The 220,462-nt window shown below is 46.8% G+C and overlaps 2 protein-coding genes across 5 annotated transcripts; one reads left to right on the top strand and one right to left on the bottom strand.

Moving 5' to 3' along the window:
* Window positions 1-82,131: 82,131 nt before the first annotated feature.
* Window positions 82,132-215,064, bottom strand: LOC119459139 (peroxidasin homolog). 4 transcript variants are annotated; one of them, XM_049671174.1, is made up of 17 exons: window positions 214,923-215,047; window positions 212,509-212,577; window positions 162,864-162,915; window positions 161,402-161,553; window positions 160,710-160,848; window positions 159,743-159,948; window positions 158,656-158,850; window positions 146,518-146,664; window positions 143,108-143,209; window positions 142,887-142,997; window positions 127,407-127,542; window positions 121,821-122,030; window positions 115,399-115,533; window positions 112,047-112,269; window positions 104,168-104,337; window positions 89,879-89,984; window positions 82,132-82,418 (listed from the first exon to the last, which is right to left on the bottom strand). In XM_049671174.1, the coding sequence occupies exons 1-14, from the start codon at window positions 214,945-214,947 to the stop codon at window positions 112,077-112,079; spliced, it is 1,872 nt and encodes a 623-aa protein (XP_049527131.1). In that variant the 5' UTR covers window positions 214,948-215,047; the 3' UTR covers window positions 82,132-82,418; window positions 89,879-89,984; window positions 104,168-104,337; window positions 112,047-112,076. The 4 variants fall into 4 exon arrangements, with proteins under 4 accessions (XP_049527131.1, XP_049527132.1, XP_049527134.1 ...); XM_049671175.1 differs by lacking the exon at window positions 212,509-212,577 and having other exon boundaries at window positions 214,923-215,064; XM_049671177.1 differs by lacking the exon at window positions 146,518-146,664 and having other exon boundaries at window positions 214,923-215,046.
* Window positions 215,065-219,459: 4,395 nt separating this feature from the next.
* LOC119458410 (uncharacterized) lies at window positions 219,460-220,194 on the top strand. Its single transcript, XM_037720248.2, has 2 exons — window positions 219,460-219,807; window positions 219,869-220,194. The coding sequence occupies exons 1-2, from the start codon at window positions 219,460-219,462 to the stop codon at window positions 220,019-220,021; spliced, it is 501 nt and encodes a 166-aa protein (XP_037576176.1). The 3' UTR covers window positions 220,022-220,194.
* The last annotated feature ends 268 nt before the right edge of the window (window positions 220,195-220,462 follow it).

Raw genomic sequence — 220,462 nt, forward strand, 5'->3', positions numbered from 1 at the left:
AAGGCTGCGCTGCCTGAACACGGACATCGCGGTATGGAATCACGGCCGCGGCGGCCGCGTTTCAATGGAGGCAAAAATGCAAAAAACGCCTGTGTGCTTGCGTTGTAGTGCACGTTAAAAAACCCCAGGTGGTCAAAATTAATTCGGAGCCCTCCGCTACGACGTGCCTCATAATCAGAACTGGTTTTGGCACGTAAAACTCCAGAAAAGGAACTTCTACGCACTTCAACCAATAGGATTTAATACTTCGAAGGGATCTTTGAAACAAATGATGAGACAGCTATTCGCATTAAGATTAGTAGTTTTATTAGCTAAATAATAGGCTGCAAGCATTTACTTACTAACTAAATTAACAAGCGCATTCACGCTCGCACAAGTAAACATATACACATCTCACTCGATGGCCACAAAAACTCGCTGTCAGAACGCTGGCGTGATGAAAAGCGGCAGCAGCGGCGAGCGAATTCGCCTTCGCGGCTGCATCTTGCTTCAACGCAAACGAGGTGTGCGAGCACACAGCCCACACGATGCTGTCATCTAGCCCTCGAACCCACCAAAGATTACCTCAGGCTCAGAGCTAGGATGCGTAAGGCGGCGCCATGCGCAGGCGTGGCTGAGGAGAAGAGCAGGCAGGCACCGCGAACGAGCACAGCGAAGAATGAAAGAGCGAACGCGGAGTGGAGCGGGGGATGAAAGATGGCAAAACGAAGAGAGAGCGAAGAGGAAAGAGTAGGAGGAAAGTATGGCGAAAGGGTGAGGAGGAAGACGGAGTGCCGCACGGGAGATGTTCAGCGGCGGCGACCAGGCATGCAGCGAGAGCGTCCATGGATACCATATTGTCGCGGTACAACGCGAAAATAAGACAGGGAGACGTTCTTCAGGAACAGCAGGACAACCTGTTCAAACAAACCAGAAGAGAGACACGTCTTATTCGTGCTCGAAAAATCCCACTGACCCTCTAGACGGAGTCCGCTAATGGCCCCATCGTCGTTGTCGTCTGCCTAGAGCACACGCGTCATTTGTCCCTCCCTAAAAGAGCATCGCCCCAATGCTAGACCAGAAATGTAACTTGCGGAAGTGACGGTCTCTCGCCTAGTCATTCGCTCACATACGGCTTCATGCGTATGACATGTATAAGTTCAGGACGGTGCGGCCGGCGCCGCGTACAGTTGGGACTATCGGGGACGACCTCGTAGGTGACATCACTGAGTCGCCGCAATACTCGACATGGGCCGAAGTATCGCCTTAACAGCTTTTCGGAGAGGCCTCGTTTCCTTATGGGTGTTCAAACCCCTAGAGCACTGCACGGGCCGAATGTTGCGGCCCGCGCCCGGCCCGGGCCCGTTTTTACATTGGGCGGCCCGCCCGAGCCCGATCAAAACTTTTATGGCGTGACCCGGGCCCGGCCCGGGCCCGGAAATAATCTACGTTACCCGCCCGGCCCGGCCCGCCACCCCTTTACCTTAAGCCCGAGCCCGGCCCGAGCCCGACTAGAAACCGGCCCGAACCCATCCCGAGACCGAAAAATACATGTTTTTCAGAGTTGAGAAGCCCGAGAAGAACTCGCAGAAAGCCCGAGCCCGGCCCGGGCCCGCGTCAAAAAACTCCTCTACCCGGCCTGGCCCAGCCCACGGGCCGGGCCGGGCCGGGCCCGGGCTTTCGGGTAAGCCCGAGCCCGTGCAGTGCTCTAAAACCCACACTCTGTCGCCGACTTCATAGGTTACGGTTCTACCGTGAGCATCATAGCGGCCTGTGCCGTAGTCTTGCTGCTGGCAGATCCGTAAGCGCGCGAGCTACTGCGCCTCTTCGGCGCGTTGCGTAAACACGTCGGCGTCCGTGTCAGTGTCGTCAAAATCGTGTGGAAACATTGCATCCAACATTGTTCGTATACATCCCGACCGTGAACAAGGCAGAACGGAGTCATGCGCGTGATCTATTGTTTCCCCGTGTTGTACGCAAGCGTGATATAAGGGAGGATGTTATCCCAATATTTATGTTCGACATCCACGTACATTGAAAGCATGTCTTCTGTGGTTTTGTTTAGGCGCTCTCTAAACCCGTTGGTTTGTTGATGGTAGGCGGTTGACTTCCGATGATCCGTTCCACTTAGCAGCAAAACCTGAGGTAAATGTTCAGCCGTGAATGCGGTTCCTCGGCCGGTTATTACGACGCTTGGTGCACCGCGTCGCCACACAAGATTTTCAATGAAAAAGCGCGCCACCTCGGCTGCTGTGCCTCGCTGGATGGCATTTGTTTTAGCGTAACGTGTCAGATCGTCGGTTGCGACGAGAACAAAGCGATTCCCTGCAGTAGAAGTAGGAAGTGGGTCCAAAATATTCATTCCGATTTGATCAAATGGTGTTCGAGGAACCTGGACAGGTTGTAGGAGGCCGGCTTGTTTCGTCGGAGGCGACTTGCGCCTCTGGCAATCGACACAAGCGCGAACGTGATGTTTGACGGCGGTGGTAGGTCTCGGCCTGTAGTAGTTTTGCCGCACTCTGCCCAATGTTCGCGTGTAGCCTAAGTCACCAAAAGTCACATTGTTGTGACAGGCTTGAAGTACTTCCGCACGAAGAGCTGCAGGAATGATGAACAGATAGGGGGACACCGTCGAAGAAAGGTTTCTTTTGTAAAGGACTTTGGCCGTAAACAAAACGATGACAATCCTCTTACCAAGAGAGTGGAACAAGCTTACCTCAGAAATATTTGACGGTGCGAATTCGCTTGCCAGTTCTGAAAAAAATCTAGAATCATTATATGTTGAAATTCAATGTTTTTTATATGGGGTTGTACTACGCTGTTTCTGCTGCTGTTTTGTTTAAGCTGCTGTATGCTGTTTATACATTTTTGCTTTCAATTTGCATTGTGCTGCTTGTATTACGCTGTTTGTGTATTCGCTCTTAGTGTTGTGAATTTTCCCAATACTGTGAGCCCGAAAGGGCTCATAGTATTGAAAATAAAGAAAAATAAAAACAACTCTAGGTACTTTCGCAGATCTTTCGTCTAAGTAATTTATTAGTACAAGCAAGGTCAGGGTCGTCCCGTTGTTGTTGGGCGATGGCGGATGAATGCACAAAGAAATGCTGTTTCTTCTTCTTCGAGTGGAGAAGCCGACTATATCAGCGACCGAGTCAGGCAGTCAGCATCCGTATGTGGTTTCCCCGACTTGTACATGACTGTCATGTCAAACTCTTGTAGCGTAACACTTGCAGCGTTAGGCTCCAACGTGCCAATCCTCCAGATTGATCTTTAAGGTTCGTCAACCAACACAGTAATTGGTGGTCGCTGAGAACTTTGAAAGGGCGGCCATACAAATATGAGCGAAATTTCATAACCATACCATGGCGAGGCATTCTTTCTCAGTTGTGGAATAATTTGCTTCTGTGCTTGAAAGCGTTGTGCTTGCGTACGCAATCACTCTTTAGGTGTCCTCCTGCCGCTGCACAAGAACAGCTCCTAAGACAACATTGCTGGCATCAGTGTGTAGCAATGTAGGAGCGGTCTCATCGAAGTGGGCAAGACCTGGAGGTGTCTGGAGACGCTGCCGGAAGACGTTAAATGCACCTAGCTCTTCGTCGCCCCATACAAAAGCAGCGTGATCTCTCGTGAGGCGAGTTAACGGCGACGCAATGCGAGCAAAGTCTGCAATAAACCGCCGGTAGTAGGTGCAGAGACCGAGGAAGCGCTTGACAGCCTTTTTCTTGCTCTTGGGTTTAGCCAAGGACACGCAGCTTCTAGGACGGCTCTAATTTCTCCTCCCCTCTCCCCTTCCTTCTCCACATAATAGGCCTTCGAGGCATCCTACAATAAATACATTTTTATCATCATCATCGGTTGCTACGGAAAACTGTGCGACGGCGGCAATTTTTTTCAGGATCCGGGCGGACACCGTTGTGACTGACGAGGTGACCAAGAAACTGTAGTTCCGCAAAGCCAAAGTGGCCCTTTTCCGGCTTCAGGGATAGGCCGGCGGATTGTATGGACTGCAAAACCGCTTCAAGCCGTTCGAGGTGTTCTTCAAACGTTGCGGAGAACACAATGACGTCGTGGAGGTACACTAAGCAGGTTTTCCAGTTCAGACCCAAAAACACAATATCCACGAGGCGTTGGAACGTATCAGTGGCAGAGCACAAGCCAAAAGGCAAAACCTTAAATTCGTATAGGCTGTCTGGTGCCAAAAAATCATTTTTCTCACGGTCTCTCGGGTCTACGTCGATTTGCCAATACCCACTTTTTAAGTCAATTAAAGAGAAGTAACGTGCGTGTTGAAGCCTGTCGAGGGAATCGTCGATAAGGAAAAGCGGGTACACGTCTTTCTTCGTCACCTGATTTAGTTTTCGGTAGTCCACATAGAAAGGCAAGCGGCCGTATTTTTTCATGACCAGAACTACAGGGGATGCCCAGGGACTCGTTGGCGGTTCGTCAGGTCGTCTTCAAGCATTTTTGTCACCTGTTGTTGTATGGCTTCATGTTCTCTGGGATCCACACGATAAAGATTTTAGTGAATTTGTCTTGCCGTATCCTCTGTAATTATTCGGTGCTTTGTTAGAGGCATTCAACCGACTCTTGACCTCGACGCAAAGCAGTCGTTGAACTTGGACAATAGCGTAAGAAGCCGTTCTCGTTCGTGCTGCGGCAAAACAGTGTTGACGTCAAGTACAGGAGCTGGGTCTTGTGTTGGCGCTGGAACGACAGGAGTTGTGCTGCGGCGATCAGGAATGGACTAAACCAGGGCTCTTATAAAACGTCACCATGCGGTATGGCATGTTAATTCCGGCGCTATATTCCCTTAGGAAATCTATTCCAATAATGAAATATTTACAGCAAGCAGGCAGAACGATGATAGCGGCACGAAAGAAAAATCTCCAATGTTAATTCTAGCAGTACATCTTCCAGTAAGCATCAGTAATTGGCCTCCTGCCGTCCTTATGTGAGGTCCCGTCCATGGCGTTTTTACTTTCTACAGGCGGAGGGCGAGTTCCTGACTTATTATAGAGAAGTCGGTACTAGTGTCGACGTACGCTGTCACCGGCTGCCGATCCACGAAAACATCAAGGTTGGCGCTCACAATTTCTTCGGGGTCGGTGGTTATCGGCTTCTCGGCGTTCTGCAGCGGGAGAGTTGCGAGCTTTTTATTGTCTTGAGGCGGGCCAGCAACCTTACCGAGAGTGGTCGCCGCCGTCAGTTTCCCCGGCGGGGGCTGAGTGACCTTCGTCCTTGAAGGTCAGCAAAAGTACGTCCAGCAGGCATCTGGCGTCGAGGGGTTGGAGAGCGTGATCGACGGCCGAAATCAGTCCAATCATTGGGCACTGATTCGTCATTCGGGTGCGCTATGCGAGGTCCCTGAAAAGCAGCGTCGTCGCGGCGTAGCATGGAGTCATCATTTGCACGTCGACCATCAGACCACGGACGAAGTGGACGAAATGATGTGTCGCAATTCCAGCAATGGTGCGAAATATTGCCGACACCTCCGCAGTTAAAACAGAGAGGGTGGTTATCGATGGTGCTCCACGCGTCGGATCTCCGAAATTGAGGCCGTCTCGTAGGGTCGTTTTGCGGCTTGGAGCAAGTCGCGGGGAATGACGGCTGGCGGTATGACTGCGTCAGCATCACGGGTGCGCGCCTCAAAGCCTCCTCTTGCGGCGGCGACCAAGGAGCGGCTGTCCGAAGCTCGTGGTACGGCGGTGTGGTTGTAACGGGTGGGGGACATCGGATAGCGGCGGCGTAACTTATGGGACGCTGGTGATCTTGAAGATCGGCAGCCGGGAACGCCTGCCTAATTTCGTCGCGTACCACTTCGGCGATTGACGCGACGGGTGGAGCTCCTGGAAAGAGGTGGTTGAAGAGGGGAGAACTCCGGGGTAAGGCTTAGCAGTCGACGACTGACGCGATGCACGGTTGTCGTAACTGGTAACAATGCATCCGAGCTAGATGAACGACTCATAGAAGGAGTCTGGAGCATCAGGTGCGGTCAATACCCAGCACCTCCACCAGTGTCGCGGTACAACGCGAACAGAAGACAGGAAGACGTTCTTCAAGAACAGCACGACAACCTGTTCAAACAAAACAGAACAGAGACATGTCTTCTTCGTCCTCCGAAAATCCCACTGATCCACTAGACGGAGTTCGCTAATGCCCTCATCGTCGTTGTCATCTGCCTAGAGCACACGATTCAATATATAGAAACAAAGCGCTGGAATGGGCTTCAAACCCACTGCGTATGAGCTACTTCGCCTGCGCCGCGACCGCTAGAGAAGGCTTTCCGAGCGAGCCACGCGTTTCCGTGTTCACACTTTGTTTCTCAGCAATGAGCGGAAAAACCGGTGGAAATTCTTCTTCTGCCGGTGCTGCTAAACTAGCTGCCCATGCAGAAGCTGAGCGCCGCCGCCGACAGGATCCTGTCTTTCAAAATCAAATTCTTTGCCACAAAATCTTGCGAATATATATCGTAGAATATTTATCCGTAGTACTAGTCAATACTAGTCACGACTAGTAGCCATATTAACTAATTATTTGTCCTCGTGTACATCACTTAAGGCACCTAATGAATCTCAGGTTCGGCGAGTGTTTAAATCACTAGTACCTCCACACTTACCTAATATCCATTTATTCTGGGTACCTGGACATAGAGGCCTAGTGCTGAATGAAACGACAGATTCATTTGCCTAGGTGTCGATAGTGCAATTAAATTCAATTTCATTTCCTTGGCAGGAGGAGACAAGACACAGAGCCGTGAACATAGCAATACAATAGGAGTAGTACAGTTATTGTATACAGTACATAAAGACACAATAGAAATGACCTTAGAAATGAATGCATAAATATCAGAAAACAATGTGCACTTATGATGCTCATTTTTAAAACATTTTAGGTTCAGATTTAGCAGTTTACCTTTACAATATATCAACGCACACAAATTTTGGAAAAAAATAACAAACGTTATTTACAGGTATACAAGAACACCTATATATGGCGCAGAATACACGCAAAGTGCCTCGAGCGGCCAATCGCGCCGCAATATTGTGTGGATTCGCAGGCTTATTTCACGCTAGAAAAAACAAGTTTATGTAGCACGTATTGAGCAGCAGAAAGCTGCATAGGGAGTTTCACAAGTTGCTCTACAATTTTCCCATATACACTTTTAATCTAATAATTATATTTGAGAAGTTGTTTAATTTATTAAGACTAATTAACTACCTAGGCGGGTTGGGAAAAATAGCCTGAGTATCTCCAAGCGAAGCCAAACAACATTACATTCGTTCTGTCCAGTTACATGGCATCTGCAGATTTTTAATGTTTGGCCCAACGTAAGTGAGAAACCCTGTACGTTACACTAACTTACATTTCACGAACGTAAGGGGCACGTTATGAGCATTGTGTAGGCTGAATTGAAACTGTCTTGGTTGATCAAGCATTTTGCAATAAATCGCTAAATCAAGCGCTCCAGATCAAATATGATTAGCATTTATCAACGGCGCAAATCATTTTACACGGCCGTCGCATAACTACAAATGCGACCGAAATCAAAATTATCAGCGATGGACAGATCACTCTAACAAATCTGTACGAAAGTTAATGCGTGTGCATCAAAATTGTAATTTAGAAAGAAGTTGCAGTTTGGCCCGAATTCGAAGCTTCGATTGCGATAGCAATTTAGTAGACAGCTACACGAAGTAAAGCTATGGAGTCGACTTCACGAAGCTTTTTGTTCGTAAGTGCTGTTTGCAAATGGCCAGCTGCCTTCGCTAGTGATACGTCTAGCAGCACGATTGGCTGACACCTGCTTCTACGAACAGTGTTATCGTAAGAACGTTTTTGCGAATCCGGCCCATGAGTTTTATCGGTTGTATAAACTTGCAAACATTAGCGTATCAACTAAATTAAGCACGGTGTCCCGCGCGCACAGGTTAACATGAACACATCTCGCTCGATGACCGCAGGAATCCGCTGTCAGAACGCGGCAGTCAGGAAGCGCGGCCGCAGCGGCAAGCGAATTGACCTTCGTCTTGCCTCTCGCTTCAACGCGAACTACACGTCGAAATTACAGCGCATACGAAGCTACCGGCACTGCGCGTGCTTTGTTCGCATCGCGGATCACACGAAGTTGAGGCCTGCGCGAGTGCACACGTTACCACGTCGCAGGTCGCTGTCAAGATACAGCGGCCGCGCGGCCGCGCCGCAAGCAGCTGCCACCGGCGTATAACGCCCCCCTTCCCTCGCCTGTCCCCCCCCCCCCCCCCCGTGCCTCGCGCGCCACAGAAGACGGCGCGATTCTGCCCCGCCTTGCTCCTTCGCGCGCGTGAGGTAGAGCCGCGATCGTCGACAGTGAAGACGACGGCAACGGCGATGGCAGAACGGCGCTTGGAGTGTTCATATAGTTGCTATCGCAATCAAAATTCAGAATCAAGTGCTTGGAAGTGTCACGCTGCATTTGCCAGCTACATTTTCCAATGTCAAGATAGAACTCCACGTTAACCAACGTCTACAATAAACAGAAATGGGGCACGTCATAAGTTAGACGTGACCCGAAATTTTAACGTTGCTGGTTTAATTAGGAGCGTTGCGAAAAATTCTTGAACCCTCATTTTTAGGGTATTTCCGTGTGGTATTCCAAGTTCAGCCGGTGTCGACGGTGAACTAAACGAGGCACATCTTTTCTGTTTGGTGAAAGTAATGGCCACGTAATGGGTGGGGTATTGCGGCTTTTATAATAAATTGCATATGCATGCGCTCTGGAGCATTGAGTGTTTTACGTGCGCGTATAATCTACCTGTTTTCCTCGCCCAACTAAAAATTTCACAGAAATTAAAGATGGCGATAAATTGGGGAAGGCTACGCCAAATTTCTGTGCGAAGGTAAACGGATGTGGTATAAACAAGGTTTTCTTGCAAAAAAAGTAAGCAACAGTTTCAAAGTGTCATACCGCCCCTACCACCTTCGCTTACTTATCAGTCGAGATATCTGCATTTTACACCACGTTTACTTTATCCGGAAACGGTGGTAATGTTAAGCGCAATATGTGACAAAACTCTTACGTTCTTGACTTGATTAGAAGCATGCTGTATAATTACTGTACCCTCTTTTTATTTCATTGGCGTTATACGATATTCATAGTAGGTTTCCCCGGTGATCGGTATAAGCTTGACAAGGCAAGGGACCTTGTTTATTTTTCATGGAAGTTAGAGGCACGTTATAGGTAACGTGTAAACGTATTTCAAGGTGTTTGGACAAATACGGCCTTAGCAGTTAATTAAACATGCATGCAAGCTGTCCTGATCGTTATAAGCATGTTTTAGGATATAAGCTGGTTTATTTCTATAGTTCTAATTGAGTCACTTAATTTTTACACTGGTTAGCATACTTCCAAATGGAATTAGGTTACTTGCTTTCATCCTTCCCATGTATTGCATTGCTTGTGTCATTTATTTCTACATTCACCATGTGCATTTTTCAGAGTGTGCGTTGCATGTCTTTGCATACTGTTGCGGTTGTGCGCACATGTTATTTGTTATGTAGATCCTTCATTTTGTGGCAAAGTTCATGCATGTTATATTGCTCAAAAAGTTAGTATTCAATGCTCACTCCTGCCTAATGTCTAAAATACAGGCCGGCAATACTTAGTAAATAAATTTAGTGAGACAAAGGGGGAATACTAGAGCTAATGGCGACAAGATGGCTCATCTACCTTGCCTTTACCTTTCGCAGGTTTACGCTATGCTTGCCCTGTTCGGCGTTGTGCTCCTGCCGGACGTGTCAGCAAGTTCGCAACGTTTGCTTGAGCTTCGGATGCCACAAGACTTTCGACAGAACGATGACGGCATTTTCTTGGATTTACCGCCGCTTGCGCGCCATGGCTTCGATCGTCAGACCACATCGCCAACGTCATCAATTATTCAAAGAGATATAAACTGGCTCCGGCAGCAAGCCACTTTCAGTGGGCACGTGGGAAACGGCGACAAGATGGCTCATCTACCTGGCCTTTACCTTTCGCAGGTCTGTTCGCCTTATTCTTTATATACTAGGAAAAGCGATGACCCTTTTCTTCTTTTGCTCCCGTGCCCACGGGTGTGTTGTGATGTTGCCTGCGAGTGTTTTTCAATGTTTTTCTTGCTGTTAACCTGTGGTGACGTTGAAACAAACCCGGGGCCAGGTACTAGACATTCTGCGCTGTCAGAACTTGATAAACTGCCTGATGATCCTACCGAGCAGATGACTGTCCTATTTAACTTGCTGAAAGATTTACAAACGCGTGCAGTGCAGTCGGCAAAGGGTCAAAGTGAGCTTGTTACGGACGTTAAAGCCATTAAAGCTAGTCAAAAAAATATTGAAACAAAGATAGTTTCCATTGAAAAAAGGTTGGACACTCTCGAAGGCAAAACTAAATCGCTTAATAATGTTCAAAGCATGACGACCGACTTGATGAGCAGTTTTACCACTAAGAACAACTCGCTAAATGTTCGGATCGATGAACTAGAGGACAGATCACGGCGCCAAAACCTACTTTTTCGAGGCTTCCCCGATTCACGCGAAACATGGGCCGAGTCCGAGGCACGTGTAATTGACGCACTTGCTGGCTTGCTCGAAAGCCCAATAGATAACGTAGTCGAACGTGCTCATCGCCTAGGGCGCTTTGAACCTAACAAAACTCGACCAATCATGGTTAAATTTTCAAATGACAAAATAAAAGAAGCAGTGCTTTTTAGGCGTAGTGGGCTCAAAGAAAAGGGCATCACCGTCAGCGAGGATTTCTCACCCGCCACGCGTATCATTAGAAGTAAATTAATTGAATTCGCTAAAAAACAACCTGGAGCGCCACTTTTTCAGCTTCGTTACAAGAAGCTTCTGATTAACAAAATAGAGTACGTGTACAACGCCACTGATGACACTGTGGTAGAGCATGCGCAGAATGCGGTATCACAAAACCGTCATGCGAGTAACACGCCACGTGCAAATGAATAGGAAATCGAGAGGGGCAGCGGGCGCGATTATTCTCCGCTTCATGTCTTCTTTTGTAACATACAGAGTATTAATAATAAACATGAGCTTCTAAATTCAGCTATCGATACCTGTAATGCTGACGTAATAGTACTCACCGAGGCATGGCTGCACCCACAAATAAATGACAGTGAACTACTCTTGGGAAACTTCTCTCTTTTTCGTTGTGACCGCGCCACGCGGAAAGGCGGCGGTGTACTCTTAGGAATATCCGACATATTTCCCTCTCAGCCGATTCCAGTCTGTAGCGAACTTGAGACTGTTTGGGTGCTTGTTGAAGTTAAAGAACAAAAACTAATTATCGGAGCTTGTTATCGCCCACCTACATTTTCCGCCAGCTTTGTAAGCGAACTACATGATGTCACTAACTTGGTTTTGTCACGATATCCCACACTACCTTTGTTTCTCCTGGGCGATTTTAATATCCCTAATCTCGCATGGGATTGCGATACGCCCAGCATGAATCCTTCGTCCACGCTTGCAAAAGAGTTTCTTGAAATGTGTAGTGTTTTTTCCTTTTCGCCACTCGTCAAAGAGCCCACCAGGACAACACTTTCTACTTCCAATACCCTCGATCTAATACTCACCACCCGTCCCGATCTTGCTTCCGATATTGCTGTACTGCCGGGTTTGAGCGATCATTCCATCTTAACTTTTGAAATCAAGTTATCGCGGCCTAAAGACAAAAACAAAAGCAAAACTATTCGTGATTTCAAACATGCAAACTTTGACGCAATCAACAGGGACTTGTGCGGGTTTGTCGACGCGTTTCTGATCGACTTCGACAATCTTAGCGTTCAAGACAACTGGGATTTATTTACGAACCAAGTTAAAGCCTTACTTGATAAATATGTACCCACTCGCTCTATAATTTCAAACAAATCGGCGCCGTGGTACAACAACCACATAAAATGTTTGTCAAACAAAAAGAAACGTGTCTACAGATCCGCCAAACGTTGTCCTTGTGACTGTCATTGGAATGCGCATAGACTCGCTTCTGATGAATACGTATCTGCACTCCGTTGCGCAAAACCGCATTTTTTGGAAATCACTCTCCCATCCATGCTCGCAACCGACACTAAAAAGTTCTGGCGCGTCATAAATCCGAGGGACGATAACGTTATTAGCCTGGTGGATAACGCGGGAGACATTATACCCTCTGATCAGTGCGCATCTGTGCTTAACGATGTTTTTGTTTCTAATTTTTCATCAGTGACAAGTGTTTCGCCACCACTTACACACTGCCATTATTCAATTTCAATGTGTCCGATTATAGTAGACCCGTGTGGCGTAGAACATCTGATTAATAAATTGAAACTTTCTTCTTCTCCTGGTTGTGACGCGGTTAGCCCGAAGTTTTTGAAGAGCACGAGCGAGTATAGTGCTAATATACTAACAAAAATCTTTCAACAGTCACTTGACACGGGTTCTATCCCTGCGGAATGGAAGATCGGAAAGGTGATTCCACTTCATAAAACAGGCAGTAGGCACTTAACTATCGTCCCATTTCGCTCACTAGTATTCCATGCAAACTTCTTGAACATATCTTATTTTCCAATCTTGCTAACTTTCTCGAATCTAATTCCTTCTTCACGCACTCTCAACATGGCTTTCGCAAAACCTATTCATGCGAAACACGGCTAATATCGTTTACACATCAGCTTCATGCCATTCTTGATCGTTCTTCTCTTGCGGACTGTGTTTTTCTAGATTTTTCTAAAGCATTTGATAAGGTATGTTATAATTTACTAATGTATAAATTGCATAAACTTAACCTTGATCCCCAGTTACTTACTTGGCTTGAGTGTTTCCTTTCGAGTCGTTCTTAGTTCGTTTCTGCCAACAGCGTTGACTCTCCCTCTAATGTGGTTTCCTCGGGCGTGCCACAAGGCTCTGTCCTTGGACCGCTACTATTTCTTATCTATATTAACGACTTACCTTCTTGCATTACATCTCATATTCATCTCTTTGCTGACGACTGCGTAATATTTCGAGAAGTAACTAGTAACCATGATACAGCCATTCTTCAATCTGATCTTAATGCTATCAGTTCATGGTGCAATACATGGCGCATGGAATTGAACATAAGCAAATGCAAGTCAATGCGAGTATCCCGACGTAACAACACCCTACCAGCCTATTACATCAATAACACCCCACTGGATTGTGTATCATCTTATAAATACCTTGGTGTTCACGTCTGATCTGACCTTACCTGGAAGACGCATATTGCGCACGTAATAAGCAACACTAACAGATCGTTAGATTATCTCCGACGCAATTTTTCACGTGCGCCGCAGTGTCTCAAACTTATGCTCTACAAAACACTTATCCGGCCCAAACTTGAATACGCCGCCTCAGTTTGGGATCCTAGTCAGAGTAACTTAATATATTCAGTAGAAATGGTGCAGAACAATTCCACAAGATTCATATTCTCCAATTATAACAGAACCGCCAGCATCACCACAATGAAATCTAACCTACAGTTAGCATCCTTAGCATCACGGCGTAAACATTTGCGGCTCTCTCTTTTTCATAAGATATATCATCACCCTGTGTTACGAAACGAGCTTCTTTCGGCACCACATTACATATCTTCCCGGCTCGATCACCAACACAAAGTTGGTATCCCATCTTGTAGATCCGACTCCTTCTTACACTCATTCATCCCACGGACATCTGATGAGTGGAATCACCTTCCCGCCACTGTTGCCTCCATAAATGATACTAACCGTTTTAAACAAGCTTTACGCGACATTTCGGTTTGAGTATTCTTGTTTTCCCGTTGTTTATAACTATTGTTTGAATGTTTTTCTTGCCAGGATTTGTGCATTCGTGATTATTTATGTTCCTTATGTATCTTAGTTTACACTGTCTGTGTGCGTTGACATAACTAGTTTGAATAATTAGAAATAATATTTGATGTACTCTGGTTTGTGATCCGCTAAAATTATGTAAGTATACTAACATATTTTTGGTTGTTTGCTGTTGCTGTTATGCATAACTTATGTTCAACTAATTACCCACTCCCCTCTGTAATGCCATTGGCCCTGAGGGTATAATAAATAAATAAATAAATAAATAAATAAATAAATAAATAAATAAATAAATAAATAAATAAATAATGTTCTCAAAAACTAAGACGGGGTGGATGAATACCTGCACATGTAAAATTTATTCACTCAGTGCTCAAAAAGGTTATATGCTGCCAAGGTTTCAAATGAACCAATGAAATAGAGGCAACCTTTTAAAATGTGTCATATAATTACAAGACTCCGAAAGATTCATTGCAACTGCTGGAAAGAAACTTCTTTGCCGGATATTCACTTGCGATTCTGCCAGGTCACACAAGACCGCAGTGTTTAAAATTTAGGTAATTGTTAAAGAACTATCGGTGGTCAAAATTGATCAAAAGACATCCAGTACGGCGTCTTTCATAGCCATAGCGTTACCTGGGAATGTTAAACTGATATAATCAAAATATTTGTTGGGATTAAAAAGAAACAGTCATAAAATAAAAATACGAATTATTTCCGGTGTTCGAAAAAAAAAGGTGCACAAATGTTTGGTATATTTACATGAGTGTATGATTGGTTTCTTGACGCTTATATACATCGCTGACACTATATACCTTAGCATTTGTGCACCATGAATAATGCTACATCTAATAAATTTTCAGGTTTCAGCGTTTAAGCTTGACGTAAATATTCTGTAATCATACTCTGCGTTTAACGTGAGATGCACCGCAACTGATAACGTCCAAATAAAAAAGTCACCTTGCCTTGTTCACTGTTTAATAATCTGTGTGTTGACAGTTTCAGCGGAAACTTGTCTACGCCCAGGTTAGCAGCAGAAAAAGTAGATTTGCAAGAAACGTAACAGCTTGAGTTTTCAGACTGCTTATGGCTAAAACATCTCTACCGTATAAATATTGAACATCACCTATGTTTATACCACCTGAAATGTAAGCATTCTGAGCGTGTACATATCAAAAGTGTATTTGGCCACAACATTTGAATAATCTAAACGCCAGGTATATTTGCTATAGAAGGAAAGTTTTCGCAATGACTTGCCAATCGATATAAGTTATACCTTAACTCTGGGTAGAGTTCAATGAAGTAAAGGTACGTAGGGCACCAGAGAAGACGTGCCTACCTTTTGCATCACCCGACGCCAGATATGGTCGTGACGAGCGAATGACTGCAACGAAAGCACTCCTCACAAAAGTCATTGATTCAGCTTTCTTTGTGAGAAATTAGAACTTTTTTCCCCGTAAATGTAATATGAAAAGTCAACACGTCCGTCTCCGGTCAACGCTCGCTGTCGCAGCGGTGTTTGCTATGAAGGCGTTTTCCAGTAGGGTGGTGTAAACGAACTCTGAGTTGTGCTGCGGTTAGAAGATACCATGGTAACCCTCGAAAAATTGCTTTTCCATCATCGATCGACCACTGTTTCTGAAATTACAACCTTAATATGAGGTCAAAAAGGAATTAACACTGCTTTTACATCGCGAAGGACAAGAAAGAGTAATCTTTATATGGATTGTTCTATATTTACCCATATATTGCCGGCCCAATGAGCAACGGCCATCTGAATACATCAATCACTTCATTTTCACTGTGAAAAAGGAAGGCCGGACAACAATTTGAGTGAAGTTAGCCAGAGTAGGGTCTTTATCAAAAATAATCAGCACAACATTACAGGCAGCCGTAATGGTTCAGAACCGAGCAAGATCAATCTAAATGTTCGGAATCTTGTTGTACGAACAACAAGATTGGGAATCCGAACCACCTTGTTGTTCGGAATCTGCGTGGCGCTCCTCAAATACTGAAAATGGCGGCGCACCGATCGCTAGTAAGACCACACTTAGAATACGCGTCCAGCTTGTGGAACCCCCATAAAAAATGCCTCATTGATAGAATTGAAGCTATACAGAATCGTGCGGTGAGGTTTATATTAAAACAATATTCCCGGGGAGCTAGTGTCACACAAATGAAGGCCAGCATTGGAATCAAATCTCTTGACAGAAGGCGGAAGGAAAACCGTCTGGAACTAATGCATGCAATTTATAATAACTCAACTCGTGTGGGCAAATTTAAACATATAAAACCTCCCCACTACATCTCAAGCAGGAGGGATCACAGCTGTAAAATTAGAGAAATTAAATTCCCACAAAAAACATGAAACACTCTTTCTTTGGAAAGACAATATCTGAATGGAACACTTTGCCAGAGGAGGTGGTCACAGCTGACGGTGTCCACTTCGCTCATCTGATCAATAACTTGTAATTAATATAGTTATTCTCACACTGTGCTGTTTTATGGTTTGTATAACAGTTTCTGAAATTACGAATGGCTCGTTTTATAATCATCACATCTTGAACTGTTTGTCTGTTTTGCTTATTTGTTTTTTATTATCTGTACCCACTCTCCTGCTCTAATGCTTCGGCGCTGGAGGATATGTTGTAAATAAATAAATAAATGCACTTAAAGCAACATTCGGTTATACCCCGTCCCCCCAGTCCATTGCAGCGCTATGTAAGACATCAAACATAGCATAACATAATATATATATATATATATATATATATATATATATATATATGTATTTTATATGAAATCTAGAAATACTACACGGAACAATATTCATGTTCTAGCACATTCTGACTAAGCAATTTACTGCGGAAAGAACTACTCGAAGAATCAAACCACTCTGGTCCAGTGCACCCTAAGTAGATCGGGCATTGTGCAGGGTATAAAAAATGCTTGTTACTAAAAGTAGCGGCAGAATACATCTCACGACGACTACCGACGGTGATGCGTTAGCGTTGAATCAATATCCCGACGAGCCGTATTGCCACCGTCGAAGCCAGTTATACTCGAGGCGTGTACTGTGCACCGGAATTCCTCTTTCGCGCTTCGCCAAGAACACTCGCCGCCATCTAGTGCCGCCACGTGGCCTTCGAAATGCATGGCACGCCAATGCGTTCGAACGCTGAGGAAGTCGCGATGGGGCATCGAGCTCCTCGCTCGCGCTTTTTCCTGGACACGCAGCGCCATCGTGTGGAGCTGCCGAGAAGTCCGCGCGTGGCCTCCGAAGCAAATGGCGTGGCTCGCCGGGGCCGGCGAACGCTAAGAATTGTTCCCTCGCTTGCCGCACATTCATTGACAAATACTCATTGACCCGAGTTTGCGAGAGGTTCATGAAAGGGCAGCAGATACCCAGTGCATTTGTGGTGCAGCCTACCAATGCACTGCGTTGCTGTCCTCGAGGAACCCTTGCGACGTGGATCCAATTTACGCTCAGCATCAAATAAATTTAGGGTATGCTTTTATTCATTGGAGAGCGGCACATTCCAAGTCGTTTTTCATGTCAATTTGGGTCACGGGGCATGTACCTGTAGGTGGGTGCCGCACTTCAATGAACGGCTCTGCACGCCAACTTGGGTAACTAGACATGTAGTGCCATTGGGAATGTGCCGCGGTACAACTAAGAAAAATATCACAAGTTTTTTTCCGATGATGAGCGGTACGAATCCACGTCACAGGGGTTCTTAAAGACAGCAACCCGACGCATTGACATGCTGCGCCACAAATGCACTGGGTATGTACCGCCTTTCAACTAACGCCTTTAAGAGCAACGCTTTAGCGAGCTGCGCCAGGAATGCACTGGGTATGTGGCCGTCTTCACTGAACCTCTCGCCAAGTTTGGTCGCCGAGTATGCGCCAATGAGTGCGCGGCAAGCGAGGGAAGAAATGTCAGCGTCACTATACAAATCACTATAAGTAAAGAACGTATGGCGATTGTCGAAAGGAGTTAGGTATGAGGCGTGTACTGTCGCGGGACTCCTGTTTCGCGCTTCCATAAAACACTCGACGTCATCTAGCAGGGCCAGCGGAAAGCCTGCGCATAGATTCTAAAATGCATGGCACACCGGTGCGCGATAACGCTGAGAAACGCGTTATGCGGTAACCATGCTCATCTCTCGCGCTTCCTTACTTATAGTGATTAGACTGGACGAAGGCCATCACAGATCCCAGACAATACGTCCAACTCCTGGCTGTCCAGAGGGCCCGTGAGCGAGCGGAGAGCCACGGCCTCTCTGTTACGACATGGGACTAGCCAACGGCTAGCAGGCCCCCCTGCCTAGCTTCTGAGGACCTAAATAAAGTGTTTACTATTACTTCTACTACTACTACTACTACTTATAGTGATTCAATGATAAACATGTCAGCGCCGACGGTCAGCGGGAGATGCGTCTTGCGGGATTTGTTCATGAATTTATGTACTACTTCTTGAAATCAAGCATTTGGTCAGCGCCCTGTCTCATGCCAGTGTTACAGCGAAGCTGTATATGACTAGGATCGCGGGAGTTATTCGTCTCATCAAATCACAGCGGAAGGCGCGAGCCGCATGCGCCATGCAGCCCCACCAGATGGCGGTCACCTCCTTGGATCCGGAGACTCTCTTGAGTGACGCCGCAGGAAAGAGACGTACCAATTGGAGGTGCCTTTTGCAGCGCAGCAGGAGCAGCGCGCCGAAGCGATAAGTTTTCTTTCTAATAAGATTTTTTTGTTCATTTAGTTGTTAGAAGAGATAGGTTAAGGGGACATGTGGGCCTTTGACCGAAGATTTTTTAAAAATCTTTATTATTTGAGGTATAGCACTGGACACTCGTATGTATATGTAATTCTTTGTGCTTATTTCAAATATGAGGTGCATTTTTGTTTATCTCCTTTGGTTCCAATTTTATGCTAGTGTACTTTAAATATTTTATGCACAGATTTGCAAAATATCTAATGGTTATATTTTTCAAAATAGGGTATCAATGGCTTTTGTATGATTCAAGGAATGCCGTAAGACCAACCTTATTGGTCTACCTTACCTAGAACATGAGTTGTGTGGCTTTGAAGCTGAAACTCGAAGGAGTGTTTTTCTGGTGCTTAACTGTGAAGTCTCGCAACTCGTGTTCTAGTTAAGGCAGAGCAATAAGTCTGGTCTTACGGCACTCCTCGAATCATACAGAAGCCATAGATACCCTATTTTGAGAAATCTAAGCATAAGATATTTTGTAAACCTACGCAAAAAATAATTTCAAGGAAGCTCATATAAAATTAGAACCAGGGGAGATAACCAAAAATGGACTACATATTCAACATAAGCACGCATCATTGCATATAGGTACAACTTTTCAGCACCATATCTTGAAGAGTAAAATTTTTTTTCTAAAACCCACTTCCCCCCTTAACCGAGCAATCTATAAACATAAATTTTCATGCTTCTCAGTTTCTTGGTCTATAAAAGTAGCTATTAAGGTAGGTAACGAATACATTTTTTTTTCATTTTAAAGTGAAGCTTAATAAGGCTAGGTGAAACGAAAAAGCGCCTGTCCATCGCCTGTGTACAGAAAAATATCATCATTTGCATTGACTCAAGGGTCGTCGTCTTCTTACGCCCCTCGGGTTCGGTTCGTGCTCATTACGCACTTGTGCCACTGCTTCCGCGTTCGTCGTCGTCGTCTTCTTCAACAGCTGGCTCCGTTGCCGCTCACCATTCAAGCGAAGAATTTCAACTCTCTTAGCAAGACCTCAAGGAGCATAACGCACGAGACTGACGTAGTGGCCGCGTCGCGATGAAAGCTCGTCCTACGTGCGTGGAGGGAGCCTAATCGACTCTGCAGGCATTCTCAATAAAGTTATTCTCTCTCTCTCTCTTCTGTCGTCGCAATGAGGAGGCCGCGTTACAGTGGCTAGAGCCGCGTTTACGGGAGTATGAGCCATTGCTTAAGTGGCCATGAGCCATTCATTGTTTTACGTAACGGACAGATTTGCATTTGAAGCAGTTTAATTTCGAACAATTGCAAGCGGCAATGGCGGGCGGATGCTGCTAACCACGCCGTCGAGCAAACTCGAGACATGGAACGCAAGATATAACAGCTGACTGCGGGCGTACCGTCAGTGACGTCGTTCGCTTCGTTGCAGCCGAACCTATGTGTAACCTGATTAAGAAACAAAAACACGTAACCAATAATTGAGAAATACTTTAAGGAACTGTCAGAATTAACCCAGTCATAAACACCAGGGCCGTACATTTCAGCTTCGCTGTTTAGCCATCGGTACGGAGTGCTTGGGCGGTGATTTTTGAGCGAAGCCTAAGATCCTGCGCGAGCGTGCAGGTGCCAGTTAGGCCGGTTAGGCTCACAAGTTATGCGGGGTTCTGGTGGTGGCGTGTCTCGCTGAAAAGTGGGTCGATCCTGGTGATAGTGCAGAAAGGGTCCAATCTCATTGGCACATACCAGGGACGAAAAATAAAGAGAGGAAGAGAGGAAGAAAGAGAGAGAGAAAAAAGAAACGAAGAGAGAAATACCGAGAGTAAGAGAGAGAAAATGAAAGATAGAAAATCACCACGAAGGTCAGACAAACAAAGAAGAATGAGAGAGAAAGGAAGAAACAGATATAGAAAGAGAGAAAGAATTAAGCGAGTGAGAAAGGAAGACAGAGAAAGAGGGCGAGAAAGAAAAATAGATAGCGAGAGAAAGTTACAAAGAGAGAGAAATAAGGTATATCACCACGAAGGGCAGAAAAATAAAGAAAGAGATAAAGGAAGAAAGAGAGAAAGAAACATAGATAGAGAGAAAGAGAGAGAGGGCGAAAGAAAGAAAGTCACCACAAAGGTCAGATACACACACGACAAGCTTCGCTTACCCCCATTTTCTAGACAGGCCTGGGAAGGGGTGGCGTTTTTTTACAAGTAGGGCTACGTTTGTACCACGCCTTGTTAGTACAAGACGATGGTGTGTACTAGGAGGAACCCTCGTCCGCGTTGTTGGGGTTACCAGAGTTACGACACGTTGGAAGAAACGCAGTTTGTGTCAGCACGCGAAGCAAGCGGGGCAGTTTTTATCTGTAGGATGTGTGTGGTAGTGTCGCGACTAGGCCGTCTAGAGCAGAAGAATAAGCTAGCTAAAAGCGGTTTGGGAAGCTATTGTGGGCGAGGTCCACCACTGGAAAAGCTGGCGCCACCGTCGGCGTGACGTGGCATGAGGGATCACGTGGACACAACGGTGGCGTCGTCGGCTTCGGAAGCGCCGAAGTGAGCTGAAAACGAAAGTTTAGTCCCACCTGCGCTATGGTTCTCATTCGGTGGGGATGTTTTCCCGCTTCGGGTGTCTGCTTGACAACACTTCAAAGCACTATAATAGTGCTTTTGAACGCGTGCGACATGGTAGGCTATTGCTCGATACCGCAGTGCCCGACACGTACGAAACCGAGCCCCGTGTCAGCTTTCACACGTACCCGCAGACCAAGAAATTGCGTGTAGCTTGCATTTTGAAACTTAGGACCGGCAAGCAGCCATCGGTTACAACTAGGGTGCATTGCACCCTCATAGCACGATCACCCTCACCCTCATCACCCGCACCCTCATAGCATCATCATAGCACTTCCTCGAGGAAGATTTCTGCTGCGGCGTTGGGTCTGCGACGTTCGTTGAGTAGCAGAAAGCGCGCACTGAGAAGCTCGCCTGCGCGCGCTGCCCGGTTAATGTCATGAAGATTTGGTCTACGACCTTGTTGATGCTAGCTACTGGCAAGTTCACCTCAATGGAATGTTAACGGTAAAAAGCACATTAAAAATAATCCGTGGCATATCCAAACAATGAGTGTACTGGATTAATAAAAAGCAGCAGCGAGAAATTGCTCGCTGAGAAGACCGATAAACATACAGTTCGACGCAACTTGAGAATTAACGACATTGAAACGTCCAAAAATTTATAAGAAAAGCAAGAAAAAACGTCGAAGCTTGCACTAAGCCGCGCAAAGCTCGAGACACAGGGAAGCTGGCCGATCGATTGCGTCATAACCTAAGAGATACCTGTCATAAGGAAGGTCAACTCAGGCATAGGGAAGGTCGAACTTAGCTGCTACAAAGTTCAACCTAGAAAGCAAGTTCAACCTAGACAAAACCAAGTTCAACCTCGACAGCCAAGTTCAAACTAGCTACTACCAGGAGACGCACCCGATCGGCCAGCTTCGCTGTTTCTCGAGCTCTGCGCGGCTTCGTGCAAGCTGATCGCCAGCTACGGCACGGCATAACTCTGCTACTGCAAAAAGGAAAGCGTGACGTCACACAAGCTGCGGTGCGGCCGTAGCGCGGCGGAACTCGGTTGCGCGAGGTGTCTCCGTCGCTGGGCGTGGCTTAGCGGTAGCAGCTGCGTGGTTGTCGCTAATCCGCATGCGCGGGTTGGCTTGACGTCACGAGGTTATGCCAGGTGTTTTAGCAGCTGCGGAGTCGCTGGTTGCCATGGCTACGGCGCGGATGGATTTTCGTAAAACGCGCACTTTTTAGGGCTGGCTTAAACAGCGTCGCTGTTAAAAAATGTTTTAATCGTTGCGATGGCACATCACGAGTCGCCTTATAGCGTCGAAGTCCCCTAGTTATAACGAAATTATTTTTGAACAGCTCTGATGGCGTGCACGCAACAATGGTTGCTTGTGTAGTGCCAAATGTTTATATGCTGCGGCCTGAACCTCACGGCACGGTGCGAAAACGCGCTCGCAGCGAAAGCGACACATTGTGCGCGGACATGCATGCAGACGCGCTGTCGTTCGCTGCGATGCCGTGCGATCGCTGCATTGAGGCTTCATTATGTTATGTCCCATTGGGTTATACAGAAAGCACACTATAAGAAAATATTTCACATAGTCTGCTTGCAACGAGTGCTTTTCACGGAAGAAGCTGGTTCGGGGGACTCCATGACGGCGACCACGCGCAATGGCGTTCACTGTACGTGTTCAGTAAAGAGATAGCGCCTGTAAACTATTCTGCGCTTTCTGTTTGCCCAAGAAAACTATTTTGACAGCAAGAAACTTCCCTCGTTTGGAGAGTACTTCAGAAATGGCCAGGAGGGCTCCTGCGTGGTGTTTTTATTGAGAGCCGACAGGCCAAACCCAAGAGGAGCGCGCCGCGTTATTGCTCATACTACGCAAGCGAGGCGCTTCCGATAGATGGCAAAACCGTCAGTCCTCTCCCCCACTGCTACATCTACCGTTCAGCACTACCAAATATACTGGGTGTAAGCAGGACGCATGCTTGCGCAGCAAAACATATGTAACGGCCTTGTAGTTGGCATGGTTGAGACATCCACACTTTTTCGGTACGTGTGACGTCACAAAAGTAGATTATACGTTTATTCCACTTTCCATGAGCGTCGTATGCCTTTAATCGTTGTATCGGTAAACGCAAGCAACTCTGGTTACAAATTAACATGACAGCACCCACGCCCGCTTCAACCCGAACTTGCGCTTTCTACTCGTGCACTGCGCCAACAGCAATAAATAATTGGTGAAATCACCCAGCGGTTTTGTTCGATCTCTTGCTGAGGACAAAGCATCGGGTACGTGTTGTCGTTATTTGCGAAATGAGGTATTTCTTTTGCCACGCCTGCTAAGCCTAATGTACCTAGAATTCGGTAATGGTTGTTGGAATAGCGCAATATAGCTACGAAACCATTACTGTTGAAGCGTCAGGACAAAAATCTGAAGCAAATACAAGCGTCAGTTTGGAAAAAATGGGCCACACAGCGCACGACGACGACTTCACAGGTACGAGGGGGAAGGCACTCGCTTCGACCGGTACGCCATGCATTCGACACCGGCGTTGTCATCTGTTCGAATGTGCCATGGAGGAAAGAAACAAACAGCAGAGGCCCCGACGTCAGGTTTTTGAAGCAGGAAGTACATCCATGTTGTTGTGCCATCTCCGTTTGCGCCTCCAATCAAGGGGTTCTGCAGCTCGCCAGAGCAGATGGGCGCGAACTTTGAACTTGCATTGTTGCGAGCCGACGGAAGTGTCTGCTGCCGACTTGCGTCAAAAAGAAGCCTACGAAACTTCTGCAGCAGTTTTAGTGAAGCAGACGCGCTCCTGTGTTTTTTCGTGGTACGTTGAAGAAGATGACGAAGACCTGCGCCGTGATTGTTTGAGTGTATGTGTTGCTGGCTTACACTCACACTCACAGACCCAAAACACAACTTTCAAGCTTACAAACCGCACTCGAAAGTCAGCTTTTCTCGCGAACGAAAGGTGTTGCGAGAAAGACACCGGCGGAAAAATCTTATCTTACTTTTCAGAGACGAAGAGCAGCGAGATCTTCAGGCGCGTGGTTGCTATGGCAACGGTGACATTTGGGGTATTCGTTCAAGTGCTCCTTTGCGAAAAACAGCACGTGACTTCCGGCACACTTTCTCCAATACGTCCATACTGGCCGGGGCTTCTTCTGGGTTTCCTTCCTCCATGGAATGTGCGCTCTTTGTTCGTAGTCTGGACGCTCTTCGCACCCAGACGGACGGCGGAATCCATGTCCACCGTGCCGTCCGTCGAGTGTGTACACCACAAATAGCGTACAGTGAGTCACCGGGGCGTTAAATCTCAATGTTGTTCCATTTTTCGAAGGAGGCGAAGTTGGTGGCCCTAAATCTGGTTGGTGCGGTCCGCAGAGAACTCGGTATACGTGCGGCAGTGTTAACGCGGTTATAATAATAATAATAATAATAATAATAATAATAATAATAATAATAATAATAGTAATAATAATAATAATAATAATAATAATAATAATAAAAAGTTGTCGCAGTTTCACCTGAAAGGTGAAGCATCAATTGCGATAGCAAATTTGTAGAGAGATATACGGAGTAATGATATTAGCTTTATCAGCTGTATAAACTTGGACATGCAGCAGCACCGGCAACGCGCCGAACTGTTGTCGACGCCGTCGGCATTTTGCCCGCGTTCGCTCAAAATGCGTGCGGCGTTGGTGACTGTTGCCGGAGCCTCTGATATAAATAGGCACTTGGTGCCGCAGCTAAACGTCGCCTCCCTTCCCTCCCCCTTCCCCCCCTCCCCCACGGCCTCTCGCACATCGGAAGAAGGCGCGTTTGCTCTACATATATGGTGATTGTAAAGGAGGAAAGAGACGCCTACTTCTGCAGCCCTTAAGGAAGCACGGCGCAGAACGCGCGTTTGTTCTCCGCCGTGCGTTCACTCCCCGTGAAAGAGCGCGTCCCTCGCGCCCTTTCACTCGCACATACAGCGTTCGGCGGCGCGCGGCCACGATTTCATCTCCATTGACGTCATACGGAACCTCACGGCGACGGCGACGGCGACGGCGACGCCGACGGCGACGGCGACGCCGACGGCAGAAATCTGCTTTTGAGTGTCCATATAATTGCTATCGCAATAATAATAACTTTATTGAGACCAATATACAAGACTGATATGCGACAACGTCTGGATTCTTAGCCAGACTGTGAACCACACTCCTGACATACGTCAGCGAACGCTCCCTTCACAAGTGGGTTACTGAACTTCGCAGAAATGGCAAAGTGCCATCCCCGAAGAAGTTATCCCGTAATTCTCGTATTTTTTAGGTTAATAAGCCAGCCACAATAACTGCAATGAGCATGTATCGACAACACGGCAAACAGACGCCGTGGAGGCGCTGAGCTGACGGCGTAGCGCGGAGGAATAGCTTGGCAGTAACTAGTCACAACAGGGGCGTAGCCAGGGGGGGGGGGGGGGTTAAACCCCCCCCCCCCCTGCCGAATTTTTTTTGCAACCTCCCCCCCCCCCCCCCCACTTACCTACCCTTTGTTCGCGTCGCTTCGCGCTGACATAATTCAAGAAACTGGTGCTGCTATCACAATTTCATTCCTGGGCGCTTCCGTTTGGATTGGTAATTTACAGCGAATCATGTCTGCATATGGAAAAAACTGTCACGGTGTTTGTCAAGGCTTTGACACTCTGTGAGGTTCTGGGCGAGAATGTGGCGGCCGCATTCTGAAGCATCAAATCCGCAACAAATAAATGAAGCAACAAATGCTGCAGCCGCACTTTAGATGAAGGCCAAAAGGCTCGAGGATCGTTTACTTAGATTTAGGTGCACCTCAAAGAGCCCAGGTGGTCGAAATTTCCGGTATACATTTCCGCCGCTTCCCTTGAGGTGCCGGTTAGGCCGCGCTCGCGCAGGATCTTAGGCTACGTTCACACTTGGTCTCGAAGCTGTCGGAAGCGGCAAAATCTTACAAAAATCCGCCCGCCTAGGCGGAAAAACAGGCAGAAAAACAGGCGGCGAGCCAAATTGGTGTCGGACTGATTTTTTCGCCATGGCGAAGCGGAAACGCGGCGCAAAATCGTTCTGATCGACTGGAAGCTACACTAGCATGTAAACAACCGGTCGTAAAATTGAACATGGCACCAAAAGTGTAGGCTGCAATCCTGATCGACGCGATCAAGAACCACCCCTTGCTCTACGACAAGCGTGGTACGAAAACGTACTGTCAGCAGTACTCGCGATAGTATTCAACGTCGCGCGACCGGAGGTGCGGCAACGAAGCCTTGGCGTGACCCAACTTCTCACGCTTTTGCAAAGCCAGGCGAACCCATCACCGCCGTTTCCGAGGTGTCCGCGTCTTCCGTTTATTCATTGTCTATTTCTAGAAAACAAGTAGGTAGAAGTATACAAGAAATTTCTTCTTCCACTTGCATGGCAGACAATAGTTAGGCAGATTCCTCGTTGGCGCTCCATAATTCTCCTCGCACGTGTACTGTATGTTGCAGTAGTCGCGGGGTGCTTTTCTCGTCACGACGATAGATTGGGAGCGTAGGTCTCAAGTAGGACGCGCAGGCTTTGGCGAGCCCCAACACAAGGGTGAGCCCAGGTTTTAGCTGTGGTGTTCCCGTTGCCCCTTTGGTGTCCTGGAGGCGCCGACAATAATACAAAATGATGAAATGTTATTACAATTTGTAAATAATCAATTTGACATACAATTTACATAATTTGACATACAATCACGCAAATAAATTTGACATACAATCACGCCGAGGTACCAACCTGTGACTCAGCGCTACCGCGCCCGTGTGAGGAGAATTACGGAATGCCAACGAGGAATTTACCGAAGGTCGCAGATGAGACGCGAAGTTGCGCAAAATGATCACTTTTGATGACGGTACGTGGGTGAATGAATGAACATACCGCTGGAAATAATGCGATAATGAGCGCCACCACGCCGACAAACGTACGCTGACTAGGTGGATGTGGACGAAAGCGGCAGCGGCGGCCGAGGGGGTAGCAAAACAAATGTGAACAACTTCGACATGCGCGGAAAAGATTTTCCGGCCGCTTTGGCCTTTCCGCCCGCTTGCCGCTTCCCAAGTGTGAACGTAGCCTTACTGCGCACGAAACGTCTCTTGTTTGCGATTGCGCCCCTACGGAAGGCTGGTAGTTACTGTTGTGTTGTTGAATCCCAAACCAGCAATTACGGAAGGCTGGTAGTTGCTGTTGTGTTGTGGAATCCCAAACTAGCAATGTAATCACGAAGGGTTGATGACAGCAGTGAAATTCTACCGATTCGCAACAGAATGCACGAAACAGACAGCCGAAAAGCATGGATTACTGCTGTGCGCAGTACAGCGTAAGTAAACTCTTGTTGCAGGCGCTGACAGTTCTCGTCGGAGTTCACGCGTCCTGAGAAATTGATTATGTGCACTACGCACTGAACAGTACCGGAGTTCATTCCTGCATCACTAGTACACCAATCAGTCGAGATTCTGTGAGGTAGAAGGCCGCTTCCTGTTTGCACCGGCGTAAGTGAAGCAGAAATGAGTTGCACGCACTACTTAAGCCATATCTATGCTGTTCAGTGAAATATTCTGTACAATTCTGAATCTGTTGACATAAAGGCAAATGACGGCTGCACGCTCGCACACAGCGGAAGACACAGCGGCCCATGCACTTGCCGCAGGGAAATGCAACCCTCTCGTATGAGGGAGCAGGGCGAGGAAAGCTTTAAAAAAAAGGCCTTACGCGTTTTTGCGCGTATTTAAGTTGTCTAGCGCAAAGACGCAGCGAACAAGCTTATTCCTATGGGAGTAGGTATAGCCTGCTCACACGTGCATTTTCACGCGTATAGCCGTCCTTGACTTGTGAAACGCACTTCGCCCCGACGAGGACGACGCCATCTACGCTTAACGGAGATTTACAATTAATGATGTCTTCTCCGATCGGGCGGGTCGTCTCAATGATGCGTTTTGGAAGACTGGTCTATTCAGTGGCGCGATGAGAGACCATTGCTCCAAACGCCCACTGTACCTGTCGTACTTCATGTATTTACTGAGCTTACGTCTTAATTTCTGCACAAGCACACGCACACGCGAGGGGGGGGGGGGGGGGGGGGGGAGGTCCCATGTCCTTGATATACATGTAGAGAGTCTGCTTAAACTACCGATAGTTATTATCAATCACGTCGCGTAGAGGGAAGCAGACGCTTCCCCCCCCCCCCCCCCCGAAAAAAAATTTCTGGCTACGCCCCTGAGTCACAATGCCTATTGGCTGAGGACCCGGTAGTCTCCACAGTGCTGAAGGGGACGTCTGAGATGGAGTATAGAAAAGGAACTTAAGAGCGAATAGACGCAGATGAATTAAGTATAACGAAAGTTAGTCAATGTAGAAATGAAGCCGAGGGCCACCATTCCGCAAAGCAATGGTGAATGCATCGATGCGAGCACCGCGAATGGAGCTGGCTCCGATGCGAGGACAGCTAAGGAAGCCGAAACCAGCCCGCCGGAAAGCAGTGGCAGACACGTCAGTGATGACCATGAAAGGGCTACCACTAACGTGCCGGCCACAGAAGAAGACAACAAAGTGAAGGACATGGATATGACATGAGGGGAGGGCAGCACAGCTTCAGGTGCAGCTTTCGGCAGCGAGGAGGAGGAAAAGCGTCGAGTTGTCTGTGTAAGGGATTCTAACATGCGTCAAGTAGAACCGGTGTTTGTAAGGGGGTAGGTGCAGGCGAACGAGTCCAGCTTAGCACGCATTCGGGCAAACCGATTCGGGAAGGGATAAGGAAAGCCAAGCAACAGGTGTGGGACACAATGGTGGAGAGGCACCTAGTGGCGATAATGGGTGGAGTGATTGACGTACTGCAAGGACGAGGGACATGGCCACATTGTTTAACGACCTGTGGTATGTTTCAAACGAAGTTCAAATCGCAGTGTGCACAGTGCCAGGGGTTGAAAGGCAGGGTCATGCGATTGTAGGGCAGTGGTTGCAGTAAACAGGGAAATTTGGATTTTAGACAAAGCAATGAATTTTACGGTCATTGACATCAACCGTGAAGTGCACCGAGCAGGCCGCGATGGTGTTTTGTGCATGACGGGATGCATTTTAGAGATAGTGTAGCAACACCGGTTGGGCGCCGAATCGCGCCACGGGCACTTGCTTCTTTAGGCGGGCCTTAGGGAATCAGCAAGGAAGGTTAAGTATTTCATGTGGCGACACACCGGCAAAGAGCAGAATTATGCCACAAATAGTGAAGAAAAGGCGCACAATGAAATAGTATAGAGCTGATAAAGGTTGTTACATAAACATGCAGGGCGCTCAAAAGCAGAGAAAGTGGCTTGAAATTCAAACGCAGCTGAATTACGAACTTAATAGCGTGTACGCCTTAACCAAAACGCATCTACGAGATTTGGAGCATCCGCCTGTTACTGACAATTTTGTATGGGAAGAGTGCAACAGAATGACTGGGCCAAGAAAAGGCGGAAGCCTAGGCATGTCAATTAGGCGAGGTACAAAAATGGCAAAGGAATAACGTAACATGCAAGGAGCACTTATGGATTTGCGGAACATCGGAAGGCGAAAATACGTGGCTTGGAGTAGTTTACCTGTGGACGTGTAGTGACAGCAGGCATAACAATAAAGAATTTATTGATTGCATTAGAAGCGATAATAATTCGTTCAAAAAATCGGGCGAGGTGGCATTAGTAGGAGATATGAATGCGCTCATGGAGGATTTAGATGAATATACTGTGTGCCACGGTTCTCTAGAGCTGGATCAGTGTGATGAATAGAACCTTATAGTAGTTAACAGGGAGAATAAGTGTCATGGACAGGTAACGTGGCAATCCGGAAAGAAAGAGGCAGTCATGTATCGACTACACCTTAATCTCAGAAATATTCGACGAACAACTTGACGAAATGATAACAGACAAACATATAAAAACTGTTGGGTAGCGATCATACAGGTTGAACATTCAAGTTTGAGAGAGATACTAACGCAAAGCACGAAGCAATCGCGTTAGAATTTCTTAAAATGAATGAAAACCAAATACAACAGATCGCAAAAAATAGAGAAGAAAATAGAGGCGTTTCGGACAGCAGTTTGGGAACACAAGGAACTCGTTGTTTATGCAACATGAAATAAAACAGACAACGCAAAAGAATAGTTGGATTAGAAAGAGGAAGCCACGTAAGTGGTGAAACAAGGAAATAAATAGCTGTAGAATAGCGTAAGCAGGCATCTACAGATCATCGAGAAGCCAAAAAGTTTGGATTACTCGAAGAGGCGTTGCATAGATGGAACAAATGCCGAGAACAGAAAAGGCTGACGAGTGAGCTTGTGCAAGAGAAAATAAATCCGCATGAGAAGGTTCGCTGCATAACATTTGCAAGAGAGACAAAGGCGCCCTATAAAATTTCTGGAAACATATGAGAGCTCTCGGAGCTCCAATTAAAAATTCGCAAACGGCTATAAGGGATGAACATGGTGACATATACGAAGGAGACGATGCACTGCGTTACAACATAGACGTTATTAGGGATAATTTCGGCAGAAAATAAAGCTTAGTTCAGACAGAAACAGATACAGCAACAATAGAGAACCTGAGAGGTCAAAATTTAGCATACGGAGCACTTCCTAACAATTCTGTCGGCGAGATGATGCGGCAACTGCGGCGGCCGGTCGGTGTCGCTTGAAAAAACCAGAGTGAAAAAACACGTCAAGACCTGCAAAAGCAGCCATAGCGGCTTAGGCATGCTGTCCACAGGCCGAGTGCCCTAGCCTCAACAATCCATCGTTAGCGTTGGTTGTATTTACAAGCGTTAGTTGTATTTAGCGTTGGTTGTATTTACAACCAACGCTAACGCGAACTCCTCTCCCACCCCACTCCTCCGTTGACCTACCTTTTTCCTACACCGCCATTGGTTGGTGCGCCCCACACGCTCCCCTTCCAAAGCAAGTATTAGACGGCGCGACTCACGTCATCCCCACTAGAGAATTATCACAGGAGGAATAGGGTCACCCCAACCCCTTTCCCCTTGTTGTGCTCTTTTTTTCCTCTCCTCTCCCACTATTTCACGTGTCCCCGTTTTAGCGAAGTCCGACAACGAAGGCACAGGGTCCGCATAAACAGCTTCTCTGTAAAAATGAAGTAGAAAGCTCGACTTCGCGCATAGCGTTCGCCGAAAGCGCTTCCCGGTAAAGATTACGGTTGTATATGCTGGAGTTGCCCGGAAGCGGCAATTGTAGCATACATAGCAGGGAGTGGCATAACTTCACTTTCATATCTAAAATAAGAACCCGCCTAGCAACTGCTTTCATTTTTTGGGGGGATAGCGCTATGGAAAGGCCATGCATAGTTAGGACTCCCGAAGAGCAGCGTGAGCACGATGAACGGCGGCGGGAACAACAATGTGAGCATGCACAACAATGTTGAGCACAGGCTAGGCAGTACGAAGCGGTTCCTGCCCAACGCAAGCCACGCACAGTTAGGACGCCTGATGAGCAGCGCGAATACTATGAGCGACGAAGGCAACAGCAACGTGAATATGCACAACAGTGTCGTGCGCCGGCTTTGCAGGACCCAGTTCAAGGCTACGTGATATTGGTCTACCGAATCAGGTGATACCACGACTTCACTAGCCAACCCGCTTCACATCGTGGATTGGAGCCCACATTTTTGTCTTGTGTGCGGCTGTTCAAAGTATATCTTTTATCTCCAAAAAGGTACGCCCGGCCGTCTCTAGACGTTGAGTTGCGTCCATGGAAATAACCAGAATGAGGTGATCTTGAAGGAGAACTTCAATTACACACGCACGCAGAAGTTTCACGTGGTTTGAATTTATAGAATCAAAAATCAACTCACACTTTTGTGAAATTGAACTTTGAGAAATTAAGGACTCCATATTTACTTGGTATTCTGAAATCAGCAATTATCCAAAATAAGATGCCCATAAACGGCACCGATATGCTGTGACAAAAGCCTGTGGAAATAAGAAAAAACGGTTTTCAAACGGCAAAGCAGTGAATCGTAGAGCTTCTGAAAAGGCAGTACAGCAAGCTGGAATGTAAAGTTTGGAATCCATTGTAATAAGTGGACCCTCCTCCCTTTATATACAGTGTTTAGTCGTCGCAATTAGCTCCCTTTACGCATGTGTGCAAAAAAAAAAAATCCCTACGAGCGCGTTCGTGCCGAGCTTTCACGCAGTTTCGTCCCTTCATCGAATTGAGAACACTGAACAAGCGCGCAATAAATGACAATGACTACACACGCGTGTCCACTTTGACTATGATAACTTCCTGAAATGCAAAGATGACAGTGACAGTGACAAGAACTTTTATTGGTCCTGAGAAAGTGGCCAGGGGAAGCCGAAGGCTCCCTCAGGTTAAGTTGGTGGCTCCGCCCACGATGGCACCGGGAGGCGAAATCCCGTTGCGATGTCGCTCGTTTGTTTTCGAATATTTCAATGTACTGATAAAAAGTTGCAGTGACATTTCACTTGGCAAATGCGGGTTACACGCAAACTATGGACACTATTCCCTGTTTGTGCATTGTAAAAATAATGTTTAAAAATGCTTTCATTGCGTGTAAGGGTGGTGGTTCTTTAAGGCCTATTTCTTATTTTGTATGGTTAATGTCATTTCTTTATTTTTATAAAGTGTGAAGCGCCATGAGGAAAGATGGTAAAGCACTGTAAGGAAACGTATAGCATTTAATATTTCAAGAAACTTAGTATTGCAGTATTCACACTATTCATTTACCTCTTCTTCTCCTTCTTCCTCTTCTGTAGTCTCCTCGTCGCGCCAAGCCCGCGTCTTTTGCCGGACTTGTTCAGCTCGTGGCCTGCGCTTGGCGATGACTTCATGCTCGGTCGCTCGCAATTGGCCTGCCGCCGCTTGCATCGATGTTCCGTCCTTCTCGCTTGGCGCTGGGCCTCTCTATCACGAGAGGAACCCAGTACGTCCATTGAGCACACAGAACCCGTAGCAACTGCCAGAGGAGGTCAACCCAGCGCCCCTCCGCCTACCCCCCTCCTCCGCGACGTTTCACCTCCTTTCGCCTTCCCGATTTCGCTCAACTCCACCGTGACTTTCCTGTAGGTGGCGTCGCTTTGCCGCGCGCTGAGCGCTCTCCTCCGCACTTTCCCCAGCGCGCGATTTTCCTTTCCTTCTCCAGGCGCGTTCCTCCTCCGGCTCTCGCTTCTCCTGGGCGACACACATAATATCGCCGATTTCACAGATGGGGCATGTACAACTATGACAGCAGACCTTCGCGAAAATGCAGAATCACAACGCAATTTCAAGCTAGGCTGTTTCGTTCTAGTAGCTGTAGGAAGAACTCGAGTTGGGCATACTTATATGGCAGACTTGAAAATGTTGTCCGTATGTGTCTGGTTCGTTTCAAACTACGTGCGATATTTTTTACCCACTCGCGAATTTCAATCATATTGTCACAGACAAAACCACAAAAGACTTCGGTCGACGCTACAGATTTTTTATGAAGCTGTCCTGGCACCTTCGTCATTGTCTTCTTCGGAGAGCAACCCAACATGCCTAGCATGGAATTGCACAGAGTGGCTTTCAGTTGTGTCGAAGTCATGGCATTACCCCCCTCCCTAGAAGCATCGTCTCGATGTGGAACATTTATGCACTGGAGAGTTCCACAGTGATACTGTCAAGGAAGAAGTAGATAGGGAGAGAGGTGTACAGCTTTGCGGTCAGCGGGAGTAGTATAGCTTCAACCGAGCGATGTGAACGACATCGGACAGGTGTGGGCGCCGGGGCGGTCATTGGTGCCTTCTCCTTCAGGAATCCCTTCGTATGTGACGTCGCCGAGTCGTTAACGATCCTGTAAGGTCCAGAGTAGCGGCGCACAAGTTTCTCCGACCGAACACGCTGGCGGATCGGTCTCCACACCCATACTTCGTCACCAGGATGATAAGGGACGTCTCGGTGACGAGGATTGTATCGGTCGGCGTCGTTAAGTTGTTGGTAGCAGATACGCATTTGTGCGAGCTGGCGCGCCTCTTCAATACAACGAGCGAATTCGGCAGCATCAGTGACAACATTAGAACAGTGTGTGGTTAAAAGCATTGCGTCCAACGTTGTTACAGCTTCCCGGCCATGCACCAAGCGAAAAGGGGTGAAGCCGGTAGTTGCTTGAACGGCAGTATTATACGCAAACATGACATATGGAAGAACGTCGTCCCAGTTTTTGTGGTCGACGTTAACATACATGGAAATCATATCAGCGATCGGTTTGTTTAGCCTTTCCGTGAGCCCATTCGTCTGAGGATGGTAAGCAGTGCATTTGCGGTGAACTGTACCACTAAGATGCATGATATGATATTTTCTTGAGCTATGCTGTAAATGCTGTGCCCCGGTCGGTTATAATCACTGTTGGAGCACCGTGGCGGAGTGCAATGTCATGTACAAAGAGGTCACAATATCATAAGCATTGCTTCGTGGGAGAGCTCAAGTTTCAATGTAACGTGTAGGGTATTCCGTGGCAACAGCAATCCAATGGTTAGCTGCCCTCGACGTGGAGAATGGTACAAGAAAATCTATGCGAACTTGCTGAAAAGGGATTCGTGGAGGATCAACGGGATGCAGAAGTCCAGCGGAACGCACGGGTGGTGTCTTGCGTTGCTGGCAGTCGCGGCATGTGTTCACGTACTACTTTACGTCGCGGCGGAGGTTAGGCCAGAAGTACTTTTGGCGTATGCGTGAAAACGTCAATGTGAATCGCAAGTGGCCCGAAGATGGCTCGTCGTGAGAGGCCCGCAGGATGTCGTCAAGTAGTGCGGACGGCACTACGAGGAGGCAGCCAGTTGCGGTCGAGTAAAAACCCAATTTGTAGCGGACGCCACCGCGGAGAAAAACGATGATAATATTCGGACAAACATGCGAGGCGGCTCTGGTAGACGGTTCTCAAGGTAGTCGATGAGAGGCTGGAGTTCTGAATCATCGTGCTGTTGCTTGCTGATGTCTGACACTGTACAATGGAAAGAAATGCGTCCTCTTCATCAGCGTCGAATGGCGACGGTTGAAGTGCCAGCACGCGACAGGCAGTCGGCGTCCGTTTGTTTACGCCCGGACTTGAACACTATCGCCATATCGTATTCTTGCAAGCGAAGAATGCAGCGTCCAAGACTGCCAGACGGATGCTTCAGATTGGCGAGCCAGCACAATGAATGGCGATCCGTCGCAACTTGAAACGATCGGCCGTACAAATATGGTCGGAACTTAGCAATTGCCCACGCAACAGCCAATCATTCCTTTTCCGTAGTGGAATAGTTCCTTTTCAGCTGGTGACAAAGTGCAGCTTGCGTACGCAATGACGCGCTCGGCTCCATCTTGCCACTGTACAAGGACGGCACCAAGGCCAACGTTGCTGGCATCCGTGTGCAACTCGGTGTCACTGTCTTCGTCAAAGTGTCCTAAAACTGGAGGTGTTTGCAGATGTTTTTGGCGTTCGCAGAAGGCCTCTTGTTGGTCCTGCTCCCAGACAAACGGAACATTATCCTTTGTTAACCGTTACAAAGGTTGGGCTATCCTTTAAATTTAGCCACGAAGCGTCTATAATATGCGCGAAGCCCTAGAAAACGGCGGAGTTCGTGTTTGTTCGAAGGTGTTGGAAACGAAGCAACGACAATGGTTTTGTCGGGGTCTGCTCGAATGCCCTCGTAGCTGGCGACATGGCCTAAAATTTTGAGTTGGTCATACCCGAAATGGCATTTTCAGGCTTTAGAGATAGGCCAGCCGTACGAATTACGTCAAGAACTGCGTGTAAGCGCTGGAGGTGCTGCTCAAAAGTTTCTGAAAACACAAAGATCTGATCTAAATAGCCAAGGCATGACTACCACTTGAGACCTGGTAGAACCGTGTCTATCATGCGCTGAAAAGTAGCAGGCGCAGAGCACAATCCGAAAGGAAGGACCTTGAATTCGTAGAGTCCGTCAGGCGTAAGAAATGCGGCTTTCTCACGGTCACGGTCATCAACCTCTATTTGGCAGTAGCCGCTGCAAAGTTCAATCGATTAGAAGTATCAGGCATGTCGAAGGCGGTCTAAAGAATCGTCGATTCGGGGAAGGGGATAAACGTCCTTCTTCGTAGCGTTATTAAGCTTGCGATAGTCAACGCAAAAACGCATTGTACCGTCTATTTTTTCCACCAGAACCACAGGTGACACCCATGGACTGGTGGAGGACTGTATGATGTCGTCGGTAAGCATTTGTTGGACTTGATTTTGGATGGCGTCTTGCTTTTTGCAAGAAACGCGGTAGGCACGTTGGCGCACGGGGCATTGGGTTTTGTAATAATTCTGTGTTTCGCAATGTGCGTTTGGTATGCCTTGGATGTTGAAGCGACACAGTCCGGCAAAGGAGGAGGAGGAGGAAAAAAAGAAAGGAAAGGCAGGGAGGTCAACCAGACGCACGTCCGGTTTGCTACCCTACACGGGGGAACGGGATTAAAGGGATGAAAAGAAAGGAGAGAGAGGAAAGAAAGTACTCGCAGTATGAACATGTGCAGTTGTCCAACACTTCACAGTCGGTCACTGAGGCCAGTCGACTTCATGAATTTTAACAATGCCCGCGTCGCTTTGTGAGCCTGCGACGCGTGGGGCCACGGTCCAAGACTCTTTGTCTCTGAAAACGGTCTCCTGTCTAGTTTGTTTAACACACTCCTGAGAATGTCGCGTTCGGTCTCATAAAGATGACAAAAACACAACACGTGTTCCACCGTCTCCTCACAGTTGCACGAGCAGTCCGGCAAAAGACTAAAATGCTTCGAATGCTAGCTTGTTGTTCACCTGATAATTTCGAATTCAAATCAATTTTGCTGTTTGCCGGTACGTCACAGTTTAAATCTCCACCATTCTGTCCTACAGTTAAACGAGCTGGAGAGTCACGTACTGGCTCCAAATAGGCGATGGCAGTTCGTGGGGCGAAGTGCTGGTATTCACAACCGAAATTGGTCACTAAAATCTGAGCAGTCCGTCACGACCGCTGCAAGATGCCGCGGGCTACGCAAACGTGTCGACCTAACAAGACTGAGAGATTGACTTCAGCGATTCCGAGATGGGGAGAATCATCGTCTGCTTCCACAGTGATCAACGTAATACTCCGTGATGGCAAAGTAGTGCAGTCACTCGAAGCACGTAACACCGTCGACTGTGGGTGATAGCCGTCCGAATGAGTTGCATGTTCGCTGGAAAAAGTGACAAGCTACTCCCGAAGGTTTATAATTACCCTGTACTCCCGAAGAAAATCCATGCCGAGCATGACCTGCCTAGAGCACTCTGCCAGTATAATAAATGAACCGACAAATGTGGCCTCACGAATTCGTACCCTCGCAGTGCATTTGCCGATCGGCGTGAGAACATGACCGGCGGCTGTACAGAGCTTAGGTCCTGGCCACGGTGTCATCACCTTGCGATGTGCAGTAGCCATTTGTCCGCTGATAACAGAACAATGGGCACCAGTATCGACAAGAGCGGTTACCGGGTGGTTATCTACAGAAACGAGTATGTCGGATGAAACAGGTTCACGGTTCAGGTTCCCGGTTCAGGTTCACAAGGAAGCTGCTGAAGGTACGCAGTCGTCGTTATCGTCATCCTTATCGTCGTCGACGTCGTCGTCGGGGTGTCGCAGCGGAGGATCTTTCGAAGTGTGTTGTACAGGTGCCCCACCCCGGGAGGTCGCTGTTCTTAGTTTCGCCGACTTGGGCTAGTGGGCCGGTTGCCCACGGAAGCAGAAAACGTAGTGTAGCGGCTATGTGACGCCGATCGTCGTGGAGGTGGTGATCGTGACTGGCGCCTCTGCGGAGACGGAGATCGGGTCGTTGGCGGGGACTGTTCAAACGGCGGGAACTGTGCGTACGGCGACGAATTTTCACTGGCCAGATATTGGTGGATTTCTCTCGGGCACTCTCCGTCACGTGGGCCTAGCGTGGAATTGCACCGAGTGGCTTTCAGTTGTGTCAAGGTCGTGGTAATATACTCTATATATCCACACTTTATTATGCAGTTTATAGCACAGGTTGTTTTTAGCACAAAAATGTTTAATTTTACCTATACATAAACCTCGCCATGGCCATTATTTTCGCTAAATATAACTTCGTCCAAGTCTCAATTCACTCTGGGCACTGGGAACCATATTGTGAAATGATCGTAGCAGCAAGTTTTCTGGAACAAGTTTTTAGAACTTGCGTGCTGCAGATAGCACAATCCTATCCCGTAAGCTAAATTACTGGACAAATTCGCCATTCTGCGAGGCGTCAACATCATTGATTGAATAATTACCATAATTACACTATATTCAACAATTTGAATAATTACTTTATTGGAAATTACTCGAAACGGGTGCCGCGCTCAGGCGACAGAAGGAAGCTATTCCGTGATAGCAAAAATTATGCAGAAACTCGACTGGAATTGTCTAATATCAAACCCCCAAACTTCATTGGGCCCGCCCCGAAATTTTAGTAGGGCCACACCTAGATTATAAGTTGGCCCACCCTCAAATTCTATGTTGACCCACCCGCAAGTTATCTTGGCCCACACCGAAATTACAAGTGGGCTCATCCCCAAACTTCAAGTTGGCCCACCCCTAAATTTCAAGTTGGACCACCCCTAAACTTAACTGGCCAAGCCCAAATTTAAGGTTAGGCCGCCCCAAAATGTTCGTTGGCCAACCCCCAAATTCCAAGTTGGCCCACCTTCTAATTTCAAATGACTGCGAAGTTCCCATGGTAGTAAACACGACGCAAGGAATGTTTGAGTTAGGAAAAGCCTTTATGGGACGTGAGCATAAAAAAGATCCATATATCAAGAAAGCACACGTTACAAGCCCAATAGCGAAAACCTAACACACGACAAACTATACACAAACCAAGTTAATTGAAAATGTTCTATAAAGTCCTTACACACGAAGTGTTATGAAGTTCAAAATATTTACATCAAGTCCATCGACGTAGCCGCGTTGCCTAGTTGTCGCTGCTTTCAAGGAATCGTCGTTGGGCCCACCGATGCATCGTAGACTCGACGTCGCTCTGTCCGACGTTCGGCTTACGGTTGACCTGGTAAGGCAGTCAGGGCAGAAGGGTGACCGAAGAGCCTGGATCGCCCGGCCGACTCTGCTCAGCCTGCGGATCGTAGTCACAGGGAGTCCAGGAAACGGCTCCGTCAGCCTGTTGCTATGAGGTCTCGGTTGGACAGCCTGCTGAGCTCGCGAGTTGCGGCCGCTGAAGAGCAGCTTCCACTGGGTTGCCCCCGTCTCTACGCTCTACCCGTCTTGTTCGGTCTCCAGATTCTGTCCCTCGTCGTCCCAGAGCGTAGCTGGGCCGCCCTCTTTGGCTACGTGTGTCTTTTCCCCGTAGGCCACATTTCTCCCGTGCACTTTTGCAGTTCATCTTTCCTATAGTGTATTCCTTTACTCGGATGATGTCATTTTATACGTTCTTTTTTCTCTATTTCTTCCACAGACTCCTCATTCCTTCTTGTCCTCTTCTGCTTTTTGTTTCTTTCTTTATTGGCTCATAAACATCGCCCACCCCAAAATTTTAGTTAGCCCTTTCTATCCATATCAGTATGCACAAATGTGATCATGTGGGTATTCTCTCTGATTATATTTTTGGTTTCAATGGTTCCTTATTGCATATAAAGCAACCAATGATCTACATATACACTATTATAACTATCAAATGTCTTAACTTCGCAAACTATGCATTTTTGTGCAGATCTACGCCGTTACTCTTACCGCGGGACAGACATATTTGGTGGACTTCTCGCCAAAGATTGCTTATGCAATAATAATCTCATGGTCATCATTTGGGCTCTCACTCAGTATTGTCAGCTTTTTATGGTAATCCTTTTGACGCTATGACAGACCACCATGCCCACGGTGACCATCGGCTTTGTTGGCTGTCAGCACTGAAAGATCCGTCATGTCGCCTCAGCCATTGACTGCTTCGCTTACTAGCATACGACATCCGCATCATCTATTAGGCGGGTCTATGGTTTTCGGCGTCAATGAAGCACGTTGACGCCGATGCTCTTTCTCGATTGCCGACACCTACCTGCTAACGCCCTTCACTTCCATGTAACCCATCAGCATCCCCGACATGCCAGCGAGGCAGAGCAAGGTTCCATGACTTGCAAAATTGCTGAATATCCTCGAGAATCCACTCGTCAGTGCCTCCTCTTTAACATTACGTCGTCACACTCTCCACTTCGCCATACACAGCTTCCTTTACCAGCCCAAGCTTATGCTTCATTGTTGCAACTGGCTGTGTGTGCTACCGCATTTTCACGTGCTACCACAGACAATGCTTCTGTGGCATGAAACTGCTGCAGGCATGTGGGGAGCCGGTTTGGGTCGAAATAAGTGAAGTAGCGTGCTTTCGCATTCAAACTATTCGAGTTTTCCTTCAATGACCCTGTATAGTTTGCTTCCGGGACATACTAGTACTTAAGAATTAATCAATGTCCACTGTACCGCCTTCCACGTGGTTAACCTCGGGCCTCAGTTCTGGGGAAGGGGGGCGGGAGGGTGCTTTTTGGTTGACTTAAGGAGGGAAATGTACAAAGGATCATGTGTTGACTTCAGGTTCAGAAATGGCCGGAGCTTCGTTATTGCACTTCGTGTGTCGTTTTCGCGAATATATATGTCCTCGAGAGTTTGACAAGGTACCGTTTGGCAAGGGAGATACATGCAGAAGCAAGAAAAAACAAACGCTCGCGAAAATAAGGAAAGAAAAAGAAAAATTTACGTTTCGAGAGCCCAAGGGCCCCTTGCAGTTTTCCTACTCCACTAATTTTTTAACTATTTGGCGATTCAAGGAACAAGGATTTGGAATTTAGGATTTTTGGCGTATTCTATACAGAAAAACGTGAGCTCCATTCCACCCTTTGATGGTGGATGGTTAGCGTAGCTGTGTATAGGGGTGGCCTCGTCGGTATCATTTCGTATGTAACACAGAGTTTAACATACTATGTTTGTTGTGCATGTTATATTTAGCCGTAGTAGGTTTCACTCATACCCACATGCAAACTTGTTACTAAGCTGTGTGCCCCGCCCCGCAGCCTTCGCTACAAGACCACCTCAGGCACGACGCGTGGAAGCCGGCGACGGTTACACTCGGCAGCACTGACGCGCTCTTCGAACGCCACCGCATCGGCGGCCCGACGGCGAAAGTTGCAGTCCAACCGCTGCTCGCGGCGTCGTTGCTCGTACGCTCGCTGCTCCTTGGAAGCACGCTCGACGCGCGGCCGTGCCATGGCAACGTCCGAGCGAAAATGACTCCTCCGCCACTAACACGCGGTTTCGGGGCGGCACACACGATTCTCTGTGACAGTATACCTACGTCGCGCACACGTGGTTGATTGCGCCCTTCTAGGTGAAAGAACCTGGCTTTCTCTCTCCATGCTCGTCCTACTTCATAGAGAGCACCAGGGGTTCCACTTTAATGATACAAAAGGCTTCCATACACATTACTCATTCCCCGACTCCTTAGAGGGCCCTAGGGGTTTCTGCACACAAACAGTCAAATCGCCTGGGCTTATACAGCTTCGCTGTAAAAATCAAGAGCGATTCCACTTTGTGAAGGTGGATGACCAGTGAAGCTGTTTAGCACACGTCTTGCGTCGTCTCGCACGCCTCTCGGGAATGACTTCCATCGATGTTTGCCACCCGTCGCTGTCGATTGCATTCTCGCATCTGTTCTCGCGGTCGCTCTTCGTAGGCGCGCTGCTCATAGGAAGTGCGCACTACACGCGGCCTCCCCATTACGATGAGACAACAAAAGTGAAATTCAAATTGAAGAACGGCACCTTGTTTTGCCGACAACGCACGATGGTGCCACCGCCCCGGTAACACGAAAGGAAACTAGGAAGGCACGAGCTTGGAACGATGACAAAGGTGTGCCTGTAGACATGAATGACGCCACCGCAGAGTTTTAAATCTTTGAGAAACATTTTAATGCGAAAGCATGATGTGCCCTTTTACGCTGAAATCTGGCGTTGTCGTCGGCGGCGTGACCGAAAGATGGTACCAAAAATGACAGACAGCGCGAACAGTAAAAACATGTGAGAAGTGCTCGAATAGAATTGAAAAGAAAATTTGGTGCATTTCGGTCTGGGTGGGAATCCAGCTCGGGCCTCCGGGGTGCGAGACGAGCACGCTTCCCCGACGCCACGGTGGCTCGACGATTATGGTTATCTATAGTCGTGCCTATAGTGCGTGCGTCATTGCACACGTCATGTCACTGATTCTGTCACTGCTCTCGTCACTCCCTCCCACGTGTAACTTCCTCTTCGAATTTCATCGGTGCTGTGTCTACTGCGATCCACTCTCGACCCCAAATCATGAGTGTATAAAAGGAGGTGTGTATAGTGCGTTCGTCATTGCACACGTCACGTCACTGCCTCCCGAGCGTCACTTGCTCTTCCGATTTCATCGCTGCTTTGTCTACTGGGATGCGCTCTGAAGCGTCTACCTGAACCGCAGCTGTGGAACGTAGTCGCCCAAGGAAGCACGCCTGAGGAAACGAAGCAAGGGAAAAAAAAAGAAAAATACCGTCGTTCTGCAGCAAAAATGGTCCGAATGTTTCGGGTCTGTGGACACCGTATACGAAAACACACACAGCGATTCAGCAGAAGGAACTTTAATGCATGTCGAAAACATTTCGCCTAAGCGATTATGATGCTTTCGTATTCCCACACGTAAGTAGTCTTAAGTGTCTAGGCTGAATTTTATTATCTACCAGAGAGCCTACTGATTTTGAAAATGGTGCCTATTGATGAATAATTTACTCACAATGCCTATTGAAGTTTATGTGAAGTTTATTTCAATATCAATAATCAATCAATCAGTTACAGAGTACAGTGTACTGTACATTGATCATACATGTCAGATAAGAAGCAGGGTTAGCAAAAAGGCAATTTAATGCTTGACAAAGTGCTGTAACCTGTCCCAGTCAATAAAGTGCACAAGGATCAGTGATGTATACATGTTAAAAAATTAGAAACGAACAAGCAGCCACAGTTACACAATTTTTGATGACAGTACATAAAACATCGTTTCGAGGCCTGTTTGCAAGACTCAGTTGATAACAATAGCGTATTATAACATTTTTTTATAGAGACAAAGCAAGGAATATGTGTAAATATCCAGACTTGTTGAATACAGGACCATGCTATTACTATTCACTAAATGAAAATGTGACAGAATCACGTCAATTTTAACAACTTGAGAGATGCCACCTAGAAAAAAAGTCACTTTTGAAGCATTAGTAGATACGTGTGTATTTTCTTTTTAAACGCAATTACTGAGCGGCTTTCTTGCACGATGGTGATAATTGTGGGATGTACATTCAGTAGTTTAGGGATCATATGCGTCAACTTTTGTGTTCCGTAGTTTGTCCGCATTCTTTCACTGCAGTATGTGATACGTATAAAGCTGTATGTATGATGCCCTTGAGAATATGCATCGTGAAATGCTACCGCGTTAGACTTCAATTTATCATATATAACTGCCGCTATTTTTTTGTATATGATGTTCTCAAACGTTAATATGTTGTGCTTGTGAAAGAGCGGAGTAGAATGCGTTCTAGGGCGAACACCTTCGATTATCCGTACTATTCTCTTCTGTAATTTATGGATGCTTTCTTTGTTTGTTTTAGTAGTCGTTCCCCATATTAATAAACAGTAATGAATACGCGAGTATACTAGGGAATAATACAGTTGCTTTGTTACCCAAATTGGCAAAAAACATCTGATTTTCCCGATTACTCCAATTGAGCGTGTAAGATCGGTGCGAACTTTGTTTATGTGATATGTCCAGTCGAGTGTTTCATCAAAAGATAATACCAAGAAACTTTTGGCATGTGACCCGTTCAATCAAATCTCCCCGAAATTTTACTTGAATGTCACGGGGTACCCTTTTATTTTTTGGTCGAAAAGTAACATATTTTGTTTTTTGGTGTTTAGTTCAAGCTTATTTGCTATTAACCATATTGATAAGTGCTGAAGCCATCTGTTTGCTTGCTTTTCTAAGCTATCAATATCTTTGCCGGAGAAAAAAACGTTTGTATCATCGGCGTATAAAACCATGTCTGGAGTTAGCCGTATATTTATAATATCGTTTATATATAGGAGGAATAGCAGCGGACCTAATATAGAAGTGACGAGACTTATAAGCTTGGGCATAGAATGAAGTGATTTTACATCAGTTTTTGCTGAGCTTTTGCTTACGGAGTTGAAAAATGCATGGAAGCCAAGCCATATGCAGACTCACTGTAAACTACCGGGAAATATACGTCACAATCTGCTTTGTTATGCTACTTTCAACTACTACCTCCTCAAAAGACAACTGCTAAAGCGTGATTAATGTATACTGCGCACAGGCCACGTGCGATGAGTGTTTTTATCAGTTGGAGAATTCAGCATAGTTCAAAACACACTGAACACTTCAGGTACCAGGCGTTGCCTGAGGATCTTGCAAATATTTGTTGAAGGATGGAACAAGGTCCCTTTTTACTAGTTAGATCCAGTGATCCGGATTCCCTGAGCAGCATGCTGTTTCTAAAAGCACGCACCACGCGAGGAATTCTGGAGTCACTGTATTGTGATACTGACTGATTCACCGATCACGGTGTGTTAAAATAGTTTTTGAAACCGACTCTATCCCATCCCACGTCAAGGTGGGCTATGTGCGGCATCCTGCCAGTCTGTATGTTCACAGGCCTGTTCAATGCCACAAATGCAACAAGATTGGCCATGTGACTGCTGTTTGCAGAAACGAAATATCCTGCCGTCGATGCGGCGGCTCACACCAGCATGATACTTGCACGACAGAGACTGTCAAGTGTACCAACTGCTTCGGTGCTCATGAGGCGACGGTTAAAGACTGTCCTATGATGAAGAACGAGAGGCTCATCCTGAAGAAGATGGTGAAAGACAACTCAAGTCACCAAGAAGCGGCTGCGTCTATTCGTCGCCGCAAACGTCGTTCCCGAAGCCGACGCTCAAAGTCACACGCCACTAGTTTGGCTGAGCCACCATCACAGAAACTCTCAGCTCAGGTGCCTCAACGTCTTGAGCTACAGAATAAGACACCGCCTGCTGCAGCGCCCCATGTTACCACGGTGGTTCAGAAACATGCAGGTATATTATCCACCTCCTCTGATGTTGAATGGCCTGCTCTGTCATCCAAGGTCGTCGAACCAATGCGTCCAAGTTTCCATGCCGTTCCAGCGGACAATGTGGACAAGCCGGAAGGCCAGCAGGTGAACGTTCTTCTGAAACAACTTGTACACTCCATGCGCACGCTGCTTTCAGGCCTCAATACGCCAACAGCAAGGGTTGTTGTTCAGTTTTTGGACGCAATTGAGCCGCTCTTGGCGGCACTGCACTAATTCGTTATGGCGCTACCACACAGCCCCTCCTCTGTGTCGATGCGCATACGTCGCAGTGTAGTTATGCAGTGGAATGCCCGAGGTCTGCGTGGTTGCCTGAGTGACTTCCGACAGCGCGTCCAGAAATACCGCTTCCCTGTGATTGTGATATGTGAGCCCAACATGCCTTCTGCTTTCCGCCTTTCTGGATATGTATTGCTGTGGTCTCGAGAAGCTGATGAAACCAGCAAGGTGTTAGTGTGCATACGCCGAGATATCTAACACTACCGCCATGTCCTACAGCCCCATAACACGAACCACTACATTTGCTTGACGTTAACGCTTAAAGGACGGGTCTTCTCTATACTCGGCGGCTACATTCCACCCAGCGATCACATTGATTTCTCGTACCTGTCTTCAGCAATCCAGAGTTGTACAGCTCCTCATATTATTGTGGGCGACTTCAATGCTCATCACCCCCAATGGGGAAGTGCAGTAATGAATAACCGAGGCAAAGCCCTGTCCGACTTTATGCACTCCCAGGATTTCGTCAATATCAACGATGGCTCTCCTACGTTTCTGCGTGGCACATCCTATAGTAGCTGCTTGGACCTGACGTTTGCTTCCTCAGGACTACAGTCCTCTATTAGCTGGTTCAGTGATGTGGAAACACATGGCAGCGATCACATACCAACGTATATCTGCGTGAAGTGGTTCGCACCTACTTCGTCTCATGTGCGGTGCACAGACTGGCCCACCTTTAAGACATTCGTGGAGAATTCCTGTGCGGATCTCGAGTCACCAACCCAAATAGAAGGCTTGATCACGTCCGCCCTCGATGAGGCCACGCGGAACATATGTGCACCTACGCCGGGATCTCCTATCGACGCTGGAATTCGAGAGGTTACGCGCAGTCCGACGGCGCGCTGAAAGGAAATACAGAAGGACGAAATCTACGTACGATCTCGCCCTTTGTCGCCGAGCTCAACGAAAAATAAAGCGCCATCTCGAGAAATTAGGAAGGAAGCGCTGGAGGAACTTCTGTTCATCACTGGATCCTCGCAAGCCGCTGTCACGTATTTGGCATGTAGTCAGGAGCCTGCATTCTCCCCCACAAGAAAGGTACCCTTTCAGTGCTCAGGCCCTTTACCAGCGTCGCACTTATGTAGAGGTAGCGGACGATTTCTGCAAGATTATTGTGGGCACAACTCAGCCAGCCTCAATTCAATTCGAGGTTTTTGCGCCACCTTCCCCCAGTGACCACTACGACTTGCTCTTTACGATGCCTGAATTAGAGGCTGCTCTTGCGTCGTGTCGCCATTCATCTGCCCCTGGTCCTGACGGGATTTCATATTCGTCTCTCTCACCTTGGCAGGGCTGGTCGCACTGCGCTGCTCAATTATCACAATGACACATCGGTCACCGGTATTGTTCCGGAGCAGTGGAAGATCAGCCGCCTGGTTGCTCTCTTGAAGCCAGGAAAGACTCCTTATGAGCTTGCCTCATACCGGCCAGTTGCATTAGCCAGCTGTGTTGGAAAAGTTATGGAACAAATGGTCCTGGCGAGACTCGAATGGTTTCTGGAGAGAAATGATCTTTATCCGAACATGATGACCGGCTTTCGGCGAGGTCGTTCTTCGATTGACAGCGTCATTGACCTCGTTACGACAGTGGAACATGAAAAACATCGACGCCGACTTGTCGCCGCTGTTTTCTTAGACATCAAAGGGGCCTACGACAACATCCTTCATGAAGCCATTCTCGATGCCCTAGATGACTTGGGAATTGGCGGCCGGCTCTATCTGTGGATTGTGAGCTATCTCAGCGGCCGTTTCGTTTACATGTCCACGCCTGACGGAGATACTAATCGTCATCAGGTATGCCGTGGAGTTCCTCAGGGAGGAGTCCTCAGCCCAACGTTATTTAATGTGGCCCTGATTGGCCTGGTGAGCGAACTTCCAGCTCACATCCACATCAGTGCATATGCAGATGACATCTGCATCTGGGCTTCTGGTACAACACGCCCACAACTACGTGCGAGATTACAACGTGCTGTGTCATCTACTTCACGATACATACGGCGTCAGGGTTTGCTCTTAGCTGCTGAGAAATGTGCTGTGGTTGCATTCACGCGAAAATCCGTCTGCCGCTATCCGATCTCCATTAACGGTGTTATAATACCTTATGTCTCCCACCACAGATTCTTGGGCATTATCATTGACCGTGGTTTGTCGTGGTCGAGGCATGTGAATATGTTGAAGCAAAAACTTAATCTGTTTTGCGATGTTCTTCGCTTCGTAGCAGGCATGAAATGGTGCCCCACGGAAGGCTCCCTACTACGACTTTATCAGTCTCTATTTATAGGCTACATTCGATACAGCCTCCCGATACTCTCAAACTTGAGTATTTCCTGGTTACGGACATTAGAGAGCGTTCAAGCGCAGGCACTCAAAATATGCCTCGGCTTGCCACGGCGTGCCTCCAACAAAGGCACAATTGAGGAAGCCCGCGTATACCCATTATCGGTATACCTGTCCCACGAACCACTTCGAGTATATCTACGCTTACTTACACGACACCATTGCCATCCATTGACGTCGGTTCTACATGAGCGGTCGGACAGCAGTTTCACAAGTGCACTCCGCAGCCATCTACCCCACATAACATCAGGCTATGCCCTTCCATATGACCCCGTCAAACCACCGTGGGTGATGGTTCAACCTTCGGTATGCGTGAACGTCCCCGGCATACTAAAGAAATCAATGGTCCCCGTTAACGGACTACAACAACTTACTTTGGCATACATCTGGTCAGAATACCAGACCTATGTTCATGTTTACACAGACGGGTCCGCGTCATCAACGGCATCGACAGCAGCTGTGGTGATACCAGCCCAGCAGATGACTCGAGGTTTCATTCTAGATCATAATTCAACTTCAACCGCTGCAGAGCTTGTGGCTATACGGGAAGCGATTCGCCACATCTTTGGGGAAAGACCTCAAGAGTGGTGCATTTTCACGGACTCAAAACCCGCGCTGCAAATTTTGAGATGCTTCCTGCGCCACACCGCATATCAGGTTCTGGCACTGCAGATCGCCGAGCTACTTTCATGCGCTCAAGAAAAACACCACCGCATAGTGTTACAATGGATCCCAGGACACTGTGGGCTCAATGGTAATGAGATGGCCGATGCTGAAGCAAAGCGCGCCCTCAGCAATGGCTTGCGAACTGTAGTGCCGTTCTCTAGACCAGACATCACATGCCTCCTGTCGAAATTAATGAGGAGTGCGACGAAAACATACTGGGCCCAGCCAGACGCTCGTCACGTTCGCCTTAAAAGGCTGGATCCCGATATGCAATTTCCTGTTCTGCGTGGAATTCCACGCCCTTACACATGCTTGATACACAGACTGCGACTAGGCGTCGCTTCCACGCGCAAATATTTGCACATAATTGGACGGACAGACTCCCCGGAATGTTCAGTGTGTGGTGTTATAGAGACTATAGACCATGAGTTCGTGGTGTGCCCTGAGTATGCACGCGAAAGACTCACACTGGCAGCCACCTTGAGGCATTTATATAATAGACCACTGTCGGAGGACCTCTTGCTAGGCGCAGGGCCACAGAGTTGTCAGACACAGAGACAATGCGTGCTTTTTCACGCTTCTTAGGCGACACGGGCCTGGACTCACGCTTGTGATAATCATCTGTGCAATGTGTCCTTTCACCTAGTTCCTCCCATTATCATCCTCCATTGTGACCCTCTTTCTTCCCCTCCTCCCCTTCCCTTACGTAGAGTAGCAGGCCAGATGCTCCACATTCCGGCCGACCTCTCCACTTTTTCACATCAATAAACTATTTCTTCTTCTCTTCTCACTGATTCGCAGATGACACATCGGAGAACTAACAATAGGAATCGGATCAGTGCCCGCAAAAATTTGAAGATACCAATTTCGTCAGCATAAAGGATGTAGTGATTTCTACTGACGTTTCAAAGAAAATCTGCTACTAATATTTTTCTGACCTTTGGCAACTTGGCCCCTTGTTTAATGTAACAAAGATGCGGACTCTATGATTGTATAATGGAAAGATGATGCAATGAGCTTGGGAAGTTGTCTTGTTGATTGCCCCGTGCCGTGTTAATAACGTGACGTGTTCGCTGTGTGCTTGATTCCAGTATAGTAAGCGCGTAGATAAATATTTTTTTACGAATGTCTGATAACAAAGCTCGTTTTGCGTAACGAGAACTCATCAGGACTCAACAGGAGCGTCGGGCTTCAGCGTCGATCCGCCAAGAGGCTCCTCAGAAGAAAAACCGCGTCGCAATCCAACGAGCGCGTGGGCCAAGGGATGCGCTGGCCAGAATTTTAGTAACTAAAAGCTGATATGTTTTAAAGAAACATTCACGGCCAGCTAGTGCGTGTAAAGGACCCCATCGAGGGCGAAGTTTATCCAGGTGTAGTAAGAGATCCCTTGAAAAGATTGTAACCCAACCTACATCGGCGAATCGAGTAACTTCAAAAACGAAAGAAGCAGCACCTATACGACGTAGCAAAGAAAACGGCGACTACTAGGCGGTTACTGGGCGACTAGATATCTAGACGACTACTGCAAGAGTAATTCTGTCTATAGCCAACACTAAGCTTGAATCACAGGACACGGAAGACTCTACAAGATATCTGCCGCCGCTCATTGCGCCATATTTTGTTATGTAAGCATGGACTGTGCATTACTTTGTATAATGATAATCGTCAAGCTAGAATCAGCTGATATATTGAATAATTCCAGGGTTAGTTTTTATGATGCTTACCTCCTCGATAATAGTGCTCAACGAAGCGCTTGTTTTCTTGCGCAGGTGACCAGGAGCTTAGGGAATGTATAATTTCTTACGGTCAGTGTGGAGTTCTGTAATTGCAATATTCGCCTTTTTGCACGACAGCTTTTCAATACATGGCTGTTCAAAGTAGCTCTTTGTATTTGTTCCAGACGGTGGATTGCAGTATCCACCGCGCGTGATTGTGTTTCGTCGTTTACATTTGATAACTGAAGCTAAATATTACGTGAAAATGGACACTCTTTGAGGGTTATATATAAAGAGCGCACTCGAAATGTGGTTATAGTATTGCAAGCGAGATAGTTACGTGACGAGAATATGTATTTGTTGGGCACTAGAAAACGTCGGTTGTTCTTTGCGCAATAAGAATGGTACGAGAAGAAAAAAAAGCGACTAAATAATCTCTGGTATTGCATCCCCAGTCACGCTGAGGAGATGTGGGCGATTTATGTGTTTTGATCGATATGTGCGTAGTAATAGCTGTTTGCGAGCAATAGGCGTGGCCACGATACCACACAATGCGGCAGAGTGTGTGATTCATCCTGAGTATACCGTGTCGTGAGAGGTAAGTTTGGGTGCAATTGAAGGACATTTACTCCATAAAGCGCACCTTTTGATCAAATTCAAGATGGAGCTTCCCATGTATTACATATGTTATGAAAAAGATACCTGCTGATCCATCGCCGCATCTACGACACTGTGACGATATAAACTGGAGGAAAGAACTTACTGTGTGTACTAGTATTAATATTTAATTGGGGGCCTCCATTTTCAGATCCCTCATGCTTTCGCGTTTATCGTCTTCTGAGTGTTCGAGTGTTCTGAGCCGGTCATTCCGGGTTAATGGGGTGTTTCCCATAGCTTCTTGAGAGGCTCTGAAAGCCCGCTTTTGCAGGCTCTCTGCTCGTGCTTGAGATATCGCCTGTTGAGTATAGGCATTCTTACAGTTGTCGGGATATGGAGGGATTGCCGACGGCCCTCTGCCTCGACACACCGATCCCCGCGGTTGGCGCATGCCTACGCATCAACCGCGGTCCGGTACAAGCTCGAGGAAACAATAGACAACCACGTGTACACTCGGAAAGCATTTATTACGACTGCAACTAACACTTCGAGCAGGCCAGCTAGCTATAGCTGACATCGCTGAGGGTTCCCTCGAAGATAATAATACACTATAGTCGGGTACAACTTTAGAAGACAGGAGAGGCCCCGCCCAGATGACCGAAGCGCAGCAGCCGATTTACTCCGCAACTAAAGAAACAGTCCCGCTGACGCGACTCGCCCCGGCTTGAAGCGCGGGCTGCCATGTTCTCCGTCGGCGGGGACACCGGCCGTCCGGCTCATGACGCAAGTCTGTAGTGCGCACCCATTGGTGGAGACTCGTATGCATCCGCCTTTGAGGGGGCAAATGCCGCTGCCTTCTAAAGTTGTACCCGACTATAGGTAAAGAAGGGCTTCCGACTTACCAACTGGGGAATACGGGGGGGGGGGGGGGGGGGGGCGGCGTTTGCCGCGGCTAGAACGCGGTTGACACCACGTGCGGGAATACGGGAGCGACGGCGCAGACTTCCGCCGTCGCCGCTTGCTGGAAACCAAAGAGCCGGGCGATATCAGTGGGATCTCATGTGACCCACCCGGTGGCGCTGATAGCGCTTGCGATTCCCGCGCGCCGTCCACGGAAGGAAAGTTTGCCCTCTCCCAACTCTCCCTGGCACGCATGCGTTTGACGCGACGTTCGCTGCCCATGCGGCGGTCATGGGACCCGAGGGTCCCCACGCAGTATTACCCACTTACATTAGAGGGACAGGTGGCTCGCCAACCAGGTTACTTTGCATAAGCCTGGCAGGTGGCAGTGGCAGAAGCAGCGTTTACGCTCTAACGCGCTATACCAGCATATGTTCTGCTGTGAAAACTGAAAGAAGTTTTCATGCTTCTTTGTATGAGATATTTCCTTTGAATTTTTAAGGTTATTTGGGCGGGTGTGCCAATATTGAAAACTTTAAATGCGAACTTTATAGTCTTTGCCATTCGATGCGTATTTAATTCGAGGATTTAGTTCGAACACAACTATATGAAGGATAACAGTGCTAGTTGGAGCCTCGACGGAGGGCGACCGACGCTAGTAAGGACTGTTTCGAATAATTCCGCTGCAGGAGAGCCGTGGATGATGTGCAGAGGCACCCGTTCTTGAGTAAACGTATAGTGAAGGCAACAGCTGGTTAATATTTTCCAGTCATTAAAAGAAGGCCTCACTTTAAGGGGATTTGGTTTCTCAATTTAGGCAAAGCAATCTATCATTTCGCCAGTCTCACCATGCTCCCATTCCTTTAACACAAGTCGCCGTACTATACGTACTATCACACTAAGCACTTCATTTTTCGTCCCTCTATGAGCATCTGGTGACGTGTTGTGCCTGCATTTTGTTAAAGAACTGTCACTCTACAGCAGTTAACTGAAAGCAGTAGTTATTTAAAAGCTCCCCAGTTAAAAAGACGTGGAGTTGGGAACATCCAAATATACACATAAGAAATAATATCGCATCATCAGCCTATATTTATGTCCACTGCAGTACGAAGGCCTCTCCCTGCGATCTCCTAATTACCCCTGTCTTGCGCTAGCTGATTCTAACTTGTACCTGCGAATTTCCTAACTTCTTCATCATCCTCGACTGCGCTTCCCTTCTCTTGGTATCCATTCTGTAACTCTAATGGTCCACCGGTTATCCATCCTACGCATTACATGGCTTGCCCAGCTCCATTTCTTCCGCTTAATGTCAACTAGAATATCGGCTATTCCCGTTTGTGCTCTGATCCACACCGCTCTCTTCCTGTCTCTTAAACTTAGGTCCAACAATTTTCGTTCCATCACTCTTTGTGCGGTCCTTAACTTGTTCTCGAGCTTCTTTGTTAACCTCCAAGTTTCTGCCCCATATGTTAGCACCGGTGGAATGAAATGATTGTACACTTTTCTTTTCAACGACAGTGGTAAGCTCCCAGTCAGGATTTGGCAATACCCGCCGTATGCTGCTTAACCCAATTTTATGCTTCTGTGAATTTCTTTCTCATGATCAGGGTCCCCTGTGAGTAATTGACCTAGATAAACGTACTCCTTTACAGACTCTAGAGGCTAACTGGGTGGGGATCCTGAATTCTTGTTCCCTTGCCAGGCTATTGAACATTAGCTTTGTCTTTTGCATATTAATCTTCTACCCCACTCTTATAATTTCTCGTTTAAGGTCCTCAATCATTTGCTGTAATTGGTCCCCATTTCTGCTCAATAGGACAATGTCATGTGCAAACCGAAGGTTACTGAGATATTCGCCGTTGATTCTCACTCCTAAGTATTCCCAGTCAAAAAGCTTGGATACTTCTTCTGTCTCCTTGCCTGACCCCTTGCTTGATAGGTAACCTTCTACTTTTCTTGTTAAAATCCAAGGTTGCTGCGCAATCCTTGTAGATATTTGCCAATACGTTCACGTATGCATGCTGTACTCCTTGGCTACGCATTGCCTCTATGACTATTGGTATCTCTACTGAATCAAATGCTTTTTCATAATCTATGAAAGCCATATAGAGAGGTTGATTGTACTCTGCAGATTTCTCTATTACCTGGTTGATGACATGGATATGATCCATCGTAGAATATCCGTTCCTGAAACCAGCCTGTTCTTTTGGTTGGCTGAAGTAAAGTGTTGCCCTGATTCTATTTGAAATTACCTAGGTGAATATTTTATGCAATACTGAGAGCAAACTAATGGGTCTATAATTGTTCAATTGTAAAACGTCTCCCTTCTTATGGATGAGTATAACGTTGGCTCTACTAGCGCCAACGCTATACTCATCCTTCAAGTGTACCACTTCAAGTACGACTTCAAGTGTACCAGAAAGCTGTACCAGCTTTCTGGTACACTTGAAGTCGTGAGGCATTTCGTATTAAGGCTGTCCTTGATTAAATCGACTGTTATTTCATCTTCTCCAGCAGCTTTTCTTCTGGTAATGTCTTCCCTCTGACTCTTAAAAAATGACGCTTATATATATTATTTCTCATGAAAGACATGCGAAATAATATATATAAGCGTAATTTTTTTTCTACTAAAGGAACCCCGCGCAAACTTTAATAAAGATGTGTCTAAAAAATGAGCCAGTATTTAATCTACAATTCGATAATTCAAGGTACTTTTCCTCGAATATTTTTATAAGATTTTATTCTGAAAAATGTCATCATGCCGACACTCCTAGGTAATCTCAGTTAGCTTCTTCTAGAGTGAAAAATCTGAATTAGCTGGATGAGGTTGCCTTGGCAGTCCGCGAAACAGCGTTCACATTGAGTCTGTACCAGTTCAGTAGACAAGAACAAGTCTCAATCTCTCCAATTTCCCGTGATACGCAGATACCTGCTGGGCGTCCCACTACGCTTATAGATAATATCGGTGCTTGCATCAGAAAATCGCTGAATGCTAAGAGAAACGCCGAAAGTAGCTTCAAATGACCTGCGTAATAAAGTACATGCGACAGTGCTTTATTTGGTGAATATTTATTGGTACATGTGACACATAATTTCAACATTACATGTGCTGCATTTCCAGTGCTATTTGACAAACATGCAAGAAACTCTCGTTGTTTCTTCCGACAACCGAAGACTCGCTTACACTCTTCGCCAGACAGGTCTACAGGGCTCAGAAGATATTAGGCGTTGACTGAGGTGCTCTACTCTAGGTGCTTTGAGTGGAGTGATTTGAAAGCAATGAGCCGACATTTTTGCTGCACACAGTAGTTGGGATTCCTACCAGATATTATTTAGCTGAATGTTGTAATGAAGCAGTTGTAATGAAGCACAATTGCAATACAGCAAGTACCTCTGTGGGTTCGTGATTCTTGAATGTACCAGTACTCTCTTGAGAATTCCGCCCGGTAAGCCTTTCGGATTTCTCGCGCTCGCTATTCTACCTGCAAAATGCCGTCTGGCAGTTGCTGTTCTGCGTTGTGTACGATGTCAGTGCTCTGTACACACTTGGATATTTTTTTCGAGCGTCCGCAGTGAATTGCGCAAACGCATTTCAGTGAAGCAGCACTGCAACCAATATAGCCCTCGCGTGTGCTAGCACAGCAGCCGACAGCCCACTCGATAAGAAACGTGGCTATTGACAAAGAGCATCCTGCAATCCACAAGATCATCGTGAACTCATGAGGGAAGAACGCCCGCTTGTCTTCTATCGAATCACGCTGCTCACTTCCAAGGGCTCTTCCATCTCGCAACGCCCAGCCTGTCTCGAACACGCGCCTTAGCAGCGCATCGTAGGCGAACCGGTAAGGGTAGTTTTTCCGCATGCATGTCGACACGACTGCGTTGCTAATTGCTTCGTCGGCTTTGATGACTGCACGCCCGAATAGTTGGAGGCGTCGGCGCTCGGAAAGTGTTGGCGCGATGTAAGTCGCGTTTCCATTGACAACGTCTGGCAGGCAGGCGGGAGTCAAGTTTTCTGTGTAGACGTAGTATTTGGAGGAACCTCGTTTCGCGACGAAGAGAAAATCGTAGAGGAAGTGCTCGAGCTTGTGGAGGAAAAAAGCCGTCTCGTAGTCCATGCACGGAGACATAGTTTCATCGGCGAAGGCATTTCTTAGGTCGGTGACGGTGAATGTGCCTAACGAAGGTCTCTCGATCGCCAACGACGAAGTGAAAACACACTGTGCGTATACTACGAGACAGACGGAGCCGAGGAGCCACGCCGAGAGCAGCACTCGCCTGGCGTGAGACCGAACTGATGTTGGATCTAACTCAGCACCTTTTGACGCGAGGCTGGACAGCACGAGTGTTAGGGGACCTTCCATCGGCTCTTCCAGTTTCCTTCGCGTATATAACAGGAACACAGTCACCAGCAAAACTTCCATCACGAGTACCAACGCCGCCAAGGAGGCACCCATAATTGTGGAGTTCGTGTCGAATGCGAATACTCGCGTAAGACTTTGAGAAGAATGGGGGATTAGGCCCTCTTGAACGTAAAAGGAAACCTCTGTGTGCGTGACCGGCGCGGGTATGAAGCATCGCTTCGTCGTCCGGTCGCTCAGGTACGGTGTGGTAAGTATGATATCTGAGCGTTCGACTTCGTTCGCCTCCAGGTTCTTCACAGACAACTCTTCTATCCATGCCACGGACGCGCCTACAGCAGTGAGGATTTGTTCGACTGACGATAGGTCCGGCTTTTTGTGCCTTTCAAGCGTCGATGTAAAACGTCCCGCAATGAGAGTCTTGCCACGAAGCTGACTCCAGGACAACCTAGTCGACGATATGGGAAATTCATCAAATCCTCTTATCTCCACCTCGGACACGCAGGTAACGTACTCGACATGTCGCCTATACTTTGGGCATGTCGTCTCCATTTCCTTGTGCGGCATTAGAGCAATAACCAAGAAGTACGTGTAGAAAAGTTTGACAATCTTGAAAACGATGTAATTTTCTTCAAGCCAATCGAGATCCAGCACCAGCGGATATGTGATGCGACGTTCACCGGCATCAGCAAGGACCTTCGAATTGCTCCAGTGGCCACAGAGGGTAATCGTAGTCACATTTGGCAGTGTCTTCACGATCTCTGCCTCAAGCCTGGGATCTTTTTGAAAACAGTACAGCACAGCGCTTAGAGGCTCGCGAACGTTGTTCTGTATTTCGCGGAAAGCGTAGCCAACGTTTCGAATCAGACGAGGGTCAATTCCCGTCGTCGTAAGAAGCATGGTTGAGACGATGGTTAGCAGGAAGGGAAGCTGGACAGCGCAATCCAATTTTACGAGCGCCCTCATTTCTCACGACGGTTGAAGGCAATGAATTGCTTGGCGATGTCTACACTACGCTGTATTTGGGGCCACGGTTCACCTGCGAAGGAAATAAGGATAACTCACACAATTGATTTTGAAAAGTGGTATCCCGTATAATTGCATCTTTTAAGTCACTGGTGATAATGGAATTTTAAGGAAGGGGGAGTTGGACGGGGAAATGGGGGGTTTGAAATATTAAAGAGAAGCAGAACAGCAAAGGAGTGAAGCAGGAGGCTTTGTTTCGTGAAATGGACGGGCCTTTGTCAAGGCGAAAGCCATGTTCTTTCGCTTAGTTTATGCGCAGTGTTCGCTCTTAAGGCGAGAAGCATAAGCGGTTAAAAGAAGACATGGGAAGGTTGTTCCCCCTAACCCGACTGAACAGGAGAGCTAAGCAATTTTAGGATAAACGGACATGTTTCAACCACGAACCAAAAACTGCCAAAGTCGCCTAATGACCGATTCAAGCTGCGAATTCAAAGAATTTGTTGCTCCGTTAACAGTTTGTTGAATTTTGTATTCTACAGTGACCCTTCCCCTTTTATCGGCCCAGAAATTATGTTGTCATATGTAATACTGAACGTCTATGTACTCCAATCACGAGGCAAGAATATCCTAAGGGAGCTCTAGAATATATTTGTTATACTGATAAAAACTACATTCAATAACACGTAACCTTTTGTAGTCTTGCATGTAGTCAGAACATCTACCCAGGCATAGGCCCTATTTTCTTTTGTTTTTCAGTTTTTACAGGAGATGTGTTCTCCTAAATTATCTTCTTTATTACCATTAGTCATTGTACTTAAACGTGGTTTACTACGTTTAATACTGTATTTATACGTGTAAGGCCCGCACCGCCACATTGGAGTGCGAAAATAAAAAAAAAAAAAAACTCCCAGAGTTTCACTATGTGTGACATGCGTACCCGCGTGCTGGCTAAATTCTGCGAGCTGCTACTGGATCGCACTAGTCCGGCTAACTATGGCATTATCATCCCTGTATGTCGCACTCGGCATCAAACCGCCAGTTTTGTGGCTGACTCCGACAAAACGGGGCTGATTATAGGCCTAGCTGGTTGGTGCGGCTGGCAGCAAGCCGTTTCGGAATATTTGTACTAGTAGACCTCATCGGCGGTCGTGCATGAGATCACGTGCAGAGCGTTGACTGAAGGCGGGTAGTGGATTGGTTGGCGATGAGCTGTCCACAAGTGTGAGGGATTACCTAGTACGCACGTGTGTACATTAAGCTAATAGAGATTCAAGCTGATTTTTCACAGCACAGCCTAAGCGGAAAGTTGGAAGAATCAAGGTTGCGTGTGCAGTATTGGCACCTCGCTAAAAACGATAGAAGGAATACTAGTGCCAGTGTTCTCGTAAAACAAAATGGGGGTGTAGGGATACTTGCATATGTAAAACTTATTTGCCTATGGCCCGAAAAATTTTATATGCTGCCAAGGTTTAAAAAGAACCAATCAAATATGGGCAATATTTTGAAGTGTGTCATTTAATAAGAAGTCTCGGAATTTTTTATTGCAAGTGCTCGAAAGGAACTGCTTTGCCAGATATTGACTTGTGATTTCGCCACGTCACACAAGTCCGCAGTCTTTCAAACTTCGGTAAGCGTTAAGGAACCGCCGGTGGTGAAAATCGATGCGCAAGACATCCAGTATAGCGTCTTTCATAGCAATAGTGTTGCTTTGGAACGTTAAAGAGATATAATCAAAAATAAATACTTGTCGGAATTAGGAAGAAACAGTCATCAAATAAAATGAATAAATAATTTCCGCTATTCGTAACGATACTTGCACAAACGTTTAGTATATTTACGTGAATAAATGTTTTGTTGATTTGATTAAGCTTATTTATCCGGCGAGCTCTCTATAACTTAGTGTTCTTGCACCATAATTAGGACCAAATGAATATGTTTTTACAGATTTTTAGCGTTTTAGTTTGACGTATGGCTTGGGTAATCATATTCTGTGTTTTAAGTGACATCCACCGCTACTAATAACGGCCAAATAAAAACGTCACCCTGCCCTGTTTGCTGTTGATAGCCTGGGTCTAGACATCTTCAGATAAAACGTGTCTGCACCCAGATTATCAACAGCAAAAGTGGATCTGCAAGAAAAGCAATACCTTGCGTTTTTAAACTGCGTATTACGAAAACGTATTTACCATTTAAATATAGAACATTACGACTGTTTATATCACCTGAAAAGTAAGTATTTTCAGCGTGGACACATACAAACTGTATTTGACTACTGCATTTCATGAATCCAAACGTCAGCTATATTTGCTGAGGAAGGAACGTTTTCATAATGGATTGACAGTCAGTATAAGTTATACCTTAACTCTGGATGGTCTTGAATGAAGTGAAGCTACGTAGCAGCAGAGTGAACGTGCCTACCTTTTGCATCACCCGACGCCAGATGTAGGCGAGACGATCGAATGACTGCAGACAAAAGCACTCCTCGCAAAAGTCATTGACTCAGCTTTATTCTTGCGAAATGTCAACATTTTTTCCGCGCAAATTTAATCTGAAAAGTCTACACGTCTCTCTCCGGCCAACGCTCACTTTCGCAGCGAAGTTTGCTATGAAGGCGTTTTCCTGTAGCGCGATGTTGTGCTGCGGTTAGAAGATACCACGGTAACCCTCGAAAAATTGCTTTTCCATGATCAATCGACCTGTGTTCCAGAAGTTTGAATCTTCATACGAGATAAAAAAACAAGAACCCACGTTGTTTTTACATCGCAAATGGCAAGAAACAGGTCTTTTCACATGGATCGTTTTACATACATATACTGTCGGCCCAACAAGAAACGGTGACCTAAATGCATCGATCGCTTGTACTTTAACAGTGGAAAAGCAAGGCCGGACAGCAATCTGAATCAATTTAGCTGTAGTAGTGTCAATATTAAAATAAGCAGCGCCACATTACAGGCAGCCGAAATGGTTGAGAACAGAGCAACATTGATGCAAATGTGCTTAAAACAATATTTGGTTATGTAGCCCCTCAGTCACACATAACGCTATATACCTTATACGCACTATCGACAAAAAAAAAGTGTTCGGACCAAGGGATCTGACAAAAAGCTGAATATTTCTGCAGCCTGGTATTCCCATTTCCAGGCTCTACTAGTATATGCGAACAACATTGTGAACTACGGTTTTACTGGCTACTTTTAAAGGTTGCTCGGATATTTCGCGTTTTCTGAGATCCCGTGGTCCGTAAACTTTTTTTGTCGATAGTAGATATGCAAGAAGAATATATATCTGTATTTTTATATGACATATAAAAGTAGACTACCGAATAACATTTACCTTCCAGCACATTCTGACTAAGCAATTTACTGCGCGAAGAATTACTAGGAGGATCAAGCCGCTCTTTCCAGTGCACTCTAAGAAGAGTGCGCATTATGCAAGTTATAATAAATGCTTGTTAAAAAAATTTGCCGTAGAATACATCTCACAATTCTTCTTCTTCTTTCTGGGGTTTTACGTGCCAAAACCAGTTTTGATTAGGAGGCACGCTGTAGTGGAGGGCTCCGGAATAATTTTGACCACGTGGGTTTCTTTAACGTGCACTACAACGCAAGCACACGGGCGTTTTTGCATTTCGTTAAATTTATCCTCCATCGATATGCGGCCGCCGCGGCCGGAATTCGATCGCGCGACCTCGTGCTCAGCAGCGCAACGACGTAGCTGACTGAGCCACCCCGGCGGGTCCATCTCACAATGACTGTCGATGGTCATGCGTTAGCATCGAATCAATATAGCGACACGGCTAATTCCCACCGTCCAAACGAATTACGCACGAGGTGTGCACTGCAGCCGGATTCCCCTTTCGCGCTTCCCTTAAGTACACTCGACGCCGTTTAGGGCCGCCGACACAAAGCCTGCATGGGGCTAGAGTGTACTAGATTGCGGGAGTGGGTCCAACGAGGGCTCTGCGCTGAGGCATTTTTCATTGAAAATCCAGGTGGCGCCACCGTCAATTTCTTCCGAATGAGCGGCCCGCTCGCCGGCCGGACGCTTGTCGCGTCGGAGACCCTACCGCAGGCTGCCTTGAGCTTTGACAGGCGGATACTCGGTGGCGGTAACACTAAGATTATTCCCCACCGATCTATTGCGAATAAAATGGAAAACAAGCGACGAAAAGAACGCAAAAGACGCTACAACGATGGTGCGTCGAGCAGACGACAGCTACTCAGCCCGCGAGGTCGCCTCCGCCAATGAGCGCTGCCGAAACAGCCGGCGCCAACGTTTATTGGCCGGAGATTCAGAATAAGGCGACGGCAGCGCCGCCACATTTTCCGCGTCTTTTGCTTCACCCTCGGCGCTGGCTAAGGCGTCCGCTGGACCCACTCCCCCATTCTATACACTGTAATGTGGCCTTCGAAATGCATGACGCGGCGATACGCTCAAACGCTGATAAACGCGTCATGTGGCAACCGGACTCCTCTCTCGCCATTATTGTAGGAAACGCTGCGCCATCTTGTGGCGCTGCCGCGAAGTACGCGTGTGGACTCCGAGATAAAAGGTGTGGTTCGCCGGTGCCGGCGAACGCTGAGAATGGTTGTTCCCTCTAATGCCGCACACTCCGTGGCGCATACTCATTGACCCAAGTTGTCGGGGGGTTCATGAAAGAGCGGCACATACGCAGTGCATTTGTGGCGCAGCCTGCCAACGTGTCGCGTTGTGGTGCTTGAGGAAAAATTGGGACGTGTGTTCGACTCCGCTCAGCATAAGGTAAACTTAACATGTTTAAATTATCTAATAAGTGCATAACATAATTTAAGTCATTGCAGAGCGGCACATTCCCACTGGCACATACCGAGTGTGCCAAGTTCGCAATAAAGAGGTTCATTGAAGACCAGCGCTGACGGAGTGGCACGTACCCAGTACAGAAAGTCAGTGCCGCAGTTTTTTAAAACAAAGGTACCTACCCAATCCGACATCTACACATACCCATGTCGGCGAGAAAGAGGTTCGTTGAATTGCTGTACGTATGTGGACGTTGCCTCAGGCTCGGTGTTGTCCCGTTGATTTGGTTCGAACGCTGTTCTTGCACCACAGCAATACAATGCGCTGCCCATTCGACTACGGACTACACAGTGACCAAGGAAGGTGGAAAAACGGTTAGACAAAAACGGACATAGATACATGGCTTCTAGAAAGTTATTGAAATACCATGGTATAGCTAACGCAATAATGCGCTCGGGGCACAGGGACGCAATCTTTAATGCGTTAGCAGTGTTAGGTTACATTACGCCTTTTCTTATCTATTTATGTTGGTATTTATGAATATATTGTCACGTTGTAGTGACGGCAGTGAAATCAGTCGCTAAACTGTAAATCACGAAACTAACTCTTTGTCGGGCGAACTTGTGCCAAGACAAGTAAGTGACCCTCAAATTAACACGATAGCAGCGAGCACAGTCGGCGATCGTTGAAAATCTTATCTGCTGGTCAAGCGGGTTGTCGTTTTTACATGACTCGTCGAAGGGTCAAGCGTATTCGCTGGATGCATACAATGGGATTATGCAAGGTTCGGCGACAACACACAACGGAAAGAAATATCGATAGCATTTGAGAAACAACTGATACATGCAGACATATCCTGCGCCGAGCAATAACGTTTAGCATGTGCCAAGCGGTGAAAAGCCGTCACCGGATAAATATAAACCAGGGGTGCTATGCAGGATGCGCCGAGTTTGGCGAAACTCGGGACCTTCACGAGCTCTGGCGACGCCCCAAGATGAAAGAACTAATGGTAACAAGACAAAGTTTGTCCGTCGGCACGCCTCCAGTTTCATTGGTTTATCTAGATTCACTCTCGCTGGCTATCATCTCTTGGGCATTGCCATATGGGCGGTCGACAAACTGGGGCTCACGTGATCATACGGTCGGTGCATGGTCGTACCTTCTTTCACTTGTCTGTCGTTCAACCGAGTGCATTATTGGTACAAGCATGTTATAAAATAAATGTGCTTAGTACGATAATATTAGTCACATTATTGTGGGTTATAAGCATTTTGAAGTTTACAAGATGTGCACTGAATGTGTATTAGACTAATTTGTAGTTCAATACGTTTCACGTTATACCACGAGGGGACGCTCGCCCTCCTCTTTCTTCCTCTGGATTGGATTGGCGCGGCTCGCTACGTGCTTGCGCTAGGATTTCTGAGCACAGAGCGGTGTGCGCTGGTGTTCGAACTAGGCTTTCAAGAGATCGCTCTCTGCTCCTTCTCTTTCCTCTGGATTAAAATGGCGCGGCTCGCTACCTGCTTGCGCTCCGATTTCCGAGAACAGATTGGAGTGCGCCTGGTTTTTCAAGATTCAAGATTCATTTTATTTCTCCAAGAGAAAAAGTAACTTTTCTTCAAGAGTAACTTTTCGCATTGGGCTTTCAACAGATCTCTCGTTTCTCGCGCTAAAGTAAGACTGCGAGACGGATGAGCGTCTGCTAGCGCAGTAGTGGTTTGCCACGCTCTTACCGTGTAAGCACTCACGAATGCCGGAAAGCACGCATACAAGGGTAAGAAAACTACGCTTTATTTTCTTTTACTTTGTGATGCACCTTCAGACGGGCTAGCGCCGAGCGACGGCTTCTAACAACTGCAGGAAAGAGTCTTTGTACTGGGTAGCCCGAGCGATCCGTGGCTTCTAACAAACGCAAGAAATGGTCTTGGCAGCGTACGTGGCGGTTTATTGATTACCACCACATCTATGCCAGGAATGACTCCAGCAGTGGTGCAGTTACCCTGTCACCACCGCTGACGAGGTGGTGATTCACTTTTTGGCAATAAATTTCTATTTTTTGCGTTTGAACGCTCGTGATGGGGCTGAAAAACTTCAAGCTGTGGTTGACTGCCTCTCAGTGCAGATTGAGGGTCGCCTCGTGAACATCTACTAAATTTGGAATACAGTTCTATGCGACCCATGCGTTACTGCGAATAAAGGCCCCGGTTGGACATTGGGTGCAATAATGACTTCGTCTCGTTGGTCGACCTTGAAAAGTCGCAGCACTCCTTTAGTAGCGCAGACCATGCCGAAGACCCATGGTGCACGATCTTTTAACATCGCCGTAATTTTGGCGGCTCGGTGGAACGTTGTCGCCCTTCATTAGGCGGCCTCGATTGTACTTTCGCTTGCCGCGAAGAAGGCACTCGTCAAATTGCACTATCTTCCCGGGGCCCCCGAGTGGAGGTCGCGCCAGCAGCTCGTCCCTCATGACCTCACGGGCGTAGTTCTTCCAGTCGGCGATGGCATGCATCGATAAAGGAAACAAGTCGCTAGTCATTTCCTTCAACAGTCACACATCTACGCTATTGCTCCCGCAGTACGTAAGCCAAATCACATGCCGCCTAAAAAGGTGGACGTTCGGATGGCCGAGGCGGTTCGTGTTGGCGAAGTAACTTCCTTCGCCTCTCTGCCCGTACAGTGCAGCGGTACCGTGTAACTGGAAAGACTGCTTTCGGCACCTGTTGCACCGGAAGGCAGCCTGGCGTCAATTCTCAGTCTTCCTGTATAATGTAACTACTACAATGGAACCAACGAACCACAGGTTGGCTGGTACGGTTGGAACCCTAGGTGCCTGCAGGTGCCCCAGTACTCCAATGACGCCGCCGGACCTGGCCTGCCGCTGGGACACGGTGGACGCACGGCGCTTGAAGCCGGAGAGAGCCAAGTGATCGCACGAACTCTTCCTCTGCAGCCTACTCACACCAATCTGCGCTCCGAAAGCATAATAATTTGGCAGCGGTGACAACCAGCAGGCGCCGGACTAATCAAAGGTGTTGTCGTACTGTAGGTTGGTGCTGTTTTTTCTGTCTGTTATAGACGCGTTTTATTTTCTTTGTCACCGCTGCCAACTTACTGTGTCATTTGGCTTATCGAATTTATTTTGCACATTTTGCGCTTTCTACTCTTTGTGATGTCACAGAAGGATCGTGATGCACGCTCTGACTTGCGCGAACTACGTGCTGAGATGAAACAAATGAAGGAGGGACTGGAATTCATGGAAAAACAATTTGAAACAATGAAACAACAGTTAATGGAAGGGCGCACCGAGAGAGAAAGCTTAAGGAAGGAAAATGAGAGGCTGAAGGCTAAATGCAGTGAAAATGAGTCAGTCATTGGGTCGAACTGTAGAAGCGAGTTGTTCAAGGTGAGCAATACTCGCGCAGATCGAATGTTGAAATAAAAGGGCTCGTTGAGATGGAAAATGAAAACATCACTAGTCTTGTAGGCAAGATTGGTGATGTCATTGGCGAACCCATTTCTGCTAGCGATATAGAAGTGTGCCACCGAGTACCGACTCGTGAGTAGGGCAAAACGAACGTTATTGTACAGTTCGGAAGCAAGCAGAAACGGGACCTTGTCGTCGAGAAAGCCTGAAAAAATCGCATTAGGTATCGTAGCGTAGGAATCACCAGCGAACCACAAATCTTCGTGAATAAGCAGCTCTGTCCGACATTGAAGCGGCTGCTTGCACAGGCAGTTGCAAAAAAAAAAAACGAGAGAATCAGTGGCAGTTTGTGTGGACGAAGAATGGAAGGATTTTCGCGCGCAAGACACAGTCCAGTCAAGTGGTACGCATTGAAACAGATTCTGACCTCAGCAAGCTTGCCTAGGGTGCTTATGGTTGTAATCTGTGTTACTTTTTCTTGTACACGCGATGTGGTATCAAGGATTTTGTCTGCCATGTGAACTTAAACTTCCGGCGCAGTCGCAGGGCATGTTCACTGCTATTCACCTTAATGTGCGTTCCGCCGCCCCTAAGCTAGATGAGTTAGGCACATTCTTTAACGAGTTCAACTTCCTGTTCGACGTGATCATGTTAACTGAAACGTGGTATCACGAAGCAAGCGATATGCTAAATATGATTGACTACAATCACTATTTTATCAATCGAAGTGGCTTCCGTGGTGGCGGAGTGGCAATGCACGTAAAGAAACACATGCTCTGCGACATAATCCCGGAATTCACCTGCATTACAGCTGACTACGAAGTGCTTTGCATAAAGAGCAATATCAACATGTATGTGGCGTTTTACTGTCCACCGTCTGGTGATATGAGTGTATTCTTGGAATTTATTGAAGAAATATTAGAATACTCAACATTTCATCGCCATAACACTGTAATAGGTGGCGACTTTAACATAAACCTTCTGAAGGATAATTTGACCTCCCGGGAATTCCTTAACAAACTTTACGCTTGTGGCTACAATAGTTGTCATTAATACGCCGACACGCGTAACGACAACTTGCCAGTCCATACTAGACTTGTTTATCGTCAGCATAGGCACTGATGTAGCCGCAGCTGGCACGGTATGCGCCTGCGTAAGTGACCACTGTCCTGTCTTTATTGCTTTTCCTAAAACTACTGAAAAAGAAATAACTTGTCATGGATATCGCTAAATATAGATGTATGTCTAACAAAAATATGACCTCATTCCGTATGCGTATGCTCAGGGAAGATTGGTCTTCTGTTTATGATCAGCTAGACCCAAATGAGAGCTATCGTGAATTCTTATCTATATTCACTAGTCATAACAATAAATCTTTTCCTTACATAAGCGCCAAAGCTAACAGAAAAAGAAAACCTTGGGTAGGGCGGAAGCATATCAAAATGATCAAGAAAAAAAGTCGCCTTTTTAATAAGTTTTTGCGCACAAGAGATATTAAGGAATTTGAGCCCTTTAAAACTTACAGAAACAAACTAACTGCGGCATTGAAAAAGGCAAAGACCTCCTACTATAACCACATGTTTTCTGACATCTATCGACGGCGCCCAAACCAAGTATGGAAAGCCATCAATCAGGCTCTGAATCGCAAAGCGGGTCAGAATACTCTAACGGAAATAACCATTGGAAATAACAATAACCGGTGTGCCTTTAGCTGAGCACTTCAGTGAGCACTTTTCTAATGCAGTGCAACCACTGGGAAGCATTGCTCATACTCGTATTGCTTACCATAATGCTGATACAATTTTTCTCGCACCTACATGTATATGAAGCAGAAATAGTACGTACATTTCTTTCCCTAAAAAACAGTAAAGCTGTCGATGTCGATGGATTTCAGGTAGAACCGATTAAGCACGTAATTGACCTGCTTGCTCCTTCTCTAGCTTACGTGCTTAATCTAGTCTTTCAGTCTGGCTGTTTCCCAAATCTCATGAAAATCGCAAAAGTTTCTGTAATATTTAAAAGTGGAGATATTAATGATGGTAATAATTACCGACCAATTTCAATAATACCTGTATTCTGTAAGGGATTAGAGAAAATAATATTCTGCCGCGTAAATAGCTTGTTTAACAAACACAATATACTTTCAGAGTATCAGCATGGTTTTCAACGTCGTGAATCTACACAGACTGCGCTGTTAGCTCAAAAAGAATTGATAATTAAGAACATCGAAGAAAAAAAGTTTACGCTTGGTGTTTTCATTGACTATAGCAAGGCCTTCGATACCCTAAACCATTACATTTTACTCTGGAAGTTAAACGCTTATGGGGTACGTGGTGCAACTAATGCATTGTTTAGTTCATATCTGTCTGAGAGGAAGCAATGCGTTTCAATAGCTAACTGTTTTCTTCTTCTAAAACCATTTCTTGTGGCGTGCCTCAAGGAAGCATTTTAGGACCAATGCTCTTCATTATCTACATAAATGATATTGTTAAGATAAACAATGATGCCTCATTCCTACTCTACGCCGATGACACTAGTATTTTTGTTTCTGGACAAAATCCAACTGAAATTGTTGCCGGAACCCAAAGTGTACTTTCAGATGTGCTGCAATGGTCCACTGCTAATCGGGTACGAATAAATGCGAAAAAAACAAAAGCTGTTTTTTTCAGATCCCGAGGCATGGAGGTCAACGTGAACCAATCATTAACGCTTGAGGGAATACCTGTTGAAATAGTAGAGAAACATAAAGTTCTGGGTGTGACTTTTTCTGCTCATATGACATGGACTTGTCATATTGAATCACTGACCAAATCATTATCGCGTGCTGCTGGTGTTCTGTCACGATGTAGGCACTTTCTTCCAGAAAAAGCTAAACTTCAGATTTATCATGCTCTGTTTTCTTCCCATATAAATTACTACCTGTTAGTCTGGGGGCACCACAACCCTAAGTAACATAAAAACAATTCACCTATTGCAGAAGAGAGCACTTCGGTACATTGCAAACGTCCCGCGCAATAGTTCTACAGGTAAATTGTTTGCTCGCTGTAAAATAATCAGTGTGAAACACATATTCGATTTTCGTTTAACGTATGCTTATTTCTTCGCAAAGGAACAATTAAGAGCGTTTATTAAAGGATCATCTAACATAAGCATGAATTACACGGATTCACGCACCCGCAGCGCCGACAGGTGGCTTGTTCCTTGTTCGCGTACGACCTATTTTTTGCAGTCTCTTAGATTCACAATGCCATCCCTACTTAACAAATATGAAGAGAAAGACGCCAAATTTTCTACGTTTACAAAAAAAAAACAACAAATACGTGAATTTTTTCTAACTCTTGTGTAAACTTTTTTATAATATACTGTTCGAACACGATCAAGAATGCTTCGTTACTCTTTATATCGCGTTTATTGTTTTCGTCATTTTATGTGTTCACATGAATTCCGAATATTTCAGCTCCAAAACACAACCGTCCTAGAGTGTACTTATATATCCTCATTTGTTCTACTGTTCGATTGTTGTATTTGCACAACCTCTTTTTAATTTTTTTACCTGCATCTTTTTTTTTTCTCTTATTGTAAATTTGTTTTTGAAAGTATGTATTTTAACACCGCTGTCATGTACGTGGGCCCTTAGGCATTTTCAAGTGGTGTTATTACCACTTTTCGCCTAAGGGACCCCCAACTGTCGTTGGAAATAAAGATTTGATTGATTGATAATTTGCCTTCCACGCTGTCTCCGCAGACGAGAGCTTTCGCCTAACTCGCTACACAGCCAGCGCACTGACGTATTGGAAAGGCGAAAATGACGTTGAAACTCTACGTCGGTCATGTAGGTGAAGGGGTCCAGACGGTCTATTTACGCTTGCTGTAGCTGGATGCGATGACTCAGGCTGCTGCTGTCGCTGGCATGTTCCCGAGTTCAACTCGGGGAGGGTTTCGCGATGTACGAGTTTGGCAGGAGTTCGCCTGTCAATTAAAACCATAGGTAACGCCCCACGGGAGGCATGTAACTCTTGTGCGCGCACCCACCTCAGTTGAGGCACGCCCCCCTTATTGTTCGGCAACAGCGACGCGGTGCTGAGCAGAGAGGCATCAACCATCTTGACCGCCGAGATAAAACACGCACAACGCACTGTCATCGGTGATGTACTAAGCACCGACTATCGCTGGCTTATACATACGCGTATATCTTCTCGGGCTGTGATGACCCCACAACATGGTTTAATTGCCTGCACTGTGGCGACGTAGCACACAACAAATAATTATCGGCAGGTCACTGTAGCTACTTGCAAGGTGTCGATGCGCCGTGGTGGACGACGATGCTGAGTGCATAGTGTTTTCCAACGGCAACGTATCGCAGCTGTCATTGGAGATGACTGATCTGTCATCGGCTATGTATCGGAGCAGTAGTGTCGCTAACACGGTCAGCGTCGGGCATCGCTCGCTTTTCTAGGCCCATTACGATGACATTTCTCCATCACAAGCACTGCACACTAAACAGTTGCAACACCTTCCTGCGTTCGGAGACTAATTTTATAACTGCACACTAGAGCCCTCACCTGCCAAAATGCGATTGTTGTGATGTCGTTACGATATCCATCTTAGATCGCTGTTAGCTCTAGCACAAACAATCGGCAAGCACTTTGGAGGGCACAGCATACTCAAAATAGTGTGTATATGCGCACAGAGGCACCTTCGCTGGGCAAGCAATGAAAGCAATTAATTGTGACGCTGGGCAGCTCGCTCTTTTCACAATGCATCACGGATGCTTCGCGCACAGAAATAAACATGGTACCGTACAGCCATTTTTCAGCGACAGCCGTTGCTCCCATCTCTATGGCTAGAGTCTCGTTTTTCGTTGGTAAAGCGGCGGCCTTCATAGCCTCAGTGAAGCGCCTGCGGTGAACAGCCATGCCGCGGCGATGCGTTGCACTTCCCCTAATAGACAGGGAATGATTAGATCATTGTCATGACTGACTTAATCGAGAATAGCATTGCAGCCCCCTGGCGACTTGTCACCGTATCAACTCCCTCGTGCGTGCGACCCTCTAGTATGTATCCGCTTGTAAGCTGTCGCCTCACTGTCGCCACTCACGGCAAAAAAGTGCAAAGTCGCTCGATCTCCATTTGTCATCAGAAATTTATAGCATTCAAAACGTAAAACCGATACTTTAAGAAATAAATTGTACCTTACTTTATTTGTTGTATTTTAATGTATTCGATTAAAGGAAAGTGTAGATGCAAGAATGCACAGCATGTGCCCTGTTCGCATTCCACGGAGGATAGAAAGATAATGCCCGAAAGAGGAAGCACGCTCTTGACGCTCCCGAGAAAGGCGTGGCAAGCCTCTCACGGCAAGTGTGCAGATAGACAGCGGGACAGTCACGGTATTGCTGAATTGCGATAATACGTTGATAACCTGAAGTGAAGGCGCGAAAACGACGATGGTCGAAGAGAGAGCACACACACTCAGGGCGCCACTTCCAAACAATGTTTAATCAGAAAAGAACGCCACTAATTTATGCAGGGAGCACAGTCACAGTTTCTCAGTACGCATTCGCGTTCAGGTAAAGTAGTTATTTGCGTGATAGAGATAATGAGGCAACACTTACGCACTTATCACCTGCCTCAATGATCCTTTTGGCCTCAATTATTAAACGAACCCATTTGTCACGGCTTCTGGCAACCACAGCGCAGGCGTAGAAGTTTGGCTTACATTTGCAGTCTCTAGCAATGAATTGCCAGGTGGCCCTCTCTCCCTATGTTGACATTGTTATTGTGCTGCCTCAGCCTGTCATTCAGGCACTGCTCGGTTTGGCCCACGTACTTTCTACCGCAATCTAAAGGAATTTCGTAAACTACTCCTGCCTGACAATCTACGTACTTGTTGTCGTGTTTTGTGACACAGGCCGGTGCCTGGCGGAAAAAAGGGTTAGACATTCTACAGAGCTTGGAAAGCTTGCACGGGGCAGAAAACACGACATTTACGTTAGCTCGCTTGGCAATCTTTTTCAAATTGTGCGACATGCGGTGTATGTAAGGTATGACGGCTACCTTTTCTTTTTCGCGAGGTGGCTCCTGGTCCAGTTGGCGTGTTCGAGACTTCTTCAGGATTGTTTCCGCTACGGAAACTAGAACAGGCTGCGGGTAGCCTGCCTCTTCCAGTTGGTCGATCTGCTTAAGAAAACTTGCCGCAGCTCGATGTGAACAGGACTTCTTAAAAACATTCAGCAGGCACATGTTAACAATGCTTCGTTTAACTAGCTTTGAGTGAGAGGAACTAAAAGGTAACAGAGGTTTACTAGCCCGAGGTTCATACTGCCAACAGACTAGGAAAATTAGGAAGTCATCAACGAATCTAAAAACTTTGACTACTAAAAAACTTTGAATCTAAAAAAACTAAAAACTTTGACTACCGAAACTAAAAACTTTGACTACTAAAAACTTTGAATCCTCTCGTTTTCGCGCCTTCAATTCAGATCATGCTTAACCAACACGCCCAACTATCCATCCTAACTACGTTTATAACAATACCCGGAGCTGGCGCGTTTCGTTGCGCAGTCTTCTCTGCTTGAAACGCCGCGCAGGGTGCGCTCATGTTGTCATACGCGGCTTTATCTCGACATTTCTTTTGGCCCGTTGTTCTTGCTCTTTCCTTGCTATCTCCGTTCACTAAGTGCCAGTCGAGCAAACTCGGGTAAAACTCGTGCGAACGAGAAATCTCGGCACATCCTGCATAGCACCCCAGTAGACGTGTCAATCCCCTCCCTCATAAACATCATCGACCCGATGCAGCAAACAAAACAGCGAAAAAATTACTACCCGCACTAGGGAAAGATCACAACGAAGTAACAACGAAACAAAGCACCGAAGTTTGTCAGCGCACATAGAAAGGCTTAAGACGCACCACTTGGACGACTTCACATCGTGGGCAGCCGCCGCTAGTGATTGTCAAATGCTGTCTCGCACGACCTCATAATACAGTCTTCCAATACACCAGATGATCATATGACTAAAAATCAGGTGGCGGGTTCGTGTACGTGTTTTTTTCTGCCCCACACAGCCTTTGTTCAATATGCAAGGAGAAGTATGCCTATCAAGAAAAAAAAAAGCGTGAAGGTTAAGCACCATAAGCAAGGGGTCGTGTCACAGATTCCCCGTGGGATGTGGCGCATGCTACGTGGGACAGACTGGCAGGTGTTTGAACGATCGTCTGCTTGAAAATGCCAATAATGTTAGGTATCGAAAAGAAGGTTTTCTAGCCCTCCATTGCAGCACATGCAGGTGTAAACCGTTGTTCGAGAAAACAAAAGTACTCTTTAAGCAAATGAATGAGCGCACGCGCATCATTGTTGAATCGGCCAGCATGGCACGTGAAGATTACGCTTGCATAAGTACGCCATTCCTGGCCTTACCAAGAAGGTAGTTGGCATTCTTGGGCGACGTCAGCGCGAACAGTGGGTGGGGATGGTATCTTGTTTTTAAAGCAAAGCCACATATGTCTAGGCGAAATAGTATATGGCTAGGCGGAATCGCCTGGGTACAGAAAATTATCCTCATCAGCACTGGTTCCAGCCTCGTCGTCGTCTTCTGCAGCTGGCTCGTTGGCACCCCTCGGGTTGCGGTCGTGCTCGTGCTCGGCACGCGCTCGTGCCACTGCTCCCGCGTACGTAGTCGTCTTCTTCCACAGCTGGATGCGTTGCCGCTCACCATTCCAGCGTAGAATTTCACTTCTCTTATGTCGTCGTAATGGGTTGACCGTGTCTACGAGGGTATGAGCCATTGCTAAAGGGGGTATGAGCAATTCATTGTCTTACGTAGACAGGTTTCATTTTGAAGCAATTTGATTTCGAAGAATCGCAAGCGGCAATGGCGGGCGAGTGCTGCTAACCACGCCGCCTAGCAAGCTCGAGACATCAAACGCAAGCGAGCACGGTGAGCTGCGGGCATACCGTCAGTGACGTCGTTCTCTCCGTCGCAGCCGAACGTGTGTGTAACCTCGTAATTGAGAAATACTTTAATGAACCCTCGGGATTAACCTGGGGATAAACACCGGGGCCGCACGTTTCACCTTCGCTGGTGGAAGGGCCGGCGAATTCTTATGTCGTTTTTTCCTTCCCTTCTTTCCCATATAAAACCTTGTATCAGGCAATAAAATTTCAATTGGTAGTAATACCTTGTCCTCCTTTCTTTGTGTCCCTCATCCTGCTTAGCGATACACCACACAGCCTCATGTAAAATCAACGAACCCAAACCACCTCCCTTTTAAGAGCTCATAGGGTCAGAAATAGCGTCGGCAAAGTTTCTCAGTAAGTCCTGGCCGGCGTATCGGGGTCCGGGCTGGTATTAAGCGTAGGCGTGGTTGAAGATTCTAGTGTCGGCGGTCCATCCTTTGCTGGCGCTTGATGCGCAGGCGGGTGACTTGTGCGGTTTCGGTGCGCTGCAAATAGGCGGTCACGTGAAAATTCCCTAACATGCAGCAGATGGCGTCGAGAGTGGTAGCTTCGTAGATCAGCTGGAACGGCGCGATCTACTTCGTTTCTTGCACCGCCATGTTGTTAGCCAAATTTACTTAGGCAAGGACCGCATACCAGGTTTTGTGTTTGACGTCGACGTAAATGGATAACATGTCGGCGATGGTCTCCTTCAGGCGCTGGTTCTGATTATTATTATTCAGCCGCTGCTGATGATCCGCAAAATGTCGGTGTCTCCCTGGATTGCCGCAGGATGATGGACACACCGGTTCTGTCATTTGTGCTTGTTACTGTGCTGACAGAAATAAGTTTGCAGCCACATTATATGACAAAACACAGCGTTTCGTGATGCGGCGCGGCGAAATGACAAAGGGTCATTTCGCCTGTCCAGAGACGAAAACGCAGATGTATCAGACAAGCTTGGCTTCCAGACCGATATGGCGAAGGCAATGAAGAATCTCACACTAAGGCTTCTCGTTCTTTCATTACTAACGCCATTGAGTGCGCAATAAGCGTAGGAAGCGATCAAATTTGATGATTTCTATTCAGGATGTAAAGCGCTGCAGAAAAATGGGAAGAAAAATTCAGTGCTCTTCGAATGTGATTGTATTCAAGAGACAGCAAAAACAAGAGATGGAAGGCAAAGAGGTTAACCAGATTATTTTGGCCGAATATCTGTTCTGCACAGGAGGATGGATAACGGCAGTAAAAATAAGGAGAAAACTAGAGAAGATAAAATAATCTGTCAACACACTGCAGTTTTTTAATTAGTTTCGATGGTTTAGAAAATGCTGGCTCTCCGGTAATCGAGCATTGATGTAAGCATGAAATGGCTACCAGGAAAGTACACTGGTGTCGCGACGCAGGCCTGAAAGCTTACTGAGCCGAAATGAACCGTATAGCTGTTCTGCACAAGAGCATGGATAGCGGCAGTAAAGATACGGAGAAAAGAGAAGTTAAACAACTTGTCCACACATACAGTTTTTTTTTAAATTAGTTCCAATGGTTTAAAGGAATGCTGGCTCTCCCGTAATCGAGAGTATATGTAAGCATGAAATGGTTACCGGCAAAGCAGATTGGTGCCGCAACGCATGCCTGAAAGCTTACTGAGCCGAAATGAACCTTTTTTGAACGGAACCTCTTTGCAAGTCTCGTCTCGGCCAAACAACCACCCGCGGCGCACTGGACGCTGCCAGCCTGATCACGCAGCGTCGTGCCATCTCTCGAAGCAGGCGACGCAAAACCCGCGCCGCGGAACTCACGGACAGCTGTTGTTGACAAGAGCCCAGGCAACCCTGTCTCAGCGCCAAAAGATGACAGCCATGTGTAGATGACAACCAAGTGTAAAAAGATGACAACCAAGTGTTTATTGTACCGGAATTTTCAATGCGCCTATCAGAAATGACAAATTAACCTTCATCGTACTAGAAGTTACACCTTGAGTGATATTGTGAACAAACATTATGAAGAAATCAGAATCAATATTTTATTGCTTCCGATTTCATTGCTTCCAATATTTTATTGCTGGCCCCAAACCCCTATACAAAGGGTTGGGGGCGAGAGACCACATTTTCTTCAATTTTGACTGGTTGCCGGCATGATCCCGTTTTGCTCTCGCAACGATGCCCGAATGTTGTCGTTTCATTCTCGCCTTGAGTGCCAGAATAACGGCTCTAGACTTGGCTCAAGGTCTCTCGAAGGACGCCGACAACGGGAGCTAATAGCATTTCATGCTTAAATACACACTAGTGCTTTTGAAGCCTTTCGCGTCGACGTAGGTTGGTGCTAGGGTGTAAGAATTTGGGTTTCCGTAATGGGACATTTGTCAATCTTGTCAAATGCGTTTTGAGGACTTCTTTAAGTTTATAGTATAAGCATTAAACTGGAAAAAAGTAGACCTCCACTTTATTATAAAATTTGGAGGACAAATAAGCTTCGCCTTTAGGAGTGGAAAGCGAGAGCTTTCAAAGATCCGTGACTGCTTTTCACGCTTCACGGCAACTACAGCGTATGTAACCGTAATAATAAGCAAAAACGGGAAGTTTTAAAGGGAGTGGAACTGTTTTTGCAATATTAGAGAAAATTGAAGCACTACTTGAGCAAATAGATCTTGCCTAAAACGTTATCGAAACAACAAAATTGCCTTTGGCGCCTCGCAGCAAGCAAACGAGTCGCTTCAAGGGCACAGCACCCATATACCAAATGTAATGAACAATGTGTTGAGCAAACAAGAAAATTGAGAAAATCTTTCCCATTGGAATAATCCTGAATTTTTTTCTTGATTTCGGTAAGGAAATCTGGAAGGAATCGAAGGGTCAAATTGCTTCACTATGCAATGAAAAGTTATGCATTACTGTCAACCCATCTGCAATCGAAAGAACGAACGAGCAGACAGATTCTTGAAAAACAAGGCGCATTTTACCCTTGTGAAATTTCCACTTTTCGAGGATAAACAACGAATATTATCTGCTATTTCAAAGCTAAAACCACTGGCTTATCGATCAGTAAAGATAATTCTAAAACCATTCCCACAACAAGATGTTTATTGCTTATACGAAGTAGGCAAAATGCAAAATTTGTCTTGGAGTACAACGAAAATCTTTATTAACTCTGTAACGTATTTGTAAAATTCAAATAATGAATACGTTAAGAAACGCGCTCAATAGCAACAAACACATGAGGTTGTGGAGTGCAAGAATCATACCACGACAGAACTATTTGTGAATATTGTCAATTGAAGAATTCTGAAGAATAACATTTCTGAGTGCGATGCGTGTCTCATACAATTACACAAGCTGACTGAGTGATTGGAACTGAGTCATGGCTTGATACCAAAATTTCAGACAACGGAGTCTTTCCGACTAGTTGCAAGGCTTACAGGACAGCTAGGAACACACAATGCGGCGGAGTATTCAATCTCGTGCGTGATGAGTTATTCAGCATACCGACACTCTGCGCTTATAATTGCTCCGAATATGTCCGGTATAGAAGAGTATTAACGAACGGGAACAGTGTCATTGTCGGTTTCTTTTATCGCCAGGTCTGTTAGACAAGCCTATTTTTAAGCTTGTCAGGAGCACTATCTGTTCTATCATGGGAGGTAATTCTGCTGGGAGGAGAGTTTGACATGCATGGCGTAGCATGGGATAACATACATATAAAGAGGCTGACAACTTGCCAGAACGTGTTGCGAGACGTTGATGGTAATGAAATGACCATGATTTGTAGTGATACAATCCAGCACGCTGTTCGCGATTTAAGTAGGAATTATAATTTTATATTGGCAAAGAAAGTCTCGTGATGATGATGACTTATTGGCATCCCCTCTGATACCGGGTGGTGTAAATAGTAACCTGACCTGCTTCATTTAATGAGGTATACTGCACACTTTTTTTATTCTAACGTTTTTGTATACATCTCCAAATTTTTTTTCCTCAAGACTTCTCTATTTACCTCGTATCCCCACCTATGCCTGTAACGGATCCGGTCGTATAATTTTCTTCCCTACTCTTTTTTCATCAATACTCTTACGTATCTTGTTTTTCTAGACTTCTGACCGGTTCATGCTTCCGTCCACTTTAAATCCAAGTGCTTCTGGATCAGTAAATCCAAGTACTTCCGGGTCTCAACGGGTGAATCCCTTCGCATTCCATTACGACGTGCTGAGCATTCTCCGGAGTTTGCTGCACCATACACATGCCTCATCTGGTTGCGAATATTTGCTCTGGTATGTTGTTTTCCTTAGGCAACCAGCTCGAGCCTCTAATAGCAAGGCACTGCACTTTGTGTCATCTTACAGACTTTCCCTTCTAATTTCTTTCTTTCCAACCTTGTAAATTTCCTTAGTCAATTTTGTTTCCTATCTTTGCATCCAATTCGCTATCTCTGTTTTCTGACTTTCTTTCTGATGACTCCTGGTTGTCTGTTTACACTTTCAATTGACTTGTACTTGGTTGCCAACTTTCTTGACCTCTTCCTCTATTCTCCATGCACGCTTTTCAGGTACAGACACTGATGCACTTTAGCCGCCCATTAATTTTGGTCCATGTTCCTGAGTCTTTCTTCAAACTAACTCATAAACCAGTAGCGAGGGCGGAATGACGGTGAAGTCTTGGCATTTCAGATGCAGTACATGAGATTACTGCGCGTAACTCCGCTGTTATTAGGTACAGCATACATACTGCGTAAAATTGCAGTTCGTATAGTATTAGGCATTTGCGCTATATTGTATGTGTATTACGAAGTAAGAAAAATTGCACGTTAACGAACGACGCTGACTTCGTGGTAAGGAATGGAAACGGCAGAGCGAGCAGAGCTTTTCAATGTATCGCGGCATACATGAGGGCCGCTGTTGTACGCGTGCGAGTCTGCGAATTATTACATCGAGTTCTGTGGTCTCTGTGAGATACAAAATGATATCGTTGATTTTTGCCGTGAATGAGTGCCAGCGCTGCATAAATAGCACTACAGACATATCCTACCACTAAGCTTGGCTTGGCAAAAAAAAAAAAGCCTGGCACAGGCCTCCAGCAAAAGCATGGCCTTCGAAATCGGCTTGTGTTACTTGGAGGGAGCCGTGGCTGGGGCGTAGATTCGGACACCACCTATTATGCCAAGAATAATTCAATGTATCATAAAACATAAACCGCAGGAACACCACTTGTGTTACTCAATGTTACACAGCATTTACCACGTCAGCACTGTGTGATTGTACACTAAAAAACGGGTACCTTAAAACTGGTTATTCGTCCCTTTAAGTGAGAGCACCTGTTCAGACACAGAACTTTAGTTTTCGCACCTTGTTAATTTTCACTATGAGATTCACTTCAGCAGGCGGATGTGTTATAGAATTATTACCTTGTAATCATGAGGACTTAATGCAGTTAATTATAGCTACACTCCATATCAATGGACACGAGGTGGTAGCTACACCAACTTTGTGCGAAAGCATGAAATAAAGATGGGTATGAGGGAAAAAAAATATTTCATTGCGACCTAGGTTAGTTCAGTGCAATAAAATATGAACTAATTGCGGTTTTGTCGCTCTTTGTAAGCAACAGCAGCAACTTCAATATTGATTATATATGGCACATAATAAAGAAATTGCCTTCTTGGTAGAAAAAATTGTATCCTCGAAGGTTAAATCAGGATAGTGTCGTATTGAAAAGCTTTGCGTAAAGAAGGAATTGCGTGCATCACTAAAAAAGGTGCATTATACAGAATGTGCTGTAAAACAATAACAGCAGTTTTATATCGCGAATTGGAAACTTTAGGCAATGAACTTCAGTGCAAACTTAAAGTATCGAGGCATTACTTATTGTCTCTTGATAACAAAATGAAATAAATTTAAAGGAAGCAGGGCAGTATACTAAAAATTACAAAAATGGAGTCGTTAGCATTGAAGCCACAACGCATGGCGAGCATTTACTCAAAGATGATTTAAGCTAAGCTGAATGTTTCAACTCATAATTTCACTCGGTTTTATCAACCTGCTCTTCCGACACCATTACAGTGACAGCTGAGCAGCTTCCTGCTATGCCTAGTAATGGCCCGAGCACGTACCGCAATGCTCCGTGCTCGGGCCATTATTGTTTCATGTTTTTATGTGTGATTTGCCCTATGGTACCCAGTCCACCAGTCACGCTGTGTACCGATGACTGTGTATTGCATTCTTCAGTCACATGCAATAATTATGCAGGCAATTTAAAGTCCTATCTTGACAAAATTGTCTCTTGGTGCGTTAAATGGTCGACGAACCTAAATACCTCCAGTGCTATCATGGTGACAGTCATCGCGAGACGAGTTCTAACGTAATTGTTTTATTCGTACCTTGGTGTTGTGGAAGCTGGGGATGACGAGGCGGCCTGACGACAAAAATTAACGTCGATGACGACAACGCCCGCGTCAGCGTCGCGGAATTAATGGATAGGCCGAACGTCAAGCCCATTTTCTTGTTATGAACTGCAGTCCCACTAAAAGAGATAATGTAAATCGAGAAACTGGTACATTTATTTATACGGTGCAGCGTTGCACGTTGCTGTACAACCCTGCAATGAGGGGTCAAGGACAGGTGTTGCCGCGGTCAGCCAGAGTGAGTTATCGTTGATGCAAGGTAAAAATGAAACGTGGTCGTCGATGGCGAGCGCCCGCAGAAATTTGTTGTGCGCACGTACTGTGAAATTTGGTTTATAATACAAACCGAAGTACAGCACTTAAAATAAAGCAAGGATGGAAGGACGATGGACGGAAGGACTGAAGGACGAATGATCAATTGAGTTGATGTCAAGGGGAAAGAAATATGAATTGATGAAATATACGAGCACCATTTTAGAATGGTGCGGTAACAAATGCCACAAAGCAAGTTTTTCTTACCTTTGTGCTGGATCTTGCTTTGAAAATTAAGATCCTTGGTCGTTCGAGGGCAACAGTCCACGGAGCCTTCAAATATTTTTTCCACTATTTTCGATACGTTGGCAGAAAAAATAAGGATGATTCAACACACCTGCTTGAACCTACGTGAAGCAAAGCTTTCATGAATGGTTTCAGTTAAATGATATGCAAAGAGCCACACGATGTATGCATTGTATTTCATTCTCTACTCTTGTATTTTATTAGGATAGCAATTGTATGGACTCTGCAGACGCATTTATTCCGTCGTCGTTGCCATCGCAGTCGCCGTCATGTTCCGCATAAAGTCCAAGGGCCATAACATCGTCGCCGCGCGCCGTGTGCTGTATGTGCAAGTGAAAGGGTTCTAATATGGGGACACAGTGCGCCGGCGTTGATAGCTTCATATGCGCCGTGTGTGCTATGTTTTCTCCGCTTTGTTGTCGTTGAAGTGGGAGGCCGCACGACGGTCTGCCGCCGCGCTTCCTTACTCCAGCGTTTTGACAGCGAGTTTCCGCGGTCATCGAGTGAGATGTGTTCATGTTTGCCTGTGCGCGCGTGACACCACGCTTGTTAATTTAGTTAGTAAGCTAATGTTAACATGTTTATACGGCCTATGAAACTACTATCCTTACTTCGTATAGCTGTCTACGAATTTGCTTTCGCAGTCGATGCGGCGAATACGTTCTAAAGATTTTGCTTAAATTTAAACACAAGTTCACGGGCCCTCATGGTGTGCGAGGTACATGTAGCGATGCTTTGTAGGTGAGGGCGCGGTTTTGCGAGCTGTGTAGAAGGCATTGATTGCATGCACAGAAGTATGTAACTTAGCGATTGTGTTCACACCTCTTTATAACATGTAAGAAATCAGTCACCCCGACCACGTGAACGCCGAGCCCTCCCGTTTTGTTTATTGGGATAGAAGTCTTTTAGGGGCGAAGCTCCTTAGGGCGTGGGTCTGTCCTTCCTCCGATGTAGTACGTAGCCACCTGTTGTTTTATTAAGTGTTCACTAGATGGCGTTCCGGTTCCACTTCCGGTTCCACTTCCGGTTCCACTTCCGGTCCCGGTTCCACTTTGCGCGGGTTCGGTGCGAACGCGGGCAAAACGCCGACTGCGTCGACAACAGGTCTGCGCGTTGCTGGTGCTGCTGCATGTCCAAGTTTATACAGCTGATACAACTACCTTGAGTCGACCCCATGGCTGCTTCGCATACTACTCAGGGTTCCCCTACGGGAAGATGGTGTAATTTTCTCTCTCGTTCCCGACGCGCGCTCTCTTAATCTCTCGTCCGTAGCTGTGGTTTACCCGAATGATCCCCCGGTGCTTCGCCCACTCATCATCATTCACTTCGTGGATATGCTGTGATTTTTTATTTGTAAATGTCCTTTATCTTGTATAACAATTCATCCTGCTTTCCCTTGACGTCCCGCTGCATAGGAAGGCCCCACTACGCCTACGAACACGAAACTAGGAGGGCCAGGCGAAGAAGTTAGGTCCACATGCTACACCTGAGCTGTTTTGGGATATCATCATCAGGATTCTCCTTCTTGTAGGGTCTTTCGCGTTGCATACTCCATTACCACCCATGGGGACACACATATCGTGCACTGGTTTCAGGAAAGGCACATGAAATTACTATGTGTGATTACACAGTCTCCGCAATCTAACCAGTGCACTATTGCATTGGCGTACAAAGAGCTTCGAGGAATAAAAGCTGTTTAAGCAGCTTGACGACTCACTCAGCTTCTTGTGTACAGGCAGTATTACATGCGAGATAGCACAGTGTTTCTGGCATTTTATTGGAGACGCTCCTGAGCCTGCCGATTTATATATATATATCAGTGTGTGAGTTATTTTTCAGTCGGCCCACTGATGCATGTTTGCACATTTTAGCAGGCTCCACAATGTTCAAGTGATGTTTTCAATCAGGAATTCATGCAGTCTTCATAATAATTTTATTGCATCCTATAAAGGTGTATGAACCTAGGGGATATCATTTCATCGCAATGAAACTGCTTCAAACCCTTGAAATATATTTGCATTTGCTAACTCGCTTGGTCATTGATAAGTATGTTGATTATACACAAGTTTTGAAGTATGTCATTTATGAGGCAGATTTCGTGTTTGCTGTTGTTGCTTCGTTTTCTGCATCAACCTCAGTAGAATTATTCCACAAGGACAAGTCCACATCTGGTATTCCTGAGCACTCGACCACTTGAGTGTTGCTGTAATTAAGTAAGAACAAACTCAGGTTAGCAAGATGTACCTTGGTATTTAAAGGATTACGGATTGATGATTTTATTACTGCAGCAGTTCAAGCTTTCCCAGCTGAAAGCGCATCTATTAGATATTTTACATGCGACTGTCAAAACAGTGTTCTTTCATGCCGGCTTCCGAATAAAGAAAATATAAGTTTTTTGGAAATGAAAAGGCCATGATGAGTTTGCTACTAAGCCGGTTGTTTGACTAAGAACAAAGGAAGGCGGGCCCGAAGGTTGAGGAACACTGTTTTGCTAGCCGTGAGAATACGAAAAATATAACGTGTTTCAGCTACCTTGGGCCACGTATTAAAAAAAAAACGTAGGCGCTGTGCATGCCGAATTCTCGCAGTATTGTTCTTAGCCGTATGGAGCACGTCATAATATTTTTTCGAATCTGCCAAGCTGGTTAATTAACAAAGATTACCTAATTAAGTTTTAAAACACTAATCTTAGCGAAAAATATTCAATGCAAAAGTTGTAGTGCTTTTACAGAAACATTGAATTATTTATCTGCGCTGAGATACCTGCCTTGTTAAATCTTTTTCCGGCCTTTCTTTGAAGTGCGCGAAATTTTCAAAAATACCATGTGGCTGCCGGTAACGCGCTGCACTTTCCGTGCCCTCAAATGTAAGTTCAACGAATTAGCAAGGTTTGCTCTGCGCACTGGGGTCGATTGAACAGACTGTCAGTTACTACGATTATAGTTATTAACTCCATCCTTCTTCACACTATCACCGTCTCCCCCTCCATCGTATTTCTTCATTATTAGTCCGAAAATAAAAAAGGAAAAATGCCTGCGCTGCGTCAAATGCTGCCTTCGGTCCCGTATCGCATTCGGACGTGGCGGCAGCTTTTTCGTTGAAGAACTTTTGTTGTTCTTCTTTGTCAATTAACGTCCATCAGAGTCACCGACAGCGTGTTCGCGTGTTGAATGGATCTCTGGGCGTGGAGCAGCCCTTGCTAATTCGTTGAACTAACATTTCAGGGCACTGAAAGCGCGGCGCATTAGCCGGCAGTTACGAGATATTTTTAAAATTTCGCGCACTTTAAAAAAAAAGGCTGGGAGACCATCAAACAGGGCAGTTATCTTAGCACATATTAAAGAATTCGATATTTCTGAACAAGCGATAAAGCTTTTGTAAGAAAGATGTTTCGCTAGAGTTATTACTTAAAAAGTGAATTAAGCAAACTTTGTTAATTACGGAGCTTGGCGGATCGCAAAAAAATATCAGGACGCGCTTCATACGGCTGAGAATAATAATGCGAAAATTCGACAAGCGAAGCGCCTATGTTTTTATTGCGATAGCAATTATATGGACACTTCAACCGGATTTCTGCCGTCGGCGTCGCCGTCGCCGTCGTCGTCGCCGTGAGGTTCCCTATAGATAAAATCTGCGCTGCGCGCCGTATGCCCGAGCGGAAGCGTGCGGGGACGCGCGCTATCACGGAGAGCGAACGCACTCAATCTCCCACGCGCAAGCAAGTAAGCAGGAAGCCAGCGCCGGAGGGAGCGGGGGGGGGGGGGCGCACTTTTACTCTGCCAACAACCGCGCTCGTCGCTCGCTTGCACCGTCTCTTATCTCCACACGGCTCTGACCTTTATGCGCCGTGCATTCGCCGCTCAGTTTCCGTTGAAGCGATAGACCGCACGTACCTTCGCCCGCTGCGGCGTATGCTTGCTGCCAGCGTTTTGACAGTCATTGTCTGCAGTCATTCAGTGTGATCTATTCGTGTTTGTTCGTGCGCGCTCACACCACGCTTGATCATTCAGTTAGTAATAGTCGGGCCACATTTTCCAACGCACGCTACACATGCAATGCTGCCCGGATCGGCAGTGCAGCGCTACAGGTGTGTCCCTTCGCACGCGCTGCCCACGGGAAGCGCTTCTCATCAACACCACCGTTTCACACGCGCCTTCTCGTGGTCATCGAGTCTCTCTTTATGTCGGTCTACTTACGCCGCAGCACACCTGCTTACTTAATCAGCTCATGTTTACTACAATTCATATTGCTACCAAAGCCGCTCACCTTACTTCGTATGACATTGCTGTGTTGCTATCGCATTCATTGCTTCGCCCTAGGGCGAAACTGTGACATTTTTTAAATAGTTGGCCCAAGTAAACTGAAACAGCATTGTATTGCTACAATATTAGCATACCACTGAGCTTGGCGCGAGCCTTAATGACTTTCGATTATTTCTTTGTTCATGTGGCTTGATTAATAAGTAGCCAGTTTTCCTCACTGTGCAAACGAGCGAAAGATTTATAAGCAGCTGTTAGTATTTGTAAAAAAAATTACAGCAGAACTCATCCTGCGATGCCTGCCGACGGTTATGCGAATAGCAGTCGAGCTAAGTATCGAAAGACCGTACTCCTGAATTCCCGTTTGTTTCCCACCTGTAGTGGTAACCTCATAGCATGTGGCATATAGCTGAACCAGTTAAAGTTGTTTTTTTAATTCTGAGACTTTCGTTGATTCGGTTTTATGCCACATACTACGATATTGATCCACTATGATATGGCAGTCGTTTGCCAAGGTGGCTCACGAGCATGGAGGCATGATGACCACTGTATGACGCTTAAGCAAGTGACGATGGAATGAGGAAGATGGAATGTTATCGGTGGAACGAAAAAGACGCATATTGACGACGGACTGACGGCAATTAAATGTGCATTACCTACCTTTTTATGATATTGTTACGAGGCATTGCGTATGAGCCTGCCGTTAAAGGATCGCTGTGCTACGCGAAGAGAAAGAAGACGGGACATGCTGCGTGAGATGCTGTCAGCCATTCTCTGGTAGCATCAGCCTGTAAATATTGTGACGGGGCATCATATAGACAAAAGAGGGACAGTATTTATATACAGGGACTGTTGGCAGAGATGGCCAAGATGGCTGAACGCGCGCAGCGTTTCCCGGCGATCGTCGTCTTCTTCCTGAATGCAAGGAGGCGGCCCGTAACATCTAACCGCCCCGGCGGGCTGAGCGCCGTCTCGGCGCAGACTAATTACACGAGGAGGCGACGGAAAATTACAGCTTCAGTCGGGATACGTGCACGACGTCACGAGATGACAGGGTAGATGGTGAATAACTGTTCAGTGGGGTTATTTCATAGTTCACGTCACTAAGTTGCCATAAAACCTTGTAAGGTCCGGTGTAACGCGATTGTAACGCGATTGTCATATACATTTCCGTCTCTCCCGTGTACTTGTGAATCTCCGTGACAATAGTATAACGACGACAGCATGACGGCAACATGAGGACAATAAGATTACGACGATGATGTGACGACGACAAAATGACGACAACCGGGTGAAGAAGCGGGAATAAGGATCGCACGACCAATACGGCACGACGACGGCCGTATGACAACGGATGCATGATAACGTCTGTGTGACGACTACGCAATGACGATGATAGCCTGACAACAACGGCATAATCACGATTGAATAACGACAGCATGATTACGACGGAATGACGATTAAGGAATGATGACGATGGATGGATGAAGGTGGTATGACAACGATGGCATGACGGTACTGAAGTGATGAGGATGGTGAAACGACAGCCTGACAACGATGGCATGGCGGCACCGGTATGACGACAAATGCATCACGATGACTGTATGACGACGATGAAGGGACGACAGTGGCAAGACAATTGCATGAGGACAATAGGATGACATCTGTATAATGAGAATGACTGTATCACGAAGCAGGGTTTGGGAACGGGCTAGTTGGTATTCCATTGCAAACTGTAACAAAGGGACAGCAAGAGTCGGGCATCGCTAACTCTGTGTTCATCCGTCCATCCTTGTCACTTTGACAACTATCGCTCTTTGCCATGGCACGCATCCTGACTTGATGCATTCGAAGCCGAAATGGACAGCTACCCGCTGAGGTTCTAGTGGCCTTTGGTGGATTCACTCCGTCCGCTGGGCATGGAAAAAGAGTGTGTAAACTCGTGCTCTCCGAATGGTTGAGGCAGGCAAGGATCTATCGTCAAACCCTCAGTGTTGAAGTCAGCGCTTGTCTTTCGTCACTCTTGCTGTGACTTTGTTTATGTTTGCACTGTAAGTCAAGTTTCAAATGTATCACGAAACCTGTACAACTACGATGGCTTGACGACGATGGTATGACGAACCGGATGACGTAATTAGGGTGACGGTGATGGCACGACACGACATCATCACGATGATGGTCTGGCAATGGAGGCATCAGAGCAACTGACGATGGCGGCATAAATAAGGGTGCCATAATCACGAATCACTGACGGCAGTATGATTGCAATACAATGAAGAAGGAAGATTGACATCGATGAAACGACGAAGGCGGTATGACGAGTGCGGCATGACCACAATGGGATGACGTCACCGAAGTGATGACGATGATAGAACGACAGCGTGACGACGACTGTATGAAGACCATGGGCTGACGACGGTATAACGAGAGTCGCATAACAAAGCTGGAATGACGATGACACAATGACCACGACGGCATCATGAGCGAGTGCACCAAGCCATGCGAACCACTGGGTCGAAGTAGAAGGCGGGATGATGACAGCATGACCAGAGTCAGATCCCGAAGCTGGAATGACGATAATTGAACAATCACGACTACATCACTATAGCGGATGGGACATCGAATGCACGACGAGTGTCAGAATGCAAAGCTGAAACGATGGCGATGCAACGGCCACGATGGCATCACGACCACTAGCGCATACTTACTGGCTCTAGCTGTTGGATAACGTTGGTGACTGGGTCGGAGTAGAAGACGTGACTACGAAGGCATGAGGACAGTAAAATTACGACGCTGCAATGACCACATTGGCATCACCATGATTGCATCGTGACCAAGAGCACATACCTTGTCGCCCAAGGAGGTAAACAACTTGGGCCACTGGGTAGACGTAAGATGCTAGACAGATAGATAGGCTCAAAACGGCTGAAGTAGGCAAAGAATGCCAGTCACAATATTACATAAACGCAGCTGTGGATCCTAATCCAATGGTTGTGAAAGAACAAGTTATGGAATTTAGTGGTTAAAAAGCAGAAATATTGAGTCAAGCAGTTGCAAATGACATTACACGCATCGCATGCAAGTGTTAAATTACATGCATTCCATAGAGCCGATAAGGGTTCGAATGTTAAAGTACCACTGGTGGTGCCAAATAAATGCAACTCGGTGGTGAAATGGATTCTACGGTCGGTGGAGGACGCAAAAAGTGCAGGAATTGGACAGATTAGAACGACGTAGGATAGGCACAACTGAAAATCTTCGTGAGAGGCATTGCTGCTGCCCTCATGTGTTTAGTTAAGGCAGCGATTGTCTATACACCTCAAATAGACGTATCCGCCTCCCGAACTAATGACTCGTCGATTTGTTTAGATAAAGTACAAAGAAGGTGGTTGACAAAAGTCCGTTGAAGTCTACTTCATTTATTTTTGGCGTCGAGGTTGAGCGTCAGCAACAAAAATAGCCAAATAGCGGATACCCCAGCGGTAAAATTGTATGCAACAAATAAAGCAAAGTGCACCTCTCGAAAACATTAGCGTAAATGGTCTTTAGCATAGTCCGGAGAGCCATTCAACAGATGCCTTCTTGAGCGATGCAACATAGTATTAAATATGTGATGCTCACATAATAATGGATGACTTAGAGATGCTTGTCCTCCAGAAGCGTTCGCGAGCTCACCGCGTCTTTTCCCCTGCTCTCTCTCTCTCTCTCTTATCTTTCTGTTCCCTCTTTCTCTTTCCCTAGTGTAGGGTAGACGCATTTCTGGTTAACATCTTTGCATTATCTCTCTTTCTCCGTCATCATCATCATAAAAACTTTACTCTAGAGACCGAGGAGTTTGGAGCACGCAGGCTCCCGGGCCCCCGCACGACCTCACTGGACTTAAGTGTCTACGTTCACCCGGTCCATAACGCTGGCAGCCCGGCCTCCTCCTCCTTATTAGCACAAGCTGATAAGTCTCTCTCTATATCAACTATATAGGATTCTGGTAGACGCTTAGGTTTTATATAACTGTATTTATGAATTCATAGTACTGATGAGTACAAATCCCAACTATCAGTGTATACGCCATACATTTTGACGCGCTTATGTCACTCACATTGAAGTTCACCAAAATGGCAGTTGTGGGGCGTTTTGCTTGTTTGAAGCCAAAAATACGGAGGGAACGTGCATAAGTCAAACACCACATTATTATGTTTCAAGATCGCCAAACATGTTTAGACACCTGAAAGTGGTATCATTGATTATGCACTTATCCTAGGTTTTCAGCACTGTATGGAGGCAAACAGTATGAAAGGATATCTCCTTGCTTCGCAACCTTGAACAGACAACCTGCTTGACCTCATTGTCTCCGCTGAAACTCCATTGGCCTCTGCGGAGTTTTTTAGCATCCAAAACAAATAACAGTCGCTTGGAGCACGGTTGAGATTTGATGGCGAATGCGGCCCAACCTCCGAACCTAGATCCCGCAAAAAATATACATTGTGCGTTGCGCTGCATTTTGGTGCGCATTGTCATGGTTTAAGAGAAGGCCCGTAGTTATAAAGTTAGACCGTTTCTTCCGCAGTTCGAGGTGCACACATAAGAGAACTTGACAGTGGTACTTGCGGTTGATAGTCTCAACAGTGGGGAGGCAATCAACATAAAAGATGCTGCACTCATCGACAAAAATTGTCGCATTGAGTTTCACATCGTCGGTTATTGCTTTCCATTGTCTAGTCGTTTCGAGACGGTTTGCACCCCTCAATTACTGTGCTGCGGATTGCCGTCTGGTCTTTGTCACCATGCTCCGCTTGAAGTCCGGCGGGAATTTCAGTCGCTTTTACGCCTTTGTTCGTAAGGAAGTTCATTACAATCCGTTGTTCAATAACGGCGTTCACAGGCTCCGCCGTCATCTTACTTAACACGTCACTGCCCTTGCGAAGCAACGGCAATGCATCACGGCATGACAGCCGGTAAGTGTATCCTCAAAGCTTGCGAAACAGTTAAATCCACGTACAGAGCGAAGGACGAGGACTAAGAGAGACGACGCACACTGCGCTGATGTGTCGTCTCTCTTAGGCCTCGTCCGTCGCGTTGTACGTGGTTTTAATTATGAATAACCAACGTGCCTATGCCTTCACCCTTGTATGCCAAACAGAGGGTGCTAGTGCAAATTTTAACAGCAGCAAACGGAACTGCAAGCTTGCCTTGAGCGACCTTGAATATGACCAACTTTTCAATACTTGTTGGTTGGCTAGTTGGTTCATATTATTCTGTGAGGCTCTCTTCTTTTTAAGAATACCTGCGCTCTTCTTTTTAAGAAGAGGGCATGTTTTCAGTCCATGGTGTCATATTCTTGCTTCAACTACAAGATCAACCTTATTCAAGGAAACGAGCAGAGTATCGCAACTCTTTATTTACTCACCTGTTGCCCGGGAGAAGGAAGACATTTTTTTGAATACACGCCAGCCCTTTTATGTTCTTGCAGAATACTGAGGCCAATGTGATATTTCGAATGGACTGTAGCTGGGCTATTCATGTCACACACATAAAAAGCAAAGAAAAAATGCAGAACCAAGACATTAAGCGTTTTGCGTGCTGTGCAAACGTACGCAAATGTACCACACACATGGCGTTCCAACTAATTTTAGCGAAGGTTTTCAAAATATGTCGCTGCATTGTAAAATGTTCCTTCTAAGGGCACGTTTCTACCCAGCATGACTCAAATCCAACGATTTTTTATTCTTTCTATTCGCATGGTTAGTGAAGATTACATGGTTACCTTTGGAAGTATTAGGCAGAGAAGAATAAAAAACTCACGATCTCGCTTGAAGAGTGCAACTCCGTACACAAAGGATTCCCAGTAAAAAAATTTTACATCTTAGCCATTCCACCTATTTCTTCCTGACTTGTCCAATTAACACAGAAACTTCAAATATATAGACTAATTAAGTCACACTCTGCTTCAAACATGCTAAGTATTTCTTCAAATATATCAACACGACAAACCTAGGTGCCAAATGATGTGGTTTAGACTTAATTCTAAGCGCCTCTCTAAGGTTCATGCAACATTGATAATGATTTTATCTCACACAGATCGAAGATTTTCTGTATTGCGAGGCTGTCTTCGGCTTTTCTAGAAACCCTAACGACTGTAATCACTATGAAATCATGTGTAATATCTCCTGTGTTTTATTGGTAGGAACCTTGTTCCATATTATCAACTGGAGTATATCGTAAGAGAAAGCATGTTTCCTAACGTATATTTTTCTTGGTTAGGAGGTACTCAGCTGCCCTGGCAACGTATATAGATCTAGGCGCGAAGCACCTTTTGCGCTCGGACTGCCGGCGCCTCCTGTCGTCGTCGTCACGGTAAAGCAAGCGGCTCGTGCTCGCGCTCGGAACGCGTTCGAAACGCGCTCGTGCCACTGCTCCCGCGTTCGTCGTCGTCGTGGTCTTCAATAGCTGGCTGCGTTGCCGCTCATCATTCCAGCGATGAATTTCACTTCTCCTCCGTCGTCGTAATGGGGAGGCCGCGTTTACGAGGTATAAGTCATTGTTTAAGGGGGTATGAGCCATTAATTGTCTTACATAACGAGTATATTTAATTTTGAAGAAATTTCATGGAAATCCATTGAGAATGAACGCGCTCGAGAAAGGGCTCGTCGTCGACACGCCGATTCTAGCGTGAGAGCTTCCGAAGCCCAGGCGAAACGCCCCTAGTTGACGGACCCCTAGTTGAGGGAGCGCGATGTTGAGGCAAAACGTAAGCGTCGTCTAGCCCTCCAGGAACACGGCAACGGTGGTGCACGCCTCGGCACCTCTAGCGCCAACTTCCCCGGTGCGAAGGCCAGGTTTCAACGCGAGTTTCTCAACCGTAACTTCAGAGCGCCAGCTGCAGTGCGTGTGACCGGTTGTGGTTCGAGCACAACGTGGTACTTACTCATCAGTGCAATACGTTCGGACGAGCACAGAAGAAACACGCCACAAGGTTCGCTTATCCCCATTTCCTCAACAGGCAAAGAGCTACAAAATTATTTTGAAGCCATAGTTTCAAGGGTAAACTATCGCTATGAAATTTAAAGAAAGTGATTTAAGCAGTGGGCGTTTCTGGAGTTTTCTTAACCATTTTCAAAATGATTTTCCTGACCATCAACGGCTTGGTGAACGGCACGTATACATAAAAAATAATTGAAGGACGCTTAATTAAGCTTAGGCTTTAAGAGTGGAACGTGATAGCGTTATCGGACTCCGTTCGCATCACATAGCGTTATCGGACTCCGTTCGCATCACATTTTTCTTTACGAGTAGGCTTCACTGCAGCACACCACGTGGGAAAGCCAGCTTACAAAGACCAAGCTTACAATAATCCCCTTCAAGTCGGCTTCACTTTTAAACACAAATGCATTGCTGAGAAGACATTTTGACAGGAGCAATCTAAGCCGTCTTATATTAAAAAGTGAAGGCCCTAGGACCTTTTAAATTGTTTTATTAATTGCTTTATTAATTGCCCCGAGGCACGCGCGTGTCCAATATTTAGAATTGCTTGGTTTTCAACATTCCCCTCTTGCCTAGAACCAAAGTACAGCGAAGCACCATCAGTACTGGAGGACGCCGGATTTTCTGCGACACGGGGCCCTTAACGCTATTGCGTTTAAACTCCTTAACGATACGTTTGCGAGGACTCCTTCCAGCATCATCACAAGAAAGAACTCCGCAGAAAACATAACCTGCAACATTTGGTATGAAATTAACATTTTCGTGGAAGTTAACAGTTATCGTGCAGTCACCTTCGACGATGGCCGATCGAGGCATTGCCAACAACAAAAACATTACTAATAAGCTTCTATGTATAGCTACCTATAAGATCGCTGCCAATTTTTGTTTTGACGGCTGTGTTTTTTGCAGAACCACGCAATGAAATAACATACGCTACCTAAATATCCTCACTGCTAGACATATGCGCGTTCAAACGCATACTTCTTTTAATAAAGCGAATAGCTTTCTAGAAGCGTTGGGCTGTTCACTTGAACTGACAATTATGGCTGATGATTCCTGCATATTTTTTTAAATGCGGGCCCGGAGTTGCACATTATGTACTAACGATTCCGCCCTCTCGCATATCCTACGTCGACAAATGTTTTATACCTATAATTTCTTTCAAATTTTGTTTGGCACTTGTAATAAACTTTTCGCACCTATAAACGCGCAGTTGTTCAGCGCTGGATCGACAGAGGAAGGAGAAGATTTTCTACTGCTACAATGGAACAAGCGTGGCTTAACTGGCTAGAAGTTCTCCGATATAAATAGCTACAGATAGTGAAAAACCGCGAATTGAATTAGAGCTTTGGAAGCAACCTAAAGAACTTCGTTTCGTTAAATATACTATTCTTGTGGGTATATTAGCTGTCAAAGCCGTTGGCGAGATTTAACTGCATAGAGCCTTTTTTAATGTTTTCGAATTGCGAAGAGGACCATGGCACCTATAATAAACGTTGTTGCTTGTTTTTTTATATTTGCTATTCTCATCATTTCGGTATCATGTTAACTGACGAGCTCTAAAATATCGTCAACGCGTTACATCCACAGCAACGCAAACGACCACGTGAGGTGGGCTACTGACTTGATCGTCAGCATTTTCACCCGCATATTCGTTATCTTAAATGTACACATTCTGCTGATATTACCGCGGGGATGAGAGTAGTCAAAAGGGATAGGAAATTACATTTACAAAACATATACAGAGAGACGGCTGCAGGTAAGATGGCAGAACAACACGAGCGTTACTCCGATCGTCATCTGCACCATCTTTCTGGCTCATTCTTTCATGCTCGGCAGGATGTGTGCTTCAATGCGCGGGTATAGCGCGTAACATAGAACTTCCGCCGTCGAGAGCACCATCTCGGCGCTTAAGGAGCAGTAGGATCGGGTCCGGCAACATAAGGCTTAAGTCGGGAGACGTGCACGATATCAGTGACGGACGCGGCAGATGATGGACTGTACAATCGAGCGATCTCGTACGTGACGTCAGTGATCTGGCGTAGGACCTTGTGGGAAAGAAGCTTTCACGACAAGCCAACGTGGCGGCAAGGCGTCCAGAGGAGGACCAAAGAGCTCGCAGAGTAATTAACGACACTGTTATGGCTATAGTAGCGGGCCTTCTGGGACAGCTGGGAGGCATAAAGACGATCCCTCGCAACCTGGCGAGCCATTGCAATCTGGCGAGCCATTGCAGCCCGAGAAGCTGCATCGCGGGCGTAGTCTGTAACAGGGTGCACAGGTGATGGTAAAAGAGTCTCGAAGGGCAATGTGGGATGGCGGCGAAACAAAAGATAAAAGGGGGAAAAGCCAGCGGTGTCATGGCGTGACGAGTTGTACGCAAATGTCACATAAGGCAAGGTGCTGTCCCAATCACGGTGGTCTGAGGAAACGTACATGGAGAGCATTGTGGTCAGTGTGCGGTTGAGGCGCTCGGTAAGCCCATTGTATTGCGGATAGTAGGCAGTGGTTAGCTTGTTACGTATGGAGCATGAACGAAGAATGTTGTCGACGAATTTAGGACAGAAATGAGAGACCGCGGTCGGTCAGCAGCAGTCGAGGAGCGCCGTGGTGAAGAATAACGTCGTAAAGTAGGAATTCCTCAACGTCAGTGGCACAGCTTGTCGGTAGTGCTCGCGTGATAGTGTCACGACGTCGAAAACTCGAGGGACAAAGAAAACGCACTTGTCGGCAGAGGCAAGAAGGGACGGTTTTTAAAATACCGCGCGCTACTCACTGCTTCTTCTTCTTGCTATGTTTTTCATAAGTGCCGATGTGTCTTATGTCGTCGTCATCGCCGCGCTAGACACGTGGCATTTGCCTCCCTCCAAAGGGAAGCATCGTCCCGATGCGCAACTTCACTGTATGCATGTACGAGACACTAAAACGCGAGTCACTTGGAAAAGTACGGCTTCATGCGCACCACATGCACCACTTCGGGGGGTTGGTGGCGGCTCCGCGAACAAGCTTCACCATCGGGCATGACGTCGTAATTCACGTCGTTCAGTCGTCGGATAAGTATGTTTGGGCCAAAATGTCGCCTTAGTAGTTTTTCAGGAAGTCCCCTACGCCGAATGGGTATCCAAACTCACACTCTCTCGCCGGGTGTGTAGGCGACAAATTTGTGCTGACGATTGTACCGCATTGCGTCCTGGTCTTGCTGGTGGTGGATGCGTACACGTGCAAGCTGTCTGGCTTCTTCGGCACGTTGACGAAATTCTTCAGCATCTGCACGGATATCGTCGCACTCATGGGGCAGCATTGCATCCAAAGTTGTCGTGGCTTCGCGACCGTGTACCAAGCTGAATGGTGTCATGCGAGTCGTTTCCTGTTGAGCGGTGTTATATGCGAAGGTTACATAAGGCAAAATCTCGTTCCAGTTCTTATGGTCCACGTCGACATACATGCAAACCATGTCTGCGAGTGTCTTGTTCAAACGCTCCGTTAGTCCATTCGTCTGGGGATGATAGGCTGCCGTTTTCCGGTGGGCTGTGCCGCTGAGTTTGAGAACTGCTTCTAAAAGTTTGGCCGTGAACGCGGGGCCTCTGTCAGTAATTACAACCGCTTGGGCACCCTGCCTAAAAACGACGTTTTCGACGAAAAATCGAGCTGCTTCAGCTGCTGTTCCGCGCTGGGTAGCTTTTGTCTCCGCATAACGAGTGAGGTAGTCAGTGGCGACAATAATCCACCTGTTCCCTGTAGTTGAAGTTGGGAATAGTCCTAGAAAATCCATGCCAATTTTGGCAAAGGGTGTTCCCGGTACCTCTACAGGATGTAGGAGACCAGCTGGCTTGTCGGATGGTGCTTTGCGTCTTTGGCAGTCAGGACAAGTGCGCACATGATGTTTAACATCGGCTGGAAGCTTCGGCCAATAATACTTCCGCCGCAGTCGGGACAATCTTCGTGTGGAGCCCAGATGACCTGAGGTGGCCTCATCACGACACGCTGTGAGAACTTCATTGCGAAGCGAAGCAGGCATGACCAGTAAGTAGGTGCTGCCCGTCGGAGAGAAGTTCTTCTTATAGAGAACATTGTCCATCAAACAAAATGACGCCAGACTGCGTCCAAACAGGCGAGGCACGTCTTTGCCCCGGCCTTCCAAGAAATCAATAAGCGGAAGCAGTTCTGGGTCGTCGCGCTGCTGCAGGGAAATGGTAAATGTATCGACGACTCCCAAGATGCACCGTCTGTGTCCGGATCCTCGGTGACAGAAGGCTTTATAGGTGACCGAACGAGGCAGTCGGCGTCGGTATGCTTTTTCCCTGACCTGTATACGACGGACATGTTGAACTCCTGAAGCCTGAAGCTCCAGTGCGCCAATCGACCGCAGGGGTCTTTTAAATTAGTCAGCCAACACAGAGAATGGTGGTCACTGAAAACAGTGAATGAGCGTCCGTATAAATAAGGTCGAAATCTTATAACCGCGCACACAACGGCGAGGCATTCTTTCTCCGTAGTTGAATAGTTTTCTTCTGAGCGCGAAAACGTTCTGCTGGCGTAGGCTATCGCTTTCTCGGAGCCGTCTTGCCATTGCACCAGCACGGCACCCAGACCTACATTTCTCGCGTCAGTATGAAGTGTGCCAGAAAGTGTGCCAGAACTGGGGGCATTTGAGACACTGACGTAATTCGTTAAATGCCATTTGCTCGCGTTCGCCCCAAACAAAGGGAACATCTTCTCGTGTTAGTCGCGTCAACGGTGAGGCAATACGTGAAAAGTGAGGCCTGTTGAGGCCTTTAACGTGAGGCCTGCAGAGCGTACGGCTTGTAGAACAGCCTGTAGCCAGGTTAGATGCTTTTTTAATGTAGCCGAAAAAACGATCACATCATCGAGGTATACCAAGCACGTTTGCCACTTTAGACCTGAAAGTACGGTGTCCATTAGGCGCTGAAAAGTGGCTGGCGCTGTACACAAACCGAAAGGTAGCACCTTAAATTCGTAGAGACCGTCGCGCATCACGAAGGCAGTTTTCTCCCGATCTCGCTCATCGACTTCTATTTGCCAATATCCGCTGCGTAGGTCCATGAAGGAAAAATAGCGTGCGTGGCGCAACCTGTCGAGTGAATCGTCGATGCGTGGAAACGGATAGACGTGTTTCTTTGTTACCTGATTTAACTTGCGGTAGTCAATAGAGAAACGTAAGCTGCCGTCTTTTTTCTTGACCAACACCACAGGGGACGCCCACGGACTCTTGGAAGGCTGTATCACATCATCCTCGAGCATTTTCTTCACGTGCTTTTGTATTTCTTCGCGTTACTTCGGGGCCACACGGTAGGGCTTCTGTCGAATCGGTCTAGTGGCATCGTCCGTAATCATCCGATGTTTGGTGAGTGGTGTTTGCTTGACCTTGGTCGTACACGAAAAGCAATCCTCAAACTGCTGTATTAGTTCTAGTAGGCGCTGCCTCTTAGCGGGCAACAGGGCCGAGCAAACGTCGACGGACAATGTTGTCGGGGCCGGAATGGTCTTATCACTCGTTCCTTGGTTGGTCGTGCGCAGCGAAGCAGTCCTTTACTTGTACTATGTCATCACAGAACGCAACTGCAGTGGCTTTCTGGACGTGGCGGCGTTCGTTGCTAAAGTTCGTAAGTAGCACTGCTGCATGCCCACAATGTAAAGCCTGAATGCCCCGTGCAATCGAAACGCCTTGTGTGAGCAATAATACGTTGATTTGTTCCGCTATCACATCACCGTGGTAAGGCCTCTCGGTAGAAACAGAGACAAGCCAGCAGGTTCGCGGCGGCATCGTCACGTCCTCGGCTAGTCGCAAACGCCCGTGCTGTCTATCACAGTGGCAGTCTACATCTGGGTTAATTGAAAATGTGACCAAACGCTCCGGGATGTTTATAATAGCTCCATAAATCCCGCAGAAAATCCATCCCCAAGATGAGTTCTTTGCAGCACTCGGGGAGAATAACGAACGTGGCAACAGAGCTGGAATCACCGATGCGGTGTCTGGCGGTATATTTACCCGTTTGCGTCATACCGCGCGCTAGTCACTGCTTTTTCTTCTTCTTGCTATGTTTTTCATAAGTGCCGATGTGTCTTATGTCGTCGTCATCGCCGTGCTAGACACGTGGCAATAGTGTATCGTGTCGCGTAGCCCGTAGCTACGGCAATCCACTTGTTCTCAGTCAGAGATGTTGGGAAAGGCTTGATGGGATCAAGGCCGACAAGGTCGAACGGGACACCGGGAATGTCGATGGGCTGAAGAGGACCGGCTGGCGACAAGGATGGATGCTTGTGGCGCTGGCAAGGCCCGCAAGAAGCCATGTATCGGCGCACAGAGTGGTGGAGGCCTGGCCAGAAGAACCGACGCCGAACGCGATCGTAGGTGCGAGTTGCTCCGAGATGTCCAGCGGTTGGGGCATGATGAAGCTGTTCGAGGACAGGGGAACACAGTGATTCGGGAACAACCAGTAGAAGCTCTGGGCCATCGGAGGTGGTGTTGCGTCTGTATAAGATGCCGTCACGAAACACGAATAATTGTAGGGACGGGGCACAGTGATGAGAGCGTAGACAGTGGATAATTGACCGCAAATTGGCATCACTGAGCTGTTCCCTGCGTATGTCGGATAAATCGGATATCGCGAAGACACAGGCGTCCGAATCGTGCGCTGACAAAAGTCGGGAGGATCCATTGGATGACGGGATGGGCAGCCCGCATCCTGGTGCAGTCTGCCAGAATTCTAAGTGACGTCAAAGCTGTATTCTTTCAGTTTCAGTGCCCAGCGCGACCAAGTCGTCCAGTCTGATCCTTGAGGAAAGAAAACCAGCAAAGCGCATGGTGGTCTGTGATGACCGAAAAGGTGCTGGCCGAACAAGTATGGTCGAAACTTTCCGACGACCCAATTAGCGCGAAGCACTCACGCTCAGTGATCAAAAATTTGCATCCTGAAGAGGAAAGAAGGCGACTGGCATAGGCGATGACGCGATCGCGTCCTTGTTGCTGCTGGGCAAGAACAGCGCCGATGCCATGTCCACTGGCGTCGGTGCGAAGTTCAGTAGGGGCTGACGGGTCAAAATGGGCCAAGATGGGTAGTGACGTACGTAAAGTCGTGAGTGTGTGAAACGCAGTGGCCTGTTCAGGACCCCAAGAAAATTACGTTTCCTTCTTCAAGAGTTGCATGAGTGGATGGGCAACGTCGGCGAAGTTCGTGACAAAACGTCGAAAATAGGAGCACAAGCAGCCAAAGCGCCGTACGTCTTTAGTAGAACGTGGCATAGGAAAGACTTCGACCACGCAAATTATTTCTGCGGCAGGTTGCACGCCTTCAGCACTCACAAGGTGGCCAAGCACAGTGATTTCGCGGCGGCCAAAACGGCATTAGGCAGAGTTGAGCTGAAGGCTTGCTCGGCTAAAAGTTCAAGAAGTGCCGACAAGCGGCTAAGGTGGCTTTCAAATGTCGGTGAGAACACGATGACATCGTCAAGTTAATAGAGGCATGTTGACCATTTGTATCTGCGGAGGAGGGAGTCCATCATCCCTTCAAATGTGGCGGGGGCATTACATTCCCAAGGGCATTACCCTGAACTGTTAAGAACCATCGGGCGTAACAAATGCGGTCTTTTCACGGTCATGATCATCGACGGATCTCTGCCAGTATCATTGACCTCAGGTCGATAGAAGAGAAGTAGGCAGAGCCGTTTAGACAGTCGAGAGCGTCATCGATCCGCGGCAGAGGGTAGACGTCCTTGCGCGTTAGTTTGTTTAGGTGGCGGTAGTCTACCCAGAAGCGCCAGCTGCAATCTTTCTTCTTGACTAGCACAACGATGGACTGCATGATGGTTCAATGCGTTCCTTGGTGAGCATCTTGTCGATTTCACGCTGTATCACTTCTCGCTCGGCGTAGGACACGCGATAAGGACGTCGTCTGATTAGGCTGGCGTCCACAGTATTGATCTTATCAGTGACCACAGATGTCTATCCGAAAGGACTGTGCTTAAAGTCAAATATGTCGTGGTAGGAGTTCTATATGTGCCGAATATCGGCTGTCTGTGCAGGAAGGAGGTCAGACGGCAACGTCTGACCATAATATCACCGTCAACGAGATTGTGCGAGGAAGAGGAAAGGGCGGAGGCCAAAGAAGCGTCGATGACGAATGCATAAACGGCACACTCATCCATAGAAGAGATGTGGGCTAGAGTCATGCCGCCTGGCATAAGTTGCGCGCACCAGTTAAAGTTCAATATGGGTAGAGATGTTCGACTATCCGTAACTCTAAGAAGGGTGTGAAGAAGAGCGAAGTTTTTGGCGAATAAGAGGGCAGCGATTGGGGTCAAGATGTAAACGCCATCGGGAATGGGAGAAAAAAAAATGTCGTTGATCCCTCTTATATAGGAATCGGTATAGAACACGAAAGTGAAACGTGTCTTCACAGAAGTAGTGTAATGTTTATTGCACATTGATATATAATGTCTATTGGTGTTTTGTGGCTAAAGCGCCCTTAGGCGTTGATGCACCCACGCTGACGCCTGGTGGCACGTCTCCTCCATCACGACTACCAACGTCGATGACCATGAGCAACCGTCGTGCATATGGAAGCTGCACTACGCTGCACACGCTAGCACAACGCGAAAGACGAAGCACGTAACTGACACACTAATACAACGCGCAAGACAAAGCACGTAACTGAATCGTCACCGAGTCAAATCAGCGCGTACAGCGCGTCGTAATTGCAGCCTCCGCGATCAACTTCAGAAACATTTTCAGAGCTAATTGCGGAGGCCACGCTCCGCTGTGCTGAGTACGGTGAACGCCACCTAGGTGGCGTTGGTAGTGCTTCTTGATGCCAGCGTCCCTTCGAATGCTGGCATCGAGGCGTCGTAGTGCTGAGACCACCGAAGCGTTCACTGTCGGTGCGCGTTAGTGTCATAATGCAGTACTTCTCTTTTATGCTCGTAGGCGGCGGCACCGCCCCGAGCAAGAGCGCGGGTACACGGAGGAGTGTTAGATATATAAGGCGCGTCTGTGTAGCTCTCTGCAAATGCGTTTGTGGCGCAATGGGTTAAACGCTCGGCGATCTATCGTCGCGGACCGAGAGGTCGTGGGTTCGATTTCCAAATTTTGCATGTTGGTGGAACTTTTTCTTCTGGTTTCTTTCTTTGTATTATGTTCGTGTACATTGTAAGAACGTCATATCCGTGACGGAAATACGTCAGTGAAGTCTTGGTGGACCCCGGCATAAAACACTTTCGTGTTAAAAAACCGCAAGTTCGGATATACAGGGTGTCTCAGCTATCATGCAGCACGACTTAAAAAAAGAGGGACGTTGTTACGCGAAGCAAACCTAGTGCGTATTGTTTCCAGTGCAGTGGAGTAGCCACCAGTATTTTTTTCGTTACTGAGACTTAATTAGCTTATTGCAAATAATTATCTAACTCGAGAAGTAGTGTCCTAATTGTCAAGTAGTCAATGAGAAAATTGTACACCAACATGAAAACCCCCCGATATAGCTTTCTGTTGCTCAATACGTGCTACATAAACATGTTTTTCCGAGTGCGAACTGATCCCGCGAATACACGCAGAATTGCCGCGCGACAGGTCCCTCGAGGCACTTTGCGTGTATTAGCGGGCTTCTTTCTCGCTAGAAAAAACACTTTTATGCAGCACGTACTGAGCAACAGAAAGCTGTATCGGGAGTTTTTCATGTTGCTCCACAATTTTCTCATTGACACTTTGACAATTAAGACAGTACTTCTCGAGTTAGATAATTAATTGCAATAAGCTAATTAAATCTCAGTAACGAAAGAAATATTGGCGGCTACTACACTGTACAGAAAAAAATACGCCCTAGGTTTGCTTCGCTTAACGCCATTCCTCTTTTTAAAATCATGCTGCGTGATAGCTGGGACACCCTGTATAACGATTTGAGGAGGTAGACGAACGTAATCCACTGAGCACGAGCGCGGCTGGCATGTAGTAGGAGCGCCATGGTAGCACGGTAGGTCTAGCTGAAGCAAGCCGTTCCCACAGTCAATAAGGGCAGAATGGGCAGACAGAAAATTCATACCGTGTATGGGTTCATGGGAGCATTTCTCGAGCACGGCATGTAGTACGCTTGTGAATCGGTCAGCAACACTTATTCGAGCGGAGCACACCCATAGCACGGGAAACGTTCCGTCATCGGCGACACGAAGGAGTGATACTTTGGGTGGTGTGTACACACTGTGTACACAAGACGCTGTGTACACAATTACGTACGCAAAGAAAGTGCGTCAACTGCAATATCATTGATGTAAGTAATGGTACCTAAAATATTTCGCATACATCTTCAAACTGTTCTGATTGAAATCGTGTTGCGAGTTTGAATAACGGGTGCACAATTTTTTAGTGAAACGAGTGGGAACGTAGACGGCTGTGCGTACTTGTTCGGTGCGATCATGTCGTTATGTGTAGTAGGTGTACCACTTTCATTGTTTTTGGAGTGTGTTGCATCAGGCATAATTTCAAAGTGCTTAGATGGGTGCTTTTCAAGTCTGCTAGACATGAAATAGTTGATGTTCTCAAATGTAATGTTCCCGTAGTGAGTTTTCGCATGGAGTCCACGTTCTGTAAACTCGACAAAGCTCCCTAAAGAATTCAAAAATCTTAATCTAATCTGCAGCTTTGTGCTTTTTATGGTCCTGAATATGCAAGAATTGCGGTGAAAGTAAGTTTTCAGTAAACAGAATTTATTGGCGTCTGAAAGCGTTAAGTCGGCGACGAATCTCCGAATTCATCACTTATATCTGAGCCCCAGAATCCACTAGAGCAACATGTGCATCATTCAGTTCAACGTCTATCAGGTTCCGTCTGGCCTGCAGTGCGATCAGAGGATTTGGCAGGCGAGTCGTCGATGAAGCAACACTTCTGGGAGCTATATCATTCAGTTTTACTGAGGGAGTCGTTCAATCGGCAACGTAGGGCGGCGGAATTGGGAGAGCGACATTATGTCTGCCCTACCTTAATTCTTTTTTTTATCCTGCCCATTCTTTCTCTATGGGGTTTTCCTGATCGCAAATGGTTTCCGTGCGCTGAGTATATAGCACAAATAGGTTACATACACAACAAGATTCTAGATTTTTTAATAAAAATTTTCGGTTTCTTTAGTGCACGTTAAGTAATCCCAGGTGGTCAAAATTAATACGGAGCCCTCCGCTACGGCGTGCCGCATATTCAGTACTGGTTTTGGCACGGAAAACCCCAGAAAGAAGAAAGTTGACAATTACATAAAAGGTCCCTAAAACAACCCTTTTATGGACCTAAAAGGTCCATAAAAGGTTCAAAATTTCTTGCCATTTCTTCTTTGCCCTAAATTCATTCACTTGTTCTGTATTGACCCTTTTCGCGGCGATCCCGTGGGCGCTGCCATGTTTGATCACATGGTGACGCGTCCATTGCTTGCCTCAACTGCCTCCGTTGCCTCCTTGTTTACAATGGAAGTGTATGACGCCGGCGCGGCTTAGAAAACCTCTGTTTTCGGAGATATCGTAGTCTGTGACTAGGTGGACGACACGAAGCTTTGATCACAGCTTCAGAGAACATGCAAAAGCGCTTTCGGAGCTGATTAAGCTATGCCCAAACGGCGCAAGCAGCGTATATGGTGCTTGTTCTAAAAGCGGGGCTAAATATGTATTCCAAGCTATCCAAGCTTTCCGATTATGAATTCAGTCAGGATTAGTGTGCTTTGCTCTTTGTTCTTTATTCGGCAAATATTTTGAAGCAGTGGCTTGCCAATTTCTCTCTCAGTAGAGTTCCTCGGTGCGGCCACTATCTGATCATTTTCTGCCTAATCGATCGCGGGTGTGCTCAGTTCCGATAGATTTGTTCTTTCTGCGCACAAGGCTTGAAACGTAGCTGTTTTGTACATTGTAATATCTTGTAGCAAATATATATTACAGCTAGTAACTCGCTTACTCTTGTGTACCGTCACGAAACATTCAGCTTCGACCATTCGTGCGCCATAGGTGTAGTCCGTCATTTATTGTGCGTATACAGTGCGCATATATTCAAGTGTGCGGTGCGGCCATTCTCTTATTCTTGATACGTCGGCGATAGAGTCGGAGTAAGTTTCCCTGGCATTTGGGACAGATGTGCATAGATAACGTGCGCGAAACTTACTATGACAGGAGGCGGCGCTACTCCCTTTGTCATTGTTTAACGAGTGGTACTCACTCTTGCCGACGTTCTGGGGATGAAGCCCTTTCTTTGAAGGTTAGGGATACAAGGCTGGCGGATGAGCAAATTTCTGTATCCTTGAGGAAAGCCGTACATCACGAAGCGCCGGTGACACGTTCAGACAGTTGCAGCAGCGGTCCGCGAACTTGGCCACAAAGATTAATTCTATTCGTTAACATGCCAGTCACTATTATTGCAGCCAACTACTGTACACGTCTTCAATCCACATGATTCAATCTAGCATGATTGGAGCACAGTGTGTTAGGGAAAACTCAGTTGCATTTCCGACAGCTGATCGCACAGAAGCAAGGTAGAAGCGCTAATGGTTTCGTATTCGTGCGCGGTCGCTGAGGAGAGGTATGGCGCGCCGCCGTGAGCGCCATCTCGTTTCTCTAAAACAAACTGCTCCGCGAAAAGGGTCAATACTTCTTTTTTTAACATAATGCCGCTTGCATGCATGGCCGAAAATTGCAGTGACCTGCACTTCATTAGCAAGCCCTCTGGCCCTAAACTTACCATGTGTGAAAGAGCCTGACTGGTTGCCATGCTCGTAGTAAAATCTGTCGCCGTACTTCAGCGCTTGAAAAACACTAGCGATGATGCAGGCGAATGTTTCGCCAACCTGTGCTCCTTCAATTGGCTTTTCAGAAAGGCCACCAGAAAATAAGTCAACGTCAGTCACGTTTCTGCAATAGAAGTGAAAAAAGGAAAACGCCATAAGGGGGGATGTCAGAGATAATTCTTTTGAGTTGGCCAGCAAGATATTATTCGGCTCCTTGTTTTCCCGTCATCGTTCACTGTGTGCACTAAAGAATATTGTGCGGCTTTTTCCACAATTTCGTGATTTGTTTCTGATGCACTTGCAAGCATTTATTTGAAATTTGGACGTTTTGTGTTTGGCAGCAGATTTTTATTTCCGATATTTTTTCCCGTAAAATTTGACACATTGCTATACTGTTGTGTGCTTTTTTGAAGAGATCCAGTTCACTCTTACGTAGTGTTTCAATTTTTATGCTGCACACAATAGAAAAAACAAGTGCTTCTTGCGAGCACATCTTACATGCTAATACTTTGTAATTACAAAACTGGTCCTGGGGGGTGTATTGCTGTATCAAGTATGTAGCGTAAAGCAGAACAGATTAGACACACCGTTAACGTAACACGTTTTGCTCACATTTACTCACTGACGCAGAGCCGGCCGCACAACAACCCAAGGAAGCGTGCAGGCCTCGTAATTATATGCTCTCACACCGAGTGCACCATGCATCAACGAGGCCGGTGCCATAAAGAAACACAGAACTAATGAAAATACACCCAGGATAGACGTAAGGATTCCCTCTGTCTCCATTGTAGTCCACGCTTTAGTTACGGGCATAGGAAAAGGACTGGAAACAGCGAACTAGTTTTTGCTTTATCATACATCCGTAATTAGAAAAACGTGCGACAGAAGGCCCTAGGGCTGATTTATGTGGGCTACATAGTGATACAATCACACAATGTAGAGGATTTAGAGAAATTTGCGAATACGTGTGGCCATTAGGAGACATATCTATAGGCCCTATTTCAGCGGGAAAATAAATATCTTGGTGTATACATAAACAAATAAAAGACCTACTCAGGCATCCAATCAAATAATGTGATAATGAAGGTGAAGCGGAGTGCAGATATTATAAATGATAGCGCAATTTGGAGCTGAAATAAATGTGAGGTGGTGCTACGAAATTGGAATGGAGTGTTGGTGCCAGCGTGAACATTTGCAAATGTCACTCTGTGTTTCAAGTTAAAGATCTTCTCGGGGTTGGAAGTTAATCAAAGGCGGTGGGCCGGTTGGCTTTGGGGTTGAGGAAGACATGGGTTGGGCTTCTTTTCACGTCAGAGAGGGCCATAGCAATATTAGTTTTAAAGAAAGACACCTGAAAATTTATCACAAGAAGTGGCCGACCAAAGTACACATATTTATGTACCTGAAAAGGGGGAAAGAATGGAGTAATAAGTTGTGAAAGTTGACAACCAAGTGAAAGAAACAGAGAGGGTTAATTGGATGCCAAGGATGGAAAGAAAATAGTTCATGGATATTTCCGGATACGGCAAGAACAAAATCAGTATACAAAATTTGTACTCTAAATTTAAACACAGTGCATTGTTATTTGAGGCTCGATCTCGTTGGCTCAGAACAAAAAAATCCTGCGCTGGTGTAGATCAAATCCAGCGCTAATGCAGCTCCGATAACGTGAAACGTGGGAAATTTTGGAGGAGTGATGCGCCGGTGCTGGAGTAGCAGTGGAGGCACGAGGAATCGAGCGCTTATGCTGTTGTGGCGCCCTCTCTTGAGCTGCGCTGGTACCAGTCTGGCGTTTCGGAACCAACTTTAACGAGTTTCTCCTAGTCAATGCGGTTAACGCTTGATTATAAGTCTGTTTTAGATATTTCTGAATCACGTTAGTTCATTTTGAACTGGTTTCGATCAATTCTGCACACGTTTTGAGCACTCGTTTTTGAGCGTCATCACGACAGATCACACGCGATGGACGCCGACAGCCCGGACCCCTAAATTGCTTCGCACTTAGAAGTTACTGTGACATTTCACTCCGTGAAGGCGGGTGACGTGCAAGCGTATGGGTGCTATAGCGCCCACTAAGCTATCTTCTCTCGGTGCGTCCAGACGCCCAGACAGTCCACTTTCAAGGTAGGGCTTGCGCAGCCGCGCCAGCCAGAATATCGCGAAATTAAAGCACACATAAAGCTGCACTCAAATTTCGCATTAGGGAGTATCTTAATCAACGGTGAACTTTTTCTCCTTTCCCGCTTCGCTCAACGCCGCCTAGACATTTCTCTAGGTGCATGGCGGAGCTTTGCCGCGCTCTCAGCGCGCTTCTTCATACTTTCCCCGGCGCGCGATTCTGTTATTCACCTCCAGGCGCCTTCCTCCTCCAGCGCTTGCTTCCTTCACGGCTTCAAACTTCCCCTCGCCGACTGCACTGCCAAGCCACTTACGTTTGTGCGTAAAACAAGGCTGTGGCTAAACGTATGTCTGATCTTCACAGGTATCTTCACAGGTACTGTCACGCTGATCTGGCAGTGCTTTACACCGGGCCATAAATTTTTTCAACATCCGTGCCTCAAAACTCCCGCGCCCTCTATGAGGAGGCAAAACAAACCAGTAAGGCATGTACTGACACATGGCGAAGCAAGAGGAAAGCTAGAAAACGGCCAGCGAGTACCAGCGAAGATCGTGCCCGAGACGCTGCCCGTAAGCGGCGGGCTCGACATAAAGCCGGGTGCGGTGAAGCGTAGAATGCGGCTTAGCGACGCAGGTGCCACGCCACTAAATTGGACGAGCACAAGGGTGCGTATGAGAAATTTCACAGGTACTCTCTGGACATACATTTCGGATTCAGTTGTGCGTTGTGCAACAGACTGTGGTTCAAGAATGATTTGATGGCGATTGGTAACGATCGAGATGTCACGAAGCGTGAACGCGATGCGCCTTTGACAGCTACCCCTGCTCCTTACTTAGCCGGCTGCTGGGTTTGACTGCGCCGAGGGAGCGCTAATGGTCGTAGCACGCATCGATCATTTGGATGACAGTTGGTTGCTAACAAGCTACCTGTTGCATTTTCGCGAATGCGCACAGAACCGAATAGGCAGTTAGTATGTTGCATGCGCTGGTATGGGGACGCCAAGTGTAGTGCGTACTGCCGAAGAACAGCTCAATTGGTGGCCCACATTCACAGACTCAATGGCGGCGATATTGTTTATAGAAGTACATGCGACGTTTCTAATTGATTATGCCGTGTTTGGCGTTAGGATACGTCAGGCATAAGCACGCTGAACAGCTAAATAAAGTTTTCCGTCGCGTCAGGGCCTATTTTGTTCGTGCTGTGGTGCAGGGTGACTGTTTCAGCGCCTCCAGTGAAAATTGGCGTGGTCATCATTGCTGTAACAACTGCTGCATTTGCTCCTATAGCGTTCATTTATTCCATTCGGTGCCCCTGCACGCGATACTATGACAACGTGTGCAAAAGAACAATGCTGCAATTACGCTTCGCTACTTATCCACTCTGTGATTGATTGAAATCCCGTCGAGTTGCAGTATTTGAGAATTACGAAGACATTGAAGTCCAAACTGCAATCCAAAAATTACGCGATGGTTAACTATCGACGATGACAAGCTCAACTCTTCTGCGTAAAGATAGCTTCACTGACCACTCTTGAAGTCGCCCTCAGTTTTCGTTCGCTAAGAGGCGCGAGTGAGCCTTGTACTGTTTGGCACTCAAAGCAGTTCTTTGTTGACGCTTTTTCTGGAGACTGCTTCAATCCACCCCTAGGCAAACAAGCAATAACAAAATCAGAGGCCTTCCAATGTCGAGGAAAGGGGGATAAGCGAAGCCTGTCGCAAGACGACACTGTTGCAAGCGTCCCGCTTCGTTTGCCCTAAACTCAGGGTAGATGGCTCTTCGCTGACTCGGGGTTTCGCCTGAGCTCCGGAAGCTCTCACGCTAGAATCGGTACGTCGACGGCGAGCCCTTTCCCGAGTGAGTTCGCGGCGCCGTTGCTGAAACGCAGCCTGCTCCTCGGCGGAACGCATCAAGCGAGGCCTTCCCATCCGGGCGCCGAAACTGATATAAGGCGAGGGAAGCCCAGCAAAGCGAGCTCCAACCCCCTTTCCTTCCGTTTTCCTCCCTGCGACACACCAAACCACCTGATTGGTCGCGCGCGTCACGTGATCCGGTGCAGCGTTCCCCGCCCTGCTCATTTCTTCTTTCTTTCTTCCTTTCTTTTTTCTTTCTTTCCTTCCTTCTGTCTTTCTTTCTTCATTTCTTGTCCCTGGATCATACCGGCATATCTCTGGCTCATGCCCGCATTTCCAATGCGGCTATGAGCCATAGTAGCTTTAGCATTACATCGTCGGCACAGGCTAGCGTATACAACCTTCGCTTGAAACATTCACCGACGCTTACGATACTCCGTAACGTGAAATTTGAGCGAAGCTGTATACGTGCTTTTATTTGGGCGCGGATAATCTGTCTCGCGCGGCACGCTCTAAACGGAGCGAAATCTGGTGCCACTGCCTCGCTAGTCGGGACATCGCGAGAGGAAGCGCAGGGGTGACGCGTGGGCGCGATTCACAGCAGCCGCCGCAAACAGACCTCCACTCATGCAGCGCGTTGTTTCCATATATGGTATCGGTGGACGCGCTTGCCGCATGCCTTATCGTTGGTGTCATAGGTGAACAGACGACGCACGCTACTCTGCGCACCATCTCGTAGCCATCGTAACCGCAGAGCCCGTCTCGCGCGGCACTACGCTTTTCTTCTCACGATTTTAGTCATACCCTCCTCCTCCACTTTCCTCCTCGCGTTCTCTTCGCTATCGCCGTCTTTCATCCCCTGCTGCACTCCGCGTTCGCTCTTTCATGCTTCGCTGTGCTCGGTCGCTCGGTTACGCGGGACGCCGACGCTCACCGCAGGAACGGGTACCTTATAACTTCGCGCTAAAATGTTAGGCGTAACGTTAAGATACAGTAAGAGAGCGGTCTGGATCAGAGAACAAACGGGGGATAGCCGATATTCAATTTGACATTAAGAGAAAGAATATGTATCTGGGCAGGCCATGTAATTCGTAGGGTAGATAACCGGAGGACCATTAGAGTTGCAGAATAGATACCAAGAGAAGGGAAGCGCAGTCGAGGACGGCAGAAAATTAGGTGGAGTGATGAAATTAGGAAATTTGCAGGCGCAAGTTGGAATCAGCTAGCGCAAGACTAGGGTAAATGGAGATCGCTAGGAGGGGCCTCGCCCCTCCTCGAGTGAACGTAAAAATTGCTGCTAATGATGATCGTGACAATGATGATGATGATTACTCTGAAGGTTGTGCAAAGCTTCGCGGAATGTGCTTCCAAAAGAGGGTTCTTCTTATGGATCCGCCATTCCGCCGAATATTTTACGGGACAAGCCCGATTGTTTGCGCACACGTCTGACGTAGCTTTCGACACTTGTCAAAAACATACCGGAGCAAATATTCGCAAAAAATTGAGGCATGTATGTGCTGCAGGAAATGCGCGAAGACGACTGAGAACATCGTAATGGAATTCGAAAGCATTAACCCAGCAAGACCCGTAGGAAACGTCCACCTTCTTCAGGAAACCCTGCTATTCGTAGCAAATGGAAAGCATTAACGGGACATCAGTCGAGAAAAGTAAGAGACGTTTAGAGTAGTGATAAAAAAAGGGGAAAAGACCTTGCTCAGCCGGGGTCGGTAAAGACATAGGTATCTGCACTATATAGCTGGAGATTGAGGTTTTAGTCATGAAGAAAAAGATCCAGGAGAGATAGTCAAAATGCTAAGACTGCAATAGATGTTGCGAAACCTGATTAGCTCTGTCGAGCTAGCTATTTGTTGCCGCCTCTTTCAGAAGAGAGTTCCAATAGACATAATTATCAGAGCGATAACAAAATTTGTTTATTATAAATGGCGTGCTCTGGAAACCCCCTCGGTGCGAATATTTTGTTTTCACGTTTAGCATATATTTAAGCCTTCATGAACCACAGGTAATTACGCTCTCTTGATGTGAACTGGGCTCTAAAGAGAAAATTTGTTTCAACTGCAGTCTTAAATTACCCTTCCAAAATACCCCCAAAACCACTCTAGGTGTGCGAAGGGCTTGGTGAGGAAGAAAAGATAGAGAACCGAAACACAGTTGAATGAGCCGCACTGAATTTGTTGCAAAGCTCATCATAACGTTCTGAATTTTGATGGCATCTGCTCGTGCATTTAAAAATTTATTGATGCGTGCACTCAGTTCATGAAATCGTAAGGGGCACCCAACACGACTTAGCGTATTCTCTGACAGCTCTTCGAAGATGGCCCATAACAGGTCACCAAACATCTCTCTTCTTTTGTGTTTTTTCCCCGGTTGGTTCGACAGATACGAGATAATGTTCGGGAACACATTTGGCACCGCACCCTCGGCAAGTGTCCACTTGTCTCGTGGTACCTCAAACGTCTGTCAATTGATAATATGCAGAAACACTTTAAGATGTCCTCCTCATGAAGGTGTAAATCACACACTATGGATTTCGCAGAGAGTTCCCGGTGGGCACGAGGAATCGCTCTGTTCAACGCCGAGCGAAGTGTCACATTGCTGGGAGCACACAAGAAGTGGCGTGCCCAACTGCCGACATCGTTCGATAGCCGCTTGTTGCAGTCCGGAACGCAGCACGTCGGCATCGTCTGCTAATATCTTGAACAAACAGGCGAAGGCTGCAGTTTCGCAGATAACATGCTTCCTGAAATCCCCCGTCAACAACCGACTACAGAATACACCAACGCTGCACCGCGTGTTTCGTCCGGCCAGTTCGCGTAGCCGGCTAGTGGGGAAGTGAAGCTGGGCGCGACAGCAGCGCCATGAAGGCGCGGGCGGGTGGCAGTTCCGCGCAACACCGCCCAGTTTTACAACTGAAGCTGGTCTAGAATCGTTGGGTGCAGGTACAAATACACGAAGTTGGTACAAGTGCAGTGTCAGCCCAATGCAACAATATTAGTACAGTTCATAAAAGAAATAAAGTCAGGATAAAAAATAGAACAGAAATAATGTGAGCTGTAGAAGCGTCTGGAGTCTGAATTTAGGGCTGCGTCATTGGTTTTATAAGTCCGATAATTCTGAAGCTAGCCGCACGACGTTTTATTCAGATGGCGACTTCTCGTATCAAAGCTTGGGGGGCGATAACCAAATCAAGCTCTATTAGGTTGCGCTTCTATCAAAATAGAGGTGAATACGAAATCTTGAAAAAATTTAATTATGGGGTTTTACGTGCCGAAACCACGATCTGATTATGAGGCACGGTGTAGTGGGGGACTCCGGAAATTGGGACCACCTGGGGTTCTTTAACGTGCACCTAAATCTAAGTACACGGGTGTTTTCGCATTTCGCACCCATCGAAATGCGGCCGCCGTGGCCGGGATTCCATCCCGCGACCGCGTTCTCAGCAGCCCAACACCATAGCCACTGCGCAACCACGGCAGGATACGAAATGCTGCTCACGCGGGAAAATTCTTAGTGCCAGGTTTGCCAAATTCTGCATGTCTCCCTTCGAGATATTTCCCACTCCCTTTTCTTGACGTAACGCGGACTTGAATGGTGAAGTGGGTGACTGTCGCTATTGCGTTTTGTAACACATGTGGTTATACGAGAAAAATCGCCCCTGCATGACTTTCCAGAGCAATGACACGACGTAGAAAATCTCCTACTAGTAAGGTTACATAATTCTGGGAAACGACAACCATGTCCCGCACGAAATATGCTCCACGTTGTTGACACTTTAGGGGCTTCGCATGGCGACAACAGCCGCTGTGAGAAGGCCTTACATAACGTTATCGTCTGCTGTGCACGTACCTATAGAGAGCTTTTAATATCTCTGTGGTGTTATCGTCTGCCATCAATGCCTTTTAGGCTGTCGAAATCCGTCAGCGTAATGTTCCGGCAGTGTTGCACGTAGTCGGCGTAGGGACGGAGACCGTGGTCCCGGCCCCTTTGAATGTCGGTGGCGAAAAGGTCGGAACCGTACTCGAGGTGCTGTTGGCGGAACAAGTTTTGCGTGACACTGTGGTCACCGTACCTGCGAAAATAAAAGTGTACTTAGTAAGTTGCACACAAACATCTCTAACTGTTTATTTCATCATTCTGAACGAGGGGAATGCGTACACCGGGAAGTAGTTGCGAATTCAATTAAATGTTAACAAAAAACTATGGCCTTTATGGTGTGCAAATTATCGGGAAAGTATATGGCTAATGCAGCAGTTTACGAAATCTGCTACTTTACAGGGGGGTGGAACAAAGGGCGTGGGAGGAGGGTTCGCGCCATTCTGAGTATGGTGCACCAATTATTTTTAACGTTTGTTTGAATGCCCACGGGGCACAGGTTAGCTTCTCGTACAGGTGTGTTGATTTGCAGCGCCTCTACCGAAGTATTTAAGATGCAATGAACTATGACAAACAAATCATTAACCCGTCGATTTGCCGTTAACATTCCTTAACGGTGAATCACTTTTCCAGCAGTGACCAGAAAAAGAGAAAATAATGGATATTCCGCAAAAGAACGAGACTTATAGCAGTACTCAGCGGCTACTTCAGAGAGCCAATGTGCACTTGAAGCACCACATTAAAGCCATTCGGACATAGTACCACAACGCCACAAATTATGATAGCCTGCGTGACGGCGAAAAATTAGCGCAACAAGAACCTTCCTCTTTTTGGTCTGATAGGACTCACTCCCACCAGCGACATGAGGAGGTCGCGCGACCGAATGAGATGGACAAGCAATTACACCATCTTCCCGTAGGGGAACCCTGAGTAGTATGCGAAGCAGCCATGGGGTCGACTCAAGGTAGTCTTATCAGCTGTATAAACTTGGACATGCAGCAGCACCAGCAACGCGCAGAACTGTTGTCGACGCCGTCGGCGTTTTGCTCGCGTTCGCACCGAACGCGCGCGGCGTTGGTGACTGTTGCCGGTGCCTCTGGGGCGCCTACCGTCGCGCCTCTAACCTAAGCTGCTTCTCATTATTGCGCGCGGAGCCGCAGGTGTTGCCATTCGTTGCGCAATCGGGAGAGAAGAGGAGCGTCGGAGAAGAGGAATGCCCAGAGGAGAGGAGATGAGACAAGGAGAGGAGGGGGAGCAGGATGCGCATGCACAGTGCGGGTGAGGACGGCGCATGCGGAGGGAGGGAGTGAGGGAGTGACATAGCCCCGACCATAAGATGCTTCGCATCTAAAAGTACGCAAGGCGACAGATGTTGACATCGGCAGGCGTGACCGGCCAATCGCCGCACCTAAAATGTCTCGAAAGTGAAGCAGTTCTCGTATGCTTGCAATATCATCCGCACGTAATCTAAGCGTCATCGTCGTGATTCGCTCAGAGCTGTGCGACTGCCGTCGCGCGTCTGAAAAATTCAGCAGTGAAGGACGGACCCCAAGCAGTTCCTTTACGGCAATAGCGACCATTTGCGACTATTGGGGAGTGGACCCTTAGCTACCAACTTGGTCGCACAACTTCAGCGAGTCGCTGGTGTAAATAAGCCCTTACCGTTTGTCTTTTCGCACTGATTGTTCCAAAGTATTTAAGCATATTTACATGAACATTTTTACGCCGCTGACTAGAATGCGCCACCGGATGGCTGCACCGTGCGGGTCACTGACGTTTCTGTCCCGATACAACCGCTATTCCGCCCGATCTGCGCGCGTTTTGGCGAAACACCGCACACACTAAATCTCTCTAAAAATTGGCAGTTTCCCCCGAATGGCGAATCACAGAAAGCAATAGCAAGGTATGCCTTTGTGCGGAAGCTCTTCAGGAGGGTGTTGAAAAGTACGCGCGGACGTTACGTCGGCAATGACGTAGCACGCGAGAGAAACTGCTGCTGCACAGCAGAAACAACCTTCGATGCTACAAGGCGCCCTGCAACTGCTGGCTCGGTGATGAGTGCCGCTTGTGGCGTTGCAGCCGTCACAAAATCGGCGCAGAAAATGAGACCGAAGAAAAACCTTCGGCATACGTAGGTGAAACATTCCTGCCTGATTCTCTGCGACCAATGATGCGGTGTGCGCATAGTTGCTCAGGAGGAGCGGTACTGTTTGTCACTTATAATGCTCATGCCAGTAGCAGAAGACAGAAAGCTGTCCTGCCTTTGATGCAAAGCCGTTAGAGCGAAGCATGTCTCCACTTGATATTGTAGTTTTTGCAGCCAAACCGATTGCGCATCTCTCGCGTCTGTATAGGCCTTCTAAACCTTCATAGGCGATGCGTGCAAGAGCAGGATGCTGCGACAGCACGTCAATGGCGGCGTGTGCGGCTAGTGTGTTCTCATAATTAATATCGCAGTGAAAAATTCAAAGGCCTGCGCTGCATACGCAGCACAGTCACAGCGTAAGCTGGGGGAGCGGCTCAAGAGTAGTTCCAATTTCGGCACCACGCGCATCAGGTTCTTCGCGACGAAGTCTCTTCGCCTCGTTTTGACGAGAACGATCTGAACAGTCCGCCAGGCGTCGACGGCAATGCTGCGGCTAGTAAAGCTCTCTGCACAGCAGTGTGCTGAGCCGGATGATGCCTGGTTGTAGCCACGCACGTAGGTCTATGATTCGCTTCTTCAGCAGCGGTTAGTACCTTGTGAGGGGACGCAGTAACGTGTACCGAAGAGGTTTCCAGAATACGTGGCGCACATCTCACATCTCAACCGCGTTGATTGCGCACCTCGTCTGCATCGCATCTCGTCGTCTGCGCCTGCGCACGCTGTGTTTGCAGGTTCACTACCTAGATGGCGCAACCATACCGGCGGAGGCTCGGGTCGTCTGCGTCTGCGCGCCTGCCTAGGGAGTGTTTATAGGGCATTTTCCCGCTGCCTGATAGCAAGCGCTTGCGTGGCTCAGTGGTAAAGTATCTGGCTGCCACGCAGCGGGTGCGATCCCAGCGGGAACCGGGTACTTTTTTCGCATTCCAGGCCCCCAATGGCGGCGGCGGAGGCGGCGGCGGACTCCATGGCGAACCGAAACGGCTATTGGAATAAGCCTATAAGAACTTCCGCTGTAAAAGTTTTAAAGCCCTCCCACAAGTGTGGCAGCATATATTAAAACAGACCCCGCGTATTGGTAACTTCGCTCTCGCAGCCTAAAGCAGGCTGGCTGACAACTGTAGATCTAATAAGTACAAAGTTTATTATTTTGTTTTTTTGCACACTGGAAGACCTATTTACCTGTCAAACTGCTGCATAGGCTGCAGCAGGGACCCTCGAAGTACGTCGTCGTGAAGGCCTTCACTGTTGTTGTGTGCCACGAAATATCCAGTTGAGAGATTAGAAGGTTCCAGCCAGTCATTATTTTTACCCACCCTGCAAAAAGACACAGTATAGCAGTGTTTGTGGCTTGCGTTTCAGAAAAAGAAACGAAGTAAGGAACCTAGCTGCTACAACATACCTGCCAACATGTGGACGTTAGAATTCCTAGAAATGTTGCAGCATTGAAAAAGAAGAGCACATGGGGGAGAGGGGTTCGCCGTTTCTCAAGGTTTCCCTCAGCACACACCTTGTTTAGGGTACATACGCACTTCATTTAACGGTATGCTAGTAACACCAGAGACGGCAATGCAAAACACTGCCTGTAGATAACACTGACTTTCTCAGAGAATTTGCTTTTGCTGATTTCGCTAACTTCGCCTAACTTGCTCGAAGCGGAGATCCGAGACCAATCAGCACGTGCTCCAAGGCCATAAGACCGGCATGAGCATTGTTACACTTTATTTCTTCGTAAGCAACACATTTGCAACCTTTTCGCGAACGCAATCTATAATCTTCGTAAAGCTTGACGAAACAATTGTAAAACCGCGGAAGTTCATATTGCCAGAAATTCGGGAGTGTAGGCACGTACGTGCTACAGTTATATTATGATGATGTTACTGATAATTATTTCGTATCCGTATCCAGTCAGACTTTACCTCTAATTGCATGGACTTTCATTTTCTGTGGACAAAAATATTGGACAAGTCTGTTGAGGCCAGATAGGCGTAAACAAATCTAATATTTGTTAAGAAACACTGCGTTGCAATCTTACAAGCCAGCCAATGTTGTCGCGTACCATATGCGGTGTACCTATATATATATATATATATATATATATATATATATACTGACATATTTACGGTCATGCAGAAATATCTTTAAATTCAAGCAATGTAGTCAAGATATCGAAAATATGAAAGAACTGGAAATATGGCTTTAAAAAATGGAATGCACATCTCGCAGCTACAGCTGGTTAAATTTTTTCTTTATTCAATTACTAAAGGTTACCTTCAATGTCAAGGACGTATTATTTATAGACCTTAGCTTTATGTGATATTTTTGCTTTGCATAACCTTTAGGAGCTGAGAGGAAACATTGGTCTACATGGCAAATTTTCTAAGGTGCAAACAAGAGACACGGCACAAAGGAAAAGTCAAATGCAGGACAGCGCCTGTCCTACGTTTTACATTCCCTTTATGCCCTATCTCTTGACTGCGCCTTAAAACATTTGTCAAGTATGTACCAACTAGGCCCACAGAAAGTTCCTCTAGGCCGCATTGCTCTACTTCCTACGAAAGTTATTTGTTGCAGCTATTATTTTACCTGCCTGGAACATGCCATTGACCACGCCGTTTTCATTCTATCCAAGTTTAGTATATTCATTTTCTGAGTGATTCGTCAATGGTAGTGGTGCTACAAAAGACCATATATAACATTTTACTTGCCTTAGATATTGAATGCTGAATGTGTACGTTCCATTTAAGTTTCGATGTGAAGTAAACGCCAAGGTACTTGCACTCTGAGACGCTTTTTATTGTTGTGTTTTCAACATTGTACTGGGTTTGAGGCTCGAATTTTTGATTTGAAATGTGGACGTGATTACATTTATTAATATTCAGACGCATTCGCCAGCGTAGGCACCAATTTCCTATTTTATCAAGGTCTCTCTGCAAGATTGTTACATCTGATGGTGAATTTATTTTTCTGTAAAGAACACAGTCATCTGCAAAGAGTTTCATGGGAGACTGTATGTCATCTACAATGTCATCAATATATATGAGGAATAATAGTGGCCCCAGAACGCTGCCCTGGGGCACTCCTGAGGATACGGTTATGTGTGATGAACTACATCCATTAGAACTACACACTGTTTACTGTCATTAAGATAATTACAAATCCAGTTCTGGGTTTTATTGTGTATTATTATTATTATAATTATTATGACTGGTTTCAGCCATATTTTCGTATGCAATCTTTTGTTCGCTCATGTACGGACTGCCAACGTCGGAAATCTGCGCCTTGCCGTTCAGCTGGAGCTTTGCAGCCACTTCCCTGTCCCACCCGACCATTTGATCGAGTGGCCATTGATCTCTATAGTCCGCTTTCTATGACACCCGCCGGTAACCGCTGGATCATTGTCGCCGTCGACAATCTTGCTCGATATGCTGAAACTGCGGCACTACTTGCCGCCACGGCGCGCGACGTCGCCTCCTTCCTGCTCCGCTGTTTCATCCTCCGTCATGGCCCAGCTCGTGAACTTCTCAGCGACAGAGGGCGCGTCTTTTTGTCTGAGGTTGTCGAAGCTCTTCTGGCTCAGTGCCACGTTATTCATAGGACAACCACCACCTACCACCCCCAGACTAATGGACTCACCAAACGTTTCAACCGGACTCTGGGCGACATGCTGGCCATGTACGTCGCATCTGACCACACAGATTGGGACCTTATCCTACCATTTGTTACGTTCGCCTACAACACTGCAACCCAGACTACCACTGGCTTTTCTCCCTACTTTTTGCCCTACGGCTGTCACCCATCCCACACCGTGGACACCCTGCTACCCTACCAGCCCAATGCTTCTGAGTGTGTGCCTGTTTCGACTACAACACGGCATACCGAGGAGTGTCGCAAGTTAGCGCGCCACTTCACCACCACTGTGCAACAGTGCCAGAAAAGCTCAATGACGCTCACTGTGAGCAACCTGTCTTCTCTCCCGGCGACCTCGTCTGGCTGTCAGTACCTGCGCATGCTCCTGGCCTCTCTTCAAATTTTCTTCCGCGCTTCGATGGACCTTATCGTATTGTCCAGCGCACGTCTACGGTGAATTACCTCATCGAACCACTGACACCCCCCTCTGACCTCCGTTGTCGTGGACGTGACATTGTTCACGTCGATCGTCTTAAGCTTTACCGTGAGCCGCTCGTGATCGCTACTCTTTGAGTCACCAGGATGGCTGCTTTTTCTCCCGGGGGTGATTATACCACTGTCATATGGACCCCTGGGCACGCTGGAATGTCTGGTAACAAAAGAGCTAAAGGTGCCCGCCCGAGCTGAGTTACTCCGGGCACCAGATAGTTCACGTGCATACGATCTTTCAAACCGTCTCGAGAATATACTCAAGGCGCTCAGGCTTAGCCGCCGTCAGTTCCTTCCGCCATATCCCTCACTTCTACGTGAGCATGCAATCCGGATGAGGCAGGCTCAGGCAAACTCTTTTATCCCTATACTGGCCTACCACAACTAAATCTGAGCTGACACTCATACTTCCCCCTTCGGACTGTGCTGCATACCCCAATTAACCACACGTCCTTTGGAAATGTCTCGCCATCCGGCCCCACATCGACCAACTACTTCAGTCACAGCTGCGCATCCTGCTTGGCCCGGCCTGGCTGGCCCAAGCGACACCTGCAATAGAGCTGCAGTATCTTGCGGTAGACATTCAACGAGCGCGGGATCTGTGCCAGGAAAACGCAATGGAATAAGGGTGTTGTGTCCCTAGCGACAAATACAGTTATCATCATCACCTGCTACCCGATTGTCGGTCACCTCCGTTGTGTATGTGTGTGTTTGTGCACACACATAGCTAGTGCACACACGCGCGTGCGCGTGTGTGCACTAGCTTGTGTGTGTGATGGAACCACTATCAGAGTTTTAGTATTAGGAGTAAAATGAAAGGTCGTAGACTGAGAGTTGACTGTTCTACGTGGAGTGCTGCTCATTCAGAAAACGCCCGGCTCTTTCTCCAAAGTGCCGGTATTACAGTGTGTGGCGCCTCCAGAGCTGTGACGCTTAGACAGCTGTGTTGAATGAGCTACCACTTATCTGGTTCGTACAAGGCGCAAACGTTTCCTCTGGGAAATAAATATTTTGATTGGAAAACAATATATACAAGCATCACGGGCACTGGCTAAAAATTAACATAGCGCGCCCTGCCATGTGCATCTGAAACAGCGTGATTTGCCACGGCATCAGTGACTGAGGACGCTTGTCGGGGATCGACTATAAAGAAGCGTGATGAACATTCCTGGAACGCCGTCGGCCGTAGACGCCGAAGCGTCCGATGCCTGACCGGTAGCGCCATTAGGGCAGCACAGCGTCCGCGAATGCAACGAGGGCCCTTACGTTCGCTCCGACTACAATCTGCCTGGCGCGGCAGGCAGCAATGTTTTTTTTTTCTTCAGCCGGCGTGCAGATACACTCATCTACGTTGTCAAGTTTCACTCAGACACGATCTGGTAAATGCGATCAGCACTGTCAAAGACAACGCGCCATGCCCTGTATGGCTCTCGGCACATTTGTGGTTACCACTGTACGAAACAGAAAATAAATTGATAGTTTCTTTTTTTCTTTTTTTTTTTTGAAGCGTTTACATAAACTTCATTCCAGATGTGCTGGTCACGCCAGTACCACCTTCGGGGGCGGTATGCAACCTCCTTGGAAATAAAGACTAATTAAATACATTCTGTTGTTTTATCTGCCACACCAGAGCCAAGATATGATTATGAGGCACGCCGTAGTGGGGGACTCCGGAAGTAATTTTCCCCACCTGAGGTTCTTTAAAGTGCAATCAATGTACGGTACACGGCACTTTTGCATTTCACCCCCAACTAAATGCGCCCGCCGCGGCCGGGATTCGATCCCGCGCCCTAGGGCTTAACCGCGCAACGGGAACGCCACTACGCCACCGCGGCGGGTCCACTAAACTTCCAGGAACGACATCGGCTCAGGTTTGATGTGTGCGGCTTGATGTCTACATTTAAACTTCGGATCCTGCAAGCCGTGGTGACGCAGTGGCGTTGGCCTTACACTGCTAAGTCCAAGCGCGTGTGAACGAATCTCGGCCAGGGTAGCTGCATTTCGATGGAGGCGAAATGCAGAAACGCATGTGCATTGGGTGCACGTTAAGAACCCTAGGCGGTCAAAATTATTCTCGAGTCGCCTACTACGGTGCGCCTCATAATGATATCGTGATTTTGACGCATAAAACCCCAGAATATTTTTTTTAATTCGGATGCTTGTGCAGAATCATGTTAATGCCAAGTAGCACAATTACAAGCTCCGCAAGTGATCTCTCTATGCGATGTGTTTGCTGAGCCGCCGATATGCCGGAAATCAGTTGAACGACTGTCACCGGACTGTTTCTTTTTTTTGGCCGTTGCCGACAGGGAAGCGTTTTCTACTAAAGTAACGCTTCATACTAAAAAAAAATAAAAAAAACGTTAATTGCAATTGTCGTCATGCGTTTATTGGTCTGGGTCTGCGTTGTCATCAGGGCCTCTGGTATGGCGTTGTCAGGCCCTGCTGGCATCGTTACATGTCGCCTTAGCCGATAGGGATCTAACTAAAGACATTTGTGCCATCTTTAGGATTCCGCGTATATGATCGTGATCACGGAGGAGGAAAAATGAAGAAGCTACGTATATCTGAGGCTTTCAAATCAAAAACCACCAGCTCTATGCGTTGGCTTTTACTTAGTACATGAACAGAGACACGATTTTATTGCGATAGCAATTATATAGACAGTCGAAGCAAATTTTTGCCGTCGTCGCCGTCGGCGTCAGCGCTGCCGTGAGTCTCCGCATATAGATATATGTATGATATGTGCTTAAACATGCCAGATAAGCGGGTTATTTTGCTGCACTAGTCTATCACTAAACTTGTTCATACCAGGTCTTACGTTCTTGACTGAGTATTCCTCAGAATTTTGATAACGGCTGCCCACAAATTTTATGAAACAACATTCATAGTGCGTGCCTTTTATTTTTATTCTTATCAGACTACTGCATATTAAAAGTGCAAAACAAGATTAGTGAAAGTGATGCTGAAATTACATCACTGAAAGCTTTGTAATTTTACTGGCGCTGCTCTTTAGGGGCAGCGCAGTAGCGCCTGTGCGATGTCATTACAGGCCCTACTTCAGCGTGTTTAAGCTTTTAAGCATGCCAGGAATTAAGACGCGCCCGCGTGTGTGGCACCCGCGTTAGTCGAATCCGCGTATGCTTAGAACACCTTTCAAAAAGTTCAAGCCTAATAATAAACCTCGCTATCACAGTCAGTGCTTCGCCCTTCGGGCAAGACTGACAATAATATTATTATTAAACTTTCGTCCGTATGTGTTGGTAAATGTACTGTATTCCGTCATAGATAAAAAAAATCTGTAGGAGACCTGGGTTTTAAAATTGCCGAGAAACTGCAACATGGTGCAATCAATTAGTGTTCTAGAGCTTTGAAGGTCCCTGAATGACTGCCTCTCATGGTAGAATACAAAGAAGTTACTCGGAATAATATTTTTCTTCTTAGCCAATTTCGAAACATACAGAGTGAAAGAAAGCTTACAATACCTCCAGAAGTTTTTGTCTGCTTGGGAGTGCCCGAAACGAAACGCGGCAGCGGAGAACTCGTTGGTAAGAGTGGGGTCGATGCTGTCGTTGTAGTCGGTGTAGTTGCTGTCTTTCGGTGTGAGTTGGAACTCTTTCATCTTTGTCTCGCCCAGCATCCATGGCAGCCATTCCTTGAACACAATGTTCTGAAAGAGTGCTTCGCAGATTCGCCTGCATTGAGAGGTGAACGAAACCGTGTAGTTATTCCGGTCTTGTGAGCTCTACCTACAACTTCGTTGTACAGCAAAACTCGTCCTATCAGAAAATGTGTAACGCACAAGAAAATTGATCATCGTGTCCATTAGGTTGACGCATTTGAAACAGCGTTTAAGGGGTGTGTTGATGAATAAATTTAATGTAGATGCATGTGGGTTTGCCATCAATCAAAACCTACATGAAAATACGTCACTGAAACCTGCGAAGCGACATCGTAAGTATTATGACAACGCACGGGTGAGTTTGAAATCAGTCACAAGATAGAATTATGGTATCGCTCCCGATATCTTATTTTCAATCTTTCATCAAAGCAGAATAATATAATTTATAAATGTTACAGGATTTGTGGTATAAACCTTGATGAAAATAGGGGCGCAAATTGCAAATGTGTTGCAAAAAGGGGCCGGAATTTTTATAATAAATTTTGGACAAGACACCTCAAAAAAGGTACCTGTTTTTCTTTTTTTCCTTGTTGATGAGATGTCGGCAATTAGTTGCGCTGAAGCTTCTGCGCATGGTTGCTTGAATCCCATTTGAACGTAGGACGAGGTGAGGCCCACTGTTACACTAGATCGAGAAGGTTTTCACTTGTGCTTGCGCATTCACAGACACTACCTGCCATGTTAGCTCGGTGAATCGAAGACTTTAGTGCTGCGAAGAACGACGTCACTGGTTTGTTCCCAGCCACTATGCTCGATTTTCTATGGTGTGGGCCCAAAGAGCGATAGTGTGACGAGGTTTAGGTGGGTACTGACAAATGCTTGGTGGTGAAAGTGAATCCTGAGTCCACCACAGTGGTGTTCCTCATAGCACGTGTGTTGCGTTTGGACGTTAAGAGCAATCAGTCAGTGAATGGATGTTCACCAATCAGGAAATAACTGACAGCGCTGCTGGAAAACACGAAGGTAGGCGCATTCTGATGGGGACAACGCATGCTCATAGTTCAAAATATCCGTTGTCGAGATCAACCTGAAGAGAATATATGTGTATACAGGGTGTTTTTGTGAACGTTTGATGTAATATTTTAAAACAGCCGTTCTGAAATCAAAGCAAAGTTCCTTCAGAGACATGTCGTGAGCGCTGCCGACCACGGGGTGACGGAAGGTACATGCTAATTAGTGTCTAGTTAACAATAATCAATTGATTAACTTTCAAATTCTTGGTTTCTGTGGGCTCATAGTAAATGGGAAAGTGAAGCGAGCTCTCCGTACAAGCTATGTAAACTTTTCGTTATAGAAAAATGCGATTAGCCGGAGAATAGCTGCACGACGACATTCACTTATCAGAGCGCGCGAAACCGAGACTGGGAGGCTGCAGCGAGCGCAAAGCCGCCCCCCCCCCCCCCCCCCCCACGTGACAATCTGCTTACTGCCACACAGCAGCGGGCAGACAGCGCACTGCGGCTCCGTGTTCCTCGCTGTCGCAGCGCAGTGGGTGCCGGCTGCTGGGTAAACTAAAGACAACGTCGCCTAAAGGGGCCCTGCTTTGCGCTAGTTGCGGCCTGCCAGTTTACATAAGAAACAAATTGCTGTAGCTGCACAGACCATCGTGCTAAATTTTGCGTGAAGTGGTTTGACGACTGTAACCAAATGAGTGCACTATTATCCGTGACCACGCTAAAGTGGCAGGCGTATAAGTAGGGACGAAATTTATGGAAAGCCCATATGGCCACCAAACACTCGAACTCGGATGAGTGACGGCGTCTCTCCACATCTGAGAGCTCACGGCTGGCGTAAGACAGTACACGCTGCTCTCCTGAAGAGTCCCCTTGCAAAAGTACAGGGCCAAGACGATCTTAAGTAGCGTCTATGTGCAATATGGTTGCATCCGACACATCAAAATGAGCCAGTATTGGTGGCTGCAGCAAAGCGTCCTTTAGGTCAGCAAATTTGGCTTGCTGTTCACGTTCCCCAACCCGCTGAGTGGTCTTTTTTCATCTAGTTTGTGAAGGCACACTCCGCTGAGCAAAGTCATTTTTAAAGCGGTGGAAATATGATGCGAAGCGCACGAAACTTTTTAGTTCTTTTAGCGTGAAAGCTGCATTGTAAGTCGCTTGCGCCCGTAGTTTTCGGGATCTGGACGTATGCAATCCTTACTGACGACGTGGCCGAGATAGAGGAGTTCATGGAAGCCAAAGAAGCCTTTTATTGGCTGTATCCGAAGGCTAGCTGGTTGCAGCGTTTCGAGATCAAGCACAGACGATGTTCGTGTTCATCAGAACTGGCTGCATAAGCGATGACGTCATCAAGATGAACAAGTGCCATGGCTCAATTGAAATGTCCCAAAACGTTGTACAAAAGGCGCTGAAACATATCTCGCGCATTTGAGATCCCCAATTATATTCTTTTGGAGTGATACAGACCGTCAGCCGTAGCGAAGACTGTCTTCTCCGCGTCTGTGCGGTCCATTAGTACTTGCCAGTAGCCCGACACCATGTCCAAGGCTTAAAAATAATACGCTCCATTTGGACAGTCAAGGGCATAACCCAGACGTTGGAAGAGTCTGGATGACGCCACTGGACGTCCGTTGGCGTTATGCTCTTCAGATTTCTATATTCTGCACAAAATCTGATGCTGTCATTTTTTTTTGCACGAGCAGGACAAGCAAGGACCAATCGCTACAGTACTCGGATATAATGCCCTGTTTGAACAAATCTTTCACGTGTTCCAGAAAACATGCCACTCATAAGGCAGAACGCCGCGTGGTTGATGACAGACAGGTCCCCGACCTTCTGTGTTGATGCGGTGCTCAACAAGCAGGGCGCACCGAAGTTCTTCCGCTGAGACTGCAATGCAGGAACGGTACTGTTGAGTAATGTTTTTACAGACTCCCGCTAGGCGTCAGAAAGTTTTGGGCCGAAGTTGAACACCTCCCATGGCAGGACTGCAGTAAGTAAACCGACAGTTCCAGCGTAAGTGTTTGTCACTATGGAGGAAACTACCAGAGAAATTACTTCACTGGCCATTTTGTTCGTCGTAACGCGTTTGACATAATGGTCGTTAATAAGAGGAACAAAAGCATGTTTTTCGCCCTTGAAACATAAAAAGGAGGCTTCGTGGCGACACTGTTTCCTTAGAAATCGCACAACGTGCAGATGATTCGAACAAGATGTCACCACTCATGTTTCGCACGAGCTCCGTGGGTATCCAGGCGCCGGACAAAGGCTGCAGGAGTAAGTCACAGGTGGCTGTAACTTTAGGTGAGCTAAAGGTATCTAAAGGTGCGTTTCGCGGCTGATGAAAGTGCGCGAGTTCACGAACAAATGCTGATAGGCGCTTGAACGAAGACTGGTATCCGTTGCTTTTCGCCGGCAACTGGTGGCGAAGGTGTGATTGGGGCGTAGGGCAGCGTATTGATTCTCTTTAGAAGAGCCATTGGTCCCCTATTAGTGTCTACGCCATCCAAAGCCGAGGCCTGCTGGCCGAATGGGACTCCTGGAAACGACCAATTCTACGCGAAGCGCCTGTCCGAACGCTCTCCCATTCAGGAAGGTCCGTCCAGCTTGCTTTATTTCAGTGCCGTTGGCTGACAAATTGCATGCAACAGAGGCAGATTGATGTAAGTCGGGCATGGTTGCTGCCAGTGTGGATCACAGGACACAAAGCACTGCCCCTGTGTCAACCAACGTTTGAGCTGTCTTGTCAAGAAATCATACTTCGGTGAAACTATACTTTACATCAGCCCGCAGCTGCAATATTCAAAAGCGGGCGAGGCATTGAGAGCGCAACAGCAGGTAACGCCGCAACAGGGGTATCCAATGCTTCTGTTGAGATCCCCATACTCGTGACGTCGACGGCAGCAACTACAGGGGGATACCGGGAAACTTTCGCAACCTCCGAGGAAAGGTTGCCTGGTATGTTGGCTGGCCGACGGGGTCGAAGAATCGCACGTCCTGAATACCTTGAAATATGCGTCAGTGTTTCTTGCGGCGGGAGTGGCCAGTCTCCTCAAGGGTCGCTCTCAATTTCAGTGGATGTTACGATGGCTGATCGAAGATTTGCCGGAAGTGGTCGTCCTCCCCGAGGCAAAGGATGGTTTTTGAGTGGAATTCAAACTGCATTGTGTATCCGAGGGCCATGGTGACGGCATGCCCGGAGGTCTTGTGGTTTACAGAGATGAACTAAATCGCAAATATCTGGGTCTTGTATCACTTCAGTAAAACAGTCAGTCGCGAACAAGTTTATCGTGTTTGAAGGATCGCTCGATGACGACTTCAAGCGGAGGTGTTCAAAGTCGGTAGCCAGCTCCTCTATTGTCTCGTCTAAGTTTGGTGTTGGCATCGCTGACGAGCGTAGCGAATCAGGGGTGGTGATTGGTCGACATGCTGATCTGGGGTATTCCCGTCACCTACTTAAGTTCTCGTGATGATCAGGTGAGTGGTTGAGCAGAAGCTCCGTCGCTAGTTTGCGCAGACTGGCTATTAGTATTTGTGCTTTTCGTGCATCGTCTCAACCATTAGTTGTCGCGACGGCGTCCAGCTGTATTAAGTTAGACAGTGGCGTCGTAAAAACGGCGAAACAGTGCCGTCGTCCAAAGGGACGTTCAAGGGCTGTGGAGACGGATTCACCGGACAGTTGCTCGAAGGTACGGGCGTTCAGGTGAGTTGGAACTACCACTGCCATCAAGAATGCAATGACGTTCTATAACTGTCGGGCTAACTCGGGCTTTACATAGGCATATAGGTGACGCAGCCACTCATGCTACTGGCTGTCCTCTTCATGCTTACTGTTCTTGGGCTGTGCCCAACGCCGTCTTCTGGTTATGGGACCCATATCAATATATATATTTACCTTCACAAATTTCACATAGTTCTGATACTCCGATATAGAGCGTATATTCCTATGATCTAGTTTGTTGTAACAGTGGTTCACTGCATATTCCTCTCAGACACTGTCAGCTTTATCGTTGGGGGTGTGAATGCGACTGAACACATTAAAGAGAAGACATCAAGAGTAGTTAAAAATTAAATTATGGGGCTTTACGTGCTAAAGCCACGATCTGGTTATGAGTCACGCCGTAGTGGGGGACTCCGGAAATTTGAACCACCTGGGGTTCTTTAACGTGCACCTACGAGTAAATCTAAGTACGCGGGTGTTTTCGCATTTCGCCCCCAAGGAAAGGCCGCCGTGGCCGGGATTCGGTCCCGCGACCTCGTGCTCAGCAGCCCCACATCAAGAGTAGTTCATAATTGGCCAGTGTGAAGATGGTTAATTCCTCCTAATTTGCCCTTTGCGAGTGATTTATCGTTAAAATTAAATAAAATGGGTACAACGAGAAAAATATGGCACTGAGCAACTGGAAAGGAAACGACACTTAGATAAGTTTATTTACCTGGTAGTTTGGAAGACCGTCTCATCGTCCCAGTGAGGATTCATTGCAGAAAGGTTTTTCGCGATCCTGTTATGCTGCCTTAGCCACAGTGTTTGCATCGAGAGCAGGGCAATGTGCTGAGTTGCTCGCAGGTCCCCTGGAAAGAGTGCTCACAACGAATTTATTGAATTCCTAATGGTCCTATAGAATTAGATACTCAAATAGTTTGTGCTTTGCTGCAGTAAGAGAAACAAGGTGTCGGAGGAAGCAAAAACTGAATTTGTATTTAACTGAGGTATTCTGTTTCCGGGACTGTGCCTCTGCGAAGCCTCTTTTCCTGAAAATATGCTCGCATGCATTCCCATGCAGATTTCAACTAAGCCCTCACAGGGTGGAGGTTGTCGGGCACATCGCCGCACATTTCCGGACCACCGAAGCTAAATGGCCCTGAATTGTGTTGGCTTTTTGGACGGCGACAACGTTGGAAAGAGGGTAACGCATCACTCCAGGCTCCAAGAAGGAGATAGAGGTGGAAAAATAATGCTTGGTATCTTGTTTGGTGTTAAGTACGAGTGCAAGACGAGTCGCGTGCCCTCCAATCCTGTGATGTTTGTAACATTACTGGCTGCAACGAGCCGCTCAAAGCCCTATTAAGTTTTGTAGTTTCTGCAGGCACTTCTTTCGGCACCTTGCAATTTGTTAACATGGCTCCGCTTTTCAGGCTCATTTCCAAAAATGAAACTGTAACAACATTGCGGATGCTGCTGAAGAAAAGACGTTCTGTTAGATTCACTGGCGATAAAAAATGCGTAGTACTACACGGAGTAACATAGGTTTGTTTTTGTAAATATCTCCATAAAATGTAAAGATAGTTAAGGCGAAATACAACATTATTAGGCGGCATAGGCCGTTCGCTAAAGTTGTAGGACTTCATCACTGTTTCTCGTAAGTTCCAGACTTAAAAAATCAGGGCGAGGGAAGTTTTCGGGGTAACAATATTTCCATTTCAAATGTGCCAAAATTCCTGTATTTAGTCAAACATTCTATAGTGCCACAGTTTAGACAGCCGATAGAGTGACCGATTTAGAAGGTGACCAAATTGGTGACCAAAAAGAGTGACAATTTACGCAATGAAAGAGGGCCGTCGATTCCAAGAACAGACTATGTTGTATTGCTGTTTTTAACTTCAGGCTTCGGATGTTTTTATGAAAACTTGTTTTGATCTGCTTCGCAGAGTTCCACAGTCAGCCTTTAAGCACTGAGTGAAGCCGTTAGGTTTGTTTGGCGTCCGCCAGTGCACAACCATATCCCGAACACCGGGCGCCAGGCCGAACACCGAACACCGAACGCCAGGCGATCCGGACCTGTTCTATTTCACTTCATTCCCCTTTTTTTCTTGTACCCGTCTTGTCAAGTTTGCGTTTCGACTTCATGCAATGTGTCGTTCAACACTCGGCCACACTGCGTTTTACAGCGTAAGCTGTTATGGGCTAATTCCAATAGCCCTTTCTGGTCGCAATGATGCCGCCGCCGCCGCCCCGTAGCCAGGAGACGCTGGTTCGGACGCGCTCACCAGACGAGCGGTGCATCGGCTCTGCCAACTTTTGGCTGGAACCACGGCTTAAGTCATCGGATCTCCGAAACTCCGGCACCATCAGATGCGTGAAGACGAGAGGCACCTGTGGACACTGGTCTTGTGCAGGTGGACCCAATTTCGGCACTTCCTAGAATAATGTGTTGCCTCCGCCACGCCGCGGTGAGCTAACCCCTCGTTAGGGTTCGGCTCGACTCTGCCGGCTTCGAGAACTTTCTCTCCACGGTGGCGAGCAAGATCATCGGTTATGACCCAGCAGCCATGAGCTGGGAACAAATTGACCAAACCACCCAACATGAGGCCCAGATGCTTACCGAAAATGAATGCCTTCAAGCCCTGGTGCGCCTTCGGCAACGTCGGACGCAAGGTAACAACACAGAAACCAACGGCGGCGCCGGCACGACGCCGATCGCATCAACCAGCGGAAACGCCGGCGATGCTCACGCTGCACCGCCGCTGCAGAAGAAAACGGGCAACCAGTGGAGACCGAGACAGACACCTCGACTGTACTATGAAGACTTGGTTGTGGTCCTTAAGCCCCGCGGGACTCTGGAGCTCAAAGCATCCTTCAAACACGGCGACATCGGCTCTGCAGTGGCCCACTACGTGGGCGAAGTGTCCTGTGGGGATCTTAGCGTTTGGCCAGTGTGGGACCAAAACACAAATGTGCGGCAGCAATCAACGCAAGTGGCTGACAAACTAGCACGAGACTTCGACCTCAAGGTAGGCGCATCATCCTACCCATTCAAGGTACACTTGAAACTCAATGGCGAAGTGTGTAAGGGCGTGATTAACGTCCGTGAAGAGGAAACTTCTGCCTCTTTGAAACCGAAGCTCTTCTGGAGGAAAGGCGAAATAGCCTTCGTGCGAAAATTGGGGATCACAAATGTGGCAGTGGGGACCTTCTTCGGGCGGCGGCTCCCACGATATATGCACTACAACCATGAATGCGTCCCAGTGAGGGCCTACAAAAAGGCGATCCTTGCCTGCTACCGGTGCGAGACTATAGAACACAGGGTGGACAATTTCCCACACCCTGACGATGGAAGATGGGGTTTTTGTGGCCAACAGGTCGGCATTACGCCAGCGGGCCTGAACGAACACGAGTGCAAACTCGTCTGTATGATTTGCGGGGAAGCCCATCTTACGGGCTCCGGGCAGTGCAACGGGAAGTTCCGGAAACTCCGCCGCCCCATGAGCCAATCAGGAGGAGCTACCTCAAAGCAGCGTCAACGGACGGATCAACCACCTCGCGACAGAAAGCTGAACAAGTCTGGGCAAGCTCCCCAGCAACAGCCGTCGAAGACAGACAAGCCTGGACAAGTCGCCCACCAAAAGAAGACACCCAAAAATCAACAGTCCGGGACCGGGCCGAAACCGCCAGCATTCAAGACCGGGGACTTTCCACCTTTAGGCAAAGGGCCAACAAAACAGGTGAGCAACTGGGCAGAGGTGACCTCTCAGTCCTCTCCAGCCTCCACTCTTATCCCCTCTCCCATTGAAAACGGATTGCGGGCAGAACTCGAGATTCTTAGTAATCAGAACGCGCAGTTAGCAGCCAAAATCGAGACACTCGAAAACAATAGGGCAGACACCCGCATTCCCGGAATTCACTTGGATGATACGGAGGACTCGGCGTCGGTGTGCTCGAGCAGCACAGTGACGTCAGCGCACAAGCCTTTCTATGCTAATATGGAACCCAGGCAAAACGCCCAAGAAAAGCAAATACAAGCCTTCGCTGAGCAAATGGTCCAGCTCCCAAAACTGATTAGTCAGGCAGTACAGGCCAGAATACAGATGCAAATGTAGCAATTTATTGCCACAGTAACTCAGCAGGTGACCCAGCAGGTCAAAACATGTATTCAAGATAACCCCAAACTCCTCCGCCGCACCGGTCCCATTAGGGAGGCCGGGCGCTCTAGCAAGTACCCCCGTACAGAGGAGGACGAACATGAAGAAATTGCAGACTCACTGTGCTCCGTACAAGGTGCCGAAGTGGTTGTAGTGATACCCCAATCATAAATTCAAAACACATATCACAATGGCGATGGATCAGACAAAAAAGCATAAAAATCGCTCTGAACCCTTATCAATAATACAGTGGAATTATAGGAGATTCCGGAACCGGCACAAAAGAGCCCATTTAAGCCTCTAGAATGAAACATTAGAATTTCCAGCGACCGTCATAGCCCTACAAGAACCCGGTGCTCAAGCCAGAATCACAGGTTTCAACACGTATTAAAGAGATCCATCTACCTGCCTGCTCGTGCAAAGATCGTACACGGCACAGGAAATCGATCTGAACTTGCAAATTGATTACTCGTATACGATGGTCACAGTGCTCCCACTGAGGCGGACTGACGCCTCCATACACATCCTAAACACATATTGCCCGCCTAAGACGAAACAAGTCAATGTCGCGGACCTCTTTAGTAGGGCGCTAAGCATAGCTGGCCGGGAACCCTTACTAATAGTAGTGGATTTCAATGCTCCCAGCAAGTTCTGGGGCTACAAGCGTGAGGAGGCACGAGGACGTAAGCTGGCGGAGCTTATATCCACCCTAGGTATCACTTTGCACACCGACCCGGCCAACCCCACAGGTATGGGTAACTCTGTTAACAGAGATACATGCCCAGATTTAACACTCACCGAGAACACCCAACATGTACAGTGGAATAACATGGCAGACACACTTGGCAGTGATCACTGCATTATCAATACATTATTCGACACCAGGCCCCTAAAACGACCCCTTACCAAGGCCCGACTCCCAGACTGGCAGGCCTTCCGCCCATCCCATTTCCCTGCCAACCTACTCACTCAGGGCATTGCGGCTTGGGCAAACACTCTAACAACCACACTCAGGAAACATGAGAAATTGATTCAGATGACTGAGGAAAACCCTGCAGTAGATAACCACCTATTACACCTATGGGAAGCTCGCAGGGGCCTCACTAAACGATGGAAGCGACAAAAACACAACCGAACGCTCCGCAAAAGAATACAAGAGGTCACCCAACAGGCGGCTGAGTACGCTTCCCACTTAGCCGACACTAATTCGGTAGACAGATGCAGTGCAGCAGCATCACAAATGTCCAAGAAGAACACGTGGAGGCTCTTCAGAAGTCTGATAGATCCAACGCAGACCACGGGGGAGACACAACGACACCTCCTAAGAGCCCTACACAACTTCTAAGGCACTACAACACAACTAGCAGAGACACTTAGAGATAAGTATCTCAGTCAACAACAAGACCCGCGGGGACCGGAATGTTCCTATGCAGGCAGGGATAATCCAGAACTAGATCAACATTTCCAGCTCCATGATTTCAAAGCGGCTCTTGCCAAAATGAGACGAGGTACGGCGCCTGGAAGAGATAGGATTACAGTCAAGCTCTTGGCTAACCTCCCGGATCCGGCGTATATTCACCTCCTGGAATACATTAATGCTATTTGGAAAGGGTAAACCTCCTTACCAGTAGATTGGAAAACGGCTCTTGTCACCTTCATCCCGAAGGCTGGAAAACCCATCAACACAGACAATTTGAGACCGATCTCGCTCACATCCTGCGTGGGGAAACTCATGGAGACGATAGTGCGAGATCGGCTCTCTAAATTTTTTGAGAACAAGAATACGTTTGCCGATACCATGTTTGGTATCCGGCCACAAAAGTTCGCCCAAGACATTCTTTTACAAGTGCACAGAGAGGTAATACAGCCAGTTACAATGCCCCACAACGACAGAGTCATCCTGGCCCTGTACCTTAAAGGGGCTTTTGACAACGTTAAGCACAGCGCAATACTTGAACACCTCAGCGAAACGCACTGCGGCAAGAACACTTTCAATTATATCAAAGACTTCCTATCGGACAGAACAGCTCTGATCCGCATACAGAATGATGAATACGGACCTTACCAAATGGGTACAAGAGGGACACCACAAGGCATAGTGCTTTCGCCCCTTCTCTTCAATATCGCCATGATGCACCTCTCTGCCCGCCTGAGTGAGGTTGAAGGCGTCCAACACGCGTTGTATGCTGACGACATCACTCTATGGGCTACTTGGGGCAACCTAGGATACATTGAAGAAAGCCTGCAAACAGCGGCCCATATGCTAGAATCCTATGCGGGCCACTGTGGTCTTCAATGTACACCGACCAAATCAGAATTTGTCCATATTAGGGCATCCCCTAAAGACACCACGAACATAACTATATCTTTGCCGAGTGGACCTATCCCCGAGGCAAGAGAGTTAAGAATACTTGGCCTTTGCATCCACAATCAACCGAAATTGGATAAAACATTACACAAATTACGCAAGATTGGAGATCAGGTGGGCCGGATGGCCTGCAGGGTATCCAATAAGCGAGGAGGGCTCAGAATCAAGGATTCTGTGCGCCTAGCACATGCTTTTGTCACCAGTAGAATCCTCTACTCGGTACCCTACCTCTATTTACGCAAACACGAGGAGGAGAAAATAGAGGTCATCATACGCAAAATGATCAAGCGAGCTCTTGACCTGCCGGTTTCCACATCCAACGGGCGCCTCCTCGCCTTAGGAGTGGTAAACACCTACAGGGAGCTCAAGGAGGCGCATCTTACAAACCAATGCACAACATTAGCACAAACACCATCCGGGCGAAGCCTTCTGGCCCAACTACACATCCAACACAACGTACACATACAGGAGCGGGTAAGGATCCTAAACTATGGCAACGCGCCACCATAGTTCACCCACTTCCCACGAAAATGGACAAAGAGGACCATAACGGACGCCGACAAGCTAGGGCACAAGCCTTAGAAAGATACTATAGTCAGAAACACGGAGTCTATTACGTGGACATCGCTGGTCTAAATCCGCGGAGGTGGTATACGGCAGCGGTGGTCCACGAACAAAGGCAGATAGACGGACTCTCTTTTAGAGCACCGGGAACAACACAGGCGGAGGAGGTAGCCATTGCATTAGCAGCATCCGACTCTCAATCTAAACATATCATAACCGACTCGTGAAGCGCATGCCGAAATTATGAGGCAGGCTGGGTCACCCCCCTTGCTGAGAAAATACTGCGAGCCTGTATGAGGGACACAGACTCCGCCCCTAAACATATGGTATGGACACCAGGTCACCAGGGCGTAAGGGGGAATGAGGCTGCTGATGCAGCTGCCCGAACAATCATTTCCCGTATACCTCCTAACAACCCCTATGACCTAGAGGAAGAACTATTGCTTCGATTTAAGGAGATTCCAGAATATTATAAGGATAAACACCGCATGCACCCAGCGCCCGCCAAGGGCCTGGGGAAGGTCAACGAACGCATTCTTTATCGGCTTTTCAGAAACACGATGCTCTGCCCAGCAATCCTTACACATTTTGACCCAATTGTCACCGGCACGTGCCACTACTGTGGGGAGGTGGCGGACACTTTCCACATGGTCTGGGCCTGCCAAAGTAGTCCAGCCCTTACTGCCAACCCCAACCCTACCCGAGAGGTCTGGGAGGCAGCCCTGCTTGGTTGCGCAGACCTCCAGCCGGTCCAGAGAGCCAGGCTGGCGGCTTCGACTAATGGGGTCCCGGACTAGGGATACCACCTGGTATGCAGGGCCCCACAGGAGGCCCACACCTCTCTTTACACTCAATAAATGCTTTTTACCACCACCATCACGCCCCGTAGCAGCTATCGCATGCGAAAAAAAGTACCCGCTTTCCGCCGCGATTGAACCCAGGCCCACTGCGTGGGAGGCGGATACTCTACCAATGAGCCACACAAGCGCTTGCTATCCGAGAGCGGGAAAATGTACTATAAACGAGTCCTATGCAGGCGCGCAGGCGCAGACAATCAGATGCGATTCAAACAACGCGGTCCCAAGCCTCCGCCGGTATGGTGGCTCAATCTAGTTATGGCGCCGGCAAACGCAACTTTTAAGACATTGTAATTTTGTTGCCGCCTTAACTAGATGGTGCTAACACACAGGCGGACGCTCGGGATCTCCTTGATTGTGGGCGCGTTGCAATGGGAGCGAATGTGACAGCTTAGTTGCATTGTCGGCTGCTTGGCTGGGCCGAACAGCACTAGCCATCGGCGATGGAACGCGTCGGCTTGCACGCGCGACGGCGTCCCAAGCAGGCCGCATCGGGCACGTTGCAATGGGAGCGAATGTGACAGCCGTAGTTGCATTGTTGGCCGCTTAGCTGGGCCGAACGGCCCAGCCAAGCGGCCCAGCTAAGCGACGTGCTCCATCGCTACGTCGGCTTGCACGCGCGACGATGTCCCAAGCGCGTTCCTGACGCATTCACTCAAATTACTAAATAGTACTGTCGAAACGATCGTCTAGCTAACGCTGTGACTGTGCTGCGTGTGCCGCGCAGGCCTGGCATGTTTTAAAATTCAGTGCACAGCTATTTCAGGTTTGTCGGTGGACCCTCTCCTTGAGACGAAACATGTGGACAGCGAAATTGGTCTTTTGTTCTCCTGTTCCAGGTTCCTTGTTGATCCAGAACGCGAACGCGCCAAGCGTTCTCTCTCAGGTGCTCTGCGATCAAAAAAGAGACCGTCAAATTTGGCGAGTAGTTTCTGTCCGACGAAACTCGTTGGACCCATTCTTCCTCTCTATCTTCCTATCCCGTGTCTGCGGCGCGGCACAATGCCGGCGGTCATAATGGTGCGTGTGAACATCTTGGGCTTTATGAAGCGTTCACGCGGGCTTCTTTTCTACTTGTACAGTACTTATAAAAAGCGCTGCAAAGTTGAAACACAGGGACGAGAACAGCACAGACGAAACACCACGCCATCTGCCACGCAAAGTGACTTCCGAATTTGATGGGAGCATTTAAATTGAGCACATTCAGTCTGGGTAGTCGGAAAAAGACTATTTCGTACAGTGATCTCTCGGCTGAGCTCTGCTGCGAAGTGTTCCTTGCATACGCAGCAGCCTGGAGTTGTTCGTACCAGTATTGTCCTCCCCGATTACTATTTCTGGAGTAGGGGGCTAAACGTGCTTGAATTGTCTGATCAGCTGTCTCCGTCAGGACGTTTTATTGCGGATGGTATGCTGAGGCATAGTGGTGCTGAAATCTTGATCGGCGTATGTAGGCGTGGAGTTCGAAGCTGCGGAAGGTGGTACCCAATCCAATATAATTTTATTCGGAAGATTATGCCTCAGTTTATTTCGGACTTTTCGGTATTTCAGTTTATTTCGGTAGCTGGGTGGCAGACAAGGCACGGCGATTACCTCCAAAAATTTCTATAGATGGACAAGAGCAATCAGAATGTAGCGATTGCCAACCGCTGTCGTTGTTAAACGGTCAGCATGCCCAATGCCAACCATGTAAAATCTAGTAAAGGAAGGTGGAATGACGTTAGTAGCCGAGAGTGGTCTGGCATCGTAGTTGCCAGTTAGCGGCAACAGATCAAACACTCCTGCCCATTTTCGGCCACCCATAGCGCTCAACTACTTTTTACAGCTCAGCTCGTTGACTTTTGTGTGAACCTTCAGGTGTGTTGTGGACGGCGTGAAGAATGTCAGGCCGAAACGAAGCAGGGATGACTAGAACATGTTCATCTTGGCACTTATTCTTCCAGTAACGTCGATGTAGAGTTGCATAGCGAATTACAAATTTGGCGCTGGTTTCCACGTCCACAAGTGAAGCTACGCTGGCCGCCACATCAGCGTCTTGGCGTTGGGCCTCGGTCACATCCTAATGTGCAAACAATATCCAGCCTTCCATTTGGATTTTACAAGAATGCATTTGCCACTTTGTTTAAAGCACCGGCCCGGTGCACGACGAACAAGTCATACTCTTGGAGTCATATTATCCAGTGCGCGAACCTAATCTTTATAAAGAAACTTGTGCATTTTCTATTACAACCTCAAACTTCGGACCAAACAGAGAATGTATAAATTTGTCATTAACGCTCCACAGAACGGCTAGGCGCTCCAGCTCGTCGGAGTGGCGGTGCCGTTCAACATCTGACAGTTGTTGGCTGGCATACGATACGACATGCCACGCACCTTCTGGATCACGCAGCACAAGCATTGCTCTGAGACGAATCTGGCAAGCATTGGTGTGCACCTCGGCGCTTTGCCGTTGCCGTGAGGTTCCGTATGACGTCAAACGGCGATGAAATCGTCGCCGCGCGCCGTATGCTGTATGTGCGAGTGAAAGCGCGCCAGGGACGCGCGGTTTCACGGGGAGTGAACGCACGGCGGAGAGCAAACGTGCGTTCTGTGCCATGCTCCCTGAAGGGCTGCATAATTAAGCGTCTCTTTCCTCCTTTACAATCACCATATATATATATATATATATATATATATATATATATTGAACAAACGTGACGTCTTCCGTCGCGCGAAAGGGTGTGGGTGGACTTGAGGGGGGGAGTGGAGGCGACGTTTAGCTGCGGCACCAAATGCATATTTATATAAAAAAATGTGGTTGATCCCTCTTATATAGGAATCGGTATAGAACACGAAAGTGAAACGTGTCTTCACAGAAGTAGTGTAATGTTTATTGCACATTGATATATAATGTCTATTGCTGTTTTGTGGCTAAAGCGCCCTTAGGCGTTGATGCACCCACGCTGACGCCTGGTGGCACGTCTCCTCCATCACGACTACCAACGTCGATGACCATGAGCAACCGTCGTGCATATGGAAGCTGCACTACGCTGCACACGCTAGCACAACGCGAAAGACGAAGCACGTAACTGACACACTAATACAACGCGCAAGACAAAGCACGTAACTGAATCGTCACCGAGTCAAATCAGCGCGTACAGCGCGTCGTAATTGCAGCCTCCGCGATCAACTTCAGAAACATTTTCAGAGCTAATTGCGGAGGCCACGCTCCGCTGTGCTGAGTACGGTGAACGCCACCTAGGTGGCGTTGGTAGTGCTTCTTGATGCCAGCGTCCCTTCGAATGCTGGCATCGAGGCGTCGTAGTGCTGAGACCACCGAAGCGTTCACTGTCGGTGCGCGTTAAGGCCGGAATACATGAAGCGAATAACCGGCGTCCGAGCGAAGAACTTCGTCGGGCGGCGAACGTCCGACGGCCGGCGTCAAGAAATTTGCCGTCCGCAGCCGATCTGCCTGTCCAAACATTTTCGTCGGGTGAACGCCGCCGCCGGAAGCGTCTAGCGCGCAGCGGTGGACGACAGCCAATCAGGAGGCACTAGTTGCGGTCGCAATGCATGCTGGTGTTTCGCGCGCGCGCGCCTTTTCGCGTCGTCTGCAATCGCGTTGGTGTTGCCGTGTCTGCATGTCTCTGCACCGATTGAGTAGTTCCTAGTATGATCTCTCAGGAATCGCGTTGTATTTGTACATCCCATATCCGCTGATCTGCGAGGAAACAGACAAGCAGTGCAAGCTCTCTACAACCACCTTCAACAGAAATCTTCTGATCTCAGAGGCCACATGCTGTCGTCATGCCTATCTCCCGACTTCCCCGATAGATGGCGCTGGCATCGGATATTTCTTTCGCTAGGCTTAGACGCGTTCGAAACGAGAAGCGATCTCGAAAACTACTCAAGGTTATCCATAATACTCTGTCGTCGAAGCGGCCTGAGACTAAGCGAAAGCCGTTTACGCAGTCATTTGCTTCCAACTAAGTGAATTCTACAAGGACAACGCCAAATTCAGTTCGAAGCGGGCGGCCGGGACCGCCGCCAACACGGCGGCCAACGCGCGGCGGCGTTCGCCGCATGTATTGCAACACAGCAAACATCCTGCGTCGTGTCGCCGCGTCGTTACTTGACGCGTGAAGTTCGTCGAGAAAGTTCGCTCCATGTATCCCGGGCTTTAGTGTCATAATGCAGTACTTCTCTTTTCTGCTCGTAGGTGGCGGCACCGCCCCGAGCAAGAGCGCGGGTACACGGAGGAGTGTTAGATATATAAGGCGCGTCTGTGTAGCTCTCTGCATATGCGTTTGTGGCGCAATGGGTTAAACGCTCGGCGATCTATCGTCGCGGACCGAGAGGTCGTGGGTTCGATTCCTAAATTTTGCATGTTTGTGGAACTTTTTCTTCTGGTTTCTTTCTTTGTATTATGTTCTATGACGTATTTCCGTGACGGAAATACGTCAGTGAAGTCTTGGTGGACCACGGAATAAAACACTTTCGTGTTAAAACGTTGCGAGGCGAGAAGGTGGTAAAGACTTCCGACGCTGCTCGACGAGTGTCTCGTTCCGTTCTTGTCGAAAACCTCTGAGGCGCCGCCAGAGGCACCGGCAACAGTCACCAACACCGCGCGCGTCCGGAGCGAACGCGGTCAAAACGCCGACAGCGTCGACAACAGTTCTGCGCATTGCTCGCTCACCTCAGACCTAACATGAGCAAGGGCCAAAAGTTCAATTATTTATTAGCATCTCTAACCGGAAAGGCAGCGTCTGTGATAGAAGAGCTTCAGTACTCTGCAGAATTTTTATCGCTTCATCTTAATTTTCTTCTGCAGAGTACTGAAGCCCTTCTATCGCAGACGCTGCCTTTCCGGTTAGAGATGCTAATAAATAATTGAACTTTTGTCCCTTGCTCATGTTAGGTCTGAGGTGAACTGCTGACTCGTATTGAGCCCAGAAGCGGTTCCACTCCAAAGCTCTTCCGCCAAACTTTGTCATTTCTAGCTTAGGTAGTTTTACTAGTTCCTTTGCGTCTTGTTCTGTACTTCATGTGGCCTGCCTTGTTCCGTTATTTAAATCCACCTGTGCAGGCTCTCTCATTCTGAACTCTATGGTAGACAAAATCTTCGTTATTTTCATGTCATACTCTATTATTCTCTCGAATTCAGCTTCGGCAGTGTCTTCAGTTAAAAATTTCTCCATTTGTTCGTTGGCGCTCTTGAGGCTTTCGCTTATTCCCTTAACCTGCGCGTGCGTTGAGATCAACTCTTCTCTGTTAGCGCCTTCAATAATTTGTTGTTCTGCTGAGTTGATGAGCTGCGTTATCTGGGAGCGAAGCGCTTTCCTCTTCTTCGTTATTACTTCTTTGCTCATTGCTAGGCGGTAAAATGACCTCTTACTTGTCAGTCAGCCGTTCCGATGCTTTTGGTTTTCACTTCGGTCTCGTCGCTCGATCCAGGTTGATTCGCTGCTCCACTGCCGTTTTCTCCTCTTCTGCTTCTTTGCAGGTTCACCTTCTTGTGGGCGGGGAGGTAGTATCCTGGTCATGGCACCATTGTTAAAACGATCGAGATCGGTGACTGCTTGGAACATGAACGGTTTATTGAAGAAGTGAAGTAGCGCGCGCTCGCGCCAAGGAGTCGTTCTCTTGCTCTTCGTCTTCGAGTATTTTGATGATGATATTTCACACTGGTACTGCTGCATGTCCAAGTTTATCCAGCTGATAAAACTACTACCGTTACTCCGTATAGCTCTCTACTAAGTTGCTATTGCAATTGATGCTTCGCCTTTCAGGTGAAACTGCGACAATTTTGCTCATAATGTAAACTGGAATATCAGCTATCCCTGTTTGTTCTCTGATCCACACCGCTCTCTTCCTGTCTCTTAATGTTAGGCCTAACATTTTTCGTTCCGTGCGGTCGTTAACTTGTTCTCGAGCTTCTTTGTTACTCTCCAAGTTTCTGCCCCATATGTTAGCATTGGCAGAATGCAATGCTTGTACGGTTTTCTATTCAATGACAGGGTGACATCTCAGTCAGTATTTGGTAATGCCTGCCGTATGCACTCCAACCCAATTTTATTATTATGAAAATTTCTTTCTCATGATCAGGGTCCCCTGTGAATAATTGACATAGATAAACGTACTCCTTTGCAGACTCTAGAGGTAGACTGGCGATCCTGAATTCTTGTTCCCTTGCCAGGCTATTCAACCTTATCTTTGTCTTTTGCATATTCGTCTTCAACACCGCTCTTACACTGTCTCTTTCAAGGTCCTCAATCATTTGCTGTAATTCGTCCCGAATGTTGCTGAATAGGAAAATGTCATCTGGAAACCGAAGGTTGCAGATGACATTCCAATTCAGCAGCATTCCTAGTCTAATAGCTTGAATACTTCTAAGGATGCAGTGAAAGCCTTGGACAGATTCTTTCTCTGTGCCTGATCCTTTTCTTGATAGGAAAATTTTAATTTATCTTATGGACAACAAAGGTAGTTTTGGAATCTTTGTAGATATTTTCCAAGATATTCACGTATGCCTACTGTTGTACTCCTTGAGTATGTAATGCCTTTCTGACTAATGGTATCTTTACTGAAATAAATCACTTTCAATAATCTATGAAAGTCATATAGAGAGGTTGATTCAACTCCTCGTATTTCTCAATTACCTGAATAATAACAGGGAAGTGATCCATTCTAGAATATCGCTTCCTTAAGTCAGCCTGTTCTCCTCGTTGATTGAAGTCGCGTTGCCTTGATTCTATTGTATATTACCTTGGTAAATATTTTTTACAATACGGAAAGCAAGCTAATGGGCCTATAATTCTTGAATTCTTTAACGTATCCCTGCTTATGGATTAGTATAACTTTAGCATTCTTCCAGCTCTCTGGGACACTTGAAGTCGGGAGGCATTGCATTTAAAGGGCCGCAAGCTCTTTAAGCGTGTATATCCTCCTTCTTTGAATAAATTGACTGTTATTTTATCTTCTCCTGCTGTTTTTCCCACGGTCATGTCTTACCAAGCCCTTCTAAATCCAACACTAGTTACAGAAGGATCTTTTGTATCCTGTTTATCACTACTTCGAATGAAGGTAGCGTGGCTGCTCTGGGTACTGTACGGGTCTGTATAGAATTCTTCCCATCGTTTTACTATATCATCGTAATTGCTGATAAAATTACTCTGCTTATCCTTCAGTGGATACATGTTACCTTGTTCAATGCATAGCTTTCTTCTCGCTTATTTATAGCTGCGGCCATTTTTTACTGCTTCATCAATCTTAACCGCGTTATAATTTCGAAATCCTTTACTTGCTTTACAGACTTCCATGCGTTGTCTTTTCTATATTAGGTCCTTAGTTACTTGGCAGAGCTTACGCACTGATTGACTTGGTGCCTTACCTCGCACTTCTATTGCTGCTTCTGAAATCAACCTTGTTAAGGTGTCAGTCATCTGTTATCTTCATCTTCCTGTTCTAAAGCTGCATAGTTTTCTTCTTGAGCACCAACCTGAATTTGTCTGCTTGTACGCTTACTACGTTATGGTTGGCCTATTTTTTCTTGACAAATTTCGCTCTTTCTCTCTTCAAATTAAGAGAAATTGCCTATTGTTAGTGCACCTTCTCGTACCTAACACTTCTAGGTCCAGCGCTATACGGGCATCAGCTGAGAGTACATCTTTTTCATTTCTTGTTTCTACATTAGGGCATTTCCAGGGTCACTTACTGTTACTGCGCTTCCTGAAGAAGGCATTCATTATTCGGAGTCCATTCCTTTCCGCGAATTCTACCAACAAGGTCCTCAACTTCCCTCCCCGATGCCAGGGCGCGGACACCTTCACAAGGCGACGCGCCCGCAGACAGTCTATGTATGTGAGTGCGCCGCCATGAGCCGTATACGCAACTATGCCGCGTATACATGAATGCTTAGATTAGGGTAACGAAGTCTGCTCTTATATGCTTAGGAGTCTTATATGTTCTTGTTTTCTTGTTTGTTAATTCCACACGGGAACAGACGAGCAGGAGATATAGACAATGCCTGTTCGCCATGCGTCTCTTACTGCGTGCTGAACTCCTAAATCAACGAAACTATCGCCGTTAAAAATTGTGTCAACCCGGTCGTGCATGTTGTTGAGATAATACTGTTGGGCGAGTTGGTTGGTAATTGTTCTTGTAAAAGCAGCACAGTTGTGGGCAAGCATAAAAACACCAACAAAGAAAAAGACGAGCTCGAAGGCACAATTTTATAAAAGCGCGCTCAAGATTATAGAGCTCTGAAACTTGACCCGTTGTTCATGACTCACCTGCCCACGCGCACTTCCTGTTCTCCTTCGGTATACTACAGTTGTCGGCGTAGGGAAATGGACTGTCCGGTGGAAATTCTGCGCCTTGCACCTCTTGGCTTATGAGTAGACCTGCGTAGAATACGCGAATAGGCAAGCTCCTCCATTCAGAGTGATTCTGCTCACGTGGGCGAAACGAATACGTTTGTATTGGTGCGCTATGCCTGAAATCTTGCAGTTACCTTTTTCGAAAGTTCGGAAAGACGCATGTATATCCCAATTGATTCCATAGACATGAGAGAGGTCGAGGAACGAGGTGCGCGAGTTTACTTGGTCTCGGTAACCTGCAAAGAGAGAATTGAGATGCAAAGATGCTGAGTCCACCAAAGTGCGCCATTTTCACTTAAAGCATCACACCGTCGCAAGCTTTCTCGCTCGCTTAAAAGCGGGATGCCCGCAAGAATGCGTTATTATTTAAAATTCCTCCAAACAAGAATATGATGGCACCGACATACAGATGCGTTGCCAATAATTTTATCATGGCGAGAAAGAAAACGTTGTATCATCCCGTGCAAGAAAGCAAACGGGGACGTAACGTTTGACCAATACATTTGGGTGGAGAATGTCGACAAAGCTAGAAACCAAGCAAGGTTACAATACTACTTATATTTAAACCAAGCAAGGTTACAATACTACTCATATTTTGACCACGCTGAAGCTGTTGCCTTAAGGGTCTCAAGAAATGTCCATTGTATAACGTTATGACAAGAGGAATGCACACGAGCATCAAATACAAGACGATACAAAACTTCGAGCGAGCTTCGATTTCGGCACAGACATCTACCATTTTCTTTGCCAGCAGCCGAGTGCTCGTATCGCCACGATGACCCACATATTGCCTGCAGCCGCTGCAAACCTGCTAGGTTAGACTTGATCCATAGATATTTTTCGTGATATAGGCATCTTTCTCTTGTCAATCACATGTTTTTCTGAGCTGTTGATTTTCGCAATTCAAAACACGAGGACCAATAATATGAACATCTTCTTTGAAAGGAAGGCTGGCACAGCCTACTATACCATAGATATTTCTTGTGCATACTTACCGGCCTTGGCCTTGTTTCTGTATTTCTCTAGAAAGCTTTGGAATAGGGGATCTAGACAGTTTGGGGCTCCAAAGAATACATCACAAACTCTGGCTAGAGAAACTAGGTTCTCACAAAGAACACCGACGCGCAATCGGCGCATCTTGGACATGGAGGAGACGGTGTACGATATATACTCTTTAGGTGGGGACACCTCTCTGCTTGCTTGCTAGACGAGATCGACCAGAAAAGTAGGAACGGCGCGCCTCTATCGGGTAGGTGACGGCAGCGGTTACCTATCGGCGGAACGACGCAACTTCAGTTAGAACGCAGGCGAGAGCTCGCGCGGACAATTTCATATCCTCTCCCCCCCTTTCGCCCCTCTCCCCGGTAACCTACTTTCGCGCGTCATTTAGTAATTTCGTATTTCCGGCGAAGCGCCGGTTGCGATACCAACGGGCGATTAAACCAATAAAAAGTTTCATGTGTTGAAGTTGCATCGTACCGCCGATAGGTATCCGCTGCCGTCACCGGGCCGATCGGCGCGCTTTTGCTACTTTATCTGATCGATCGCGTCTCGCGAGTGTCCTCATCTAAAGAGTGTATATTTTACACTGTGATTGTGGATAACGCGAAGCTGTAAAGTTTACGTCGCAAACACGCCAAAAGCCATGACTTACACTATGAGCTATGAACGGGCACACAGTTGACGTCTTAGTGGTGGAGCTTCCTACAGAAATTGCTAGTGGGAGCTCAGGCGCTAGTGGCCACGGGAGCTGCAAGTTAGGCCAGCGTAGGAATGATTGTTAGTGCAAGAATTTGCCTAAAATACAACCCTGTGGCTTCCTAACTGATGTACTGCTTCATTTTCAGCAAAATAGTGCGTTTGAACTTAAACGATTACAAGCGAGTACGCATGCGCGTACAGTCTTATTGCTTTCTGGGCCTAGGTAAGAAAGATTGCTTCGAATTTTAGGCCAAGAAAGGCGCATAAAGCATAGTAAATAAAGCGGCCAGAGCATGTGAAGTCATAAGCAGGAAGATGACACAAATTTCCGGACTACCCAATCATTCACATGATAGTTGAGCGATGAAAACACCGCAATTCCGTTATGTGACTAGTAGGTAACTTCATGTTCCTGGATAATTTTGGATAGTGACGGCAAATAAGTTACTCAGTGAAAACAAAACACGGCACATTTCTTCATTTTATTATATGAACATGAAAATTAGTGCTAAACACCAACTTCGTAAGGTGAAACAGTTGCCATTATAATAATTAATTTTATTATTTATAGCAGCTTTGCTTTGAAACTACAGTTGTGCTGAAAGCGCAAGACGCTATCCTCAAGCGCTATACCCTATTCTAAAGAGCACATTTTTTTGTTTTTGTTTCATAGGAATGCTTACGCGTCCGTTCTACGTTGAGCAAGCAATACCTGCAGAAAAGGTCAAACGGTGCGAAGAAAACATAATGGGCACTGCAAACGTAATTTTTAAATTTGTAGGACTGAATTTGACGCCAACAAAAAGGTTGTAATGTTAAAGCACCCGGCGTTTCGAAGCTGCACCGGCTGCTTATTGTTCAGGGGTGACGTAGGTAGAGCCAATAGCGCTTGCAGCACTGCCAGGCTCTGAGTGCCCTTACCCATGAAGTAGGAGCTTGGAAACGTGGGGTGCTTTAAAATTACCACCTATTCATTGTTGTCAAACTCAGTCCTATCATTCTATTGTTCCCATACCGACAGATATCAGTCTAACGTTCACGTTTATTTTTAACATCAATTCATAGGTACGTTTTTTCCTAATGACCGATGTTACATCAAGAGTTCAAGTCACGTTCAGTTAACCATTTAGCGCAATTACCGGCGACCAGCAGCAGGATTGTGAGGACATTCTCCACGTTCGCGTTTCCATACGTTGGTGACTGGCGAAAGAAAAATTCCTGATGACTAAAATGCACGAAACTTACGCTTGTGGGGATTTATTCGCTAACTTATGATCTGCGGAGCTGTTTAAGCCATCCGTAATTTGTGCCGCGAGCCGCAAAACTGCGGGGCGATCCTGCCTCGAGCGACCAGTCACGCGGCAATATTGCGTGTATTCGCTGGCTTTTTCACGCTCGGAAAAAACACGTTTATGTAGCACGTCTTGAGCAACGGAAAGTCGTACCGGGAAGCTTTTATGCGTCTCTACAATTTTCCCATTCACACTTTTTATGTAATTATAATTGAGGAGTAGATTATTTAAGACTAAATATCTAATTTGGTGGAATGCAAAAAATAATCTGAGTATCTCCAAGGGACGGCAAACAAAAGTGCCTTGGTTCTCTCGAGCTACGTAGCATTTGCATGATTTTAAAGTGTGGCCCAAGTTAAGTGAACCACCGTGTATACTATGATTAGTCCACAATATTCTGTACCATTATTTAGAGGGAGCGAATACAATTATACTTTTATAAACTGCAGTGCTCGTACATTACACCAATAAGATGGTGTAATAGTCAATATATTAAGGAACCAAAAATACAATGCGTAACCTGTTTTTATAAACCAATATGCTTGACTTACCATTTTCACACTTTCGGCAATATAAGGAACGAAGTATCGGAAGTTCCGTGACGTTGTAGTTTCTGTAAAATGTGTCGTTCTGAGGCACAGCAATGGGAATACACTCTGGATCGTCTTCCTCGTGACAAAGATCAAATGGTCCAGGTCCTCGAAGTGCACCGACCGGAAAAATAAGGTAGTGAGCGAAAGAAAACACATAAAAAGCTTTGTAAACTGACTTTGCGGGAACAAGGAGGATTATAAATAATATTCAAAGTGCGCAATGCAAGAACACTGGTAGTCTTAGTATTCTTAGATTATAAATTTATTTATATCTGCACGTTTTATGACGCAGCTCTTGGGCGCACATTCCTTTGTTGAGCGGCGTCCTCGGCGTGGGCGTAACCGGTAGAACGAAGGATGAAAAAAATGTCGCAGTTTCGCCCGAAAGGCGAAGCATCGATTGCGATAGCGAATTAGTAGGGGTAGGGATTCGGGGTAGGGATAGTAGTTTTATCGGCTGCATAAACTTCGACACATTGGCTTACTATGTAACTAAATTAGCAATCGTGGTATCAGCGCGCACAAGCAAACATGAATAGATCACATTGAATGACCGCAGCCAACGACTGTCAAAACGCTGGCAGCAAGCGCAGGTTCGCGCGGTCTATCGCTTCAACGGCAACTGAGCGGCGAATGCACAGCGCATAGAAAGGTCAGAGCCGTGTGGAGATAAGAGACGGTGCGGACGATCGGCATCCCCGGGCAAAGCGCAAAGGAGGAGTTGTTGGCAGAGGAGAAGCTGCCCCCCCTCCCCCCTCTTCCCGCTTTGTTGCTTTCGCGTGGGAGATTGAGTGGCAAGATACGCCTTTGGTGCCGGAGCACAGCGCCGCCCCCCCTCCCTCCCTCCCTCCCTCCCACACCCCCACGGTCTTTTGCGCGACGGTCACGTTTGCTTTACGCCGAGCGTTCGCTCTCCGTTGACGTCAATACTAAGGCATGCAGCGAGCGCGTCCACCGATACCATATATGGAAACAAAGCGCCGGCGTGGGCTTCGGACCCACAGCGCATACGGTGTGGGTCCGCTAGAGAGTGCGCTAGAGGTCCGCTAGAGAATGCGCTCCGCGCGAGCCACGCGTTCCCATGTTCACGCTTTCTTTCTGAACAGTGACCGACGCAACTGCTGGAAGTACTTTGCCTGCCGCTGCTGCTAAACGAGTTGCCCGAGCAGAGGAGCAGGTACACCACCGAGAGGACCCTGCCGTTCAGATTCAAATTATTTGCCTTGTTATAACGCGAATTCAAAGCACCTAAACAGCTGTGCTCAAATTTCGCATTACGGAGTGTCGTAATCAGCGGTTAATTTTTTTCCGTTGTTGAGTAAGTTTGTATACAATTTTAGCAGAGCGCTCTTTACGCTCCGCTCCGCTCAGATTTCAAGCTCTGAGATACACCAGGGAACTGCGTAGATTTCACATTTGATAAGCGCGTCTTTACGAGACCCGAGTGACGCGCTATCACTGCGGCTGCAAAACGACGAAGAGGTCAAGTAGACACGCTGTCACGCTCCGCTCACTCAGCTCGAGGGATGCGGTCTTCGTTCCGCTGCCGGTATGAGCGTTGTGCGCAAGCGCAATAGCGTTCCCGCTAAGCGGTTGTACGGCATCTGCTAGCATATGCTGGTCTGAGCAAAGCGGACAGCAAGCGCTCAGCTAAAACACTCTTGTATAGTGTGGCATTCGTATTGTATCAATGATGTAACAGGATATTTCTCAAGCCCAACAGGGTGCGCTTTCCTACATACATACATTTACATCATCATCATCACCATCATCCTCATCAGCCTATTTTATGTCCACTGAAGGACGAAGGCCTCTCCCTGCGATCTCCAATTACCCCTGTCTGGCACTAGCGTATTCCAACTTGCACCTCCAAATTTCCTAACTTCATCATCCCATCTGGTTTTCTGCCGACCTCGACTGCGCTTCCCTTCTCTTGGTATCCATTCTGTAACCATAATGGTCCACCGGTTATCCATCCTACGCATTACATGGCCTGCCCAGCTCCATTTCTTCCGCTTAATGTCAACTAGAATATCGGCTATCCCCGTTTGTTCTCTGATCCACACCGCTCTCTTCCTGTCTCTTAACGTTAGTCCCAAGATTTTTCGTTCCATCTCTCTTTGTGCGGTCCTTAACTTGTTCTCGAGCTTCTTTGTTAACCTCCAAGTTTGTGCCCCATATGTTAGCACCGGTAGAATGCAATGATTGTACACTTGTCTTTTCAACGACAGTGGTAAGCTCCCAGTTAGGATTTGGCAGTGCCTGCCGTATGCACTCCAACCTAATTTTATTCTTCTGTAAATTTCTTTCTCGTGATCAGGGTCCCCTGTGAGTAATTGACCTAGATAAACGTACTCCTTTACAGACTCTAGAGGCTGACTGGCGATCCTGAATTCTTGTTGCCTTGCCAGGCTATTGAACATTATCTTTGTCTTCTGCATATTCATCTTCAACCCCACTCTTACACTTTCTCGGTTAAGGTCCTCAATCATTTGCTGTAATTCGTCTCCATTGTTGCTGAATAGGACAATGTCATCAGCAAATCGGAGGTTGATGAGATATTCACCATTGATCCTCACTCCTAAGCTTTACCAGTCTAAGAGCTTGAATACTTCTTCTAGGCATGCAGTGAATAGCATTGGAGAGATTGTGTCTCCTTGCCTGACCCCTTTCTTGATAGGCAACTTTCTACTTTTCTTGTGGAGAACCAAGGTAGCTGTGGAATCCTTGTAGATATTTGTCAAGATATTCACGTATGCCTCTTGTACTCCTTGATTACGCAATGCCTCTATGACTGCTGGTATCTCTACTGAATCAAATGCCTTTTAATAATCTACCAAAGCCATATAGAGAGGTTGACTGTACTCCGCAGATTTCTCGATTACCTGATTGATGACATGGATATGATCCATCGTAGAATATCCCTTCCTGAAGCCAGCCGGTTCTCTTGGTTGGCTGAAGTGAAATGTTGCCCTGATTCTACTGGAAATTCTCTTGGTGAATATTTTATACAATACTGAAAGCAGGCTAATAGGTCCATAATTCTTAAATTCTTTAACGTCTCCCTTCTTATGGATTAGTGTAATGTTCGCGTTCTTCCAGCTCTCTGGTACACTTGAAGTTGTGAGGAATTGCGTATAAAGGGTCGCAAGCTTTTCAATTATCATATCTCCTCCATCCTTGATTAAATCGACTGTTATTTCATCTTCTGCAGCAACTTTTCCCCTGGACATGTCTTTCACGGCCCTTCTAACTTCATCGCTAGTTATAGAAGGAGCCTCTTTATCCGTTCATGACTATTTCGAATGAAAGTAGTTTGGCTGTTTTGGGTACTGTACAGGTCAGTATAAAATTCTTCCGCCGCTTTTACTATGTCACTGAAATTGCTGATGATATTACCATGCTTATCATTCCGTGCATACATCTTGCCTTGTCCTATGCCAAGCTTTCTTCTTACTGATTTAATGCTGCGTCCATATTTTACAGCTTCCTCAATCTTCCCCAATCTTCCCCACGTTATAGTTTCGAATATCCCTTACTTTCTTCTTGTTGATCTGTTTTGACAGTGCAGCGAATTCTATCTGATCTCTTGAGTTGGACATTCTTATGTTTTGTCGTTTCTTTATTAGGTCCTTTGTTTCTTGGGAGAGCTTTCCTACTGGTTGCTTTGGTGCCTTCCCTCCCACTTCAATTGCTGCTTCTGAGATCAACCTAGTTACGTTTTCATTCATTACCTCTATGTTGTCTTTAGCTTCCTGTTCGAAAGCTGCATATTTGTTTGCGAGCACCAGCCTGAATTTGTCTCCTTTTACCCTTACTGCCTCTAGGTTGGCCTGTTTCCTCATACATACATACTTACATGCATACTTACATACTTTGAAGGTTTTTCAGCGACCACATTGAAAATGTTTTAAATGTTGCCTGTGGCGGATAGCACAACTATATTGCATGAGCTGCTCTCGAAGAGACAGACATATTTGTGGAAATTCAGAGCCCTTCCACTACTGTGACGATGTAAGCCAGCGAAGCTGTGACTATCGTGGGTCTGCTATAGTGAAGATTGCTATAGTGAATTTATATATTATTATGGACATCATATGTGAGCGTATTCCGCTAGTTCGTCAAAGAGGAAGGACACCGGCGTCTTGTTTTCACCCGGCACAATGGCCAAGCAATGCGTTTGCTGCGCCAAGTCAATCCCGTTATCATAAACTAGCGTATAAGCCACAGCGTTCGTGGCCGTGGCACACTGCACGGCATAGTGAGGACCCTGACGTCAGGATCCTGGAAGATGTTGAACGAGCGTCCGTCGCATAGCGAGTTCAAAGGGCAACTGCTGGTAACAGCGCGATCTCTACGTCACGGGACAAAGGGGCACAACAATTGGTGGGACGTGTCACCGCCGAGAATAGCGACACTTGCGAAAGAGGCATCGGCGGACGCGAGGGGTATAACAATGGGCCATCCATCATCCGTTTTGACACCTGTGCTAAGGCACACCTGGCGGGAAACCGCCACGCGCATGGAGCCAAACCACCACGTACATGGAGCCGAAATGTTTGTTCTACGCGTCGTTTTTGTTGTTCTATGTGTCATTGGATGCTGTACCGAGCACTAGCGCGTGCTCAGCTCGCGCTCGGGCTAGGCACGGCATCCAACGGCACGAGCACAAACCGAGGGGCGCCAACGAGCCAGCTGCGGAAGAAGACTACGACGCTCGAGCCAATGCTCTTGATGATAGTTTTTATACACGCGGACATAATCCTGGGGGACCTAGCCCGTAACAGCTTCGCCGTAAAATTAAAATGCTTAATCCACTAATTAAGAAAAAATAACTAATGAAGTTTTTAACTAATTACCTTAAGCCCGTAACAGCTTCGCCGTAAAATTAAAATGCTTAATCCACTAATTAAGAAAAAATAACTAATGAAGTTTTTAACTAATTACCTTATGGCCCATATTGCAATTTACAAATTCTAGCCGTGGTGTTTGCAAGGCAGATCCACTTGGAACAATTTCACAGGATGACACCTGTTTCATAATATTATTTCCCGAACTTTGCATACAAATGCATTGGCGTTCAAATTATTTTCCTCAAAAACTCGTTTTCTGCCGTGGGGCACAGAAGTAACTGGAACGCCCATGCATTTCTCGTGCGATGTTCCATCTTTTCATCCCCTCACTTAACAAGGCCATCATAAGCGTATGTGAATTCGGCGCAATAATTTTCTTCCAGCAAACGACCGTCTTATGGGGTTCAGCGCCTGATGGGCAGTAGTCAACATGACTGCGTGAAAAAGCCGGTTACAGTGGCCTCGTATCGCGAAGTGAACAATGTGAAGCGTGTTATACGCTGAGCGTGATGCCTAAAACACTTTGTATCAGCATCTGCGTCACTATAATTCTGCTGTCTTGTGCAGTCTTCTGGTGGCGCACAGTTCAATCACTTCAGTGTGTTTGGACTAAGCTATCACATTTGTGTATACTTAGCGGTATAAGTGCATATCGTATGGATTGTACTGTAGAGCTTTACAGATTTCACATCAACACCGTTGTGCTTGCATCATTTGGCTGACAATTATTTTAAATTATCAGCCTCGCTTCGACTTTATCTCAGTGATAGTTCTGGCTTCGCGTGCCTTAATTCTCCGCAAGAGAAGTGGAAAACACTTATCAAGAAATGGGTCACGCAAGAGGACACCAACCTCTCCAATACTATTTACTGCATGCTTAGCAAAAGTATTCAAGTTATTAGACTTGGAAGAATTCCGCGTGAATGTCAACGGCGAATATCTCAACCACCTTCGTTTGCAGATGACATTCTCCTGTTCAGCAACGCTGGGTACACATTGCTACAAATGATTGAGGGTCTTAATCAAGAACGTGTAAGAATAGGGCTGAAGCTTATTATGCAGAAGACAAAGGCAACGTTTAATACCCTCTCGAGCATCATGAACGGTCAAGAATTCAAGATTGGCAGTCAGCATCTGGAATCTGCACAGGAGTACGTTTATCTTGGTGATTTACTTGCAGGGGACCCTGATCATGAGAACGAAATTTGTAAAGGCATAAAAATAGACTGGAGTGCCTAAGGAAGGCAATGCCAAATCATGACCAGGAGCTTACGGCTATCGTTGAAAATAAAAATGTACAATTATCGAATTCTATCGGCACTAACCTATAGAGCAGCACCTTGGAGGTTATTAGAGAAGCACGATAAGAAATGAAGGACCGCGAAACAAGCGATGAAACGAAAATGTTAGGCGGAACGTTGAGAGACCTGAAGATAGCGGTGCTGATCAGAGAGCAAACGGTGGTAGCCGATACTGCAGTTTCCTTAGGAGGAAAAATGGAGCTGGTCAGGCATGTAGATTGAAAGGAGGGTAGATAGTCGCTAGTATACTTGATTTACATAGCGCACGCTTAGAGAAAGGTAGAGCTATCGAGGATGCCGGAAAATTAAGTGAGGTGATGAAATCAGGAAATTCGCAGTCACAACAGGGAATCCGTTAGCGAAAGACAAATGTGATTGGAGGTCGCCGTGCTTTCATCCCGCAATGGACATAAGAGTAGGCTGATGACGATTTACAACATGCAACATCTGTCCGGAATGTTTACGCACTGGTGCTCTTGAGCCGCAGTTCGCTTCTTACTGCGAGGGCGCTTCGCAGGTTTACTGGACGGTGTCTGCTGCCGTTGGACACCACCGTTGAATATAACCTTGGCTTCGGCGTCTCTGACCAAAGCGCTTCAGTGTAGCAAGACCTACGACTTCAACCGATTCGATCCGAAAACAGCCCGACTGTTGAACCGTTATGTATTTTGCGTGCAGAGCTGCGGAGTATTCTGACGTGCATTTGAGCGTGTGTTCTTACGAAGATGGTAAATTGATCGAAACGTTGGCTCTGGTGATTGTGGTAATGGTGAGGGATTTTAGCCTTGATTTAAAAGAAGTGCGATTGGGGCTATGACAGGCATCGCAGTTTGGGTATTTTTGCATTGACCTCACCAACCCCATGACATATTACCCGATTTCAAAATTGCAGTGCACGCGCTTTTGTGCGTTTCTTGACTTGGTGTGAGTCATCATCGCGCTTTATCAGCTGAGGAGAAGCCAAGGAGAAACGATTAACGCTGATACGACGTCAAAGTGTGATAGGCAGCAAAACTTGCCTGCACGGATGTCTTGGCATCGAAGGTTTGTGTCACAAATTTGGCAGAGTCTGTCGCCACTGCTTCTTCCTGGATTTCTCTTTCATGGCTGCGTCCATAGCTATGCGATGGGAGTGCACGTTTCGCCATTGGTTGGCCCTCGAACGCAATGTGTACCAGCACCTCAGAAGGTACCGACTGCCAGGAGAGCAGACATTAAGCCTACGCGCGGCATTAGAATTGCACCTGCAACCATTTGCAGCGCGATGACCTACCATCCCCATGGGCGTGCGGGTGCTGGTGGCCTTGCCTCGAAGCCATATGAACTAGTTGCTTGCTTGCTTGCTTGCTTGCTTGCCTTTATAAGTGGCTCGTACCCACTATGGGGGATTGGCCAAGAATCGGGTGATTTAAGGAAAACAATTATCGGACTCTAATCAGGATCACTTTTATAAAATTTTTTAATGACGAAAGGAAATTATTCATATAAAAATTAAGAAGTTAGCAAGGAAATCGTCCTGATTCAATTATGTACCCCACAACAGCTGCACCAACATCCCTATGACAGTGTCCGAGAGAAGAGGCACCAAAAGATAGAATATTGGGTATCGTTAAATTTAATCTAGCACTGTTAAAATTTGCTTCTAAAGCATGTTTTCTTAATGAGGAAAAACGGCGGCATGACAGGAAGAAGTGTTCTATTGTTTCGTCTTCACCACAGTATGAGCACAAGGAGGAGGGCGCCAGACCAGACCGATGTAGATACAAGTTTAATGTAGGAATGTGACATCTGAATTTGGTAAAGAGGACTTCAAGTTTTCTATTATGGCAGAATTTTCTGTTCCAAGGAAATAGGAGGTGTCGATAATCAGTTAGATTTGTTAATGGCAGGTTCCAGGAGTCTTGCATGACTGCCCGTCTCCTGAACCTAGCCGCGGTTATATAAGTTGATACAGGAAGAATCGGAAGAATTGGACCACTAAGGGCAGCTCTCGCTAAGCTATCAGCTAATTCATTAATAACTAAGCCTTTGTGATCAGGCTTAGACCAATCTAATTAGCTTTAAAATAGAAGGAATCAGACATTGGAATGTACGCGAAGCTTGTGAGCCATTATTTGCAGTGAGAGCTGAACACAATGACAAAGAATCCGTTACGATTACAACTTCCGAGATTGATGAGTGCACTTTTCGTAGAGCCAATGTAGCCGCAAGAAACTCAGCTAGAAATACTGGTATATAGTCTGGAAGTCTTAGGGAGAACGACCAGTCGAAAGCGGAGAGGAAAATTCCAATTCCAGATTTTCCTTCTCATTGCGAAACATCTGTCGCTAAGACGGCTTTTATTTTTAACTCCAATAAGTGATTTTCTAATAGCCCATTTAATATACTGTAAGAAAGTAATTTTGCGTTGTTTGGATATATATCGTCGAAAATAATTTGGAGATTCTCTCTCTCACTGCAAATTGGAGGGATCTCACATAATCGTACATCTAGTTACAATGTAGTCTTCGTTTTCTTTCCCTAATTATTATAGCAATAAAGACATTCAGTCATGCTCTAATACTGTGGTGGTGGCGATAGTGTCGTCCTGCCGAACTTTCGGCAGACCAGCCCACAATTGGTCCACCTGAGTGTCTCTTCCAGCGCCAAATATGTCACCATGTCGGGCTTCTCGCGTTGACCTCACTAACCCATGATATATTACCAGACTTCAAAATTGCAGTACGTGCGCTTTTGTGTATTTTTTGACTTGGTGTGGGCCATCATCGTGATTTATCAGCTGAAAAGCCAAGGAGAAACGATGAACGCCGATACGACGTCAAAGTGTGAAAGCGCTTCGGTGTAGCAAGACCTACGACTTCAACCGATTCGATCCGAAAACAGTCCGACTGTTGAACCGTTATGTGCTTGTGGTGCGGAGCAGCGCTGTCTCTCGCATAAATGAGAGAAGAATGCGTTTCACCTACACGGGCCATCCTTTTGACGGCGGTGCGGTGAATCGGCGAGTGTGGTTGCGTTTGTCAGTGCTGTAGCAAAAGCTCGGATACGGAAGCTGTCGAAAAGCTGGGGCCAGTGATTTACTGTAAGAATTTAGCCTCAACTACAGACGCATGATGTGCGATCATGCTATCAGTTGCTCGTGCCGCACGCAACATTGCTGCCCGACTGGGCGCTCGAGGCACTTTGCATGTATTCGCGGCCTTCTTTCACGCTCGGAAAAACACCGTTATGTAGCACGTATTGAGCAACCGAAATCTGTGTCGGGAGTTTTTAATGTTGCTCTAGAATTTTCTCATTGACTCTTTTCATCTAATTATAACATTTAAGAAGCTCTATAATTAACTAAGACAACAATAATTAGGTGGAATACAAAAAAATTATCTGAGTATCTCCAAATGACGGCATACATTACCTTGGTTCTGTCCAGCTACGTGTCATTTGCATATTTTTAAATCTTGTTGCATGTTAGTTGGGACGCCCAGTATACCCATATAGGACATCATGTATACCCACGCAGCGCATCATCTCACGCGTTACAGACAGATGGACAGAATTCCGAGGGAATTAGCCCCAGAATGTTAACGCATTTTTAAAAGACGCTTCCGCCGTCGGCTCGCTCAAGCTATTACTAAAACGCATTTACTGCGCTAAGCAGTCTTGAGTTCGGGATGTGCCTTTCTATGTAACATCATGTCACGCAAAACCGTGCCCAAACACGTATACTACGAGAAATAGGCAAACTTCTCGCTATTCGTTGTATTCGAATCAAAAAGAAGTCGGCGGCTGTGATACTGGCGCTCTGTCACTACTTCGCCACCCCGATGCAGTGCCCGCCAAAATGTTTTCATTTTAAGCTTACTGTCGTACTTCACAAAATATTGTTGAGGTGTCACATGTAAGGCAGCATCAGAAAATACGTATAAAACATTTATTTGGGATTGAAAGTAAACCGAAACAAAATGAACAAAATGTGCTAAGCTTGTTGTTTACAAGCGTAGATGGGCAAAGTCCATGGCCGGCGAAATGTAAGACGTCGTGTTCTGGGCTGTCTTGATGATGGCGCTCTGGACCTATAGCACGTACCTAAATCGTACGTGCACAGTGCACCTCCATAAATACCGGCTCCGACGAAGAGCCTGGGCCAATCAAACCCATGATTCATAGAGCGTTGTCGAGGTGTCACTTGCGCTCAGGGGGTGTTTTTCCCTCATGCGTCTGACGCACCGGAGAAGTTCTTCACCGTGTATCCAACAATCGGATTCGCTGTTTGCTTGACGATGTCGCTCGCTTGCAGTGATACGAAAAAACATCAGCTCTACTGACCCGTGCACAGTGGTCCTTAAGAAAATAGGGTTCAGCATTTTTTGGGTAAACATTGGGTAGGTAGTTGGGCTAAGGTTGGTGGTTTATGCGAAGGCGCTCGTGATTTCAGAGCTGCTCGCGCTGCTGTTCACACTAGGCTGAATAGTCTGTCTTTTGTTCCCACAAATTTTCTCGCTCCATGGCGCGATGCGCCACATAGAAAATTCATATAGCCTCCTATCTAGTAATCCTAAATCCACATGGATAACCAATACAAAAAAAAAACGTACGGACCGATATATCATAGAAGGCACCTTATATACATATAACTCGCATATACAATACATGAAGATATTAGGATATGCAAATTCAATAATATGCACATCCAACGAACATGCAACGCACATTTTGAAATCTATCTGAAAAGAATCTTCAGTGAATCGCTGTCAATCACTAACGGCGATGCGTGCAATTGTGCTTACTTTCATCCTATGCAACATGCAACCATGTGTTATTTTTATTTTACATTATTCATACCTCAATCGCGCGAGTGAATTACATGAGAGGTGGATTGTACAATGGCACTAAACATGGTACATCAATGTGTATGTTGCACCCCCGCAAAGCGGGTCACAACTTTATTCGCATCAGCAACAACACTGAAAAACTCACTTGCTGTGCAAGCTGAAGGGAAGGACGGTGTTGTAACGTAATTTGAAATTAGCGGAGAAATCTTTGGAACTATCCAATGACAACAATAAAAGATAAACCGAAATTCATTGAACATGAATGTGCGGACGTGGCGGCGTTCGTGCTGCATATAAACTAAAATTTAAGAGGGGTCATAGTAATAAGATACCATCGCGAGATGCAGATTGCAGTGGCAATAATACAGGTCGCATGGCCTGCCGCATAGGTTAGGAAAGAAATACTGAGCAGGTGGTTGACCGTCTTGTACATGCACATGCGCGAGGCTGCTGTGTGGCACGACCAGAAGTTTTCTATAGTAGTTGCAGCCTAATTCAAGTGCTCAAAGCTGTGTCAGCTCGTGCACCTTGTCTTGTCAAAACTTAGCTGGTTACACGTAGCTTGTTACTGTGAAATAATCGAGTTAACGTGAACGTTTCCAACTAAAAATGCAATCGATGAATTACGAAACAACCACGAACGTAACTCATTGCAAGTAAATTTTTCGCGATTTGTTATGTACACGTCTGAAGATAGAAACAAATTTGTTGCATGCAGCTAACTCTGAATCTGACCTGCAGCCACATATTAAGTTGGCTAAGTGTTTGTTAGATAAGACTCAAACCATTTAAAGTATATCTGGTCGACTCGTGCAACCTGCTAACGATTGCTGCTAACGATTGCAACCTGCTGAAGGTCTGCGCTGTACAGGTCTCGGCTGAAAAGGTCGTTTAGTCGGCATGTTAACAAGGAAAGTGTTAACACTTAAGTGTTAACAAGGAAACCGTACTAAATGCAACAGAGAACACTTATTTCAAAACAAATCTCATTCCCAAACACGAAAAAAGGTGAACAAAGCTATGGACGCAAACTGCTGCATCTATAAAAAGAAAACAGTCTACAAAAGTGACTACACTCTTACTATGAAGGGACAACGCAAGATTCAATCTTACCGAGTTCGAACTCAATGTGCGACAATGGGGCGAAGGACACGAAGGTGATGTCGTGGGTCACGAACTGTCCGAAAATCATAGCCAGGTGGGTCAAATTTTTGTGTGTCACGTTCTTCTGCTCATGAAGAGTCATGGAGACAAGCCGGGCGCTCGGAAGCGGAGAGCCGTCGCAGGCAAGCCTGGGTTTGGATACACCTGCACACGATTACACACAGGCATACGATGTAACGTTGAACACTAGCAGAAACACTAAAACAACAAAAACTGCTCACGAAAATCTGCCTACAATTACTCCAAACGATACCAGAAAAAAACAGTACAAGATATACTGCCTTTATGACTGTGTTAGCTATCACGGTAAAGCTACGCTTTGTGGCAGAAACCGCAATTTTTTTAAGGTTTCAGAGCCAGCTTCAGCGACAATACTGGGAGACCATGATCTTTCAAAATAACTATTCATTGATAGATATCATGGTCTTCCAGTATTGTCACTGTCTGTCTCACTGCCAGTAGAAATAACGTCAAAACTAACATAATCAGCAGCAGTGATAAGTTGCAAACAAAAAATTATCATACAAAGCCCTCGTGAAGTGATGGTTTGCCTCTTTGTTATAAGTTTACTACCTCGTATGTAAGGTCATATAAAAAGAAACAGTTTATCGGACCAGCTAGCTGGACAAAGAAAGGGATCTGACGCGCGCTCCGCCAGGCTTCCATCACCTCAGATCAGTTTCGGCGACCGGATGGGAGGCCGCGCATCGTGCGTTCCGCCGAGGAGCAGGTTGTGTTTGAGCAACGGCGCCGCGAACTCCCTCGGAAAAGGGCTCGTCGCCGACGTGCCGATTCTAGCGTGAGGGCTTCCAAAGCCCAGGCCAAACGTCAGCAAAGAGCCGCCGACCCTGAGTTTAGAGCCACCGATGCGGAACGACTGTGACAGCGTCGTCTTGCCACAAGCTTCGCTTACCCCCGTTTTCTCGACAGGGGAAGAGCTGGTGATTTTTTTCTAGACTTACTTGGCCAGTCCTATTTCAGATGGACATGTAACCGGAGCATTGCATTTAACGAACTACCATGTTTTAGTACGCACCATCTGCGTAGGCTGGGCTCAGCACACGCCGGAGGCAGGAGTCGGTTTTTCCCCAGTCTGGGTGCTCCAGGTTATTGCAGCTACCGTCGATTTCCCGGTACGCCTTGGAAGGGTCGCAAGCGGGCTTTGGCTCACACGTCAGAGAAGCATTCAGCGTTGCCAGAATTTCATTCCTGACTTCGGTCGTATTACTGCAGTTTTCCCCGCTGAAATGACAAAATAAATGTGGCTCTTCTTTCACTGGTACAGCACAATGATGTAAAAAAAACCAGCCATCTTTTAGGTGAAGAAGAAAAGGACCTACACTTTTTACTCTTGCACTGGTATGCAAAGCAATTACAAAATTCTGCACTTCCTTCAATCGCAATGGGTCTTGCTTTGCTTGCTCTGTCCGCTAGAAGGTTTCGCCAACTTATTATGCATATTGGATGGCGACATCTGCTGCACAGACGCTATTTGCCACGGGCGTGTCAATCCACTTGTTTGTACTTGATGAATATATGTAGTGATGCGAAACTTGGTCAACACGCCAAATTTCGACACAAATTTAGCTAGCATAATGAACAGACGAAGAACCCCTTAGAGCGAAACTATGTTGTCGTCCGACGCCGACGTCGACGGACGTCAACGCTGATGCTTTTATTATGGGGGTGATGCATAAAAAAGAGAGAGAACCAGCTTGTACGGGCGTGTGTGAGGCATAATCAAATAACATTTGCCCTCATGTTTTCTAGCTACGCTGTCGAGGTTTCTCGAGCGAGCTTTATTAAAGGAGTATTATTGTTGTTGGTAAACTGAACAGTCCCTTCCGTTATTTAATTCATTAAAAAGTACGGTACCTCTGTCTAACGCAATATTCGATTTTCTAAGATATCGTGCGCCTATACAAAGCAAGTGCTCGACTATCACTTTTATTTTTAATTTTACCATGCCGAAAATAAATGCTTCAATCATACAGGAACATCACCTTGCGATCAACGTCTTGACAGTTTTGAAGGCTGCTTTAATCGCTTCTTCTCGCTGGTGCCGCTGCTCCTCGAGCTGCCTCGTGATATTCATGAAAAAGGGGCACCCACGAGTTGGCAGGCCTGGGTAACCACTCGTCTCTGAAAGAACAAACATCACTCAACGAAGTTGTTCAGCGCAAAGAACTGCCGTTATTTACTGACTCTCGTGACACTAAAGAAGTGCTATGGGATTGTTATACCTTTTGCGTCATTTGGCTAGCATGCAGTATAGCGGAGCGCAGCTAGTCGCATTGTGGAGATCACCGCGATAATCTGTTGCCGTGGCTACGATTGGTAGTTTCATGCACCGTGTAATTGACATTGCTCTTCGGTTTCCCGGATTCAAGACGCCCATTTTTCAGCAAGGCGTGTCATATCACATGCTTGCCGAGGCAAGCGACGGAAGAACTCCGTCTCATAATACTAAAACAATCTATTGAAACGAACGAATGCGCATTCGACGAACGGTGTCACTAGTTTCGTGAAAAATATTTATCAGTAGCCATCATCATCATGTACACCCGACGCGTAAACCTAAACCGCAATACTCGTCTCAGATATATAAAAAATGAATCGAGTTGCATAACGTTACAACCTACACGTATCGTTGTATAAAACTAAAACGTACAAATGATTTATCACATAGACTTACCTGCAGCGCCGTCTGCATCTCTTGGCATAACGTATTTCATTTTCTCAACTAGCGTCATTCTTTCCTCCGGATGTAGGTCGCCATATCTCCGAGATGAGAGCGTTGCGGACGTCCCCGAAACCACCAGCAAAAGAAGGAAGATAAGAACTCGACTGCAAGTTGATGCACATGCAAGACAGAAAGCAATGGGGAGTTATTGTATTCATTGTATATAAGACGATTGTAGTTTCTCGATTGAAATAGTGAGCGCGAAAGAATGCAGCACTTTCTTTTTTTCCTATTAACGTAGTAGTAATATTTTTTTTATTTACTTGTTCCCAGCCTTTTTCTCAAAGGCAAGGTTACATTCATACGTGGGCTCTCAACGATATTCTCGCCAATTCTCGAATACTGTCCAAAGCGCAATTGCGAAAAATGTACTGATCACACTGCAACGACCTTGTGTGAGGAAGAGAAAGGAGAAATGAGCAGTGCTCGCAGGAATCATAATGAATTCAAGTGAGTCAGAGATTAGATGGCATGGGGCTTCGCAGGTGAAAAATAAGTTCGTGTCAGCGGTATCCTCGGCTCTGAATTCATATTATTTCGAAAGCAGCAGGCTCTCACAGAGGTCGCCGACGCCTCTGAAGGACTTCGCAATCGAAACAACGCCGTCTTAACTCGTTACAGTATTATCGACTCCGAGGTCCAAAATATGTCTATACCAATGCGACTATTTAACGACTTTGCGTGGCGCACAAACCAAGAGGTGCTGATACTCCGGTATTGCCCTTGTAAGGTGGTTATTTGGGGCTAATGAAGCATTCTAGTCAGATTACATAAGGTACCGTACGTTACCCTTGTTATTTCTGTTTTGGGTGAGTTTTTAATTGTAAGGCCTTTATTGTGGACTATGGGAGCATGCGAGTTATATTAGACAAGTTATATGTCGGTTACCCTTGTTACTTAATTGCAGTGTGCATAACTTCGCAATCAACGTCCTTTAGAGCACGTTTCTACTGGTAATGTGGGTAATGCGGGCTAAAGGAGCATGCGACCTACGTTACATGGCGCATAGTATGTTACCTTTGTTACTTGTGTGTTGCATAAGTAATTAACCGGCTTGTGTTAGAACACCTACTATTTTCGAATTTTCTTCCGCTTAAGACGTTTTATAACGATGTTCAATGAACTGCAATACCAGTTGTTGTTGCAGAGATACAGAGTCATAAAGTGTCGTGCACTGTCAATTATATTTAAAATGCAGGAGCTGTATGAACCATACCATAAAGCTTATATATCTGAATTAGAGGGAACAAATGTAACCTCGTTATCATGTCTGTGATCCCGATGTCGCTCTTGAGAATCGCGGCGTTTGGAAACCGACCATCATCACACAACTAAATCAGGCAGGCTCGTTATTTGCACGTGAATAAAACAACATTTTCTAGTAGCAGGTGATCCTATGAAAAGCAATGCCTACCTTTCCAACATGGCACTAAGAATCACAGTTTCGAACCAACAGGCGTGCTGACCTGAAAGAAAGTGAAAGTTGTTATCCTTTTTTTTTCTTCATGCTGGTTTTGTTGATATTTAAGATGTGATCTTTACTTGCATCGACAATGTTCAGTCAGTGTGGGCAAAAATCAGTAAAAAGGTGTTCGGATTTTTTTCATTTCTTTTTTCAGCGACAAAGCCTCGAGCACTCAGGAGTGACGGCTGAGACTACATATCATCAATTGCCAGCGTCGACCTTCCGTTGTCAATGTAACTAAAATGTTCCGAGGAAGCCTTTCATGTAAGACAGAATGAGAAAATAGGCTTATACTAGAAACACATGAGATACAGCAGAGACAAACAGCTGTGCTCGAAAAAAAAATGCCGTGGCGCTCTCTTCACCGCACAAATGAGCGCTTACGGTTGTAAAAATAGTCAAGACGCTAACCCAATAGATAAACATCAAATTTTACACTAAACCTTTGGCGCAAGATGCCACCCACGCAAAATGGTAAGCGGCAAATTTTTTTTTTACAGCGAAACTGCTGTTACGACAATCGTTTCACAATTTGTGATGATCACAGGACAGTGATGACAGAAAAGAGAGTGTTCCTTTGGGAAACATCTCGGGACCATTACGTTTCCTGCGGTGCGGAAATGAAGTCGCTCATGTTGGTTCAATCGGTAAATACGTAATCTAAGTTTATAATACCACGTTATTCGTTGCTGGTCTTTTCAGTACTCGCGTAGTTCATCGAGCTAATGCAACAACAGCTAAATTAAATGACTGCTCACTATGTATTTATTTATTTATTACTTATTGTTGCCAACCCTCAATTTGTTTATTTTCTTTCATCCGGGATACGCCCAATTCAAAACTATAGCTCGTAATATCAAACTAAAATAAAGGTATTAAAGTTATTCAAAACTTTTGCGCATATTTTAGAGAACGTGACGTGCAATAAACACGGTAATTATTTACTTAGCAAGCTACGTATAAGTACTGGACTCGTGTACCCGCGGTGATCGTATCTTGCGCCCTCAGTGGACATAGAACGTGGAGTCGAAATGAAGTATGCATTACAGAAGTCACGCCTTAAAGGTACATAACATGTTTCGCATATACACCGACGTAGCGCTCGTTGTAACTGCTGCAGAAATATTTGCCAACCGGGGCCGACTGTACTCGTAAAACCCATATTGCCCCGTAACTCCCCCTCCCCCATATACAGTAATTGGAAATGAAACATACAAGATGCAACATAAAATGCCCGCTTTTCTCATATGTCCAATGATGTTATTGGACATAGCAGATAGGGGAATACAAGTTTTTTTTTTCACTTGCCATTATTTCAGGATTGCCTCCATTTTCCTCTCCTTTCAAGTTTCCACCTTCCGAAATGCTCATTTCAATGTTAATTAAAATATGCGGATAATCTACCATTGTAAATATCTACGCGGCTACATATACAATGCCCATCGGATGTGGATGTGCATACACACGCATACACATATTACTAGAAGTCTTCGACCGCACGGCCCCCACGGATGTTCACACCGATGCCAGTGGCGTAGGACTTGGTGCCGTGCTTGCACAGCGAAAAAGTGGGCATGATGAATACGCAAGCCGAACGCTAATGAAAGCGGAATCCAACTACTCCGTCAGCGAAAAGGAGTGCCTGGCTATCATCTGGGCCCTTGGAAAATTCCGACCCCACCTGTACGGCCGCTCCTTCGACGTGGTTACAGATCACCATGTTCTCTGTTGGTTATCGACGTTGAAAGATCCGTCCGGCCGCCTTGCGTGATGGGCTCTGCGGTTACAAGACTTCGACATACGCGTCATTTACCGGTCTGGTCGTAAACACACCGACGCGGAGGCCTTCTCTCGGTCGCCTACACCAAGTGACTTGACTTGCATTTCAGTCATTGAATCGGCGTTTACGTTGCCTGTGCACGTCAACATGGCTGTGGAGCAACGCAAAGATCCCTGGATGGTGGCACTTATGGATTGCATTTCTGACCCTTCAACAACACGCCCTTCACGCGCTATCCGCCGCCAAGCATCTCATTTCGAGTTGCGGGATGGTGTTCTCTGTTGTCTAAATTACGCTTCCGACGACGGCAAATGGTTGCTAGTCGTTCCCCGCCATCTGCGCACAGATGTTTGCTCCACTCTCCATTCAGCCGGCATCTTCAAGACTTACGCCAGGCTTCGCAACCACTTTTATTAGCATGGGATGTATAATTTTGTGCGAAAGTACATTCGCTCGTGCACAGCGTGCCAACGACGCAAGCTTCCTGCTCCTAGTCCTTCTGGTCCTTGGCAGCCCATTCCTTGTCCGTCCCGAGCATTCGACCACTTCGGCATCGATCTCTACGGCTGGCAATTGCTGCACATCAGCTGGCAATCGCTGGATTATTGTCGCTGTCGACCAGCTCACCCGCTATGCAGAAACGGCGGCACTGCAAACAGCGACAGCCCGCGACAGTACGTCCTTCATCCTGCATCGCTTCATACTGCGTCATGGGGCACCGCGGAACTTCTGAGTGACAGAGGGCGTGCGTTTCTTTCCGATGTTCTTAACGCCCTTCTGCCCGCGTGTCATACCGTCCATCGCACCACTACAGCTTATCATCTGCAAACGAACGGCATAACAAAACGCTTCAATCGTACTTTCTGCGACATGCTATTCATGTACATTACATCGGATCATACCAACTGGGACCCCGTTTTGCCATATCTTACGTACGCTCATAACACCGCTTCGCAGTCCACAATGGGATTTTCACGATTCCTTCTGGTATATGGGCGTGAACCTAACTGTACGATTGGTACCATTCTCCCCTACGGGCCTGACCTATCAGAGGGCGCGCCTCTGTCTGAAGCCTCCAGGTATGCCGAGGAATGCCGTCAGCTGGCCCGTTCATTCACGGCGGAAGACCAGAGTCTCCAAAAATTCCGTCGCTATGATGACCGACCTCCCTGCGCCTACCAATCGGACTCACTATTCTCACTGTGGATACCTTCAAGCACCCCTGGTCTCTGCTCTAAACTCTTCGCTCAATACAACGGTCCGTACCGTGTCGTACGACAGACGACGCCAGTCAACTACGTCGTCGAGCCGATAACGCCATCGACTGACTTGAGGCGTCGCGGACCCGAGACAGTGCACGTCCAGAGGCTTAAACCCTATTACGACCCCCTTGTCCTCTCCTCTCCTTGAGTCGCCAGGTTGGCTCCTTCTTCACCAGGGGGCAGTTGTAGTGAAGAAGACTGGCGCGCCCTATGAACGCGCTCTCATTGGCCCGCCGACGAAGTGGGGCTCGCGCTCGCGGTGTCTGACGCTCGCCTGAGACGGTCGCGTTTCTGAGTGGTCAATAAACCGCATTACAATATATATATATACACGCTCTTCTAAGCTCTCCCCTCTTTACCTCTGCCTCATGACCGGCTGCCAACACGTTTTGCACTCAAACATTTTTATTGCTGACGCATTAAGAGCAGCTAAGCTGAACACCACTGCAATTTATGTGTTCGAATTTCTAAGAACTGCTGCTAGTCACAGCAGGCCTAATTCTAATAAGTCCCTGGATCATTATTCAGTTTTAATCTGGCAATTGCAACAGATGCCATGTAATTTTAGGTTGTTAGAACATGGTAATATAAGCGGTCACGGAGCAATCACACAACACATTTCTTTTTAAGCGAAGCCTTAATAATCTCACAAGTTTCGGCGGTGGTGGTTGTAGTGTCAGGCTGAAAACTGGGCAGATCCTTCTGAATGTGTTGCCAAATAGGGCATAGGACCGACGTCTGCCCGAACCCCAGCCTTCCTGTATGCCACAGATGCGGGATACAAGAGCCCGACCCCAACCATGACTGTGCCCCAAAATGCGCATCATGCGGAGGAGATCGTCTAACAGGAGCAAAAGAATGCGCTAAACGACTAAAACCCACGAAACCAATCCCAAACAAACAAAAACAAGGGCACTCAAAAACCTCGCGAAAACATAGATGGTTCGTGACGGATGACACCGAATCGGAGGACGACATGTGGCCAAGGCTACCAGGCAGAACCTCACGAACAAGATCTCCATCGCCGGAGGGACACCAATCCAGGTCAAGTTCCAGATCGAGATCAAGACAAAGACCTGACATAGACTATAAGAATCTACCCAAATCAAGATCCAACTCAAGATCAAGATCCAACTCCAAATCATGACCAAGCATCAGTGCATCCGAACAAACTCTTTTCCCTTACCCAAACCACATTCCCAGGATCCAGAAGGCCGGTGCCGCCGGGAGACACACGCCCGGGCAGGGAGAGGAGGACAAGGGTACCAGGGTGAGTTGGGCGGAGGTGGCAAAACCGCAGGCTCCCATAACATCCGATATAGCATACCAAAGAGTGATAGCGGAAAACCGCGCACTCAAAGAGAGCTTGTCGGAGCTCAAAAAGGAGATCGCGTCTCTTAAACAACTATTAGACAAAACAGCAATCGCGAACTCTTCCACAACGGGTGGCGCGGAGAGTAACACAGCAGAGCCTAAAACAAATTCAACAGAGCAAATGTTTCAACAATTAGTTGAAGAGCTGCAGGGAGTACAAAACTTCCAACAACAGATGTTTAATGAATTTCAAAATCTTAAAACTTGCGTGGACGAACCCATCACCAATCTACGGCAAATTAAAAAGAAAAGAGCCGGGGATAACCCCGGGACTCCACAACCACGCAAAACGAAAAATGTAGTAGTCTCCGACTCCTCCAATAATGAATTATCGACCCCACATGGCCAATAGATCACGGGTATTGGAGGAAAACATCGAAATTTGGCACTGGAACTGCCGCAACTACCAAAAGAGGGCAGCAGCCCTACAACAATTCATTAATACATCGTTAACCCGGCCAGATATAATCTGTCTCCAAGAGGTAGGAAATAAGCCGGTAAAGCTACGGGATTACTATACATATCAGGACCCCAAGCATTCGAAAGTAGCGACGTTGGTGAGAAAGAACATCGCAACTAGTATTCATGAGCCCCTTGAAGGCTCAACTCATCACCAAATTATTGAAATTCACACGAAAAAGAGGGGGAAACCTAAATTTTTCATTGTTAATATATACAGCCCCCTCAAAGAAAAAGGCACAGATTTTGAGAACATCATTGAATTAACAATTGGTAAAATGAATCACAAAGATAAATTAATTGTTGCCGGTGACTTCAATGCACCCCACTCGCACTGGGGATACGTAAGGGATTCGCCAAAGGGCACCAGGCTGGTGCAGGTCGCGGACAAGTTCGACCTAAAAATAGAAACGCTGCCGCTAGCGCCTACTAGAGTGGGGAACAGTGTGAGTTTAGACACTTATCCCGATCTGACGTTTACCAAAAACATAGAGGCAGCGTCTTGGAAGAACCTAGATGAAACACTAGGCAGTGACCATTATATTGTCAGTCTATCAACCTCGTCACCAAAAATCCGTAGACAGCTTGGAACAGCCAACATAACCGATTGGGGAAAATTGAGAAAGTATCTCTTTGCAGAAGGGCAGATAGAAGATATCAACCAGTGGTCGGAAGAAGTGCGAACAGCACACACGAGTAACTCCAAGAGCATCACACTGACGGTGGAACACCCCGCCGTAGACCCACATTTATTACACTTATGGGACTGCCGAAGAGGCCTCACTAAACGCTGGAAGCGTCAAAGGCTTAACAGAAAACTCAGAGCAAGAATAGAGGTAATTGCACAAGAAGCAAATGATTACGCACAGAAACTAGAAACAGAAAATTGGCTGCAGTTCAGTGATTCCCTAAGGGGAAACCTCGCCACAAAGAAAACCTGGAACATACTTAGAAGTATGTTAGACCCAGCAGCAACAAAATCAGAATCGTCACGCGCCCTTGCAACCATAGTGGGAGAATTCCAGGGCACAGAAGGCGAACTCATAGCCAAACTGAAAGAAAGATACATAGGGGAACCAACTATTCAGTCATACTCGAAAGCATACGATGGGCCCCCGAACGAAATTTTGGACGCCCCCATAACGGAAGCAGAGCTCTTCGCAGCAACCCAGGCAGCTAAGAAAAATACAGCGCCTGCAAAGGATCGGTTAACTAATGCAATGCTACGGAACATAAATCATGAACAAATTAAGAAACTAACTGAATACTTTAACAGAGAGGTATGGCCAACCGGGAAAATTCCAGAGCAGTGGAAAGAGGCAGAAATAATTTTGATACCTAAACCCGGCAAGGCTCGTAACATACAAAACCTCAGGCCGATCTCACTCACGTCTTGCCTGGGAAAACATTTTGAGCGAGTCATCTACACAAGACTTAGAAACTATATAGAAGACAATAACCTCTTGTCAAACTATATGTATGGCTTCAGGCCACACTTATCGACACATGATGTATTCCTAAGACTGAAGGAAGAGGTACTGAGCCACATTCCAACAGGTAGTGAACATTTACTAGCGGCCCTAGACCTCAAAAGCGCATTCGATACCATCGCGCACGAATTAATATTGAAAGAACTTGAGAAAACTAGGTGCGGTGAAAAGACTTACAATTATATCAAATCTTTCTTGGGGAATATAACTGCTACTATCGGCGTCGGAGAAACCCGATCCGGCGCTTTCAATATGCCAAATAGGGGTACACCACAAGGTGCCATCCTCTCACCCCTACTGTTCAACTTGGGGATGAATAATCTAGCCCATAGGCTGGAAAAGTGTCCAAATCTGCATTTTGCCCTTTATGCGGATGACATTACTCTTTGGGCGACAAAAGGCTCAATCGGAACAAAAGAACAAGTTCTTCAAAACGCGATAAACATAGTGCACGATTTCGCCACTGAGAACGGAATGAAATGTGCTCCTGAAAAATTAGAATGCATTACGGTGCACGGAAAATATTACAACAAAACTGAAAAGGCTGAACTGAAGCTTGGAGACTCGACACTTAAAGAATCCCGAAAAGTGAGGATTTTAGGGCTGTGGATACAACACAATACTAGAGCAGACCATACCCTAAACACTCTAAAGAATTCAGTAAAACAAATCACACGAATGATAGGAAGAATTACGCGGAACGGGAGAGGACTAAGCGAATCAGACGCATTAAGACTAGTTCAAGCTTTTGCAATAAGCAGAATTATCTACAGCCTCCCGTATCACGAGCTTAACCGTAAAGAGACAGATCAGGCAGACATCCTAATACGCACGGCGTATAAGCCCGCCCTGGGTCTACCACTGGGGACATCCACGGAGAGACTCGAGGCTCTTGGTGTGTACAACACATTTGAAGAACTCAAAGCAATGACAATGGTCACACAACGAGAACGCCTTAATATGTCACAGGCGGGCAGGAGGGTCCTAGAAGAGCTGGGATACCCGATCAACCCACAATACTGCAGCAGCGAACTAGTGGACATGTCGAGGGAGATGCGAGAAAAACTAAAGATCTCCCCCATCCCCCAAAAAATGAACCCAAAATATCATTCAGGCAGGCGTAATGCCCGAGCCAAACAATTACAAAAACGATTCGGCAATAACCCCGACACAATATACACAGACGCAGCACAGAACATTAAGGGACACGTTATCGTGGCTGCTTCGGGACCCTCCGGTATTCCAAGAACCATAAAAACAGCTTCAGTCCGCACAGCCTGCACCAGCACAGCGGAGGCGGCTGCAGTGGCCCTGGCAATAAAGACACGGGAGGGAGAAGACAGGCCCGCCTACGTCCTTACGGACTCTCAGGCGGCCTGCCGACTCTTCCTCCACGGAAGAATCCCTAGGATCGCCCTTAACATCTTGGGCGATCGACTAAGACAAGAACATCACATTGTATGGTGTCCGGGGCATGTTGGTGTCACTGGTAACACAGGGGCAGACGCTCTTGCTCGCGAGACTTCAATCCGAGCAAGGAATGACACCCCAATCGGAAATAATCAAATACTAGCATGCGATGTCTTAGAACATCAACGTCGTTCTCGCCAAGAACTCGCCGCGCCAAACCCGCAATTAACAGTGGAGGAGGCTAGGCTATACAGAAAAATCCACACAAACACCTACCCACATCTGGGGCGATGGCATGCCATCTGGCCAACCAGATATGCCAGTCAATGCCCCTGGTGTGGGGGGAGGCCATCCTTGCCCCATGTGACATGGGAGTGCCAATCACGACCCCAAAATTCAAATTCACCCCGTTTAGCACAAAATTCCCTTAGGGAGCCTTGGGCAGCCATCCTCGCCCGGACTGACCTGGAGACTCAATTGAGCCTCCTCGACCAGGCACGGCGTGTGGCGGTGGCCACTGGAGTCCTGGACTAAGGACCCACCCTCCGGCCCCCTTAACCCTATTTTTCCTAAATAAAGTTATTTCTCTCTCTCTCTCTCTCTTCTGATAGCGCAGAAAGGGTCCAAGCTCAATGGCACATACCCCTGTCAAGTGGGCCGATCCTGGTGATTGTGCAGAAAGGGTCCACGCTCCACGCACATACCCCTGTGGGCTCGGGGACATCCCACCCTCAGTTTGGGCAAACGAATCGGAACGCCTGCGACAGTGTCGTCTTTCCACAAGCTTCGCTTACTCGCATTTTCTCGACAGTAGAGATGGGTCGCTCAGGAGCGAGTCGGATCTTGTGAGCGGCTCTTTTTAAAGAGCGAGTGAGCGGTCGTTCAGTAAAAATGAGCGGCGGTTCTTTTGGAGAAAGGGAGCCGGTTCTCTCGCGTTCAGAGAGCCGTGCAGAGCCGGGTCTTCTGCTGGGTGCGACTTCCGCGCCATCTATTAGCGGTACGAGAAAACAACTGCCCTCCCGCCCTTCCTCGCAAGAGTCGACATCTATTAGCGGTACGAGAAAGCAACTGCCCACCCGCCCTTCCTCGCAAGTCGCCTTCACCCCCTCGCCTTCGGCTGAAGAACGAAAGAACTGCCGCTCACTTACTGAACCACCGCTCCCTCGCTCTTCAAAAGAGCGGCTCAAAAAATCCGGCTCGCTCCTGAGCGCTCAGGAGCGAGCCGCTCTTTTCGCCACGGCTCCCTCGCTCTTCAAAAGATCTGACTCGCTCCTGAGCGCTCAGGAAGGAGCCAGCCGCTCTTTTCGCCACGGCTCCCCCGCTATTCAAAAGATCCGGCTCGCTCCTGAGCGCTCAGGAGCGAGCCGCTCTTTTCGCGTCGGCTCCCTAGCTCTTCAAAAGACCCGGCTTTGAGGTCAAAAGACCTCAAAAAGAGCCGCTCTTTTGAAGACCGAGGGAGCCGTGGTTCACTAAGGGAGCGGCGGTCTCTTCGGAGTGAGGAAGCCGGTTCTCTCTCCTTGAATGAGCCGTGCCGAACCGTTCCGTCAGAGCTGGGTCTTCTGCTGGTTTTCGATTTCTGACCGACGAATGGTGGCCGGTGTGGGCCGACTCGCGCTACTGGTACTCGCTCGCAGTATGTGGTGTGCGCAGCAGTCCCCTTGGTTTTTTGTGCGTCTTATGGTGTGGCACCCGATGCCACCGAGGGGAGAAGTAAAGAAGTCTTAATTGGCAAAGGATGGTACCGATCGTTGTCTGCTGCTGTTCGAACGATGTCGCACTACTCTCACCGATCGCACATCGTGCGCTGGTCCAATAACACTTCGAAAATGGTCTTCCGTGTCTTAAAAGGGCCCCTAAACCATCTCAGATATTTTTTGAACATTTCAAGTAAACGCTCATCGAGTTCAGAATGCCGTCACGATCAACGATGACAAACGCTGCAGCGCTACGCGCTGCGGGAGTACCACAAAAGAATGACGTTCTCCTCCCCTCGCTTTTGCGGTATCCCCAGCGGTCGTCACGATCTCAGCAGGGGGAATCTGGTGATGTCAACTGCGGAAACGATGTCCGTTGGTTGAACAAGAACCTACGACTTCCGGTTAGTCTGCTAGCAGGTACGCGCGCTTTGTGCTCTTCCTCGTCGTAGTGCTCGTTTGTGCGCCCTTTGCGAATCGGTAATTACAGCCCGCAACGCAAGTGCCAAATCACTCGTGTTCCAACACAGTCGTGTTTAGCGGTCTGATTAGCTGCGCGAACAGAGTGCGACAGTGTTGGCCTTTCCAGACGTGCGCGCAACACAGGGTCTATAGCGGTACGCTTCGCATAACACGGGCCGACACCGCAGTAACAGCGGGTAGCCGAGAAGCGCTGAGTCCACGTTACCGGCACGGTAATGACACGTACACACTAGCGGCAAAACGCGCGCGGCGCTCCGCCGGCGGCAAAACGCAGCAGCAGCGGGGCGGCCACACCAACCGGCGGCGCGCCGCTGCGGCAATCACGTGACAGACTAGACTCCTCTCCCCTTCTCGAACTATCCGGGAGCTCACGCGTGTAGATGATAGTGCGAAACGAGAAACAAGCGGTCGGGCGGGTCCGCATGGCACCAGTTTCCCGCGCGTACGTCACGGAAGCGGGCCGCTCTCATTGGTCTCCTTCATCCGCGGCACGCGGCAAACCGCAAAGAATCGGTCCAGGGGTGCTATGCAGGATGCGCCGAGTTTGGCGAAACTCGGGATCTTCACGAGCTCTGGCGACGCCCCAAGTTGAAAGAACTAATGGTAACAAGAGAAAGTTTGTCCGTCGGCACGCCTCCAGTTTCATTGGTTTATCTAGATTCACTCCGGGTGGCTATCAATCCTTGGGCGTTGCCATATGGGCGGTAAACAAACTGAGGCTCACATGATCATACGGTCGGTGCATGGTTGTGCCTTCTTTCACTTGTTTGTCGTTCCACCGAGTGCATTACAGGCACAAGCAAGTTATAAAATAAATGAATTTAGTACAATAATATTAGTCACATTAATGTGGGTTATAAGCATTTTAAAGTTTACAAGATGTACACTGAATGTGTATTAGTCTAATTTGTAGTATAATACGTTTCGCGTTACACCACGAGGGGACGCTCATCCTCCTCTTTTTTTCTTTGGATTGGATTGGCGCGGCTCGCTACGTACTTGCGCTAGCATTTCCGAGCGCCGAATAGTGTGTGCTTGGTTTTCTCACTGAGGTTTCATCAGATCACTCGTTGCTCTTCTCTTTCCTCTGGATTGGATTGGTGCGGCTCGCTACGTGCTTGAGCTCTCATTTCCGAGCGCAAATTGGTGTGCGCCTGGTTTCCACATTGGGCTTTTAACAGATCGCTCTTTGCTCGCGCTAAAGTAAGGCTGCGAGACGAAGTGAGCGTCGACTAGCGCATAAGTGGTTTGCCGCGCGCTTACCGTGTAAGCACTCAGGTACGCCGGAAAGCACTCATACAAGGGTCACAAAACTACGCTTTATTTTCTTTTACTTTGCTATGCACCTTCATACTGGCAAGCGTCGAACGATGCCTTCTAACAACCGCAGGAAAGTCTTTATACTGGGTAGCCCGAGCGGTCCGTGGCTTCTCACAAACGCAAGAGAGGGTCTTTGCAGCGCACGTGGCCGTTGAGTGCCACCACATCCATCCCAAGTGGGACTCCAGCATCGGTGCAGTTACCCTGTACCCATCGCTGACGAGGTGGCGCTTCACGTTTTGACAATAACTTTCTATTTCTTTTTTTTTTTTGCGTGTGAACGCCCTTGATGGGGTCCGCAAAGTTCACGCTGTGGTTGACTATTTCCTAATGCAGATTGAGGCATAGCCCCGTTAGCATCCACTAAATTTGTGATATATTTGTATGCGGCCATTTCGTCACTATGAATAATGGTCCCCGGTTGAACATTGGCTGCAATAATGGCGCCTAGCATCGCCGCCTTTCGTCGGTCGACCTTGAAAGTCGCAGCACCCATCTGGTCGCGCAGAACATGCCGAATACCCATGGGCCACCATCTTTAACACTGCCGTAATTTTGGCGGCTCAGCGGAAAGTTGTCGCCAGACATTAGGCGGCCTCGATTGTACTTTTGCTCACCGCGAAGAAGGCACTCGTCAATTTGCGCTATCTCCCCGGGGACACCGAGTGGAGGTTGCGCCAGCAGCTCATCTTTCGCGAACTTACGGGGTTAGTTCCTCTAGTCAGCGATGGCGTGCTCCGATAGAGGAAACAAGTCGCCGGTCATCTCCTTCAACAGTCATATGTCTACGCTTTGGCTCAGGCAGTACGTGAGCCAAATCATTTGCCGCCTCGAGAGGTGGTCGTTCGGACGGCCGAGGCGGTCCGTGTTGGCGAAGTAGCTTCCTTCGCCTCTCTGCCTGTGCAGTGCAGCGGTACCGTGTAACTGCGAAAACTGATTTCGGCAGCTGTGGCGCCGGAAGGCAGCCCAGCGTTCATTCTGAGCCTTCCAATATAATGTGACCGCTTCGACTGCGCAGGCTGGTTGGCCCAGGTGCTCGCTGGTCCCCCGTACTCCGATGATGACGCCGGACTTGGCCTGGGGCTGGAGCGCGGTGGACGAGCAGTGCTTGAAACAGGAGAGAGCTGAAGCGATCGGACGAACTTTTCCTCCGCAGCCTAGTCGCACCACTCTGCGCTCGGAAAGCACAATTTGCCCGCCACGCTGTCTCCGCAGACGACGGCCTTCGCCTAACACGGCACACAGCCAGCGCACTGACGTTTTCGAAAGGCAAAAAGGACTCGAAACTCTGCGTCGGTCATGTAGATGAACGGGTCCAGGCGGTCATATTGACGCTTACTCCGCTGGATGCGATGACACAGGCTGCTGCTGCCGCCGCCATGTTCACGAGTTCAACTCGAGGGGGGTTTCGCGATGTACGAGTTCGGCACGAGTTCGCCTATCAATCAAAACCATAGGTCACGCCCCGCGCGAGGCATGTAACTCTTGTGCGTGCCCACCACGGTTGGGCCACGCCCATCTTATTTTTCGGCAACAGCGACGTCATGCGGAACTGAGACGCGTTAACAATCTTGACCGGCGAAATAAAACACGCACAACGCACTGTCGGTGATGTATTGAGCACCGCTTTCAAAACAAAAAAAAAAAGCGTCGACTTTCGCGGGCTTATGCATATATCTTCTTGGGCTGTGATGGCCCCAAAACACGCTTCATTGCCTGCATTGTGGCGATGTAGCGCACAGTAAATAATTATCGGCAGGTCACTGTAGCTGCTTGCAAGGCGTCGATGCGCCGCGGTGGACGACGATCCTGAGCAGTACGTAGTGCTTTCCAACGACAACGTATTGCAGCTGTCATTTGAGATGACTGCTCTGTCATCAGTAATGTATTGGACCCTCAGTGACGCAAACAGGGTCAGCGGTCAGCGCAAACGCACCCTGTGCGATGGCATTTCTTCATCACAAGCACGACACACTAAACAATTGCAACACCTTCCTGCGTTCGAAGGCAAATTTCCTAACTGCGCAGAAGAGCCCTCACCCGCCAAAATGCGATTGCTGTGCTGTCGTTAGGATATCCATCAGCGATCGCTGTTAGCTCAGCAGCAGAGGCAATCGGCAAGCACATTGGAATGAACAACACAATCAAATTCTGCGTACATGCGCACGGAGGCATCTTCACTGGGCAAGCGTTGAAAAGGGATGCATCGCTTCGCAATGCATCGCGGAGACTTCGCGCACACAGATAAACTGGTGCATTTTCACTGTGCTGCGTCACTACGGACCCTACAAAACCACACAGCAATTTTGCAGCGACAGCCGTTGCTCCCGTCTCTATGGCTAGGGTGTCGTTTCAGTTGGTAAAGCGGCGGCCTTAACAGCCGCCTCAGTGAAAGCACCTGCGGTGAACAGCCATGCCGCAGCGCTGCGTTGCCATTCCCCTAATAGACAGGGAATGGACAGATCATTGTCATCACTGACCTTATGTGTCATTATCGCATCGATTTTATTGAGAATAGCACTGCAGCGCCCCTGACGACTGGTCCCCGTATGAACTCCCTCGTGCGTGCGACCCTCTAGAATGTATCCGCTTGTAAGCGTTCGCCTCACTGTCGCCACTCGCGGCAAAAAAGTGCAAAATTTAATAATTCACTCGATGTCCGTTTGTCATCAGAAATTTATAGCATTGAAAACGAAAAACCGATACTTTAAGAAATAAATTGTTTGTTATTTTATTTGCTGTATTTAAATGTATTCGATTGAGAGAAAGTGTAGGCGCAAGAATGCACCGCATGTGCCCTGTTTGCAGTCGACGGAGGATTGAAAGATAATTCTCGAAAGAGGAGGCACGCCCTTGACGCGCCCGAGAAAGGCGTGGCAAGCGGCTCACGGCAAGTGTACAGATAGACAGCGGGACAGTGATGGTATTGCTAAATTGCGATAATACGTTGATAACAATACGCGGCGCTGGCGCGTTTTGTTGCGCAGTCCTGTGTGCTTGAAGCGCGGAAGCACTGCGCAGCGCAGGGTGCGCTCATGTTGTCATACGCGGCTTTATCTCGACATTTCTTTTTGCCTGCGGTTATTGCACGTTCCTTGCTATCTCCGTTCAATGACTGCCATCGAGCAAACTCGGGTAAAACTCGGGTGAACGAGAAACTCGGTGCATCCTGCATAGCACCCCAGGAGCGATCCCTGCCGCGGCGGCAAGATGCGCGTGTTTTTCCGCTAGTGTGTACGTGGCATTACCCATCGCACGCCGTTTGCCATTCGCGGGTCGCCATTCGACAGCGGTTCTTGCTCGCAAACAGCGAGATTTCCTTCCCGTACGTAGAGAGGCTGAGACCGGGACTCATTTGTGCGGCAGATTCGCCGCCGCTGATCGTTCGACGGCGCCGATATCGTCGCTAGGCCTTTTCTGGTTCCCTTCAAAGCTAAAACGGACAGCGCTTTGAAATGAAATACCGACGCTCACAAGCCGCAATATTTTCTTATCGTTGTTATCGCTCTTCGCAATAATTGTACACAAAGAAGAAAAATACGCTGATATTAGCGGCGCCGTCGGCTGCGATGCGAGCACAGCCGAGCCCGTCGTCTCCCGGCTGCAGCTGATGTTTTCGTTGCCCGTGGCGGAGGCGCGCAGATTCACGGTCGTCGATTGGGCCATTGATGGTGCAGCGGGTGGGGCGCCGGCCGAACTGCCGTCTACTTTGGACACCTCTCGCGCCGCAGACGTTCTACGGCACTGGCGGATGGCTCCCGGTCGGTATATGTGCCGCTCGCGTGGACGTGACCGGAAGTATGCAGTGTCTTGAGAAGCGCGTTGGCGATGACGTATGTCACGTGACCTTTCGAGAAGCACTCGGCGAGGAGGGGAGACCAGCCGATGAGGAGAGTAGCGAAGGAAAGAGCGAAACTGCAACACCAGAACTAAATTTCGACCTCTGGGTGGTTTAGGGGCCCTTTAACGACAAGAGGTGAACGTACAGTTTACGTCCTGGTCTTCATTTGTGCTAATTAGTGTAGTCATGAAAATGTCGCTCATGACATCCGCTTCAGTGCATTTTCTGAGCGTGTATCATTAGCACGTCAATAAAACGAGGCCAATGATCTGTTGTGTTGTAATAGAACTTCATTTCTTTTTTTTTTGTCCTAGTGTATGATGGCATGATCGCCAGTATCGCGCGTGCAATCAAGAGAAAAAAAAAACGAAATGCACGTGCGGCAGTTTTGTGGATCTTTCGTATGATTTTTGTATTGTACTTCAAGAAATGATTTCTACATTCATTTTGCATGGCGTTACAGCTTACTCACATTATAGTGAACGTACGTATGTGAATAAATGAATAAAGATGAAACATAATGTATATTCATTTTGTGTTCTTAGTTTGACAAAAGTTGATTTTAAAGTACCTTCAAAAACATACAAGCTTCTGTAATGACGATGAAGTTACATGTTTTTTTTTTCTGAAAAAAGTACGTCGCATTCTGCCTGTCACAGTATCATAAGCATTTTATCCCCAATATCAGAAAAGAAAGCTTCATTACAACAAAAAATTCACGCTTTTAATATATGTAAAAATATTACCTAACATAGCTAAAAATACCATAACACGGTTATTAAATTATGCATATATCGTTTTTTTTTCGAAGCCACATAACTATATAATATGCATAACACAGGTTACACGTTTAAGTGAACCGGTGAGCCGTTCGAATGAACCGGTTCATTTCACTGAGCTGAGCCGTTCCGAGCCGCTCACTAAGTGAGCCGTTTTGCCCATCTCTACTCGACAGGGGAAGGGCTCTAAATTTTTATTTCACCATTTCTTCACCGCTTTAGATAGGCGGCGCCTAAGTGACACATCATTACTTCCACCGCACTGTCTTCAAATCTCGGGCTTTTGCCATTTGCAGGGGGGGGGGGGGGGAGGTGCTTACGAACGTGCTTGTGGTCATGACTGGATGCGTTATAAATCGTGAAAAAAAATCACTTGGCGAAAGCTGGTCGTCATCATTGAACGCAAGGCTACGTTGGGCGTTGGGCTAAGCAGTGGTGGTCATAACTCGTGTGTTGCTATTGCCATTTCCGCAAAAAAAAGGAAAACTCTAAGCCCTTCCACTGGGGTGGGGGTGGAAGACCAGCGAAGCTGTACTATGGTGGGAATTATGTATTTCCAATCCTGACTATTAAGATGTGATGGAGTAATTGGTTATTTGAACTATTAAAAAATGAGAAATATATATGATCCGGTGGTTTTCATCTAGTTAGTGACCACGGGGACAATGGCCTTATGGCCGCTACGGCACACCGCCGTAGGGTGTACGGCAAAGCTGGGCACGTTCTTCATAAACACGTCAACAACGCCACGCGTGTTCGCTGCGAACGCGGGCAAAACGCCGCTGCCGCCGACAACAGTTGTGCGCGTTGTTTGTGTGATCGCACACAACCGCTGTCAAAACGCTGTCTACGTGATGGAACGGCTAAACGCCGTTGTCGACACTGCTCGGGGAAAGGCGGGCGAGAGCCCAGAGAGAGTCAGCGGCACAGGTGGCAAAGGCTGGCAGGGCTGCGCGCATGCGTCGCAGTGGGAGAGCGGGCACGCACACACACAGTCTTGGGTGCGTCGATGCCCTCCTCGCCCACCATTACCCTTCCACTCGGAAGTCGCGTTTGCTCTCCGCCGTGCGCTCGCTCCCCATAAAAGCGCGCGTCCCTCACCCTCGCGCGCTTTCACTCGCACATAAGTAGCATTTGCTCTCCGCCCTGCTTTCGCTCCCTGTGAAATCGCGCTTGCCTCGCCCTCGCGCGCTTTCACTCGCACATAAGTCGCATTTGCTCTCCGCCGTGCGTTCGCTCCCCGTGAAAGCGCGCGTCCCTCGCTCTCGCGCGCTTTCACTCGCACATACAGCAAACTGCCAATGAGAGTTTTTTTCTATTGACCGTTTTCGCGGCGATCCCGTGGGCGCTGCCATGTTTGACCACGTGGTGAGGCGTCGATTCCTTGCCTCAACTGCCTCCGTTGCCTCTTTGTTTAGGAAGGAAGGAAATCAACTTTATTAAAGGTCCTGCAGGCCACGAGAGCTTTGGGGCTCTCATGGAGCGGGCGTCTCCCACGACGGAACCGGGAGGTTGAGCTTCCCGGCGGCGTCGTGGACCTGCTGGACGGCCCAGAGTTGGGGAGCGAGTTCTTCGCTCCGGATTGCTTCTTCGAACTTGCGCTTGTCCGGTTCGGAGTTTATGTGAGCTTGCGAGCACGGCCAGAGTAAATGATAGACGTTAAGGGATGTATTACAATTGGTGCAATAAGACTTGTCGTAGAGCTCAGGCATGTAGTGGTGTAGTCTGTTTTGCGTGGGGTATGTGTCTGTCTGTAGCATTCTGAGAGTAACCGCTTGAGCTCGAGTGAGCATGCGGTGTGGCGTGCTAAACTCTCTACGTTGTAGGTAGTAGTGTTTAGTGATTTCATTGTATGTAGTGGGGGCGTCCTTGTTCTCCGAGTGGTCGGGGGAAGCCGCGCGGTCTGTAAGCGCGCGCGCAGCCTCGTGTGCCGCCTCGTTAAGGTTGGGGACGTCGCCGATCTTTGGTCCTAAGTGTGCCGGGAACCAGTATATGACGTGGTGCTTAATCTCTTTCTTTGTGACAATTCTTAGAGCCTGTGCGCAGACCGTGCCCTTTTGAAAAGCTCTAATTGCGGCTATGGAGTCACTGTAGATGTAAGAAATATTGTCATTGGTCAGCGCAACGGCGATCGCAACCTGTTCAGCCTGTTCAGGCTTCCTTGCGATTACCGTGGCTGCATGTCTTGTGGATCCGCAGCCGTCCACCATCGCCACTGCGAAAGCTTTGTTTCCCGCGTATGCCGCCGCGTCCACAAAAGCTGAGCTTTCGCGGTTTGCCAAGGCCTGGTTTAGGAGGAATTGTCCTCTCGCTTGTCGTCTGCCCCTGTTGTTTTCGGGGTGTACGTTTCTGGGTATAGGTCGGACCATGATCTTAGCGCGGATGTCCCGTGGGAGGTCCGCAAAATCTTTTTCTATGTTTCCTTGAGCAAAGCCCAGCTTCACTAGGATCATACGCCCCGGAGGCGTCGTCGAAAGCCTAGCAAGCTGGGCACGCTGCTGGGCCTCGGCAATTTCTTCCAGGGTGTTGTGCATACCCAGGTGCCCCAGCTTCTCGTTGCTGGTGCTGGTCGGAATGCCGAGGGCTTGCTTGGTGACCTTTCTGATTTGCGCATTGAGTCTGTCTCTTTCGGATCTTGACCAATTGAGCATTGCCGCAACGTATGCGAAGTGACAGGTGACGAACGCGTGTATGAGTTTGACGAGATTATGTTCCTTGAGGCCCCTGTGTCTATTGGCAATTCTTCTGATGAGCCCGATAGCGTTGTTAGTCTTGGTGATGAGCTTCTGAACCGTAGAGGCATTGACGTCTTTAGTCTCTACTATCATACCCAAGACTCTGATTTTGTCCACGCACGGGATGGCGTGTCCCGAATTCGTTCGTACGGTAATTTCCTGATTGTAATCGAAGTCTGTTGAATATGGCCTTCGGCCCTTCTGCGTGGGTCTGCGTACAAGCCGCTCCGACTTGGTAGGCGAGCATCTGAGTCCTGTGGGAATTAGAAATTCTTCTACGGTGTTCACTGCTTCTTGCAAGATGTACTGCACCATACCAGGGGTTCCTTTGGAGACCCACATGGTGATGTCTGCGTATATGGTGTGCTCGAGCCCATGGTCTGTCCGAGTTTCTCGGCAAGTCCCGCCATGGCAAGGTTGAAAAGCATAGGGGAGATGACCGAGCCTTGGGGGTGCCCTTGCTCCCCAACGAGAGTGTCTCCGTGGAGAGGTCGGCAAATCGGAGCGTAGCCGTCCTATTATCCAAGAATGACTTGACGTACGCGTGGAATCTAGCTCCGAGGTTGAGTTCGGAAATGGTGTCCACAATGTATTGGTGAGATAGGTTATCAAACGCTTTCTCGAGATCCAACCCGAGAATGGCCTTGGCGTTTCTAATGGGGTCATCAATGATTTGGTGCTTGATTAAAATCATGGTGTCTTGAGTTGATAGACCGGGTCTAAATCCTATGCGGCTGTGTGGTAACAGTCCCTTGTTTTCAAGGAATCTGGAGATTCTGTTGTGAACGGCGTGTTCCGCCGCCTTACCCAAGCACGACGTGAGCGATATGGGTCTAAGGTTCTCGACGCCCGAGGGCTTGTTGGGCTTTGGGATGAGAACCGTAGTGGCGTGCTTCCATTCCGGCGGGGCCATGCCTGAATCCCAGACCTGATTGATTCGATCCGCTAGGAACCGGATGGAGTCGTCGTCCAAGTCACGAAGGGCCTTGTTACTAATACCGTCGGGACCTGGGGCCGATGTGCCGTTAAGGTTTTGAAGGACGGTCCTGATTTCTTCCAGGTTGAAGGGTTCGTCGAGGTCGGGGTTGTCCGCTCCCGTGTACGGGGAACCGGGTGCTTCGGCGTCGCTTTCGTGGCTGCTCGAGAGTGGCATGTATCTTTCGGCTAGTCTTGCCATAAATTCCTGCTCGTTGGAGTTTTTGAGGTCGCGTTTCGCTATCTTGTCAGCCGCCTTGGTCTGGGAGCTCTTGGTTTGACCCTTCTTAAGAAGGTGTTTGAGCAGGTTCCAGGTTTTGCCCGATGTCATGCTGCCATCGGCCCTTGCACATACTTCGTCCCATTGTTGGTTTGAGAGTCCCGCACAGTGATTCTCAATGTCCTTGTTCAGCAGTGCGATCTTTTTCCTGAGTCTTCTATTGAGTCTCTGAGTACGCCATCTCTGCAATATGGATCTTTTTGCTTCCAGCATGTGAGCGAGCTTAGCATCCATCCCGATTGTCTGGACGTCCGTTTCGATTTCTTTGGTCGCCTTGAGGGCGTCCTCCTTGAGTTCGCGCGTCCACTGTTCTAGTGTAGCGGGCTTTTCGGTACGTTCCTTTCGTACCTGTCTAAACGCATCCCAATCCGTGTATCTCCACTTTCGGAGTGGTTTCGAGGCGATTGCTATTGACGTTTCTACAATGTAATGGTCGCTGCCGAGGTCCTCACCGGTATTATGCCAGGTGGCCCTCTCGACGTTGAGGACGAACGTAAGGTCTGGGGTGGTGTCCCTCGAAACCGAGTTGCCCATCCTGGTGGGGTAGAGCGCCGACGTGATCAGGGTGAGGCCCATCTCTTCCGCATCAGTGGCAAGATTTCTGCCTTTGGCGCTGGTGACGCCATATCCCCATTCTACGTTTGGGGCGTTGAAATCTCCGGCAGTAATCAGCGGGTTGTCTCCGGCTTTGTCCCTGGCCTTCTTCAAAATTCGTCTGAAACTTTGCGTTTTGTGGTTCGGGCTACTGTATGTGTTGAGTGCTAGTATGCTCTTGGCCTTTTTGCCTTTGGGAAACACTTCGATGAGCAAGTGCTCACATTTGCTGTCCGGATTACTTCTGTCAATCTCGGCCCATGCGAGCCTGTTACTAACAAACGTCGCTACACCGCTGCAGGCTTTTGTGGGTGGAACAGCAATTGCTTCATATCCCGGAAGGGTGGGTGTGTCGGTGTTGGTCTCTTGAATGAGTATGATGTCCGGCTTGTCTGTAGTGTGTCTGATGTGTTGTTGCAGGACCGATTTCTTGCTGCGAAAACCGCGACAATTCCATTGCCAGATTATTAGCTTCCCTTGATTGCTAATTTGCGCTTGGTGCCTTTCGGCTGGTTCTCGCTTATTTGCCTTCTCCATTTTTGCTTTCCACTTTGGTTGCGGACTTTACCGCCGTTTTGGGTGTAACGATATCGCTTGTTGCACTGTTCCTTCTGACCATGGGGTAGGCGGGGGGGTTGACAGGTGCCGTGGAGTGAGTAAAGACGGTTCTCTCGAGAGCTTTGATCCTGGCGCCGAAGCCCTTCTCCATCACTTCTACCCTGCTCGTTAGGCCGTCGACCGCCTCTACTAGTCTGTCGTGACCCTTCTTGAGTGACTCGACATCGAATTGGAGTTGACCTAGGGTACCAAGGATCTTGTCCAATTTAGTGTCTATGTCAATGGCAGGCGTGTCACCTTCCGTGGTCTTGGCCTTGCGTTTCTTGGTGGCTGGTGTGCCCGCGGGTAGGGTTTGACTAGCCGTTTCTGATTCCGGTACGCTGGGGGGAGTCGGACTGGGTGAAGTGTCCATGTGCGTATCCTGTGTCTGTGCGCTTGGTTTGCTGGTTTGCGTTTTAAGCAATCTATTCTCGTTAGCCAGTTCTGTCATTGTGCGTCTGAGTTGAGCGTTCTCGTGCTCGAGTGCTTTGATTCTTTCTAAGATGTCTTTGTGTACATTATTCTCTGGCCGTGCTTGCAAGCTCACCTGAGATTGGTCCCTCAGCGGCCCGCGGTTTGTGGGCAGCGTCCCCGCCGTTGCGGAGGCCTGGCATCCCGTTGTCGCCTTGACTCGCTGGGCCCAGCTGTTGGCTCCGGCCGGGGGTGCGAAGCGCACCCCCGAGGTGGAGCTGTCTCGGCTCCCGGGTGTGCGGGAGCGGCTCCTACGACCTCTGCTGGCCGATCGGGATCCCGAGCTCCCTCTGGATCTGGAGCGTCCTCTGTGCTCACACTGTCCGTCTGGCAACTGCGCCGCATCTGCGCCGTTTTGCCTTAAGAGACTAGTCGCCTTATCTCGAATTTTCTTGGCCGCAATGGCTGCCTGCTTGTTCTCGATTCTTCGCTTGCGTACCACGTACGGGACCTGGTATCTGTTCTTGCATTTCTTGCTGGCCGTGGGGTGTTTCTCGCTGCACAACGCGCAAGAGACCTCTTCGCAAATGTGATCAGCTCCGGGGTCTGCAATGCCGCAGCCCCTGCAAGTCTGCTTTTCAGGTGCGGGGCATGCGTCTGCTCGGTGCCCCAGTTTTCCGCAAGCCTGACATATTGCGATCTGCTTCCTGTAGAGCGAGCACTCTACCCATGCACATCCGTACATCACGTGGTTGGGAACTTTGTATCCTTCGAAGACCACAATCACCGTCCCGGTTTCCTTAATGCGCTTCGCCGCCAGTGCGAGTGGGTTTCTCGGGTTGACGACAGACCTGGTTATCGCTTCTTGCGTGTGGTGGAGCGGAATGTTGCGAATGACTCCCTTGCACGTGTCGTCCGGTGCAGTCTGGTAGGAGGATGCCTCGTACGTCTGTCCGGCGATGGTGATGCTCTGAATTTTCAAATATCCGTGGACATTCTCGGGTAGCGGGGAACTCACGACCATGATGTTCTGTTTGAGGTTGGGGCAAATCGTGTCCCCATCGCACTGCGTCGTTTCGAGTCCGGCTGCTTCTTGAATGGCCTGCACAATTTCCACGTGTCCGGTTTTGGCGATGTTCAGTCCGCCGCGGATGCGAATTACTACTTTGGTCTCGTTTTGCGGGAGTAAGGGCATCCTACTTGCCTTGATGATTTCTTTACGGGCCGACACGGGCTTGGATGCTTTCGTTGTGGCGCCGTAGGCTGCCACGTTGGTGGCGACGTTGAGGTTAGGCTTGGTCGTTCTTCGTGGGGCGATGTCGCACCACCCGTTGCTGACGGAAACCTCCGATGGGGCGATTTCTCGGCCGGTGACTTCGTAAGGCATTGTAGTTCGGTTGGCAAGACTTGGGTAAAAGTCTCTGTGCCGGCGGGAGCCCCGCCGTTTGTTCAAGCGGCGAACTCGTCAGCGGGTACGGCGTTAGGGTTAGCGGGGCCCTACTCGACGTTAGGGTTAGCCGACGTGGCGGCCGCCCCGGGCACAAAAGTTCTCGCGAAAGTACACAAAAAGAACTCACAGGGTCGAAAATGGTCTTGAAATGAAGCATATATCTTCATAAACGTGATGCCGCGGTGCGGTGGCACTGGTTTCGCAAAAGTCGCACTCAATTTGAGCAAAAAGCGGGAGCTCGACGCGACGCGTCCGTCCAGCTCGGCGCCATCCGCGTTCCCTCTTTGTTTACAATGGAAGTGTATGACGCCGGCGCGGCTTAGAAAACCCCTGGTTTGGGAAATATCGTAGACGGTGGACGGTTGGACGACACGAAGCTTTGATCACAGCTTCAAAGAACATGCAAAAGCGCTTTCGAGGCAGATTAAGCTATGTTAAAACAGCGGAAACAGCGTATATGGTGCTTGTTATAAAAGCGGTGCTAAATATGTATTCAAAGCTATCGAAACATTCCGCTCATGAATTGAATCAGCATTAATGTGTTTTGCTCTTTGTTCTTTATTTAGCAAATATGTTGAAGCATCGGCTTGTCAGTTTCTGACTTAGTGAAGTTCCTCGGTCCGGCCACTATCTGATTATTTTCTGCCTAGTCGCTAGCGGGTGCGCTCAGTCCCGACAGATTTGTTCTTGCTGCGCACAAGGCTTGAAGCGTAACTGTTTTTTACATTGTAATACCTTGTAGCAAATATATATTACCGCTAGTAACTCGCTTACTCTTGTTAACCGTCACGAAACATTCAAACCGTGCGTACGCCAACGGTGTAGTCCGTCATTTATTGTGCGTATATAGTGCACATATATTCAAGTGTGCGCCCATTCACTTATTCTTGATACGGCGGTGATAGAGTGGGCGTAAGTTTTATTGCCATTTGGGATAGATGTGTATAAATAACGTGCGCGAAACTTACTATGACAGGAACCGGCGCTACTCCCATTTTCATTGTTCAACGAGTGGTACTCACGTTCTGGGGCTGAATCCCTTTCTTTGAAGGTTAGCGATACAATGCTGGCGGATGAGCAAATATCTGTATCCTCGAGGAAAGCCATACATCTCGAAGTTCCGGAAACACGTTCGGAGAGTTGCAACAGTGGTCCGCGAACTTGGCCACTCCATTTTTTAACATGCCAGTCACTATTTTTGCAGCCAACAACAGCACGCGTCTTCAATCCACATGATAGCATCTAGCATGTTTGAGCACAGTGCGTTAGCGAAAACTCAGCTGTATTTCCGACAGCTGATCGCACAGAAGCAAGGTAAAAGCGGTAATGGTTTTGTATTCATGCGCGGTCACTGAGGAGACGTATGGCGCGCCTCCGTAAGAGCCAGCTCATTTCTCTGAAACAAGCTGCTTTGCGAAGAGGGTCAATTGCCAGACGCGACCATCGAAGAGTGAGCCCTTAACAGCTTTGCTTTAAAAAGAAAAATACGTCCGTATATGAGTCCTTTAGATCGGGCTGCCTGACGTTTCACAACCTGAAAGGGATTTGTCCGCGCAACAACATATGTCAAGTTGAAATTATTTATTTAAAGAAAACTTGACAGTAACATTCCAGACTAATATTTCTGGAACGCTAGCATTTTCAGGGGGTATATGCTTCGAGCATGCTTTTCATCCGACCTTTATTGTTTTGCTATCATTCCGCGAGCAATTCCGAATAGTTGAACTCTGATCTTTACTCATCGAAGGGGCTCATGGTATGTATTGCTCTTTCTTCGTATGAAAAGAGCACATTTAGACGTACTTTGCTGGAAACGCCTTGTGAGTGCGCGAGCGTGGGGGTGCTACGTCAGTTGATGACACATAGACGCCACTTGTGGTTTCGTAGGAAAGCAATGAGAGTGTAATTCTCGATATGTACTATGTACGAGCGCATTCGCAGGCACTGGATGGCGAACTAATGCTCCCAAGCAAATGACTGGAAGCGATCATTACAAGCTATCATTATTGCAGAAATATTCTGCATTGATATGAATGTGCTTAAAAGAAGTATTCAAGCTGTGAGACTGGGAAGGCTTAGAAGTGAGGATCAATGGCGAATATCTCAGCAACTTTCGATTTGCAGACGACATTGTCTTATTCAGTAACAATGAGGACGAATTACAACAATTGATTGAGGACCTTAACCGAGAAAGTGTAAGAGTGAGGTTGAAGATTAACTTGCAGAAGACAAAGATAATGTTCAATAGCGTGGCAAGGGAACAAGAATTCAGGATGGTCAGTAAGCCTCTAGAGTCTGTAAAGGAGTATGTTTATCTAGCCCAATTACTCACAGGGGACCCCGATCACGAGAAAGAGCTTTACAGAAGAATAAAGTTGAGTTGGAGTGCATATAGCAGGCATTACCAAATCCTGACTGGGAGCTTACCACTGTCGTTGAAAAGGAAACTACAATCAATGCATTCTACCGGTGCTAACATTTGGGGCTGAAACTTTGAAGCTATCAAAGCGGCTCGAGAACAAGTTAAGGACCGGACAAAAAGCGATGGAAGAAAAATGTTAGGCCTAATGTTCAGATACAGGAAGAGAGCGGTGTGTATCAGAGAGCAAACGGCCGGATAGTCGATATTCTAGTTGACATTAACAGAAAAAATGGAGCTGGGTAGGCCATGTAATGCGTAGGATGAATAACCAGTGGAGCATTAGAGTTACAGAGTGGAATGGATACCTCTTCCAAAAATCGAATTGTCAGTAGATGGCATATTCAGAAAAAGAGACATGTGCATTCAAGCTGCTCAACAACTAGTACTTTACCAGCAGTGGCGTAGCCTGAAATTTTGTTCGGGGGGGCGGCTCACCCTGCAGCGCGGCCTCCTCCTTACAGAATTTGTCGAGGGATCAAATATATGAATAATAAATGCATTGCCATTGTCAATGCCATTGTATATTAGATGCTGCAAACAAATTATTGAACGCTATGCACTGTCAAGACAAGTAAAATATGTATTTTTTCATAAAAGAATATGTTCCTATGTCCCAAAAACTATGGCAGAAATAACTGATATCAATGCTTCCGCATTTTTGTGTCTATTTAACAAGTAAAGAAAATATCAAGCCTATATCAGTTCGAAACGAGCAAAGCAGTGCATGCAACTGATATGAAAAACATAAAGACCGTGAAATTGATAAGTTAAGGACAAATATTTTGATGAATCTATGTCTTTCAAGAACCTTGTTTTCATTTTTGTACATATGCAACGGCCAGGGGAAAATCTCAATGATGCTGTCCTTCTTTGCAATGGATTGCGCAGGATCAGCTCTTACCGGTTGTGTATTGTGAGTAATTGCACCGAAATTATAGCCGCAAAAGTGAGTGCATATAGAAAGCAGCAGTTCTGGAAAATATACATTAGAAATGCGAATATAGAATGTAATATACAAATGCGAAGATACAACTTGATAAAGGGCAAAAAAGAAGTGTCGGTGGAAACAAATTTCAGTGCTTGTATGCTCAAAATCTCGCAACAAGATATTCAAATATAAGTATAAGTATCCAATAAATCTACGTATCTAACCAAACGTCAGTGTAATAATGCGTCAAACATGACAGATAAACATGTTGCGCAGTCACAGATAGTAAACTTAACGCATAGAAAGACAGACGATCCAGGCAAGAACAAAACTATGATTGCAGAAATCGTGATATGTACTTAGACCATCCTACTCTATATTGGTAGAATAATACAGGAAGATTCAGAAATCAGTACGAAAATGTGTATTTTAACTGCCTGCAGAGCGGCAACAAATATTCTGCACCAAAAATTAAATGGTATTGCTTCGGTTCAAAAAAGAAGTAAAAGCAGGTAGCTAAAAAGGAAATAAAAGGACAAACGAAAGCCACAGATGACACGGCAAGTTTAACTACCCGATATCCGGGTGTGTTTCAACCCCAGCAATTTCGGACATCGCCTTTAGTTCACAGCTTTTACACCACGTGGCTACGGACCTTTAAAATTCGAAATTCGCGCGATGACGCACGAAGTGTACTGGACGATCACAGAATACACGTTTGAACAATAAAAGAAAAAAAGGGACCACGCCAACAGCTTTCACCGTCGAGCATGGGCGAGCGCGAGTCAGGAATGGCTTATCTGATAACCGCCGCGCGTATAAGACGAGCGGCCAGCTAGTCTACTGTGAATCAGCAGTTTTGCCGCTATTGATAGGCGTTTAGAGGCTCAGCCCCGCTTCGAGAAAGCGGGTGCAGAATCTTGAAAGAGCGGCTCTTGGTAAGCGACGGGTGTAAATGCAGAAAATCATCTGTATCTGGTCAGTGTTCAAGGACCTGTTTCACTTCACAATGGCATAGCCAGAAATTTTGTTCGGAGAGGGGGGCTCACGTTGCAGCGCGGCCTCCTCCTTATAGAATTGGTCGAGGGATCAAATACATCAATAATAACTGCATTGCCATTGCCAATGTCATTGTATATTAGAGGATGCAAACGAACTATATACTGAATGCTAATTAACTGTCAAGTAAAATATGTATTTTTTCACAAAAGAATATATTCGTATGTCTCAAAAATTGTGGCATAAATAACTGATATCAATGCTTCGGCGTTTTTTTTTGTTGGCTATTTAATAAGTATAGAAATTATCACACGAACTTTAGAACTAAATCAGTTCGAAACCAGCAAAGCAGTGCATACAGCTGGTGTGAAAAACGTAAAGGCCATGAAAAGAACAAGTTGAGCACAAATATTTTGATAAATCTTTGATATTCAAGAACCTTGTTTACTTTTTTGTACAGTCGCGAGCAGAAGTCTGGAGACCATGGCATCAGCAAAAATTTAAATATATTCAAGCGCAGTTGCGCGGCCCCGAATTGGCTTAATACGTTGTATTGGTCCAACACGCGCACGTAGGCTTGCGCTCTTGATTTCAGCCGGAATGCCCAGGCTGCGAAGGAAAAAAAAATAAAATCGTGGCAGCAGAGAGGCTCGGCCTTTCTGTACCGACGTGGGAGCGACCCGCTACGTGCTTACGCGCGTTCCGAGGGACCGTAATAAAGTTTTGTCATACCATCATACCATACCTTTGATCCACAAACTTTTGCTCGTGACTGTAGATATGCAACGGCCAGGGAAAAACCTCAATGACGCTGTGCTTCGTTGCAATAGATTGCGCATGAGCAGTTGTTACCGGTCGTGTATTGTAATTACACCGATAATATAGTCGCAACAGTGAGTACATATAAGAAGCAGGAGTTCTGCAAGATGTACATTAGAAATGCGAAAGCAGAATGGAATATACAAGTGCCAAGTTACAAGTTGATAAAGGGCACAAAAGTGTCACTGGTAACAAAATGCACTGTTTGTGTACACAAAGCCTCGCAACAAGATGTATAAATATATGTATAAGTATCCAATAAATTCACGAATTTAAGCAAACGTCACTGTATGTAATGCGTCAAACAAGACAAATAGACATGTTGCGCAGTCACTCATAGTAGTAGCTTTACGCATAGAAAGGCAGACGATGCAGGCAAGAACAAAACTATGATCGCAGAAATCGTGATATGTTCCGGAAGGACCGCCTGTTGGGCTAGTTGGTCTAACATAGATACTTTCAGTTTGGCAGACCAGTTTGGTTCTCCTAGAAGCTGACAAGCAAGGTGGATTTGTTGTGATGCCGAAAGGCATGTTCAATAAAAAAGCCCAAGCGGCAGTGGACAAGAACTTTGTGGCTGTTTAGAAAAGTGCAGCGAGGGTTAAGACTAAGTTCATCAAATTTTGTAAGGGCGTGGAATTGAATGCTCTTGCTAGTGCGATTAGAAATAGTAAGGGGAACAGTCTGAAGGTTTTCTTTTCTGCAAAAGCACATAAGGTGGATGTCCCTTTCAGAACCATTGTGAGCGAAGGGGGCGCTTGGCAAAAGAATGTTAGTCAGTTTTTACTGAAGAGCCTTAAGTGACTCACGGTTGTTGATCCTTTCCGCGTGAGGAAATCTGAAGAAGTCACTGAATATGTGAAACACAACGAGAGTATAGATTATGGCTTGTCTGTCGACGTGTAGGACTTGTTTTATTCAGTACCTCAAGAAAAGCTTTTAGTTGCTGTTAGGAAGTGCATTGAACAGAGTGGCGAATGCGATTTCCAAAACTCCGCTTGCTTGTCGGTTCATAATTTAACGCTTTTAGACTTTTATCTTAGTGTAACATTTAGTGATTTTAACGAGCAGCCTTTTCTGCAACGTAGAGGAGTGTGTATTGGGTCATGCGTGGCTCCGATTATATGCGCATATCTTTAGCTGATATTGACAGTGCGCTTGATTTGGCTTATAATGTAGGGAAGGTATTCAAAGTGTTTCGGTACGTCGATAACGTTTTCATTCTTTTAAAGAAAGAGGACGGCTTCACTGCCCCTGGGAGTATTTTTATATGTTTTTATTCAAGCTGGGCCGGGTTTGAGTTTCACTCATGAATTTCTTGGAACTGAGGGGTTACAATTCCTGGATCTCAGGTTAAAATTTAGTGTAGGCCATGTTTCCTGAGAGTACCTCCCACGGGTTAAGAAGTGTCTCCTGGCTTTTGACTCTGCCCACTCTAAAGTAGTAAAAAGGGGCATCGCATTACAAAGTCTGGATGCTGCGCTCCGTAAGCCATGCCCGCATTAAATGCAGCATAGCTTTGACAATCAGATTGGTCGCCTATTCGCAACGGGATTCCCTGAGCTGCTTGTTGTTGTGGTGGCCGAGTCTATCCTGCAGAGGGTAAAGAACAGAGCTGGAGCAGAAAGGGCTGAGACCCAGCGATGGATGGCAAGACCCGTATACATGCCTTATATGCATCAGGTCTCGCACAACCTGAAGAAGGTCGCGAACAGGCATCGTATTCCTGTGGTCTTCACGGCTCCTAATAAGCTAACCAGGCTCGGCCCTCGAATGTGCGGTGACAGGAAAGGAGGTTGCCAAACCAGCCATGATAGCCGCTTCGTGGGGTGTGCGACAGGAGTGGTATACTCCGTCCCCTTGTTGTGCGGGAAGGTGTACATTGGCCAAACCGAATGGTGCATAAACGACCGGCTCAGGGAGCATGCTCTAAAGGTTAAGAAAAAAGAGGACAGGTATGCACATTTGGTTGCCCCCATCATTGCGTGTGGTTGCGAGGCACGGTTTTATGAGACCACTATCTTAGGCAAATCAACAAACTACACGGCTCGAGTGGCTCTAGAAGCATTCTACATCCACAAGAACTCAGATATTTGTATAAGCGAAGCGTCAATTCTTTTGCACAGTGCCAAACTGAACTATTTGAACTCTGTTGCCTGAGGCAGATAGTACTGTTAAGATTTTTAGATTTCTTTTTATCACCTCGCATGGGAAAGGGGCGTGACACTGGTGCACGTGATTCACCTTATAAATAGGAGAGTTCGTTGACTGAAATAAACGGTTGGTAGAAGCGCTCGTCTGCGTCTGTCGTGTCTTCGTGTGTGTTGTGCGTACTTTTTTGCGCTATGTCCGAAAGTAACTCGTGATATGTACTTGGGCCATGCGGCGGTCGCGATAGCGCCATATGGGTAGATAATACAGGCATAATGCAGAAATCAGTACGAAAATGTGTAATTTAACTGCCTGCAGAGCGGCGACAAGTTTTCTGCACCCAAAATTAAGAAAGGCTATTGCTTCGGTTCAAAAAAGAAGTAAAATCGGGTAGCTAAAAAGGAAAGAAAAGACCAAACGAAAGCCACAGATGATGCGGCAAGTTAAACTACCCAATATGCGAGTGTGTTTGTTGGGAAACGCCGCGAGGGCCGGGCTTTCAATAAACAAGGTCGGTAAAAAGTGGTTATTGATCTCGTCGTAATTTTCGTTTTCACACGATAATATTGATCATGATGCTAACTGTTTGAATAAACGGCGAACATTTCTGCGGTTTTAGAAGCTCATGAACAGTCATATGTTTTCATAATTACGAGTTTATGGACCTGAAGGAACAGAACTTTTACTTGCATTGGTTTTTGCCGCTTCGCTATCTAAAGGACAAACTTCACTCGGCGGGGAAGTTTAGTGAAGCGATCAATGACTTCGGACACGTTCATGCCGACGTCTCTGTGGACGTATATAAGCGCCTGCCTAACCATGCCTCAGACATTGTAGAGCACAAGTAGTTTTTTAGTAATCTCATGTTAAAAATATACTATCTGCGCTTGAAGTGGTCACTGGAAGGGTGACTAAAATCTGAAGCCGTTTCTACGCATTTACATAGAAGCTGCAGTCGCAACGAGACAGGGCATCTATTCCGGTACTAAAACCTAAAAGTACTCCTTCGATGTCCTTGGCATCCTTGTTTAGGTACCTTCCACAAACAGTAAACTGTTGGATACCGGCAATATCCGTCGTTTCGTCAGCAATTATGGAGAAGCAGCCTGCACCATTTACTTTTGCATCTAGGCTTTCTTTGATAATTTCACCACAAATTTCTATAATTTGGTTTTGTACATCTGGACTTAAATGCGAGATATAACTGGGGCAACATCCAAATGGTTCTTCAGATATGTATCTCCACAATCAGCTCGCAAATGAAGAAGCGCTCTGAAAATACCAATATTTTCAGGGGGGATTTGCTTAAATCCATAGGACCATTGTCCCTAATAGCCACGGAGAGCCAGACCTTGTCGTCCGCATAAAAGAATCGCCTGAATAATAGGCCGCTAACTTTCTTCTGTTTCCTCTTATTTTACTTTGCCTGCCCTGGTCCAGCTGATTGATCGCATCGGGTGCCCTTCCTGAAAAATTATCAGCTGCCAGCTGGCAGTCACGGTCATATTTAGTATTTTCGTGTGTGTGGAAGATTGCGAGTGCGGGCTTCCATTTCTCAAACGGCTTGGACACGAGGGCTCCAGTGCGCGCATGTTAGCTCAAGTTTATAAGAACATTAAACCCATAAAGTTCCAGAATTGAAAATCTAAAGCACGCCTTTGGAAATGTCAGTGCACCTTTCGCGTCATAAGTTTATGATAACTTTATACCGATAAAGTTTCGGAATTGAATTCCATGCGCTCCGCAGATTCCGCGGCCGCTGCGAGATGCCGCAACGCGCCCGCTCGCTATCGAAAAACCCTTGAAAGTTTGTGCTTCGATGGGGCTCCTTTCGTTATATAAGTCGAGGTGCCAAAGGCGTTGCGACAAAATCCAGCCCGAGTTCGCAATGTGCGTGCCGAAATGTCTTTTCATGCGTGCAAAACACATTGTAGACAAATTCCAGAATGCTTCCCCGCGCCTGTGGTGGTTTTGGTCGGCGGTGCATGCCAGCACGAAATAATTTCGGGAGGGGGGGAGGGTCTGAAGCCCCAACAGTGCTACTACTGCTACTACTACACCTACTACTCCTACAATTACATTATTATTAAACGATTAGTATAGAGGCAGTACAGCAACAATGAAAGCTTTACATGAGATCCAACGCAGGGTTTTAGCATAAGTGATGCGAATGTTCCATTGCGATTATAGAAAAGTTTTCATGTGTTAAATCTGTCGATTTGATGCAGATTGACAGTGAAATCAACATTCTCTGGCTTACTTGTGATTTTTTTTTCATTTACCATAAACCACATCTCCACTATTAAATCTCTTAAGCAAACTTTAGTGGACTCTGGGCTTGGGTTCCCGTGTACTAGTGAGGGATAGTGCCCCTGTATACGCGGGCCTCTCTTTTCCTCGCGCCACCGGCACCGCCATTGGCCGAGCGTCGTCACGCCGTGACAAGTGATATAAGTCGTTCTACTCGGCACAGAGCAGAGAACATGGCGGAAACAACGCCGGTATACCACTTGCTTCAGTTCTTGTGCCATCCGTATCGGCAAAGGCGCGTTCCCACCACGGCGTCAGGAAGCACTTCTGGCCGCTTAGGCCGGAGCAGCGGTCTCACTCCTATCGCGTGCAGTCGAGCAGTATACACGCTCGCCCTCGTCGCCGCGCAAGAACTATCTGCAGCAACTCTGAGCATGACGGGACGCCGCACACCGGGGCTGCGCAAATCGCAATGAAAATGCGAAAGCTGTTTACTCTGTGCCGTGCAGACGGACCGTTGTTGTCTACAGTAGTCATTAATGCGAAAGCAACTACATAAGCCGTGAGGTAGAAAAGCCGGCGTCGTCCACAACGAGTTGTATCAAAAGTCAGTGTGTCGTCATCAGCATCTTGAATGAAATCAGTAGTAATAGAGAAGATAGTAAATGGTATGACAACGTTAATTAGTAGTAATTATGGGTAGTTATTGTGAAATAAGGTGAATTACAGTGAAGTGAATTAAAATTACAAGTTAGACTAGGGTGCCTTAGGTGGAATCAAGTGAATTAAGGTGAAGTAAACTAAATTACAATGAAATAAATTTGGTTAAGGTGTATTAAAGTGGATCACCATATTACCTCGTAGCTACTTGGCGATGAGTTCTGAATGGTTGTGGTCTGGTGATTAATGAACGCAGAGAAAAGAAAGCGAAGGAAGGATCGCAAACAGGTTGTAATACTTAAGAAGTCTTTATTGGTAATGACTAAGAGAAGTCATAATGATTTCGCATTCAAATCACGTAAGGATACTTAAGGTACAATTTTTTTGCGCATGGGCCACCACAGGGCTATCGCTTTAAACCCCACCGCGCCTCTACCCGCCATATAACTCTTTGCAGTAAACCTTCTCTGTGATAGCGTTCATGATCCACCATTAAAACCCGCCATGTTTGGCTACGTCATAGTGCACAGCTATCGCTTTAATATCAACGATCTTTTTAATCTTCGGTGCGAACGTCCGTCACATCCAATTATCCTCGCGTTGCCACGGCAGCCCCCACCACATCCAAGTTGCACCCCACCGCCCGTATACTTCGGCCGGCAGCATGCTGCACTGTCAATGCTAGAAGGGGTTTGCTGCGTCACGGCGCGAAGCTCCCCTCGCTAGAAACCGGCGTAGTTTCTGCGCGCGCTAAGAGTGCATGTTTATTTCCCCTTAACCACTACGATTAGGAACATCTAGGTTAAAAAAATTACATTAAATTATAGGCTTTTACGTGCCAAAACCACGATCTGATTACGAGGCACGCCGTAGTTAGGGACTCCGGAAAAATTTGGACCACCTAGGGTTCTTTACCGTGCACCTAAATTATGTACACGGGTGTTTTCACATTTCGCCCACATCAAAATGCGGCCGCTGTGGCCGGGATTCGATCCCGCGACCTCGTGTTCTGCAACCCAACACCATAGCCACTCAGAAACCACGGCGGGTCGGAACAGATAGGAAATTTAAATGAATCACATGCATCAAAGTTTGCATTACGAGTATTATGAAGTACAGTTTCAATTTTTTTCTTGCAATTTATGATATATGACAGTCTTTGTGATGACTTCAATTTCCTGTTTTACGTTTAGGCTACTGACACTGCACAAACTATATTTTTTGTCATAATACGGAATACAGGCACCAGAGTGCGGCTCATAAACACATCGGTATAATGAGGTGTAATTTGTGAATAAATTTCTCGCTATGGGTAATATAGGATCTCGTTTCTCTCAAATATGTGTCTTGGTTCAGAGCGCTTGTGCTGAAAGTGGACTGATTGTCCGCACTTTCCGTGGAGTTACCGAAGCAACTGTGAAAGGCTTTCGCTGTTTAAAGGTGTAAGCCTTTCGATGCCGGGCGCCTGAATTATTTACAAAGAACGCGCTCGTCCGGAACCAGAAAAGTCGCAAGCATCATGCCAAGGTCGGGATTACCCTTCTACGGGTTAGTCGCGTCCTTGACAAAAAAGAAAAACCGGGGAGTGACAAGTCATTTTTAACGACGGGCTGTCGTTCTTATCGTGATCACACATGACGACTTGCGCCAACGTACCGCGCTTTGTCGGGAAACTGTGATGGTTCATTCTTTAGAAAGGGTATTTATTTTTTTTTCGCAACGTAACTTACGTCATCGGGGCAGATTTAAAAATGTAAAGGTCACGAGTCAGGTGGTGGTACCTAGGTGAAATGAACGCCCGAGAAAGATGGACTTGTAGTCACTTTCTTTTGGAAACGCTGAAAACGTTGCAGTTTAAACCACAATAGAACTTCGTACACAGTATTTTTACCAACAGCTTAACAGAAGGCTATTCAGTCGTCATATTGTTAAACTTATAACTTTTTAGCAGAGACACTCTCACATGACTTCAACATTTGTATATAGAATAAAGGGCTCTGTAATTTCCACCGTGACTTAACCTAGGTACGTTGGCGTACTTCATGTAATAATCCCAGTCAGCCTACTCACATATATACCGCATTACTAATCACATCTACCTCGGCTACATTCCAAGAAGCAATTGCCTACCTCTTCTCATTGCTAAAGATCCGGTAGGCGTAAGACAGGCCAAATTTCGACAATGAATGCCCTGTATGGAATTAGCATGGAACCTTCAGTGATATAGAACGTATGCATTACACTCGAGTCTGTCCAGAAACGGACAGTAACATTAATTTACTCTGACTATTCATTTATCTTCAGTGTTAATAAACAAAAAGCATGCTGAGCTTCTATCGCTAGGTTTGCGTCGTGAAGTCACCTGACCTTGCTCAAGTTCTGCAATTCTACGCTCTAATATTCCATCATCAAGAGCTCGGCGCTTGTCATCACGTATATGCTAAAATGCAGCCTGGCCTTCAGAACGTATAGTCAGCGTCCAAAGCTTTCGCACGCCTGAAGCTGAAAAAATATTATATTTCTATGCCTGAGGCACGCATCATGGTATTCTGATTTACAGCGTATACTGGTCTAGGGTAAACAAAAGTTTTGCATACTTTTACTGGCTGCGGGCGCAGCTGCGCTGAAAATGAACTTATTCGCAGAATCTCGGCCGCGTAAACTTTTGACGACGGTGACTGTGCCATTGAACACCTGTATTTTCTTTATTCTGCACACATTTTTTAATGAATGGCCTTCCAGCGAACGTCATGCAATGCTTACACCAGGTTAATTTTCAGGGCAGCCACCTCAGATATGATGTATTAAGTATAAGAACTGAACTACTATGTAGTACGTCATTATTATCACCAATGAGGTGTAATAAATTTGTAAACAAGTAAAGGATAATAACATTGCCTATGAAATTTTACTCAAATCTCAGGACAACTTCAAAACTTCGCCTGTTCGTCTTGTGTACCTCCCTATGCTTTCTAGGAAGCTGAAAGGGCGAAAATCAAGTGTGAAATTGACGTGTCCTGTGGCACCATGGCGGAAAATGGAAGGTTTGGCTTAGTGGGACCATATGAAAGGTTATGCTGCCATTGTGCTACTCACACACAAGGAACGACACTTTTGTATTTTATTTATAGGCAGTAGACAAAATGATAAATGATGCTCAGTGCACGCTGGCGTGATCATGACAAAACGACCGTACCGATATGAGTCATAAACGATTCTAATAAAGCAACATTTCTGCAAACCCTCACGGTCCTTTCTCATGTTTCTTCAATTGTTCAAACATGGTAAATTTAGGGTAGGAGAATATTCTCGCAGAATTATTAAAGAATTGCACCAGTAATTACATCATGGTGCTGTGACCTGATTCAGCAATAGAGTTAGTAAAGAACAGAACAGCAGAATGCTATATGGCAACTTCGGTAATTGTAGCCGAAAACAGTGTCTTCTTGCACAACACTGTGGGCATAACTCAAAAAGGGTGTGGTCTGTGATTGGAGTCGTTCTCTATTTTTACACGACAGGCTACATTAACAGGTTCCAGAGTCTTTTCGCATAATTTCCAATACTCCTCTGCGTAAGTTGTGGTAAAAGGGTAAAAGGATATGAAGACCTTTAGTATTTCTGGAGTTTTGTGAAGGTATATGGAAATGGTCCAAATGATAAGACACGTGCGCTGCATATTGAGGGTAGAATGTTTATGTTTCGAGGTACTGATTTGTACTAGGCAAGAAATCTTGTGCAATAATTCGGACAGCCGTCATTTGCACCGAAGATCAGGTATACGCAAAAATTCTGCTTTGATATAATGCAAATATACTCAATCAAATAGCTTCAACTCTATTCCTTTGTAAAAATACTACGTCTGGGGCTGCAGCCAACGTTTCTACTTCTGTGTGTTTTAATTGCACAGACTGGACGCTATTTATTTTTGTGGTACGTTTCAAGCCGCACAAGAGTCGCACAAACAAGCCTTTCCCAAGACATAGCTGAAAAGGCAAAGTATTTCTTAGTAATGTCTTCATAAATATTCACCTTAAGAAAGAAATGAACTGACAAAACACGTTACCTGGGTTTATTCTCCAATATACAATATACCTAAAGTGCAAAAGATGTTTGGAAGCACGTTCGCATGTTCTCGAAACCAGCCAGCTATTTTTTAGGAAGACGTTGGTACAGTAGAAAGAAACCAAACAAGAACCGTAACCAAATAACCTGCATGTCGGAATATGCCATCTGGCGGAAAGCCGCCAAACTAAGCAGCGACAAAGTGATAAGTGCGGCGCAGCTGGCTTCGAACCTGCGAGCTCACGATCGTGGTATCAATGATCTTGATCTGTGGTCGCTCAACACGCTCGGCTACCGTTTCGAAGCGCTGCTTTTGGCGAAAACTAGGTTTATGTATGTACCAAAATAAATTTCGCGACCTTGTTATGAAAACTGCGATTTTGGAACGACTTCTTTGCCGTTTCAAGAGCTGCTGCTGCACCTAGCTGAAAGCTGATTCATTGAAGTTGATAAATCCCCAGGAATACGTCAATCGATGCGATAGGTTCAGCGCAAATTGCTTTTTACTGGGCAAAAAAGCCTCCAAAATTTTGGCTTTCCAATAGACTCCCATACTTGAAAGTTCGACCGCAATTTGGAACGGGTTTTATGCCGTAAGTAATGGTACCACTTGCATGATATTTCGGGCTAAGCGCCTAGAGCCTATTTCCACGGGAATATTTTAAAAGATGGCTTCTATGATTAGTTATTTCGAAAAAACGACGCTCTCCCATAGAAAACGCGTATGTTTTCAGAGGCGGCCGCTAGAGGCGCTGTTCAGCGATGTCCGAAATTCTTGGTAACGTATAATAATTTTACACGCCTTTAATTTCAATATATGTTTCTTTTAATCTCATTGTAACTACTGTATTCGGATTCACAAAAACGTTCTCAAGCTAAAACTGTTCGCAGAAGCAGGTGTCAGCGAATTGTGGTGCAGCACTTACGATCGAAAAGCTTTGTGAATTCGCGTCACCCTTGAATCACCTGTTAACAATAATATTGTCGAACTTAGTGTGTCCTAGTGGCTTTCCCTCAATGCTTTGGTGCGTGACATCATTTTGTAGTTGGATTCATGATATGTCTCGTTAGCGAATTTATTGTAAGGATAAGACAATGCCGCGTGCAGTTGTGCCTTTTCTCTGTGCTCTATTATGTCTGACTAGCGGCATTTTCAAGCTTAGTAGATTAAATAAAAGAATCAAATCAATGCAGCAGTTACACCATTGAACATTGATTTGGAGAGCACAAATTTTTCATGTGCCAAGAAAATGACAAGCTAAGGGTGTGCAAATGGTGTCATGCCACTCAAAAAGTTTTTTAGCATTTAACGAGAGTGCATCAATCAGCTGTGAATATCGTATTTGACCGTTTTTTTCGCGAAGCTCTACACAACGCCGCCACACACGTCGCATTGCGGGAAAAGACGAATACTGTCGAAAATTTTCACAACTTCATATTGAGAATGCTTACTGTAACCAGAAAAAAATTTTCTGCCGGCTTTTTCTAGCGCAGCATGGGCTAGAAAGAAAGCAAGTGCTCAGATCCAAAGACAGAGAGTTGATAGACTATCACTATCCGCTTTTAAAAGCACAAAGCCAGTTTGTCTTGTCTGTGGTAAGGTTGTAACTGTTATTTGAGCGACTAGGGGGGTGGGACGGTTTTTTGGCGAGAAAAAAAAGTAGTAGCCCTGGCGTTGTCCGATAAATGACGATACCCTGACAGTCCATGTCTCGGCCGCACGAGAGTGGAGCCACGTGTGCAACTTTCAACAAAAAGCGACTACAGCTCAAAAGCTTGTAATACTCGCCTTCGCGCACTACCATTAAATGTCGCACGTTTAATAAAAGGAAAAGAAAGATGAAGTAGCACTGTGCTTTTTGATCACCTCGGAAGGGGACTACTCCCAAGAACACCGAACGCAGATGACTCTACCTACTGCAAAATTGTTTAGGTGTTTCCGTCGAACGAGACAGTGACGTTATGTTAATGTATTGAGACGCTGCCCAAAACAAACAGGAAGAAAAGAACAAGAGACGGGAAAGAGCGCACACTACCTAATACCACCATTTTTGGGCACTTGTACTTTGGATTCAATTTTAAAGCTACGGATTGCGCGAGAGAATATATCCATTTTCCAACAAGGAATCAACCCACCACCCGAAATTCTCTTTCTGCGTGCTGATTTGCGCCATCCCGTAGAAAACCGGATTTACAACATGTCTATGCCACCGTATCCGCAGTGGCAGACACCAAGCTGCTTTTTGTAAACGACACGCTGTGCCACATTTACTCGAAAAAAATTATCGGCACTCAGTCACAATAAGACAGAACTGCGCCTGTATTCGAAACTTGTATGTGTATTGCGCCTGGCTTGAGCGTAATAAGTAATAATAGTATTAACTACAATAATATTAACAATAAGGTCAATTTCGCCCGACAGGCGAATCACTGATTGCGACAGAAATTTATTAGACAGTTGTGCAAACTAAGGTTAGTCATTTTATCAGCTGCATAAACTGCTGTAAACATTCGCTTCCTAACTTAATTAACCTGCACGTTGTCACGCGCGCACAATCACACACGAACACATCTCTCTCGATAAGCGCGGACACTCGCTGTCAAAACGATGGCGTGGGGGAGAGCGGCAGCAACAGCAACAGCGAGCGAATTGTCCATCGTGCTAGTTCTAGCTTCAACGCGAACTAATTGCGCCGAGAATACACCGCACACGAAGGCATCAGGGGCGCTTTAACGAAAAGCTATTCCAAACTGCTTCTATTCTATTTTTGCAATCAGGCCTCCATGATTGCCCAACTTCACTTGTCTTTCACGCAACGTAAAGGAAAAATATTAGCGTAGCTTGCACGGGAGGCGCAACGCTACAGAGAAAGCGGAGCTGATAGGCACCTAGCTTGGCCTGGCTTTTGGGCTAGCCTAAGCACTACCAAGTCATCCCCAGCATGTTCCGGCATTTATTGATCATTTATCGATTATCGATTAGCTGCTGGTTGACTAGCAATTGTCTATCGATGATAGACTAAGCTTAAGTAGTCCCAACCATGCTTAGCTAGACTTAACCAGCTTCGCCAGTTCACAGAGGTATGTGTCATTGCGCTTGTACCCTTTCTGCACTACCGCCAGGATAGGCCCACAATTTCTGTTCGCAGGTTACGGACTACGCTTGGCTTAAACAGCTCCGCGGCCCTGCTCGGCTGCCAGGAACTATCGGCCCAACAAGCCCTAGTTCGGCGGACCTGGGCAGCGGTCAAGACCAACGGGGTCCCGGAATGAGGGACCCCGACCAGTATTGCAAGGGGCACGACCCACTAGAGGCCTCTCCCCCAGCACCTCTCTGTATAGATAGACCAATAAATGCTTTTCACCACCACCACCGCTGTTAAAAAAACCGCGAGAGCTACTCACTTTCATATGACGTGTGCACAATAATTATCCATGTGAGACCGAACAACAGAAAAATATTATTTTTCGATTCTATGCCTTTTTACCATCAGCCATCCGCAATTGGTCAAAAGTTTTCGGGCTGCGTCCACTTCGCCTGTCTGTCACCTGACGTCCAAAAACCGCGAAAAATCACTGCGTCAAAGTGGTGTGTGCGCATTAAAGATGCATTATTACGCCGATCAAAACTTCATTTTCTTTTTAATAGCCGGACACTGCCTCGTTCCGACATGAATAGAAGGTGGGTACCCACCGATCGCTCTGGCACTGGCTAGTCGGAGCTGCCATGGAGAATGGATTAATTTGCCTATATTAAAAATTTTGCGTGACATTATTTGGTTGTCGAGTCCTTTCAGCACGTAAACGACATCGCCATGTCAAATTTTCTTCACTGAAGATTCGTTTTAGCTGCATTGTTGCGTTTCCGTTGCACGCCGACGTGATTTTCTAGCAGACACCGAAAGCTAAGTAAGAAGAAGCAGGGCAAACGCAGACGCCGGCAACACCCTCCTCAACAGGTTATCTACTTTCACTGCGCTAGCCCGGCCCCACCTTACCACCTACAGTTCTGCGTGCTCATCGCCCTTGGTCAGCCAATCAGGTAAGAAATATATGCCAAGTTAGGCAATGCTATTCCTTTTGAAAGCAAACCACAGTGACCTCCTATAAAATATTAGAGCGTTTCAATAGCCTTCTCAAACAACGCTGCGAGTCACCGCCCGATGCTTGCGTTGGCGGTTACGTAAATTGGACATCAGGAGATTGGAAGGAAAACAGATTGGAATAGCTTTACGTTATAGGGTCCCAGCCATCGGCCCGTTTAGACTTTGTACCCAGCGCAGATCGCTTTCTAGATCGGGGCCGCGCGGCTGCGCTCAGCCGCGTCATACGTAGCCGCCACGGGAGTAAAACGTCCCCCACTTTCCCTGCGGCCTTGTGCGCGATGGAAGACGGAGCGCTTTTCCCCCGCCTTCCTCCCTTGCGCACGCGAGACTGAGCAACAATTCTCTGCTCACCCTCTCACGATTTCACTTTACCCACACCATACGGCGCGTGGCCACGATGTTATCGCACTTGGACATTATACGAAACATCACGTCGACGACGACGGCGTAAATGTGCCTGGAGTGTCCATATATTTGCAATCGCAATAAAATTATGGGGATCCGAGTCAGTGTGGGAAGCAGAGTAAGCGAAGCTTTCTCTGCTGTTTGCTTCGACTGACGATGGTACGTGGTGATCTTAACAGTGAATGCTTAATTTCTTCAGCATTTATTGCAATGCGAGAGTGGTGAGTTGATGTTAAACGTTACCCTGCGTGCACCTGTTTGTCCGTGTAATACCCACAATACAGAGCGCCGTTTTTCATAACCTTCGAGATTGAGCCTCCAGGCTCCTCAGATGAATCTGGCACGCTTCCACTCGCACCGGCAACATACGGCATCCGGCCGCGATGTTATCGCACTCGGACTTCACACGGAACATCGCGGCGACAGCGAAGGCGACGCGGATGACGTCGGCGTAAATGCGCCTGCAGTGTACATATAATTGCTTTCACAAAAAAAAAAAAGCTGTGTACTGGAAATACCGCTGCCATAAACTAGAAGCTTGTTTCCCCACAGTACGACTGACTTTGTGGAGAAACAAACGCACTGTATGTTATCTTCGTATTTCCAAGCGATTTGGTGCGACAGCATTTAAAAGCCCGGAATCAGGTTAGTCATGTCCGCACGACTGTCATACCACTGTTTTGTGGCGCTACGAGGACATTGTAAGAGTCATCTTACGAGAGGAAATATTCCCGACAAGGTAGGGCTCCGAGAAGCATTGTCAAGCGATTACCTATTTGCGCAGCTAAGCAATCGTGTGGCTCAATTGACCCGGTGTAGTTCAGCGGTTGCGCCTCCACTTTCTCAAACCTTCACAACCTTACCTTCCCGTATAACGTGCGAGATTTGCGTACACTTAACAGGCTTCCATGATTTTAGTAATACTTCCGAACTGAAAAAAAAAGAAATCACGCAGAAACTCCTCTGGAAGTTGCCTAAGTATGCACAAGCATTGTGCCGCTTGTTAATCGCCACGCCGCCCGGTGTCATCATCAATGTTATGAAACTTGATTCGACCAGCATAAACCCTTATAAACCCTCATCGATCGTTATCAACCTTATCGAACACGATCCGACCCTTACGAACTATTATCGGTCCTTATCAACCTGGATGTCCAGCTAAGCTGTTACAAAACCACAACTACAATTGCTGAGGGAGCATGCAATGTTTATTCATGGTTCGGATGCTTGTTTTGCACTTGTTCTTTATTGAAACGTGTGCTGTTCTGTGTATTGTATGGGTGATCTGAATGAATGTATGCGCTGTTCGCTTCACTTCACTGAGCGCTTGTAGCCTCTGCCTTACGTGGTTATGAGCCATTGCATTCGTCTTACGTGACGGACGGCCAAATTTCTCATTTGGTAGGCATAGAAATGCTTATGCATTTAAAACTAAAATGGCAGCGTTTATTAAACGAGACGAAGCTGCTGATTTTCGCTGTAACACGGGGACTCTCTTTTCCTCTTTATTTCGTTCCGTCACGCGTTCTATAGATCATAAGTTTTCCCTTTCAATTTTTTTTACACTGATAATATTCAAGCCTTCGCATTGTTGGCACATTGCACTGTCAAGTAAACACAAGTAACAAGTGCTCTATTTGGCGATGTCCTTTTGTGTCAAAAATTTGCGTAATAGTAAATCTTTCTAAATACCTTATCTTTTTAAATACCAAATGAAACACTTTACCATGCGCCGAAACTTGAGAAAAAGGGGCACGCGCAGCCGTTCTTAGTGCTTCGATGGCACTCCATAAAGCCATTTGGCCCGCTCCTTCTTGCAGAATCTTACACCATCATCTTTCCTTATACGCCAGGGCTCAAATATGCATCACAGCTGCACATTCGTGTCCATTTTTAGCTTGGTACACAAGCTCTTTGCCATCAATTCAACGGCGGACGAATCTTTTGCCCCTGTAAAGATGCTTTGCCGCATAGTAGCCAAACAAAAGCGCCCCAGGAAAAAAATCCAGCCAGCGGAATAAAACCAAACTGGACCTACATATACCGAGAGACCTACAGTATGTGCCACTAGAGTGCAATTAGCGGATTAGTTTTTACTGTGCTGCAATTGACGTTTTAAAAATCACCCCATGCATTTTAAATGGGTCTACAAAAGTGCCCCAGGAAAAAAATCCAGCCGGCGGAATTAAACTACACTCGACATATAGCTTGAGAACGTTGTCTGGATTGAGTGCCTAAAGTGCAAATCGCGAAAAACGAGCCATTGCTCAGCAATCGATTTTAAAAAATGCTGCCCATAGAGTTACGCCGGCCGCATCGCCCCAGGGTCTGCTTCACCGCAGTAATCGATGTCCCAGATTGCTGGACTTGATTGGGAAACGCTGCGTGGGCCGGGCTTTCAACGAGCAAGGTCGGTCAAAATCTTTTATTAATGTCCCCGTAATTTTCGTATTCGCATGATAATTTTAATCATGACGCCAACTGTTACAATAAACGGTGAAAATTTCTGCAGTTTTAAAAACTAATGAACAGTCATACGTTTTCCTAATTACGAGTTTATGGACCTGAAGGAACAGAGCTTTTTACTTGCATTGATTTTCGGCTTCGCTATCTGAAGTTCTGAACTACAAACATCATTCGGCGGAGAAGTTTAGCGAGGCGGTAAATGACTTCGCACGCGTTGATGCCGACGTCTCCGTGGGCGTATAGAAGAGCCAGCCTAACCATGCGTTCTTCAAACATTGTCGAGCGCAAGTAGTTTTTTAGTAATCTCATGCTTGAAAATATTATCTCTGTGGTGGCAGTGGTCACTGGAAGGTTGACTAGAATCTTCAGCAGTTTCTACACATTTACATGGAACCTGTAGTCGCAATCAGAGAGGACATCTATTCCGGTGCTAAAACCTAAATACATTTTTTCGATGTCGTTGGCATCCTTGTTTAGGTACCTTCAGGCATCCTCGTTTAGGTACCAGCTGTTGGATTCCACCAATATACGTTGTTTCGTCAGAAAGTATGGAGAAGCAGCCGGCAGTGTTTAATTTTTCATGTAGGCTTTCTTTGATAATTTCACCACAAGTTTCTATAATTTGGTTTTGTACATCTGGGCTTAAACACGAGGCATTACTGGGGCAAATCGCCAAATGGTTCTTCAGATATGTATTTCCACAATCAGCTCGCATGCGAAGAAGCGCTCAGAAAATACCATTATTTTCAGCGGGGGCTTTGCTTAAATCTATAGGACCACTGTCGCTATGGCCACGGAAAGCCAGGCCTTGTCGCCCCCAAAAAAGAACTGTCTCAATAATAGGCCGTTAACTTTCTTCTGTTTTCTCTTATTTTACATTGCATGCCCTGATCCAGCTGATCGATCACATTCGGCGCGCTTCCTGAAAATGTTTCGAGAAAATTATCAGCTGCTAGCTGAGAGTCACGGTAATATTTAGTATTTTCGTGTGTGCGGAAGATTGCGAACGCGTGCTTCCATTTCTAGAACGGCTTGAACAAGAGGGCTCCAGTGCGCTCACGTTGGCCCAAGTTTATAAGAACATTTAACCCATAAAGTTCCAGAATTTTGAATATCTAAAGCAGGCCTTCGGAAATGTCAGTGCACCTTTCGCGCCAAGAGTTTGAGAACTTTATGCCCATAAAGTTTCGGAATTTAAATCCATGCGCTCCGCAGATTCCGCGACTGCTGCGAGATGCCGCGACGCGCCCGCTTGCTATCGAAAAGCCCTTGAAACTGTGTGCTCGGAGGGGGCTCTTTGAGTCGCGAAACCCAGCCCGAGTTCGCAATGTTCGTTCCGAAACGTCTTTTCGAGCATGAAAAGACATTGTAGACAAAATCCGGAATGATTCTCGGCACTGGTGGTTGTTTTGGTCGGCGGTGCATGACAGCACGAAAAAAGTTCGGGGGGGGGGGGGGGGGCTGAAGCCCCATCAGCCACCCCCCCCCCCTTGGCTACGCCCCAATTTACCAGATATATATGCGGTATTCAGGATACATGCACGTCTATACAAATGGCTCCAGTGCAGCAACCTCGTCAACTTCAGTATTTATATACCGCACCTCAATAAGCAAGCATCATTTAAGTTATCTCGTGCGACTTCGTCCACAACGGCTGAACTATTCGCAATCATATGTGCGGTAAAATTTATAACTTCAGTACGAGATGCGCAAAAATGGGTAATTTTTAGTGACTCACAGGCGGCACTAATATCCCCCTGCAGCACAAAAGCAAAAACAATCAGTGATAGTAAAATATATGAAACACTTAGAGACCTCACAAAGGCAAGCCAAGAGAAGCATGAAATATGATTCCAGTGGATACCTGGACATTGTAAAATTCCTGGCAACACAGCAGCCGATGAAGCAGCAGGACAAGCACACCTCAAAGATGATGCGGTTTCGCTCCCAATATCAAAAAATGAATTACGCTTCATTAAAAGGGCAACATGTTTCAAAATGTGTAGAAATACGTGGTTTGACCAGAATTCGAAGAGCTCTGATTTATACCATATCGATGCCCTTATTGAATTTAAGGTTCCATTGTCATTACACAGAAATATGGAAACCCTTATTCATCGATTAAGGCTAGGCACTGCCTATACAAAACATTTATTACATAGAATTGGCCATGCGGAAACCGCCGAATGTGATTGTGGATTTGTGGATGAAGATATACATCACCTCTTTTTAGATTGCTCACATCGCGACACACCAAGACGCCGACATAAAACAAGTCTAATGACATTAGAATGCAGACCTTTCAGCTTAAGGAAACGTTAGTGCGCTTGGTCAACAACGGCCTGCAAAAGACTCTAAAAGTGTTAACAACATTTCTCAAAGAGAGCGGCATTGTTGGCCATTATTAACGCTGATAATGTTACTGTTAATTCAATGTCGCTGTATATCTGTATGTGTTTGTGGATTATGTTTATTATTCTGTTCTGACTTTATGTGATAATGCATTTACACGATGTGTACACCACCCACTGATTAGAGACTGTATTGTAAGGTGCCATTGTTGTTTGTATTTATGAGACCTTCTTCCGCAGTGCCATGGAGTTATTGGACTTCTTCTTTGTATGTACCACGTTTTTTTTAGTTTTTTTACGTTGTCGTGCTGCTGTGAAAGCTTTGCTTGTATGCTGGTATGCGAAGGTTATTTGACATGTATTCTGGTATGTTGAACCCTGTATGTTGTATGTCAGACTCATTCCAGAGCTAAGGAGTAGGCGGCGCCTTATTTGTGCGTAAACATCTCCTTATATCATAACAATAAAAAAAGAGAAGGGAAGCGCAGTCGTAGACGGCAGAGAACTAGTTGGGGTGGTAAAGTCAGGAAATTTGCAGGCGCAAGTTGGAATCGGCTAGCGCAAGGCAGGGGTAATTGGAGATCGCACGAAGCGGCCTTCGTCCTGCAGTGCACATTTAGGCTGATGATGATGATCATGAATGTGCTGTAAGGGTTTCCGCACTTTTGTCGATAAGCGTGTCGAAAAAAATTCACCATTCTTGACAGGGCAGATTACACAGCGCTTGAAATGGTCTCGTATGTGCAGCGTCTTAAAAAAAGCATGGGACGTGGGCAATAAACGTTGCGCTTCTTTTGCCGGGGCACATTGACTGCCTCCCGTTTAAGCAAGGAGCGAAAAATGTAAGCGGATTCTAGGGACTCAGTTTCTCTGAGTTGCAATTAACTGGCTTGACTGCCAGTTTTCGTCATACCGTATTGCCAATTGTCTTCACCTGTTCGTGCAAAAAGGGCGTCGAAGGCAGGCCAAAAGTGCTTGCAAAATAAGTTTGTTTTTATGACAATGTCGCCTGATGAAGATAAAGTTGGACGCCTATGTGATGAAAAAGTAATTCTCTAAGCACCAGTTTGTCATCATGCCGCACGCTTTATCGACCAAGCATGGCACATGGCAAACAGCACACATCACAAACGACAGTCAGACACGAATGAGGGAAAATATTGCTTGCACTGCAAAGAATAGTAATATCGGCCAACAGGTTTATATACCACGGCACTGTGATCCACAAAGTAGTGCCACTGGACGCGCTTCTGTTTTAGAGAGCAGCTCTTAGGCGCCCGTACCTGCGGCGAGCGTCGTCGTCGTCCCTCGGCGTCCCTCGTAACCGAGCGAACGAGCACAGCGAATGACAAAAGTGAACGCCGAGCACAGCGGGGGATGAAAGACGGCGATAGTGAAGAGAACGCGAGGGTGAAAGTGGAGGAGGAACGTGTGGCGAAAGCGCGAGAAGAGAAGCGTATGCCGCGCAAGACGGGCTCGGCGACGGCGATGGCTACGAGATGGCGCCAGAGTAGCACGCGTCGTCTGTGTGTAAACAAAGCGCTGCATGAGCGGATCTCTGTCTTTGGGGGCTTCTTTGAATCGTTCCCAGGCGTCAACCACCCGCTGCCTCTCGAGATCTGCCAATTAGCGAGGCAGTGGCGCCACACTTCGCTTCGTTTGCAAGGTACCGCACGAGACAGATTGTTCGCGCTAGCCAATAATTATATCCCGAAATGAAAACACGTACAGAGGTGTGCTCAAATTTCGCATTAGGCGGTATTGTAATCGTAGGTGAATTTTTGCTCTGGTGAAATAATAAATCTCGACAAATTAGTAAAATATTTTTGTAGTTTTACTTGCCGAAACCACCACATGACTGTGAGGCACACCTTAGTGGGGGACTTGAGAATAACTTTTTGCCACCTAGGCTTCTTTAGAGTGACCCAAGGCACGGTACAGGGACATTCTTGCACTTTTCCGAACGTCTAAATGCGGCCGCCGCGGCCGAGATAAATCGCGGCCGATTACTGGCATTTATAAATTGATCTCTTATGTAGCTTTAACGCACACAGGCATTGCAAAATAAAACGGCATCGTATTCAATGGTTCCATAATAGAGGTGTAACATCCAAGGTGTTGCAATACCTTAGGTCTCGCGTACAAACTTGGCAAAACGCTCGCAGAATATTCCAATAAGCGATAACGCGCTTACGGTCTTCTAAAAGAGCAGCAGTCACCGGCCTGAATATTCGGTTTTGTTGCAGTTCCTGCCAGTTCTTGGAAATAATTTACATTTCATTGGTACAGCTATATGATACGTTTTCTCCCACCTCGGGAATAAAATGCCGTAAATGACATTTCATGTTGCTTGTCACCCTCTTCTGCGTGCGTCATTTGACCGTTCCTGAAGCAGAAAAAATTGCCCTTCAACAATGGTCAAAGTTCAAGTTCAGCTGAACTGCTGTGGTATTCATTCCTAAGAAATTACAATTGATATATTCGCATTCCTACAAGCCTTCAGTCATGTCCGTCTTTCTCTGACGGCACAAGTTAGTGGACAATGTTTAAGCGAGAATCACTCCCTGATTCCAGTCAAGGATTCAAATCGCATTAAAGCAAATACGGTGTGATCACGTTTAACTGTATGGAATTTTTAGGAATCGCCTGTAGCCGATAGCATCACGCTAGTTCTTGAGCTGGATTATTCGACGAGGCATACATTACTAGCAAGAGAAATAGAAACACATATTCAACAAAGTAACGAACGTTCACTTACCCTCCCAATTATTTACATTACGGCGCATATTGCAATTACAAAGTATTTGTATCTGGTGTAGAAGCGAAGGGGACGAGGAAGGGAAGGCTAGGCCCCCGATCCCGTCGTTACTTTGTGTAAGAAGAAGCTTGTTTTGCTTAGGTAAATTTTCGGTGTCCTGCCACTTGTCATGAGGACGTTGTGGCAAGCTGAAATCCCACGTATGGAATACAGTGTGCATAGCAAAACAAAAGACGGATGACGCGCGGTATAACAGGCATATTGATATCCAACCACCTACCAGCATATCTCATGACACTAAAATCTGCCACTTCACGCGTTAGCAGATCAGTGGATCCTAGCTCAATGCCTGCATACGAGAAGGACAATATGAGTCAGCAACCTGAATACGTATTTATATTTGATGCAGAAAAATGGCTGCTATGACGGGGTAGCTTGCAGCAAGAAGGCGATTAGCATTATTTGGGAACCTCACTCACATCGCGGTATGCTGTCCGTATGCAACCTCTTTCACATACCCAGTGACACGAGTTGTGTACTAGCTTGGGTCACGTAATAGCTGCTGTTTTGCCGAGCAGACAACGTGGGCCGCTAGGTGTGTACCCGAATGGACAACCTGCTGCTGGCTGGTGTCTGGCCTGTATAGAACTGGGGTCACTTGCGTATGTGCCAGAATGGATTCCCAAAGTTGGCACACTAGATATGTAGCTGTAAATGCAGTGCAGTTATACCATCACATCCAGGTCGAGCGAGGCCACTTGCTGGACAGCCATCTGAACGAGCTGTTCGTCGACGCCATTACCGATCGAATAGAGGTGGCCGCTGCACCTGACCATGCCGTCCCTTCGGCCAGTAATGGTGGTGGTCATCAACCAATAGACACTTCCTCGTTAAGTGTGTGTGTGTGTGTGTGTGTGCACGTTTGTTAATATAGAGAAGGTGTACATATTGTCACGTGTACGTGTCACGTACACGTGTCACGTGTACATATTGTCACGTACATAAACGACATGCCAAGCTCTTTAATAAACAATGCACACACTTGTACATATCCCAAATCTGCCTCTGTCTTGTTAGTTCTATCATCTTAGTCATCCCAAATCATGATAATTATAACTATACCATATAAAACATATCATAACCAAATACACAACCACCATAAAATAGAATGCTAATCAGAGTAACGCCGCCAATGATCTCCAGAAGCCGCCGCCAATTGTTTGCCACAGGGGTGGTGTGTGTAACCGCAATGGTCTTAAAAAATAATCTGCCTTAGCGCCTGCATTCACCAACTGTGGCCGCGAAATGAAAAGACTCGGAGTTGTTTTCAGGAAAACCATTTACTTATCAGATGTACTCCTAATTAGTACGTATAGGTCAGAAAATATCGTCACCTGAGAAAGACGCACGCAAATATTTCCAGATACACTTCAAGGTTCTTTGAAATTTCTAGTTAATTATGGCTGTTTTTAACAATTTGCCAGAACTTTCAGAGCTACAATAATATCTACGTTAGCAATATGAAGGTCTTCAAAGCTTCACCCCATAGCAATAACTCGCCTTGTCTTTTGTGATTCGTTCAACATTGCAGCTGCGCCCACAAAATATCGGATGAACTTGACAAAGCATGGATGAGTCTCAACTGATAACGCTGTAAAAGTTTACCCTCGGGAATTAAAATATGCACCTAGTACTCCTGCGTTCTCGAAAGCTATAAATCCCCATCAACCGCTTGTCTAACATCTCTGTCAGTTGGTGTCTTTGGGAGAGAAATTTGCTTTTATGCCCTCTACAGATATGTAAGAAAAAATCTTTAAATATCTGCTAAAAAATCAGGAGGAAGAAACTTATGATGTGCTTTTAGGCCACTTCATTTGGCTGATATCTCATGTAGGTTCTAAAGATGTCCTTATGCGTCTGTTTAGGCCCAAGGGTAAGCACATGAGCTCCTTTCTGAACACATTAGAAACGGAAAAATGGTATTCCTGTCTGCACCGAATATGACGACGTTTTTTTCTATAAAAAAAGAAAACGTTGAAGTGCACCGGCTGTACGCAGAATATTTTAATGTCAGACAATATCTATTTCTCAAGAAAATTGCAATATTTCAGCAAACTAGGGCGAAATTTACAATTTTGTAACGTATCAATAAAGAGCGGTATAGAGATTCCGTGCACTGGTAATACCAAGAACGAAAGCAAACGAAAAATAATGTACTATAGACTGATCTGAAACATACCACTAATTTGTGCGTAATGTTTCTGCGAAACCCTCGTTGACATAATAACATTTTCATTGAAGGTGTAAATTTCTATTCAATATGCCACCGCTTCAGATGCAGTTTACATAACGGTGGTATATCTTATTTTGGTGCACGGTTAGAAATTCGGAACTATGGGCTTCATTATTTTTCGCACTTGCTAATGTTCGGAAATGCATGTAAAAATGTACGTGGCCTTAAAAATACATCTACTCAACCAGCAGTTGGTAGAATTTCTATTTCTATCTTTCGTGCAGAAAACTTAATTGTGATCGTTTCAGCGATTGTCGAGTGGGAGCACTTCCGTGTTTTAAATGTATCTGAATTAAGAAATCATAGTTACCCACGAGTGAATGCGTTTTCATAATCTAAATAAATCACAAGGGTAGTACTATGGCTGCTGAGAGTGACGTGTCAATATAGTTTTGTCTTACCGTGTGTTGCCAGAATTGTCGTCATACCTATCGGCGGTTGCAAGAAAAGTCTCGTGCAAGTTTCAGAAAGAGACGACTGCTATTTGGGGGGTAGGGAGAGTGGTTTGGTTTATAAAGGAACCACTCGGTTCGGCGGCTTGAACACGTCAATAATTATTCTACATTCCGAGGGGACAAGTTCGGCTGCGGCGCTCTGGTATTTAGAAATGCAAAGGGCAGTCTTGATATTGATCCGGAGATCTGTTATCCGTTGTTTCCTTTCTGCGTTCATTTTACAGCGACGCTACTAATGCCAATAGAAGCGCTCAAAAAAGGCTGTATGCCAGTTCTTACATTTTTTCTTGTCAATTTGTCAATGAATATTCTAGATTCCACGGGAACAAGTTGGGCTGCGGAGCTGTGGTATTTAGAAACGCAAAGGGCAGTGTTGAGATGGGTCCGGAGATTTGTTATGCGTTGTTTCCTTTCCGTGTTCGTTTTACAGCGTAGCTACTAATGCAACTAGAAGCGCTCAAAAACGCTGTATGCCAGTTCTTACAATTTTCTAAAAAAAAAAAAAACTGTAGTGGACTAAGACTGAAAGGGACGAGCTTGACACGTTGATGTGGAAAAGCGTCAAGAAGGTACTGGGTATTCCGGTCACGGCGAGCACGGACAGGCTAATGCAGCTCGGCGTTCATAACACCACCCTCGAACTAACAGAGGCGCAACAAGAGATCACGAGGCTTTCGGGCTCCAGCGCGGGTAGGTGCCTCTTGGAGGCGGCGAGCTTGCGGCCGCGTTACAGTCACAGTGAGGCGATTGAGCTGGACGAGAACTGCAGAGGAACCTACGTCGTCGGTCCCTTCCCTAGAAACGTTCACGCAAAGAATAATGCGGGCAGGCGAGCAGCTCGTGCCAGGACGATTTTAAAGATAACGGTCGGCACGGAAACCTTCGTGGACGCCGCTCAATATGGGCGCTCCGGTAAATTCGCGGTCACGGCGGTCAAGGAGAAGGGCGAGCTCCTACCTGCGGCCTCGGTAGGCGCTGTCCCGGCCGACGTGGCAGAGCAGGTGGCGGTTGCGCTGGCGATGCAGGATTCGATGCCGTATATCTACACTGACTCACGCGCGGCCGTCAGGGCTTTCGCTTCGAGAATGGTTGCGAGATAGGTGGAGGCGCTTCTGAAGAGCAAGTCCAGAACTAATTCTGACCCCGTCCATTACATTACGTGGTTCCCCGCTCATATGGGCGACAACGTGCTGCCGGGCCACCCGAACCCCAATCAGATTGCTCCCCGCCGTGCGCGAGAATTCACGCGCCGCGACGGCGGTGAGGCTTCATTGGATCCGGAGGAGCTCGGCCACAGCGACCCCTTATTAACATTCCATGAGATCGTCTCCCACTATAAAGAGGAAGGCAGGCGCTTCCCGCCTCCACACCCAAATCTATGTAGAACTAAATCGATCACGCTTACGATGCTTCAGACCAGGTCATATCCCTCGCGAGGTTTCCTAAGCCGGATTAACACAGAAATGGACCCACAGTGCCCGGATTGTGGGGAGGAGTTTAGCACTTTAGCCCATATGCTCTGGCAGTGTCCTGCGTTACGGGATACGTCACTCACCAGCGAACAGGACTGGAACGAGGCCATCTCTAGCACGGAACTCAAGCTCCAGTCCATGGCCGTCCAGAGGGCCCGTGAACGAGCGGAGAGGCTTGGCCTCCCGATGCCGACATGGGAGCAGCCAGCGGCGAGCCGGGGGCCCCAACGGGTCTCCGCCGGCTAGTCCCTCAGGACCTCAATAAAAGTTCATCGTCTGTCTGTCTGTATCACCCACAAAGTTTGGATTTTGAGGAAATGAGGGGAATGTTATCGGCAATCTGCAGGCAAGTTGGGAAGTGTGTGTGTCACTAAGGAGTTAAATCAAAGTCGCTAAACGCTCGCTTTTGCTGTGTTCAGCGGAATTCCATGAAACGTTCGCAATGATTCACCTCTTTCCCGGAAGGACCAGAAACGGAAGATAATTGCTATTTAGAGGAGATAGGGGCCACTTTATGGATAATGTGTACTGAAAGGTTTAAGTGTGTAGTCTAATGATTTGCTTTGAAAATAAATACATAATACTGGTATTACCCTAGTCCTTATGCGTAACATGAGCCATGCAATTGGTTTTTCCCAGTGTTCTCTGTAAACTATGCAAGGCACGTTCTTTATATTTCGTTGAAGTATAGGTACGTTGTGATAGATCAAGGATCAATGTTTATCTGTAAAGGGTATTATAGCCTATGTAGAAAGTTACTTATTCAAGCATTCTAGACCGTCATATTGCCATCATCGGCAATGTTTTTCACAGTGCCAAAGCAACTATAAAAGACTACTCAAATTTAGTTTAAAAAGGAATAATTGTATATTTAGTGTTTGACTCAACTTTTGCGTTCCTGCAATAACAAAAATTGCAGGAAATATTGACTTAACCCTTGTTTTTCTCCTTTTTTCATGCGTGATACGAGATTTGTAGTTGGTTTGTCCGCCGTCCTCGACGAACTAAAAGAGGCTATATGTTTATATTTGTCAAAAATAAGGGGCACCTTGTTGCATTTACGCAACATTCCGATGAACGGCGTTAAAAACAGAAGCAAAGTTCATTAGGAGCTGCGTGTGCACGTAGTTGCATTTCCGCAACATTGCTTTGAAGAACGCGCCATCTTGTGCTTCCATCTGTGATGGCCCTTCTAATCTACTACCAAAACAAACATGGCGGAGGCTGCGTGCGCCCGGGAGCAGTGATACAGGTAAGTTTTGCCAATTGTAAATGCATTTCTCGATAAGACGAAGCGCCAAAAATTTATTAGGCTCAGCTACATATCCTCCTGACTGTGTAGATTGAAAAAAAAAAAAACATTGTTATCTCGGAATAGTTTGTTCCTGGCGATGGAACGTTGCAATGTTGCGCAAATGCAACAGTGTGTACATGATTTTTTGTTCTTCACAGAAGTGAAATGGATCCTAAACGCTTTTATGGCCGAGCCATTCCTTCTGATAGAGAAGACAGCCACCTTTCCGGGAGTGACGACGACCCCAAGTGTAAGTGCGTTTCTATTCATATTTCTGCAACATGTTTTCTGGTCAAATTCCCCCCTCCCCCCCCCCCCTTTTTTATTCTCTAGAGGATACGGTGCATTCGCACGCTGCCGTGTCGCGTCGTCACGGTCGTACCCTTACGTCTGTGCTTCTACGTTCTAAATTTTTAATATAACGCGAAAACACTGCATGGTAGTCCTGCCTGCTTTCAAATTACACAGGCTTCCTGTTTAGTGTGTAGCTGCGTTTAGGTGTTTTACCACTAATTTTATTCACTGTGTAACTCTCCCTGTTTCCTGCTTCAGATGTTCAACCTGATGTAGGAAAGCTAACTGACAGCACAAGCGAGTCGAGTGCATCCTCCGACGATGACGACTGTACCGCAAACAGCACAACACCTGACCACCGCTCACCACAAACTAAGAGAAGAATAATTTGGAGGAAGGGCAATCTAATGAGAGATCCACAGACAGTTCAGTTCACTGGACAAAGTGAACTTACAAAGGATATTTCAGAGCAATCGACACCACTCCAATACTTCAAGTATCTCTTCCCCAGCTCACTGATTTCGCTTATTGCAGATCAAAGTAACTTTGTACAACCGCAGAAGAGATCGACACGTTTATTGGAACTTGCATGTGGATGTCCATAATTCAAATGAGGAACACGAGGTGGTACTGGAGTGCAGCGACCAGGGCAAGCCAAGTGGCTGACAACTTTCCGGTGGCCGCTTCGAAAAACTGAAGCATAACATCCACTTCATTGACAATAGTACTCTCGGCCCAAAGGACGGTTCAGCAAGAGATCGGCTTGCGAAGGTACGACCTCTGATTGACGCCATCAATGAGCGGTTGTCGCTGGTATCTCTTGAAGAGCACTTGTCTATAGATGAACAGATCATACCTTTCAAATGTAGAAGCTTCCTGAAACAATACTATCCCATGAAGCCTAAGGAATGGGGTTACAAAGCTTTCGTACTCTCAAGTGTAAGTGGCTTCTCCTACAAGTTAGAGGTGTATACTGGAAAAGAGAACTCAGCGGCAAGACTTCCAGGAGAGCCTGACTGTGGAACAAGTGGAAATATTGTTGTTCGGTTGTGTAGGATGATTCCGAGAGGAGTACAAAACAAAGTGTACTTCGACAACTATTTCAACTGCCCAAGCTTGCAAGTGTACCTAGAACGAGATGCTGTACACTGCATGTGTACGGTGCGGATCAACCGGGTCCCCGGAGTGAACATGCCTTCTGAGCAGGAAATGAAGAAAAAAAGGAAGAGGACATTTTGAGCAGAGAGTTGCGGTTGTAGATGGCATTGAACTGTCATGTACAAGGTGGCAAGATAACAGAGCTGTGACCTTGCTTTCCTCCTTTGTTGGAACACAGACTGTTGGAAATGCATCAAGATATGATCGACAAAAAAAGGAGTGGAGCGAAATACCATGTCCTTCGGTCACAGTCTACAAAAAGCAAATGGGAGACGTCGATCTATTGGACTCCCTCATTTCCCTGTATCGTCCCCACCTGAGGTCAAAGCGATATTACTTTCGTGTTTTTCTCCGTGTTCTTGACTTGAGAGCCGTCAAGGCTTGGTTGCTGTACAACAGGAACGCCATGACCAACCCTGATGAGCACACAGGAAAGCTCCTTCCCTTGGCAGAATTCAAGATGGACCTCGCAACATCACTATGCAAGGCTGGCAAGAAGCAGCTCAAAAAGCGAGGAAGACCTAGCAATGGGTCTGTGGAACAGAGCATCGAAATGAAGAAAAAAAGGGGACCGTCAGAACCTACTCCTACTCAGGATGTCATGCTAGGTGAGGTAATACTTTTGAGCTATCGAGTTTTGTCTCAGTGCTCATTATTTGCATTTTGTTTTTTAGGTTGGTCACTGGGTTTTTTGGAGCCAGAAGCGGCAGCACTGCAAGTTTCCTGGCTTCACGGGAATCTGCATGACGCACTGCTCGAAGTGTGGGAACCACCTTTGCTACACAAGCAAGAACAATTGCTTCTTTTTGTTCCACACTAAAACATGAGTGTACCAATGATTGTCACGTGCAAATAAACATCTGAGTATGAATCGCACTAAGTGTATATTTCACCTTCAACATCTTTGTTTGCGTGTTGTTGCAAATACGCAACGTACCCTTCTTCTGCAAATTCAAACCACAGAAATCCGCTACAGTTAGTTTACATGGGCGTACAGCTACTGTTACGTTTCCCTGAAACTCCATGATTAATGTTATGAGGAAACAAAAAATTGTGCAGTAAAGGGATATTTAGTGTTTGACTCAACTTTTGCGTTCCTGCAATAACTAAAATTGCAGGAAATATTGACTGAACCCTTGTTTTTCTCCTTTTTTCATGTGTGATACGAGGTCTGTAGTTGGTTTGTCCGCCGTCCTCGGGCGAACTAAAAGAGGCTATATGTTTATATTTGTCAAAAATAAGGGGCACATTATAGATAATGCGTAGGC

The sequence above is a fragment of the Dermacentor silvarum genome, chromosome 7, assembly GCF_013339745.2.
Source record: "Dermacentor silvarum isolate Dsil-2018 chromosome 7, BIME_Dsil_1.4, whole genome shotgun sequence".
NCBI classification, from domain to species: Eukaryota; Metazoa; Arthropoda; class Arachnida; order Ixodida; family Ixodidae; genus Dermacentor; species Dermacentor silvarum.

Bases quoted from the DNA above. Each gene is read 5' to 3' on its own strand.
- LOC119459139 (XM_049671174.1), bottom strand. From the start codon at position 214,947: ATGACGACAATTCTGGCAACACACG. The intron at 143,210-146,517 runs GTAAGTCAAGCA...CTCTCTTTGCAG, and splicing joins TTGCCGAAAGTGTGAAAATG to GTTACCGAGACCAAGTAAAC. The intron at 127,543-142,886 runs GTGAGTCATGAA...CACTCTTTCCAG, and splicing joins CAGGAAGTGCGCGTGGGCAG to GGGACCTGCGAGCAACTCAG.
- LOC119458410 (XM_037720248.2), top strand. From the start codon at position 219,460: ATGGGAGACGTCGATCTATTGGACTCCCTCATTTCCCTGTATCGTCCC. The intron at 219,808-219,868 runs GTAATACTTTTG...TTTGTTTTTTAG, and splicing joins AGGATGTCATGCTAGGTGAG to GTTGGTCACTGGGTTTTTTG.